General features: G+C 36.8%; 4 protein-coding genes, 1 non-coding gene and 3 pseudogenes across 5 annotated transcripts; 3 read left to right on the top strand and 5 right to left on the bottom strand.

Moving 5' to 3' along the window:
• The first annotated feature begins 64979 nt into the window (after positions 1-64979).
• LOC143381516 (leucine-rich repeats and immunoglobulin-like domains protein 1) lies at positions 64980-117584 on the top strand (annotated as a pseudogene).
• A 7-nt stretch (positions 117585-117591) lies between these two features.
• Positions 117592-155194, top strand: LOC143381514 (transport and Golgi organization protein 1 homolog). Its single transcript, XM_077105508.1, has 27 exons — positions 117592-117724; positions 120536-120669; positions 123559-123666; positions 125537-128348; positions 129926-130129; positions 132499-132647; positions 138514-138645; positions 140856-140877; positions 141787-141875; positions 142116-142193; positions 142280-142390; positions 143616-143687; positions 143868-143972; positions 144615-144737; positions 144836-144944; positions 145988-146043; positions 146132-146222; positions 146394-146532; positions 148841-148942; positions 149797-149857; positions 149973-150008; positions 150084-150151; positions 150263-150363; positions 150547-150684; positions 151631-151707; positions 153292-153454; positions 154465-155194. The coding sequence occupies exons 1-27, from the start codon at positions 117592-117594 to the stop codon at positions 154776-154778; spliced, it is 5727 nt and encodes a 1908-aa protein (XP_076961623.1). The 3' UTR covers positions 154779-155194.
• LOC143381697 (U6 spliceosomal RNA) lies at positions 135635-135741 on the bottom strand. Its single transcript, XR_013088867.1, has one exon. It is a non-coding gene; the product is annotated as a U6 spliceosomal RNA (small nuclear RNA).
• A 4162-nt stretch (positions 155195-159356) lies between the features above and the next one.
• LOC143381513 (axin interactor, dorsalization-associated protein-like) lies at positions 159357-182118 on the bottom strand (annotated as a pseudogene).
• A 49273-nt stretch (positions 182119-231391) lies between these two features.
• Positions 231392-234663, top strand: LOC143381512 (vomeronasal type-1 receptor 90-like). The gene is made up of 3 exons (XM_076835170.1): positions 231392-232207; positions 234090-234189; positions 234578-234663. The coding sequence occupies exons 1-3, from the start codon at positions 231392-231394 to the stop codon at positions 234661-234663; spliced, it is 1002 nt and encodes a 333-aa protein (XP_076691285.1).
• A 2647-nt stretch (positions 234664-237310) lies between these two features.
• On the bottom strand, positions 237311-237814 carry LOC143381517 (putative acetylcholine receptor chaperone pseudogene; annotated as a pseudogene).
• A 12176-nt stretch (positions 237815-249990) lies between these two features.
• Positions 249991-250873, bottom strand: LOC143381510 (vomeronasal type-1 receptor 90-like). Its single transcript, XM_076835169.1, has 2 exons — positions 250473-250873; positions 249991-250285 (listed from the first exon to the last, which is right to left on the bottom strand). Exons 1-2 carry the CDS (start codon positions 250871-250873, stop codon positions 249991-249993), a joined length of 696 nt encoding a protein of 231 aa, XP_076691284.1.
• A 15111-nt stretch (positions 250874-265984) lies between these two features.
• On the bottom strand, positions 265985-280019 carry LOC143381509 (vomeronasal type-1 receptor 48-like). The gene is made up of 2 exons (XM_076835168.1): positions 279911-280019; positions 265985-266913 (listed from the first exon to the last, which is right to left on the bottom strand). Exons 1-2 carry the CDS (start codon positions 280017-280019, stop codon positions 265985-265987), a joined length of 1038 nt encoding a protein of 345 aa, XP_076691283.1.
• Positions 280020-288358: the final 8339 nt, after the last annotated feature.

The raw sequence follows: 288358 nt of genomic DNA, 5'->3' as shown, positions 1-288358 counted from the left end.
AATCAAATGGGAATGTCATTATACTTAGCATTTAAAAACCTAATGCTGTTTTAATTGCTTCTTATTCCTACTTGCCCCTGCCCTCTGCAAGTTTCTAAACTAAAAGAAAGAAAAAAGTTAATATATTCAATTTATTCTGGCAAAATAGCCATACTTATTATAGTAATAACACTTAATCAGTTATAATGAAAAACTGAACCCTGGCAAGATTTTTTTGTAATTTACAGCAAATTATCATAACTCAGAAGTCTCCATTCATTTTTCCCTCTCTTTCCTCTTTTCTTCGTTTTGTAGAATGATAATTTTGCAACATGCCATCTCATTTTAAATATAGACAGAAGTTTATGTAGGAAGATAGATGCATATTCAAAGGAGAATACAGGTTATCTCAAAACTAAGAAGCATTCCTGATTATTGAAGGGCTATATCAGAGGCCAGAATGGAGGTGGACCCAGGGTGGAGCGGCACAATTTCACACCACTTTTCATTGAGCTTTCGTATTTCTCTCATTTTACAAGGGCATGGCTCTCACAGTAGCGCTCTCTCTCTCTCTCTTTCTCTCTCTCTCTCTCTCTCTCTCTCTCTCTCTCTCCCCCCATCCCTCTCTCCCTCTCTCTCTTTGAATTATACAATTTAACCAGTAATAATAGGATAAGTGCAAGTGTTTTCTATGCAAATATTGGGCATTATAGCAAATCCAGGTGGAAAATTTTATTTTCAAAGTTTCCAAGTCTATGGAACAAAAGCAATAAGTTCCCCCAGTATGTACTTCATACTGCCTTAAAAATTTAGAGATGGTCAGTTTAATAAGAATTCATGAGAGGATAACATTGTTATAAAAGAAGACATGTTCTGCAATGGGTAATAAATGAAATCATCTGTGAAAAAAATAAACTTATGCTTGTGATCATAAATAGATGACTAGATGCTTTGATACTAAAATTTAGGAAAAGCAAGAGAGTGACTGAGCAAGTATGTATGGGAAGAAAGATTGAAAGAGCTCTTGGGGTGACTGAGGAGAGCTGAGGAGAGGATAGGTCCAAGATGACAGAGACTGCAGGGCTTATGTGGGAGGTATATTGAAGCTCTAGAAACTATGTTGGGTAGGAGGTGCAAATGGAGAATAAAGATTATGTGCATGTGTTAAGTTTGAAGTTCATTGTTGCAATTCTACTCACTGTCAAAAAGAATGAAAATCTTTTTACAATTGGAATCTGTAACCTTTCTTGTAATTCATATAGCAATATAAAAACCTCCGTCCCACTTACTATTTAAAAAAAATGGGCCACCCAGCTCTGCATCACAGCTGGTCCATTAATGTTTATGATGGACATTAACCCAGCTGCCCTCAACTTCTTTTTGAACAGCTGCTCTTGCTTTTCTCTTTGTGGTTCCTAGGGTCTGGCTCTGGTCCTCGTCAGCTCTTAGTACTTGCTTTTGGCTCTTTTCTAGCACAATTGTTTGTCGATTCCCTTACTGATTGTTATTACTGATTCTAGATACTAAAAATAGAGAAATAAAATTAAAACCTCATCACCTCCTATAATTATTAGCATGATGAAAGGAAAGAGATTATCAACAAAATTAATGAATGGTGTGTATCACTGATAAGAAGTTCTATGGAGAAATAGGAATGGAAATTGGAAGAGTGAGGAAGGCAGGAGGGAGGTGAAATGAATAGTTCAATTTGTAGTATGTTGATCAGGAAGACTCTTGCTAAAAAAGTGACATTAAGCAAAGATGTGAAGGAAGGAAGGTAGTGAATGATACTGTCTTGGCAATACAAAAGCTCTCAATTGTAAAGAGCCTATTACATGCAGTGAATAGCAAAAGACAGTGAAGCTTGAGTACAAAAAGCCAGGAGGAGAAAAGGGAGAGAGTAAGCCAGAAAAGTGAGCAAGAAAAAAACATTATGTGGAACCATTGCATGAGTTTTAATTTTTGCTGTAAGTGGATTAGGCAGCCATTGTATGGCATTACTCAGAAGACTGCTATGATCTGATTCACATGGGTGTTGAGTAGACAATCAGCCATGAAAGGAAGGACCCATGCAAGAACACCGATTAGGAGGTTACCAGAACCATCCAGGGAAATGATGATGGTGACCTGGATCCAAGTGCTACCAATAGGAATAAGAAATGGTCAGGTTTTGAGTATGGTCTTTGAATAAGATTGATGGGATTTGCAAATATTATGAGAGAATAGTTGTCCTGGAATGACTGAAGATGTAATTTGGGGAAACATCAAAGCATAGTTTATATTGAAACCATGAGACTATATGGATCACTTGTCAGTGATTACGTGTAGCTAGGGAAGAGTTCAAGGACTAAACCAGAGCTAAGAGATCAGGGAATTGAGAAACAACTGGTAAAGGGGACTGAGAAGAAGAGACCTGTGGTGTCCTCAGAAAACTCAGAGAGTATGGGGTCTTGAATACCAAGAGAAGGAAATGTATAAAGGAGGGTAGGGGGACAACTAATTCTGCTAAATGTTGTTGAACTCGTATAACAACATGCAAGTCCTTGTTGACCTTGATAAGAACAGCTTTGATAGGAGCAAAATTTCAGGAGCTTCACAAAAGAATTGGAGAGAAATAACAAAAGACCTTGGAGCCAGGCACAGTGGTGCATGCCTGTAATCCCAGAGGCTCTGGAGGCTGAGGCAGGAGAATCATGAGTTCAAAGCCAGCTTCAGCAATGGCAAGGCACTAAGCAACTCAGTGAGACCCTGTCTCTAAATAAAATTACAAAATAGGGGTGGGGAAGTAGCTCAGTGGTTGAGTGCCCCTGAGTTCAATCCCTGGTAAGAAAGAAAGACGAGAGAGAGAGAGAGAGAGAGAGAGAGAGAGAGAGAGAGAGAGAGAGAGAGAAAGGGAGGAAGGACCGTCCAACTTTGGGACCAATTTTGATGTGAAGAGAATAGAGAAATAGATCAGTGGTGGGAGAGGGGAGATGCAATCAAGGAACTGTTTTGTTCTAATATTGAAAATAATAATAACCAGAAGGAATGATTCCAAGGAGACGCAAACTCATGTTGGATAAAAAGGAGGAGTTGGTGAAAGGAGGTTCTAAAAGACAAGAGGTTTTATTTTTTGAAACTATTTTGTGTTAAAAACGAACTTAAGGGCATTAAAAAGAAAGAAAGAAATGAAAAGAAAAACAGTACATTGTAAATTCACCCTTTCCTTTTATTCCCCAACCACAATCACCACTACTCATTTACCTCGAAAGGAATCTGGTGTGTTTCTCTCCAAAGGAAGCACTATTAAAATTAAGGTCTATACCATATTTCATTCATTGTGTTTTATTTAATATCAATAATAAAATACATTTCTATACCAAAGCATTGGAAAAATTTTCATTCTTTTTCTTTTTTCTGGCACCAGGTATTGGACTCAGGAGCATTTACCAATGAGCCACATCCCCAGCCCTTTTCTTTTTTTCTTTCTTTTTTTTTTTTTGAGACATAGTCTCATTTAGTTGCTTAGTTTTTTACCATGTTGTTTAGACTGACTTTGAAGTCATGAACCTTCTGCCTCAGCCTCCCAAGCCACTGGAATTACAAGTATAACCACTGCACCCATCTCACCGTGTTTTGTTTTGTTTTCATTTGCATTTAATATTTATTTCTGTTTATGAAATTGATACTTGCTGTTAAAAAACTTGGAAAATAAAGAAAACTTATACATTATATTAAGAACATATATGTTTTTCCTCAATTTGCTTACCAAAAGCCACTATTGACAATTTTGTTCTAAGATGCTATATTTTATTTACATGGATTTAATAGAATAAAAGAAAATTGAAATGCACCTGATAGAATTCTGAAACTTTAAATACTTTATTATGTTTTTAAAAACAAAATAATTTTGTTCTCAAAGTTTAAGTTTCAACTAAAAGTTGAGACAAATATTTTCTTATTTGTAAATTTACTTATGTGTTTGTTAATGGTCATCAATTTATTTTCATTAATAATATTTGATTAAAAACACACACAAAAAAAAAACAAAACAAAACAAAACAAAAACAGAATGCACCCCTATTGTCCAAATACCATACTAAATCTTACTGATTTTTTTAAACATTAACTAATTAAAGAAATAATTGTTAAACCCTGTTTATATAGCACATATGATTCTCTGAACTTGAGATAAAATAATTGCTGCTGGTGAAGCCCTTGCCTTAGTATGCTTACATTTATTTCAAAATAAGAAATTTTCAAATGTAAATCTAGATTGGTAAATAATAGGAAATGGTTGAGTTGAAGGCAAAATTTCTATACCTGACAAAATTATACAGCATGGAATAATTATTGCACTTACTGCATATTAAAAGTTGAATAGAAATCACACTTGTCTTCCTATTCTCAGCAGGTCTTCCATCCCTCTGCAGTTTTGTCATTGGTATATGGACGTTCTTGTTTCTATAGAAAACTCTGTTCTAGCCTGTTTGTTGCTTCATGTCATAGTGCAATCAGCATGTTTCATCTATGAATGATTACTTTATTCTTTTCCCAGTTTCCTTTTTTGTTTTTATTTAACCCATGATGATGTATACTTTTTCTTTTAATATAAGTAGGCCTAATTGAAGTCAGCACCTCTATTCTTAGGAGAGTTTGTCTACATGAGCACAACTTATAATGTTTCCCAATTTCTTTAAGCAGTGTCAACAGTGACAATGATCATGCAAATCCTGGTTTAGACAGGTACATTTTTTAGCAACTGTGTATCATAAAACTTTTTCCTGGATATTGATGATATTGTCTGTATATTGTTGAATGGTCTTTTCTTGAAGACACATCATGAGGCTCTCACCTGCTACATGATTATAAAATAGAACTTGAACTTAGGTGTAGTTTTATTTTCTTTTTCTTGGATTTATATTTAATTTTGCTTGAGTTATTTTTCAGAAGTCCTGAAGTGATGTATGTTCTGAGGTCTTACGTGTTCAAAAACTATTTTATTTTCCCCTCAAACTGAAGTGATGGTTTGATTGAGTATAGAATTCTGGCTTTAAAACAATTCACCCCATGTTCAGGTCAAAATTTTATACCAGTGAGGCATTCTGTATCAGTCGGGATCAACTCTAGAAACAGAACCAGTAAGAGATATGAATTTATTACAAGAATGTGCCTTATACAATTGTAGAAACTGATTAATGAGGCTTTGTAAGGCTGCTGTCTCTGTATTTGATGCTAAGGCTTAGAGTCTACAGCTCAGGCAGTCAGTTTGTATCTATCAGTAACAAGCTAAAAACCCGCAAGCACTAGTTGGAACCATCTGAGGAAGAATTGACATTCACCTTTGTTCCTGCTATCTCTGACACTGGTTAGGAAGGCATCCTCCAGAAGCTGGAGACTGTCAAGAATTATATAAGCAACTTGGCCCAGGAGTTCAAGAAGCTAAAGGAGGATGGAGGGGAAGTCAGAGCAATTGTAGTTTTAACTTTGCTTTATGCCACACTGGTAACTCAACAGAGAGCAATGTAACTGAAAGTTCCATTCTTGTCCCCAATGCCAATTAATGCCAATTTAATAAGGAGAACATAGTTTTGAGAAAAAGGAAAAAGCCTATTGCTTTGCTACCAACGGAGAAACACAGGGGACTTCTGTCCCAAGGGTTGTGACTCTGCCCATCAAAAGGAGCTCTTCAAGGGTTACATTCCACATGTGCTCTGGTAGCAGGTCCCAGGGTGCCCTGATGTGTGTTAGGATTCACTTGTTAATTTGGGAGACATTCACTTCTCAGATCCTGGGCAGGCATCTCCTTCCTGAAATGGGTGTGTTCAAGGGCAGTTAACTAGGGGAAGAAAAGTGAACACTGTCTCCCTAATCTTATTAGGGAAGGGGAAAGGGGAGAAGAGAGAAAAAAAGAATGTTATTTTTAAAAAAATAAGCCATAGAGCAATGAGGGCTATATTCAGAAGGTGAAGGGACCAGTGTCAGAGCAAAATTGTGTATAAACTACAAAAGGGCTGCTGCCTCCCTTTCTTTTTCAGAGCTGTAAGGCTCTCCCTGTGACCTAATCCAACCTGAAATATAAACCACAGGGAACTTGGGGAAATGTAGTTTTAGAGTAGCCACACTGCACATTACAAAGCAATCACACCATATAGTTTTAGGTAAACTGTTTTTGTGCCTTTTTTATTCCTTTTTCTCTAGACTTTTTTTGTTTTAAGTGTCCCCCTCACCTGCCACTCTGGAGTTTAAAGTTTACAAGAATTTGTCAATGTGTTTATCATCACCATCATCCTCAGTGTCATTTATATCATTTATTATTAAAATAAAATATTTTCTTCTTATTTTAACTTTTGCTATAAGTGGGCAAACTTTTAAAAGTTATTTTGTCAAAGAATTATATTTTATTAGTGCTATAGTTTTGTTTCTATTCCTTTTTCTGTGATATCTTTAGACTGATAATCTTCTATCATTTCCCTCTACACGTTGACTTTTTCATATTGTTTATCTTGTTTTTGTCCTTTTGAAAAGGGGAAATATTTTTACTGTCCAGATCTCAAATATGGTTTACAGCCATATCTATTCTTTTTTTTACAAGTGTTTGTAAGTAAGTACTAGTCTTTGTAAGTAAGTACTAGTTCTCATAATCCTTCCTTATTTTCCAATTATCTCTTTTTCAAAGTAAGTCTAGTACTAATAAGACATTAATAGGTAGGTGGAATATAATATATTCAAATAGCATCCTTTTTAAAAAATTGATGCAATGTGCTCTTAAATTTTTGAGAGCAGGATTACATTCAATTCTTTTTGTATTATTTTGTACCTCAGTTCCTGGACATTTTCTATTAAGCTGCTGGTTTTCCAAATGCATCCTCAGAATCTTGGTTATTCATTGATGTTTACAATTGAAGGACTTGTTTGAAATGTGATCCTTTGCATTAACTTTAGGAAATAGGCAGATCCTTAAAAAGGAAGAATTATTTGGGGTCAGTAGCCCTTTCAACATAGCAACAACAGCTATGTTAGTTGATGTTAATGGATAAGGAATTCAAGTTGACTTTTGACTTTCTCATACTTTTGAGGTTGGTGCTGCTAGCAGCTCTGAGAAAAGCTGTCTTTTCAGTACCTATCACAGACCACCTTCAGTCAGGATAACTCCCAGACTTCCTCTTGGAGAGAGAACAGGATGTGGTGACAAGCAGAAAGAGAACAATAAACACCAAACTTTCTAGAGACATGTCTTGACACCCCAGAAATAAGATGAAGCTCTGATCAATATCAATTTCCACTTCGTCTCCAATCCAAAGGTGCAATTAATTTACCCTCTGAAGACACACACACACACATTAGAAAATCTATAGAATGCTTAGGATAAATTGCAGCATTTTTTATTGGAGTGTGTAAATGGGATTGTCAAGTACCAAATGTGAAATGTGGTTCCTAAAATTGCTATCAGGCATCCACTCCTGAAAAACCATACAGACATTTTAATGAAAAATGAAAGAATGAGAAAGAGGAAAGGGGAGAGTGCAGGGGGGAGGGAAGAAGGAAAGATCATGCATCACTAATACCATTTTCTATTCTATATGCAGTTTGGACATTGCTAGGCAGAGATTGGATTTATACTGCACAGCATAAATTGTATTCTTCTCAGAGTAAATCCTAGGGTTAGCATGTATTTAGGGTTTATCTTATTTGACTTTGGTTACTTTGTCCTCAGAAAACTCCAATAGCCGATTCTGGGTGTCCCTCTTTGGGGACTCTCTCTGACCAACAGTAGACACCTTAGCATTTACTCACATTAGCTGCTACCACTTTACTGGAAGATTTATTTCTCTGGGAGACAGGGATGCAAATAGGATAGGCATCACAAATATCCAGACTCTTTTACCAATCTATATGTGTAATCCCCTCTCATATATATATGATGCACTGTAAGAAAAAGAATTGAGGTTTCCTATTATTATTTCCTCTAGGTGTTAAATTAACCCCTTCCTGAAGCCTCTACTTTCTCTTGGACAGTGTACACACATAAAACATGTCTTGACCCCAGCAATGATGGAATAGCTCTGCTCTATTTGAGTTCCAAGCAGGAAAGAATCAGAAATAAGAGAACAGGAATTTCCAAAGAGCGTATGATGATTTTTACTGGCTCTGAGCTTATTGATCATGATCCCGACCAGCTTAGTTTCTGTTTGGACTTCTTTCATCTATGAATAAAAGATCTGGTGGAAACTATTCTGTACTTTGAAACTGTGTGGGAGCTTTATAAATGATGGAGAACCATTACATCTAACACATGATAATCAACAAAACCTATTTTATACTTCATTCAAAATCATTATGAATAGTAGGAGTAGCATACAGTTAGCACACATTAGCATATAGTTGTCAAGTTTCAGGTAGCAGGTAAGCAACATTGTATTTAAGATTTATATAATTTTTCCTAAAAGCAATTTAATTTATTTACACTTATAAAAATATTGTGTATTTTTTAAAAAATCCCATTGTTACACAGAATTCTGTGAGAAAATATTATAGTAAAAATCATCCAAAATCTCACCAGCCTAGGGCTGGGGATGTGGCTCAAGCGGTAGTGAGCTCGCCTGGCATGCGTGCGGCCCGGGTTCGATCCTCAGCACCACATACAAACAAACATGTTGTGTCAGCCAAAAACTAAAAAATAAATATTAAAAATTCTCTCTCTCTCTCTCACTCTCTCTTAAAAAAAATCTCACCAGCCTAAGGAGAGAGTTACTTTATTGATTGGTTGTGGGGCTAGGAATTGAACCAGAGCCGTGCACATGCTAGGCAAATATTCTACCACTGAGTTATACCCCTGGTCTTATTTTAGTGAACAATCTTCCAAACATCTTTTTATACACATGTAAATAGTTTCCTAATAGTTTGTAGACATTTCTAAGGGTCATTTTATTTTTGGTGGAAAGCTTCTGATCATATAGATGTTCCTTATTGCAGTAGCCAATTTACCACTGGATGGTGTGATGTGGTGTCTCCACTAGGAATGGCACAGAACTAGAAAATATCCACTCTAGGACCTACTTCTACTAGTGCAATTGCTGGCGGGACAGTATGTATCTTTAAAAGTTTTAGGAAATTGACTTCTATAAATATTGTATCACTTTATTAATAACGACACAGTGTCATTCACTTCTTTATCTCTTATTAGGTCTAGCCAATACTTTTAATACTTGTCAATCAAAAATGTATGTATAACTGTGTTTGTACTTGTGTTTCTTTTATTGTTAATATTTCTTTGTCATATTCTTTATCGAAGTGTACTAATTAAAATTGTGTCTATTTTTATACTAGCTATTTGTCTGGCTTTTTTCTTATAATTTGAAAGATATTTTTATATATTCTGGATATTAAACCTTTTAGTTTTTCAGCTATAACCCCAGTTTGAAATTTATGTTTTAAACTTATTTGTGGACTTATTTTTGTGTGCTTTAAAAAAAATGGAAACAAAACAGCGCTTGAAATGAACGAATTTTAATCACTTTCTCGTAGTATATCTATCAATTTTTACTATATTGTTTCTAGATTTGGTATTAAACTAGAAAAGCTTTTCTATCTCAGGATTATAAAAAATATCTTACTATATTTTCTTCCTCTGAATATAGTTAGGGAAAATAATGATGTACAGATAGTGTGCTTTGTTTTCCAAGTAAATAGCTAGTTATTCCCAACTGCTCTATGATTTGAAAAGCTGTCATAATTTTTCATGTTAGAATCTCTTTCTGGACCTTATTATTTTTTTAATCTATTTATAAATGAGTATAATTCCCCTGTTATACCATCACTAATTTTATAATACATTTTAACATTTAGTGAGCCAACATTTTCATATTGAACACTTATTTTTTAGAATATTATATATTTCTACTTCCATGTGAATTTATTTATTAAGTTTTTATTTTAACTTTTTAGTCTGGGTATCGTGCATTTCATTGTCTTTTCATAATATCTCAGAATGTCTGCTTTCATAAAAATATTACTATGGCAGGATAAATCTTGTGGAAATATATTGACAATTTTAGCCAAGAGGTATATATTATCACACATACATATTTGAAGTTATAATCTTTGCTTACTACTGCATGAATGGAAACAAAATGAACATGAATGGTAGCTTCCAATGAACCCTTAAAACTGAGAAGCTGTAAGATATAGTGAAGGCTAGTTATTTATTTTAAAAGAATACCACAAACTTGATTTTTGTGATAAAAATAACCTCTGAATTTAGCAAAAAAGATTATTTAAGAATTTGCCCCAGGCCATTTGTGGTGGTGCACACCTGTAATACCAGCAGGCTGAGGCAGGAAGATCATGAGTTCAAAGCCAGCCTCAGCAAAGGTGAGGCACTAAGAAGCTCAGTGAGACCCTGTCTCTAAATAAAATACAAAAAAATAGGGTTGTGGATGTGGATCAGTAGTTGAGTGCCCCTGAGTTCAATGCCTGATACAAAAAAAAAAAAAAAAAAAAAATTTGTACCAAAAGTTTCCCTGATGGGTTAATACTCTACTTCCCATTTTTTTTTTAGTATATTTCTCAAAGTACTGAAAAAAGAAGTTCTAGGTTCATACAATTTAATCATATAAATGAGGACTAACTTCTTTGGAGTACCAGTGATGAGGATCCTGTGATTTGATGACTTGGGTAGGCAGAGGATGGGAAGAGGAAAGTGAGTCGGTAATAGAAACAGGGTTTGTAATCATTGGCTGCTGTTAACATTGCATTCATTTATTAATCTCAGTGGATACTTAGGGCTTTTTAATTCTTTGCCTTGGCAGGTTCTGACACAATGAATATTTCAAGAGTAAAAGAAAAAGCCCCAGTGCAAAACTTGAGCATTTAGAGCGTACATTGAAATATTAGTAAAAATCTTTCTTATTCACAGTATTAAAATGAATGCAACTGACCGTTTTTTTCCCAAATGTTTAAGTAAATTTTTTTAGTATCTTGATTTTTTTTAATCTTCTACTTTGTAGACTATTCATTAAGTATTATTTTTATCAGTAATGAAACTAGAATCTAGCAGAATACAACAGTCACTAATATGGCATTATGTAAACATTGTGAATGTATAACTGATGTGATTCTGCAATTTGTATTTGGGGTAAAAATGGAAAAGCATAACTCACATGAATCAAATGTATAAAAGATGAAAAAAAATAAATAAAAAAAATTAAAAAAAAAGAAACTAGAATCTCCTACATAGTAGTTTTTCAATCTGTTTTTATTTTCCCAAGACTTATATGAGCAATAAAATCTTTTCAGATACTAAAATAAGGTACTCTTTATGAGTGCTAGATGATCAAATGGTGGTTATTGATATTGTATAATGAATTTATTTCTCATAAACTTCGAGAATGGTATGTGCAACTCTATTTTCTGCAGTTACCTAACACATAACAGGCACCTTCTGAAATGCAGTAACTGGACTCCTGTTTTAAAGGACCAAGTAATGTTAAGGTAAAACAAATAAACCATAAGAACCTCAGAACATTCTGATCAATGTTTATCCACACTTATCTCCAGCAGAAAAAATTTCCAAGTCTTCCCAGAGTATAGCAGTTTTATGGACTCATAACAAATGGGCTATGAAAAGTGCTGAGGTAGATATAGCTATTCCTGACTGAGTTCCCAATAAGTCAGTATTAATTACATCATATAGTTGCATCATATTTTATCTTCCTTAATGTAACTTTATTAGCTGAATTTTTCATTACAAAATCAGAAAATATAACTTGAATTAGGCTAATTACAAAAAAAGTACCTTACACATTTACGTAATTTAAATTATAGAATCTAGATTTTGCATCAGGTATGACTTCTAGGGGCTCAGAAGATGTCATCAGGGACTAGGTTTCTTCCTGGCTTACCTAATATTGACTACATTCTCAGGCTGTCCATGCATAAAGAAGTACTTCCTGGTCCATGCTTAATAACCATAGAATAATGAGAACTTTTCCTTTTCAAGGGTTTTCAGCAAAAGTGGAGGAACTGAGACTTAGTGCCTTGATTAATGGTCATATCCTTGAACTAGTCAAAGTTCATTGGCAAAGCCTAAATCTAACAATTAATCCATTTAAAGCTTATGGAATGGGTGTATGCCATAGGTTTCAGTGGAAAGTCTTGACTTCAGTGTGTTTGCAGGATGCTGGCTTTTTTCTTCATATGATAATGACCACGGCTCTGTGATGCCACCCACAGCTGTCACCCTTATAGGAGAAAGATGTAACTCTGTTCCTTTTCCACTTTGTCTGCTGTGGCCACAGTGAAGCAGTTTAAAATGCTCTTTAAGGAAAGAGTTACTTCGTAGGAATCCCTCAGTAAACGTGCAGGGTTGGTGTTTCTGTGTCACACAATATTCATACCCAAGCCCCTTTACTCTAAGCCCCATTGCTGTTTCATTGGCTCGGTGTTCAATATTACATGAACTACCAAAGCACTTTATCAAGTACCAAGCACCACAAAGACACTATCATGGTTCTTGCTGCTATTTTCTCATAAGATCCACTCAATTTATTTATCAATTTGGATTTTTCTATTTTACCTTCACAATTTTAATTTTCTTCTTATTGCCTAATAACAGAAACTTGACTTTTTAAATGCTTCCCAATTAAAAAAAAAATTTTGTTTCTTCTGACATTTCCTTGAAGCTAGAGGTGGTGAGTTATACACAGAATCATTGGGTAGAGCTTCTGGAAAATGTTTTTAAATGGGGCTGACTCAGCTTGCTGTCCTTTTGCTCTTGCCTGGCTCATAGATGAATCTGTCAAAGTCCCATCTGCCATTTTATGGCCTAGAAGATGGGCACACACTAAAGATTACAGAACAGGATGATAGAACCTGGACAGATGCTCTATCAGCCTTGGACCATTACCACTAGATTTGTTTTACAAGAGAAATAAAATTGGAAGAAAATATGTTTAAGCCACTGTACTCAGGCTTCCATTATTAGAAGCTGATATAATTCCTAACTTATATATATATATATATATATATATATATATATATATATATATATATATATATATTATCTTTTTATTTTTCTTGTCAGAGAACCCACATTTAAGTAAATGATTACATGCATGGATAATGATGTCATAATTATGACTCCAAAGCCCAGTTGATACATTTAAATAAGTATACTTCAAATATTGGTACATTTTATTAGCATGGCATCAATAACCGTTTTTGCCTACTATGTCTTACTTATATTGAAAAAATTCCCTTTTTCTCTAAAAAGAATAATTTAAGTTTATTGGAAAAGTAGAACTATTTTGAAATCACACATTTGAAATGAGATTCATCAGACTTTGATTAAGAAAGTAATATTAGATGCATATTTTATCATAAAACCTTATTAATTTCAAGTAAATTTCCATTTATATAGGCCATGTGCAAAATAAATATAATATGTAAAGTAAGGCCCAAAGCCCAAGATCATACTTTTCACGTTTAAATGGAAGAAGTTTGATTCTATTTCTTGTTGACAGGCCATACTGTGAACTCACCATCCGTCTAAAAGTGTGTACAATGAGAGACTAAAAGGAAATCTAGCAAATGTCTTAATTTTTCTTTGCCCCTGGCTCTGGGCCAACTATTCCTTTACACTGAATGCCCTTCTCTTCTTCTTTCCCTGATAAAATCCCTCATCCTAGACATTCTAATCAGATGGCCCTTCTCTGTGAAGTCTTCCCCAGTTCAAAGACAGAAGAATTATCCTTTCCATTCTCTAGCTTCCAGGAATAATCAGAAAATGCATTTGGAATCACATGAGGGCTCTCTAGACAGGTTTCCTTACTTTCCTTAAGACTCAAGTTTCTCACCTTTAAAAGTAAGAACAGTAATGATAATATGCCATGAAGTATCTGTAAAATAAAAGAGGTTAGTGGTATAAGGTCTGCACAAAGAAGTTGGCCAATATTTAACCCTCGAAATACGGAATTTTTCATCATCATTATCTTCATTAGCCTTTTAAAAAGTACGATTTCTGTTTTGTTTTGTTTTTTTAAAGAGAGAGACAGAGAGAGAGAATTTTAATATTTATTTATTTATTTTTTTAGTTTTCAGTGGACACAACATCTTTGTTTGTATGTGGTGCTGAGGATCGAACCTGGGCCGCACGCATGCCAGGCGAGCGCGCTACCGCTTGAGCCACATCCCCAACCCCACGATTTCTGTTTTAACACCTAACATATGCTATATGATTTAGCATTGTTTATCTTATAAGTTTTCAACAGTGTATAAAGAAATTCTCACTCGCCTTTGAATGCCCAGGACCTGAATAGTGAATAATTAATTTATTAAACTGGATGATCCTAAATTATGTGTCTTCTGAATTGAATAAATTAATAATGATTTTCCCTTGCCTTATATGCTTTGTATATGAGAATCATGCACGTGTATTCTGAGCTGTTATGGAATGGCTGTGTTTGGGTTAATGAATCTTCATATTCTTATCTGGACACCTACTCCAGAAGAGATGGGAATTCCTTACCATGATATTGAAGATTTCCCCTAAATGAGGAAGCTACCTATGTGCCCATCTTCCTGTCTGGCGCATCAGTAACCGAGCCAATGAATCACAGATACTACAGGAATGAGACAATGTGGCCATCTCAGCGTGTAAAATGGATTCTTCTGGACTGAGATGTAATGTGAAGTGGTTGGCAGTAGAAAATCGGGCCCTAAGGAGCCTTCCTGGGAACACTCTGGGAGAGTGAGCAGTGTGCTCTTTTCAACAACCACACACAAAAAAAACCAAATATACCAACCATATTGTGTTGTTTCAGTCCATGCTGGATTTCATGGAGTATAAATTCTTGTCCAATCTAAGCACATCTGTTCATAATAATTAACTTCTGTGCCTTGTGAGCAGAAAAGCAGCATCAGCTATACAGTGAGATGCATTGGCTTTATTTTTGTTTGTCATAATGATTCATTGAGACATTATGGGGAAGCAGATGCTTTTTATGCACTCTAAGACTCTGCATTGTGGCTGCCTCTGCACTGCCATTACTCCTCATATGTTGAATTAAGCAGGGTTTTAAGGTTGTAGAGCATTAAGGTTGTCAAGTGTTAATACCACTGTGGGAATATAATTTTGAAACCTTAAAAAGTCATTTGCTCATTCCAAAACTCAACTCCCTTTTCTTCCCCAGTGTAGGATCATAATTTAAGCTCTAATCTCAAATTTGAGTGGAAGCTTTTATAAAGTTGCAAATCATTGGACTGGAAGTTCCTGTGAAAATTTAATTCCAGTCCCAGATCAACCACCTTCTCTGTCAAAGACAGGTAATAACAGTTTCCCAGTAGAGACGTTATGATGATTAAAATGAAATTATAGGAGTAGAGCACATAGCAGGAAACCTGACATATAGCAATGGTAATAGCTAGTGGCAGTTACTTTTTAGGCTTTGTTCTAACCCTTTATATCGATCATTGCATTTAGTCCTCACGAAATTCTATAAGGTGGATATTGTTATTATACCCATTTATGTATTAGCAAATCGAATGTCAGAGAAATTGACTTCAGCCAAGTCTTCCCTTATGGATAAACTGGGATTCAAGCCCAGTCAGAGTCCAAACTTGGTGTTGTTAACTGTTTTCTTCTTCACTTCATAAATGGTAGTTGGAAAATCTTGGACTAAACTGACATGAGGAAGATTTAAATCTGGATGAGATTTGATCAGACATTGGTCAACTAGAGCCATAATTATGGTTGTGATCAATTTAGGAAGGATATATTGATGCCCTCAAAAAATGCTCTCATCCATTCTTGTTTCCAAGCTTGGATCCTTTCTATCACAGAAGCCTGGTATGTATTAATGTGGGAAGTTGTGGAGGAGAGTATTTTGTCATCTTTTTCATCAATCCCACCAGATTTGTGAATGGAAGTCCTTGGAAGCAACAGACTACCTCTCTTGCTATTGGGCTGCACATTTCCAACTTCGCAGTAATCTCACTGTCTCACGCCAGTCAGTGCATGGTTAGATCAATGACATAATAGAAACTTAAGGAAAGTGGTGTGAGCAGGTCAAAAAGGTCATAAAGGATCAAGTTCTTTCTGAAATGTTGAAGAAGAGCTGTGGTAAGTGAGCAGAAACCATTGAATAAATAATACCTACAAAATTAGAAGAATGAAAAATCAGCATAGTTGACAGAAAGAGTAGACACAAACAGATAAGAAGGAAGAGGCAGAGGTGGCATGATAGAGATAGCATGATAGGGATCCAGGAGCCAGGGAACCAAGAGCCTGACCTTCTGGCTTCCATGGACCCTGGTTCCCATCTTTTCTGCAAAAGTGGTGTACAAAGCCCGCTCATGTACTCCTATGTAATCCTCCTCATTTATTGCCCGAGTTGTGGGGGGACTTATAGTTATCCCCTACTCTATTGAGATATCATAAATAATTTTCTTTTCTTTTCAATGAAAAGAATGAATTAAAACATCTACTCTTCACTGGCTATGTGGCGGGGTAGTGTGGCATTAAGCAGAGAATTTTGGCCGTATCCAGCTCTGGGCTTGGATCTCTTCTTTGACATTTATTAGCTATTGAGGGAGTAGGGGAGACTATTTTGATTAAGTAGTAATGACTAGGTGAGTGTTTAGTTGCTTGCTTATGTGAATGAATTTGACTGGAAACCTGATGACAAATTTGTCTCCAAGCCAAACTGGCAGCAAACTGTGGCGAATTGGTAATTTTGAAAGATATTAATTCCATAAATTTCACAGACGAATATTCATCACTTTATATGAGAAAATTTAGGAAGATAAATGAGATTCTGTTTGACAAAAATAAATGTTCTGGCTCTAGCAAAGCAAAATGCCACATTATTGTCAATAGTAATACCTTTCATTTATTTCCATGTTTTCCCTAAGTCATAATCATTTTGAAAGTGAATTTTAAATAGGGAAATACATCACTCTCTGAGGTTCGTAGCAATGAGTGTCCAAGAAAGAGATTTTGTCACTATAGACTTAGATCACCTTTTCTCCTGTTATCAAAACTCTTGGAGATTTAACAATTTCAGAGGTGAAAGTGACAAATTTAATGATGAGGTTAATGCACAGTGCAATTTTCCTTTTACTTATCACACAGTTTTGTAATATTTGCTTACTTCTCTGTAATATTAGGATATTACATATTAGGAAACTTCTCTGTATCCTAATGTTTAGGATATGAGAGAGATTTAGGATTGTGAGACACCAAGCCTTTTATCACATTCATCCCTGGAGACTAGTGTAATGTGGGCACACAGTTGGTACTCAATGAATGTGTATTCAATGAATGGATAAAAAAATTAAATGATATTATATCTCTTTCCTAATGGGTTATACAGCAATGTTTATATCTACACTGATTGAATTCTTGACAAAAAAAATTCAGTCAACAAATAATTATGTTTATTTCATTTAATGACAGCTACCATTTTAAAATATATTTATTCATTGCTTTTAATTTTACAGGGCCCCTTGTGAGAGAACAAAAAGCCTCTACAGTTCCTACCCTCACAATGACTGTAGTTAACAGAGATATAAATGATATGGTGACTACCAGGCATACCATTTAGAGTGATTGCCACTGTCTCCTATTGATTCTTACAGCAAAGTTTTTCTCCCTTTGGTAACTGTGGATACATGAAGGGGGAAAAGTGTATGCCTATAGAGAAATAAAAGGTATAAAAATTATTTTTATATAAACCAAGGGAAATACTAATCAAATCAAGGTTACAAAAACAAGAGGGAAACTGTTAAAAGAAAGGACCAAGGCTACAAATTAAAATTAGCAGGCAGAACAAAATCAAGACTCCATGTAACTGACCCTTTTCCAGGGAGCTTTCTCTTGGGAGGAAGCAAGCCCAGACCTTGAGTCAGCTTGATCAATGTGTGCCTCTTCTCTCTGAGTAGAGGTCAGCAAACTCCATTTCATACTTAACTGCATCCAACCGGTTGTTCAGTTTTCATGATATGGTATGACAGATTTCCTCAGATTCGATGGTTTTGTTTCTAATGTGGCCTGTGGATTTACCATAGGTATTGGCATGAAGGGGTATGATTGTCAAGATGTTGTTGCTATAGAAAGAAGCCACTGGACAGGTGGCTTCAGGTTAATAAGAAATCATCTCTCTGAATTCCAGTTCTCTTCCCCCTTCTCCATTTTGTCTTTTTTTAAAAAAATCCAGTTATAGGCCAAAATTCCACATCTGGGCAGCAAGAAGGGAAAGCAACCATTTAACCTCTATTCTGGCTTGCTTTCAGATACGACTTTTAAAAATTGCCTTTTAAAGTTTTACTTTTTAAAAAATGTTTTCCTTCTAGATTAAAACAAAAAAAAAAAGAGGAGAAAGTGGAGATGAGGCAGAGGTGTTTCACCAGACTTGTACTTTCATGCATTAGTTTGCCTTATCATGGGAATATGATTATATCCTCCATCAGCTTCATATTCGGTAAAATGATGAGAATAATGACATAACCCCAGAGAGTTGTTCTGTGAGGTAAATGAGATATCTCTCTCTTTCTCTCTCTCTCTCTCTCTCTCTCTCTCTCTCTCTCTCTCTCTCTCTCTCTCTCACACACACACACACACACACACACACACAAACACACACACACACACACACCACAACACACAATGTTTAGCTCAGTGCCTGAGGCTTGACACGCCAGCTAAGTTAATGCCTATAAAATGGCAACACTATCTACTTCTCATATTTTGTAGGATAAAAATGAGATATCAAATATATTTGGAGGGAATTTGAAAATAATTTAAAACTCTCCTCAAGTTGTTCTACTGCACAGAATTCAAGACTGAGCCTCTGCTTTACTTTTTCTCTGATCCTCTGACTCTGTCCCATATAGTCTTCCTTCACTCTTCCAGAATTCACTTCCACGTGTTATCATAACATCCAAAGAGGAGACATTGTACCAGTGCCCTCTCTACAGTGTGAGGGAGCAGTTTTCCTTGAAGCCCCCAGAAATCTTCCCTCATTTATTGTTGAGTTGGATTGGGTCACAATCCCACTGCAGGTAACGAATTCATTAGCTTGAGTTCTTGACCCAATGGATATTAGAAGGGGGATCACCCTCATACCTGTGAAGCCTTCCCTTACACTGAACAGGGGCTTAGCACCTCTTAAGGCACATGATAGTAGCAGAGAGGGCTAGATACCCAAAGGAAAACCTAGGTTCCTTTCAGGAGGGGAAGAATAAATAAACAATGCATGAAAAATGAATAACATTAAACCTATATGAACATGCTTATATATGACTATTGCTTGACATGTAACTGATACATAATGCAGATTAATTTCTTGACCATACATTGTTTTCTCCTTTTGGCTTTGTCTCATTCTTCTAAAGTTATAAGCATGCAACTAATAGAAATTTGACCTAAACACAGCTTCATAGCAGCTCTACAAGACCATTCCATTTCCTTAAAGCAGAAAGCCAAATAACTGTCTCATTTTTTTGTTATTGTTGTTTTAAATCATGAAATCTACCTGTATCTATACCTGCCAGTTCCTCCATATTGTCCTTCTTAGTAAGAAAAACTATCAGTTAGTCCAAGGCATTGATTTGGGGCCTATCAAATGCAGAGTCATTTGGAGATATCAAAATAAATAGAAGACACTGAAATGAAAGTTCCTTGGAAACTTAAAATACAGTTGACAAAATTGGATGTACACAAGTGAAAATGACTTGAGTCCTTACAAAATAGCAAGTATACCAGCACAAATCAATATACGAATGTCAGGAAAATGCACCACCTCCCTTGATAAATGGAGTTAAAAAACAGTAGTTTAAAAAGAAGTTTGTCACTCTGTTAGCTTGTGTGTCTCTATGTGTCCTATTTCTTTGTAAACACAAGGCTTTGTAAATATAAAATAGAAAGCAGTTTCTGGCACACAGGCAGGCCTAAATGTGTTTTGTGATAAATGTTTAAGTGTAAAAATAATAAATGACTAACATCTGTTTGTGGGTCAATGCTGGAACACTTAAGCTTTTTGATTCTTTCCTGGAAAACACATTTATCCACATATTTAATGGTTTTATTTCTATTTGACTGAGTCATCCTTCCTTCCTTTAGTGGTGAGTAGTTATTTGTCATCTCTATATGAAAGCTGAATGTACTTTCTGCAGTATTTGCATATTTTCTGGTGAAGTCCCTGATTTAAAGAGCAAGCCTGTGTTAGACAGTGTTGGGCAATCAGGCCAGGTGAGGCCCCTGCCAAGGCCAGGATATTCAGTGATCTGCCTAAAATTGTAGAGCTTATTGATCTTGCCCAATTGCATTGGCCCATATCAATTTCCCAATTCATTCAAGATTTTTGCTTAGCTTTGATTTGTTAAGTGTTTGTACTAAAATTGCTTCCTAACAGTGATTTTTTCTTCTAATATAGTTCAATTAAAAACCAATCACTGATGTATACTTTCTAATAATGTCTTTTTTCCCTTCCTTTCATTCATTCCTTTCTCTTTTCTCTTTGTTCTCTTTTTCTATCCCATCTCCTCTGCATCTCCCTGCCTTCCACCCTTTTCTCATACTTCCTTTGTTATGGTTTAGATGTGAGGTGTCCCCCAAAAAATTCATGTGTGAGACAATGCAAGAGAGATTAAAGATGAAATGATTAAGTTATGAGACCCTTAACCTAATCAGTGACATGGATTACCTGGGAAGTAACTGTAGGCAGGCAGGGTGTGACTGGAGGCGCTGGGTTACTGGGTAATCCTTTAGGGTTTGTATTTTTTCCCTGGTGAATTGACCTCTCTCTCTGGTTCCCAATTGTCATGTCCTGAGCTGCTTTCTTCCTCGCTACCCTTGTTCCATGGTGTTCTGTCTCACCTTGCCCCCAGATCGATGGAGTTTGCCACTTACAGAATGAAGTCTCTAAAACCATAAGCACCAAATAAACCCTTCCGCCTCAAAAATTGTTCCTGTCAAGTCTTTTGGTCACAGTGATGAAAACATGCTTACTCCCTTTACTCCCCACATTTTTGTTCCTTTCTCCACCATTAAATATTTATTGCAAGCTTATCATATATAAATCAATAAAACAGAGACAATTATTTATAGAACATAGTTTTAAGGCAGCTCTGACTTTGCAGCATGTAAGGCTAGATGAGTAAAAAGATGTTTTCAAGCAACAGCATCAGAACTGTTAGAAAATGACTTTAATTATAATTTCTCATTGCACATCTGTATTTCTTTTCAGCACAACAGCTATACAGTTAATTAATTATTTTAAATAAAAACTGTCAAAATCTACAGATGTGGCCTTTAGAGTTTCCAGATTATTCTTCAGGATCTTTTTGGTGAAAGGCATGCTGATATTTCTAAAAACAGTTAATCAAAGTTAACATTTTTTTCTCAGCTGGATGAATTTTCAAGACACCATGTAGACAATGAATTACAAAGCTCGTGCCATGTGTCTCCCTTGTTGATATGGGGATTTTTGCTTCCTAATCAGGTTCTTACAAGTCATTGGCCTTTTCACTGCTGCCTTTTTTGCAAGGGGAACATGGTACCATGAAAGTTGACATCTTCCTCTTAGATAAACATGCTTGGTACAATCTATTAGATAAAGGCAACATATTTTTAAAAATCGACCTGAAAAGTTGCTTGTTTTGTCACTGAATGTCTTTTACCTCATAAGAGCTTCCCTACTCAAAATTAAAGACCTTTGTGAACAAATATGCTCACCAGTTTCTAGTATCAACAGCCTTACTCCGAGGCTTATTTGTATTGAATTTCATGGAGAGTGCTTTCGAAATTTATTTTGAAACATTTACATGTTAAATAGGATACTACTAATTATCTCCTTATTTTATGGAGACAAATCAAAAAGACAAAATTCTCTATTCTCAACCTAAGCCATGAATCCAGGAAACACAGCAGCAGAAAGCATAGCAGCCATATTTCTGCCTTTGAAAATGAACACCAGCAAGTGGGATTCTGTCTCTGATGCCTGATTGGTTTTATTTCTCAGCACCAGGTCTTCACAAATCCTCTTAGTATGGAAAGTTTCAGTAAACAATGCAATGGATTAGGTGGTTATGTGACATCTAATTGTATGCCTCCAAGAACTAAGATGCATGCTTCAGTTCATCATAACTTGTCCAGAGAAATTGTGCAAGGGTAAGTCTGGTAGAGGAAGTAGCTTCTGCAAGTGGAGAGGTAAATTAATGCATGTTCAGAGGTCTGGAGTCATCCTGGATCTCTAACCAAATGTGTTAGAACCTGTTTCCAGCCAGCATCAGGTTCTAACACATCTGCCTTCTGTCTTCATTCCACCACCACCATCACTACAGTCTAAACTAGCATTTCAACCCATTTTTTGTTCTGCATCCCAAATGACCTGTAAGTATAGAAATCAAAGGGTGTAATTTGCTTGCCTAAAACTTTTCAATGGTTTTCCATTACTCTTAACACAAAGGCACAGAAGACTTTGCATGACAGGCAAAGTCTTCTGTGCTCCTTTCTAAGCCAGGTAAGCACTTTCCTCCCTCAGCCCACTTTCAAGCCATATTGGCTTTCCTCAGTATCCAGAATACACAATATTCTCTTCAGTGTCTCACTTTGTAGAATTGTCCTTCATCCCCAAACACTACCTTCACCTTCCTTCCCCTCCACAGTACTCAGTCCACCTCATGACACTTTGTATTCTCAGGGAACTTGTACTATTTTGTGATTAATTAATATCAACTCTTTAATTGATGATGTGATAAAATCAGATTATAAATTCCCCAATAACCAAATTAAAAACTCATGTCTGTTGATTCTACTCCTGATTTCCCAGCATCTAGTATAATGCTCAGAAACTCTGGTATATTAGCATATAAATAAATAGCTATGCAACTTGGAAGGCAAGTGATGGATAGTGAATGTGCAATCTCATCAGTTATTCCAAACCTGGTCTCCTTGCTCACTAGCATTATAACCTTGGTCAAATTACATGATCTTTATTGGACTCAGTTTCCAAAAGAATTAATAATGTCTGATATTCAAAGTGTTTGCAAAGATTAAATTAGATAACATCTCAATAAAGTTACTCACATCAAACCAGTCAAATGCACGGTTAGTATGACACTAAAGAGCAAAATCTTGTTGGGGAGTAGTCCTTGGAAACACTTGAGAGCCATCTGAGACCAGGGACTAAAAAGTACTTCCTTTTGGAACACCTCAGGGGTGTCTTATCTTAGTAAGTAAACCCTCAGAGTATAATATGTGATGGCATAACAGTCATGCCATGGAGATCCAATTAAAGACAAAAAAATGATAACATTTCAGGTTTCTCAGACAGTGGTCTCCTCAAATGATTTTTTTAAAAAATTAATAAAATGCATGTATTTTATGGTGGTTAAGTTTTTGAAATTTAGGAAAATTTAGAGTACATTGATAAAAAAATAAGTCTTTAATTGGTAAATTCTCAGAATATTTGCTAACTAAATTAAATAATGTTTTTTTTTCTCTCTGAGTGTGTCAATTCTCAGAATTTTCTTGAATGCTTGCCTAGAAAATTGCACATTTTCTTATCTCTGAGTATGTATAACTAGCTTCTGCATCTAATCCATCAAAGAGTCATTCTTGATTATGCTAATCAACAAGGGCCTACATTGTATCCCGTTGCCATGGAACACACAATTCATACATAATCATATATCACTTAATGACAAGGATGTGGGCTGGGAACTGTGCTGTTAGGTCATATCATTCTGCAACTATCATCATAGAGTGTCCTCACACAGACCTAGATGGAGATAATTCAATGATTGCTGTAGTCTTTTGATCCATTCAAGAGATGTGCACCAGCTTCTGCAAGTGGAGAGGTAAATTAATGCATGTTCAGAGGTCTGGAGTCATCCTGGATCTCTAACCCTTCTTTGTTGAGAGAGAGAGAGAGAGAGAGAGAGAGAGAGAGAGAGAGAGAGAGAGAGAGAAAATATATGAGAGACTGCAGACAGCATAACATGGCATACTATTTCATACTGATTTTTTCTTTAATAAGTACAGGAGTATACTCTATAATAATTAAAAGTTAAGCATAGTAAATACATGAACAAGTTGTTTATCATCATTATCAAGTATTAAGTACTGTATGGAATTGTGTATGTTGTACTTTTATCTGACTGATAGAGAGGTGGGCTCATGCACACTAGCACCATCACAAACAAGTTTCACTTCTGTGGCTTTGATATTACTGGGTGATAGAAAATGTTCAGCCTCATTATAATCTTATGGGATTGCTGTCATATCTGTATTCAAGTTCTTATATAAATCATAACTATAGTTCATGCAGTTAAAGAGATAGTTATTAAGAAAACAAGATTCTTAGAGGTACTTGGGATTAGGCAGAAAGGAGTGAAGGGGGTGGGGGTATTGGGGTAGGGATGACAGTAGAATGAGTCAGACATTATTACCCTGTGTGCATATGTGATTACATGACTGTGTAACTACATCATGTACAACCAGAAAAATGAGAAGTTAAACTCCATTTATGTATTATGTACCAAAATGCATTCTACTGTCATGTATAACTGATTAGAACAAATTTTTAAAAATTAAAAAACAAAACAAGATTCTTGGCAGGATTAAAGATGGAACCTATGGCACATAAAATTTTGTAGCATCAACAGTGAGAGAAAAGAAAGCCAGCAAGAGAGTCCCAGGGAGTATTTATTTGACCTTTTGTATGAAAGGTACTTTTCTTCAGTTTGCTATAATGGTTACTCCGTTCCTTTCTAATGCCTCAGATAGTTTCTCCTCAGTCACTATCCTTAGTTCTGAACCTTGCATCACTGCTTAGAAACTTTTTCTTTTCTCTTATTCATGTTTTCCTCCTATTATATCTTCCCAAACTCACAGCAGCCGTAGGAGGAAAAGTAGGACATGCTTGGTGATGATGGGTGAGATGACCAAGAAGGCCTCATATGGAAATGCTTTATCCCTTGATATGACTGCTACCACCCCATACTTAAGCTCCTTCTCCTGTAGAGTTCAGAGCCAAGAATTAGCAAGTTTCTACTACTTTGGGATAAATAGTAGATATTTTTGGTTTTACAGATCATGTTGTCTTTGTCACAGCTATTCAGAACTACTTGTCCTGTGTCTATGTAACAGGTGAGGGTGTGATTCAGTAATACTTATTTATAGACAGGCAACACTCAGGTGACTCACAGGCTAAGATTTACTGAGTCATGGTCTACACCATCCCTTTTATACCTCAATGCTAGTGGAAAAAAAAAAGTTGGGGAAAGAAAGGGAATATTTGGCAATTTGGGTTTCACCATTAGTCTTCTTACCATTTATTCTCAACTCATCCCGGCCCAGTATCAACTCTATGGGAGTTAGAAGGTAAGTGGAAAGAGAAAAGAACAATATTGGAGATGGGCCAACAGATCTTCTCATATTCTCTACGTACTGATTCCACAGCCCAAACCCTCAATCCCTTCAGTCCTCCTCACATGACTTGTACCAAATTTTCCATGAACCTGTAGTCTAATATTAACTCCTCATTTTGTTCCTCCCATCAAATATTTTCATTCCTCCCTATCCAAAGCCCCACTCTCCTGGGGCCTCTAACCCTGCAAGCCAGCCCCAGTCACCTACCCAGTAGTAACATCTGGTATAAATGTGCGTTCACTACGGTGCCAATTTCTGAATTCATTCACTTCAAATAGATACTCTTCAGGAAGGTAGGGAAATATTATGAGAAGTAGGTTGAGTAGGTTTCTAAAACTTATCCCCATGACTTTTCACTTCTATAGGAAAATGCAATAATTATTTGGACATTCAAGTAGAGTTAATCATAGCATATGAACTTTTAGAAAGCTTTTAGAAACTACCACTCTATGCTATTTAAGCCATGAATTGCCTGGTGTTAAGGTCTTAGGCATATCCACAGGTAGGCTGATGAGAACGCTGTGAGTTAAAAGAGGCCAAGGAAGAAGGAGCTCTCAATGGGCTCTGTAAATAGTATCTGATCTTCCTCCTCCCGGTCTTTCCATGAATGCAGGTAAAACAACAAGGAAGAGATTAGCAACTGATGCATCAGTTTCTGCTTATTTTATTCTAACCTCTCATTTATCCCTCCCTTTTGGAAGGAGTTATTTTTTTTTCTCATCCACATTGAATTTCCCTGCCAAAGTTAATAGCCCATGCTCACAACCTTTAAATAAATGAGCACCAGTTGGTGATAATATTGGATTGGGGAGAAAAATAATGCTTGGCATGTATTATAGTAGTTAGACAGATTGGAACCAGCTTAAACACAGAGCAGGAAGTAGGGCGATTGTGAGTTGTAGTTACTGCCCCCAGTGCACTTTGAGTAAATAGATCAAATGCTGGTTTCCAAGATAGCAACAGCCTAAGAAAGGCCACAATGGTGATTTTAAGTGATTTTACCTGCACAGAGAATAGTGATTAGCATTCTAACCACAGCACATTTAACAGGAAAGTTTCTAGGATTTTAAGTGAAAAAATATTACCCTCCCAAGTTTAAAATTCTTATTTTTCCCTTCCCTTCCCTGCTTCTCCTCCCCCTCTCTTTCTCCTTCTTTCTGCCAGTTTTCTCTTCTCTGCCTCTCCATCCTTTCCTTCCATTTTCTTAATTTCCTTGTGGCTTCATTCTGGTGGTGAAATATCTCACTAGTGAACCATTGATGAACATTATTTAATAGCCTTGATTTTCAAAGGCAGCAGATGCGTACTAATTAGAGAAGTATAAAAGTTTATTGGTTAACTAAACGTTGAGTGTCGTTCTTTTGAGATAGCAAAAGACGAAAGTTCTCAATTATTAATATGAAAGTGTCAGAGGAGTAATTAATCATGAGGATTAGATTATCAAAAATATTCAAGGTAATTTTATAATTTGGGAGCATTTATACCTTAATATCTATGTGTGATCTCAAGGAAATTAAACTCCTGCTAAAACTGCAATATAAAGCATTGTCACAGGAAAAGTTGGTAAGTGATCTTCCTCCTCCCCAACCTGTTATCCTCTGAGTTCTGCCAGAGCTAGATGATGATATTATCTGATTCTGCTTCAACTCAGGTAAGTTTAGTTTTCCTCCCTTCAATTCTTGGTCTTTTCTGCTATGAGCAGTAGGGCAGGCTTTTGCTCTATCAATATGACAAAGATGGACCAGGTGCATCCAGAGATATGCACAGAGATGGTGTCAGAGAACTCCAACCTCATTCACTTCCATTCTCCACCTCCAGAATGGTTTGCATATCAGACCAAACTAAAGACTACAACAAAACTGTCACCAGATCAATTGCAACAACAGCAACTCTTTTCAGGTCTTACACCCTGTGCTTTGAATATGAAGAGGTACAATGAGACAGAACACACAGGGAAGGCCATTAAGTGGTAAGGCTGTTTTCTTGGAGAGAAGACCCCACAACAGTGTGTCTGTTAGAGGTATCTATCAAGATCTTATTTTTTGAGCTTTTAATTGAAGAATTACATACATAATTTCCCCATTATTTTTTATAACAGTCTCAAAGAATTTAAATGTTTGGTTTTTAATTTCTTTTTTGTTTTGTAGTTGGACACAATACCTTTATTTTATTTATTTATTCATATATGGTGCTGAGGATCAAACCCAGGGCCTCACATGTGCTAGGTGAGTGCTCTACCGCTGAGCCACAGCCCCAGCCCTTAAATGTCTGTTTTTCAAAGAATCAAATGAAGCCATTTTTATATCATGCTTCATCCTCCTCACCATTTTGTAATGGATCACCTTTATATTTATTTTCTATTTAAAGTACTAAGTCATCCAAAAAAAGTTGTGCGACAACAATGATTTCTTACATGCCAGAGTCCCTGTTGTTAGTACTTTGTGATAATAACAGTATAATAATCTAAATCAGGAAATGGCTGTTGATATAATACTCTCAAATCTTTGGACTTTATTCCAAACTCATCAGTTATCACGCTAATCTTGTTCTGACTCTCTAGTTCAAGAGCCAATCCAGATCTCACATTGCCTTCATAGACAAGCATCCTTCATTTTCTAGTCTGGGGTAGGTTTGGATCCTGATGCCTCATGACCCTGACAACCGGGAAGATCACTCCTGATTTATATTCCCCAGCTGGGGTTTTGCCTGACGTTTTCTCAAAATGAGCTTGAGGGTATACATTTTTGTCAAGAATAGCATCAAATCAGGAGTTATATGACATCAGCATGTCTTACTACAGGTTAATTTCTATCACTTTTTTAATGTGGTATCTGGAAGCTTTTTCCACCACAAAGTGATATATTTTTCTGTTATAATTTTTAAACATTATGTGTGAAGTTACTTTCAGACTGTGAAAATATTCTATTTCTCATCATTCTTCTGCTCATTAATTTTAGCAACCATCAACAATTCTTACCAGCAAAATTTATAAATGTATTTGTCAGATAGTGTTTATCAGATTCCATTATTCTCACTTTTTATTAATTTGGGTTTTACTGAAAAGAATTATCTCTTTTCCCTCATTTATTCATTCAATTATGTATATCAGAATGAGCTCATGGATAGTTAGTCCGTTTCTAGCACAACTTGGTTGTTCAGATTGCTCTACATTTGGCCTTTGGAAGTCCTTTCAGGTTACATCTTTATATTAGTACTTTTTAAGAGGAAAAAATAAAATCTCATGGATGCTGATCATTTAATGCTATAGAACAAATAATCTCAAAACTTAGTGGTTTAGAACAGCATGGTATTGTTAGTCTTCATGCTTCAGTGAATTTGCTGTGTGAGTTTAGTGGTTCTTGCTTGGTTTCCCTCTAACAGTTACAATCAGACCCTGGCTGAGACAATGCTGCAGCCTTCTTTATGCATTGAAGTCTGACTTAGAATAGGTGGCAATACCTCAGGGCTAGTCGCCTATTTTTTTCTTTACATAATTCCTCCAAAAGGGCTTATTAGACTTCCTCACATTACAGTCATTTCAGAACAAATGGTCATTTGACATGGTAAGAAGCTCCTTCAGGAGCTTGTGCTCCAAGGGACCCAGGTGAAAGCTGTACGTCTCTTGATGAGTGAGCCTAGATATCATTCATCGTGCATCTGTCATATTCTGTTGGTCAAAGCAGTTTTAGGCCATGGGATTCAAGATTGGAGATGAGTGCATTGACTAATAACTCTCATGGGAAAAAGGTCTGCTCAAAAATGGAGAAAAAAAATCAATAAAGCTGTTTTGGAGATAAACTACACATATCTGGCAGTGATTTAAATCAACTTAATACCATCTGTACATCTACATGCATTCAATTAATTCGATGTGGGCCACACTTTGCAAACATAATAGTACAATTTAATTTGTTTAAATATCATTAATACGGTATTTCATAATGTGCCATACTTAGAAATGAAAATACTATAGTCAGAAAATATAACACCTAATGGGAAGAAAGCCAGAGAGCAAAGAGCTGCTGGTGAATTCACACATGTGTAAGTATTTAATGAGTCAGAGGGTGTTAGATATGTATCTGTGTAACCGAATTATTTCCTCAGTTCCCACTCTTAATACAGTCAGTCATACATCCCCAGTAAAGAGGCAGCTGAAAGCCAACTTCACCCAGCTCTGTCACAGTCTGCCCCTCTCCTCCCTAGTCTGTAAGTGCCTCTTTTTTTGTCCTGGGTCAGCTATTCAGCCTGATCCTCTGACTCACTCCTCTGTCCTCCTCCTAGTTTCATACTCTTATTGCCTGAAGAAAGAGAGAGAGAGAGAAAAGTTAGGGGGCGGCGGGGGAGCTGTTTCTGACCATGCCCTGTCTTGTAGCTTTAAATAGGGGAGACCTGGCTATACTGAATACTTTTCTTTCCTAACCTTTGTACCCAGGAAGATTGAACGAAATCAGTTTTTGAAAAAGTAAATTATTGGGCTGGGGATGTGGCTCAAGAGGTAGCGCGCTCGCCTGGCATGTGTGCGGCCCGGGTTCGATCCTCAGCACCACATACAAACAAAGATGTTGTGTCCACCGAAAACTGAAAAATAAATATTAACAATTAAAAAAAATTACTTTAAAAAAAAAGTAAATTATTCCGTTAGCACATGAGTAACTGTAACATGTCTTTTCATTGGCTGTGAGAAACTGTGCTAAGGGCTGAGAATGCAGAGCTCCAACCTCAATGAGCCTTCAGTTAATAGAGAAGGAAACAAAATTTTTTAAAAATTTAATTAGTGTGAACTTAGATGGGTGTGGTGGTATAGAACTGGTAATTCCAGTGACTCAGGAGGCTGAGGTAGGAGATTACAAGTTCAAGGCCAGCCTCAGCAATTTAGCGAGATCCTCAGCAGCTTAATTCGATCTTGTTGCAAAATAAAAATAGGACTGGAGGTGCAGCTCATTGGTAAAACACCACCAGACTTAATCCCCAGTACACTCCCCCAAGAAAAGTTTAATTAATGTGAATCTGTGTAATTAGCTAATTTCATTATTGTAGTATTAGTAATTAATTGTGGCATACTTATAAATATTTTTGAATAAGGGTTCTTGATAGAGAGGGGACAGGTGTCTTAGAAGCTAAAACTGTGCATTAAAGAATTAGCAGGTTGAAAATTAGTACATACACTGATGTGAACATAAAATATTACCAAAGAGAAACATCCAAGAATTGTGAATGCTTATCCAATTCATAATCACCAAAGAGATGAGTCAGTAAAACCTTCTACTTTTCTTGGAGAAAAGACTTTTGCAAAGGAGAAAAAATATATTCATGAATTGCTCGAGGGAAGTATTGATTAAAAGATTAAAGGCACCAGTGTATTGTGGCTGAAGAATGACTATGACTATATGTACACTAATTAGTTTAAAGCTTAAAAAAGTGCCTGTCTTTGATTGAATAGGGGGTTATTTTGAAAAGAGAATTTAGTCAGTTATTTACAGAATAATCTTATTTGAATAGAGTTGATCTATATCTAGAAACAATCTTATAGAAATTGTGTGTGTGTGTGTGTGTGTGTGTGTGTGTGTGTAAATTATGTAAAAATAAATGTCCTGGTAAAATAAATTTCCATCCATGCAGTGGTCTGTCTTAAGGAAATAAAGAAATTTAGAAAAGTATCATCTAATTCATCAGTGAATTTAGTTGAGTCTGTCCTAGCAATAAAAATCAAGGACAGTTACTTGCTCTTACTTTAGCTGAACATTGTGGATTTTTGTTAGTGTTATTTCCCTTAATTTGAAACTTCTCTCTTTTTTTTTTTCATCAACCAAATTTTAAAGAACCACCTGTCTCCCAATCATAGTCTGCAACATTTGAATAGCATTCACTCTATACTGGACCTAAAGGTAAACATTACACCCATATTGACAAATAGAGCATTGATTTACCTGGCTACAGGTATTGACTCAAGGATGCACCATGGACCCAGTTAGAACTGAGAACCAAGTCTTTGACAGAAATTTTTGGAAAAAAAAGAAAATTTCTATTTTCCACTGGACTTGAACTTCAAAGTATATGAAGCTAGCTCTCTAGAGCAAGCCATCTTACCAGGACCGGGGGAACTTAACATAGAAACAAGAAAGAGAAAGCAGTAAAGATATCAAGAAGGAGAAAAGTATTTCTACAGTCACTTTTTTGGTTTTCTAAATTCTACTATAGACTTTCCAGCCATGAGAATCAATAAATATACATTTTCTTTAAATCAGTTGGGCTTGATTTTTTTTAATTATTCAAAATAGGAACAATCTTAGCATAAACTAATTGAATACTTGTATTTTTAATTTCAATACTAACAAATTCATATTCAACTAATTATACGCAAAATTGATGTCTGTTGTATTTCATTGTGTATTGAGATATTCCCTCAGTTATTTGGAACTGCTCTATGTTTGCATTTTGCAGCACTAAGGCTGTCATTTCAACTCTCTGAACTCTTGTTTTTGCATCTTTTAAACAGAGATAGTAATGAACAACCTCATCGGATTTTTGTGAGGCTTTATTTTACCTAGGTCAATATATTGTATAATAAGAGAAGAATAATGATTGCTGGAATATAGTGAAGCATACACATGATTTTAGTGTGTTTACTTATGGGTCTATTCAGGTTCCATCTTTCAAGAATAGTAGAAAGTAACTAAATAAAAAAAGTTGTTTGTAGATAGACATTCTTCTTATAATCAACATCATTTGCCTGATCAGTTGCCAAAATCCCTGCACAGTTTACTAGCCACTTCCCCCAAGGTAACCCATCCTCACACATCTATTGAATCACCCCCTTAAGTTTTTCCATTGCATCCAGGTGTTGTTTATCATAATTTTATCTGAGGAAAACTTGTATTGGAATCACTAGAGATGCTAAAAATACACATTTCCACATTCCACTATAGACCTCAAACGTTCACTTTCTTAAGAGCTTCTAAAATACATATTGAAATTCTAGACCTGCTGGCACAAGGGATGAAGACCACACTAGTTGATGTGGTACTGAAGCACTTCACAGTCTGGCACTTTCCAGACTAATCTTTTTGCTGTTCACTTTCCAGCCACACTAAAAATTTTCTGAGCATTTCTTGAGCACACATATATTCCTTGAACATATCATTGAATTTTGTTTCTTTTCAACTTTTAGCCAACTATTTATCACTAGTGAAAGAAATTTGACTCAGTCTTCTGAGATTCTCACACTTTTCACAGGAGAATTTCTTTCTAGGGCACTTTTCACTTCATGAATTATTTTTTTTATATGACTGTCATCTGACACACCTCCTCCACTTCAGTAGACTATAAGCAATTCTGATATGATCACTATTTTTAATGAGGCACTCTGTAAATGTCTAGTAAATAAGAGAAAGAATGAAAGAAGAAGTGAAAGGCCCTGGGAATGCAATGATAGGCAATGTGTGAATATTCTATGTATCTGGGCATCAGTTCATTCCCCAAAATTTTGTTTAAAAACAAGTCCTGCCTATGCAAAGGGACTAATGATTGTCCCCAAAATAAATGCTGACTAACTTCATCATGCAGGCCTCGTAAAGGAGGTAAGAGTCCAGCCTTAAAGGAAAAGAATAAACAAGTATTAGAAAGAGGGTAATATAGAATGTTCAAAGAATCTGGATATTTTAAGGAATTTACAGTCTTCTTAAGAGATTAAAAAAGAAACAGGACATTCACAGTGCACCTGCGTTTTAAGAAATCATAGAAATCTTCATAAAATAGAAATTCAAATTGAAAGTTTAAGTTCTTCTAAAGCAATATGAAAAAAATAAAGTAAATTAAACTGTTGTTTAGATTCTAAAGCAGAATGAAAAGAAAATCTGGTAAATTAAACTGTCCTTTAGATTAATCACACCTGTTTATTCTGCTGTTGTTGAGATGAGATAGTAGAGACATGTGACTGTCTAATTACATGGCAGCATTAGACATATTCATATATGTGAAATTTGAGAGCTGCCAGTGTAGCTTGGTAATGGAGCCCTTATTTAGCATGACTTGAAGCCCTGGTTTTGAGCCCCTTCACCATGTGCATAGAAATCATTGAGTGACAAGATGATAACAATCCAATTAACATTGAAAGGGATAGAAAGTGTCTTTTAAGTAGTGTATGGGAAAAATTAAGTGGAAAAGAGCTTTTTTTTTTCCCTTGATCCCTCCTAATATAGACTGGTAATTGAAAAACAGTTACCGTTAGTAGTAAAGCATGTACTGTATTACACGTGGGAGATTTAGAGTTAAAAGCTGTGCAGGCCTAAAGAAAACAATCAGCTTCTTACTATTGCTCTTGCAATCCTCTACAGAGATGTGTCTGCCTCTTCAATGCTTTGCAATAGTTAATTATGGACTAAATAATAGGTAGAGAAGCTCATGGGAATAAGCCATGTTAACAACTGGAACATTTGAACATTGTTTCCTAGAGCATGTTCTACAGATGGTATAGAGGCTATCATCAGTTGTTCTGCTCCCAGAAGGAATCTCTTCTGAAATAAGATTTAAAAACATGATTTTAAAATGAATTTAAACCTATTTCTGTAATTCTGGAAATCATATATCTGTACCTAAGATACAGATAGCTATCTCATAAAAATATCAAAAATATTTGACTACAGAGTTTTTGTGATGTTGGGGATCAAATCAAAGGCCTTACACATGCTATGCAAGCATTTTGTCACTGTGCTAAATTCCCAGCCCTACAGATTTTTTTTTATAATTGAGTATTTTATAGATTTACAGCTTTTTCTTCTGACGATGAAGATGCTCCAATCTGATTCAGATTTTTTTTTTATAATTGCCCATTTTGAGATTTATATGGGGACATGGCTAAATGACCTGTCAGGCTGACTGTGATTTTCAGTGATAATGTGGATGACATATTATTGCCCCTGACAATGAATGGTATCACTGGATCACAACTGTCATGGGACTAAACAACAATATGAGTGATACAAATCACAATATGAATTGAAATTTCCTGAATAAATAAAATGACCTTTACCATGACAGTAAGCTAGAGCTTCAAGTCTGTTTGGCCATCAGCCTTCCTTGGATAATGTTGCTGTCACTAGGCTGGGACAGCAGGATAAACTTTCAGAGGCATATTGTTACAGGCAAAATTGGGAAACCTAAGGAGGCAGCAGTGAGGAGTGTGTCTTACTTAGCCCATTTTGTGGTGCACCAGCAGACTACCACAGACTGGACAATTTATTTAGAAAACAAAAATGGATGTCTCAGTTTGGGAGGCTGGGAGATCAGCATCAAGGTGCCACAGATTCAGTTGTCTGGTGAGAGCTGCATCCTCCAAAGGGACAGATGCTGTGTCCTCACATGGCAGAAGAGTAAGAGACCAAGTGCTTCATTCAGCCATTCTTATATGGGCTTGATGTCATTCACAGCGGGGGAGTCCCCACGATCTCATCACCTCTGATGGGCCCTCCTCATCACATTGGCAACACCTCAACTTTGGAGGGCACACATGCAGATGATAGCAGGGGGTAGCAGGGTTAATGATTCACAGGCCTGATCTCAGGAGCAGGGTGCAGAAGCAGAGTGCCAGAAACCTGGAAAGAGAAAATAGGGTTCTGTAAAGCATAGAATAGACTGAAGCTTAAGGGAACAAGAGTAGGCCCTATTATTAGAATTGCTTGATCCCACAAGGAGAATGGCAGGAGCTGCATTGCTGAGATTAGGTTGTGGAGGAATGCAGGCATCAATGATCCCTGAATTTCAATATACAACAATCCAGAATAAAGAGAACTCCATGCATCAGTTTTCAAATATCCAAACAGATAATATTTATAATAGATTTTCTATCAATACAAAGCATCTTTCTAGCCTTCATCTTCCTACCATGCATTGGTATCTTTAATGATTGCAACCCCATTGCTTGCATAACCAGAAAATAAAATATCACGCTGAGCAAGCTCATTCTTCTAGGGAGAATACCACCATTCTGTTCCAAAGCAGTAAGGCCTGACCTCTTAACATATATACCCAACTTTCCTCTGAAATGCAGAACTCAACTGTGAAATACATGCATTGCCTAAGTTCTGAAGGTCTGTAAGGCAGTCTTATCAGAGTATATTTTCGACAATTAAAGATGGCATTGAGGTTCAGTGCTAAACTCAAGACAATACCCTGACAAAGATGTTCTTGCCACATCTCTTTGTTAGACAAAGAATGAGTATGATTCATGTAAACAATGATTGAGCATAGAGGCTGGCTACCAGGCTTTGTGAACTCTTAGTGAGAAATTCAGTTCTGAAGTGCTTGAAACCCATCAAGCAAACAGCACTGTCATTTAATGAAGTTTTTATGAAAGCTTATGTTCATATCTTATTTTCTGAACTAGAGTTCTTTAAAGCAATGAAATTGCATGGAAACAGGTATAATTATACCTGTAATTATCTAATAATGGACATAATCAACTAGGGACTCCCTTGAGAGAATACAACTGACCAGTTATACTTGTATTTGGTAATTTCAGGTGCAATTATTTCTGCATGTAATTTTTTACACCTGTAGCTCTGTAAAGCATAGAATAGACTAAAGCTTAAGGGAACTGTAGTTAATTTCAAGGGCTAAATGTGAGCTTAAAACAAAGACACCTATGTGGCCATTTTCCCTAATGTTGGGTGCTTTTTACCACTATGCTCATGCCTTAAGTTGTCATCGCAGGGTTTTAAATTCTCAGTCAAGTGCCTTCTGGAGTGACCTGGAGACTTCAGGTAAATTGTGGTATTCTGCTCTCAGAATATCAAATAGTACTTTCTTGAAGGAGAAATGAGCTCAGACCTAAGTCTCATAGTCAAATAGAGATGATTAGACTTCTATAAAATAAACATAGAGTGTATTTGGCAGAGCAAGGTATACTTTAAAGGGAGAGTTCATGGTAATTTTACTCTTGGAGTCCACTGTTAAGAAGTGAGGAGTTTTGATTTACCCAGTTAATTGCTTAGTATAATGTTGAAAAGAAAATAGGAGTTCAATAAACATTTGGTGAATGAACAAATGAGCTTTGCAATTATTTTAGGACCAGAGATTTTGAAAATGCTTCTTGGGATGTCACCAGAAGCATTCTTTTTCTTTTTCTTTTTTTGTAACAGTAGTTGAATTCAAGGGTGCTTATCACTGAGCAACATCTCTAACCCTTTAGATTGATTTTCTAAATTATTGAGATGAAGTCTCACTTGTTGCTTGGGGTCTCACTAAGTTTGCTGAGGCTGGCTTGGAAGTTGTGATCCTCCTTTGTCAGCCTCCCGAGATTACAGGCATGTACCACCACACCCAGCTTAGAAACATCTTAAATGCCAATAAAGGATAATTTTCTAAATACAGGAAACCATTACTATCTTGGTTTCTAAAGGAGAAATTCTTCAATCTTTTCTATCACTAATCATTGAAGAAGCTGGAGATACTCTAATTATCAGAAAAGAGAAACTTTTAGATTAAGTGAAAAAGGAATTATTTTAGATTATTTTGTTTCTCTGCACTTTATAACTCATTAAATTCCTCAAAACGCATTTAATTTAAATTTAATTTGATGAGATCATAGCCCTTGGGGAAAAATTCACATCTTTGAGATAAGACTTCCTTATTAGAGAGTGTAACAAATTAAATGATTTGCTATAAACCATTAAATCGTTCGGTTATGGAATAGACAAAATAAGTTGTTAATGTATCTCAGAGTTTGTCTCAAGATACAGAATACAGCTGTATTTCTCTTTACATTCTTATTCTGCTTTCTTCTTTTGTTTCCAATGTTATATGTAGGGTATTTGATTCCCCTTGTATTTTTCTAATAATTAATATCATAATTTTTGTAATTGAAAATAAGCCTAGTTAATGAATTGAATGTACAGATAAAAGAAGGCAATAGATAAATACATATCTATATAATAGGTCATATATAATATGTACTATATATAATACTACTTATTTATAAACATATAATGATGCATATAAACATAATAAACTAACATTCTTAGAAAAGATTCTTAGAAGTATTAGAGAAGACTATTTCTTTTCACTTCAATAGCCTTCAAATGTAAATGACTTTCTATTACTTAATTTCTTTGGAAAAAAAATTACTCCTGACTCATCCCTGTAGTATTTGGAATGTTCTCTGTCACATATTTATTCAGAGTCTTGTCTTCTAGAAAATTATTAGAATACAGAGAAAAACCTCTTTCTCCTACACTAGTTAAATTGACCGCTTGTCTCTGTAGTCACATAAAAAACTGTGTTGTGATGTTATTTTATTAGTTTCAACTTTAAATCCAATGTCATTACTCCTCCATGTCAATTCCACACACACATAACCATGTTTATGTATACAGACATTCTGAAGCTAGCAAGAAGTTAGTAGAACAGTTGAAACGTTTATTGATGATACTTTTGTTGTCCTTGTTTGTTTTAGATCTTTCATTCTTAAAAATAATTTATTTAATGATATAGTTCAAAGCAGGGTATCATAAAGGTGGTATGAATTGCCCTGTTCAAATGACCAAGATAGTTGGTCTTTTGAATATAATTTCCTCAAATGGATATTATATTTGTCTTAACATAATCATAGTCTATGAGTGCCTAGTTGGGCTGTCACCAACTGGTCTACCCAGTATGAAGATGTCAGCAAGTTGTAAATGATGAAAAAGAGTCTTAGAGAGGCAAGCCTAGGTCAGCCCTGCTGACCTGGCACAGGAGAACCCCACTAACACCCGCAGGCTGTGCCTGGGTCCGAACTACGTCTTTGAACACATTGCCTGACACCATCGCTGGGGCCCACCTGACCGACCTGACACGCCATTGCAGAATGCAGCCACCTCCATCATGGGATACCGTCATTTCCATCTTTAGTTGTGGCAAATACCAGGTTGGAACACCAGCTAAACAGGAGAGGTATTGAACCCTGCAGGGACACTAATAGCCTAAAGCATGAAAAAGAGTAACGCTGTGGATCTCAGTACTAGAAGGAAAGACACAGGAACAACATGAAAGAACAAGGGAAAAAAGTGCCTAAACAAATCAAGATACTACATTATTAGAATCCCTGGCTAGCACAACAAAATAAATTACAGAGATGTACATAATTAAAGTATTCTGTGAATTTTAGGATGATATAAGAGAACAAAATACAAACAGCAAAAGATCATTTTGATAAAGAGCTACATAAGCAAATAAAGGAAGCAAAAGATTACTTCAATAAGAAAATGGAGGTTCTGAAACAAAAACAAACAGAAATCCTTGAAATGAAAGAAACAATAAACCAAATTAAAAGCTCAATAGAAAGCATCACCAACAGATTAGACCACTTGAAGGACAGAACCTCAGACAATAAGACAAAATACATAATCTCGAAAATAATGTAGATCAAAAAGTGAAGATGGTAAAAATCCATGAGTAGAACATTTAAGAAATATGGGATAATATAAAAAGACCAACTTTAAGAGGCATTAGGATAGAAGAAGGCATAGTTTCAAACCAAAGGAATGAGCAATCTATTCAATGAATTAATATTAGAAATTTTTTCAAACATGAAGAATGAATTGGAAAAACAAATACAAGTGGATTACAGGTTGCCAGATGCACAAAATCACAACAGACCAACACCAAGGAACATTATAATGAAAATGCCTAGTGTACAGAATAAGTACTGAATCTTAAAAGCCATGAAAGGAATAAGATTATATATAGGGGGAAACCAATTAGGATATTAGCAGATTTTCAAACCAGACCCTAAAACCTAGAAAATCAAGCTCTGAAAGAAAATGGATGTCAACCAAGAATCTTATATCCAGCAAAATTAAGCTTTAGATGTGATGATGACATAAAAACCTTCCATGGTAAACAAAAGTTAAAAGAATTTAAAGCTAAAAAGCCGGCACTACAGAACATCCTTGGCAAAATATTCAACAAGGAGAAAATGAAAAACAATGAAAATCAGCAGAGGGATGTATTAAACATAAGGAAAAACTAATCAAAGGAGAAACCAAGTCAGTTAAATATAAAAAATAAACAAGAATGGCTGAAAATACAAATCATGTCTCAATAATAACCGTGAATATTAATGGCCTGAATTCACCAATCAAGACATAGACTAGCAGTTTGATTAAAAGAAAATACCCAACAATATGCTGCCTCTAAGAGACTCATCTCATAGGAAAAGACAACCACAGACTGAAGGTGAAAGATTGGGAAAAAACATACAACTCAGGGCTCAGGATGTGGCTCAAGCAGTAGCGCGCTTGCCTAGCATGCGCAGGGTGCTGGGTTCGATCCTCAGCACCACATAAAAATAAAATAAAGATGTGGTGTGTCCACCAAAAACTAAAAAAAAAATAAATATTAAAAATCTCAATCTCTCTCTCTCTCTCTCTCTCTCTCTCTCTCTCTCTCTTTAAAAAAAAATATACCACTCACATGGACTGCAGAAACAAGCAGGGGTTTCCATCCTCATATCAAATAAAGTAGATTTCAAGCCAAAGTTAATCAGAAGAGATACAGAAGGATATTCCATGCTGCTCAAGGGAACCATATATCAACAAGACATAACAATAATAGATATATATATATATATATATATATACCCCCAAAGTGGAGCATCTATGTTAATCAAACAAACTCTTGTCAAGTTCAAGAGCCAAATAGACCACAACACAATAATTCTGGGTGACTGTAACACACTTCTTTCACCACTGGATAGATCTTCCAAACAAAAACTGAACAAAGAAACTATAGAACTCAAAACAATCAATAACTTAAACTTAACCAACATATATGGAATATTTCATCCATCACCAAGTGAATACACTTTCTGCTCAACAGCACATGGATCTTTCTCTAAAATAAACCATATTTTATCTTTATAAAATATATTTATATATATAAATATATATATATTTATAAAATACATTTATAAAATATATTTTATATTTTTTTATATTTGCTAAAGTAACTCTTAGCAAATACAAAAAACTACAGATACATTCTATAAGATCATAATGGAATGAAATTAGGAATCAATGATAAAATAAAAAATAAAAGTTACTCCAACACCTGGAGACTAAGTAATATGCTATTGAATGAACAATGGCTTACAAAAGACATCGAAGAAGAGACTAAAAAATTCTTAGAGGTGAATGAGAACACTGATACAACATATCAATATCTCTGGGACACTATGAAGACAGTACAGAGAGGAAAGTTCATTGCATGGAGTTCAATCCTTAAAAGAAGAAAAAATCAACAAATAAATTACCTAACATTATATCTGAAAGCCCTAGAAAAACAAGAACAAATCAATACCAAAAGAAATAGAAGACAGGAAATAGTTAAAATTAGAGCTAAAGCAATGAAACTGAAACAATTGAAAAAATTGACAGAACAAAAAGTGGTTCTTTGAAAAAATAAACAAAATAGATAACCATTTAGACATGCTAATGAAGAGAAGGAGAAAGAAAAGTCAAATTCCTAACATCTGTGATGAAAAAGGAAATATCATGACATACACTACAAAAATACAGAAGACAATTAGAAATTATTTTGAAAATTTGTAGAAAATCCCAGATGTATCAACAAATTTCTAGAGCCACATGATTCACCCAAACTGAACCAGAACGAGCTTCACAGATCAGTTTCAAGCAATGAAAGACGATGCCATCAGAAGCCTATGAACCAAGAAAAGCCCAGGACCGGATGGATACACAGCTGAGTTCTACAAGACCTTTAAAGAAGAACTACTACCACTTACTCCTCAAATTATTTCATGAAATAGGGAAAAAAGGGGAGGGGAACACTTCCAAACTTTTTCTATGAGGGCAATATTACCCTGATTTTAAAACCAAGCAAAGACACATCAAACAAAGAAAACTTAAGAAAAATAACTCTAATTAACATAGATACAAAAATTCTCAATAAAATTCTGCCAAATCGAGTACAGAAACATATAAAAAGATAGTGCACCATGATCAAGTGGAGTTCATCCCAGGGATGCAAGGTTGTTTCAACATACGGAAATCAATAAATGTAATTCATCACATCAATAGGCTTAAAGATAGGAATCATATGATCATCTCAATAGATGCAGAAAAAGCATTTGACAAAATACAGCACCCCTTCAGGTTTAAAACAGTAGAAAAACTAGGGATAACAGGTACTTATCTCAACATTGTAAAAGCTATCTATGATAAGTTTCAGGCCAACATCATTCTAATTGGAGAAAAATTGAAAGCATTTCATCTAAAAACTGGAACACGCCAGGGATGTCATCTTTCACTACTTCTATTTTAACATAGTTTTTGAAATGCTAGCCAGAGCAATTAGACAGATGAAGAAAATTAAAGGGATACAGATAGGAAAAGAAGAACTCAAATTAGCACTATTTGCTGACAATATGATTCTATAGATAGAAGACCCCAAAAATTCCACCAGGAATCTTCTAGAACTAGTGAATGTATTTGGAAACTCAACACCCATAAATCAAAGGCATTTCTGTATATCAGTGACAAGTCCCCTGAAAGGGAAATGAACAAAACTAACCCATTTACAATAGCCTCAAAATAAATAAATACTTGAGAATCTACTTAATAAAAGAAGTGAGACTTGTAAAGTGAAAACTACAGAATGCTAAAGAAAGAAATTAAAGAAGACCTTAGAAGATGGATAGATCTCCCTTGTTCTTGGACAGGCACAATTAATATTGTCAAAATAACAGTATTACCAAAAGCACTATACAGATTTAATGCAATTCCATTCAAAATTCCAATGACATTCATTATAGAAAAAGAAAAAGCAATCATGAAATTCATTTGGAAAAATAAGACACCTAGAATAGCTAAAGCAAAATCCTTAGCAAGAAAAATAAAGCAGATGGCACCACCATACCAGACCTTAAGCTATACTACAGAGCTATAGTAATAAAAGCGGCATTGTACTGACACCAAAATAAACTTGATCAATGATACAGAATAGAAGGCATAGAACCAAACCCACATAAATACAGTTATCTTATATTAGATAAAGTCACCAGAACATTCATTGGTGAAAGGATAGCCTCTTCAACAAATGGTGCTGGGAAAACTGGAAATCTATATGCAACCAAATGAAATTAAACCCCTGTCTCTCACCATGCACAAAACTCAACTCAAATTGGATCAAGGACCTGGGATTTAAACCAGAGACCCTGTGTCTAATAGAATAAAAAATACACCCAAATCTTCATCATGTCAGATTAGACTCTAACTTTCTTAATAAGACTCCTATAGTGCAATAATAAAATCAAGAATTAATAAGTCAGATGGATTCAAACTCAAAAGCTTCTTCTGAGCAAAAGAAACAAACAGCAAGGTGACAGAATGCCTACAGAATTGGAACAAATTTTTACCACATGCACATCAGATACAGCAGTAATCTCTAGGATATATAAAAAACTCAAAAATCTTAACACCAACCCCCCCCAAATAATCCAATAAGTAAATGGGCCAAGGAACTGAACAGACAATTCTCAGAAAATGATGTACAATCAATCAATAGACATATGAAAAAATGTTTGATATCTCTAGCAATTAGAGAAATGCAAATCAAAACTACTTTAAGATTCCACCTCCCACCAGTCAGAATGGCAACAATTAAGAATACAAATGATAATAAGTGTTTGTGAGGATGTGGGGAAAAGATCACACTCTCACATGGCTGGTGGGACTGCAAATTGGTGCAACCAATCTGGAAAGCAGTATGGAGATTCCTTGGAAAAGTTGAATGGAACCATCATTTGACCCACCTATCCCACTCAGTTTATACCCAAATGACTTAAAGACAGCATATTATAGTGACACAGCCACATCAATGTTTATAATAGCACAATTCACAATAGCTAAATTGTGGATCCAACCTAGATAACCTTCAGTAGATGAATGGATAAAGAAAATGTGGTATATTTTATATATATATATATATATATATACACACACACACACATATATGTGTATATATATATATACACACACACATATATGTGTATATATATATACACACACACACATACATACATACATAAACACACATATATATACATATTACTCAGCAATAAAAGAGAATAAAATCATGGCATTTTTAAGTAAATGGATAGAGTGGGAGAATATAATGCTAAGTGAATTAAACAAATCTGAAAAAAACAAATGCCAAATGTCGTCTCTGATATAAGGATGCTGATTCATAATGGGGATGGGGGAGCATGGGAGGAATAGACAAACCATAGACAGGGTAAAGTGGAGGGAGGGGAAGGGAGGGGGCATGAGGGTAGGAAAGATGGTCAAATGAGATGGACATCATTACCCTTAGTACATATATGAAAACACAAATGGTGTGACTCTACTTTGTGTTCAACCAGAGAACTGAAAAATTGTGTTCTGTTTGTGTAATATTTATTGAATTGTATTCTGCAGTCATGTATAACTAATTAGAATAAATAAAATTTTAAAATTAAAAAAATACACTCTTGGAACCAGGCCTTTGTCTCTGACAGTCTTTTTGGCATTCCTTATTACATGGATGCACAACAAAAACTTTGACTAAACCTTTAATTTGGAAACTACACTCTTAAAAGTTTATTCTCTCCAATATCACTCTTATTTATTCTAATATATAAAAGTAAATACAGTAACTCTGCCCATACGCACATGTGAAAACACACACACATAAACACACACACACACACACACACACACACACACACACAATTGTATTGGGAAGAAAACTGGTTTTATTCCAACTTTGTTCTTCCACAGTGTTTGAAGCACTGATTATTTCCTTAACCCTTCTGTTTCCCCTTTTGTTCTGATCCGGTTGTCTTCCTTGATTTTTTGGTTTTTGTATCATGAAAGAAAAATAGTTGTCTCATTTTCTGTCTTCTTATGTATTTATGGAGAGTTTAGAGGATTAATGAGAACCAGGGTTCTAACAGCAGTATGTCTATTTTTAGACTTCTTGGTGCTTATTAAGTCATGTATAGCAATCCCTTTTATGTGAGCATAGGATAGAATTTTATGGCCAACTAGAAGTTGCATTCACAAAAATATCATCAATGAGATATCTGTGCAATGCATTTCTTTTTTCTCATTTGGAGCCTGAGGAGAGAGCAAAATATAGTGCTCTAAAGAAAGAAGAAGTGAGTTTTGAGTTATCTTTGTTTAACTCTTCTTTAATTGTAAAATGCAAATATTACCTAATTTATTCTTACACAAAATAAATACTTAAATTATGGGAAAGTTTCTGTACCATATTTAAAATACATGCTACAAATATAGTTTTTAATCTTCCCCCAAATTCTAACACATGTAGAAATAAATACACAGGCCTATGAGTCATAAATATATCATTAGCATCTCTATGTGAGTTTCTAAAATAAGAAAATGAAAACCATATTTCTTAAGAACATATCACATAGAAAATCATATCCTTTCAATTGATTCCACATTATAATACTTAGAACGGCTATATATGGTATGCCTTAATTTAATTATAAAATTTCACAAGAAGAAAAACACATATTTACTTTGTATAGAATTGAAATCTGTTTTGTCTATTGATATCCTTCTTAATTATATATTCATCAAAATTCTTATTTTTCAGTCTGGGGATATAGCTTAGTGATAGAATCCTTGTCTATAATGTGCAGAGGCTCTGGGTTCAATCCCTACTACTGAAAAAAAAAATCTTGTTTCCTCCATCATTTTTGGAAGGAATATTTCAAATATCCTTTAGCCTTTGATTCAACATTATGGTTTTTTGTGCTTTAAAATTTTTGAAAAAGACAATATTATGAAAGTTTTCTAATCTGTAATTTGATAACAAATTTGTTCATTTTTTTCTTATGTTCAATATTTTAGGTTCATATTCACCTAGATAAGCATTCATTATTTATGTGGGTATATACCACTTCTATTTATTCATGGTAACACACTTCAAGGAAAATTCATAATTTGTGGAAATGCGGACAAGGTATGTGCTGGAATGCATGAAACAAAGAAGGAATGTCTCCTAGTGAACTTCCTTAATTACTGTTTGGGTTAACTGTCACTGATATTGAATCTTATGCAATGAGTAAATCAGATATTATGAAAATGGATACAAACACATATTCCTATTTCTTTAAGTATAATCATGTATGTATAGTTTTAGAGTATCATTTTACCAAATATTCTTTAATTACCAATCCTCACAGTCCTTGCTTAAGATGTTATACCAGTTGCCTAACATATGAAGAGATAATTATTTGAGGGACACACAATTATTAAGTGCATCCCAGGTGCCATTTGCTCAGATACATTTAAAAATAAGGCAGTCAAAATTCTAACGAAGCTTATAGTGAAGGAATAAACTATTCCTTAGACAAAGGGGTGAGACTCAGACAGACACTCACTTGTTCTGGCTGAGGAGCAATGTAAAGGGTGGTGTGGCTGGAATGCATAAGCTACACGGTGAGTATTGGAGATTTTTAAAGAAATACACCAGGGTTGGGTCATTTAGGGCTCAGTAGGCCATTCATATGAGTGTTTTGGGTATGATTCTCTGTGTGATGGGGCCCCTGCAGTGTTTTGAGTACGAGAGAGAACTGGTTTAATCTTGTCTGATGAAGTATGTACTACTGATCCTACTCTCAAAACACAACTCGGGTTCCATCTAGAGAGACAGAACGTGTGTATAGAAAGCCAAATCTCTGGTACTGTGTGTTGCATCTCAGGAATTCAGGGGACAATAAAAGCACAAAAGTGAGGAAATGCAGGGTGAGAAAGTAAGGTCTAAAATGATTTTTAAAGAAAGAGTAATATTTTTTAAATATATTTATTTATTTATTTATGTATTTATTTATTTATCTATTTATTGTGCTGAGGATTGAGCCCAGGGCCTCACACGTGATAGGTGAGCGCTCTACTGCTGAGCCACAACCCCAGCCCCAAGAAAGAGTAATATTTTGATATGTGGAGATGTAGTTGGCCCTGTGGGGAAATTAAACCATGTCCATTTTGACACATTGATGTTAACACAGTAACCATATTTTGTATTAGAAATAGCCAAACACACCTTGAACAAGGCCAAGGACATAGATTAAGACTATATAGAAAGGTAAAAACAGTTGAAATATCTGAAAGATTTTTGAGCAAGAACAATACAGATTTAATCTTTTATAGAAATTACATATTTTAACAAGAGATTAGGTAATTATGATGCAAAGAATATTTTTAAAGACAGAAAGGGAAAATAATACACATTATTTCAGGAAAACAACTTAGTTTGTCATAGTACATTCAAATTCTTATGTCTAATATAATTATTCATGCTTTTGAACACTTCTTCAGTATGTATCCTGAGGAATGACAAAGAGGTACTTTTGATTGCTTTTATTTATTGCCCCGTGGAAATTTAACTATCCATATCAAAGAAATTACCCATTATTATTCATCAAGAATATTTTCCCCTTTGGTATTAATAATGCATTCATTATTTGCCCAACACATATTTCATGTAGTGATGCAGTGAACTGAAATCCAATAATTCTAGCAACCCTTGAACTATGGAGCTGGATTCCTAAGTTCTGGACAGACCAAAATTCCTGGGTGATCTATACAAAATCAGGAGTATACAAACTGGGGATGTAGTTCTGTGATAGTAGGCTTGCCTAGCACACTTGAAGACATGGGTTCAATCCACTTACTAAGAGAGAGAAAGAGAAAGAGAGAGAAGGAGAGTGAGTCAGATAATATACTCAAGTTTCCATGGTCAGTGATCTGAATTTTAATCTTTGGGCAGCTGTCACCAAGATTTGGTAGTAATATTAAGACAGCACATAACTCATCTCCATAGATGTGATACTAATGTGCAATAAAATAATCCTGTGAGCATGGTTCATTGTTCACTGATCACTTAACTCTGAGTTAATTATGTCCACCATTTATCATGAAGCAGACATTTCACTAATGTTAGGAATTTTCTTCAGCTTCTTATCATTAAGTATTTTTTAATGGTTTATATTTTTATCTAAGGACATATCTAAAGCCAACAATATTCTTTTTTTGATTAGCCTAAATAATTATAACTATTAAATGATCTACTTTAATACTATTTTTGAAATAGTGATAATAAATGTGGCCACCTTCTGAGTTTGTGAAGCCCTGTTGTCTCAATGATTTATTTGACAACTTCTTCTTTATAGATTGATGATGATGATGATGATGATGATGATGATGATGATGATGATTTGATTCAAAGGCAATTAAAATGCCAGATAGAAGGATGTGTAATTGACCCACCCAACTTATTTGGAATTATTATTCTGTTTATTAAGATTTTGATCTATTGCAATGCAAACTGAAAATGGATTGTGGATTCGGGTTATAATTTTTCAGATATGTCCAAGTATAATTTATGTGACCTCAGAACTATACTCATTTACTCATTCATTCATCTTTCAAAAAAAAAGTTTTTGAAATATTTACTGTATACCAGGTACTGTATATTCAGAATAAAATGCTAGACATAAAAATGGTTCCAGATCTGCCCTCTGGGAACATACAGTCTAATGTTAGAGATGATAGTAGTTAACATATCACTCAACTTCAAAATTAAAGTTGCGGTAAAGTTAAGGAAGAAAGAAAGATCCATGATAGAGAGGAAGGACCAGTTTGAGTACCATGGAATCTACGTTGTAAAAGTCTGGTCTATAAGTGCTATAACTGCAAAAATAACAATTCTTGTATCTTTTGCCATGAGTCATCAACTGTGACTGTTATACTCTTAGGGCATTTGAGTTAGGCCTCAGATATTTATGTCATTCCCACTAAGACCCTTGATCTTAGGAATCAACTCTCATAACAAGAGGACAACTAGTGAAAATCTACTCAGCCTTTTCAGATCCATGTGTTCTTGTTGCTACATAATCCTAAGTTTGATATCCACTTAGAAGGGTATTTTACTTTTGAACTGAGAGGAAACATTCAAATTCTATCTGAAATGTAGGCATCAATTTTGAATAATCAGGGAAAAGGATTTTTTTTTTACTTTTTAAAAATTTTTGTTATAATAGCAGCTCTACTAATGCCTATATAATTTTCTTTCCCTTTTGCTTATCCTTCACTGCTAACATGGACTTCTACAAAGGCTCAGGTTGGTGTTGCAATCTGTTCTGATCTTTACTGTTTTCATTTAGTGAAAAGAAGCTTTGATGTTTTCCTTTACAAATCAGCTTTCTTTTCTCTTTGTAAATCCTGATCAAAACATTGTTCTAAACATTGTTCAAAACATTGTTCACACACAGTTATATAGGACAAAGATTTTATCTCCTTTGTTTTGTAATAAGTTTCTGATGTTTTCCAAAATACCTGGCATTAAATGAGACTCAATAAGTATCTGCTAAGTGAACAAAAATAACAGCTTACACCTTTATAACTCTTAACATGTGCTATGATCTGTTGTAAGTGCTTTATATATATTATCTCATTTAAAATTAAAATTTTTGGATTAATACATAAATATATTTGTGCATTTTAAGTATAAGGACTCAAGTATGAGCTATAAATTGCCATTTGTGCTATAATTATTAAGTTGCATTTCATGAATATACAAATATATCACTTAAAGCTTTTTTTATATATATGCCCAGAATGTGAAATGGTAGCCAATTCTAAGAATATCATGCAATGGTTTTATATACCATATGACTAGAAAAAACAACTTCAGCATTTAAATAGAGTTTAGGCACCACAGAAGGTATGACATCATAATCTTAAAATCTGTGACCTAGCTACCAATCAGAAGGGAGTGTAGGTCTGGAATGGCACATTTTATATACTTCCCAGGATGTTGGACCTAAACTACCTTGCTATTTTATTTTCCCTCTTCAGTCCTTATAAAAACTCTGTACATGTGAAAAATCTGAATTCTCCTGTGGCTGACAAACTCACTTTAGCTGTACTTAGCTTTTGGCCCCTAAGGCATCATAAACATCACTCCAGTTGACGATACATGTAGTCTCTAAAAGCATTAGCAATGTTTTTATTCATTATATGACCAACAATATGTCAAACAAAATTTGGGGTGGACAGAAATAACATTTGAATTTATTCAAACTATAAAAGTAAAGAACTTGACATTTATTGAGATACTGATGTAATCTTGAAAGTAGATTAATGTTCATAAAAAAGAGTGAGAGTGAGATGGAGAGAAACAGAGACAGACACAGAGACCATGAATTTTCTGAGTGCTATAGCTGAAAGTTTGGTAATCCCAGAATTGGTGTCTGGGTAGAAAATCCATGTATATAATCCTCAAACACTGTTTGGAATAATACTGACCATGCACAGTGCTGTCTAATACATTCTGAAAATAAAGACTAGATCTGATACCAGAAATCTTTTCAGAGACTGGTATATTCTTCTATTTTTGAAAGCCCAGAACATTGTTTCCTTCCTATCGTAAAATAAGCCAGGCATGGAAAATTTAAGCAGATATAAATCATTTTGGGTAGTTTCTGAAATAGTTATTCTGCTGAAGTAAAAGAATTCATTCAACAGCAACATATAAAAAACTGATTCTCCTATGGGAGAATTTTACAGGGAGGTAAGTTGGTGGGGCTTGGGTCCAGTGGGCACCAGCCAGGGCGGTGGCTGCAGCTTCATTCTGGCCGGGAGGTAAGGTGTTGGGGCTGGGGTCCGCGTGGGGGGCAGCCTGGGCATGGCAGCGGCAGCTTCCTTGCCACCACAATGTAAGAGGGCTGGAGTCCGCGTGGGGGCAGTGGAGGGGGGCCGCGGCGGCTTCCTTCAGGCTGCAAGGTCAGGAAGGAGGCTGGGGTTTGCAAGGTCCGCAGCGGCAGCAGCAGCTTCGTTTCACCTCGAGGTAAGGCAGCGGGTCTGGGCTCCTGTGGGCAGTGGCAGCGGCTGCTTCCTTCTTGGCGGGAGGTAAGGCAACGGGGGCATGGGGGTCGGTGTGGCGGTCCGCGTGGGGGTCGGGTCGGCAACTTCCGCCTGGTTCCTGCCGCCGCCGCCTGGTTCCTGTTGCCGCCGCTGCCTGGTTCCTGTTGCCGCAGCTGCCTGGTTCCTGCTGCCGCTGCCACCGCCACCTTGTTCCTGCCCCCGCCTCGTTCCTGAGGCCGCCTGCTTCCTGCCGCCACCGCCGCCTGCTTCTTACCGCCGCCTCGTTCCTGCCGCCGCCGCCTCCTGGTTCCTGCCGCCGCCGCCTCCTGGTTCCTGCCGCCGCCGCCTGGTTCCTGACGCCGCCTCGTTCCTGACGCCGCCTGCTTCCTGCCGCCACCGCCGCCTGCTTCCTGCCGCCACCGCCGCCTCGTTCCTGCTGCCGCCTGCTTCCTGCCTCCGGCTAGTTCCTGCCGCCGCCGCCTGGTTCCTGCCGCCGCCTCCGCCTGGTTCCTGCTGCCGCTGCCGCCTGGTTCCTGTCGCCGCTGCCGCCTCGTTCCTGCCGCCGCCGCCTGGTTCCTGCCGCCGCCGCCGCCTCGTTCCTGCCGCGACCACCGCTTCGTTCCTGCCGCCACCGTCGCCTTGTTCCTGCCATCGCCTTGTTCCTGCCGCCACCACGTTCCTGACGCCGCTGCTGCCTCGATCCTGCCACGGCCGCCGCCTCGTTCCTGCCGCCGCCACGTTCCTGACGCCAACGCCGCCTGGTTCCTGCCGCCGCCCCCGCCTCGTTCCTGCCGCCGCCTCCGCCTCGTTCCTGCCGCGGCCGCCGCCTCGTTCCTGCCACCGCCTCCGCCTTGTTCCTGCCACCACCTCCGCCTTGTTCCTGCCGTCGCCTCGTTCCTGCCACCGCCGCCACTGCCGCCTCGTTCCTGCCGCCGCCGCCTCGTTCCCGCCGCAGCATCTCCTCCTCCGGTGGCGGGACCGAGATCGGCTTTGGGGGCATCTAGGGCTGTGGTAGCGGTGGCGGCAGCTTTGTTCCCGCCAGGAAGTAGGGCAGCGGGGATGGTGTCCACGTGGGCTTCAGCCAGGGCGGTGGGGGCGGCAGCTTCATTCCCACCGCGAGGTAAGGCGCCGGGGCTGGGGTCCGCGTGGGGGGCAGCCTGGGCATGGCAGCGGCAGCTTCCTTGCCACCGCAACGTAAGAGGGCTGGAGTCCGCGTGGGGGCAGTGGAGGGGGGCGGCGGCGGCTTCCTTCAGGCGGCGAGGTCAGGCAGGAGGCTGGGGTTTGCAAGGTCCGCAGCAGCAACAGCAGCTTTGTTCCACCTCGAGGTAAGGCAGTGGGTCTGGGCTCCTGTGGGCGGTGGCAGCGGCTGCTTCCTTCTTGGCGGGAGGTAAGGCAACGGGGGCGTGGGGGTCGGCGTGGGGGTCGGGTCGGCAACTTCCGCCTGGTTCCTGCCGCCGCCAATGCCTGGTTCGTGCCGCCGCCGCCTGGTTCCTGTTGCCCCCGCTGCCTCGTTCCTGCTGCCGCTGCCACCGCCGCCTCGTTCCTGACGCCGCCTGCTTCCTGCCGCCACCGCCGCCTCGTTCCTGCTGCCGCCTGCTTCTTGCCGCCGCCTCATTCCTGCCGCCGCTGCCTCCTGGTTCCTGCCGCCGCCGCCTGGTTCCTGACGCCGCCTCGTTCCTGACGCCGCCTGCTTCCTGCCGCCACCGCCGCCTTGTTCCTGCTGCCGCCTGCTTCCTGCCTCTGGCTCGTTCCTGCCGCCGCCGCCTGGTTCCTGCCGTCACCGCCGCCTCGTTCCTGCTGCCGCCTGGTTCCTGCTGCCGCCGCCGCCTGGTTCCTGCTGCTGCCGCCGCCGCCTGGTTCCTGCCGCCGCCGCTTGGTTCCTGCCACCACCGTCGCCTTGTTCCTGCTGTCACCTCGTTCCTGACGCCGCCACCGCCACGTTCCTGACGCCGCCGCTGCCACGTTCCTGACGCCGCTGCTGCCTCGTTCCTGACGCGGCCGCCGCCTGGTTCCTGCCGCCACCGCTGCCTTGTTCCTGCCGCTGCCTGGTTCCTGCCGCCGCCGCTTGGTTCCTGCCGCCGCCGCTTGGTTCCTGCCACCACTGTCGCCTTGTTCCTGCCGTCACCTCGTTCCTGACGCCGCCACCGCCACGTTCCTGACGCCGCTGCTGCCTCGTTCCTGACGCGGCCGCCGCCTGGTTCCTGCCGCCACCGCTGCCTTGTTCCTGCCGCTGCCTGGTTCCTGCCGCCGCCGCCGCCTGGTTCCTGCCGCAGCCCCCGCCTCGTTCCTGCCGCGGCCGCCCCCTCGTTCCTGCCGCGGCCGCCGCCTCGTTCCTGCCGCGGCCGCCGCCTCGTTCCTGCCGCGGCCGCCGCCTCGTTCCTGCCACCACCGCCGTCTTGTTCCTGCCGTCGCCTTGTTCCTGCCTTTGCCGCCCCCGCCGCCTCGTTCCCGCCGCCGCATCTCCTCCTCCGGTGGCGGGACTGAGGTCGGCTTTGGGGGCAGCTAGGGCTGTGGTAGCGGTGGCGGCAGCTTTGTTCCCGCCAGGAAGTAGGGCAGCGGGGATGGTGTCCACGTGGGCTTCAGCCAGGGCGGTGGAGGCGGCAGCTTCATTCCCACCGCGAGGTAAGGCCCCGGGGCTGGGGTCCGCGTGGGGGGCAGTAGGAGAGGCAAGGTAGGGCGGCAGGGCTGGGGTCCTGGGGGGTGGGCAGTTAGGGCAGCCGCAGCTACATTCACGCCAGGTATCCACCGGTGTCCGCGAGGTGGGGGCCTTTTGGCTGCTCCTATTATTTGGCGGCTTGGGCAACAAGCTGTCTGTGGGCGGCCTTCCCCACAAAGGGCCGCATGCTTTAAAAATGATGCCATATTCTGTTGTCATGTAGAACTAATGAAAAAAAGTAGGTTGAGGGTTGTGACTGAGAGGTTCATGCTCTGTCTTCTCCCCAGGGACCTGGACCATAATGAGATCTCAGGCACATTAGAGGACACCAGTGGTGCCTTCACAGGCCTCGACAGCCTTATCAAGCTGTGAGTATTTCTGAGTACCTGACTCTCTGAGCGCTGGCATGCACTGGAACCCCCTTGGACAGATCCCTTGTCCTGTGTCTGAGTCCTGCAGCAGAAAGTGGGCTCTACCCTGGTGTGGTGGTGCACGCCGGTGCATGCCTATAATCCCAGTGGCTCAGGAGGCTGAGGCAGGAGGATCACGAGTTCAAATCCAGCCTCAGCAACTTAGCGAGTCCCTAAGCAACTCATTGAGACCCTGTCTCTAAATAAAGTATTAAATAGGGCTGGGCATGTGGCTGAGTGGTTAAGTGCCCCTGGGTTCAATCCCCTGATACCAAAAAAAAAAAAAAAAAAAGAAAATAATTTGATTCCTGTGATTTGGATTTGAAATAATCCAGCTGGATTAGAAAATGGTGAAAGAGTAGAGGTAGAGGAGATAATGAGATTGGCACAATCTGATGACACCTGTGGGTGTGTGGCAGCCACCTGGGGTTTACGATATTCTTTTGTCTGCTGTCATGGTATGCGAAGGTTTATGCATTAGATGGGAAAGAGAAAAGTGGATCTTGGTGCGCAGCTCTAGGTTGACCACTGTGCTTGGTGTTGAGTGACCACTTAAGGAGGGAACCATGCTGCTTGGATCCCCTCCTCTGCTGCGTTTCCTCCCAGTGTCACTGGGAGCTCTGTGGCATGGCTGTGCTGGAAGATGTGGCCACCACACTGCGTTGCCCCATCTGGATGGGCTGGCCCCAGTCTGTGGGGCTCCCCTGGTCAGTGTGGAGCATGCCAGCACAGAGGAGCCATGTGGAGTCCCAGAGAGGTGGCCTGGACCTGCCTTTGGAGAGCTTGAGAGGCTGGTCTTGCTGGATCTGCCTCTGAATGGGAAGGTGAGCTACTCCTGAGGTCCTTCCTAGCTCACCACTGGCCAGGCCTAAATGAAGTTATTTTCTCACTAAGAGCAGCAGAGCCCTCTTTGACCACCAGGTGGACGTTGCCCTTCCTTGTTCCAGGTTTTGAGCTCAGGTAGTCCCTCAAGCCCAGCCATTGATAGTTCTTCAATCTGGCTCTTTCTGGTGCTGCTGGAGTGTTCCTTTCCCCCATGTTTGTGGGATTGTCATACTCTCCCACTCCAGAGATCCTGTTCCAAAATGGCTCTGGTGTCACCTGCTGGGGACCTGCACAGGTAGTATATGAGGAGAGAAGGGAGAATTTCTGGACCCCAGGAGAGGCAGTTCATTGGCAATGTTAGTGACATGGGGAGGACAGGCGATGCAGGGGTCTGCCCTGTGCCTGGGGCGTTCTTTGGGAGGCTGGGTGGGAGCAGAGGTCCATGTAAAGGGGGTGTCAGGGGAGATGCAGAGCCTCTGGGTTCCCATGAGGTAGGAGGTCCTGTAGCTGGTGGGCAGGGCCTTCATAGTGGGATTCATGGGGAAAGGGGTTTGTGCATGTCATTGCTAGTCCCAGGGACATGAGTGCCGCTGCACCGTCCCCCAGTGCCTTGCCACCGTGGCTTAGGCAAGCACTGATCCAGCCTTTGGGAGCCTATGACTGACTGGCCAGGAGACTCATGAGAGGCCAGCCATCCCTTCCCTGGGATCCCTGACTGTGGGACAAGAACATCCCTCCAGCAGAGAGCTCCAGTTCCCCTTTGCCCACCCAGTGGCTGTTTGTTAGAACCACTGCAGTGTCTAGCTAGAGCGCCACCCAGCCCCCACACGCCGGCAGGGAGAAGGTGAAGGCCTGTTTCAGTCCACACACAGCACGACGTGCCCTGCGAAATTGAGAATTCATTTTATTGTTGTCACCATTAGGAATAACAGCCTGGCCTCACTGTAAAAGGGGTCAACGTGACTAATATGGAGTGGATGAAATAAAGCCTGGCATTTCCCTGGATCTGGTTTACAGGTCTAGATGATCAGCGCCATGCGTTTTTACTAGGACCTGGGGTGCACGGTTCCTCAGCCTGCGGGGGATCTGAGCAAGTGGAGAGGTTGGCAGTGCCCTCAGCCTTGCTTGGAGTTTGGTGCCCCCCCCTGAGTCGTTATTTGCTGCTAGTTCTGTGGTTACAGAGCCTAAGCCCAGCCACCAGGTTTTCTGTGTTTGGTTTATTTGTTTAAAAACAGAAGTTTTGATTGTGAGGCTGTAGAAGTGCTTTTTGGGGTGAGATTGCTGGCACGTCCATGCACACACTACCTCAGAGAGGAGGACACTCACAGGGGTGTGTGGCCTGTTTGCTCTCTGTCCTCTGGAGGACACAGAAAACAGAGCTGACTTTGTCTGAGGCTGAATGTGGAGTGACTGCTGGGCCCTGGGCATGGAGGCCCCCAGGGGAGGAGTCTGTTTCTGATGAAATGGGGGACAGGGAGCCCTGTGGCATGGCTGCCCCAGACATTGGCCTGTGGGCTGGTGGTGTCTGGGGAGCAGGTGGAGCAGCCTTCCCTGTTCGAGCTCCGGGTCCTGGCTTGGCCTGTACTCTCGAGGACACCTGCTGCTCCTGCCCTGTTGCAGTTAGGTTGAAGCTCAGACAGCTGGCAATGGCCTGACCCTGCCATTTTTTTATTTTGGGGAGCTCACCTTCCCTTTCTTGGCATCCCTGAGGAGGACTTGGTGCTCACTGGCTTCTCTGGGGGGAGGTAGAACTGGCCTTTGTATTCCACATTTCTTACCTGGTTCTTGGTAGGACCCATGTCTGATGGGTTGACATCATATAAAATCTGGGGTCTTGCTCAAAAACCACAGCACAGGGCATCTTCTGCAGGCTGAGATGCCAGGATGCATCTCAGGTGCAAAGAGCTGTGGAGCCACCCTGACAAGCCACCCATTTTCCTATCCCATTCTTGCCTCTTTGGGGAACCATTATCCCTGGAACACAGTTCTCAGAAGTGGGCAGCAGCTTTCAGATCCATAGTTTTCATTACCTTCTCTGTTTCTCCTCACTGAGAGACTACCCAGCCTGTCTCTTGTGATGCTATTGCCTGCCTCACCCCCAACCCCCTTCAGGGGCCCTTGGAGACAGAGGGCCAGGTGGGACAAGTGTGTGTCCAATGGGTATTAGTTATGTAGGACAGTAGAGTGTACTTTGACATATCATACATATGTCAGATCATCATGGAGTCTAACTTCCCATTCTTGTGGTTGGACATGATGTGGAGTTTCCCTGGTCATGTGTTCATATATGAACACAGGAAAGTTCTGTCCCATTCATTCCACTGTCTTTCCCATTCCCATCCTCTCCCTTCCCCTCATTTCCCTTTTTCTAATGCAATGGATTTCTGTTATTCCCCCAACCGCCCTTGTTGTGGGCTAGCATTCACAAATCAGAGTGAATATTTGACCTTTGTTTTTTGGGATGAACTCATTTCACTTAACACAATAGTCTCTGGTTTTATCCTTTTACTTGCAAATGCCATAATTTCATTCTTTAAGGCTGAGTAATATCCCATTTTGTATGTACACTGTATTTTCTTTATCCATTCATCTGTTGAAGGGCACCTAGGTTGGTTCCATAGCTTAGCTATTGTGAATGGGGCTGCTATAAACATTAATGTGACCATGTCACTGTAGTATGCTGATTTTATGTCCTTTGGATATAGACTAAGGAATGGGATACCTGGAACAAATGATGGTTCCATTCCAAGTTTTCTGAGGAATCTCCAGACTGCTTTCCAGAGTGCTTGCACCAATTTGCAGTCCCACCAGGAATGTATGAGTGTGCATTTTTCCCACATCCTCACCAACACTTATTGTTAGTTGTATTCTTAATGATCGCTATTCTGACTGAAGTGAGATGGAGTCTGCAGGGGGCCTTTGTAGGCCCTAAAGTGCATGCACCTTCAGCCTGTCATTGCTCCTGAATTCTAATAGAGGGAAAAGTGTTTCCTCTCAGAAGGGGCAGGACTGTGTGTGTCCACCCTGGGATCTTAGTGCAGGTCAGCTTCCCCTGCCTCTCACTAGACAGGCTGACTGTGCGTTCTTTCTCCCCCCTTTTCCCCCACCCTGTCTCTTCCTGGATGTTTGGAATCTGCAGGACTCTGTTTGGGAACAAGATCAAGTCTGTGGCTAAGAGAGCGTTCTCGGGGCTGGAAGGACTGGAGCACCTGTGAGTAACTTGCCAGACCTTGCCTGACCCCCAGGCCTGCCAAGGGTGGCCATGGCAAAGTCAGCTAGGATTGAATGGCATCTTTGTAAACTGAGAAACAGACTGTTTAGAAGCAGCAGCTGCTTCAATGCTGACCCTTATCTTGCCTGTGCCAGAGCAATCACAAAACACATGGCCAGTCGATGTGATCCCCATGAATGCAGCTGGTGTGTGGACAATACCTTCCTCCCTCCAGTGCCCTGTGTCACTGCTTCCCCCTCTCCTCCCTGGGCCCTGGTCTCCTTGTCACCCCCACAAGGCCAGCCATCAGAGTAACACATACCCCACCCCACTGGGAGCTTCTCTGCCTGGCCCTGGGAGTAAGGGGACCAGCCAGCCCTGGGAACTTTACATCCTTCTGGGGTAGCTCCTTCGAGTGGGTGGGCTTGAGTCTGTTTTTTCTTTGCACCAAGTTCAACCCCGGTTCTTCTGGGAGAGTCTGTGGCTGTTGACTTGCTGAGCAGGCCTGCACCCGCCTCTGCGCTGCCCCTCAGACAGGTTGGGTCCCCGTGTCACCGCATGTGCTGTATCAACACGTGTGAGAGCCACCTCCTGTGGAGTTATCACCTCTGGGTCACATGAAACGAAGGCTGTCACAGAAAACCTCCGAGTCTCCTGGCTCAGACACAGGGCTGGCTGGAAGGGCACCTGGGGTTTCTTGGCACAAGTCCTTGTGTTGTGTTTCAGGGACCTGGGAGAGAATGCCATCAGGTCTGTGCAGCTGGACACCTTTATCACAATGAGGAATCTTAAGAAACTGTAAGTACTGAGGCTTCCTGGGGCCCTTGTGAATATGAGGAAGAACTTCCAGAGTAACAAACCCTTGTAATTGCTTTATGCTCACGTTTTTAATAGCTATGATTGTTTATGGGTAGATGCAAGTTAAACTGTTAAAAAAAAATACTATGGGGAAGCTGGCTTGGTGATGCACGCCTATCATCCCAGCAGCTCAGGAGGCTGAGGCGGAAGGATTGCAAGTTCAAAGCCAGCCTCAGAAACTTATTGCGGCTCTAAGCAACTCGGTGAGACCCTGTCTCTAAATAAAAAAAAAATAAATAAAAGGGCGGGGGATGTGGCTCAGTGCTTAAGTGCTCTGGGTTCAGACATTGCAGGATTATCAGGCCATAAAATGCCACCCGTCCCATCCCTCCCACAGCCTGGATTAACTTTGAAAATGATAAGCTAAGGGAAAGTGGTCAGTGACAAAGGACCGCAGATTCTATGACCCAGTCACAGGGAAGTCCCAGGACAGGGAGATCTGTAGAGGTAAGATGTGCCCTAGGAGGTGCTCCAGCCTGGGGAGAGATGGAGAGAGAAGGGGAGTAGCTACAAAGTGCTTCTTCATGAGGTGACAAAGATATCTTAAAATTGACTGTGGTCATGACGACACCTACTCGTGAATGCACCACAGACCATTAAGTTGTGAACTTGAAATGGGCGAGCTGTAGTATAGGTGAATTGTTGCTCAGTAAAGCTCGGTGTGTGTGTGTGTGTGTGTGTGTGTGTGTGTGTGTGTTATAAATATAATTTTTGCATGTCATAAAAATGTGTTTCTTTAAAACATGAACTTTGGATTTAGAGTCTTCAAAATTTGTGTCCTCAGTGATTTATAACATTTTCATCACTTCTGAAAGAAACCACAACCCCACGCCTTAGCAGGCATTCCCTCTTCTCCTGGCCACCAGCCGTGGCAGTCACTAGTCCACGGGTGTGTGTGATCTGCCTGCTCTGGACAGTTAATATGAGTGCTGGTGGATGGCAAGTGGCCTGAGGAACTCTTCTTTTCTTACTTTGCTGGGTCTTCTCCCCCAGTGGGGGGATTGGATCTGGGGCCTGAGCTGCCCGCACCCCTGAGCAGTTTTGTTTTATATTTTTAATATTTTTTTAGGTATAATTGGGCACAACACCTTTATTTTATTTGTTTATTTTTAATGTGGTGCTGAGGATCAAACCCAGTGCGTCACACATGCTAGGTGAGTGCTCTACCACTGAGTCCCAGCCCCAGCCCCAACCCCTGAGCATAGTTTTAAAGCATCAGTTCCTTTTCTGTGACTGAGTGACATCCTGCTGTATGGATATAGGTTTTGTTTCATCCATGCATCAGATGGCGGATATTTGATGGTGCTTTGGGGATTTTATGATTAATTTTGATGTGAACATTCATGCACTAGTTATGTGAATTCTCTTGGGATTGCACCTGGGAATGGAATCTTTGGGTCCTGTGGTAGCTCTAGGTGTGACCGAAGAACTGTCAAACTGTTTTTTCAAAGTGGCTTCAGGATTTTACACACCTGCTGGCAATGTACAGGATTCTGGTTTCTCCTCATGCTTGCAGACACTTGCTATCTTTTTTATTTCAGATTTTGCTAGTGGGAACACAGTAGAATTTCATGGTAGTCTTAACATTTCCACAATGACTTATGATGTTGAATAATTTTCTAGATTCTCATTGGATTGTGCATAGCTTCTTTGGAAAAATAGCTACTCAAGTCATTCATTTCTCTATTTTGTTATGAGTTATCAATTCTGAATATTAGCACATTCAGATCTATATTTGTTATGAGTTGTCAGTTCTGAATATTAGAATATTCAGAATATTAGACCTCATCGGGTCTATGATTTGTAAATACAATTTCCTAGTCTGTGAATTGTGGTGGTGGTTTTTCAGTTTCTAGACAGTTGTGCAAAAATTTTTTTAGAAATATTTTTAGAGCCAGTTGCAGTGGTGCATGCCTATAATTCCAGCAGCTTGGGAGGCTTAGTCAGGAGGATTGCAAGTTCAAAGCCACCCTCAGCAATTGCGAGGCACTAAATAAACAAACAAGAAAAGAATTCCATTTACAATAATTTTATTCTGGGGGGGCAGGTACCAGGGATTGAACCCAGGGGTGCTTAACCACTGAGCCACATCCCCAGCCCTATTTTGTATTTTATTTAGAGACAGGGTCTCATTGACTTGCTTAGTGCCTCACCATTGCTGAGGCTGGCTTTAATCCTGCCTCAGCCTCCCAAGCTGCTGGGATTACAGGTGCATGCCACTGAGCCCAGCTAAGTGTAATATTAACTGTGGATTTTTCAAAGATGACCTTTATGAGGTTAAATAAGTTCCTTTCTTAACCCTAATTTTTTGAATATTTTTATTATGAAAATCTATTGGATTCTGTCTTGTGTGTAATATATTTGTGTGTGTTTCTGAGATGACTGTATAGGGTCCCCCCCCTTTGTTTTATTGATAATGGTCTAGTACATTGATTTTTGAATGGTAAACCTTGCTTTCCTGGGATCAACCTAACTTGATTATAGTATGTGATTCTTTTTAGGTGCTGTACAATTCAGTTTGCTGGGATTTTTGCTGAAGTTTTTGCATCTATACTTATAAAAGACATTGTTCTCTAAGTTGTTGTTGTAGTTGATGTGTGTGTGTGTGTGTGTGTGTGTGTGTGTGTGATGTTTTTCTTAGGTGTTTGTTGTTAGAATAATAGTTGTATAAAATTAGTTGGAAGATATTCTCTTTACATCTACTTGTCCAAAAAAAGAAAGAGGAAAAAAAATGCTTTGGAAGTTTTAGATTGGTTCTCGCTCTAAATATTTGGTAGAATTCTCTTGAGTCTGGGCTTTTCTTTATAGGAATTTCTTAAATCTACATTTAAAAATTCTTAAATTCTAAAGTGTCTCCTTAGTGTTGAGCCAGAATTTGTTTTTTCTTGAGTCAGTTTTAGGAATTTAGTCATTTCAGCCAGGTGGTCTGGTTAGCTGGATAGAGTTGTTAGAGTGTTCCCTATTTTCCTCTGGCTGGAAGAAGGTCAGTAGTAGGGTGCCCTTTTTTGTGCCTTCTGTTTTTCCTTCCTGCCTACTAGTTGAGCTAAAGGTTTTTCAATTTTGTTGATATTTTCAAAGAACCAATTTTTGCTTTGCAGTGATTTTCTCATTTTCCTGTCCTCCTCCTTTCATTTCTGCTCAAATCATGATTAATTTCTTTTTCTTGCTTGTGATGGTGTAGTCTATTCTTCTTTTTCTGGGTTAAAAAACTGGATTACTAGTCCTAAACTTCTTTAATACAGGCTTTTCCAGCAATAAGTCCACGAGCACCATTTTAGGCATAGCTTCCGAGACTTGAAAACTAAACACATCGTTTTCATTCAACTCAGAGCATCTTCTAGCATCCCTGTGACTTCTTCTCTGCTATGCGGAAGTGCACTGCTTAATTTCCACAAGTTGCTTTGCAAATACTCTCTTCACTGTGGATTTAAACATTGTTCCATTGTCATCAAAAAAGATACTTTGTGTGATTTCCATCTTTTTAAACTTATTGGACCTATGTTTTGACCTAAAATATAGTCTTATCTTAGAGATTGTTCCGTGTACATTTCAAAAGTATATTCTGCTGTTGTTTGATGGAGAGTTCCATGGGTGTATATTAGAACTAGTCGGTTTATACTGTTGTTCAAGTCTTCTTTATCCTTGTTCATCTGCCTAGTTTTTCTGTCTAGCTTTTCATTGGAAATAAGAGTATTATTGTTACATTGTCTGTTCTTCTCTTCAGTTCTGACAGGTGGTGCTCTACATTTTGTAAAGCTCTGTTAGGTGCACATATTTATAATTTTTATGTCTTCCTGATGGATTGACCCATTTGCATGATAAAATATTTTGTCTCATATTGGGTGACTGTTTAATTGTCTTGGGATCTAAACTGCCTCTTGTAGGTAGTGTATACTGGGTCATAGTTTTTTTTATCCATTATGGTTCTCCTTGCCTTTTGATCAGAGTGTTTAATTCATTTACTGTTTTGTTTTGTTGTAGGAGGGGGTACCAGGGATTGAACTCAGGGGAACTCAACCACTGAGCCACATCCCCAGCCCTAATTCATATTTTTTTTAGAGACAGGGTCTTACTGAGTTGCTTAGGGCCTCACTTTTGCTGAGGCTGGCTTTCAACTCATGATCCTCCTGCCTCAGCCTCCTGAGCCGCTGGGATTACAGGCATGCACCACCACAGTTAATTCTTGTAGGTAGGGTCTGGTAGCAGTAAATTCTCTCAGTTTGTATATTTTTTAAAATCTGGGAATGTTTTAATTTCATCTTTATTTTTGAAAGATAATTTTGCTGCACCTGAGATTTCCAGACTTTTTAAATACTTTGAATATTTCTCCCTCTTGACCTTTTTGGTTTTGGATAAGAAATCAGCTACAAATATTTTCAAGGATCCCCTGTACTTGATAAGTTGTTTTTCTTGTGCTGTTTTGAAAATGCTTTGTCTTTGGCATTTAACACTTGAATATGATGAACCTAGCCTTTTGAATGAATTTTGCTTAGAGTTGATTAAACTTTTCAGATATGTGGGTGCATGTTTTTCATCCAATTTATAAGTTTGGGTGCATCAGGGCTTCAAACATACTCTCCCTGCTCCTTGTGTCCTGTGCTTGGACTTGCATGATCTGTGTGTTGAGATGCTGGATGCTCTTGCACAGATCTCTGAAGTTCTGTGTATTTTCTTCATTCTCTTTGATTCTCAGACTGGATATCTCCACTGACCTGTCTCAAGTTCACTGACTCATCTGCAAGTTCAGTTCTGCTACTGAGCCCTCTAGGATGGATTTTTTAAAAATATTTTTAGTTGTAGATGGACACAATACCTTTATTTTACTTAGGTTTTTTTTATGTAGTCCTGGAGATTGAATCCAGGGTCTCACCCATCCTAGACAAGGGCTCTACTAGGGAGCTACAGCCCTAGTCCTAGGGTGGATTTTGTTTTGTTTTTATTTGGTTCTGAGGATTGAACCCAGGGCCTTGTGCATGCAAGCCAAGCACTCTACCAATGAGCTATATCCACCCTAGGGTGGATTTTTAATTTCGGTTACTATACTTGTAAATGCCATGGTTTGTATGTGGTTCATTTTTATAGTTTCTGTTCTCATGCTTTAATTCTCTTAGACTAGTTTTAGTTTTTCAAGTAGTTTTATAATAGCTGATGTTGTTTAAAACATTTTTGAGAGAGAGAGAGAGAGAGAGAGAGAGAGAGAGAGAATTTTTAATATTTATTTTTTACTTTTCGGCGGACACAACATCTTTGTACGTGGTGCTGAGGATCGAACCCGGGCCACATGCATGCCCGGTGAGCGCGCTACCACTTGAGCCACATCCCTAGCCCCTCTGATGTTGTTTAATGAATCCAAGATCTCAATTTCCTCAGGGACAGTTTGTATTGATGGTTTTTTTTTACCTGTTTCATAATTTGTTGTTGAAAATTGGACATTTAAGATAAAATAATATGCTGGGTGCGGTAACACAGGCCCCATCCCAGCTGCTCAGGAGGCCCATGCAGTAGGATCTTGAGTTCAGAGTCAGCCTCAGCAACTTAACGGAGGTCCTCAGCAACTCAGTGAGACCTTGTCTCTTAATAAAGTACAAAATAGGGCTGGGGATGGGGCTCCATGTTCAAGTGACCCTGGGTTCGATTCCCAGTTCCAAAAAAAAAAAAAAAGTAAAATGACATGGCAAGTCCAGAGTCAGATCTTCCCGTCCTCCCCCAGGGCTTGCTAGCCCATCACCGTTCCTTTAGGGCCTCTCCTAGATGAGTGTTGTGGAGCCTGCTCTGCACAACCCCTTGAGTTCCTGCTTGGCTTGATAGTGTGTAGCCAATAGTTGGACACAGAAGTCCTTAAGTCACGCCCATCAGCAAATCCTGGGTCCTTCACCCAGGCCGGGTATGTATGTGCTGGCGTGTGCTCTCACTTCCTGCTTGTGTGTGTCTGCCATCGGAGCCCAGCAAGAAATGAGGGCTCCCCTGAGGTCTTTCCAGGGTGTGTGTCCACCCTGCACGTGGGTGTGCACTTCCTGATTCCCAGGACTCTGGTGGACCTCACAGGGCCTGCTGCTGCTATCTCCTCCACCTGACTTTCCTTCAGTTTCAGTGAACTGTCCTGTTCACCCCGACGGCCACAGTCACCTTGGACAGTGGCATGCTTACACAGTGGCCACTATTTTCATCAGATGCCTGGGGACAGGGCTTCCTGTGGTGAGCCTTCTTCATGAGTGGGGCTTTCTAGGTCTTGGCCTGACAGATCACACAGTGCCACTGCTCAGATGGGGCTTTTGGGGGAGCTCCACCTGTCCCCTCAATGGTTGCTAGCTGCTGAGTCTCAAGGCTGTCACAGAGTGGGGTGGAGGCAGGTAGGACTTGGGTAACTCATAACACCAGAGAGCTCCTATCTCTTTCCAAGAGGCCTCCATTTTCTTAAGTCCACACCCTGTGGATCATTGTGTTTGATTTTCCAGAAATTGGAACCATTGATTTTGACCATTTTTTTGCAGTACTTTCATCATTTTAAGGGAGTTCAGATTTCTGGGAGTCCCAACGTTCTGTAAGCCATTGTGCCAGAGTCCTTTGTGCAGCCACAACAAGTGGCACCTCTTGTGTAGCCGTATCAACAGGTGCAGTGGGTGTGGGCCTCTAGGAAGCTTCCGGAGGGCTGGGTGACCAAGTGCTGGTGGCCCATTTCTACTCCAGGGGCGTGCTCATGGCCTCACCTGGGTGGGGCCTGGTGTCCCTGGCCTGGTTTTGTGCGAGCGTGACAGCAGCTGGTCCCTCTCTCCTTATAGTGGCCCTTCTTTCCCCAGTCTACTTCCCAAAGCCACAGATCATCACCCAGCCGGAGACGACAACAGCTGTGGTAGGCAAGGACATCTGGTTCACATGCTCAGCAGCCAGCAGCAGCAGCTCCCCCATGACCTTTGCCTGGAAGAAGGACAATGAGGTTCTGGCCAATGCCAACATGGAGAACTTCCCGCACGTGCGCACCCAGGACGGGGAAGTGATGGAGTACACCACCATCCTGCACCTCCACAGGGTCACCTTTGGCCAGGAGGGCTGCTACCAGTATGTCATCACCAACCACTTTGGCTCCACCTACTCTAACAAGGCCCAGCTCATGGTGAATGGTAGGTGCCCCCATTGGTCTCTCCCAGGCACCCCGCCCTGCTAGCTGCCCACCTAGGAGAGGATGAAGGCTGACCTGCGATCAGACCGCACTGTACCCTGGGTTTGCCCAGGGCAGGTTCTGCAGGTTAAAGCACCCTCTCCCTGGACTTTGGGTGACTGTTGGGAGGCAGGGTGAGTGGCAGAGATGAGCCTTAAACTTCTCTGGAACCACGCAATTTAGTTTCTAGGTCCCGTATCCCAGACCCTGGGGAAGCTGTGCCCTTGAGTGGGTGGCACAGCTGTGGAAGCACAGGCCAGCTTGGGCAGGGGCAGGTCCCCACCTCTCAAGACAGCAGAGAGCAAGACAAGTGTGGGGGAGGGTGGGATGAGGTCCTGTACTCAGAAAGCAGCTTGTCAGAGCTGCTGTCTTCAGGGCTGCTATTTTTGGAGGGGGACGGGAGGAGTGTGAGTGGGCATCTCCCTGAGAACCCGGGGAGATTTTTCTCATCATTAAAGTGCCAGTGACAGAGTTGGCTCGAAGTTCATCAGAAGTGCCAGCAGGCTGCGGTCAGTCAGCCCCGCAGAACACAGAACAAACTTGACCACACTCAGGTTGTCTTGGCGTATTCTTAGAGAGGCCACACTGCCACCTCAAGACTCAGGCAACTAAGTGACTCTCTGCCAGGGCATTTGTTATTTACACCAGGTAAATGAGGTCCCGGGGTGCTTACCCACATCCCAGCCCTTTCCTATATTTTATTTAGAGACAGGGTCTCACTGAGTTGCTTAGGGCCTCACTAAGTTGCTTAGGGCCTCACTAAGTTGCTGAGGCTGGCTTTGAACATGATCCTCCTGCCTCAGGCTCCTGAGACACTAGGATGACAGGGGAGGGCCATGGTACCTGGCTGACCAGAGCAACTTGGACAGGAAGCGTGGTGATGCCTGCCATGCAGCTGGACACTGACTCTGGTGTCCCACTGCTTGCTGAACCTGAGCCAGTGAGCCCAGTGCTTCTGCCTATGTGTGCTCAGCAGCATAGCCCTCAGGCTGCCCTGGGGATGCATGGACCTTCCCTCTGTGATTGCAGCTTAGTGAGCAGGTATTTCTGTTTCCCAGGCTCTGTCCTTGTGGCTTGTGAAGGCAGGTAAGCCTCAGGCCCCGACTCCCAGTGTCCCACCTGTGTGACCCATTTCCTATGAGGTGCAGTAGGCAGAATGTCAGCCATAGCCTGGGACTCCATCCCCAGATGGAGTGGACAGGTGGAGGAAGTGCCAGGCCGTGGTGGGGAGAGGCTGGCACTTTCCCTGGGAAGCTTACTGCTCTTGATTGAGGTGGCTGTAGCAGTCCTGGGCTGGCGGTGGCACAGGGCGGGGAGGTATCGAGCAGTGGCCCTCGCACACTGGGGGTCTCTGCCCCAGAGGTGTTCCCTGCATTTGCAGCCAGCTGACCCCTGACCTCCCCCTTTGTGTGTGTTTTCCAGTGCTGCCATCATTTACCAAAATGCCCCGAGACATTGCCATCCAGACTGGCACCATGGCTCCCCTTGAGTGTGTGGCCACCGGCCACCCCAACCCCCAGATTGCCTGGCAGAATGACGGAGGCACATATTTTCCTGCAGCTCGGGAGTGTCGCATGCATGTCATGCCAGACGACGACGTGTTTTTCATCACTAATGTGAAAATAGATAACATGGGCATTTACAGCTGCACCGCCCAGAACTCAGCAGGCTCTGTGTCAGTGAATGCCACCCTGACTGTCTTAGGTTAGACCCTTGGTATACTCTGGGGGGTGTGTGTGTGCGTGCATGTGTAGGAGTCTGAAATGGCACTGAGGGGAAGGCCTGCGGAGTTGCTCTGTGAACCCTGGGGTTACGGGAAGGTGTTGCTACTGTTTGAAATTTGGGGCTGCTTTTAGGATATTTTTCCTCTTTTTAAAAAAATTGTTTGGGGTCCTGTGGATTGAACCCAGGGCACTCAACCACTGAGCCTCATCCCCAGCCCTATTTTGTATTTAGAGACAGGGTCTCACTGAGTTGCTTAGGGCCTTGCTAAATTGCCGAGGCTGGTTTTGAACTTGTAATCCTCCTGCCTCAGCCTCCTGAGCTGCTGGGATTACAGGCGTGCCCCACCACCATGGCTCCTATCTCTTTAAAAAGACTAAAGGCCAGTGCAGTGCCAGAACCTTGAGCAACTGGTGACCAAGGAGCATGCAGGAGGGGTGTGGTCTTAGTCAAGAACAGGTTCACAGCACAGTTTGGGAACAGGAACCTTTGTGACCAGAGATCAGCCATCTTCTGAAAAGCTTGCCACGCTGGTGGAAGCCCTCAGGTAGGATTATGCCATGTCTTGAGAACCAAGCAGACCACAGCACTGAGGCCCCAGAGTGAGTGTGCTGTCTCTTGATCTCTTGCAGAGACCCCGTCCTTGGTGGTACCCTTGGAAGACCTCGTGGTGTCTGTGGGGGAGACGGTGGCCCTCCAGTTCAGTGACTGGCAGCCCCTCCCCCCATCACCTGGCTCAAGGGGAACTGCCTCCTGAGCCTCACCGACAGGCACCACCTTACCTCCGGCAACCAGCTGCTGGTGGTCTAGAACGTGGTGGTGGAGGACGCGGGCCAGTACACCTGCGAGATGTCCAACACGCTGGGCACGGAGCGCGCTCACAGCCAGCTGAGCATCTTGCCCACGCCTGGCTGCAGGAAGGACCACCATGGCATCTTCACCATTACCGTGGTGTGCAGCATTGTTCTTATGTCGCTGGTGTGGGTGTGCATCATCTACCAAACCAGGAAGAAGAGCGAGGAGTACAGTGTCACCAACACAGGTGAGCATGGTGGCCGTTCATTTCCAGGGCAGGAGAAGCCAGGTCCACACTCTTCAAGAGCTCTCATGCTCTGGGAACTCCAGGACCTCTGGGAATGTGGTTCTGGAGAACTGAAGCCTTGGTCCTGCAGACACTGGGTTCATACTCAGCGCAGAGCCTGAAATGGAACTGCCTTGGGGCTGGGGCTTGGGCTCAGTGGTAGTGCACTTGCCTGGCATGAGTGAGGCACTGGGTTTGATCCTCAGCACAGCATATAAATAGATAAACTAAAGGTCTATTGACAAGTAAAAAAAAAAAAAGAACTTCCTGCTGATGTCCTCCTCATAAACGGAGGTGGATTGTCCCTGAAGCATCACAGTGCTGTGGATTTATTAGTTTTGTCTCCCTTCCTGTCACTCTTCCCTGTCTTTTGTGGTCTCACATGCTTTTGACCTGGGCTCAGGTTCAGCTCGGGTCTGGGAGGGCCTCCTACCTTCACCAACTCCTGGTCTCTGCGCAGCCTCGATGGCTGTTGCCAGGGGATCCTGTTTGGGGCCTGACAGTGAATGTGCATCTGCATCTGTTGTCACCGCAATCCTGAATATTTCATTGTCTTATCTCCTTGCAGATGAAACTATTGTGCCACAAGATGTTCCAAGCTACCTCTCTTCTCAGGGGACCCTTTCTGACTGGTGAGAAACCTCAATCAGGACTGAGGGTGGCCATTGGGCCAACAAGCACATCGAGAGCAACAGTAAGGCCTCTGACACAGTGAGATGGAGCTCTATCTAGGTGACTATCCTCCGTAGGTGGAGATGGCCTCTAGCTCCCTATTCAGGTGTCTGGCATTAGGTGGGAGGGAGCATCAGGTGAACGAGGCAGCTGCTGGCCCAGGCCTCTGTTGTTCAGCTCAGTCCTGGTCTGTGCAAGCTTTGCAGAGGTTTCAACATCCTGTCTCTCCGGAAGGTCACCATCTGGGCTTAGCAGTAAGCCTCCCAGTTGGGATAAGGTAGGACCACTGTCAGAAACAGCTGAAGGGAAACCCCAGGCCCTGAAACCAAGCCCTGCTTCCACAGTTGGTCCTTGGTATCTGTGGGTTCGATCTTCTACACACTAGAAATATCCAGGGCGGAGAAGGTGCATGCACATGCAGCCTTCTTTTCCTTGTCATTATTCCCCCAAAACACAGTCCAATAGCTGTGCACACAAAGTTACATTTTACTAGTCACAATGCTTAATCTAGGGTGACTTACATGGGACAGTGTATTCAGGTTATGTGCAAATGGTGTGTTATTATATACAAGGGACTTGAGCATCCCTGGATTTTGGGATCTGTGTGGGGGCTCTGGCACCATGAAGGTACCAAGGGATGCGAGTGCAGCGGCAGTGCCCAGACCTGCTCTGTATTCCAGACTCACAGGGAAAGCTCTCTGCAGGGGGCGCTGTTTCAGTTGGTGGGAGATTGTGAGCACTTGCTGAGCTGAAGGCCGGGCCTGAGAGAGCTGCTCCTCTAACATGGTTGCAGATTCTCAAAGACTGCTTGCTGGGAAAGTGGTACTAGAAAACAGGCCCATTGCCAGCTTCGTGGTGGCACAGTAGTAACTCACACTGATAGAGAGACTGCAGCAGCAGCCCCACCCGTCCTGCTCCTCAAACTCACTGAGACCTCCTCTGCAGTTTCTAACCTGGGGAGTCTGTTGCAGGTGTGTGTCTGAGAGATGCGGGCCTCTTCCCAGAGGTTACGTCCACAGCATCATGCAGAGGCAGCCCAAGCTCTGTGTTAGATACAGTAAAGAGCCCTGGAAAGTGTCAGAAAAAGCCACTGGGACACCTGGTCCACCTAAGATGGGTAGGTGATGCTTCCACCAGGAAAAGCAGTGCCTTTTTGAAATCAAGATCTGGGTTGACCCACTCACTAAATGAAGAGGGGAGATGCCTACATTTCCGTCTAGCACTCCCTAAATTGGGTATTTAGTATTTAAACAGGAAGCTCTGGCCTGGTGCCCTTTTAATTCTAGATGAGTGTGTCTCTTAGTTACTATTTATGGTACAGTAAACCTGAGCAATAATTTTCCAGAATAATAAGCAACATAGGGGGTTTTAGTATCTGTTCACCAGGGCTGTTTTGAGGTTAAATTTCTAATTGTTCAGAAAACTCTTAACCCTGCCTGGTACCTAATTAAATTGTTGGGGTTTTTCTTTTTTCTATTTTTTTTTTTTTGCCTCTGATCACAGTAGTGTGACTACATTCTCTAAGTACAAGATTAGCTTAATCTGGGGCATGTGAGCAAGAAGGACCCCATCTCCACTAACGGTGTGGCATGTGCCCAGCCTTTTCTGTGAAGGTCTTTGGTGAGGGGGCGTTTGTAGGCTGGGGGCAGGACCCCACTTGGGTGCAGGTGGGTGGCCTGTTCTGTGGGGGTGGCTCTGACCTGGCCCATCTCTCCTTCAGAACCCAGTGGCCCTCTCGTGTGCAGTGACTGCAATGCTGATGTGGACAGTTACTCCAAGGAGCAGGCCCCCCACCCTCAGCCCACATGCAGGGACAGCACACAGCCAAGTGCACTGTGTGGGCAGGATCCCAGCCAGGGCGACCAAGGAGACTCTCCACATCATCCTCGCAGTGGGGCCGGGGACAGGTCCCTCTACCCCAGCAAACAATAGAATGCCGACATCCTTGAGGAAGCCGGCAGTGTCCCTAGATGGAAAAGGTGATCCCTTACTGTCCTTCTGGCCTCCCTGGCAGCTACACTAGCTGCCACAGCTGGTCATGCTGGAACTTGGCTCTGACGGCCTTCTCTTTCCCCAGGGGTCTTTGCCTGTAGTCTATAGTGAGGCTGTGCGACGCGGACCCCGCAGACCTTCAGCCCTGCCCTGTGTTCCCTTCAGGCAGCACGGAGCTCCCAGAGGCCTCCTTGGCCTTTCCTGCAGGTTGCTGTTTCCTTGGAGGGGGGTTAGGAATAGTTCTGGTGCCTTAGTGCATGGTGGGAATTAGAGACAAAAACCACATTTGTTTCCTGGGGTTCCTGGTGGGTTTGGAAGGACGGGGAGTCCTTGGTGTTGTGTGCTCTTCGAAGTTACGTTTAGCCTGCGTTGGTGGCTCCTGCAATGTGTCTTTGCTGTGAGGGGCTTTTCCCTGGAGGCTTGCTTCTTTGAGGGGTGGAGTGAAGGTTGCTAATCCACCACAAGCCATGAGTTAGGACGGTAGGCCTTTCTTCCTTCTCTGAAGCTCACTTTTTCTTAAAAGCAAATGTCATCTTGTCCATGTCGCCGGATTGTTAGCTGAGGCTTTTTATTAAGGCAAAGGCTGCTGGTGTTGGTACCTGTGGATTTTTCAATAGTGACGTTTTAATTCTGCCAATATAATATTACACTGGGGGTAAAAAAGATCAAGTTCTCACCTTCCAGGGCTTGCTCATGTCTACTGAGGAGCCTGAGCAGGCCCATCCATGCCCTCCCTTCACATAGACGGGACTGGGTGTGGACTACATAAGATTTAGCCCTAGACCTGGGTGTGTTTACACTTTTGAGACCTGTAGCTAACTGTCTTGTGAGTGCCAATGTGTAATTCACTGAAAATTACATTGAAACAAATAAGGTCCTTAAAAAAATCTCAAAGTACATTTCTTTAGCCAAAAAGCTGAAGGGAGATATCAGCCAAATGGCTACCTATGTCAGATGTTCCTGTCAGAGGGCATCATTGTTCCAGAGGTCATCATTGATCCATTGGTTTGTCCTCAACAGTTAACTAATAAATGTCACTTCCACAAAATATGTGAATTTGCTGCTTCTGAGAGGCAATGTGAAAGAGGAAGTATTACTTTTATGTACAAATTTATTTATTTATAGAAATTTTGGTACAATGTACATTGAAAACATGTAAAATATTGAAGTGTCTAACAAACGGCACTGAAGTGTCTTTAATAAAGGTTCATTTATAAGTGTTGAGCAAATGGCAGGAATGAAAATTGGGATATATGGTGTCCTTAGGGAGACAACAAATGGCTTCTTTGGGCTAGAAAATGTATGTGCAAAGCAGGTTTGCAGGTTAGAATCATGCAACTTATTCAGTAAATATTTATTAAGCATTTGCTAGACACTTAAGCATAGGATACCATGGTAAGCATGATAGAAAAGTTCTCTTAGGGAACCTGTTAGTCTATTAGGGCAGGGATATTAATTAAGAGCTATGATAAGGACCACATGGTAAGATCTAGAACAAGTTTCAAGATAAATTGTCTTTGAGGAAATACTGTTTAAGCTGAAACCTGATGGTTGAATACATATCAGCTAAGCACTGCTTGGAAAACAGTCTACCTTCTCTAATCCTCCAATGTCCAAATCCTGTTAACCAAATTGTGCATTATGTGTTCAGTAGTCAATACAAATGAGTTACTGGTACTCTAAGCAATTGAAATTGGCATGAAAAAGAAGTATATTTTCCATTCCTGGTCTAGAAGATACCATGCCAAATATAGCATGACATTTCTTCATTTTTAAATGCAAAAAAGATAATGATTTTAAACATCTTACAAACAGCAATTTGTTTCTTCACTCAAGCTTAACCAAATTTTGATAGAGTAAGTTCAGTTTTTAACATAATATATGTCACTTGGATGGTAAAATAGCATCCAATTATATGTTCAGTATCTGATGAGAGTCCAGAGGTAGGATGCCAAATATTTTAAGTTGTGGGTTTCGGTAGCAAGATTTGCCAACTGGAGTATATAATGAAATATATAATGAGATAAGCCTAATGGATTTACAGGAAAAGTAGAATTGATGAAGAGGTCTAGGCTCAATAGAAAAAAGATGAAAGGTCAGAGAATTGCTGATAGAGTGTGCAAAAAGGGAGATGCCCAAAAACTGAAGAGAAGACAATGAGGGACAAACATCACCAAAGAAAGTGGGTAAGGAATGAGGTACTGAAATATAAAGCATCAGAAAAGGGATAGTTTGGGGGATGGCAGGTTTTAGGGTGTGGCCATGGGAGTAGATGGATGAAAGAAATGGAGAAAAGCAAGTAACTGTGATTGTATCTTGACATGGGTGGAAGATGGTGAGGTTTAGTGGTGCTGTCAAAGCTTTAAGTCGTGTGAATATTTTCAAAAATCTGAAAATTACCCCAGTTGGGGATCAAATGGGAAGTAAATCTCAGTAACAGGGTATATGCAAGAATCTGATTTAATGATCAGCCTACAATCCCCTATAGAAAGAGGAACAAGGAATTGCTTAGAAGTGATGGAATGCAGACAGGATGCAGCTCTGGCTTAATCAAAAAGAGATGGCCATACTTCAGGCAAGGACTTGTGAGCCTGGGGTGGACAGATTGAGTATGAGGTAGAGTTCAGTGGAATAAAATGCGAAGAAATAGCTAGGGGCTCAAAAGAACAAAGATTTGGAAACACAAGTCCTTGGTTGAGAATAATAGAAATGGAAAAGGAACTACACAGGCTCAGGCTAATGAAAAAGGTGATTAAAGCCAGGGATAAAGGTCTTGATGGTAGTTGATTTTCAAACTCTTTCTAGAGCTTGAATGTTAAAATGTTTCCCTATTGATGCAGACAGGAGTACTCAGCTCTATAAGCCAGACAATAATCTCTGCCCAGTGGCTTACTTTCTGCCTTAAAATATGAGGCCTCTTAGGAGGGAAGTAGGCATAGCCAGGTAAGAGTCATGGTGACACATTTAGAGTTCTTCTGTTTTCATACAAACAGATTTGCACACAAAGGAGTGCTATCTTATGTAGGGACTGCCAGGTGGAATCATCTTGGGCATTAGCTGGATCAGTTGATGTTAATAGGTGTTTGTCAGCTTTCCAATGCTGTAACCAAATAACTGAGATAATCTTCATTAATAAGGAAAGTTTTATTTGGCTCACAGTTTCAGATGGTTGCATGGCCCCATGGCTTTTGGGCCTGAGGTGAGGCAGTCCATCATGGTGGGAATATGAAGCACTCCTGCACGTTTGCCAGAGAGCCAAGAGAGACAAGAAAAGTATGGGATATCAATATACCCTCCAAGGGCATTTCTCCAATGACCTAACTTCCTTCCAATAGGCCCCACCTCCTAAAGGGTCCACCATCTCCCTGAAACACTAAAGGCTGATAACCACAATTCTTTAAGACATAGGCTTTTGGTGAACATTTATCCAAGTGATAGCCATGGGTTTACTTGTGTTAGGATTCAGGGTTAATCCCATTCTTAGCATGGATCTGAGGTGAATTCAAAGTTGACCAGAAGTGGTAAATGGAGAGTTGGAAGAATGTAGAAAGAAAAGATAAGTTGTCTTGCAATTTTTCCTGTACACAGGAAATTCAAATTCTATATAACCATGAGAAGCCACAATACTGAATTCAGATCCCTATCACTTTTGGCAAGAATTTGTAAAAAATTTCAAAATCTAGCTCCCTTGAACTGCATGACCAGATAAAATTGAGGCAGCAGGTCAAAGAGTGGCACAGATCAATATAATTGTGGCTATGAACACATTGACAATCTAAGTCATTTAGGTGCAAGTCCTTAAAAATAATTGCAAAACAGTGTGTGAATTTTAGAGACAGTCTATTTTACCTACTGAAAAAGAGCAAGTTTATTCTCTCCAATAGAGAGAGAAGTTTGAGGCAGACACAATTTACCTCTTTCACCTAGCTACTTTGGACAAAAATCTGCAGAGACTGATGATGAATGCTGAGGATGGGAGCCTTGTTCTAACCAGATGAGGACACATGGATCTTTAATGTTTCCCACAGGTACAGAGGCAGGCTCTAAAGACAGGTATCCTGGATATATCCTCAGTGTCCAGAGTATCTTTCAGAGCATGGAATCTTTCAGAGTACAACAAACCAAACAAACACAATCACCAAGTTCAAGAAAAGAAAAGAAGGGTAACCTGGAAAATGCTTAGATCACAAGTGACCTTTTAAAACCAATAAAAGATGAATGTGCTATATAAAGACTCAATAATAACAATGCAAACAGCAACCAAATGTTCCAGAGGACAATGGCATCATGACATTAATAATATACTAACAGGCTGGGAACATAGGTCAGCTTTTCTTTGTGTGGAGTGATTTTTCTCTTTGCTTTTAATGATATGAGGTAAGCTCATAATTTTTATTCTCAATGGTAGATTTTGCTCCCAAATTAGTTATGTAACCTGATGCTCTATTCAGGTACCAGTGTTTTTCAACTAATATTTTAAGCAAAAGGAAAGTGAAATGACCTGTACACTTCCAAGTTCATTATATTTTCCCATTTGGGGATATACTTCTATATCTCAGAACATATCTCCATTGTTAAACAGCACATGCCTAATTGCATTAATGAAGGTATGTATTTTATTATGTATTTATAATTGTGGATTTCACTTCACTTACAGTAGCTATATATTAGTACTGAATTTATTTCCAAGTGGTTTCTCATCAGTCAAATGACTCCTTTAAAAATTCCAACTCATAACACAAGTATTGTAACATTCTAAATTTCCTAGACTCAGAGTATTGAGATAAAGAATCATCTTTGACCAAGGCTGTTGGAGGCCATGTATATAATATATAATTATATATAAATATATATTTATTCTAGTTATTAAGGCAGAGAGGACACTCTTTCAGAAACTCCTGTGTGGAATACCCCCACCCCCACCTCCACAACAAGAATGCCTGGATCATGCTGTCCTAACTCACAGTCTTAGGATCAAAGAGCCTCCTGGAGATGGGCGTCGCCTGCCAAAAGCCAAATAACCTGTTTATTGTGGCATCCCTGCCACCTAAAGAAGCAAGCACCAAGAAAAGACTCCTCCCACATGGAAACCTTATACATACTGATACCCTTTGATCTGTACCACTATAAATAAAGCAGGCACAGGCTTCTTCTTTGTTAGAAGCTAGACCCTTCTAGTAGGCTCAACTGGCCATGCCCCTGCTTTACATATATTCTTGCCTGTTTGTCTTTAATTTCTTGATATATTAGTTTTATAATTTTTATTGCGCAGCCAGCCCATCACTCCTAGGGGTACCCACCCTCCTCGCCCACGCAGGACATGAGCAAGTCAAGTCTACACAAATTGAAAATAAAAGGAAGCCTAATAGAGGCTTCATTCAAACATCTGGGTTTAAGATATCAAAAGAAAATTGTAGAGGGCTGGGGTTGTGGCTCAGGGGTAGAGCATTCATCTAGCATGATTAAGCCCTGGGTTTGATCCTCAGCACAACATAAAATAAATAAATAAATAAAGGTATTGTGTCCAACTATATCTAAACACCATTAAAAAAAGAAAAATAAAGAAAGAGAAAACTGTAGAGGTTGTAAAGGAAGAACACCATTGCTGGCTCGTACAAAATTTTCCTACAGTCCCATATTAATCTTTGTGGAATTCCACTAGGGAATATTAAGGACAAATTGAAAAAAGCAGAATCTGCAATGAAACCTAAAGGGTGGGATATAAGCTAAAGGAGATGTGAAGTCTAGAAAGGATTAGCTACTGAGCACCCAGAATGTGATAATGAGCAAAGTCCATTTGAATTCAGCAAGTTCATGTGCTACAAGCAGAGTGGAAGGAACCTTGGCTTTACATTTTCCTTTAATGTAGACTCTTAATATACTGCATGATATGTTGGCATGTTGGCCTATTTTAAAAATTAGACACCAAAGAATTTGAGTATTATTCTGTTAAAATTGGAGTGCACACAGAAAAGAGTGTTTGAGCAGGAGAAATAAAATGAAAATTTCAGGACTCTTTATCTGGCAATAAGGTATAGGCTCAACTTCAGGCCAACTTTGAACAGTTAAAGGCAATATTCAAAAGAGAAGGAGTGAAAGCCTGACTTGAATAAATTGAATAAATTAGTATATACATGGAAAAATAAATTGATCTTTGAAGAAGAATTGGAATAAATTAGCAGCTTGTTAGAAATAAGGGGTTTCTGATTAGTTAATTAACTCTTTGGTAATTCTTAGAAATACATTCAATAATTATGAAATATACTATAGAACACTTTTTAACCTAACTGCTGAATTTTCTACCTGGGGCCCAAAGTCAGTTTAATGACATTAAACTCGCCAGGAGGTGAATATGCCTCATGCACAAGCATCAATCAAATAATAAAAATGTAGAGATTTTCAGAGAATAATAAGCAATAAAATGTGCATTATTAGCTCAGCCAAGTATGTATATAGTGTTTCCTTTGTTTCTTCTTTCCCCTGCCGCTACATATTTGGTTTGTGATTCTTTGTGACATCTATTGGAATGCCTGGAGACAAGACCCAGCTTTCCCTTCAGATTGTCCAACATTCTTGATACCTGCCTGTGGTATACAGGCTCTGGTCTTCAGAGCTGTGCAGTTTCTCACCGATCTCAGCAATAGGTTATCAAACTTAACACATCACATCTTTGCTGATTTCTGATGTGAGCAAATGGATCTTAATGACTTTCTAAAGCATAGACTCACTTCCATTACCATTTAATTTTTTTTTTTTAGAGAGAGAGAGAGAGAGAGGATTTTCTTTTTAATATTTATTTTTTAGTTTTCAGAAGACACAGCCTCTTTGTTTGTATGTGGTGCTGAGGATCGAACCCGGGCCACACACATGCCAGGCGAGCACACTACTACTTGAGTTACATCCCCAGCCCACCATTACCATTTTTTGAGACCTTTGCTCCCATTTAAAATCCTAAAGAGTTATCTGCCCCATCACCTCCATTCCCAATTCTTCGTCATGTATATATTCTTGTCCTACACTCAAACAGGACAATGTTGCCCTTATCTACAAAAATTTACCAAACATCATTTGGTTTGGGACTTGGAATGCTCATTTAAATCAATTAAAAACATTTCCTGTTTCCTAGTGAAGTGAAATTTAAATTCCAGGTCACTTGGGGAGGTAATTTAAGGAGCTGGCTGTCCCCCAGCACTGGGATCATGGCAGGAGAACTTAGATAGCTCCCTGCAGTTGTTTTGCCTCTTCTGTTGGATGGCCATGTCATTGATAGATGGTGCCTTGAAGGTTGTGTATGCACTGTGCTATTGTAAATGTCGTGGGCACTAAACCATGAGTGAGCTTCATTTTTGTTCTATTTATTTTGGAATGGACAAGACATTATTTTCTGTTTCTCAAAACAATACTGCCAGACCTCTGAAACTGATTGGAAAGTGAGATTTGGGCCTTTTATATCTGCATTGTTAGGAAGTATAACCACAGGGTTCCTAAGAGGTCACTTTACAAATTCATCCATTCATAAAAGGCATCACCTGATTCTGCCTAGCTTTATTTGACTTTTTGAACTGTAGAATATTTTGTTTCCTGGCCAAATGGAAAAATGAGACCAAAGAAATGCCCAAATAAAGATTTCTTAGTAGAAATCACTTTGGATTGAACTATTATTTCTCACGGTTGTTAGCAAATAGCCACCTGTCTCAGAGAAGAGACTGAATTCTTCTAATGGAACTTAGCTGGAGCAGCCTAAAGCTATGACTTGAACAACAGTCTGTTTGTCTCCCTTATTCCTTCCCAAGGGTGGTCTGGCATGAACTGTGCTTTCAAGAGACATTAGTTTCTAGCATGCCAAAGCCCAGGTCCCTTCATTTAAAATGCTTTCTGAACACTATTTTACATAAGACCTTTTGAATAATTTGAAAAATGTTGGCTGTAGCAGAACTAGGCATGGTTTAATTTTACCATAAGATGCTTCAGAGCAGAGTGGAGAAAACTTCAGATCTGGCTCCATTGTTTGTAACAGGGATGCTTCCTCTTGTTTATTTTGGGGAGTGTGGGCCAGGCTATTCCAGAGGTTCTCCTGAATTCCTTCTTCCTTTATATTTCTACATTGAATGTTCTGTTTCTGCACCTATATTTTTGGTGAAAATTGTCAGAATCAAAATGCAGCCACTTGCTGGGTGCTGTGGTGCACACCTGCAATCCCAGAATTTTGGGAGGCTAAGGCAAGAGGATCACAAGTGCAAGGCCAGCCTCAACAACTTTACAAGGCCCTAAACAACTTAATGAGACTCTGTATCAAAGTTAGAAAAAAAAAGTTAAGGGGGATAGGGATGTGGTTCAGTGGTTAATTACATCTGGGTTCAATCCCTGGTACTGTGATAGTAGGTGCAAATGTGACTCCATTTTGTTTTATGACTTCATCCTGTAAAACAACCATGCCAAGTAGAAGAGTAATGATTGGAGCAAGATGTTCTTTTCCTTTTGCTATAGAAACCTTTAAGAACACGGAACTACCTAATGGGGTATTTTGTTTCTGTAACTAGGGTAACAGGGCTCTGTTTCTGTAACTGGGGTGACTGGGCTAACTGTGATTGGTTAGGCTTTCCTCCGCTTGACTGCACTGTCCCGCTTCTGTTACCTGGCTTGCTTGCATTGGCTAGGCCCCCTGAACATCCCTTTTGCAGTTTTCAGGCTTATAAGGAGTGCCCTTGCAATTGTTCAGGGCTGATCAGGGGAACAGCTTTATGTTCTGGTCAGCCGCCACTGGTGTGCTCAATAAAGGCTTGATTCGATTATACATGAGTGGTCTGGAAGTCCGTTTATGAAACCCTGGGACAAAGCTTTAACTATAACAGTACAAAAAATAAAAAATAAAAAAGCCTCCCATGATAATTTCCTTAGCATTTCACAGCTTTCGCCAACCACGATATTGCAAAGCCAAAGGCATTAATTTAGTCTTTTATTTTAAAACACCATATCTCACTTAACTACCAGCTAAAAATTCACTCCAAGATTCTGTGGCTTTTTATTGCCTTGCTTGTCAGCTATTTCTCATTAAATTTCTGTTGCCAGAGGAGTTAAATATCCTGGATATTTCTGTTGCCAGAGGACTTAAATATCCTGGATACCTGGAGTCTATAATTTTATTTAATTTCCCAGCAAGCAACTGCAGAGTTATTTCTGATTTTCTGCAGTTCACAAGTTTTAGATCATACCCAACTTTAAATCCTCTTTCTTTCTTTCTTCTTTTTTTTTGTTTTATGGATCCTAAGTTTATTCATTCTGTTGTGCTGTTACTTTCTTTGTACCAGTCCTTAGGCTACTATGAGCCAATAGCAGGACAAATCTTCAAACCAAATCCTTCTCCATTATGTAAATAAAATGAATAACATTGAATTCATTATCTCACCTTTTTGATACATCACCTATAAAATAAAACTTTGTAGGTTGCTAAACCACACCATCAAATTCCTGTTCTGATAACCTGCCCATACTGATTACCAAACATCTCTTCTTACCCAACTCAACCCTTGCAGCAATTCTGCTCTTCCAGATATATGCATAGAAATGGTTTGAATAGATTTCATGTCCATAAATAATTATATTTAGCATATACACAGAATTTTATGATTTCACCCTTACTTATGAATTAATTTGCTATAGTAGATTTAATAATTTCCATTACCAACATTTTATGCTTGGATGAAATAAAATTCAGAGAATAACATTTCAAATTGCCAAAACTAGATTCTGCCTCTGTAAATACATTCATTTTTTAAGTTCTGAAACATGTATTTTCCCTAGTCTGCTTTGAAAAGCAAATGCAGATTTAACTTTTACCAATATGCTCAATTTTAATTTCTTTTCTTCAAATGACATTCAATTTTGGCAGATAAATATGACTTTCCAGTTATTTCAAAAAATTAATTTAATTACATGATTTCACAGCTGAAATCTATTGGAGTTCTTTGTTTTTCTAACCCAGGGAACATAAGTGCAGAGAGAGTTCAAATTACTTGTTAAGTTACACACTCTTGGGGCTGGGGATGTGGCTCAAGCGATAGTGTGCTCGCCTGGCATGCGTGCAGCCCGGGTTTGATCCTCAGCACCACATACAAAAAAAGATGTTGTGTCCGCCGAGAACTAAATAATAAATATTAAAAAATTCTCTCTCTTTCTCCCCCACTCTCTCTCTCTCCCACTCTCTCTTTAAAAAAAAAAAGTTACACACTCTTATTGAAGTACATCTACTATGTTTCATAGGCTAAAACAGTATTTAGGTATCCAACTACCTTTTATTACTTATTCACACTTGGAGAAATTATTATCAAATATTATCTACATCATTCTTTATATGCTTCTTTTGAAATTATATTTGATAAATTCTCATCAAATATTATCTACATTATTCTTTATATGCTGCTTTTGAAATTATATTTATCTACACATTGTATTACATATATGATATATTATTTTTGTTGTATCATGTATTGGATTTATATATTTGTGAATTGTAAAGACTCAGAACACAAGATCTACATTTTCAAAATTGTTCAAGACACTTCTAATACTAAAACTTATCATTAGACATAATTTAAATAAAGCATGTGTTTCTGAGATCAAAATATTTTCAAAATCACCACATTATATTTATCATAAAATGTTGAAAAGACATGGAAATACCAAATCAAAAGTTTAAGATCACCCTCAATTCTCCCCTTCAAATAAAACCTTTATAAAACTTTGGTTTTACTCAATGTTTTGCCTAGTAAAGAGCAGCTTTTTGCACATACTAAGAATCAATGGACATTAGAAAATGAATGAATGATAGATGTCAATCCATGTGAATTCTAAACGAAAATTAGATCAATGTATATGTATTTTTTTTAACTTGTCCTTTTTTCACTTAAAATATCCCTAGCAATTACATATATTCAGTATCTTCATGCAATACAATTTTTATAGCTGAATCATGTTCAAGTCATTCAATTGAGTGAGTTACCTCATTTTAAATCTATGAGAAGAGATTAACATTTTTTGAATTAGTATGACATACCTCTCCCTGACATTGCCCTGCTTCAAACCTCTACTGGATCTTTAAAAGTCCAGGAGTCTTCACAATTGGAGATGATGTGTCCATCTGGCCCTATTGCCTCTTCACTTTGTCTGTTGACCCCAACCCAATTTCTTTCAGAGAAATTATGTACCATTTCCCAGGAGTGACTCCACACTCTCAATTTTTGGTCCCTAAAGCACCCTCCTCCTTCCACCAGAAATGCTAGTCCTACTCCTCATCTTAGAACACATGTGTAGCCTTCCAAATCCAAATCCAAGATTTTATTACTAAATCCTGTATCACAGTGATCCTCAGGAATCAGCATAAACCACACAGAACAAGAAGTTGAGTAGAGATGAGGAAAACTGAAGTTTTAGGTCAATTCAGGAGAAAGAAAAGAACATTTTGGTTTGAGTGAGCAGCCAACCCTCTAGACAGGGTTATTTTCCTGTTGTCCATGAACAAGAAAAAGCCATCTAAAGCAGCACATTCTTTTCTTCTCTTAAGGAAACAGTGGAATTCAATTCCTCTCTTCTGAGGCCCCGAGTGATTGGAGAATGGATTGGTAGAGAAGAAAACGATGCTGATCCACTAGCTGTTGGAATTCTGCAGCCCCCAGTTTCAAGAAGTAAAAATGGCCAATGGGAAAGTGAAGACAGTGGCTCTAGCCCTGCAGGAAGGTAAGCAGAGATGCCTTCCAGTATTCTATGACTGGTCACTAAAAGATGAATGGAAAATAAACCCAAGTGTAGGATTTTGATGAGATACCTCATAGTAATTTTATATAGAAAAACTGGTAAGCTTTGTGTGGGATAAAACATTTAGCTAGATTTAATTTTACCATGATGTGTGTGTGTGTGTGTGTGTGTGTGTGTGTGTGTGTGTTTGTGTATGCTTCAAAACATCACATCACACATAATAAGTACATAGTTTTACATGTCAACTTAGAGTGTCATTAGGCTTGCTCTTGGTTTGGGTGTTTTTCTTCACATCTAGGTGGTTACCATCTTTTTGCTACTAAAACCAAAAGGGAAAATAGTTTCAAGGTTATAAGCTGTTAGTCAAGACCAACTATAACACTGGGCAGCAAGTGGCTGGCTGTTAAGACTTGGAGAGGGGATTCCTGAGGTATTAGAATGATGTAGTTCATCATCAGGAAGAAAAAAAAAAAACTTAAATGCATAATATAGTGTAAGAAGTAGAGTAAATGTGAAATATAAGAAAATAGAAATCTTGCTTTAGAACTATTTAGGTTTATAGTTGAAAACTATGATTGAATATAATCATCCATAATATATTTAATTTTTAAAACTATTCTAAACTTGCAAGTACATATAACACTTACTCAGAGCCCTGATGCCCAAATGGTGGCAAATATGCCTTAAGCATCCTTATTCTGGTACAAGTGAAGTAATGTTGAAATGTCCAGATCATATTTATTAGGTAGAGCATATTCAATATTATCTTGTTTTTGTTGTTGTTTTTGTAATATCATTTTGAGAGTGCAACTCAAAGCAAAATGAAAACTTCAAGGAAGTTGTGGTGGAAAGCATTATGGGAGGCGTGGCTGACACCAAATTGAGAAAACAGATTTAAATATTCATAATTAAAATGTACCAGAAACTTGTAATAGGAACTTTCTATGTCATTAGCTGACCACCACAAAAACCTTGCTCCTATGCATAAATCAGCCACACTAAATTTGTATTGCCTCTGTTAAATTTAGCAGCAGCCCATAAATACTTTTTTCTCAAAGAGAAAACCATTTTCTACATGTAATAGCTTTCAGAGTTTCTTTGCTTTGACTTATAACTTGGGGGGAGGGAAAGAAGTTCAAAATACTCATTAATGTGCTTCAGACATATAGAAAATTGATTCTATTTCCATGAGAAATAACTTTTAAATAATATAAATAGTTGACGTGTCTCATGTAAGGAGGAGAAAAACATTTTTAAAAATCCATTTATCTTCTTCTGTGAAACGCCAGATCAATTTCACCTATCAATGAGGGTAATTTTATTTTTAATATAAGACTTATAACACCCACTAGACCTTTATCTTTATTCATTGGTAGATATTGAGTTCTTAAATGTAAAATAGAGAAATGTCAGCTTTCATTTTATTTTTATTTAATCATAATAATAATCATGGCTATCTTACTGCTTCTATGTTCTTCCTTGCTTCAGTGAGGAAGCTCTTATTCTCTTTGGAATGCTGAATAAAGGGGAATCCAAATTGAATCATTTTCTGCAATCCTAATTGAATACCTTCCTCAGAAAACTCATTATTATTAGTAGTAGTATTAGGGATTGAAACCAGGGGTGCTTATCCACTGAGGCTCATCCCCATTCTTCTTTTATTTATTTATTTTTTTAAAATTTTGAGACAGGGTCTCCTGAAGTGGCTCAGGGCCTTATTAAGTTACTGAGGCTGGCTTTGAACTTGCAACCCTCCTGTCTCAGCGTCCTGAGTCATTGAGATTACAGGCATGCAGTCTATGAAGAGCTTTCAAATATTTGTCTTGGAAAGTAGCTTTCACTTTTATTTTTCTTTGTGTTTAAGTTATGGGTTCACACATACTTATGAATATAAGAAAGTGGTGAAGTTCTACCTTGATGTTCCATTAGAGCAGAAAAAATATGTGCACATCTGAAATACATGTAGAGAACAGTGGTAAATTCTGTTAGAAACTACATTTCTCCCTTTTTTCTAATTCAAGACAGAATTCCTGTGTTTTTGCTACTAGCTCACACAGAATTCAACTTGATTTGGATGAATAAGAAAGTGATGTAGATAAATTTTTAATGGCTGTAGAGTCTGTACCTATAATATTAGTCTTTCCCCTTAAATAGTAATGAACATGTACAATAATTTAGCCTTATTAAACATTAGCAGGCTGAATGATATTCTAGACTCCTCAAAGAAAATTTGATTTTCAAGCCTGACTTCATCCATTTTTCTTTCTCCCACTGGGGCTTGCATATGGTTGTTGTCAATAGGCTTCTGTTAAAGGAGTGATGGAGGTAAGGACTGTTACTAGACATCTGCAAGGTAAAACTTATTCACCAGCTTATTAACTTATTGTCTATCTTTAGTTGTTGCCCATATCCCTTGCACATTTTTTCCTACCATCTATTGTTCATATTTTTTCTGAATTGTTGTTATTACAATACTCCATATTTAGCAAGTAGCCAACTTTCCCTTTCATGCAGAATGATAGAAACATGACAGGCTGAATTGTCACTCTTAAAGAGAATTAAATAGATGTTATACTAAACCTTGAGAGTCTTATGGGTAGAAACTTACCTGAAATATTTTCCTAGAGAATTTTTTAAAATAACGTATGTCAATTAAACTTTTTTCCTTAGCCCCCCTCCCCCAAGTATGGCATTGTACAAAAAGGTTCAACAATTTTGGAATGTGTAACTGACACCTCTAATGGTTCAGTGCTGGTTAAAGTGAAGGCAGTTGCAAGGGTACTATGGAGAAACTAACAGAAAAGAACAGGAGACACTAATGTGACATCCATGACCCCTAGCCAGTCTCTGGATGGGACTTAAGAGCTCTGTAAATCTCTTAAATTCCATGCAAAATTTTGTATTTTGTGTTGATGGACATTTTTCCACCTATTCTTTCTTTGACTTTCAAATTCATAATTGAGAGAACTTTAAAAAAAGAAATTAAAAAAACCCTAAACAAGAGAAGAAAGGGTGTTTATAAAAGTGAGGGGGATGTGTTGGGGAATGCTTCAAGACTTCCTGTGTTTGTCAGATACCACCTATTACAGACAAGCTGTAGCTTGTCTGGACAGTTAGTGGGAAAGCATATATACCTACTGCACATGAATAGTTATAAAAAATAATCACATGTTAACAAAAATAAATGTAAACAAAAATTTTCATAATCTTATATAATCTTATTTTAAACCATCTTAATTAGACATTGCAATAGCTGTGTAATGAATTTCCTAAAATAACTTGCTAAATCTTAATGTTAATTTGTAAATAGGTTCATCAAGCCTTGAAAACCTAATGAGGCTCCTTTGAAGCTGAACCACATTACTAAAACAAGAATAATATTCATAAATATTATAGATCCGGTGAAATGGCTTTGTAACTTAGCACTGCTATTTGATTTTAAACATGCCATATAATTAATCTAAATCTTATTATTTAAAAATGTAGGTTAAATGTCCCTATAGAAACTAAATTTTCTTCCTGTTAAGAAGTTTCCCTTTCTTTAAAGTTCAAAATGACTTCTGATATGCCAGTGAATAAAGCTAGGAAATGCTCCCTTTCCAGAGAAACAGACCAGGCAACTTACAAATGTGTGACATAAATTTAAGAGGTATTAAGTCATATGATGGGAAATGAAGCAGGATAAGAAGAACAAAGCAGATCAAAGAGAGGGTACTCTTTTACATGCAAAGACCGAGAGCAAAGAAATTGCCCTACTACTGTCATATTTTGATTATTGTGGACATCATACAAAAAAAATGTAAAAAACAACAAAGAAAAGTCAAACTTAAGTAATTTAGATATACTCTAACATGGAAATTTTAAGGGTATAAAATATTGATTAATAGTGGTAAATCTGTGAAAGAAATCCAAAAGAGAAGCCTTAATATCCAAAATATACAAAATTTGTACCTCATGACTAATAAATTTGTTTAAAAACTAGAAATATAAAGCACACACTTATTCCAGAATATCAATGAATTTATTTTCATACGGCTTAAAATTTATTTTAAGGTGTTTAGAAATACATTAATTTATTTGAGTAGAAAAACATGTCTCAGTTCTAATAATTATTTTGCAAAACACAGTACTAGTTATCCATAGACTTCATGTGTGTTAAGCAACATTTGAGGCTTACTCCATATCTAGGTCTTCCAGACCTGTGCTATATTAATGTCAACACCATGTGTTTTCATGAGATTAAAAAAAATACTTGCTTCAACCCTCCTGAAATCATCTTGATAATTGCAGGTTGATGCATAGAAGTTATGCATTTATAATCTAACTTTTATTCTTCATCTTCAACATTACTATCTATGTGTTTTTTTTCTTCTTTTTAGTATCAATCTTCCTATTTACCTGGATTTTCTTATCTCTCATGTTGAAGACATATGGATCCCTTTAATTTTGAATTTATGTAATGTGTTTGTAAGAGGGAAAAAAATAGTTCAAAAAGAAAAAAGTCAACTTACTAAATATTTATTGAACATTAATAGCAGATAATGTGCTAGATACTGGGTATGAGTAATGTGAAAGAAAAAAAATACTGTATTCAATATATTTGCTTCTTTAACATTCAGGAAATGAGAAAGAAAGAGGGAAAGAAAGAAAGAAAGGACAAGAAAAAGAAGAGTCTTACTTCTGCAATTCAGCTCCCACACTGCTAGGCACATAATAAGCATTTAATAAGTGAACATTCACTAAATTGATTATAAAACATCATGTAGAAGAGCTTTTTTAAGCTCTTCTACATAAAAACCTAAGTACAACAGCTAAGCATGAAACTTTATGATCTTTTCAACTCCCTGAGCTTTAATATGAAGGCAGCCACTTAATTTCTAATTGTAGTTAAGAAAAGAGATAGATTCTTTCTCAAATGCCACGAAGGTGCACTCTACAAGCTCAAGATTTAGTTCTCGGGAGACATCATCCAGATTTCTACCACACAGAGACACTGGGCCAGATTAAATGAATTTTATCAATCTGTGCTCAGGGACAGAGCATGATGCAGAGTGGAGCAAGGTTGGAAACATGGGAGAGACTGGAGACAGGAGGTGGGATATGTGGAGGGGCTGGAAGGGATTTCACCAGGACTGATAGGCCCACAAGGGCTGAGGTAGGGGAGGTTGGCCACTAAATTTAAACTTTTATGTTTCCATTTAACTCCAGTTTAGAAGTTACCCTTCTAAACCAAAGCAAAATGATTCTTTGAATATATTAACACCAAATGGAAATATTGACTGCTGCTTTTTTTCATAAGGTCTCCCAAAATGTTACCTTTCTTGTTATGTTGGAAGCCATGCAAATCTTCAGGATGCCACCTGGTGTTCTTTGAACACATGATCTATTAAATTACCACTTAGAGACTGCTCTGTGCGTTCTATCTTGATTCAATTTATCTTTTTTTATAATCAACTTTTTAATTTATATATGACAGTGGAATGCATTACAATTCTTATTACACATATATAGCACAGTTTTTCATTTCTCTGATTGTATACAAAGCATATTCACACCAATTCGTGTCTTCATACATGTACTTTGCATAATAACATCCATCACATTTCACCATTGTTTCTAACCTCCTATTGCCTCCTTTTCCCTCCCACCCCTCTGCCCTATCTAGAATTTGTCTATTCCTCCCATGCTTCCTCTCCCTATCCCACTATGATCAGCTTCCTTATATCAGAGAAAACATTCAACATTTGGTTTCTTGGGATTGGCTAACTTCACTTAGCATAATCTTCTCTAACTCCATCCATTTACCTGAAAATGCAATGATTTTATTCTCTTTTATTGCTGAGTAATATTCCGTTGTGTACGTATGCCACATTTTTTTTTAATCCATTCATCTACTGAAGGGTATTTAATTTGGTTCCACAGTTTAGCTATTGTGAATTGTGCTGCTGTAACATTGATGTGGCTGTGTCCCTTTAGTATACTGTTTTTAAGTCCTTTGGGAATAGACTGAGGAGAGGGATAGCTGGGTCAAATTGTGGTTCCATTCCCAATTTTCCAAGAAATCTCCATATTACTTTCCATATTGGCTGCACCAGTTTGCAGTCCCACCAGCAGTGTATGAGTGTAGCATTTTTTCCCACATCCTCACCAACACTTATTGTTCTTTGTCTTCACAATAGCTGACATTCTGACTGGAGTGAGATGAAATCTAAGATTCGCTTTATCTTTATGAAAGCATTATTATTATCCTTATTGTAGCAATGAGGAAACCAAGTCCCAGAGTGTTTGTTTCTCTGTTCCAAGGTTGGTTACCAGACTCTCTTGGTCCAAATTCTGTGCCCTTAAATGATTTACAGCCTCTCTCTGCACAAGAGTTCCAGGATTGAGAGCTGGAAAAGGGAGGGCCAGATGAAGGCTCTGAGAACCCTTAGATGCTCTTCGAAAGACCTCAGTCCTCTCTTCCTTTTATTTCACTCAACACTGCTCTCTGCATTCTGGCTGCCCACAACATTGTGCGCTCGCTCTCTCTCTCTCTCTCTCTCTCTCTCTCTCTCATTAATTACTTAATTAAATCTTAATTAGGTATATATGATAGCAGAACACATTTTGATTCATTGTATATAATTGCATTACAACTTTTCATTTCTCTGGTTGTACACAATATAGCGTTGCACCTTATATGCAGTCATACATGCACTTAGGGTAGTGATGTCCATCTCATCCCAACATCTTTCCTTCCCCCATACCCCCACCCTACCCCACCTTCCCCTGTGCCCAAAGTTTCTCCATTTTTCCCATGCTATCCCCTCCATTATGCATCAGCATCCACTCATCAGAGAGAACATTTGGCCTTTAGTTTTTTGGGATTGGCTTATTTTGCTTAGCATGATTTTCTCCAACTTCATCCATTTACCTGCAAATGCCATTATTTTATTTTTTAATGCTGAGTAATATTCAGTTGTGTGTATATACCACACTTTATCCATTCATCTATTGAAGGACATCTAGGTTAGTTCCATAGTTCAGCTATTGTGAATTGAGCTGCTGTAAACATTAATGTGGCCACATTACCATAGTATGCCATTTGTAAGTCCTTTGGGTATAAACCAAGAGTGGGATACCTGATGAAATGGTGGTTCCATTCCAAATTTTCTAAGGAATCTCCAAACTGCTTTCCAGTTTGGTAGCACCAATGTGTAGAGTCCCACCAGCAATGTATGAGTGTGTCTTTTCCTCCACATCCTCACCAACACTGTTGTTTGTATTCTTGATAACTGCCATTCTGACTGGCGCGAGATGAAATCTTAGAGTAGTTTTGATTTCCATTTCTCTAGTTGCTAGAGATGTTAAACTTTTTTTATACATTTATTGATCAATTATTTATCATCTTCTGAGAAGTGTCTGTTCAGCTCTTTAGCTCATTTATTGATTGGGTTGTTTGCTTTTTTGAGTTCTGATCCTGGAGATTAATGCTCTATCAGACTTGCATGTGGCAAAAATTCGCTCCCAAAAGGTAGGCTCCCTCTTCACCTTGTTGATTGTTTCTTTTGCTGAGAAGAAGGTTTTTATTTTGAGGCTATTTTCTTGTAATTATGCTATTTTTGCTTCTTTGGTCTTCAGCCTGTGGGGCCAGAGAAGAGGCAGGACCAGTCTTTGCTTCTCTGCTGCTTACAGATTTTGATCTATCAATTTACCTGCCGCACCACCACCCCTCAAAAAAATTCTCCCTAGAATTGTGGCTTCCAGAATATCATGTTTTCAGCCTGATCATCATCCACATGTTCTTGAAGCCATGCTTGACCATCCCCTCATCTTTTCCCGTCCCCACTTAGGCACTTTCCCTAAATCCTTATCTTCCTGGTGAAATCAATATAAACATCAGTGATTCTTCCCCAAATCTGATCCCTCCTTTCCTTCACCTGCTCTTCATTATTGGTTTTGAATTCCACCTTGTCTGACCCACTCATTCCCTCTATCATATCCTGGACCCTCTAATTATCATTATCTGCCATTGCTATTGTCAATTTTAGGTATCTCACCCTCTCTCAGCCTTTGTCCTTGTTCATTCCTTCTGGAACTCAACTTTTGGGTGTGCCAAGTTTCCATCCTGATAATTTTTGATTGTGTTAAATTTCCATCGCTCCTGACCCACCACCTTGTTCCTTGTTTTTCTCCTTATTCAGCTTTTGCCCATGCCCCACTATTGTAGTCAGTCTCTTGAAGATACCTTCAACTCACTGGACTCTCGTTTCCTTTGTCTTAGTTTCCTTTTAACAATCCAATTCTTCTTTTTGTGGTGAAACCAGCAAAGGCTGGAGAACCTGTGGCTCCACTGGCTGGCGTCACTGAACTCATGACCTCCCCAATGCAGGTGCACGCTGGAGCTGCTCGGCGAAGTTGTTGCCAGTGGCTGAACAATCCACATATCCACTTTCCTCAGAAATGATTTCACGTCTTCACTTCTCTCTTCAAATCCCAAACTCTTCTCCTCCTCTTCTTCTCTAATGATGACGCTGCTTCCTGTTTCATGGAGGAAATAGGTTCAAAGACTCTTCCTCCACAAGCACCCTCCCAGCACCACGGGTGGGCTTATCTCACCTGTGCCCAAATGGGTGCAGCCCACACTCCCACCCAAAACAAGCCCCTCACTTGGTTCTAGATGCGTAGTCTCAGCCACTATGCAAGCTGCTTATTCCCTGTGTCTGCCTCTACTCTCTCTGCTAGATCATTCCCATCAGCATAAAACTCTGATGGGATGCCTCTCTACAAAAGGAAGCCTCCTCCCTGGCCACAGCTGTCAATGCTCTGTTTTTCATTGTTCTTACAGCCAGGCTCCTCACTGCCATTATTTTCTGTTCACTATCCCCCTCTACTTGTAATCTTTTCCCAAAAGAATTTTATTTCCATCACCTGTTGAAACCACCTTTATCAATGTCAACCAGAAGGCTTTTAATGTCTCCCATTGTCATTTCAATGACTTAACTTCTGCCTTCTGAAATTCCAGCATTAAGACTCATCAATGTTCATCAAGGCTCAGCCCCCACCTAACAGCAGTATTTGGGAACCTATCAATTGTGTGTTCCGATGTGTTCCTCACAGTCCTTATCTGTAATTATGAAATTCAAGCTGCTCAGAAAACTGAAATGGTTTTCATAACTCATGACAGCAAAACCAGATCTGAACACCGTAGATTCTTTATTTAACCTATTCAGTGGTGATGCTGATACATAACGACATAGAAAACTACTGTAATTGATAGCAAAGTCAAGCCTCAGACCCTCCTTGGAGGTGTCACATAATATACAGTTTATGCAGCTGAGCACATCCAGCCCCAAGGAATCTAGAAAAACAGTTATGGACCTGGAATAGAAATCTAAGATTACATTCAGGAAGATAAATTTATTTGTAACTAGGCATGTTTTGATCATATATTAGCTTTACAATACAATGTTATTTTATGGGAATGAAAATAAACATTGGCGTTATGTTTATTTATATCAAATAACATCTTTAAGATAGTATATATCTTAATTTTGCATAAAACATGTAATTTCTAGTTATTGTATATAATTTAGGTAGATAATAATAAATAAACTTGTCAGAATCTTCATAAAACACCTGCTTCAAACAGTAATACTTGGAGAATTATTATTTATTAATAAAGGGGAAAATATCTATAGAACTATAATTGAACTTTTGCATAAAAACAAAATAATTTTGTTAAGCATATGATATTATTCAATAAAATATTTTGTTGTCATTTAAGTTTACAGTATAAAATGCAAAATCATAAATGAGAACTTCAGTTGCTCTATTCAACAGGCATGTTAATCTAGCTACTTTCCATAGTGCTACAGATATTAGCCCTTTTAAATTGTCAAATTGTCTATATAATAGGAAATACTATAATCTACATTACAGACAATGAAAGCAAGAAAAGAAATCTTGTATATATAGAATATCTTCTTATATGTCTTAGTGAAGCATATGTATGTTTTGCTCCTGTATAAATTTCTCTTATTTATTCATTTATTGTGGCATAAGGGATTGAACCCAGGGTCTTGTGCATGCTAGGCAAATGCTGTACCACTGAAATACACCCCTAACTCCCCAACACACAGGTAGTTTTTAAATTGAGCCTCACTTTGGAAAATCATTTTTTCAAAAGAAGAAAATGAAATTTTATTTTAGAGAGTTAGCCATCTGTAACACAATGTGTTTTTAATTCAGTGATATCAGTTTTTCCATATAAATATTTAAAATAATTTTTGAATTTTTTTGTGACAAGATACTACTATATTTAACTGGAAACAGAAAAATAAGGTAATACTTTGAAAGCTTCACATAAATTTTACATATAAAATGTGGAGTCCCAGGGAGAAAAAGAAATGTTCTAAAAATCATTTTTTTCTAAATCACATTTCTTGATTTAAAGTGGCAATGGTAGTAAAGTACTTTCATTGTAATAAATGATGCATGTCTCCATATTTATACTTCAGAGGTGTTACATAGTCAATAATGGCAGGTTCAAAATGGTTCCTGGTATAATAACTGCATTAGTTCCACCATTAGGGAAACTGTATAGTGGCATTTTTTACTACATGCAATTAATAATCTTTCTTTTTTTTTGCATTTTAAAGCAATTAACTCTTTCTCCTCACCTCTAAATCATTAGTGTGGTAGATGTGCCAGATGTAGTCACAGTATCTACATTCAACTTCCATTCAACATTCAATAAACATTTACTGAGCACTTATGTGCTAGGCTGGGTTTGGTCCCGGGGATATAAAAATAAAATAATAATTGTTTGCAGGAACTTTGCACTCAAAGCACTCAAAATAAAAATGTAAATACATCACTCTAGTGGTGTTTTCTACCTGCAATAATTGGGCTAAGCACCCACTTGCATATAAAGGTGACATTTAATCCAGAAGTGAGGGACAGTGATCAGAGAATGTGTCTTAGACATGCTGATGCCCCTGGTTAGTCCTGAAGGACAAGTAGGAATAAGATTATTGGGTGTCGTGTTGTCATTACTCTTGTAGGTTTGTTCACAGAGATATGGGCTCTTCTGTTACGGTCCTCTGTTTTGGTCAGTAACAGTGAAGGGGGATGAGACCAAGGGATTCTTAAATGAGACACAGGTTACTTCTCAGTGCTAGTATCCCCTGCATCTCAACTGCTCTGTTATGACATTTCTTGTTTTTCAACTAGAGGATTGGGTTTTGGAGAATATGTAATGAAGCAATTCATAATTGTCCTTTGTTAATTCTTTTTTTTTTTTCATTTAGACATTTTAGTCTGTGTACTGAGCAAGTTTAATATTTCAGTTTGGACTTTCTCTTTGTAATTCCACACATCTCAGCAGAGGTTAGTGGTGGAAGAATAATGTTGGTTTCTAAGTTATAAAGTTTCCCTGTGATGTACATTTTCTTAGTTTTGAAACTGTTTGTAGAGTAACATGCAAAATACAAATGTTAAGTTCTTGAAAATTTATGTGATATCAAATTTTAGGACATAGGACTATTGTAAGATGCAAGAGAGACATTTGGTATTTCAAATATCTTCTTGAATCTATGATATGTTGTAGAATGAGTATGCTAAAACTTATGTGTTTTTAAGGGTTTAACTTGTTATGTATATCAGGATATAACTGGCTAAAATTTAATTTATCATGCATGGGAAGCACTCTGTAAACCTTATGAGGTAATGCATAAGTCAAAGGTATAATTATTACCTAATATTAATATAAACAATGATTATTCCTCAATAAAATAGGTTGATATGAAGGGAAACATTTTTTACTTGTACTAGTAGATATTAGTAAAAGTGGTGATTCTTATTTCAGCCATGAAAATATCTAGCATTGTTAATATATTATTGATTAATAGTTAATTACTCAGTTGTTTAATTGTATATATGTGGATTTCTTTTTTAACTGTTTTAGGTATATGAAAATATTATATAGGCATCTATAATTTTTAAAATAGAATAAGTGTTCTCTGTAAGATTGTTTTAAATACTGTCAATAAATGCATAGTACAAAAGTAGGTTAATATAATATTAATGCTACCTATCAGGTAATAAAATAGCCAAACTTGTAGAATTTTAATACACAACAGTTTTAAACACCTTGGAAATTGATTCTGTAATTATGAGACATTGAATAATATATCTGACATGTAACGTCAAACCATGTAGTTCTCAACCACAAATGCAAAACATCTTAAATATTTATGTTGGCAATTAATGGCCACAATGAGTAAAATATTTTACTAAGAATTTTTCTTAAAAATTATTAAAATCTAGACAGGCATGGTGGTGCATGCCCATAATCCCAGTGATTCAAGAGGCTGAGGTAGGACAATCACAAGTTCAAAGACATCCTCAGCAACTTACAAAGACCCTAAGCAACTTAGTGAGACCTTATCTCAAACTATAAAAAAAAATAGAAAGGGCTAGGGATGTGGCTCAGTGGTTAAGTGCCTCTGGGTTCAATGCCTGGTACCAATTTTTTAAAAAAGATGTATTAAAATCAGTTTTTTTTGAAAATATGGTGAAAAGGTGTCATGATAGAAAACAAAGTAATTTATAAAAATTATATTTATTCCATTCTTCTTAAAGAAAATTTTGAGGGGCTTCATTAGTTTAAAAGATTTTTCAGTTTGTAAATATGAGCCCATTTTTATTACATTGCATGAATTTATCATCTTATTCTAGTTGAAACTCAAATAGCTAGTATGTGTTTGATTTTTTTCCATGTGATTTATTCTGATTTTTATTCATTTTTTAAATCCTCAGAATTATATTTGACAGATAACTAGCTTTCTACAGATTTTATTATGAAATATTACTTGTAAAAATTTTTAGGCTTTCTTATAATTGGTGCTGAGGCATATATCTAAAAGTCACATTCCAGAGATGCTTAAAAATTAAAACATTAGTCATGCTTTATGCTTTCCATCCTTAGCTCATAATTATATAAAACTAAAATTATATTGCCAACCTAAATAAAGTTATTACAAACAGATATCACTTGTTTTAAAATGAGTAATCACGAACAGTTTATAATTATACTGATTATTTTGCTGAATGTCATCATTGAATTTCTGTAACCTCAATATCATGCCAAATTTTGTAAAATAAAAACTTAATTTGTTAGAGGGACTCATTACCTTAAGGCATTCTTTTGGCAAATTGTTTTACATCCTGATCAACCTTCTAGAAAAAGAATATTCACTGTTGTTTTTTTAAATCAAAGACCCCTGAAAACAAAAAGCTCCCCATCCTTGCAAATTAAGAACACACGTTTCACCTAGTGAAAAAAATGAATGCTTTTTCTCAATGATATCAAAATACAAAAAGGAAGGGGACCCTAAATGTTTTCTGAAAAATTATCTATGTATATGTATGTATGTATGTATCTATCTATGTATGTATCTATCTACCTACGTATCTATCTATCTATCTGTCTATAATTTAAGGTATATAGAACACTCTGAAATACAGAGTACCATACAAATGCACTTTTGTCAATTTTTTTCTTTTGAGTATTGATGAATAGAACTCTTGGGATGCCAAAAAAATTGTCACTTTAAAATGAGGATTAAAAGATTCTTGACAAAAGTCTGAAGATTTTAAAAATTTAAATCTGTGAATCCTTCAATATTGTCCATAAGATTGCTTAAAGTACTATATGTAAAGTTATTCAATACAATACAAAAATGATTTAATATAGAATTAGTACATAGTGGAGAATAACATACCCCAACATGTGTTGTTTTAAGATATAACAATTTTTTAAGAACTACTGAAGTTAGTGCTCTAAATCTCAGATACTGATAAAATAACTTCCCAATTACCTCAATCTGAGTAGGTCTCATCTTGAAATATATGATATTCTAAAAAATTCCAGTAATTATTGTGACTGTTGATGACCACAGTTAACCAGATTATTGAAAATCTACACATGTATTTTTTTTTACTTTTCACTAAATCAATCTGCATAGTTGAAAAAAATAGGACTTTATGATGATGTATGAAAACATCTTTCACATGCTAAATACTGTTTTATCCTGGTAAGCCTGTGTTTTACAGTAACAGTCCTGTGAAATGTTCCTCACTACAGAGTTTTCACTTATGTTTCTGAATCCTAACTTCAGCTGCTTTGGGTGCCATCTCTGCCTGCACAAATTCCAAGTGAGTGCAGGTTGAAGTGTGGCCTTTGAGGAGCTGAACATGGCCCCGTGTTTGCCTTGCTATAATCCAATGATGACATTTGAGAAAATCCATTCAAACACATTCATTCAGCAAGTATAATGCACCTGGACTGAATCTTCTAAATCTATGAGGCAAAATACATTCTTTTTTTTTTCTTTAAAAATTAATTACCAGAGCTGGGGTTGTGGCTCAGAGGTAGAGCATTTGCCTACCATGCGTGAGGCACTAGGTTTGATCCTCAGCTCCACACAAATATAAAATGTGTCCACCTATAACTAAAAAATAAATATTAAAAAATTAATTCTCAGGTATCCCATTATAATGACAGGAAACTAATACATATCCTGCATCTCCAAGAGTCTCTTCTGCAAAACACACATGATTGTTATCCATCCTCTGGTCACTGACTTCAACTCTGAACTCAACTGCTTACTATATGATATTGACCAAGTTAATTACATATATTTGCCTTGGGTTTCCCATCTATAAAATACAAATAATAATATCTATTGCATGGTGTTGCTCTTAGGAATAAATAAGTTCATTAGGATTCAAACTTAAATAACTGCCTGTCACCTAGCACAATACTCTATTATCATTTATAATTATAACCACTTGAGGTCACAATTTTCTATTCACAAGAAAAAAAATCCTTGTTTCTAAGTTGGCAAAGTTCTATACAAGCCAGTCTCTCTACTTCTCATTAAAAGAAAACATATTTGACCTTGAACCATCAAGAACTGAAAAGCAGGAACCAATCCAAGTTAAAGCAAAATGCAGGAATGAACCAGATCCATGACATGAATCATTCATTTATTGAAAATTTAAGATGGCAGCATTTAAAAAGATTTTATGTGACTCCTAAAAGTTCAAAATTCTCTGTAATTTTTTTCCGCCTCTGGTCCAGGACTGGTCAAGCATGAAGTTTCCTGGAAGCTTCTTAGTTTTCTTTTGCCCACACCATTCCAACTCAGTGCCTGGGAATAAGTTAGCATCCAGCCACCATGGTGAGATCCATGTAATACAATAATGCAGCCAGTGGAAAAGTTAAGAACCCATCAAGTCCTGAAGATATTTTCTTGTGTTTCAGCATCTATTTGGTAACATTTTGTTATTGAGTGTTATGGGAACCCAAACAATGTTCTAAGCCATGTGCCAAATGCAGTTCAAGTTCCTAAGATGTTATAAGTAATAGTAAATGCATTTACTAAGTTTTTGAAAGTTTTTTATTCTATATAATGTGAAAAAATATTTTTACGATCATTAGATTAGTCAGAGTTTATTTAAGTGCATATTTGTGCACAATGTACTGTTTAAGCTAGAAGAATTACTGTAGACTCAGAACATAAATCTCTGAAACTAAACATAGAAGATAATATGGATTTTCCTTTTTAGACTGTCAAAAGGCCTGCACATTTTCTGGTTTTATTTTTCTTCTTCTTCTCCTCCTTCCTTCTTAAAGAAAACCTTCCTTGGTTTTGCTTCAAACTATTATACTTGGTTGTTGACATAGTGTCAACTTGAGTTCGAACTTCATTATTTAGATGGGAATATCCAGAAATCATTTGCAGAGAATTATAATACATGAAAATTAAAACATTCCAGTGATCCTTTGCAAATCTCCTCCAAAGGAACTTTTAGTTATATTTTTAGTAGACATATTGAAGGGGAGTGTCTCTAACATGCTTTTGGTCATCTCTTCATTTGCATTAATATAAGCAAAAATTTCCTATTTTCTAGAATAATAAACAACAACAAAAAAAAACCTTCAGGGGTCCAGAGATCTAACAGTCAGACAGTCAGACGTATCACTGCCATGCTGGGTACTTTTATCTTTACAAATTGATTTGTCTCCAGTATTTTTCACAGTGATAGAAAGCTGGCTAACATACAGGAGGAATCAAGGAGAGTTAGTGTACCACCACCAGGCAGTTTAAAAGTAGAGCAGATTGCTCCCATTCTAAGAAATGTTCAAAGAACTGAGTTTCAGAGAAATAAATGATAAATTGGGGCCTCCTTTGGTCCATGTCTCTTTCTGTTTTGGGTAATCTGCAACAGTTTACCCACTGAAGATTTACTCTAAGTAAAGACAATTAGTAGATTTCTGGCCCCCAAATAATTAGCATGTATTTTCACATAGTAGATTTTACAACTCTATCCTTTTGATTCAAATAATTCATCCTGAGCTCAAACACTGAGGTTTCTACATAAAAGAGAATGTTAATGAATCAAAAGAGTAAAAATCCAATTTCAAAAAAAAATAATCTAAAGATGGTTATGAACACACAGATGAGTCAACCAAAAAATGCTAACAAATGATCTCAAAATCATTAATAATCAGAAAAATAAAATTAAAACAAAATTATATCACTTTCAGTCAAATACAATGCAATAATTTTCAAAATTTAGGCAGGTTTTATAGTAGGACATCAGAAAGAATTAAATTATCTTCACTTGAGATGAGGAAGGATAGAGCAGATTTTTGAGAAAAATCTAGATTTCTGGTGTTGGCACATTGACTTTGAGGTTCTATTAGATATTCAGGTGGAAAGGTCAAGAAGGTATAACCTTAGTTATACAAGACTGGAGCTTGAGTGACGATTTAGGCAGGGGACATAATTTAACTATTGTCAATGCATAGATGGCATCTAAATCTACGAACCTTGCTTAGATTATCAATGGAATAAGTATGGATAGAAAAGAAAAGAAGATCAAGATTGATCCATGGAGTTCTCCAACAATAATATTAGGAATAAAAAGAGAGCCCAAGCAAAAGAGAAGGAAGATTCAGGGAGTAAAGGATAGATCAGAAAAATGGGGTCTCTGGAAATAAGAAGGGGTGACTGACCATGTCAAATACCACTGATGTCCATGGAATAGAAAGATAAGACTTGGTCCTTGAAAACAGGTTGATGTAAAACAAAATTTTTAAAGTGCAAAGGAAAGGTACTAGAGAATGAGAGTGATCAAATTATGTGTATGAACAAAGATGGCATAATGAATCCATTATGTATAATTATAATGTACCAATAAAAAGGTTTTTAAACACTCAGTGGAAGAGAATTAGGAGGCTAAAGCATAGGGGCATTATTATCTTTTGCATTTTATTTCTATTATATGTTCACAGACAAGTAGAATTTTTATGAATCAAAAGTTAAACAACAGATTATTAAGTATGTCTGAGGAAGAGTTAGTAAGCCATTGGATACATTTAAAAATCATTACATTGCAACATAGAAATACTGGAAATTAACAAGAGGGATAAGAATAAACCTAACCAAGTAGGTAAAAGACCTCTTCAATAAAAATCATAAAACACTGAAAGAAGAAGGAAGAAATTAAAGAAGACACTACAAGATGAAAAGACCTCCCATGTTCAGGACTGGGAGAATTAATATTGTTAAAATAGCCATATTACTGAAAGTGATCCACAGATTCAAATTGCAATTATCATCAAAATACCAATATCATTCTTCACAGAACTAGAAAAAACAATCATAAAATTTCATAGAACCACAAAATACTCCAAATAACCAAAACGATTCTGAGAAAAAAAAAGCAATGCTAGAACTATCACAGTACCTGATTGGAAATATACCACAGAGCCATAGCAACAAAAACAACACAGAATTGGCATATCAGGAACATAATCAACAGAATAAAATAGATGACCCAAAATAAACTGAAGCAGCAACAGCCATCTGATTCTAGACAAACATGCTCAAAACATATGCTGGAGAAAAAACATTCTTTTCAATAAATGATACTAGAAAAATTGGGTATTTACATGTAGCAGATTGACATGAGGTCTCTCTCTCTCCCATCCTGTACAAAAAATCAGTTCAAAGTGGATCAAATACCTGAAATTCTGAAACTGTTAGAGGAAAATACTTCAAGATATTGGCACAGGCAACAATTTCCTGAATAGGACACCTCAGAAAATAAAAGCTAAAATTGACAAATGGTATTACACCAAATTAAAAAGTCTCTGCACAGCCAAGGAAACTATCAACAGACACAACCTACTGAATGGGAAAAAATCTTTTCCAGCTATTCAACTGACATAGGATTAATATCGCTCGAGTAGTGAAGGTCTGGGAATCGTTTCCCTAATGACCCATGCGCGCCTCCATCCCAGCATGAATCAATTTTGGTTTCAAATGTAGGTATACCATTTTCCCTTTACTGTTTTGTGTGTGGTTCTTTTTGCTAAGGCTTATTTCTGAACTCTTAATTAATTACCTGATATATTAGTGAAGCTGCTGCAACCTGACTCTGCTGGAAACCTAATTTCTTCCAACATTGCCATTTAGCATCATCTTCAGTCTTTATAGCAGTCAAACTCTGCTAAGCCTTAAAGAGTCTCATCTGGTACATTCATATCAAAAATGAATTTCCTCCAGGCTTTTAGTATTCTCTCTCTAACACACACACATAATCACATTGCACCCACCATACATAACTCAGACATTCTTGTCCACAAAATTCCAACCACTATGATAATCTTGCACTTTGATAATTTTCTCCTTAACTCAGTATGACCACCATCTTACTTGAGCTTCATCTCCCTGTATAAGTGTGTTTTGTGCACCAGGCCTACAGTCATGTCTGAAATTAATACCTGAAAATGTTTAGTTTTTCTAGTTTTATACTCTTTTGTGTCAGGAAAACAAATCCAGTACAGTAGATCTATAACAGTTTCAAGCAAAAGTACTAAATTACTTATATCCTTGCCCATCAATAGTGGTAGAGGCACTTAGGTGAACTTACATAGAAACTGCAACATCTTACATACTCAACAAGAATTTCATTGCCCATGGAACCCAAAATTAATTGAAAGACTAAACCCCAAAATGGATATCTGAAAAATAAACTGGTCAAAATTAGTAAGGCAGTCAGACTTAAGTAATCATATATTTTACCAATAGCACTAGCTTAAAAGTATGGGTCTACATTAACTAGAAAAATACAAGTTAATGTCTAGAGTCACAAAAGTTTCTATTACAATCCAATAGGCAGTCTCCTATGATGCTTTAATATTATATGATAGTTGTGAAATGATTACAAACTAATAATGAACATAATCTATTTGCAGATTAAAATGTTCTTCCCTGTATTATCTACAAAGTTTAGATACACTTCAAAATGTCCTGGAAAAGAAATTTCTTAACTCTCATCAAAATGAACTGCCAGGTTTTTTCCTACATTTCACATGACACAGTGTCAAGATTTCTAGTCCTGAATACACACTTTCTATAGGGAAGAGACATTTATCTTGGCAATTAACAGATCATTCATCTCATTTCATACAGCCAATTTTTTTTCGTAAGAAAAGAAATGTTTATGTATTTATTCTGCTGACTTTAATCTATAGTCTAATCAGGGATCAACAAACTTTTCCTGAAAAGCAACTGATAATAAATATATTAGACTTTGTAGGCAAGTCTTCATTGCTACTCAAGTGCCAGTGTAGCACAAAAACAGCCTAGACTGTGGTTAAATAATATAAGCTTCTGTGTTCTAATAAAACTTTGTTTACAAAAGCAAGTGTTATTGTTGGACACCGTGGTGTGCTCCAACAGTCGCAACTACTCAGAAAGCTGAGGCAGGAAGATTACTTGAGCCTAGGAGTTCAGGCCAGCCTGGGAAATATGAAAGAGAGAGAGAGAGAGAGAGAGAAGAATGAAAAAAAAAGAAAGAGAAAAAAGGAAAAAAGAGAACAATTTAAAAAAACAGTGTCAGGCTGACAGCTATGATTTGCTCATCACTGTTCCAGAGTATTAATTAATGTTTATGCTCACAACAAATGTTTGGCTAAGCTGTATATATACATACATACATACATGAAAGCAATTTTGTTCTTTTTGTTTGCTTTCTTTCATTTTTTCCATTTTTTTGGTGATACATTATAGTCGTAAATCATGGCAGTATTTGTCATTACATATTTCCACATGCACAATATAGCACTACAGTTTGGCCAATATCATTCCCCAGTATTTTCCCTTCACTCCTCCCTCTCCTGGTCCCTTTCCTACACTCTACTGATCTCCTTTTGATTTTCACTTTTCTTTTCCTTTTTCCTCTCTTGCTTTCACATACGAGAGAAAACATATGCTCCCTTGACCTTATGAGTTTAGCTTATTTTGTGTAACAGAATGTTCTCAAGTTTCATCCGTTTTCCAGCAAATGACATAATTCACCTTTATGGCTGAATAAAGCTCCATTGTGTGTATATGCCACATTTTCTTTATTTATTCATCCTTGATAAGCACCTAGTTTGGTTTCATAGTTTGGCAACTGTGAACTGTGCTGCTATAAACATGGGTATGCATGTACTACTCTAGTATTATGACTTTAATACTTTAGGATAAACATTAAGTAGTTGTATAGCTGGGTTATATGGTGGTTTCCTGCCTAGTCTTTTGAGGAACCTCCATACTGATTTCAATAGTGGTTATATTCATTTACAATCCTATCAACAGAGAAAAAAGTGTCCCTTCTTCTCCACATTCTCTCTAGCATTTATTATTGTTCATATTCTTTTTTTAAAGTAGTTGGACACAATACCTTTATTTTTATTTATTTATTTTTAATGTGGTGCTGAGGATCGAACCCAGGGCCTCGCACGTGCTAGACAAGCGATCTGCTGCTCAGCCACAACCCCAGCCCCATATCGTTCACATTCTTGATGGCTGCTATTCTGATTAGAGTGAGATGAAAGCTCACTGTAGTTTTGATTTGCATTTCCCTAATTGCTAATGATGTTGAACATTTTCATAGATTTGTTGCCCATTTTTTATTTCTTCTTTTGAGAAGTAACTCTTTAACTCATTTGCCCAATTAAGCTAGGTTATGTGACGTTTTGATGTTAAGTTTTTTAAAGTTTCTTATATAGTCTGGATATTAATCCTGTGTCAAAAGAGTAGTTAGCAGGGCTGGGGATGTGACTCAAGTGGTAGCGTGCTTGCCTGGCATGCATGCAGTCCAGGTTCGATCCTCAGCACCACATACAAACAAAGATGTTGTGTCTGCCAAAAACTAAAAAATAAATATTAAAAAATTCTCTCTCTCATTAAAAAAAAAAAAGTAATAGCAAATATTTTCTCCCATTCCGTAGGTTCTTCCTTCATGTTACTAATTGTTTCCTTTGCTGTGCAGAAGCTTTTTAATTTGATGCCATTCTGTTTATTAACTTTTGTTATTATTTTCTGAGCTTTAGGAGTTCTAATAAGAAAGTCATTGCCTGTACCTATATGCTGGAGTCTCAAACCTATATTCTCTTCCAAGGATTTGCATAGTTTCTGGTCTAATTCCTGGGCTTTTGATCTCTTTCAAGTTTGTACAGGGTCTAGTCTTATTTGTCTACATACGGATAACCAATTTTCCTGGCACCATTTGTTTAAAAGCCTGTCTTTTCTCCCAATATGTTTTGGCACCTTTGTCAAGTATCAGATGACTATGAACTGTGTTGGATCTTTTTCTGTGTCTTCTCTCCTCTCCCATTGGTCTATGTATCTGGTTTTATGTCGGAGCCATGCAATGGTTATTTCAATAGCTTTGTAGTATAATTTGAAGTCAGGTATTGTGATGATGCCTCCAGCTTGCTTTATTGACTTAGAATCGTTTTGGCTATTCTGAATATTTTATTCTTCCAAATGGATTTCAGGACTATTTTTTCTAATTCTGGAAAAATGACATTTATTATTATTATTACTATTATTATTATTATTATTATTATTATTATTTTAAATATATGTATGACAACAGAATGCATTACAATTCATATTACATATATAGAGCACAGTTTTTCATATCTCTGGTTGTATACAAAGTATGTTCACACCAATTCGTGGGTATTTTGATGGGAATTGCATCAAATCTGTATGTTGCTCATAAAACCAATTTCAAACATATACAATCATATTAGTAGTGATTTTAGTGTCCAAAAAGAGATCTACTAAACAATAATTACTGGGCTGGTTTGGTGACTTGTAGTCCTAACTACTCAGGAGGATTGCTTGAGTCCAGGAGTTGGAGATCAGGTTAGGCAACATAGCAAAACCCCCATCTTAAAAATAATAATAATTACTGATGTCAAAACACATCTCAATCATTATGATAGTCACTAACTCTTCAGTGTTTTCCTTGAAATTCTAATATACAATTAGTGAATGTCAATTTAGGACTAATTGTGCTGTTTTATAGAGGAGAAAGTTGATTATAATGGTAAATGAAATCACCTATCATGAACTGATTTGTGTTTATTTAATTACAATTATCATGCTGATGACTCTACATATTAAGTCTCCACCTATAGTCCCCTAGGTGCTAATTTTAAAAACATGAGTTTTCATTAAAATTAAGAAAATAAACCCCTCCATATGCATTTCAATAATTCAAATTATATCACAGTGCAAAAGAGGGAATAGTCTTGGAAAGGGAAGTAGAAAAATGTAAGATCCCTCTTAGATGTCAGAAAAAATAAATTCAAAAATGTGATTTTTTTTAAAGGTAGTGTTATCTTGAAGTGGAAAACAAAAAGCAAAAAACCTTTGAAGCAAAGTCAGTTGTGTTTACAAGGGCCTTTGGGTTTCTTTGATGTTTTAGTGCTTCTGGTTTTTAAAATGTTGATTTGTGCAGGATGGGCACAGGGGAATTGAATCTAGGTGCTTAACCACTGGTCCACATCACCAGCCCTTTTTTACATTTTTTTTATTTTGAGATAGGGAATCCATAATTAATAAAGGCCTTGCTAAATTGCTGAGGGTGACTTTGAACTTAAGATCCTCCTGTCTCAGCCTCCAGAGCCACTGGGATTACAGTGTGCATCATGAAGCCCGGCCTTAAATGTTGATTTTATAATCCTGTCTTTTTAGCTGATAAGAGAAATTACAAAATACAGAATACTTGCAAACTACAAAATATAGGATACTTACAACTAAAGGTGCTTTGTTAAATGATCAGAGTTTAATTTAAGTTTCAAGCAGTGACTCTCAAACTGGGAGAGTGATACTATCTTATCAAGAGAAGTTTAGAAATGCCTGGGGGCATTTTGTTGTTGTTTCACCATGACTGAGGAAACTACTAACATTTTGTGGCCAGGCCCATAGATACTATATAACCTTCAGCTAGAAGGAAGTGTCCAAACCAAAGTACCAATAGAGTTCTATCAAGAAATCCTGGTGCAAAGAAGTAATCTACCAGGGTCTCTTCCTTAACTGCAAGAGAACAGAGCAGGTGCCGGGTGCAGTGCTGCATGTCTGTAATCCCAGTGGTTCTGGAGGCTGAGGCAGGAGGATCCTGAGTTCAAAGCCAGCCTCAGCAAAAGTAAGGCCCTAAACAATTCAGTGAGACCCTATCTCTAAATAAAATACAAAATAGGGCTGGAGATGTGGCTCAGTGGTCTAGAGCCCTTGAGTTCAATCCCTGTTACCAAAGAAAAATGGGCCACCCAGGTGACTTGTTTGTACCAGTAAGTCTACCTAAAACGAAAAGGAATTTTATGCAGACAAATTGTTTTATTATCCATTTAAATATAATTCTTTATTTCTTTATGTTTGTCAAGAAGTAAATACATTTAAGATAAAAATGAAAAATAATAAAAGAATGACAAGTGTAGGAACCTAATGATGACTCACACTTTTTGATTACAGACTTGAGATTCATCTGAAATGACAATGCAATCCCTAGCTATTACAACAGAAATCTTAACCTCTTAGTGAAAAAAAAGAGGGATGTTGAGATACCTTTAATCATCTTTTTTCACTTCTGCATAAGTACCAAGAAAGGTTGGCCAAAAATATTTTAAAACCTAAAACATACTTTTAAACTTGGCTTTTCTTTAAAATAAGTGCAAATATATGATATGGCCTAGTGTTAATTTACAATCCCTACTTTCTTATGCTGCGACTGTCTTTAAATGTGCCCAGTTTGAACTGAGATGTGCCATAAGTCAGATATCAAAGACTTATTATGAAGAGTGTAAAATAACGGTTATATTTTTATTTTGATTACAAGTTAAAAGGATGATATTATGAATATATTGAATTATGTAAAATGTATTATTAAATGAAGCTCATCTGTCTTACTTTTTAAAATATGACTTCTAGAAAATTTAATTTACATGTAGAGTTAATATTATATTTCTATTGGTGGTTCTAAGGGATCAGTGAGAAATAAGAGAAAGATCATGTTCAGATTCTCTATTTCATCATTTGGGTTTGATGTCATTCACTGATCCTCTTATGTATTCCAAACCATTTCAAATTTCATGTGGATTTGGGTAAGATGAGCTTTCATACTAATCGCAGAGAACTTACTTTCCCATATATGTTTGATCAGTATCCCCCACTGAGTATAGTCTTCATAATAGTGTTTATGATCCTGTTTCTAATTTTATACTGCATGCATCAGTTAAAATGCTGAAGATTCAGGAGGGCTTGCTTTGCTTCAATGTATGCTCTGGTAGACTATATGTTATCCCAAAGAACATATTTTCTCCTCTACTCTCCCTGTCTCCTCCAAGAGGTGCTTGTGATCTTCCAAGCACACTTTGGGAGGATGTTATCAGCCTTACTTTGTTTCAGTGAGAAGAGAACAGTTTCCAGAGTAGGCACTATCTAAAAATGGCTCCTTAGTGATGAAAGCATTTATTGCCAAGACTTTTGTTGCTTCGTCAATTGTCTATATTGGCTATAACAGCCAGGATTTTGCTGTTTAATTATTTAAACCACATAAATGGGCAATCTTTCATATATTATCTCATTTTCTTCTTAAAAAATGAACTATACAATTTTAACTTTGACCCATATTTGTATAGATGAAATATCTGAGACTCAGAAAAGTTAATGATTTGCCTATAGTCACACAATTAGACTTCTGACTCTTACTACAATCCTATTGGCTATATTTCTTACTTCTGCTGTTGTTCTGGTAAGGAAGTAATTTATATTTCTGAAAACTAAATGGATCAAGCCAAACAGTGCAGGGCTGGGGATGTGGCTCAAGTGGTAGCGTGCTCGCCTGGCATGTGTGCGGCCCGGGTTCGATCCTCGGCACCACATACAAACAAAGATGTTGTGTCTGCTGAAAACTAAAAAATAAATATTAAAAAATAGCCAAACAGTGCACTGTGGAAATTGAGATGTATAGGCCACATGTCCCCAATATCTGTTCTGCATTTATTTCAACACACCAAATATTTGACCTCCATGAAAAGAATGCCAAGGTAAATTAGGCAGAACCAGAAACAGGAACTCATATGCATGCCATATATTAGTGGCAATTTCAGATGTTTGAGTTTCTTTCTTTGTACAGTTGAAAGTGGAATAATATTTGTCAGGGCTAGACAAACAGTAGATGCTGGCAGAAGACCTTACCTTGTATATGTCTCACTCCCATTAGTACAGTACACTTCGACATGACTTTTTAATTGTGGGGAATGCCTCAGCCCTACTGGTCATGCCCAGCCTAAAACTCCATCTTCCCTGGATTTAAGGACAAGATACTTTTTTAAAATTCCACTTAAGTTATATGATCCCTTTACTTAAAGTCTAATATTTTCTGCATTTTTATTCTATTAAGTCTAAATCCTTATGCTTGATTTTCAAGGAATTTCATAATCTGACCTAAGCACACAAATATGTCATCCTTTATAGAATCCTTTCCTCTTAGCAAAATGAGGTGTCTTTACTGTCCTTTAAACATATTTCTTTCTGCTGAGTCTTTCTTATGCTGTTTAATTCACTTGCCTTTTATTCTCTTTTTAGAATCTGAATCCTATGTACTTATCCAGGTCTAACTCAAATCCCAAGACTCATCTCTTACTTTTAACTCTTTAGTGTTTACAATTTGTACCAAAATACATTTTAGAATTTATTTTGTGGCAGGATAGGGCCCTTGCCACCCTCCCACTACACTAACTCTTACCAAAGAGGAAACTGGTGTTACCAAGAAAGACCTGTTTATTTTTTAGGAGTTCCCACTCTTGAGATTATAATGAGGATCTAGAGTCACCTCCACCCTTGGAGATAGATCCAAGATTGGGGTCCTTAGGCACAGGTGTAAAGGTTGATCCATTGCCTAAACCTCTTACACTGGCACAGTAGATGATGTACACACACACACACACACACACATGCCAAAACTCAGAAAGGAAGGAAGGGAGAGAGGGAGGGAGGGCAAGGAAAGAAGGAAGGAGACCCTTTGAAATCCATTGAGAAATGATATTGTTCTGGTCAACCTGAAAGAAAATGGATATTTGTTGTCATTTTCTGACTTACCATATTGTGACCAAGCATAGTGCTCTTATTTTTATTAATTTTTACTAAGACCTTTACTAGGATTCACCTGGTTTATAACTTTCTACCTTTAAATATAACTGAATCTGCTGGGAGGTGGTGGCAGAGTCTGTAATCCCAGATATTTAGGAGGCTGAGGCTGGAGGATCGCAAGTTTGAGGTAAACTTGGGGAACTGAGCCAGACTCTGTTTCAAAATAAAAACTAAACTGAGCATGGTGGCACACACCTGTAATCCCAGTGGCTCAGAATGGTGAAACAGGAGAATTGGGAGTTCAAAGCCAACCTTAGCAACTTAACGAGGCCCTGAGTAACTCAGTGGGACCTATTTCTAAATAAAATACAAAAGAGGGCTGGGGATGTGGCTCAGTGGTTGAGTTCCCAAGAGTTTCATCTCTGATAGCAAAAAATAATAATAATAGTAATAATAATAATAATAATAATAAATTAATAAATAAAATAAAAAGGGCTGGGGATGTAGCTCAGCAGTAGAGCACCCTTGGATATTTGTACTAGGGAGTACAAAAAAATTTTTTTTCAATGCATATTACTTTTTGTCTAGTTTATTTCATTCAGAATCTCCCTGTTTTTGCTATTATCAATAGTTCTTTATTCTTGCTAAGTATGTTTCCAAAATTTATTATCTATTTTCCTATTGATATACATTGGGGATTTTTTTTAAGGAAACCAGGTTATATTTATACAGTTGAAAATTATTAAGCAATGAAAATAAGAAGTACATTCACATTCAACAACTTGGATAAATCTTATAAAAATACATATGGAGCTAAAAAAGCCACACACCAAAGAACACATGTGTATGATTACACTGAATAAAGTAACAAAACAGGCAAAACTAATCCTTGTTATTAGAAGTTAAAATAGTGCCTAACTCTGGGGGAGCGGAGGGAATAATTAGGGGAGCAATGAGAGAGGGCTCATGAAGGTGCATTTGATGCCCAATTTCTTGACCTGGGTTAGGGTTTAGTGGATATGTTTACTTTGTAATAATTCATTGTGCTATACGTGATTTTCTTTTGGCTGTTATATTTAATAAAAGAGAAGTTCTATTAACAGTAAAAAAATCAATCTCTACATTCATGGAATAGTTAGTAATCAAATGCCTACTATATGGTTAATATGAGTATAAGGGTTCTGAGGCATGACATGTTCCCACAGTCCAACATTGGGGATTTTTTGACTATTACAAATAAAACCACCATGAATAGTTGTGCACAAGTCTCAGTGTGGATGTATGCTTTTATTTCTCTGGAGTAAATATCTCGACAGATGTGATTTAATTTTTAAAGCAACTGCCAAACAGTTTTCTAACAGTTTGTGCCATTGTTTGTACTACATGTTATTGTCTGCAGTTCTAAGAGAGATACCATAGTCTTCATCTTTGTCAACATTTGTTATGATCAGTCTTAAATTTTGTCCATCCTATTGTATGTGTAATAACACTGCAGTTTTGATTTACATTTCAAATTATGTTGGATATCCTTTCATGTGTACATTCACCATATTTGTATCTACTTTGGTGAAGAAAAAAATCTTCTGCCCATCCTTTCAAATTGGGTCATTTTTCTTATTAATAAGTTGCAAGAATCATTTGTATATCCTAGATATCATTCTCTTGAGAGATATATGTTTTGCCAATACTTTGTCCTAGTCTGTCAGCTTACCTTTCCATTTCCATAACAATGAATATAGAATAGACAAAGTTTGTTGTTGTTGTTGTTTTTAGTACTGGGGATTGAACTCAGGGGCATACCACCACTGAGCCACATCCCCAGTCCTATTTTGTATTTTATTTAGAGACAGGGTCTCACTGAGTTGCTTAGTGCCTCACTTTTGCTGAGGCTGGCTTTGAATTTGCAATCCCCCTGCCTCAGTCTCTTGAGCCACTGGTATTACAGGTATGTACCACCACACCCAGCATGAGACAAAGTTTTTAAGTCTGATCTATTTCTGAGAGGAGAGAGAGAAAAAAGAGAGCATGAGGCAGAGAGAGTCTCTGCCAAGCAGCTTTTTATGTTTTCTTCCAGAAGTTGTAGAGGTTTAGCTGCTACATTTAGGTCTGTAGTCTATCCCTACCAGTAGTGTGTGAGGGCTCCCATTGATCCACATCCTTGCCAACTTATTATTACCTTTTTGATTATAACCATCTTAATAGATGTGAAGTAGTATCTCACTGAGGTTGTACATTTCCCTAATGGTGCTGGGTATCCTTTCATTTGCTTATTGGCTTTTGCTTATTTTCTTTGGAGAAATGTCTATTCTAATTTCTTGCCATTTGTCTTTTCATATTGGACAATAAGAATTGCTTATATATTCTAGGTAGTTATATTCTAACTACATGAATTGTAAATATTTTCTTCTATGATTGTATTTTCACTTTCTTCGATGGTAGCCTTTAAAAGTTTTAAATTTGATGAAGTTTATTACTTTATTATTTTTTCTTTTGGTGCTTGGGCCTTTGGTGTCTTAACTACGAAGTCATTGTCTACTCCAAGATTTACTTATGCTTTCTTACATTTGGTTTTGGTTCTTACATATATATGTGTTGTCCATTTTGAGTTCTTACATTTATGTCTGTGGTCCATTTTGAGGTAATTTTTATGTGGGGTAGGGTTTAACTTAATTCTTCTGCATTAAAGACTACATCATTTTGAAATATATTTTCATTTGGAATGCAATTCTAGGATGTCAGTTTTTTTTTTCTTTCAGAACTTGAAAATATTGATGTACTGGTTTCTGGTTTGCATGGTTCTTGAATGAATTTTGAGATTTTACTCTCACTCCTTTGTACATAATGGTATCTGTTTTCTGTAGATGCTTTTCAATTTTTTTCTTAGCACTGGTTTTAAGCATTTAGTGTATATTTGTGTCATCTTTATCATTTTTCTTGTTCATTGAGCTTTGTGAATCTGAGTGTTCATCAGATATGGAACATTTTTATTTATTATTTCTTCAAATGTGTTTTTCTCACCTCTTTTAGGAACTACCATAACACATATATTGGACTGGTTGAAGCTGTGCATACTGATGCTCTGTTCAGTTCAGTCTCTTTCTCCGTGTTTCATTTTGGAGAGTCTTTATCACTGCATATTCAGTTTGCTGATATTGACTTCTTCAATGTAGAATTTGCTGTTAATCTCATTCAGTGTAATTTTCACCTTAGCCATTGTTTTATCTGAGTTTGAATTAGATCACTTTTATATCTTCTTTTTTCTCCTTTACATGCTTATGCTTTTCCATAGCATCTTGAACATATGGTATACAACTGTATTAATGTCCTTGTATAATAACTCTATCACAGTGTAATTAATGATCATTTCTATTAATTTTCTTTTCAACATGGGTTATATTTTCCTACCTCTTTGCATGCCTCATACATTTTTATTGGATTCCAAACATTGTGAATTTACCTTGTTGAGTATTGGATATTTTGTATTCTTTTAAATATTCTTGAACTGTGTACAGCTTTTTGCTGAACTATCTTGGAAACATATTTTGTATTCTTTTAAATATTCTTGAGCTGTGTACAGCTTTTTTCTGAACTATCTTGGAAACATTTTTATCTTTTTAAGATTCTGCTAGACAGGAGTTACCTTCAATTTTGGGCTAATTTTTGCCTTTTACTGACTATGTTACTTGATGCCCTTTTATTATAGATTTTGCATTCCAGCTGGTGATTACAAAAATTGATCTCCATGCCAACAATCACCACCACCTTCCATCCTGTTCCTTTCTGAAGATTCTTTCTCTGGCCTTACATGTGTGCCCATTGTTACTTAACCACAGACTTCAGGGGAACCCTCCATAGATGTCTAGAGAGCTAGTACATGTACACACTCTCTCTCCCTCTGCAGTTCTCTACTCTCTCCTTTACTCTGATCTGTGACTTCTAGCTGCATCAGTCTCTTCAGACTTTAAAATCCATCTCTTCAACTCAGGAGATTTTCTATTTGAGTTTCCCTTCTCTGAATGTGGCCTGAAAAATTCTTTCCAGGGAGTAAATTGGGGTAATCCTAGCACTCATCTCTCATGCTTAACTTTATCTTAGAGGTCACTCTTATGCTGCTTACTATCTAATATCTGAGAACTGTTGTTGTTTGTATTTTGTCCACTTTTTTCCAATGTTTCATATGTGAGGGTAAATCTGTTGCCCCTCTTGGAGAGATTTAGTCCCCCATAATGTTTAACACTATTCTCTGGCACATCATTTACAATAGATGAGGTTCTTCCTGGTAACGGCAGCATTAGGCCTTCTGAATGCTCCTAGGCAAGTGCCTTCACAAGTTTCCAATGGTATATGTTATTATGCTGCCAATTATTTGTTTCAGATATGTTTTTCTTGTCTCATTTAGATTGTACTCTGACATTAGGAACCCTTCATACTTACAATTTTATGTCCCCTCCACCCAAACTGGATACACTTACCTTTAACAATTACTCAACCCTTACCCCATAAGAATTCCCTTTGAGGTATTAAAGAATAATGCACTTGAGATTATTTATCTCCATGCCAACAATCACCACCACATTCTATCCTGTTACTTTTCTGAAGGTTTTTAACATAACCTTATATTAAACATCAATGCCACATATTTAAATGCTATGAGTAAAAAGTGGATGCTGATTCATCCACTAATTGTATGTATCCTGGTAGAAAGAACTACCACTAACTTATTGTGGCCAGTTGAGAAATTTTCTTCTCATTATCCACCAGACTAGTTAATATGTCTTTAAGGCAATAAGTTTAAAAAATGATATTGATAAATCAAAATATTGAAAACTCTACTAACTAAGCAGCTAGTTCTTCAGTAACTGGAAGCACTAACTATGCATATAAAATTATATCTGATTATGAGTCAAAGTAAATATCAAGAAGAAAATATGCAATTAGATCATTTTGCTATTCTGATTTTTCCACCAATGAATTATCATTAATCTCTATTTTATAATAAGAAAAATTCTACAACATACCATATTCTATAATAAGAAAAATAAGAAAAAAATAAAACTAGTTTTTAAAGATCTGCTTAAATATTCCAGTATCATGTAACCAAACAACTACTCTCCACAACAACTATGTTTTTATTCAACACAAACATTCAGGGGTGCATTCCTGGAGTTGAGGATGCATGCTGCTGAGAGGTGGACCTTAAATGCCTTGTTCCCATAGCTTATTTCCTCTCAGTACTATTTATATATGGGGGCTTAATAGTTAATATATGTGTTTAGGTTAATAGTGTAGTATATTTATAATATCATTGGAACCATGAGTTTATCCAACAAATCATTTGTTAACTCTCTCATACATTCTAGGCATTTCCCTAGTCACTGATGTAACAGTAGCGAACAAAACAACTAATTTCCTGCTCATGTTGGAAATTGTGTTTGAGGTTGGGTTGGAGCAGTCAAGTAGATAAACAAATGAAAGGCAAGTAGTAAGAGAAGTCTATAAAGTGGTAAGGCAAGTCTGAAGAGAAAGAAAGGCAGGGTGATGGGCTTGATAGTCATGGCAAGAGGCTCTATTTTGTGTAGGGTGGCCAGGGAAGGCCTTTATCACATGAAATGCCACTGTTACAAAGACATGATAAAGTGAGGGGGTAGTTAGCTAGTCAGATGATTTGGGGAGTTAAGGTTGAGGCAAAGTTTCAAGTGTAAATGCTCCGAAGCAGGGGTGGGCTTGGTGTATTTAAATGGAACTAACAGAGCAAGAGAAGAATGTTAGGAAATGGGGAGAAAATGATGAGGGGAGTCATATTGATTAAGAGCAGTCCATAATAAGGCAGGGCAGTCCATAATAAAGTCATGGCTTTTTTTCCTTTTTTTATTCCTGATACCAGAGATTGAACCCCCAGAGGCACTTAAACACTGAGCAACACCCACAGTCCTTTTTAAAATATTTTATTTAGAGATAGGGTCTCACTAAGTTGCTTAGGGACTCACTACATTTCTGAGGCTGGCTTTGAACTCAGGATCCTCCTGACAGCCTCCTGAGCTTCTGGGATTACAGATGAGTATGACCAGGCCTGGCTAAAGTCATTGCCTTTTATTTGGAAATGGGAAGTTATAGGAAGATTTTGAACAGAGAGACACAATCAAATTTATATTTAAAAATATCAGTCTAGTTGCCATCAGGACAATAGATATTGGGGAAAATGAGGGCAGAAGCAAGGACAGAAGAAGGCTATGGAAATCATTCAGGTGACTTATGATGTGGGTTTGGCCTGTATATTGGCTTAGCAGATGCAGAGGAGTGGTCAGATTCTGGGCATGTTTCAAATGCTTACTTGGAAAGAAGGAAGTCAGAAAATAAATAAATAAAATGCTGTATAACTTATATCAAATTCTAGAAAATGCAAAGAGATGTTTGGAGACAGCTAGAAAAGGTGAGGGGAGGGATTACAAAGAAGGATGAAAGACTCTTTTGATTTTGGTGATAGTCTCATGGGTATATTCATGTTAAAACTTATCAAATTGTACACCTTAAACATTTGCAATTTATTGTAGGTCAACTATATCTCAATAAAATTATAAAAATAAAGACATAATATTGTCTAATGGACTGGAGTTGGAATGTGAGAGAAAAGAGATCAAAGATGGTTTGTAAGTTTTGGGCTTTGAGCACCTGGATAATGGGAATTAAATTGTCATTCTTATTTCTGAGATAGGGAAGACTGAAAGGAGCAGATTTTGAGAGAAAAATGAGTTCAGTTTTCAACATGTTGTTAGAGATGCCTACTAGATACATTTTATAACATAATAAATACATGGTAGAAAAGAAATGAAGAATGACTCAGTTTCTCTCTATGATCCACTGGTTCTCCAGAAAGCACAGAAGTACACTGGACCAACGGGGACCTCTCATGGCCCCTGTAGACAAATGTTTGTGCACACCTGTTTTCCATTGTTTTCTTTATTTAACATTATGAACATGGTGGACTACATTCTTTTCTCTAAGTTTTAAAGATTCAGTTAATTTGGGGAAACAACTGATGGGTTCATTGTTGGAGGTTGATGAATAACTTTAGCAGAGACTATAGTAACAAGCCCTTGGTCACAGACAAATGAGAATGGCTCCACCAAGGATGGGAGCATTGCAGACACTCTTCCTTGGGCTGGCTAGCTTGTGCCTTTCCCCCCCTTAACTGTACATATCAGTAATTCAGCTATATTATGATTTAAATCAGATTTTGCTCCTCTTGTCAGAAAGTACAACATTTGCTTGTTAGTTGATGGGTTGTGATGAAAAGGAGTCTACTCCTTGGGTTTGAAACTTAGCTCCATTACTCACTGGATGTGTGACTGCCTCAATTTACTCTAAAATAAGGATTGGAATAGGACCTACTACTACTGTAAGGTACTATTGTTATGAAGATTAAATGAATTGATATGTATAAAACCTTCAGAATAACAACTGGACATAAAGAAAGTGTTCAAGAAATGTTAGCTAATAGCTTTCTTCTCTGACAATCGGTTTTGACAGTTGGTTCCCACTAAGTTGTGGACTTTTTCGGACCAGGACCAGATATCTTGTCTTTTGATTTTCATCCACTCCCACACCATGCTAGGGCTTTGTCCAGCGTCTGGCATGAATGGTAGAACAAAATGAAAGTTAAAAATATGCTGTTGAATTAAATGATTTCTTCCCTTATGGATAAAGATAAGAATCTCAAGATCTTAGCCCGAAGACTACTGTCCCTAGACTACTCTGCCCTCACTTGTCCCCGCCTTAAAAAAAGCAGGCCATAGTCTCCAGTTTACACCCTCACTCACAGTTCCATTCACTTTCCCACTTTCCCCTTTTCTAATCAGAGGGATCTTGGGGTAGGGCTTCAAGGAACCTCTAGGAGTTTGAAGGGGAGGGAGCTTGAAACCATAGACTAGCTGTCACAAGTCATGGGTGGGATTTGGTAGTTCAGAAAAGGAGGTACCAGACCAGGAATGGGGGATGGGAGTGATGGTGAAGTGGAGTAGGCTAGTTCAGGATGGACCAGAAATGAGACGTTGAGGAAAGCCAGAAAGGACCAGTTGGTGGAGTGGAGGGGGATGGGTGGGTGACAAATGGAATCTCGCGGAGGGTGGTTTGTGAGGGTACAGAAGCAAAGGCAGGTGATTGGACGAGAAAGAGAGTCCTAGTTGCCACGGCAGCAACTAGAGGAGAAGGTCTTCAGTTGAGGAGAAGGTCTCCACTAGAGAAGGACTGGGAGCTCCGGCTCCCTGCGTTCCCCAGTAGAGCCAGTGCATCGACCCCCATATATCCCTGCTGACGTGTCAACCAGGAAAGGCTGATGCCTTCCCGGGCGGCGGCCCTCCGCGCCTTGCTACCCACCGTCCCCTGAGCCCCGACGCCCGCCGCAGCCTACTCCACCGCGTCACAGGCTCCCCGAGGTGACCACAACATGGCTGCGGCGCCAGGGCTGCTCTTCTGGCTGTTCGTGCTCTGTCCCACCTGGCGAGTGCTGGGCCAACCGGACCCGAGCACCGGCCGGCGCTTCTGGAAGCACAAACTCTGTGCAGACGACGAATGCAGCAGTGAGTGCGCAGGTGGGCGGGCGGCCCAGGGTCTTCACAGTGGCTCTTCAGGGCTGCATTGGGCTCCAATCCCCCCAGTCCCCAGCCCCGCGGGCTGGGCTAGGGGGTCGCAGGACGACGGGGACGATGGGTGGGGCGCAGGAGTGACAAGAGCCTCGGGACCCTGCGTGTGTCCCCTCCTGCTCTGCCGGCGCTCTGGCCAGCCTGCTCCAGTTGTGGGGGGGCTTCGACTCCCACTTTTTGCCAGCGTTTTATTTTTCTCTACTGACTGAGGCAGGGGTTAGGAAACAGGATTCCCCAGGGACAGCTCTCAGTTTATTCCCTTCCAGGATTCGCCTAGGATCTCAGTGGGTGATGGGGTTGCGTGCTGCACGCGCCCGGGGCTCCACAGGCTGTAGCAGAGCGCTTTTCTACCCCTGCCACAGGGACCTGGGCCTGTGCGGTATCAGGGCAGATGCTCTCCAGGGCTCGGTGGCCCTAATCCCAGCGGCAGGTTGATGGTAGGGCTACTTGGGAAAGGCTCACTGGCCCCTTTGTCCTTTTGCTGCACTGGGGATTGGGCTGGTTTTGCCTTTTAACAGGGACTAGAGTTTAGGCTTGGGAAGAGCACCAAGTCCAGGCACGCAATGTGTTCCGAGGTCTCGGCCCTGACTCTGCTTCAATCCTGTCATTTCTGTGCATAGAAGCCTCCCTTCATATTTGAGGTAGGGTAGCAGGTGGGCCAGTAATCTTTTGGTTTTGAAAGAGGCCAAGGATCTGCACCGGCCACCTGGGAACTGCAGCCTCTTCTGTGCGCAGGAAGCAGACAGAATTGCTTCCCAGTCCTGGATTGAAGGTGGGTGGTGGGGAGGATGTAGCCATTCAGATTCAGATGAAGAGGTTCCTTGCAATAACAATAATAAATACTCCAAGATTTTTATAAGCCAATTCAGTTTTAGACTCAGTCGCTAGTGTTGTTGGAACCTCTTTCCTCTATATATTTACTGGCCCAGAATACTTCTTATGACCTCCCGCTTGGTTTCTAGTAACCTTGTAACTTGATGACCGTGTTGTCCATAAATTGTAAGCAGTACATATTTTAAAATATTCATACTAAAAAGGCCAAGAAGTTTACCATTGAGCTCTTTATGCCTAAATTGGTGTTACCAAAAACAAATTTTATAATTTGAATTGTTTGTTCCACTCCAATAAAGAAAAAAGATGTCTCCAATATATGTTAAGCAGTTCCTAGAGGTAACCCTAAGGCTGGAGTAAATAAACACTCAGAAAAGCAAAGCAGCTGCCATGATATTTCCTTTCAGTTTTGGGTGAACAAAATCAGGCTTCCAGCATGGTAGAATGTTTGCTATTCTTTGCTATCAAGCGCTATCCTACGAGGGCTACCTGGACTATCTCATCACTGATGCTTCCTCAGTACTAAGACATGGTGTTGGTAAGGTTCAGCGGGGTAACATAACTTGAGAAATGGCCTGTGTCCAAACAGATGTGACCAAACACAACAGGTGGGTCTGTGTTGTGTTGTAGGAAGTAGTGAGGTGTGTATGTCAGGTGTCCTTGTGTGCCTCCCAAATAAGTGCTCCAAAAAAAAAAAAAAAAGAACTAAATAGGTGCTCCATAATATGCATTGTGTTGTCACCTAATATATTACTGATTTGTAAATCCTCTATGACCTAAGGGGGAACAAGAGAAACACTGCAATTTCCACTTGTGATGAGAATTCCCCACCTTAAAGTTGGCCTCTTAATTATATATGAATTAGGATGCTGACAGTTTTGAAAATAGTCCTATTTTAGCTTCAAAGAAACAAGTTACCCTCTCCAAATCTGTGTTTGTTCCTCAGACATATATTTTTATAAAACACACATTCTTGTGTATTTTACTGCTAATTGGCTTTTAGAAAAAGTGTTATTTCCATTTCTTCTTTGTGCTTTTTACATACATCTATTGTCCATTTCATCTTAAATCAGAAACTGTGTATTTGGTCAACCAAAAGACAAATGTTGCTTCTACCAGTTTCTAGATCAATTGTGATTCTAGTCCTGCATTTTAAGCATGAAGGTATTACCTGACCTTTTCTCATGGTTAAACTTGTTCCTTGTCAGATAGGATACCCACTTTTGATTTTGTTTATTGAAAAAAATACGAATGAGGATGTTTTGAAACAATCTTAATGTTGGATATAGTCAACAATATTTGCTCAGAGAAAATACATTTCCTGGTAATTTACCCAGATCCTGAACACAGAGACAGCAACTCTGCTGCAAATGAAATTGACAGTGTTTACGGCTGCATGGTAGCACTTGCAGCCACTTAAAGGTAATGTCTTTTAGCGGTTAGTTCAAGTTAATTAACCCCTTGGGGGTTCCTGGATATTCTTCCCTCTTCCCTCCCTATTACCTCTGCATGAAGCCATACTTAAGCCTGTCCTGTCTACACTTGGATTTACATATTTGCAAAATGAAGCTTTTTATGATTATGAAACAGAAAAAATTGAGGCCTGAAAGAACCAAGAGTTTCACTGAAACCAGCCATGGTTGGTGGTGGCCACATGGCTTTTTATTTCTCAGCACAGAGAAAAATAGAGAAGCTTCCTTTTCCCCTGTCTAATTGCAGGGAATATTGTATTTTATAGCAATAAAATCTCTAAGAATTTTAGATACTTTGAGCAGGTGAATTAAAAGTGATTCCAGAGAGTACTGGAAAAACTTGATTTTTGTTCATAGTGGGATTCATATTTCCTGATGGGTCAATGTCGATTGTGAATAATCAAGTTCTAATGTTTGTTTTTCTTTTTTCAATGTTCATATACAGTGTTAATGTACCGAGGTGAAGTTCCTGAAGATTTCAGAGGCCCAGATTGTTGTTTTGTGAATTTAAAAAAAGGTGACCCTGTATATGTCTACTATAAACTGGCAGAGGTATCACCAGAACTTTGGGCCAGAAGTGTAAGTAAAAGTTTGACAGGTTTTATATTCTTACTTTTGATGGGTTTTTTCAGCAGTGTAGATTTAAATGACTGATTTCTTGGGGTCTTTGTAGAGTTAACCTGACCTCTCTGCCAGGCCCTGTGCTCCTAACATGCCTTAGGCCTGGCACAGCATAGAAAGTCAGTAGACTTTCTGAAACAGAACTGAACTGGTTGTGGTTGCTACCCCTCACATCAAGTTCCAGAAGGCTCTACACAGCATAAAGGTTGTCATGGTGAAAACCTGACAATTCTTAGCTTTGCTGCTTCAAAAGGGAAGGATTCATGGACATTAGAGTTAATCCTGTAAATTAAGTCTGAGACAGTAACTCAGGCATGCATATTTAAAGTTGATTTTTTGTGTATTTTACCTAATCATTTGTGCTGTTTTTACTCTAAAAAAGCAGAATATTATGTTCATTATGTGCTTTTTTTTTTCTTTTTTGCGACTTCTTGGTCATCCATTTCCTGCTTTTCCTATAATCTATGCCTGAAGGTTCCCCCAGGGGTTCTACTTCTAGCCAGTTGTATGGATCTTCTGATGAAAGACATGACATTGCTTATATCAAGCTTTGATATTTTAAATGGGGAGATTCACTAGGAGTGACCTTATTGAGAGACTTATGAGTATTGTCCTTTTCATTTAAAAAAAATGTGATATGTGGATTGTTTACTTAAAATAGTAGCAAGGGTCTTTGATGACTGTAGGAATGTTCCAGTTTAGAGACATTCCGGGTTGCATCCCTGAAAGTCCTCACCCTAAATAAAATACCACACAGGAGAAAATAAGACAGAAAATAAGAGTAATCCCTATGGGAAAACTAGTTTCATTTTGTTGCCATTTCTGATTCTTAGGGAATGATCTTGAAACTTGGTGCCTTTAGGTACAAACTTTATATTTAGACAGAGTCCCAGTTGCAGTACTCCATATAAAGAACCATCTATTGTTTCTTTCATACCAAATAGGATTCATAATCTTTAAACTTGGAACTGTTTTTCCATGTACCTAAGTGGCATTTTTCATACAGTAGTCGTCTTTCTCCCCTTCTTTGAGCTTTTGGATAAATGGGCTTGATTTACATTTTCTCCTGTCACATTGTAGCCTGTTAACTATGTTCATCCCTAGGACTCTTGCCATTCTGGGTGGCAGCACTCATCCTGTCTTCCTGAGGAGCCCTGCTTTCAGCACTTGACCAGAAAGGATCTTTGCCGACTGATGAGTGTTTGGGTGGCACTTTGTTTGCATTGCTCCTGTGGCATTCATTTGTCTTCTTTGCCTTCAGTCAGGTTGTGTTTTATCTTAGCTCCCTATAAAGTGAAAAACTCAGTTAGGAAAGGACCCCTGTCTAATTCATCTTCCTTTTGAATATTTCCTTTCAGGGCAGTGGCACTTAAGTACATTTGTTCTGATAGTAGCTTATGCACAATTTGTTCTCTTGTGGCAGTTCTTTGCTCCCCACCCACAAATCAAATCAGCAGCACCTTGGCAGGGATGATGTATGGAAGCAAAATTAGGTATAAAAATTATTTCCAGTCATGAGCCTCTGTGATTCTGCATCATTTTTTTTTTCATATCACAAGAAATGGGATGCCACCCAGTGTGTAATTATGGAGCTTTATATAATCTATGGTCTCAATTGACACAGATTAAGAAGAGATAAATGTGTTTCCTTTCTCCATACATCTGTTTTTTTTTTCCTTTTCCAAATTTAACCTTAATAGAATTTTCATCAGAAGGGAAAAGTGTATTTCCCCTCAGACTTGCCTCTCATGTCATGAATGTTATACTTAGGAAATTAAAAACTCTTTAGTTTTCAAAATGATTCTCCTTTTGAGTTTTTAGTTTTCATTCTTTAATGTTGTTGGTTTTCTAGAGTCTCAGACTTTATCTGCCAGTGATGAAGCTTTTAATTGGTCCGTCTTATCTAATCTTCATGGCAGTATTCTACCACTAATACTGGCTCTCAGATGGTTTCTAGATATTAACAAGAACATTCATGAATGGGGATATTTTAGAGTTAGTGATGAGATGCCTTTTTTAATTTTCTTTTTTGGGCGTTTGATTTACCTATCAGTTTCCTTTAATTATTGGCAAGAATCTTCTGTTCCTTTTAGTCAGTAGTTAGTAATAAGAGTGTCTTTCTCAAGGGGAACTTTATATACCTTTTGTACACTTTATGTAACTTCATATAATTTAGCTGTTGGTGCTGAAAATAAATGGGGTTCTTTTCTGCAGAGGATTTATTTTGGGTGAAACTGAAGCTTGATATGTGGTTTAGTATGCATTATATTGTAATTTTATTTTCTCCCCAAGTACTTGTAAAAGTAGATTTGGAAAAAGCTAGGAAAGCATATACTATCAATACATTTGCTATAGTGGTAATACATTTTAGAGATTTTATATTGTTTTTACTTATTAATTTTCATGACTGTTGTGTATTGGTTAAGAAAGACATAAATATTGGTTTATGAGCAATGCTACAAAATGTACAGGTAAATTCTTGCTAGAGGCTATTTGGAATTGCATTTATAACCAGCTTTGATTTATATAGTTTTAACCACATAATATACAATAATCTCCTATGCAGATCTTTTATTTACTTCAGAAGTCTTTACTTTATATGCTCTGTGTTGAGAATTATGCAAAATGTAAAAAAGAAAACTTCAGTGGTTGGAAATGTTGTTTTAACAGCTCTGTACTTAATTTTTATTTGGAATAATAATCTCAGTGTAATTGTTATAGCAACTTTCTTTCTTGGTTATACCATATACCTATCTATTATGTGTATATTTTCTGCCACTTCTGAGAATCTCTTATTTATATTCCTTGTACAGAATTTATTTTATATTTGTCTCTTTTGCACTATAGGTTGTCCATATTTTGGCCATATTTGGCCATATTTTTGGACATTTTCCAAAAGATTTCATCAAGGTAGTTCATGAATATACTAAAAAAGAGCTACAAATTCTAACAAATGTAAGTTATGGATTTCTTTTTTGTTCTCAATTGTAAACTGGCTTATAAATCCATCCATTATATTCAGTTAACTGCTTCTGAAAGTTTTATAATGTGTTTATAACATTTGTGTATCAGATTTTCATTTGAAATCAGACTATCTATAAAAAAAAGTTTGAAAGGCATTCAAGGGTGATTATATTATAATCTGAGAGTTTTCTAATATATTGAAACAGATATTTTTATAGAAGGCTGTTTACTCAACTATAGGGCTTTTCTCTTCTGTTTTATATGTGAAAAATAAATAATTTAATATATTTGTACTTGGCTATTAAATTTAAGAGGTAAATAATTTTATTTTACAGGCAAAAGGAGGTATTCCAACTTGAAAACTACTCATTGGATAGTTATTAGACATTTTAAGTATATTTAGGTTAAATTAATAAACTCTAACTTTTATACTAGGCTAGAAATACGTACTTACAAAGGTTTTCTTATTCTTAGTCATATATGGGATCATAGTCATGTTATAGATTTGGAAAAGGGGACCTGAGCGTTTCAGATGATGTTCAGTCTCAGATCTTTTAAGGCCCCAACTGCTTCCTTTATACAGCATTCCTGTATTGTGCTCTGACTTAAATTGATTTTGTGACTGAAAGGATTTCGTGTTCTAGAATTCTCACTTCAGCTGATCATTTTCTAGAGTTTTAAATTGTGTAGTAATTATGCCCACCAACATTGAAACATCTTTGGGCAGCTCTTTGTAGTGGCTGTAGAATATGCAAGCTGCTAGGCTAGGATAGTTTTTAGATTAGATGGGGTGAATGGATAAAGTTATCCTGTTTGTTGTTGCTGTTCCTAAAATTTCTTCATAATCTCAGGGGCCATAAAATCACTTCTGTTGCTTGTTGGACTTCATTGTTGGTAAAGAGAGTTAGTTCTTGGGATTTAAGCTGTGACAGCAGTTCACTGATTACAGAGAACTCGTTTGTTTTGAACTCTGCCTTCTCATTATGTTTCCCATTACATGCATCCCTCATGGCTTAGAAATGCATGTGATGGGGAGAGGAAATCACTCATCCCTACTACATTGAACTGCCTCCCCCACCCCCAGAACCCCCACAGAATATTATGAAGATTTAATTAGGAGATGGAAATTTTTTAAAAAATTTTCATTCATACTATGGCTCCTTTTATATGTCAATTTGCTTACTAGTGGCAAGAAGGAAGACTAGATAAATATATAGATAGTCCTGAGAGAGGTCTTAGTGACTGTAAAATCCTGATGAAGAGGAAGGTGTATAACTTGTTTAATTTTGTTTTCAGTTTGTTCTTGTGGTAATAATAATGTGAGGAGCCTCCTTAATATCATTCTTTATTCCATCAAATGTACTTGTATCTCAGTAAGATACTTTAAAACTGATTCATCTTTCTCAGTGCTGCAGGATCTTCCAGCTTCTCCTGAGCAAATGATTAAGAATTAAATTCCTGAAACATAGGTGTAGATATTAAGAGCTGGAGGATCCTATAAGTGATACCTTGCCTTTCCCTACTTATGCTCAGAGCAAATTGAGAGAGACCCAAGAGTCAGGCTGTTGGAGACCATATTGTCACCATTTTAACTCATTATGCTTTTTAAAGAATATGACCCATGTTAAAAAAAGAAAGAAAGAAAGAAAGAAAGAAAGAAAGAAAAGACTTTCTAACACTGTAGTCTAGAAAAAGACAGATTTACTCAGCCATAGAAGGAGTTAGCCAATGGGGGTTGGAGGAGGGTAATCTGGTTGACCCCAAAGATTCTTTAGAACCAATCCTGAATTTGGGAGCGTGGATGAGTTTGCTTTTGTGACACTTTGTTATTGACACACTAATGTTTTCCTTTTCCTTACAGGAGACAGATTTTGTCTGTTTTGATGGTGGAAGAGATGATTTTGATAATTATAATGTAGAAGAACTTCCAGGATTTTTGGAATTGTATGATTCTGCAAATGAAGATTCTGAGAAAGCTATAGAAAAAGTGGAACAATTTCCTGAAGTCTCCCAGGACATTGAACCTGAACCTAAACCAGTAGTAGCAAACTCAGAGCAAATTGAAAGTGCATTCTCAGAAAATACTATGGATCTTGAGGAACAATTTTTGGCTCAGAAGAACCATCCTCATGCAGATAGTCAAACAGATAATGCTCAGGGTGAACAAACTTCATTTGAACCCTTTGAAGAAATACTACAAGATGAATTGATAGTGCCAGAAAGTGAAAACAACAAAACCAGCAACAGTTCTCAGGTCTCAAACGAACAGAAGACTGATGCTTATACACTTTTGAAAAAAGAAATGACATTAGACTTGAAAACCAAATTTGGCTCTACTGCTGATGCACTTGTGTCTGATGATGAGACGACCAGACTGGTGACTTCATTAGAAGATGATTTTGATGATGAGGAATTGGATGCTGATTATTATGCATTTGATAAGGAAGAAGAGGAGAATGAGGAAAGCTTTGGGGAGCTCCCGTTACTAACCTTTATAAGTGAAGAAGACATGAAATTCCCAGTGGAGTTTGGAGTGGAGAAATATTCAATAGGTGAAGAGCAGAATTCAAATGAAGAAGATAAGGTTGAGGTAACTCTGCCCCCAGGCATCAAGGATGATGATAAAAATATACTGACAACCTTGGAGGATACTTTATTTATTGGCACAGGTGGTGACGAGAAAACAGATATGATAGATTTGGGGAATTCTTATTCAGAAGAAGAAAAAGAAGATGAGGAAGCTTTAGTTCCAGATAGAAAACAGAAGAAACCAAAAGCAGCAACAGATTATATTTATCCTGAAAGTACAAAATATGGTCTTTTTGTGGAAACCTCTAAGACAGATAATGATGAAGAGCCAAAAGTGGACATCGAACTTCATATTAAAGGAAAAGAGACAGATGTTCAGGAGCCTAAGAAGCACCTGATGCAAGATGTTTCAGAATTAGAGGATGAGAAGATAGAAGGGATGATTGCATATACTTCTCCCCAAAGCAATAAGCTCAGCTCATTGCCAGCTGTTGAAAAGGGCAAGGACACATTAAAATCAGCCTTTGAAAACAAAGAGAATGACCTAAAAGAAGCAGTTATCCATATCTCAAAAGACTCAAAAGAAGTGAATGAAGAACTCTCTTCACCTGGAGAGAAGATTTTGGAAGATAGCTTAGAGAATAAATCTCTACATAAAGCTGTAGGGAGTCTGATGACCCAAGAACAGAGTAAACCACCAGAATCCTTGGGTATTGCAACATTCCTGGGAGATAATCAAAATGATGCATCCAAAGATGGAATGGAGGAGCCAGGTTCAGTAAATACACCAACCCTGCACATAGACTCAATAGAGCATCAACCTCAGGAAATTAAAGAGGGACTAGTTCTGAAAACTGAAAATCAATCTGGATTCTCCTCTCCAGATGGAATTGGTTTGTTAAGAGAACCGGAAGAAGAGGTCCCCAGTCCCAGAAAAAATCTTTCTTGGCAACAAGAAAGAGATGTGATTATTACAGTTAGTCATGTAAATGAGAAGATAGGGCTTTCCAAGGATGAGGGTAAAGAGCAGTCCTCGGCTGAAGAATTGATTCAGCATAAGGCAACACAGGGGACACAGGAAATTAAAAAAACAGAGCAAACTGACGAGGTAGAAGTACCGGGTCTCCATACCAAAAGGCCAGCAGCAGTAGAGGAGGATTATTATCCCCCTGAAGAGCTACTGAAAGATGAAAATGCTGTAAGTGCAAAACAGTCAAAAGAAAGACATTCTGGGATTCAGAATGTTAACCAGCACGTTCTTGAGAAAGCAATTTTAGAGACTATCAATCCTGATCCAGAAACCAAAGAAAACAAACAAGAAATGAGTATAATTTGGGAGATTTTTAAGAAAAGTGAAACCACAGCCAAAAGGGTAGACATGATGGACAAGAAACGAGATGATATGGAAATGGGAAAGGAGGAAAGTCCTCTGGCAGATGAGGAAGCCCAGGGACTCTTTGATGGAAGTGATGAGGAAAACACTAAGACTTCAGGGATAAGTGAAGTATTTCAGGATAAAGATTCTGACGATCTTGAAAAAGACAACCCTAAGGAACATCTGAACACTTCAGGGTCTACAGAAAAGGCTACTGGAAAAGAAATCTCAAAAGAGGACCTTGAGGACATAGGGCATATCACGGATGCAGAAAGCCAGGTTCCTGCTTCTGCAGACCTTGAAGATGATATACTCCCACAGAGTCCACATATAGCCCTAAAGCCAGAGCTTAGCGATCAGGAGGAAGACTTGCCCATAATCCGCAGCTTCTTTACAGAACAAAAGTCCTTGCAACGCTTCCTGAAGTACTTTGATGTCCAAGAACTGGAAGCCATGTTGCAGGAAATGTCATTAAAGCTGAAGTTGGCACAGCAGGAGAGCCTGCCCTATAACGTGGAAAAAGTTCTAGATAAGGTCTTCCGTGCCTCTGAGTCACACATTTTGAGCGTAGCAGAGCAAATGCTTGATAATCGTGTGAATGATATTAGAGACATAGGAATAAAGGAAAGTAACATATTTGAAGAGGCTGCCGTGCTTGATGATATCCAATACTTGATCTATTTTGTGAGGTACAAGCACTCCACAGTGGAGGAGACTGCTCCATTGATAACAGCGCCTCCTCTAGAGGAAATCTGGGCTAAAGCTGAAGGTAAATTCCTGCCTGCGGCTTGAGCTGGAGAAAAGGAGTTGTTCCATCCAGGTGTTTTTGTGTATTATTGTAAAGTTCTATTCAGTTTCCATGTGCCTAAAGGAGAAAGAAGGCTGACTCAGGAGCCCCATATGTTCCTTTATTCATTCTTTTGGCCTAGAGCATGAAAGTACATTCCTTATTCTTTTTTTCCTTTAGGACAGTTGGGATTGGTTAGCATGTTCAAAGAGAAATTTTATAAAAAGCTAAAGAGAAAGATATAAATGAGAAACTAATGCACAAAAGTAGACCTGTTAACAGTACAGATTTTATGTTAAAATTATAAAAGGGCTTTATTAAACATAATTTCTTAATCATAAAATATCTGTACTAGATCATGTGGGTGTGGAGTGACTAGCATAACATTTTTTGTTTTTTTAGAATTTAATCTCTTTTTATGTGGTGCTGAGGATCGAACCCAGTGCCTCACCTGCACTAGGCAAGTGCTCTGTCACTCAATCCTAGCCCTAGAATAACTTTTAATGGATAGCTTGCCTGAATTTCCCTCCCCAGCATTTATCTTTTGTGGATACCATGCTATTTCCAGTCTCTTGGGGGAGAGGTCACTTATTCTGGTTTTACTCCACTGGGTTCTAAGGTCCTTGCATTCATATTAATCAAGGATGGAACCAGGATGACAAGCCTTATAATGTAGTGCTTGACACATAGAAGCCTTTCAATTAAATATTCGTCAAACTGACAATGAGCCAATATCCTGATAAAAGCTTTCTGTTTCCTGGTTTCATATTTGATCATCTCTATCCATTGTTTTCAAAATGAAATATTTCAACTGAGAGTATATGATAAGAATTCCAGAAGGACATAAAGCCATTGGAAAATTTACATCCCAAGAATGCTAATTTTACCTGATAATTTGGGGAAGAAAACAGTTGTACATTTAATCAAAGCAGATATATTTTGGATAAGAATGCAAAGTACAAGTGAATGTTCAGGGTAGAATATGTAAAGAGATAATCTTTGCTCTGGATCTTATTGGTCTATGTCCTGAGCTCAGGAAGGAGATAGGTTCACCATTTGGCTCCTAGGTTACTTTGAACATATTTGAAAGGCACATTAGCAAGCTAGACTTACGGAATTCCCTTCTCTATACTGGCTCGGTGAGACCAGCACACTTGTAGATGAAAGAGTTCCTGTTATTTCTGAGCAGAATAGACATTTCACATTTTTGTTCTGCACCAGAATTCTCTTCTGCACATTTATTCATGTGGGTGTATGTTGGTTTGCCAAGGGAAGGTAAGTTATTGAAGCCTCTATCATAAATGTATTTGTTTATGAAATACTTTGAATTAAAGGCTTCTTTATAAATTTGACTGTATAGTTCAGTCATCCTTTAAATGGGATGAAAACAATTAACCTTCCCGTATCCTTGCCCAGTGTTCTCATGGGCGCATGCCAGGACATGGAGGGCAGTGTTGAGGTATCTGGAGCTGTGTGCTGAGGGAGAGTGCTGATCATTGGGCTTAAGTGGGGGTAGATAGTGTCATCCATCTGGCTCAATGCATTCTTCTCCCCTGTAGAGATGCAGCCACCCCACGAAGATGATTTTCCTAAAGAGAACACAAATCATCTTAATAGAAATCTTCATGAAGAGCCTCGCCTCCTGAGTCATCATTTAAATTTGAACCATCCTGAAGAGCCCAGCCTCTTGGGTCAACCTGTGACTGAGGACATGGGTGTCTTAGAAGTATCTCAGATCCCAAATACTGAGAAAGCAGACCCAGGTAAAGCTTGCCAATTTTTCTCTACAAAGTAGAGGCATTATCATAATGAAGGCTTTCAAGGATATTTGTTGCCAAAGGTACAAAATAGAGCAGAGAGTGATATAGGTACATGTGAGTTCAAAAAAAAAATCTCTTAAGTGAGAGAAAATCAAGAATAAAGATGACTAGAAATAAAAAATAGGCCAGAGACTGTAACTCACCTAAAAGCAAATGTTTAGCTATGACTAGCTTGTGTAAACCATTTACAACTAAAATATTATTCTTCAAAGGCCTTATGCTCTAAAACTGTAATTTTCAACCAGACCAACAGCACCAGAAACTCTGGGGGTGGGACCCACAATCTGTCTTTACCAGGCCTTCCAGGAAAGTCTGGCCTGGTACAAGTTAGCTTGAGAATCACTGTTCATAGTCTCATAAATGCTGTGTTTTTTCCCTTTTCTTCTAAATGGAATGTAATATAGCTCAAGTCCTGTTTTGACTTGCTTCCTGGACATGGTAATTAAACTTTTTCAAATGCAGTCAATCATCCAGATCTTTATACTATATACTTACAGGAAACAGTACAGAACTGCAATCCATTTTAGTCTGACACTTATGAATACTTCATCATAGTACACAGTATCCAGTGGGAGATGAGAAACAATTTTTCAAAAAAATCCCCAATAATGGCATCAACAGCATTCTACTTTTGTGTTGTTCACTCTCATTTTATCAGTAAATTAGATGATGACTAATTGTTTTATTTTATCCATCCAGTATGGTGCTATGAAGCCATAATTACTGTATTTTGTGTTTTTAAAGGTTCTGGTCTGTAAGCATAGCTATAGCATTATCCTGCACCAGTGCAGGGCTTAGCAGCACTGATCCTGACCCCGCCACCATCTGCACACACAGAGTGTAGGAGAACTCATAGCAGGGGGGGGGATTCAGTTAATTTGAGAAGGAATAACATATCAATTCTCCCATTTTCCAGAAGACATTGCATCCATATATGAACACTACTGACTTATGAACTGTGTTTAACTCCATAAGGTTCTGAAAATGAATCACACACCATTAAGATTTGTTATTTTCATGCTCCAAAACTTTCAAGATTAGGGAAAACTTGGATTACAAAATTAAGCATGAATTATTTCCCTGGCCTTTTAGGTTCCACCACAAAATGATGTCAATCACCTTTATAGGTAAAATCTTCCCAAATGTCATTTAATGTGTCTCAGATGCTGAGATGCTGAGCCAATGGGCAGACTTCACCAGCAGTCAAATTCATAGACCAATAGTGAATGGAGGGCCTGGGGTTGTAGCTCAGTGGTAGAGTGTTTGTCTAATATGTGAGGCACTGGGATTGATTCTCAGCACTGCATACAAATAAATAAAATAAAGGTCCATCAAAAACTAAAAAAAAAAATTTAAAAATTAGGCAAAAGCTTAAAAAAATAGTAGTGAATGGAATCTCAGGGTTGAGAAAGACCTTAGAGGCAACTGGTCCAACTTTCTTTTTTTTTTTTTTTTTTAGAGAGAGAGAGGGAGAGAGAGAGAGAGAGAGTTTTAATATTTATTTTTTAGTTATCGGCGGACACAACATCTTTTTTTTTTTTTTTTTTTTTTTTAATGTGGTGCTGAAGATCGAACCCTGGCCGCACGGCCAGATGAGCGCTTGAGCCACATCCCCAGCCCAACTGGTCCAACTTATTAATAATTGCATGTTGGACTCCTAGCTGTTTAATCAAACGTACCCCAGGCTCATGTAACTCATACTGAAATTCCACCCCTACAAGCTCTCAGGTCTAACTGGAATTCTACCTCATTCACAGAGCCTCAATGCAGGTCTGTACCCAATTCCCTTTAGTCTCTCTTGGTATTACTGTGTTCTTTTTAAATAGCTGTCATCTGTCCACTCAATAAATAGTTGTTGAGTATCTCTGCCAGGTGCCAGATGCTGTGTTAAGCCTTGGCTCATTCCACCTGTAAATCTGCAAACCAAGACTCCCTCTCTTTCAGCTTTCCTAAAATTTTTAACACAAAGTTTCACCAGCACTAAATCCATGTTTGTTGAATGTGACCCTGTCTATATATCTCTGGTTTTAAAAATTTTCCTTTAGTAAATATTGTGCTGATAGCAGTTGTATGGCCATGGAAGTAGTGGAAAGTAGACTGGAGATTGTTCATTTTATAATTGAAGGGTCTGACAGCTCTAATTAGGATTTTGAAGTTTTCTTCTCTGTGTTAATTGTCTTTAGGAGAACCACATATTCCAGGCACTGTGACTCATATATTTAGTGAAACACTCGATGAATATTGAAACTGAAGAGAGACAATTCTTATTCTATAGCATAAAATAAAATAGCCATTTCCCCTTTCAATTTTAGAGCTACTTATAACAGAAGGTACTCCTGTTGATGATGCTGATACAGAAAAACCACTAAAGGAGATAAAGGTGGAAGAGCCAGCAGATGCCACCCTTTTGGACAATGTGCTTTCCTTGTTATATTCATTCTTGCTTTATTTCACTAAGATGGTAAGTTTGACATAGTTTCTTCAATTAGAATGTTGATTATTTATTAGTTTTTAAGTGGCTTCTGGTCATGAAGTGAAGAACTTAAAATGTCTTTATGAAAATGACTCCTGACCCTTTGAGTAGATAGCTCCTAAAACAAAAGCCATAGGGGTGTGGCTTAATGGTACTTAGTTTAGCATATGAGGAAGATTTGCTGTCTACCAAGGCTGAACATTTGTACGCCTGTAAAAACTTGGTTCTTCCCCTCAGAACCTTTTATTCTGGCAGGGAGATAATAGCATTCACTTGAAACACAGTAAGATTATGGCAGAAAGAGAGGTATTTATTTGATGGTAGAATATTATTGTCCATAAATGTATTTATTATGGTTGGAAGGGTGATCAATAAGGTCAGAAAGTAGTTGAGATGTGTTTGAAGCACAGGCAAAGGGCAAACAGGAGTGTGACATGTGGTTTGTTGTTGATTAGACAGGGTTGGAGGATGGTGGGGGAAGCTGGCAGTCAGAAGAAATGTGTTCAGAGAAATGGAAACATGAAGAAAAGGATATTTGGGGAGGCCAGGAGAATGTGAATAGTTGGTGTTGTATAACGTGTGAAGTTGGAGGGGGATGGTCTGTTGGAGAGGCCAGCAAATCTTAAAGGAAGTTATGAGCCAAAGTAGCATTAGACCATTAATAGTGGGGATCCTTAGAAAGTTTTAAGAATGAAAGGAATTAGGTTAGATCTGTTTCTTAGAGTCACTTAAGCCTGACCTTTCTAAAGAAAATCATGATCCAAACAAGACATTTAATCTGTCTAGAAGCTTATCTAAGCATTTTAGGACTTACCTCCCCCTCATGGTATTTGTTGATGTTGGACTTTTAGAGTTTAATTATAGGAATGAGAAAGCTTTTAGAGCTTGGAGGATAAGATGGTCCTAGGGCTATTGTGACAGTAATCCTTCTCAACTGAAGTTGTTTCCTGTAGGTTGTGTTATTTCAAGACTTGTGTAAGAAAAGTGATGTTGTTGTTTTTCTTGTAAAATGTATAGATTTTGAAGCCAGGTAGATCTGGTTTCAAATCCCAAGGTTATCATTTAGAAGTTTGGGCAAATAACTAAACTTTTCAATATCAGATTTCCCATCTGAAAAATGTAGATAATGCTTACTCCAATCATAAGAATTAAATGATTTGACAAGGTAAAGTGTCTGGTGAGGTGTCTGGCATTTTGTAGGGTTTTACCCCCACGCACCCCCTAATTCTCATGTAGGCAGTCAGAGGTGGTATAAAGACAATGAATACCTGGGGAGGAAAGACCACCAGGGTGGAAAAGATGTGATGGGGAGAAATGAATCATTTTTCAGTTGGCTCCATGTTTGTTCATGGTGGTGGCAGCCACCTGGGTAAGGAGTATGTACAAGCCAGGCAGTTAGAATAATGATATTTCCAGTGATTAAAGCCCAGTCTTCCATAGTCATAATTTGATTATCAGAATGAATCAACATCACTTGTAAAGTTTACAGCCTCACGATATGGGAAGGATTTCTTTATTTATATTTTTAGGTATGCACAGAGCCCTCCTCTAGGTCTAGGTCGGGGTACACGAATGTGGTGCAGGTATGGTCAGTGATTTTGTGGTGATAGGTAAGACATTGACGTGAGTGGCAAAGAAGAGGCACAATGTTATGAGACTGATTTGAAAGGAGCCTTCAAAAAGGCATTTTGATGGCCCAGTATGTACAGGACATTGTGCGAGGACTAAAAGAGTCTAACAGGTGTAAGGCATGATTGTGATTTTTGAAAGCCTTAAGAAAAGGACTTAACAAATATATGCAAAAATTATGAACAAGTCAATGTAAAGTCTTAAACAAGTAGTATGATATCTGATAGGACTGGAGAGTAATAGGCTCTGATGTGTTTGGGAGATGTGCACCAATCAGATTCATTGATCAATGGAATCTTAGTAGAATCTTAGTGTTAGAAGAAATCTTGGAAGGCTGTTAGTCTAGTTTCTCACTCATTGCTGTAATTTTCTTTACTGTGGCCCTGACGAGTAGTTATGAGGCCTGTACACCAGTATTTCCTAGCATGAGTCACTCTCTTACAAGGCTATATGTTCTTCTGTTGTCTAGTTCATCCTTCTATTGACTCCAAATTTTCCTCCACATGATTTCCTCTATAAAATTGAATTCTTTTCTACATAGAAATCCTTTAAATATTTGAAGTTATATCTCAATTTAAAAGTTATTTTTAGTATTTTTATCATGGAAACTTTCAAATAAGAGCAGAGAGAATAGTAGGGGACTATAGGTAACTATAACATACTGTACATTTCAGAATACTAGAAGAAAAGATTGTGAAAGTTTTACCATAAATGATGTTTGAGGAGGTAGATATATTTAACCTGATTTAAACGTTACATAGTGTATACATGCATCAAAATGTCATGTTACCTACGTCAATAATTATAATGTTTATTTCTATGTACTAATTAAAAAATAAATTTAATTAGAAAAGCTTTAAAGAAAAGCATAGAGAATAGTATAATGAACCCACGGGCCATCACCCAACTTAACAGTAATTCCTTGATAGCCAATATCAGTGAGTTTTTTTTTTTTTAATTTGTTCTAATTGGTTATACATGATAGCAGAATGCATTTTGATTCATTGTACATAAATGGAACAAAACTTTTCCTAGTTGTACTCAACACATGTAGTAGTCCTACATGTACCTCGGGTAATGAGGTTCATCTCATTCCACCATCTTTCCTATCGTTATGCCCTCTCGCCTGTCCTACCTCCCCTTTGCCCAATCAAAGTTCCTCCATTCTTTCCATGCCCCTTGCCACCCACCTCACCCCCATTATGGGTCAGCACCACTTTCAGAGAGAACATACAGCTTTTGGTTTTGCCATAATTTTTTTCTCTTTTAATGCTATAAGTAACATTTCATTTTGTATATGTACCACAGTTTCTTTATCCATTCATCTGTTGAAGGGTTGTTTCCACAAAACTATGGAATGCTTCACAAATGTGGGTGTCATCCTTGCTCAGGGACCATGCTAATTTTTTCTGTATTGTCCTAATTTTAGTATATGTGCTGCCAAAGCAATCACACTCTGAGTTTTAACAAATGTGGATACCCATGTAAAAACTACCATAATCAAGATATAGAACAGTTTTTTCACTAGAAAAGGGGTTTCCTTGGGATCCTTCCCAGTGAGTTCCTTCACCACCTGTTCCAGGCAACCACTGATAATTTTTTTTTAAACTATAGATTCATTTTTCCTACAGTACTATTTCATATATATGCCCCTATAAGTGGACTCATATCTAGGAGTGCAATTGCCTCCTACGTTTAATGTATGTTTTTATCTTATGTGATACTGTCAAGCCATGCTAAAAAATGACCACAATCATTTTATACTTCCACCAGCAATTTAGGAGACTTCCACTTGACTTCATCTTCACTAGCATTTGGGCCATTCTAGTGGGTATGTCTTTGTGAGTTTATTTCCTGACAATTAATGATATTGAGTGAACTTTTTTTTTTTTGAGATAGGGTCTCACTAACTTGCTTAGGCTCTTGATAAGTTGCCAGCCTCAAACTTGGGATCCTCCTACCTCAACCTTCTGAGTTGCTGGGATTACAGACATGTGCCATCATGCCTGGATCAAATACTTCTTCATGAGCTTGTTGACCATACTGTTTTTGTATGTCAACTCTCTCTGGCTAGCTGGAATCCAGACTTCTCCCAGCTCAGTGCCAACTGTGGGATTGGTTAGCTAATAGTTGTTCTTGGCCCTCGCAGGTACTGCTTAGAATGTAGCCCCAACTGAAGACCACCTCCATGCAGATTTCTGGAACTCTTTTTCTTTGTGGCTCCCATCTTTCTGGTAGTTTTCTCTACATGTTTTTGACTGCTTAATCTCCTGGAACTCTGGTCTCTTTCTCCTCAGTGAGACTGTTAGGCCCCATTTGGGTTCCCCTTCCCAAACTGAGGTCTAGAGGGTGCCTCAAGGTAGAATGCTCACCTATTTGTTCTCCTGCTCTTAGGGGTGACAGTTGCATGTCCCTTGTGGCTTTCTATATGAAAAATAGCTCTTTAAAAATATATTTTGACTGGGCATGGTGGCACATGCCTTAATATTCTAGTGGCTCGGGAGGCTGAGAGAGGATCACGAGTTCAAAGCCAGCCTTAGCAAAAGTGAGGTTCTAAGTAACTCAGTGAGACCCTGTCTCTAAATAAAATACAAAATGGGGCTGAGACTGGGGATGTGGCTCAGTGATCAAGTGCTCTTGAGTTCAATCCCTGGTACCAAAAAAAAAATATATATATATATATTCCAACTTTCTGGTTGCTTTCAGTGGGAGAACAAGTATCATATAAGTTACTATCTATTGATTTCTCCTTTTGTTGTAGCTTTTTGCAATAATTGAAAAAAATATGTTTGTGGGACTTCTAGGATATATTGTAGTTTTGGTGAATAAATGACAATCCCCCTGGTACAACAATTTAATCTGTTTTCTCTATTGCCTTTTTTTTTTTTTTTTTTTTTTTTTTTTGGTGGTGCTGGGGATTGAACCTCGGGCTTTATGCATTCTAGGCAAGTGCTGAGCTAACAACCTCAGCCTCTCTCTGTTGCTTTATATTTCTTGGAAATTGGTAGTCAGGTTTAGGTTCAATTCTGTTTCTTATGAAAACTTAATAGGAAATATTGCATTGACATATGCATGTCCTCTCCTTTGATGTTGACTACTAGTCAACAGTGACGTTGGTGAGATTTGCTAATATATTATAGGTTGCAAAATAGCAATGGTCTGAGTTGCTGGGATTTTTCTTTCTTCATTTAAAGGCTGGGATGCCTACACAAATAAAAATTTGATTATTCTTTTTTTTTGGAGGGGGGAACTGGTGATTAAACTCAGGGGCACTTGGCTAGTGAGCCATATCCCCAGCCCTATTTTGTATTTTATTTATATACAGTGTTTCACTGAGTTGCTTAGCAATTCCCTTTTGCTGAGGCTGACTTTGGACTTGCTATCCTCCCTCCTCAGCCTCCCTAGCTACTGGGATTACAAGTGTGTGCCACGGCGCCTGGCTATGATTGATTATTCTTTACACAGATATTTGGTTTGTATAGTTAAGGCAGGAGATAAATATTTGTTTCCTTTTCTTCATTTAAACACTTTTCAGAATAGTAAGGTATTCTTCTAGCTTATCAAATGATACCCAAAGGGTCTTGAAATTTTTTATTGTTTCATTGTTTTTATTTGTTGCCATAAAATTAATTAGTTCTTTCATATATTTAAGTTTTTGTCTTAAATGAATTTTTTAAATTATAAAAACCAGGTTATCTAAGAGAAAAGAATGATCCAGAGGGATTCTAGCCAGGTGTTAGACAATGTGATGATATAGGGCCTGTTACAAACTGGAAATGTATGCTCAATTTAAAGTATTTAGATTCAGGCTGGGGTTGTGGTTCAGTGGTAGAGCTCTTGCCTATCATGCATGAGGCACAGGGTTAGGGTTAGGGTTAGGGTTAGGGTTAGGGTTAGGGTTAGATTTAGGGTTATGGTCAGGGTTAGGGTTAAGGTTAGGGGTTCGATCCTTAGCACCATATAAAAACAAAATAATGTGTCCACCTGAAACTAAAGATACATAAATAATTTTTTTTAAAAAGTATTTAGATTCATTATACTTGAAAACACTGCAAGTGAACAAAAAATATGAGACTGCCAGTATCCTTTCTCTTGAAGAAACTATTGGAAAATATTGAGGAGGTGGATTTCTGATGAGGAGGTTGGTTTAGAATTGCCATGATTCTTTGTGACTGTTTTGTTATAAATTTAAGGTTTCCCATTTCTTCTAATTTGTCTGTTTCAGCTGTTTACTACATTGCCTGATGAGTATCAACCTGGGCCTGATTTTTATGGACTACCATGGGAGCCTGTAGTTTTCACTGTTTTCTTTGGATTGGTATCCTTTGTCATTTTCTTTTGGAGAACTGTTCTTGTTGTGAGTAAATTAACTTACTTATACCTTAGCACATAAGCACAAGGATTATTTTATATAGTCACTGCCCCCCCACTTTTTTTCCTTTTCAGTTGCTAAAACACAAATTAGTGGTTTAAGTCAAACTAACCTTATAAAATAATTTAGTGTGGGTGCAGTTGGTAGAACTGGTAATTCTTACAGCCATCCTGACCAGTAGTTTCATACATATCAGAAGTCTTAAAAGTCGGATAAAAGATGGGATAGGTTAGATAAATATCCTTTTATGTAGCATATATGTCTAGTAATCTATATTAAAGAAATAACTATGCTTTGAAGATTTTGGTAATGTTTTTCAGTGGAACAGTGTATTAGATTGAAGACTTAGCACAACATAATTCATTTAGGGGTTATTGTATGTTTGCTTAATGGAATAGTAGGCAGATTTATCTATTTCAAAGCTTTGAGGTACAGAAAATGCTCACAATTAAATGTGAAGTGGAAAAAAAAGCAGAAACTAAGATTTAAATGTTGATGAACTGTATGTTAATATAAACACATATAAACAGGGGGAAATGCTACAAAGAAATACAGTAAAATGAGAAAAAGGAGATGAGATAATTTTTCCAGTCTTTTATATATATTTTTCCCAGATTTTATGATTTGATCATATGTTCAGAAAATACCTTTTTATTTGGAAGTATAGATTATGTGTTGTCCAAAAATCCATTAAATGTTTTGTTCATTAAGTCTTTTTTTTCTGAGCAGAATTAGTCTATCTCTGTGTATGTGTGTACACATATGTATAAGCGTATATATATACCCTTATACATACTTATGTTTGTACTGTAGGTCATTCTGTTTCATAGTTATTTAACATAATTGGAAGAAAATTATTTTAGGTAAATGGACTTTGCATATGAAAAGCCTAACAGTTAAAGAGGCCAAAAGCATTGAATACAAATCTTTTCAAATCTGAGTATTCTTTTTCTGATTTATTAATTATATCAGACATATCATTGTTAAGATAAGTTTCCTCTCCTTGTACAATTGAGTGTAAAATCTCTTAAAAAGTATTCCCTTCTTAAATAGAAGAATCATTTGCCTGGATTCCTGTGAGGAACAGTTCAATCTCATTGAACTTTTTCTCAGCTAAAAGGAAAAAGGAAATAGAAGGATAAAGAGAAGGAAAAAACATGAAAACACTTTATATTTCTCTCTTGTTTCTCATTTCAAGAACCCCGGGACCTGTTTCTCTTTTCACTAGGTTATGTGTGATCTGGTTCCTAGTTGTTGCTCCTCAGTTTCGGCATTTGACTTTGGAGCTTTAGTCTCTTCCTTAGATGACTCCTTTTATGACACTTCCCATTTTCCTCTGTTGTCATTTTGAGTAAAAGGTTAGCAAGGCTATGACATTAAAGAAATGCCATTTCTTTCTGTGTTGGAGTTTTCTGAATGCAATTTCCTATTACGAAGATCCCATGGATGATCCATGGACACATCTGAGTATCCCATCACCATTTATAACATTTGAAAGGACAAGTATATGCTAAGTTACAAAGAAATTTAGTGATGTTTTTTAAAAATTTCTGCTTAGGTTTTATTATCAGGCAGTTTATTGCTGTCTTTAGGAAATGATTGTTTTTGTCCTTTCCAGAATATGTTAATTGTCATTTCTCTAGTTGCTTGTGCATTTTCTTCTAGCAGTCTTCCCTTTCAGATTTCTTGCTATATATTTAGTGGTTTGTAGAAATAAGATGATGTAGCCTCTTAGTTTCTAAATTCAGCCAATAGCCAAATTTAAATTGGAGTTCTAAGATGTTTTCTGGTGAGTGAAAGTGGCATATCTTAGTACAAATATTATGCCTTTAATATTGTTTCCTCAGATTCCTTTTGAATAGTCATTGTTTCTGGACTTTATCCTGGTTATGTAGAATTCTCAAGTAAATGATTTTGAGTACACACACACACACACACATTCACACACATCTTTACTGTGAAATAAGGTACATATCTTAGTGTTTTTATGTCAGAGCCTATTTATGAAATATCACTAACAATTAAATTTAAAATGCTTGTTAACCTTTACTTATTTTTAATCCTATAAATTTATTATTCTGAACCAGAATGTTATTAAATTCTCACTTGGTTATGATTCTGACTGTTGTTTTAGGAATGCTGTTTCTATTGAGCAGATGTTTGACATAAAATTTAATCTTTTTTCTCTCTTCTAGGTAAAAGATAGAGTATATCAAGGTAAATTTTTAGGTTTCTTAAACTTGTATTGTATTGGTGTTTGATGTGTGTTTTATGTATGTTAGAAGTAGATACAGTGACTTTTAATGTCTATTACTTTTTTTACCTCCTGAAAATTTTACTATTCCTAGGTTGCTAGCATGGATAATAGAGTAGATGATGATGGTTCCAACTCTGAGATAGGAGATAAAGAGGAGGAACAAATTGTGGATAGGGAGATGATGTTTTAATTTGGGGCAGATTAACTTTGAATATTGATGTAATGCAGATGTATTACATTTGAAGAGTATTTCTATGCTAATGATTTAATCATGCATTAAGTAATTGAGTAGATAATTTAAAGAATGGTAATGTGAATCAGTATGCTTTCATTTCTGTTTTTCTTTGCAAAGAATTAAATGATTCCATTTTCTGAAAAGAAAGTGTTTTGAGAAGGGAGGAATATCAAGCTACAACACTTTAATGTATTTCCCATCTGTGAAATAAGCTTAAATTGAAATATCATTTTGGATGGGAGGGGTACCTGGGATTGAACTCTGGGGCACTCTACTTAGCCACATCCCCAACCCCCTATATTTAGAGACCAAATCTCACTTGGTAGCTTAGTGTCTCGCTATTGCTGAGGCTGGCTTTGAACTTGGGATCCTTCTAGCTCAGCCTCCTGAGCCACTGGGATTACAGGTGTGCACCACCGCCGCCGGCAAAATATCATTGTTCTTATATTATTCTTAAATTTTAATAATTTTATACTCTTATTGCTAATAAGCATAGATTGCTTTTTAAAAGCATAATACTTATGCTAAGAAGTATTTCCTCATAGTACCATATAACATGTCTTTGCTTTTAGTAGATTGAGTAATTGAATTGCATTTAGTGATTGTAATAATCTTGTGTATTTTCCCCTTTTAGTCACTGAACAGCAAATTTCCCAAAAGATAATCAATTTCATGAAAGAAAATGAAGAACTGATACACAAATTTTCAAAGTATGAAGAGAAGGTATAATTATTTTTTTGTTTCTTTCTCCCTTGGTTCTAGCTTGAATCATTTCTACCTGTTTTAATTTAAAAATCATATTTTAAAATTTTTGTTTCATTATTTCCTACAAATCATCCAAATTCTAAGCAGTCATATGTATTAAGTACTGCTTTCTTCTGGAAAGGGTCACTTGTCTGGAAGTAACTTGTATAATAGCACTATAATTTGTGTATCTTAATTCTGAATGCTTTATTTACATAGATGAAGGAATTAAAGAAACAGGTCCAAGAAACCATGAAACAAAATATGATTCTTTCTGATGAAGCAACTAAATATAAGGTAAAAATCCCTTCTTTGGGGGGAATTACATTCTAAACTCAAAAGTAAATGTAATGAGTGAGTAATCTTGACACCTTTTTCCCCAGGATAAAATAAAGCTTCTTGAAAAAGCTAAAGAATTTCTGGATGAGAGAACTAAAACTCTTCATGTTATGTTAGAATCTGAAAGAGAACAGAAAGCTAAGAATCACGACTGGGTAAGAGTTTTGCTGCTAAGTGTTCCTGTAATTTGGCTTTTGAAATATTTTGTAAAATTGGTTAAGTTGAACTTAGTCTAGCTGTTAACTAAAGTAAGATTAGGAGTCAAGGAAGTTGAACCCACTTCTGTGCCCATTTTGTGGAACTTTTAAGTACTGATACAACAAATTATTTTTATGGGCCTAGGAAATATTTTTATTCTTAACCTTGGATAATTTTCATATTGCTTTGCTCTGCCCTTGGAAACATGCATATCAACTAAAAAACTATTGTCCAATTGAACAGTATTTGTTTACTTTTTACTTGAAAGAGTAATGAATTAATCAATTTTCTGTACTTAAAAAAAATTTTACTTACATATTTCATTTTCAATTTCTATAAGTTTCTGTAATTACATAAAAGTTGCAAAAGATAGTAGAGAGTGTGTTCTGAAATATCCTACCCTCAAGTAAGCTTGATCACCTAGCTGAGGTAGTATTTATCAGATTTCTCCACTGTAAAAATTCTTTCCAATCCTTTTCATATTATATTCTTTGGAAGTTACCATGCACAGCCCACAGTAAAAGTATGAAGAGTTACGAGTTCAGGATGCAGCTCATGGTAGAGCACTTGCCTAGCATGCATGAGGCCCAGGATTCAATCCCAGGCATTGCAAACAAAGATTGCAGAGTTATGTCCACTTCCTTAAGGAGCGAATATCTTTATAAATTTTTGGGAATTCTTCTGTATGTGAGATTAGTCTATTCTCCCTTAAATTTTAACATTTTTTACTTCAAATAAGAAAATTTTAAAAATGATCTTAGGAAATTTTTTTCTCTATCACTAGAAAAAAAAAAGTTACTAATTTGAACTGGTTTATTTGAAACAGTAATTAATTAATTTTCTATGCTTTAAAACATTTTATTATTGCATTATGATTTTCTATACTTTGACCTTTTTTTCTGGTTATCTCATAAACAGTAAGGTTGTGGATGCCATGAAATATTTATGACTTCATTTTCCCTCATCTCTTTCAGTTCTTGATTTTTTGCTTAGTCCAAAGCTGGATCCCCTGCATTTACCTGAAATGTAATGGGATGGCTTGACAAATATTTTATTGTGTTTATCTTTTTAGTATATATATGTGTGTACACACACACACACACACACACACACACACACACACACATCAGTATTTCTACTGAAATTCTAATGCATATTTTGTGTTCTGTTTTCACCTGGCAGATAATGGAAAATAAGAAATCTATAGAGAAGCTTGAAGATGTCATTTCAGTGAATACTTCTGAACTTTCAGAGGTAAAGCTGCCAACTCTTGCTAACGGGATATTAATACTACATCTTAGTTTTGTTGCGGACCAAAAATTTGAAGTGTGCTAAAATGTGCAAAAAATGAGAACTATATGATGTCTGGTTTGGGAAAGTATAACTCTGTTTTTTCTTTGGAATTAATTCACTAACTGTAGTGTTTTGCATTAGCTTCAAATTGTCCTCAATGAAGCTAAGCTTCGTGAAGAGAAGGTGAAGTTGGAATGCTGTCAGCTTCAGCAAGAAAATACCATGCTTATGAAGACGAAAGAGCAGGTAAAGAAAATTTGATGTCATACATAATGTAAACTAGAGAAGTGAATATCATTATCTTGTATCTTTCTTGGATCTGTTTCTGAGGTAAGAAATATTCATTTAGGACCTTTTCTAGATATGCAAAGTTTAAACATGCTCCCTAAATTGAGTGCATATATATGTTCTCCATCTGTTTTGGATTTTTGGATTATTGCTTTTCTTATCAAATGTCAATCAGTTATTAACTTGCATAGCCTCAAAGAAACTTTTTAAACCAGAAAATTAAGTATTTTATGATCCTCTTTTGAGTAGTTACTGATTCACCGGCCAAGGGAAGATTACATGATAAGGAGTTTAAATTTAGGAGACAGTCATATGTGTCCAGCCATTCCTGCTGGAGGTAAATTATTTGAATTGGCAGCAATTTTCTGGGGAATGCAATAAACAGGGTCAACTTCCTGAGAGCTCTGATGTTCTTACTGCAGCTGTGAGAGTTGGGGCCACTCGGCCCTCTTCCTTAACCAAGGTCTCAACCCCCTCGATTGAGGCAGGCCACCGAGGAGTATGGTTCTCTATTTCTTTGTCTAAGTCTTGTAGTCCTGATGTATCCAGTGCAGAGACCCCTCCCTAACCCACAGGAATTCATGTGTTTTGACTTTTCAGTTGCAGCAGGAAGTCAAAGACTGGTGTACATCACACACTGAGCTCAGTGAACACATCAAATCATTTGAGAAGACCCAGAAAGATTTACTTGTAGATCTTAATCACAAAGATGATACTATTAATGTAAGTTTATACTCCAAATACATGTTTCATCTCACGAATTCTCCTGAAATCTTCTGAATTAAAATTGAGAGTCTTCCAAACTTTTGCTTCTTTTCTAGGCTTTGACTAATTATATCACACAGTTGAATCGGTTACAATGTGAATCTGAATCTGAGGATCAAAATAGAGAAGATGAGTCAGATGAATTAACCAACGGAGAGGTAGCAGGTAAGATCAGTCTCAGGGAGGTTGAATCCTTTTTTTGCTTTCCTGTCTTTAATTAAGTATTTATACAGATGCCACTTTTTAGCTGGCTGATTTTCTTCTTAAGCTTCAGGGTTGTAGACACATATCACTGGATCTATAGATATGTCTGTTGCATTGGCAGAGGTGGGTTGTTGGGGTATAATGTAGCAATAGGCATGTGAAGAACACTGACTTTTTCTATCCCATTGAAAACTAGTAAGTACACTGCAGCTACAATAGTCACATCCTATACAATACTTAGAGTATTGAACATTGTACAGTAAGAGAAATTTATTTCTTATCTTATGCAGATGATAGTTGATTTTGATAACTCATCTTCTCTATGGCTCTGTGGTTTTAAGGTCCACAGTCAGTCTTAAGAGTTCGGAGGTAGTTGGAACCATAAACTAAGGCTGTGAGAACAGAAGCTAGAGACTATCAGAAAGCTAGAGAGAAGGAGTTTAACAGTGTTTACTGATGAGGAAAATATTTCCAGTTGTTTTCTCCCAAGTTGGATATTGCTTACTTAGCAAGTATTTCAAACCACACCTGGTAGTAGATTCAGGGAGAAAATAGAGGATTGAATCTTTCTAAATAAGACACTTACTTGCCCAGGTGAAGATAGATCTGAGAGAGAAGAAAAGCTTTTATCTTACAATAATAGCATAGATAACATTTTAGTTGTGCAAACTAGAAATTCACCTTTTTTTTGTTTTGTTTTTAAGACAGACACAGTACTTTTATTTATTTTTATGCTGAGGATCAAACTCAGTGCCTCACACATGCTAGGTGAGCACTCTACGACTGAGCCACAACCCCAGCCTGAAATTCACCTCTCTCTCTCTTTTTTTTTTTTAAATCTAAGCTTGCAATTCTCTTAAAAGTCATTAGTCTAATCAGTTTAGTTATTTAATTGATTTTTTTTCTTCTGGTGTTTGAACACAATCATTATTTAGTTTGGGGAAGTTAGGAGAATATAGAGTTAAAAGTAAGGAAAGAAAAAGCTAAAGTCTTTTGTTTTTTAGGTGATTGGAATGAGAAGATCAAAGATCAAATTAAGCAGATGATGGATGTCTCTCGGGTATAGTTCTTTGTAAGAGTCTCATAGTGCCTGTGAATTCTTCCTGTGCCTCACTTTTAAGAATACCTCTCTTTTCTGCAATTTTTAGACACAAACTACAATATCAGTAGTTGAAGAGGATCTAAAACTTTTACAACTTAAGCTAAAAGCCTCGATGTCCACAAAATATAATCTAGAAGGTGGGTTCTTCTTGAGAAGAAATTGCCATGTTGGAAAGACTTAAAATTTTATTGGAAAGATAAAGAATGGCTTCTTGCTTTCATGCTTCTTACTTTTCTTGGCACTACTCCCTCAAACAAGTTCTTAAGTCCTTGTACACATATAGAGATAAGCTGTTTTATCCTTTACAGACCAAATAAAGAAATTAGAATGTGACTGCAATTCACTACAGTCTTCTAAAGTTGGACTGGAAGAGGAATGCAAAACTCTAAGGCAGAAAGTGGAGATTTTAAATGAACTCTACCAGAAAAATGAGATGGCACTACAAAAGTAAGATTTTCATTGTTTGTTATTGTTATCACTGTGTGAACTAATAGATAATTTTATCTTTTCTTAAGATTATTTACAATTTCTTCTAGTTGTAATAAGTAGAGATTTGTCTTTTTTCCTTTGTGTTTTGTTTCCTATAAGTTGCATTTTTCTTTCCATTGTCAGTGTTAAGGGTCCTGAGGTAGTTGGAACCGTAAACTAAGGCTGTGAGGAAATCATAATCAATTGTCAAATTCATATGAAGGCAGGAAGTGGTAAAATGGTATTAACAGTCACTGATGTGGAAATACCTCTCAAAGTTCTAGACCCTTTCTATGATCCCCCTATTTATTTTAATTACCTTTCATTGTGATCAGTTATGTAATTCTAATGTTTGAACTTATATCTCTAACTCTGGACCTTTAAAAATACTGAGTGATTTGGAATGACATGTTTTAGTAGAATAAAAACTTCAAAAAGGAATAATATTTACTTATTGATGGTACAAGTTTTGGACTTGAATATCTCAGATGTTCACACAAAATGGAACTGTGGCAAGGACCTTAGGAGTTATGATTACAGAAGTACTTGTTTGTAGTATATATTTATATATTAATCTTATTAGTATGGAGCTAGTTATTTTTTGAAAGTTCATTTGAAGTTTTTAATCCACAAAAATACTTGAATGCGGATAACCGCATTAGCTGGTTTCCTTTTCTGTGGAATTTTTTCTCACAGAATTTTGTTTTATGGAGTGCCTGGTCAGTTTTGATTGGCCAACATTGTTGTGATAATTATAGATGAAATTTGAGGACTAAGACGAAGTTATCTTCTTATAGAAAAGTGTTGAGGTTACTTGAGTAGGATTGTCACTTTAAACTTAGTCAGCAATTAAGATAATTCAAAAATGACTTGTCTTTTCAATGTTTCAGTATTGTTCCTTTTGGATTTTTTGCCTGTTCATCACTTAAGTGTGCAGTACTTTCTAATCTACACTCAAAGACTAGGGCTTTTATTAAGGGTTCCTTTATTGGTAGCCTCTTTTTTCCTCTAAGCCCAGGAATTTAATGAAGGCTTCATTCAGACTCATATCTTTGTGTTATCTTTAATAGGAGAAAAGTACCTTAAAGTGCCAGCCTTACTTGTAAGTCGAGATTCCTTTTTCTAATGTATCTTGGCCACATACATATATCTTCACTGACTTTTTAGCTTGGATCCCTTCAAACACAATTTTATATTCTTATAAAGATGTTTTGATTGTTCTTAGTGCTCTCAGACTAACTCTTTGATAATTGGAAACAAAATTCTCTCTGTCCTTCAAGATTCTGTTTTCTCCATTTTCCTTCTTAAACCAGTGGGTAAAATTATTATATTCATTTAGGCATCATTTATACCTGAAACAGTGAGCTCTTTTATTCTTTAGCATCTTACAAGGTAACTAGTATATTATAGCCACTCATAAAATACTTGCTGAAGAATTAAATGAGAAGCTATATAAGAATATATAATCCCCTTTTTCTATTTGGTATCAGTAATCCTTTTTTACTGTAGTTCTTCTGATTTATGGAAAATTAAGTTTCAAGTTAATTATCTTTTGAATTGGAACTATGGCTAAAGTAGTACAAGGATAGCAGAAAATAGTATTTTTTAAATCATTAAATGTGGCTACCTTTATGTCAGTAGATGAACATCTTGAGTTTCATGATCAGAGTTAAAACTTGTCAGTAGATAATACTCTGATAGTGGGTCAGTTTGGCTTCTTTTTCTGGTTGATAGACATTATCAAAACTCAGATTTGTCTTTTTGCTTAATTTACAATTCTTTTGAAATAGATATCTAAAGTGTGAAAAATGTTCTGTGGTTAATTGCATAGCTAAAAGACATATTCTAGAAGATTTTTTCTTTGACTGACTATATCCTTATTATGGTACCAGTCTTGGATTGAGAAAAGAGTTCCTCCATGACAAAGATATACTTAGTGTCCTACCCATGGCAGAAAGGAGAAAAGAATTATCCCCTGCTTTATCCTAATATGTTAATTATGTTAGGTTGATCAGTCCTGATCTTCCACATTGAAGTAAAGTGAGTTTTTATTATCTTACACACAGGAGACTCGCCCTTGGGGCACATGTTGTTTTCACATTTATTTTATTTACTGGTAAGTAGAGAATTAAGAGGAGAAGTTAGAAAATGTAAGTGATTTGCCAGAGTTTGATTTATGAAATTGCAGGTTTGAATTCCTATTTTATGTGCCTAAGCATTTTATAGAATTGTGGGAAGTGATATTCACAAAGAGAAACTTTTGATTTGATAACTGGCTTTATTTTAGGAAACTGAGTCAAGAAGAATGTGAGAGACTAGAAAAAGAGCAGCAGCTGTCAGCTGCAGATGAAAAGGTGGTTTCCGCTGTACAGGAAGTTAAAAATTACAAGTGAGTTCAGTTTCTAAAGGAGGGTGTCAATGTCTAATGAATTAGTGTTAGCTTTCTTTTTAATCTTTTTTTTTACATTATGTAGATAGAAGAAAATAGCATGGAAGTATAAATAATGAGAGGATATGAACACATTCAATTCACACAGGAGAAAAAATAAATTTCAACTTAACAAATGAAAAATGTTAACAAAAATTTACTTGTACCCAATGGGCAAGACCATAGGGAACTTGGTCAATGCAAACAGTTCTGGGGGTTTTGTATGTTGTAGTAATTCTTTAAGAAATCAGTTTGCTGTGTGTTATATCAAGACCCACAAAAGTGTGGCATTTGATAGACCTTGGAAATCTTCTATGGATATAATTTGAAAAAAAAGAAAAAAGTTTTAAGGAGGAAGATATTTCTAGCAGAATTACTTGAGAACACACTGATGAACAGTTAAGGAAATTATAATTTATCAATTCAGAATTTCTAGCAATTAAATGATAAAGAAGTTATTAGTATTAGGTTTTTATTTTATTTATTCATTTATTTATTTTTGGTGCTTTACTACTAAGCTACATCCTTAGACCTTTTTTTTTACTTTGAGACAGGGTCTCAGTTGCATAGGTTCCCACTTAATTGCTGAGACTGACCTCGAACTTGTGATCCTCCTGCCTCAGCTTCCCAATCATTGGGATTACTGGCATGTGGCATTGCACCTGGCCTGTAGTATTAGTTTTGATCACACTGGATTCATTTCACTATAGAAATGTTTTTTTATGTATGATAAAAGTCTTTAAAAGTATAGCTGATGGAATAAAGTGAAAATGGTCAGAATGTTTCAAATTTTATTCAATTGTTGTAATTCTTAGGCGGAGAATTGAAGAGATGGAAGAAGAATTACAGAAAACCGAGCGCTCATTTAAAAACCAGGTAGTAATTAATACTGTCCTGTAGTTGCAGAATTCTTTGATATCTAATACAGACAATTATAGGCTATTATAATGAGTCCCTAAAAACATTTTTTTTAATGTGTTGTCTTTTTCAGATTGCTATGCATGAGAAGAAGGCTCATGATAATTGGGTAAGATTTTTCCCCCTTTTCTTTATTTTTTGCATAGCCTACCGCAACTGAATTTGAATATTTTCTCTTTAATAGCTCAAAGCTCGTTCTGCAGAAAGAGCTATAGCTGAAGAGAAAAGGGAAGCTGCTAATTTGAGACAGAAGTATGTGATTTTTGGTATCTTACTGTATGTTTTATAGTGTTTTAAGGTTATGCTAGATATTATCTATGATTGCTGTTTCATAATTCAGCCCATTCTTTCTCAATATTCAAGACTACTGGAAATGACCCAAAAGATGGCAATGCAGCAATATGAACCTGTGATTGTAAAACCAATGCAGGGGAGACCAAATTTACAAAATCCTCCTCAGAGAGGTAGGGGGCACTTTGTAAAAGGAGCTATTTTATTTCTTGGTGCAGAATGTATGTAAATTACTTTTTATTTCTGTGTGTAATGGTTATGAAATAATCTGAATGATTTGCTAAAGCGGGAGGTGTGGGGGTTGGTGTCAGGGAGAACGCTGCCTTAAAGTAGTAACACGGCATTGTTGTCTTTAGGTCCACTGAGCCATAACGGCTCTTTTGGTCCATCCCCCGTGAGTGGTGGAGAATGTTCCCCTCCACTGACAGCAGAGCCAGCTGGGAGACCTCCTTCTGCTACTCTTAATCAAAGAGATATGCCTAGAAATGGATTTGGTGAGCATTCACATGTTGCTTTATAGTAAACTGCTTCAAGGTTTTGGTTTTTTTTCCCTTTTGAATATTCTAATGAAAACATAGAATTTGGGCCTGTACAATATATAGAAGATAATTTCTTACTTTATCTTAGTGAATGTTTTCTGTAAAATCTGTTCTAGAATAGAAAACATTTTTTTTTTTCCTGGAGGTCCCTGTATTGTTTTTTTCTTTTAAATTTTACACTGTGAAGTATAAACCTTTATCTTTAAATTAAATCTCTATGGTGTTCCTTTCCCAAATATTTTAAAAGTAGCCTTAAACTTTATGTAGCATACATATTTCCAATATGAAATACTGAGTCTTATTTCCAATTCTAAATAGGACTGTAGTCTTGGTAAGATTGGAAGTCAGGTTATACAGACTAAAGAAAAGCCAACCTACACATACCTCAAGTCTATAGCTTAAAGTTTAGGACCAGTACGTTTTAATTTGCTGTTCTATCAACCCAAGGCAGTTCTTTATTTTACTTAAGTCTCTTCATAAATTGTGATTTACGTTTTGGGCAACCCATTTTTTTTTACATATTTTTAATTGTAGATGGTGTGGTGTTGAGAATCAAACCCAGTGCCTCACACATGCTAGGCAAACACTCTACAACTGAGCTACGACCCCAACCCCTGGGCAACCCATTTTTAATGTTGCTTTCTATTTATTGTTGAACCCTGACCTGTCCACCAGTGGTTTTTTTCTTCTGAAAAATACATACAAGGGCTCTGATCTTTCTTTCCCAAAGGTCAATGGATGGACCTTTACCTTGTACTCAATGGTCTTCTGAGGCATCTGGGAAATCTGTTGCCTCTGGTAAAGAGACCAAGTAATTTCAAAGAATCTGTAATTGTGGATGCAGGATTTTTATTCTCTTCATGTTAGAATAAGTCTGAATCCATTCTTTGATCTCTAACAGACCCAGGATGTGGTCCAGCTCACATGAACAGCAGCTCCAGAAGTTCTTCTCCAGCTAAGGTGACGGATGAGGGCAAGGTAAGTTCTGTAGTTACTGTGAATCACATGGTCGTGCAGGAACATGTTGCTTTCCTACAGTACTTGCTCTTTGCTTTATCCTTCTTTGTGTTCTAGTTGTACTATCCCATTTGTTTTTTAAAAAGCAAACTGTTCCCCAAGAACCTGAGACCCCCTCAGTTTCTACCATTACTTCTTTGACTGAGCATCCAGTTGGAGTAAGTACTTAGAGGTTGAGAACTGAATTGGGTTTTATTCTGTGCATTTCTGGGAAGGATATTCAGAGCATGACACTGATCTTGTTTGCTTTAAACTGCATGCAATATTGAGCTTACTTTTCTCCTTATCTTGGAAATGTGGCTTAAGTGTGTACAACTATAATGAACTACAGAATGTGAAAAGTTATCACTCTAACTTTATATGGTGTTTTGTGTTGAATGTTCTAAGGCAAAGTAAATTCATTAAAAATTATATAATTCATCATTTTTATTTTTGTTTGGAAGAATGCTATTTAAGAATTCCTCCATTTGTGCAAACCCTATTTTGAGTGATTTGAATTAGATTGGTATCAGATTTTCTGAAAATGGAATACTGTTTCAGTGCAAAAATGATAATCTGAAATGACCTCTTGAGCCAGTCCCAAGCAATGGTCTCATTTGTTCACATAAGTGTTGCTATTATATCTGGTAGGTCTTCTGCAGCTCTATAATAAAATAAATTTTTAATTGTTTAGTTTCAAACCCACTACTCATAGGAAATGATAAATCAATATCTCAAATGGTGTACAGTAAATGAAATTAAATATTAAAGCCTTGTCTTCCTAATTTGTGTATATAACATTGTGTTGGAAAATAGTTCTCAAGTTCCAGTGTATACATATTCCAGGAATATACATCTCTGGAGCAATCTAAGGGCAGCTTAGATAAGACCCCCAAACCCCTTTGTAGTAGAAGATTTAAAAGAGAGCAAAGACCCGTTGTTAGAGAGGAGTAGAGGTGGGAAAAGCATGGCTTGGAGGCAAACCTGGGATTGAGATCCTTTAATATGCAGTGTGGCCTTCAACAAATTATGATAATCCATTTGCTTTTGTTCCCTCTTATTTAAAACAAGACAGTCTACTTAAAGATCTCAGAGGTTGAATAATATATGAAAGACTTACTGAAGATACTCTGAATAGTAGCTATTATTACATCGGTAGAGAATGGATTTTTCATTTTATTCTGTTCATTCTTAATATGGAAGTAATGAGCTATTGTGATGAAAGGGAAGTGATGGGGGGGACTCCCTTTGAAATAGGTTGTAGTGAATACAGCATGACATACTGGTCAGAAATCACCTCTGTTAATAACGTCTGCCAGTCCTTTTGCCTTTCCCTTTCCTGTGCAGATATAATCAGTAACAAACTGCTCCCTCTTGTGGAATCCTTCTAACTTCTGTAAGCTGTCAGTGGGAATACACAGGAGGGGTGGGTAGAGTTTTTGTTGCACTGATGGTGTTTTCTGGACAGGTGCCTGTTTTGGGTTTTAGCTTTTATCGGTGTTGGTACTTTGTCTTAATACATAGGAATTTTAAAACTTTTAACTGCTTTCAAATCTTAAATTGCAGGTTAATATGGCTATGAAAGGGCCCCCTCCTTTCTCAGGGGTACCCTTCATGGGCCCCCCTATGGAACCCCCAATGGGACGGCCTCCACCACCTCCCTTTTGGTATGGACCACCATTTCAGCTCGGTGGGCCTTTTGGGCCTCGACCAATTCCTCCACCATTTGGTATGATTATCTGAACAGTAGTGATTGACTTATAAATCACATTCATCTTTCATTTCTATTGCTTGCTAAAACAGTTGGTTGCTATCTCAGGACTTAACAATGAAAGGATACAGCTGAGTACATTTTAACTTTTCCTCCAGTTTTCTGGGATATATGGGACACTACATAATCTTATACTGAGATAGGCAATAGCTATCTCATAGACAAGGATAAGGGGTTATATAGAGAAAAGCCAGAAATATTACTTCTGCAGATGTTTGTTGAAAATATGTTGATATGCACTGCAATAGATGGAAAGGTGGATGAGACACATGCCATAACTTAACATTTTGTCACAGATATGAAAATCCTATAACATAAAGTTTGTAATCACCCATAATGGAAGCATAAGCAGTAGGTTATAGAATATAGAAAAGGAAAAGTCAAACCCTCCTTACCTTGAGAAAAGTCAGAGGGAAGTGTTAAAGATGAGGATTTAACAGTGACCTAATAAATGTTGCTGATTTAATTAGGTGGCTGTGGAAGGCCTTTTCCAGGGGGGCATGCACCTTGATTCTGATGGCATGTGTAATGTCCATGCTGAAATACTTCATGAATTTTTAATGGATACAGTAATAAATAGTGGGATTTCCTTTTATCAAAATATCTTTGATGTAGTAAAGTTCTTATTTCATAATCTATCATCTTGTCATGGTAATATAGTACTTCCAAATATAAATGGAGCTCTTGTGAGATAGAAATAATTCTGCAATTATATAGTAGGGAAAGAAAAAAGATAAGCCTGGAGCTAGGTAGAGCCATGTTTAAATCCTTAATATGTTGCTTCATGGCTGGTTGGCCAGGCTATAACCTAAACTTGTTCCATTTCAGTTTGCCTCATCTGGCAAGTCAGGATGTTCACCAGTTGATGTTCTAGGCTTGGGAGAAATTAAAGACTATATTAACATACTTGAAATCACCCAAGTTTAGAAATTTCTGGTTATTTACATAACTTCCTTTTTATTTTCCAGGTCTTGGTATTCGCCCACCAATAGGCTTCAGAGAATACGCACCAGGTGTTCCACCTGGACAATGGGATTTGCCTTTTGACCCTCGTGATTTTTTTCCAGGACCTGCACCATTTAGACCTTTAGGCTCATTTGGCCCAAGAGAGTACTTCATTCCTGGTGCCCCATTACCACCTCCAACTCATGGTCCCCAAGACTATGGGCCACCACCTGCTGCAAAAGACTTAATGTCTTCAGGCTTTAAAGATGAACCTCCACCTACACCCAATTCTCAGAGTAGTGAGGGCTGTTCACAGGCCTTAAAACAGGGCCCATAAAATTAACCTCTGACACTTAGTCAGAAAGTGGACTATGAACTATTCATTGTGTTGAAGGATTATTGGCTTCAAAATATAAAAGTTTATTTTAAATGGTTTATGTTTTTAGAATGAAGCTGCCTTGGCGCAGTATACATTTGGAGCCAAAATATATTCCCCCTAAATATCCCCCACTTAAACTAGAGTATCCTTTCAACTTTAAAATGTGCAATAAAGAATACCTTTGTTTTAGTTAATGTAGCATATACAATTGCTAAATGATTTAGAATGTCATAATTATGGACATTTCCTGTGGAAATGCTTTAAGAACATGTATTTCCATTATCCTATTTTTAGTGTATTCCAGTTGATAACAGAGAAATGGTGTTTTATAAGCTTGATTTTTCTCTTTAAATATCTGGTCGCAGAGACTGTTATGCTAAAAATGTTTACTCAAAGATCATAAACTTCATTTTCCTTCTTGCTGAAGTTCTTTGTTGTAATAGTTCATAAAAAAATGTTTATTAATATTTCCCAAGTGTCTGTTGATTCATTGGATCGTCATGTGACTTTGTGCCATTGGGGAAGCATGTAAACTCACTCTCAGAACTGAAGATGGTGACTTGGCAGCATATTTCCTGTTGCTCACTGTTAAGGAGGCTGGACCTTGGTCAACTGTGGACTTATACAGAGGAATTTCTTTTACTTGTGAGAAGTCTTGTGGCTCTATTTTTGTAGCACATTCATGTACTTTTTTCTAACCACTGTCCATGTGAGAATGGTTTTCTGAGAATGAGTTTACATTAGTAGCAAGAGTTGTTTGACCTGAAGTTCTACTGCTTTTGCCATTATTGCATTATAACAGTAAAATATAGGGTGGTGTGTTGTGTCTATAAAAAATAAGGAACTTTCTTTTAAAAAAATGTACACACACACTCTTCTCTTTCCCATACCTTGCCACTGATTTTCAAGGAATATGATAAAAAAATTAGAAAAGTATAATCCTCTGAGAAAGAAAGAATGAAACTCTAAGGCTTATAATGTCTTTAATCAGCAACTATGGACTGAATTAAATTCTTTTTTTTTTTACAGATACTCAAATATATTTTATTTAAAAATCAATTAAAGCAAGTCCTGAATCTGTAACTACTGTCTTTAAAACAATGTTTCTAAGAACTAGCTCTCCAGAGCTGTAATTTTAATTACAGCAATTTTAACAGTACATTTTAAGAGGTTTAAGATTTAAATAAAATTATAAAAGCCTGGTACTTTTGTTTACTGCTAGACCATATTCTTCCATTCTTTAAAGTTCTAGAAAGTAATAGGATTGTTGAAACCTAGAACATATCATTGTTCTTTTTATGTCCCCTAAGTATTCTCAAAATAGGGGCAAAAGCTTCAGTGTGAAACAAAATCTCTGTGAAACAAAATCTCTAAACTACTGAAGATGACTCAGAATCAAAAAGAATTTGAGTCCGTTAGGAAGAATTCAATCTACATAGCCTCCATTTAATATCAGAAGCAGCAGCTATGTGTAAGAGGAAAACCATATAATAGCTTATGCCATTTTTAACCATGTAAAATAAAATTTAAGTCACAAACACCAATTTTGAATGTATCTTTCAACCTCTACAGTACACAAGGCAATGCTGAAGTTACTATAACTTCTAATTTTAAAATAGCATTTAAATAAAGGTGATGTCAGCTAGAAGATAGATTTTCAAGGAAAGGCAGATTTATTTTTTTATTCAAAGCAACAGTAGTTTTCCCTCTAAAGCCTTTTTTGTATTTATTCTATTAGTAAGCTATAACGCGTTCTACGTAGTTTATCTGAGCAGTTGTGAACCCACCCATAGTTGCCTCTCCTTACATCCATCTGATTGTACCACTTCTGTAGCAAAGCCCAAGGTAGCTGCCCATATACCGGTTGTGAGAGAATACTGTCCCTTGATTCAATTATACTTTTGTATCTCAAAAGTTTTAGAAGTCCTCTCCAGCAAATTGTGTTTGAGTTTAGTTACTAAAATCATTTCATTTGTGAAGCAGTAGTGTTTCAACCTGAAAGTATTACTGCTATAGTTGTAATTATTGTCCAGTGACTCATCCCCTCCCACACTAGAAAGTAAATTTAAACAACTAATTTGTGAGATACAGATTGTTTTGTGTTAATTGCTTGAAGATAAAACCACCTTTTTTGGCAGGGAAGGTTTGGTCATTCAGGTCTGAATTAAAGCTAAGCTAATGACAATGTTCAATTTAAATTTGTTTAATGCTGATGAAAGACATTCATACAAAGCATCCTCTTTTTTTTTTCCATATAACCCCATTCTTTGGTGGCAGCTGGGGTTGTGGCTCAGTGGTAGAGTACTTGCCTAGCACAGGCAAGGCCCTGGGTTTAATCCTCAGCATCACATAAATAAATAGAGGTTAAAAAAAAGCATTCTTATGTGAAGGATGCTAAATGTTTCTTCATATAAATGATCACTTTGAGGGGCTGGGGTTGCGTGTGAGGCACTGGGTTTGATCCTCAGCACCACATATAAATATAAAGGTACTGTGTCCATCTACAACCAAAAAAAAGGTTTTTTTTTTTTTAAATTATCACTTTGATATACATGTTTTATAGTCTATGGAAAAAAACAGAAAGAACAATGTATCAGTTTTGCTACATTTTAATAGTAGATTTTAAGGGAGCAACTTCAACATCAGTAATATCAAACAAAAAGGTACTGAGTATTCCACAGAGTACAGAGTGCTGCCAAGCACCTTGGAAAGTTTACATGACATGGAGAAGATGAGGCCCTTCTCTTGAGAAGTTTACAGTCTGGAAATTTTGACTACTCAAGAGTTTCAGTTGAGTGAACATTTTATTAAGGCAAATTCTTCATTTCCTAGAACTACTGTAGACTGAACTATTTTTGCACTTGTGAAATTAACCCAATCCAGATGAAAGAAAAGACTAAATTTGGTTGAGAATTCTTTCAGGCTCATATAGTTTTATTAACATTCATCTAGTAAACAATATTGACCTAACAGACAACTGAAAAGTTAAAGACTAGATCTCTTGAAGTGCAAGGGCTAAAATAACTGTTATTCGTTTTAAAAAGCAAACAGATGGTATGATTAGGGTTTACACTAGTTTAAAAATAGGCCAAGTATTGCATTCCCTTCATGCATTGTTCATTTAAAATAGGGAATATTAAAATACATGGGTTCTACATGTAACCCACAAAAAAGCTCCTCACAAATCTTTATGTTCTGTGTATCAGATATCCACCTTGTGTACTATGAAAGTTTTATTTATATCTCATCATTAAGTTAAAACTAATGTAAATGTTGAAATTATAATAGGCTAATGACTGCATATTTTCATATGAATGTCAATATATCTAAATAGGAAATAAATGGCAGTTGTATCTACCTATATTAAAAAAAACAGAATATCTTTCCAGATTTTGCATACTCATCACTTTATAAAGACAAGGTATGCAGGTTTTAAGGTTTCACAATCAGTTGTCAGAAAAACAGCAGTTGTTCCTGCAGTATCTCATTAGCATCTGACTCAATTATTTTTAGATTACATGATTTAAACCCACCCAAAAATTTGTAATTATTCTGAGAGAGATGGTTTTAATGTTAACCCTAGAATCATTAATGTTAACCCTAGAAACAATAGCAATCTGATGTAGAACAACTAATCAACATGACTAAAAATATGCTTACTTTCAGAAAAACAATCTGGTCATCTGGAAAAAAATCACAGCTACAATCTGGGGGGCACTCCCATATAAGATATTGATCTGGTCAAGGCACACTATTTCTAAGTAGAACTATCAGATGAGGGTGAATTTAGGTCAGCTCTAAGGAACAGCCTATAAGACAGACCATAACTGATCCAATTTCCTTTCAAAGCAATCTGGTACTATCCTACCCAATTCAATTCAAAAGTTTAAAGTCGATTCAAATCAAAAGACCATATTGGAGCAAAAGTGAGCAAATGTGTAAACTCTAGCACATTCTTATTGCTGTATTTTAAAGTTTGAAGATGAGCATACCTACCACAGCAGTATTGTTCCAGGAAGCAGGGTAGGAACAGTGGTAAATTAGGAAAAAGACTATTAATTGCACAATTAATAGAAAAGTAAAAACATGTTTCAAAATCTACAATAAACCTTGTATCCAAAGGAGTCATAACAATGAGGTGCTGGACTTTTGTTCTGTGGTACAGCTTTGCAATGGACTCACTGGCCTATAGGTACAGCTCACTTCCTGCCTCCTGAAGGATGAATATGCTACCCAGAGCTATGATGGTTTCTACTGAGTGGTAAAATTCACAGAAATTTCACATTACTCATGTCAGAATCATTCCTTGTGCAAAGTTTGATGTAGATGAAGATAAAGTGGTTTCTTGGTCAATAACTGCAATTTCTTTCTTTTAAAGTCAGTGGGTTTCTTGTATCTGTAACCACAATAGAAAGATGATTGTTTAAAATACTTTGATGATTGATTTACTCCAATGTTACATTCTAGATAAGAGGGACTAAGAAGAAACATGAACTAGTAACCATTAGAACAGTATGAATCCTATATGTATATCACTTACAGTTCTATTACAATTGGCCCAGGTTTAATCTCATCCATCTCCATGAAAGCAAAACACTTGGTGCTGGTAAACCTTTTTTTAGGCTTGTAGTGTTTGAATTCAAAGAAGATAGCTGCACCTAAGGAGTTAAAACAAACCACATAAGCCAGAGACCACACATTTCTTATGTGTCACCAGAAGCCTATGATTTTACAAAGTAACATGTGTCAAACAGTCTGATGACACAACTGTTGATAACTCACTGTGGCTGTCACTCCAAGCTCTTCTACCATGTCTGAGTGACATTTCTCCATATCATTTAATTCTACAAAGTACAACAAAATTGTATAGCAAGAATGTAAGTTATGTACACAGGTAGAATCATAAACTATCAAAGAATATAAAATATTAAATACTACAAGAAAAACAGAAGTTACTTAAGTATCAGCAGTAACTATAGAAATGGTTTCAATAAGCACCTATATTAGAATAGAAATTTAAAAGAGTTCCTTTGATATTTTATTTCTCTCCCTCCTGAAACCACCATGCCCAGATTGTCCTTTCCATATTCTTACAAACTAACTGCCAGTTATAGTATCTTTTTACCCAATGCATCTTATTGAAAGAAAAAAAAAATTCCTTAACTATTAGAAAGTAATCATTAGGTTCCTAAAAGGACTTAAGGTAATTATTAGAAAACCTGCTTCCTTAACTCTGTATTATGAGAAATACTTCCCTGTCAAATAATATTTAACCACATTATTACACAACTAGATAATGCAACTGCTAATTCTCATATTTAAAAAAAATTGTTGATTTGACTTTCTTTAAGTCAATATTCATAACTATGTGACATAAGATCTTGTTTTAAGTACACTATCAAGACAAACCCAGATAAATAGTGTCCTTAAGAAGTCCTTAAGAAGTCAGTAACTGATAATTACAAACCTTTGGTTAATTTTTCAATATGCTTCTGGAGCTCAATGTCCACATTAAAATGAACATATGTATCTTCTTTTCTTGAAGCCACAGGAGTATCTTGCACAGGAGTTAAATCTATGCCATTCAGATCTGGAGAAACAAATAAGTTTCTGCTTATGAGCATTCACATATACAGACGGAAAATCTAGAAACTGCAAAGGTTACAGTTCCCAAAGAGGCATGGAAAGAGCTGAGAGGAGATTCTCAGGCTAAGAGATTCCTATTTGGTGTGAGCAAGTATGTGAGAGTTGTTGAAGTTCATTGGGTATGTGGACAGAAATGAATATAGACTGGATAGGAGACCTCATGAAGGGGACAAGGAAGCCTTTACATGGCCAAGTGGACAAAACTTGATCTTCATAGTGAAGTGGTAAAAAGAACAAACGTTTTCCTTAGGGAATAGCCCACTATATTTTTCTATGCAAAAAAAAAAAAAAAAAAAAATCTGGAGTATATAATTTGCCACAATGGACCTCTGCCACCAATTTCTAACTTTGATCAAGTGTATGGCTTATTTAGAAAAGCCTTTAAACCTAACCTTATAATTTCCCTGTTAAGAACCAAAAATGGATGAGAACAGCCAACAAAAACCCTTTTGTTAATGAATAATTTTTCATATATATTATCTAAATTCTGGTTATACTGTTTACAACATACCCTGAATCTACAACAACCAGATGGTACGTTATATATAGTTTTAATTTTCTGGGTTTTAAAATCTCAGTTTAATCAAATTCAACATGGACTCATTTAATAACTCCTCAGTGTTTATGTGTTATTCATTTATGTGTCTCAAAAAGCTCAAAAACAATTTAGTACATTTAATAATTAAAAAATATTTACATAAAATATTTCAGTGTAACATATGCAAAGGTAACTTAACATTTACAACATCATTAAATATTTTTGTGTTTTAAGTATACTTTCTGAATGAGTTTGCAGTTTTACAAATGGTCTATCAAACAATGTAAATATTTTCCAGTATACTATATATTTGATAACTGGTAACATCGGAATTTAAAAGTGTACCAGTATTAGTGCTGTGGATTATGTTCTTTAAATAAATCTTTTTCTTTGTGGTCATATTTTTCTTTTAATTAGCACTAATGAACCCATGGATCTGACTTTATTTCTGCAATTGATAAAAGTTCCTCCATTTAATTTCAGCACCGATCTGTTTTTTTGGTGCAAAACTACAGATTAAAATAAGCCATTTGTACTAACTATAGTTATTTCTGTAAAGTGGTATAATTTATTCCTTAATCACATCATCATCCCACGGGATTGCTTTCAGGGCATGGATGTTATGGACGCACCCTACTTCCCTGTCCCCTGATTTTCATCTGCCTCTGTAGGACTCACCTATGTAGATACCTCAGTAGCACAGGAAGAAGAGGGGCTAAAGCAGGAGAGATGGGAAAACAGGACATGGGGCTTTGTGTAGAAAACTACACACCCATGGAAGGTGAGGAGTGCTATTGTTAATCTACATCCTGAAGGCTGTAGCTGCTGTTAAGGACAATGTGTATGTTTAGTCCGCACATTAGCTGGAATCTGAAGAGCAAAAATCTATACAAACTCAAAAGCAAGTAGGAAATATATTTTGTAAGTCTTTCAGAACTATGTTCTGTTATGATCTAGGATTTTGCCTCATTATAGAATGCATTAAAGTAAGTTGTCACATATACAAGACCATCCCCTGTCAAAAACTTTGTCCCATATGAGATAAAACATAATGCAATTTGCCAGTTATTTACCCTTTACACTAACTGTAATATAGGGATCGATGCACTGTCCAGCGTCTTTCAGACCAATTTTCTCAATCCTGATAGTAATGTCATTCCCGGTTCTGATGGCAACCTTGGTAATAAAGTACCTGGCAACAGAGAAACCTCAATAAAAGTTAGCTCCACCAATAATTCAGAGTAAATACTTTGACAAACAGAAGATATAGCCTACCTCTTAAGAACTAGCTAGGCATTATGTATTTTTATTTCCAAAATTCATGAACATCTGATTTATACTTTTTTAGAAAAATATTTAATTTTACACATAATATATCTGCATTTCCCAATCATACAATCACCTTTAAGCAGAAATAATAATTTCTATAATAATAGTGTATAGTATGTATAATAAAAGTTTGTTAAAAACATCACTTGAGGAAGCCCAATTATACATAATAGTATAATATGCTCACATAATATTTATATTCCATATGTACTTCTATATTATACTCAGCATCTTAATATGAAGTGGTAGAACAAAGACAAGAAAAGCTTTTAAAATACTTGTTATTCTGTTCTAAAGTCTGAGACATTTAATATCAGAGTTGATCAATACATTCTTTCCTTTAGTTACTCCTAATGAATAATTTACAATTTGATATTTATGTTTTAATTTAACTATATAGTCTAACTTCTATTCTTCATTCTATTTTGTATGATTTATTCTCAGAAATTAGTACTATACAGACTGCCATATAAAAGGGCCATTTGTATAACTGAACATTTTCCCCAAAACCAACTAAAATTTTTAAAACTAAAAACCCACCCAGAACATCATGACAACATTCACCCACCAAGAACATATGAAGGAAGAAATCAACTGTTCAGTATGTTCCCTTTTTTGAAACTACCAATAGAGAACAGATGCAAATAAGCTGATTTTAATCAAGTATGTATACAGAACCTCAAAATACATTTAACAAAAGGTTTTGGTTGATGTTTTTCAAGTTTCTATTCATCAATGTGTTATGCTACTTTTAATGATGAGTTATTTGAAATACATGAAGCAATCAACACACTATATTTGAAAATACACATTTGATTGATGGCAAATGTGGCTTGAGGAAATTTTGGGAGGTAATGGGAATGTTCTGAACTTGTATAGTGATGACAGATGCAAAACTCTATAGAGGTGTCAAAAATCAATAAATTTTATTCTTACAGAAGGGAAATCTTATGATATACAAATTATACCTCAACAATGCTGTTAAAAATGTATTACTTTCTAATTTAAACAAATATGAAGATAATACAGACAAATGCAAGAATGGGAAGGCCTGGAGGCTGCATTCCACTGTTGCATTAACAAACCTAAATGTGCTCAGGCTGATATCATTAAATATATACATAATACCTTTTATGCATCTTCTTTGATTGACAAATAAGGGCACTTTTCGAAGAGGGGCTTGTACCTGGAAATCTGGGATGAACTTCAGAGAGCTAAGAAACACCTCTGAAATTTTATGAAAAATGTGAATATGTATACATTTATATTTATATACATACATATTCACGTGTATGTATATCATATACAAATTTTTCTGCAGAAAAGTTTATTCTATTATGTAGTACATGGCTGTATAAATATGCTACAGTTTATGTACAAATTCTTGTGTTGATAGATATTTGAATTACTTCAAGTGTTTGGATATAGTTAACAAGACTATTATAAATACTCTTCTGAACATCTTCTGGTGCCCATAAGCACCCATTTCTGAAACAGAGGAATCACTAAGTCACCTGGCATGTTACCTCCATACCTACTATGTAACGACAATCCATTTCCCAAGGTGGTTGTGCCAATTTTTATTCCTAGCCCAAGTGCAGTAGTGTTCCCATTGCTCCACATCCTCACTAGGTACTGTTTTCTCAGATTCTTCATGTTAGCCAATTTTGGTATAAAGAGATCAATCATTTTAATTTGCATTCCTCTGAAGATTAATAAGGTGAGCACCTTTTTGAATAAATCAAATAAATGATTTCCTCTTTTCTGAAGTGTGTTCAAATATTTTGCTCAATTTTTTATTGAGATGTCTATCTTATTGAGCTGTAGGAGGTCTCTATTATTTTGCTGGACAAATGTTTTACAAATAGCTTCTCAGTAGTTTTCTTTTATAAAGACTTTTTGTTGAAGTAGAGCATATACATTTTAAAATGTACAAATTGTTAGCACAGTTTGCTGAACTTTCACAAAGTGAATACACCTGTATAACTAGCATCAGATCTAGGAAAGATATGATCAGCCTCCTGGGAGTGTCCTTCCCCACACCCTATCCAATTCACTCTTCTAAAAGATAGCAACCGTTGCTAACTTCTAACACCAAGTATTAGTTTTGAATGTTAAGAATGACTTTTGTCTGTCATGGTGTCTTCTGATTATGATAAATACTTACTGCTAGTAATATCAAATTACTTAATATCTTCCTTTACAATCAGTGTTTTTTATGTTATATTTAAGAAAACTTACCCCACTCCAAAATCATAAAGGTATTATCTTGAAAGCATTTTATTGTTTTGCCATTCACACTTAATTCTATATGTCACACAGAATTATTGTCTATGGTGTATAGTAGGAGCTTTAATTTCATTCAATTTCACATAAATACTCAATTGTCTCAGCACTACTTATTAAAAAGACTGACATTTTCCACCACTGATCTGCAGTCCCACCTCAATCATAAATCATGTGGCAATCACTTTCTGAGTTTTCTGTCTTACTGAACTGTTTATCCTCTTATCACTAATACAGTGTCTTAATTCTATAGCTGTATAAAAGGTCCAGGAACTGCAATAAAAATTCAGATGAGTTTCAGAAAGAGTCTATCTTTATAAATTACTTCTTCTAATTTATGAACTAGTATATATCTTTACATTTTAAAAATCATAACATTTATTTAATAGAAGTTTATTTGACCTAAAAGCCTTCAGAAATAAAGACCTACAGATCCAGGGAAAACTCCTGTTTTTATGTTTATGTTCCATGAAGAATGGATGGCCATGTAGAAATGACTGGAAAGGGGGTGTGAGCTAATGGTAAAAGGCTTCCAGGGTCCTAGCAAGCCCTGTCTGGTCAGATTCTTCTTGGCCTCTCTGTATAGCCTTCTTTCCTTCTGGACCTAAGGCAGGTCCTGTCTGGAATGAGGGTTTTTAAGGGAGGGGGGAAGGGAGGTTAAGGGGAGAGGAAGGGAATAGCAGGGAGGGTAGAGGAGAGAGAGAGAGAGAGAGAGAGAGAGAGAGAGAGAGAGAGAGAGAGAGAGAGAGCTTTCTAGGTTTTATGAGAGAAGGCTTTGGGAGAGAAGGGTGAAGGACAGGAGGGCAGGAGGAGGGCAGAGGCTTTGCTGCTGAGGTTGCTTTCGGGATTCCAATCTCCTTCAGTTAGAAGTTCTCAGCAGGCCAAAACCCCACCCTTTGGGCTATCATATTCTGATCTGACCCTGCCCACCTTCCCCCTCTCCCTCCCTCCTCCTCCCTTTCTCCTTTTAAGAAGGGAATGTGTAGATCTTTTCATCTTCTAAGATCTTCTTTGATTTCTCTGTTTAGGGTTCTGTAGTTTTCATTGTATAGATCTTTGACTTTTTTTGTTGATTCTCAAGTATCTTATTTTTTTTTTGAGGTTACTGTAAATGGGGCAGTTTTCCTCATTTCCTTCTCAGAGGCTTTGTCACTGATATACAGAAATGCCTTTGATTTATGGGTGTTGATTTATATCCTGCTCCTTTGCCGAATTCATTTACTATTTCTGGAAAGATCCACCTTGCTCTTGAGATAGGCAGAATTAATATTATCAAAATGACCATACTACCAAAAGCACTATATAGATTTAATGCAATTCCAATCAAAATCTCAATGGCATTCCTCATAAAAATAGAAAAAGCAATCATGAAATTCATCTGGAAAAATAAGAGACCAAGAATAGCTAAAGAAATCCTTAGCAAGAAGAGTGAAGCAGGGAGTATCGCTATATGAGACCTTAAACTATACTACAGAGCAATAGTAACAAAAACAGCATGGCATTGGCACTAAAACAGACTGGTAGACCAATGGTACAGAATAGAGGACACAGAGACTAACCCACAAAATTACAATCATCTTATTTTAGACAAAGGTGCCAAAAACATGCACTGGAGAAAAGATAGCATTTTCAACAAATGGTGCTGGAAAAAATGGAGATCCATATGCAACAAAATGAAATTAAACTCATAACTCTCACCATGCACAAAACTTAACTTAAAATGGATCAAGGACCTAGGAATTAAGCCAGAGACTCTGTGTCTAACAGAAGAAAAAGGTAGGCCCTAATCTTCATCATATGGGTTAGGCCCCAACTTCCTTAATAAGACTCCTATGGCACAAGAATTAAAACCAGGAATCAATAAATGGGATGGATTCAAACTAAAAAGTTTTTTCTCAGCAAAAGAAACAATTCATGAGGTGAACAGAGAGCCTACATCCTGCGAGAAAATCTTTACCCCTCACACATCAGATAGAGCACTAATCTCTAGGGTATATAAAGAACTCAAAAAGCTAAGCACTGAAAAAACAAGTAACCCAATCAAAAAATGGGCCAAGGACTTGAACAAACACTTCTCAGAAGAGGATATACAATCAATCAACAACTATATGAAAAAATTTTCAACATCTCTAGCAATCAGAGAAATGCAAATCAAAACTAAGATACAACTCTAATCAGAATGGCAGCTATTATGAAGACAAACAACAATAAGTGTTGGCAAGGATGTGGGGAAAAAGGCATACTCATACATTGCTGGTGGGATTGCAAATTGGTGTAGCCAATCTGGAAAGCAGTATGGAGATTCTTTGGAAATCTGGGAATGGAACCACCATTTGACTGAGCTATTGCTCTCCTTGGACTATACTCAAAGGACTTAAAAACAACATACTACAGGGACACAGCCACATCAATATTTATAGCAGCACAATTCACAATAGCTGAACTGTGGAGCCAACCTACATGCCCTTCAGTGGATGAATAGATTTTTAAAAATGTGGCATATATACACAATGAACTTTTTAAAAAGAGAATAAAATTATGGCATTTGCAGGTAAATGGATGGCATTGGAGAAGATAATGCTAAGTGAAGTTAGCCAATCCCCAAAAAACAAATGCCAAATGTTTTCTCTGATATAAGGAGGCTGACTCATAATAGGGTAGGGAAGAGGAACATAGGATGAATAGATGTATTCTAGATAGGGAAGAGGGGAGTGAGGGAAAGTGAGGAGGCAGGGGATTAGCCTCCTAATGAATGTGGAATGAATGTGATGGACATCATTATCCAAAGTACATGTCTGAAGACACAAATTGGCTGTCAACCTACTATATATACAAACAGAGATATGAAAAATTGTGGTATATATGTGTAATAAGAATTGTAATGCAAAACAAAAACCAAGTACATGTATAACGTGAATTGGCATGAATATGCTTTATACAAAGATATAAAAAATTGTGCTCTATATTTGTAATAAGAATTGTAATACACTCCATTGTCGTGTATTTAAAAAAAAAATAAAATCAATAAAAGAAAAAGAAGGGAATGGGGAGTGGGTAGGGAGAAACTGTGGAATAAACCCAAACTAACTTTCCAATGCACATATGTGAATATACTATAATGAAACTCATCATTTTGAATATCTATGAGATACTAATTCTTAAAAATGTAAATAAATAGATCAGTAAAGTGGATCAAAGGGAACAGTGGGAGGGAGGATGGAGAGGGTGAAGGGACTGAATTGGAGCAAATTATATTCCATGCATTTATAATTAGTCCAAATGAATCTAATGTCAAGAATAACTATTATGAACAAATGAAAAAAAGAATAATGACTTCACTGTTTTTATAAAATTCATTCTTATAAACAATTCAATCAAGAGAAATGAAAAAGTAAAAGAGAACGTACAATTAAACATCTCACCAACCATAACAATTATTAAGTCACTCTTCCATCTTTTTCCCTAATTTCAAGATTACTCCAGTTTCCTTTTCCTTTTGATATTCTTTTCTTTTTTTCAACAAAGGTTTATTTTCTACATAAAATTCTTATATTTATTTTGTTGAATTTATAATAAGGTCCTTGATATTATTTAATACTACTATAAATATTATAATAGTTCATTTTCTAAGCAACTATTACTTGTTTGAGATAGAATTGATTTGTCTGTACAGATTTTATATCCAGAAACCGCATTATCCTATTAATGAGTTATGAATAGGTTTTTTGCATATTCTCTATATATTCATAAATATGCAAATAAAGAACATGCCCCCTTTTATATTTCATTTTTCTTATCCTAGTGCAGTAGCTAGGGCTTCCAAAACAATTCTGATGAAAAGAAGTAATAGACACTCTTGTTTTGTTCAAATTCATCATTAAATGATTTTGGGCTGTAAATGTCATGTAGCCATGTTTTATCAAGTTAAGGATGTTTTTCTGTTCTTTGCCAAGAATTGTTTAAAATCAAGGCTGTATTTCAAACTTAACTGAGAACTTTTCCTGCATTGTTGACAACATTATGAAATCTTTCCCCTTAATCTGCTAATGTGAACTACCTTGATAAATTCTGCTAATAATATATTTTGAAAAATCACTCAGTTCATGGAGATTTTCTGAATTATTTTCTACAGCATCCTATGTATCATAGTTTATTCAGTCAATCTTCATATGGCAGTTACATTATTTCTAACTTTTTATCATTATAAAAAACACCTCAACAGAGAATCTGGTATATATGCAAGTGTTTCCCCCTCTTTTTCCTGTATTTTGCGGGTGCATCTTCAGAGTAAATTCTCAGGAATGAGATTGCTAAGGAAAAAATATGTACTTATATGTTGTTAGAGAATGCTCAATTTCCCTCCAAAGGAACTGTACCATTTTTCTATTCCCACCAGTGTTTAATAAGTACCTATTTCCCCTAAGACTCACCAACAGTAGCTTTAATTTATGTTTTTTATTAAAAATAAAGTTGAGTATCTTTTTATATGTTTAACGGGTATTTTTAAATGTGTGTGTGTGTGTGTGTGTGTGTGTGCGCGCACGCGCACGCGCGCACACTCGCTCATGTTGTCTGTTCCTCTCATGTATTCTGCTTTGGTTATTACAATTAAAATTTTTCTTTATATATTAAGAATGTTGGGTTGGGATGTAGCTCAGTGGCAAAGTGTCTGCCTTGCATTTGCAAAATCCTGGATTCGACCCCTAGTTCCAAAAAAGACAAAAAAAGAACCCACCATACCCCACCCCCCAAAACCCCCAAGAATGTTACCTCTTTTATGTCTTACCTCTTTACTACCCTTTTTTTGACAGTCAAAAGACGATTGCTTTACAGCTTTCAAAGTCTTTTTGATGTTAAGATTATTTTTTTCCAAGTTGATATTAAACTTGTTGTTACTTTGAGGTGAGTCAATTTTATAACCTGTCATCATCTAGATCTTTCAGTTGAAATGGTAGGGCTGATGCTACATTCCTTACCAACAATCTTTTTGCCTGAGACTACACAGTAAGGTTTAATGTAATCATTATGCTTCGAATAATTTAATATGGAGGCAGTGATTGCAAGTCTGAATTTCTTGTTTAATTCAAGGTAGAATGTCAAACATTGTGCTCCATGATGAAGGTAGCTGACTGTAATTAAGATCATAGATTACATAGAAAGGTGCCTATTTAAGGTGTTTCAGAATTGTCTATGATGTGCTCTCTCTCTGCATGGTCAACTCCTACATATTCAGTGAGTCCTAAATCTGGCTAGATTTATTGAACTCCCTCAGCCCTTCTTTTTGCCAACCTATGACATTGGTGCACATCTCTAATCATAATCATGTGCTTTGGGCTCTGTCTTGCTGACTACACAATAAGCATCCTGAAAGGTGTGGGAACTGTTCCTTTTGTAGTATGCACAAGGAATAAACAGATCTTTGTTGAAGAAATATTTTATTGAATGAATGACTGAATTTCCAGTTCTAGAGGTTATCATGCTCTAGTAAACAAATGGCTAGAGAATCTATATCAATGAGTGAAGAAATAATAAACATAAAAGAAGATCAAATACTAAAATAATACCATACCATCTATAGCTCCCAGGTTAGATGAAAAAGGTTGCATGTTTTTGCATCAAAGATAAAACCATGATAGTTGTAAATTGAGCCAATGCATTAAAAGGAAGATTTCTAAGTGAAGAATTAACATATCCAATTTCATAGTGTAATATGAGAACAAGTCAAGTAAATTCATAAAATCTAAAGACTAACAAGGATAAGAAAGAAATCACTACACACAATCCAGTGTAAACTGTGCTATTCCAGCTGGATCATCTGCTCTCAGATCTAGAGCAAAGATCAGAAGAAATGTTCTTCCACATGGAATTGCTATGTAAATAAGAAACAGCTAACACTTGTGAGCATTTTTGATGTGCCACGTACTGTCCTAATATCATTTTCTAAGCAAAACTCAAACACAATTTGTTGTAATTAGTAACTCTAATATTACCAGTAGATGTATGACTGCTTGGATTGAATGTTTGTATGTGAAATACCAGATTTCATGTATTTTTTAAAATCTCATTTCAATCCTTTTAGAGACAGCAGAGTGGGGAGTGTATACCTAAAGATCCATTTGTTATGTTCATATTAATCAGCTTCATTGGGAACTACTCAGATAATGTGGAGTCTCCTTTTTCTTTGGTGTCTTTCTTAGGTGCACAACATGGACTGGCCCAGCATTGGGTTTGCCCTGTGCACGCCTTGCCCTGAATTAGTGGAGAGAAGCAGGGAAGCTTTGAGCATATATCAAACTAACATCCTCAGATTTTCTCTATTCAGAGATGTTTTACCCTATTTACATTGAATCTAGAAAGGAAAAAAATGCATTGTTATAAAATTGCAAGTAATGAAAACAAATGGAAATGAAAAGAGAAATAGTAGGTCCTCAAGAGATTTTGGTACCTAGTTATTGCCTTTTCCTGAGACTTAATACCTACTGAACCAATTGACTCTGGTGGTTTATTTTTAAAATATCATCTAAAATTATAACAAAAGCATGCAAAAAGGAGACTATTATCCAAAAACAAAAAAAGAGAATACTAGAAAATTTTAAAATTGGAAAGTTAAATTAGGAAATCTTATTTCAAAAAAGTTTTATTTCTCTGAAAATGTAATACTATGCCCCAAATAAGCATTACTTTCAATTATGTCTACAAATTAACAAAATTAAGCACTTTTTATTCAGCCAGTATGAAAGATTTTTGATCTCTCTCAAAGAGTTAATTTCGTTTAATTCAAAGAACTGGCCTTTTTAAATTTATTTCCTGCTTTTTTACATTTTGAAACATTAATTTGATAAGTTAAATTATATTTGAACTATTGAAAGATAAACCAAATTACATGTGTAAGATAGGAAAGAAAAAAAATAGAGCAACCAAAACTATGGAACTTTTAACAATGCTGAATTTCCAAGTTTCGAGAAGTATAGCCTAGTTTAAAAGCAGTATGTGAGATAATAGACCAAAAAAAAAGTGATGTAACACACTATTCATGCTTCTCTGTAATACTTTTAAGTGTTATATAATATAGGTTATTATAAAACACAACAGACAAAATATTTTCCATGATATCTATGTTAAATATCTTGAAATAAAGGCTATTGGATGTAATCTTAAGAAAGAAAGAAATAAAATAAAATTCAAAAAATAACTGAAAATAAATTCTTCCTGGAGTGCAATGATCTTTAGTCAAAAATTCTTATTTCATCAACTTTGGTGGGAACCACTCAATTGCAATACCATATTTAGTCAATTTTCATTCTATTTTCTAAAAAGAAAGAACTACTTTCTTTTTCAAGGTGGGAATTATGTAGATAATGATTTCTCAGTCCAATATTAATCTTTCTACAAAATAACTCATTAACCCAAGGTGTTCAGGATATCAATTTCTCTGAAGTTGGAAACCGTAACTTCCCATTTAAGAGTTGTAATTTGAAGTTCACCTTTAGCTACGCTGGACTGCTTTCCATTTTTCAAATATGTTGCAGATCTACTACTGACAGGCTTTTCCACATGGATGTCCCTGAGGTTAGAGCATTACTTTTTCCTCTCTTTTCTACTCAGCTTCTTTGGGCAATACCACACAGTCATGTGGCTGTATCTTAAGATGCAGAATCCCTTTCTTGCATTTGTGACAACTATTTTAAAACCCAGTCTACAATGTCAGAATTTACATCATCACTTGAACATGTCCCAAGTGTCTTTAAGTCAATGTGTTTAAATCTCAGCGTTATCTTCTTTCCTTAAAAATCTGCATTCTTCTTGCTGTTCATAGGCTAGTTTATTTAACACCAGCTTTCCTAGGTCTTACCTTTAAATTCTATCTCTGCCTTTTTCCATTTCTCCTCAACCAATAACCAAGCTCTGCTGATTTGATTTCTTCTTAAACATACTTATTTTCATATTTACTGCTTTATGCCCTCTAGTATTATTTCTCAATATATTTCCACCCTTAAATATTATAAAAATTTCAGGTAAATATTTTATCAGAAACATTAATGCTTAGAAGCAAGATTATTAGACCTAAACTTAGACCTAATGTTTAGATCTGAATTTTTTAGAAAATAAGATTATAAAATTAAAATTAAAATATAGATGATGTTTTACACTGTGTACCTCCTGCTTTGAAGGATGAGCATTAGAATATATAGAATCTCTAATTGTTTCTAATGTCTCTTTTGTAGTTGTTGACATTTTTTAAACAGGCATTATAAAACTACATTAAATTATTTAACAGTTGTATAGATGTATGTCTATAATCACTTCAATGTGAATATTAAATTTATTTCAAGTTAAACATTGACTTTTAAATCATTTCCTTTTATTATGTTGTATGGCTCAGTGAACCCTGTTCCACAACATAAAAAGATACAGTATATAAAAATAGTTCTAAGTTTATGAACATTTAAGAGACTGTTTGCAGAGTTGATTCTTTAAAATTCTTGTTTCAAAATAATGTTTTTCAGAATTTAAAATAAACAGTATTCTTTCCATATTTTCTCTTTATGTTGGTTTTCTTCTTCTTTGGAAATATGAGCAGTGCTTTTTCATGAGGTTTTCAAGTTTTAAATTTAAATAAACTCTCTATAATAAGTCCTACTATGAATAATTCAGTATCTTTTTCACACATTGGTATAATGGAATTAGTTTTTAATTTTAAGGTTAACTTTCCTATATAACTATCAGGCTTTTATTTATTTAATTAATTTATATCTACAATTTCATCAGATAGATAAGTAGAAAGATATATGTTTTTGTGTGTGTGTGTGTGTGTATTTATGTATGTATGTATGTGTATTTCTGGTGATTGAACACAAGCACTCTACTACTGAGCTACAACTCCAACGTCTCTAGTCCTCTTTATTTATTTATTTTTAAATTTTTTTAAAAAATTTTTAACAGGGTCTCACTAAGTTGTCCAGTTTAGTCTTGAATTTGTGATCCTTCTGCTTCAGCCTCCCAAGTAGCTGAGATTATGGGTGTATGCCAATGCACACAGTTTATGGTTACAATCTGTATTGTAATAGTCAATCTATGGAACAAATTTAGGTGCCTTTCAATAGATGAGTTGATAAAGAAATTGTGGTACATATACACAATGGAATATTACTCAGCTTTGAAGAAGAATGACATTATGGCACTTGCCAATAAATGAATTAATGATGACTATGCTCAGTAAAATAAGCCAGTCATCTGTTTTCTCTGATATGTAGAAGGTAATCCAAAATAAGGAGGGAGGGATAAAAAATTTTTAAAAAATAATAGCAAAATGAGAAAAGGAACAAAAGTGGAGAAAGGGAATTTATTCAAAATATAGAAAGGATCCATAGAGTAGATGTAGGGAATTAAGGATGAAGAATAAGGGATGGGCAAAGAGAATAATTGTGAATGAAGTAGGCCAAAATTTTGTATGTGCCACTGTGGGTCCTGCATCTTGTGTATCCACAAGACAATAACTAAAAATAAAAGTAGATTATAATGGGGGGAGCAGTGGAACAAGGATGTGCTGGGCACTGATTTAGAGCTGGATCATTCCATGCTTTTGTGATTATGTCAAGGTGTTGTATGATAATTATAAAAAAATCTATGAAATGAAAGAATATATACCTATATGAACCCTGAAAACCTGTCATATTCTTGATTGTGTTTTCAATTATTCACAATAAATTCCTAGGTTTTCATAGATTATTTCCTTTTTTCAAGAAGGAGACAGAAACTTAGAAACACCAGTGTTTAAGAGACTGATAGTAAAAGATAAACAGAAAAGTGAGTTAAAATAGTTGAAAGAAGATGCAAAACAACTGAACAGATTGATGTCAAGAAGTCCAAGATCCAAGACTACTATTAAGAAGGAGGGAGGGGTCAATACTTTTAAATGTGGCTTATGAATTGCAGGAGCAGGAGGCGTGGCTGGAGAAAGCAGTCAATATTACTATTTCATGAAGAAAATTATGGCTAAAACATAAATGGCCAAGAGAGACAAGGAAATAGAAAATGGAACTAAAAGTAATTTTACTGACAGCTCTGATCAGTAAGAGTTACTCATCATATTTTATGTTACCTAAAAATGGCTTAATTAGGCTGAGGTTGTGGCTGAGAGTTAGAGCATTCGCCTAGCACGTGTGAGGCCCAGGGTTCAATCCCAAGCACCACATAAAAATAAATAAACAAAATTAAGTTATTGTGTCCAACAACAACTAAATAGTATTTTTTTAAAAAAACATGCTTAATTGTATTACACTTTGTAATTTTGTTTACTTATACATAATTATATTTTAGGTTACTGAAAAAATATGCATCAGCAATGCAGAAGTAGAGCATAAGAAAAATTGAGGTAATTCTGAGAAAAGACATTTTTTTTCCAAAGGAAAGCGTAATTTTTTACCAAATAGTTTATATAAAAAAAGAAATATTAGAAATAATTTTAAGTGGTGTGTGAGGACTCAGAATGAGAGGCTTACCATTAGTGGAGTTTAGTTTCCTTCAAAATATCATAGAAGCATGGAGTGAGACCAAAAATGGGAAACAAAGACTTATTAGGGAGGATTCTTACACGATACACCAGTGTGAAATGAAAAAGAAAAGATTTGGGCAGATGCACAACATCACATCTGATGAGACTGCAACAGAGACATCTCAGATGCACGTGAGTAGTTCAGGCCTGTGAGCCACAGGGCAGGTTACAGGGTGGTCAGTTGGAGGAATGGGCATATCTGTCCTAACAAGAGAATCTAAGCAGAGAAACACAAATGCTCCACGCTCTACACATTATGCCTCTCATATCTGTTTCGTTCTTAGGTTATTCCTGTTTGAAAGAGCTGTTTCTGGTGTCTTTTCCTATAAAAATATTCTGAGTAAGTTTAATGAACTGTCTACTCTGTTGTTGTTGATCTTGAACATGTAACTCACACTCATCATCCTTTTTTTTTTTTTCACCCTGAGCTAGCATCTCTTTGGGATTAGGTCCCTCTTCATCATTTCTTTTTTATTATTCAATCCTATTTACCAATAAAATAGAATGGGTCGTGTTGGTACCAGAAATAACCAGTGGATAAACTGCATGCCCTGTTTTCCTTTAGCTATTAAATACCAGTATCTCTAACTCTATTTGATGAGGTAGGCTGATCTTAATTAGGATGGAGGATTTTCCCCTTACTTACTTGGTAAGAGGGGCCTGAATTCACCAGAGAGGATCACTACTATAAATTTTTATTGACTTCCTAATGGCCCCTCTAATGAAAATGGTCAACTTGAGAATACAACCTCTAAAGCCACAGCAATGAAATTTGCACAGGGTTGGAAGAAGAAATTATCCAATGTAGACCTCTGAAACTATAGGAATCTGTGGCATTATTCCTCTCTTCTAAACTTGTGTGTGCTATTTATGTTGAAAGTAGCCTTAGTGTATATATGCCACATTTTTTAAAATCCAGTCATGTATTGAAGGGCATCTAGGTTGGTTCCACAGTCTAGCTATTGTGAATTGTGCTGCTATGAACATCGATGTAGTAGTATCCCTATAGTAAGCTCTTTCAAGGTCTTCAGGGAATAGTCCGAGAAGGGCAATAGCTGGGTCAAATGGTGGTTCCATTTCCAGCTTTCCCAGGAATTTCCATACTGCTTTCCAAATTGGCCGCACCAATTTGCAGTCCCACCAGCAATGTACAAGGGTACGCTTTTCCCCACATCCTCACCAGCACTTGTTGTTTGACTTCATAATGGCTGCCAATCTTACTGGAGTGAGATGGTTTGCATTTCTCTGACTGCTAGAGATGGTGAGCATTTTTTCATGTACTTATTGATTGATTGTATGTCCTGCTCTGAGAAGTGTCTGTTCAGGTCCTTGGCCCATTTGTTGATTGGGTTATTTGTTTTCTTATTGTTTAATTTTTTGAGTTCTTTGTATACTCTGGATATTAGGGCTCTATCTGAAGTGTGAGGAGTAAAGATTTGTTCCCAGGATGTAGGCTCCCTATTTACCTCTCTTATTGTTTCTCTTGCTGAGAAAAAACAAGAGAAGGGAAATTGCATGGAAATGGAAGGAGACCCTCATTGTTATACAAAATTACATATAAGAGGATGTGAGGGGGAAAGGAAAAAAAACAAGGGAGAGAAATGAATTACAGTAGTTGGGATAGAGAGAGAAGATGGGAGGGTAGGGTAGGGGGGATTGGTAGAGGATAGGAAAGGTAGCAGAATACAGCAGTCACTAGTATGGCAATATGTAAAAACGTGGATGTGTATCCAATATGATTCTTCAATCTGTATACAGGGTAAAAATGGGAGTTCATAACTCACTTGAATCAAATGTATGAAATATGATATGTCAAGAGCTTTGTAATGATTTGAACAACCAATAATAAAAAAAAAGGATAATGAAGTCAACTCAAGCCATTGTAAGGGTGGGGAAGTATAATTTAATGAGAAAAAGAGAATGAGAATATAATGCACTAACCCAATCTACCATAATAGTTTAACAGAAAAATTGAACATGCAAATAAACAATCATAGCATGAAAAAAAAAGAAATAAAGAAAGAAAGTAGCCTTAGTAACCATGTGGATAAAGCAAAACTGGATTAAATTTCAATAGTAAGACAAAATATAGTAAACTTATTTCAGTTACCATAAAAAGATTAGAAGTATATATTAAATCATTTATATATAATAAGTGGAGTGAAATATTTAATGTTGAAAAGAAATCCACTAACCTAGAATTCTACAATCAGAAAAAAAATAATGCTTCAGAGATGAAAAAGAAAATGAACAAGAAATGCAACAAATACAAAACAAAAAAATAGTGGCTATTTATACCTCTATATCAATGGTCACTTTAAATATGAATACTACCATGATATGGTAAATTTTATTAGTTTATAAAGAAACACTCACATATAAGCTGTGTCTGAGAATCTCACCTTAAATAGTAATATATGTGTATTATTGATAAAGAAATGAAGAAATATATAACATGTTGTGGTGATGAATTTCTTGGTCAACTTGGCTAGGATATAGTATCTGGATGTTTGCTCAAGTGCCAGCCTGGATGTTGATGTGAAAGTATTTTTACATAAAAAATTAATGTTTTAAACTGTACATTTTAAATTAAGATTATATTTCATGATTTGGGTAGATCTCACTCAATCTCTTTAAGGTCTTAGGCAAGAACAACAACAACAAAAAATCCCCCAAGTAAAAATGAATGGTCTGCAGAGTGTCTTTGTAATTGAGACTACTGCATCAAATATTACTTTTATATGTGTCTCCAGCCTGTTTTGTCACCATGAAGATTTTATTAAGAATCACTTTTTCTCTTTCTCTGTCTTTTCTTCCATAGATAAATAGGTAGATAGATAGATAAATGGATTATAATATATACTATGTATAATTATATATAACATATAGGTTACATTTATCTTATTATTTCTATTTCTCTGAAGAATACTGACTAATATATGTTCTTATATTCATATAAAAACCCTGGAATAGGAATAATAAATTTACATACAGTAAAGTTTAAAGCAAGAAATATTATTACAAAACAAGTGGAGTATCATATGATAAAAAAGATAAACTGACCAATAGGAGGTAACAATTTATAAGGTATATGTAAGCAATAACAGAAGATAAAAATATCTGACTCACAAAATATAATAGAACTAAATTGAAGTATAAAGACACCATCATTCTCTTTGAGACTTAAATAAAACTGTTTCAGAAATTGACAGATTCATCAGGCAGAGCAATAATGATGGTGAAAAACACTATCAAAAAACAATCTGATTGAAATTTAGACCATGCAGCCTCTAACAACAGAAAAATACATCTTCTACTGTAGCTCATATGGAATATTCTGTGCATACTATGGGTCATAAAACACTGATAAAAACTAGTCTGGAAATTATATGAGGTATGTTCTCAGGCCACAATGGAAATAAATTAAAAATCAAAAGTTAAATGATAGATAGACAATCTCAAAAAAATGGAAATTAAATAGCATTATTCTAAATAACACATGGGTCAAAAAATCTCCAGATATTTTAAAATACATATGTAACTAAATGTAAGTACAACTTATAAAAATTTGTGAAAGACAATGAGAAGAGTGCTAGAGTAAAATTCATATTATTAAATACATATATTAAAGTTCAAAGAGTTTCAAAATAAAATATATTTTATTTAAGGATCCTAGAGAAATAGGTTTATTTAACTCTACAATAAAATGTAGAAAATAACTAATAAAAAATCTATCACAAAACAATGGTATTAAAAACAGAAGACAATACAAAAAAATAAAAAATAAAAAACATAGTTATTTTAAAAGATCAATTAAATCTAACAACTTATAGCCAATGAAAAGAAGACAATGCACATTTACTAATTTCAGAAATACTGCTTCTCAAGCATGTTAAAAATAATAAATACTATATAAAATTTATATCTACAAAATGGGTAACAAAATTTTTGTGATAAACTGTTACCAAGATTGAAACAAATGTAGATATGTGTGCATAATACTTAAGTGAGTATATTAAGGACACCAAGTCAATGATTTATAAAGTACCAGAATAAAAAAAAAATCTAAGGCCAGAGTGCCGCAGTCTGGCTGGGCACAAATCATGAGCCACTGAAGCACGAACAAACTTTATTTTTGAACTCCACCAGCACACTCTACACACCTTTCTGGGAACTCTCCCAAATGCCACACAGCTCCTTCAGGAACCAGCAACCAGAAATCCCTCCTTCGGCACTTCCCCAACCAATGGGAACTCTCCGGGAATCCCCCCACCCCCAGAACTCCAAAGTAGCAGGCCGAGGCAGACAGCAGGGGTCTAATATACACAGCTTAACATAACCATTATCATCTCAATGGCTTGCTGGCGTCACCTCTCAACCACTCCGTTCTGGCAAAAATGCCATGCATCATTCGGACTCGGCTATGGCTCTCAGCATCTCCCCCCTTCTGTTTAATTAAACACCAAGCATGTGACTTAGGGACTGTGCCTGTTAGTCTGTCCAATACAACATATGGTCCTTACCCGTCATCGGATGAGCTGACCTCAAAGTGTCAGCCTCCTGTCTTGCAATTGGATCTTACCCGTCACTGACTACCAGTCCAGTATATAGCCATACTTGTGGATAGGCCTATACACCACTGGGGGGGGGGGTGAGGTTCTTTGCCTCACCTCTGTTGGCCCCTAATTTGGCCTTGGTGCCAGTGGGGGTGAGGTTTTTTGCTTCACCTCTGTTGGCCCCCAAATTTTAGAACATCACTAGCAGAAGGGAGCAGGATACAGAAATGCCATGACACCAAGGCAATTGATGGCTCCTGTGGAAAAATTGTACCACCGGTGACACCATCAGCAAAGATACGCCAGCACTACCACAAATCGATGCACCAAAAGATAGTTCACAATGTATACAAGTGATACATAGTCCAGGCAAGTTCTGCAAGTAGTTCAAAGTGGAGGAATCTATCAATATGTCCATTTTCTCCCAAAATAAATCGACTCCTTAATTGAGCATTACTTGTTGAGTTATTATTCATTGATGCATCAGTTTATACAGTTTACTGTGATAGCTATCAAAGAAACTGTAGTTTGGTTTTATCTTTGTCTTCACCGGCACTGGGATGAAGATAGGAATTCTGGCAATGATGGCTAAAAGAAAATTATGTAACATTCCAACAGGTACTAAGAAAACAATTTTCTGAACAATTTATGTTATCCTGAACAGAATTATTTAAATATAATGAAAAGGAAAGGTGAAAGTAAATAAACAGATCTGTTAACCTCCTTATTTGTTCACATATTTAAAAAATCCTCAATTTAAATTAAACCATTAAAATCATGTGAATAAAAAAAATTTGGATTCATTTTTTCATGAGCACTCCTCATATATGATATATGACATATGCACATACAGACATACAACAGAAAACACAAGTGTGCACACATAACATACAACACATAAGACAATAGTAAAGGCCTTGTAGCTTTACACAGGTGAAATCTCCATTGCAATGTTTAAAAACTCCACAGTCAAAAAATAAGAAGTGATCAGAAAAACGTTAACCTAGGTCAATATGAGCTCAAAAAATAAAATAGAACTTTATGATGTGGGAAAATGTAATAATAAAATACATATTGAAAAAGACATCCTGGTTACCACCTGGGTTTGACTCTTTTTTGGATATCCCATCCTTTTTTCTGTAACTTGCATAATGGGTCTGAAGGTATTCCCACAACAAGCCCCAAGGTTTTATACATTTGAAATAGGCTTTAATGGTGTTCGTTATTCATTAGCCTCCCTGTGTGGGAGAACCACTGTTGCAGATGTAAAAATAGCCAAGCTGGAGGTCTGGATATCAGCTGTTATGGATTTGAGTCAAATCGTCTTCTTTTGGGTTTATAAAAATCGCTTTGGTTAGTCTCTCTGGAATCCAAATCAGCTGCTGTTCTCCCTGTGGAAACACACAAACAGACCCCTGACTCCAGACAATCACTGGGTCAGGATCTTTATATTGTCCTGTTAGAATATCCTTCCAAAGTACCTTGGGCTTATGTACATTTTTTGGACAAATATGCCTTTCTGCAGCACTAAGCCCTGATGAATTCAAATTTTAAAAATTTAGAGTTAAAAGCGTTATTTTATGTTTATCCTTAAGGGATATATACCCCTTTCCAATTCACTCTTTTTGCTTTAATAAGTACATTTTAATAGTTTGATGAGCTCTTTCAACTATGCCTTGTCCCTGTGGATTGTATGGGATTCCTGTTATATGAGTAATGCCAAATGATGAGCAAAATCGTTTAAAAGAGTTAGAGGTATAGCCAGGGGCATTATCTGTTTTTAACTGTTTTGGAACACCCACAGTGGCAAAATTTTGTAAGCAATGAGCTATAATATCTTTAGTTTTTTCTCTGGCATAAAAGGACCCCATCAAAAGTCTGGCTTTATAAATTTTGAATACTTCACATATTGTATCTTAGAAAACACATACAAATTTAAATTTAATTCATTTATTGAGAATGCGTCTTTTATTAAGTACCATACTAAAATGTACTTACAAAAACTGAATCTTGAGTAATTTTTTCCTGTATTTGAAACCAGATTCTCTCCTTTTCCAGTTTTATTACATCAAATATGCCTGACACATCATGGGAAACTTAAACAGTGATTATTATCAATATTATAATTATCATTATTTATCATAACTACTATCATCATTTGTAAAAATTCAGAGGCACACTTGTATCTGATACAACTTAGAATTTTTAAAACAGGTTTTATAAGCAATTAACCAAGAATTTTCAAGAAGTCTGGGATATGCCCATGCAAACATGTATTTGTGGTGAGCATACTGATAAACATGATAGAAACATCCCAGAATGAGACAATTACCATCTCTCACTTATAAACTGTCTTGAGTAGGCAACCAGGAAGCCTTGAGATTCCATGATGTCGGTTAGCAGATGGGAAGGAAGGCAAGGCCGCAGACACAAAAGCTGGACAGGACCATTTTCAAAAGGTAGAAATTGCTCAAATGGATCGCAGAAATCAATAATACATCCAAAAAGAAACAAAAAATGATCATCCCAAACAAATTGTACATCAGCTGTACGTAGTCACAATAATTTTGTCTCTAGTAGCAAAGATTATGACAAGATTATTCCTGGGTATAAACTGTTTCATTATCTGCTAACTTTTAAAACTAAACTATCATATTTAGCCACAGAGAACCTATTGAAGATTGATAAAATTTTCATTTGTACTTTACATAAAAAGTTGAAAAAATACTGATACAATCACTTTTAGTCATTATGACCAATGCAATCTACATAACCAAAAGTTGATATTTAATAAATTGCCATGAAACAATATGATTCACAATCATTTAGAAGCAAAACCGTGGCAATTTTCATGAGACAATTGTTGGAAATCGAAATTCCATCACCTGAATTGTTTTTCAGAAATAATTTCAGTTGAAAATAAATGAAAAAGAACAAGACAGAGAGGAAGAATAGATATTTGATGATATTGATGCAATAACTTCTTAATATATTAAAAAAATGAGTTCCTGAAATCAAAAACTACAGTGTAAGTCTGATTTTTAGCTGAAAATTAACATCATTCAATATGAAAACAACAAAAATATCTATACACATATAGATACAAACTCTCTGTAATCACTTTGGTCAATTTAAATTCATGACTAAAATTTAAACTTCTAATATATGTATGAATAAGCTTAATATTTATTAACCACTTAAAACTATACTTATGCAGAAATACTGATGCAGTTTCCTAAATATCTAAATAAAATTTCTGTTTTGGGAAATTATTATATAAAACTCCTTTCCACTGAGTTTAATTCCTCATACAAATAAGATTTACAAAACAAAACAAAAACAAGAAATGCTGCAATAAACTCTTGATCATGTACAGAAATTATTGCTACTATAGTTCACTACAAAGCATATCTATACAATATCATATGACCTTTGATTATGAAAAACCAGAATTAAATCTTTAGTGACACAGCCTTACAATCGTATACAACATTCACATGGCAATATTAGACAGTGAAGCACCCAATACCCATAGTTGACAATATGTCCCACTGACCAGCATCCATTTTAAATACATCCTTCGTACAGAGGGAGGAAAATAGTGTCAGCTTTCCAAGGCTTGTCAAAAAAAGGATTCTCATGTTCTGTGGATCTAAAAACAAACAAACAAACAAACAACAAAAACCCCAAAAACAAAACTGATGCAGGTGAGGGTGTTATCAGGAAATAGGCATGCCAAAAGGTGTTTCGTGCGAATTAAAACCTAAAGCCAAGGTACCACATAATCACATTACCAACTAGTTGGGTGATATACTATATGAGCCTTATCTTAAAATTAAATGAAATGCTACTGCACAATAGAGCATCAATAAGTTAAAAATTAGAGTGCACAAATCCAAATCAGTGGCAATTTCTGTAAAAAGCAAAATATTCACTATCAGCTGTATGTATGCCCAAACTGTTTGATTAAAAATTATTGGATTGAATAGTTTGCATATTTTAAAAACTATCAATCTCTAAAATTCCTTTTACTGTAATGAGGCATGTTTTCTTAGTAAGAGCAAATAGATAAGTAAAGGAAAATAATAGTTGGTGAATGTCTTTAAAGCTCTTCCCATGTTTCACTTTTAAAAATGTTTCAGAAAAAAAATTAAAAATAGTTGCCATTATTCTAGCAAAAACAAACAAACAAACAAAACAAGCCCAAAATAATTAAACAACCAAGCAACACTAGAATTAACAAATGGCAAGGAGTAGAAAAGTCAACATAAAGATTTTAGAAGGAGAACTTATAGGACACAGGTTTGTGATTCATTGGATGTGATTCTAAAATCTTTTATTGAGCATTGTCAAATTTGTAAGCTTCACAGGGATGGACATCATATTTATAATACCCTTCTATATGTGCTACCATAGACGTGAAATTCTTGACCTTAATATTGTCTTTGAAAATGTTAAATTGAGAATTCTGTTAACTTACATTTTATGGATTGGCACATTGTATTACTGCAAGAAATATTTGATTTTCAGCACAGTGCAAAAGTTCTTTAAAATGCATATGTCTTTTTTTCCTAATTCCATTTTGTTTTAAAGCACATTTTAAATGTAGTTTTCTCATTTAGTAAAAGTTGTCTAATTGAAAAAAAAAAAATAAGATTTACAATGGACCACAGAATACAGAATATTTAAACTCTGTAAAAAATACCAATTTCTTCATGTTGAATTAAGACAGAGTCTACTTTCTAGAATTACAGGATTCTACAAGCTAAAATTTACAAATAACTTAATTTTTCTCTCACATTCCTTAAACTTTAGAAAGAATAATATTAGAATATTTGGTGTGCGTTGTTATAATCTATGATTATATATTGATTTATTTAGCAATGTGAGTGTTTTTTTCCTATATAAAACAAACGTGCTCTAAGTTTTCTATTCATTTTGGGATGTGCTCTTAAGCTTTAAGGGCAAAATAATGAATTAGATTCATTTTCTTTGGATTTAAAATCACATTGAATAACTGAAGTATTTAAAATATTGATATTTGCATTACCTGCTAATTTAAAACAATATTTACTTCTTTCCTATGAAATAGTAATACAGGATTTATTGTTATCAAAATAAGAAAAAAAAACTGTACAATCCTATCATACTGTTGCCAAGTACTACAATAATGACACTGTTTGCTCTCCCAATGTAAATGTCTCAAGTTTAATAGAGAAGCTTGACACATCTAAAGAAGATGTAGAACCACTGGAGTTCCTTTCTAAAATAATGAATGCATAAATAATAAAATGATACAAACACTTAATGTCCAGTTTATAAAAACTTCATTTTATGTATTTGAACTCGACAACATGTTTTTTTGTTATACATATAGTTAGGAAAATGCTTGGTTTAGCCAAACAAAGTGGCATAAACATCACTCCATTTAATTACTCAGGTTGTGTGTGTGTGTGTGTGTGTGTGTGTGTGTGTGTGAGAGAGAGAGAGAGAGAGAGAGAGAGAGAGAGAGAGAGAGATGATAACACATAAAATATATATTTTTAGGAAAAATACAACATTAGTAACTATACTACTCATGCTGTACAATAGATATCTAGAATTGTTTATACTACATAAGTGCTACTTTGTATCCTTTAACCTAAATTCTCCTAGTTTTCCCCCCTCACTCCCCTACCCTGGAAGACATTGTTATTTTCTATCACTGTGTATTTGAGGGATTTTTCCTTGTTGCTTTGTTTTATAGAATCAGAATACAAGTGAGGTCATTCAGTGCTTTCTTTCTGCACCTAGTTTTAATTAGCAGAATGTGTTCCACATTAATCCATGCGGTGGTAAATGGTGAGATATCTATTTATTTTATTTATTTGTTTGTTTTTTTGTTTGTTAGTTTGTTTGATTAGGTAATGGGAATGGAACCCGGAGGCAATTAAACAATATGCCAAACAAGGCAAATTTTAAAACATGAGCAACAGATATAAAAAATATTGGGAAAACAATGTCAAAACCATCTTAGAATCAATTTTTTTTAAAGAAAAAGATTAACCTTCTGCATTATTTAGATTTTCTTCATTATAACAAAATATCTGAGTCGGGGTAAAGAAAAGAGGACACTGTTTTGGAAGTTCAAAGATATGATGCTGAACTCTATTCAGACCTTGGGAGTATTATCTCAGTTGAGCTGGGTATGTGAAAAATAAAATTCATGTTGCAATAAGATTCCAGAGAGACTCTGAAGTCAGAAATGGGTTTTTATAGCAACTTGTTCTGCAAATAAATTATATCAGAAAACCAGTAATTAAGGAATATCCCTCAGGTCCCCACCTCTAAAATGTCATGACACTTTAGATTTCCCATACAAACCATAGTATAAAAACTATCAACGTCAAAAAGCACAGAATTGAAGGGAAACAAAGAATTTGATATTCTTAAAAGAAAAGTTATTTAGAAAATCTGTACTTTGTAAGTGAAAAAAAAATTTGAAACATTTTCACATTATATCCTCAATAATGTTTCCCTTAATGTTTCACATGCAAGTATAATTATATAGTAGAACTCTATATCTAAATAAATCTAAAAGAAGAATTTCAGTGAACAAAGAAAATCAAAAAATATTATTGGTAAGTATACATGCTGTATTTTGTAGGCATTTTGCTTTTTTCTTTAAAAAACTTACCCCTAAATAAAATAATTTTGTTTCTTACTTAACATAATGTCTAAAATTTGAAAAAAAATAAATTATAATTTTCTATTTATGCTGCATTTTTCTCTGGGTAAATGGGTGCTCAAAATCTATATTATAAATATTCTAGTAAAATAAAGCAAAAACAGTGGTCAGAAAATGATTATCATTTTGTACTACAATATGTTCCCAATTATTATTAAAATCTGTGAAGTTCAAGATGGATACCATTTATGCTAGATTCTGAAGTGTTTTATTTTCATATGAGTGTGAAAATCTATTTTATTAATTATATTGTTATAGTCATTGTTTTAAGGACATTGAGGATGTTAAAAATTTTAATTACAGTTTGTTCCAGAAGAAGTTTAATTACATCTACTCTACTCAATAGCCACACATTTTATTAAAATGTTCATAAATATTAAGTAATTAATATGTTTGAATCATAGGGTCATAGAAAATTTACAATTATTACTAGTACACAATGTTAATGTTAATATAAAATTAATATAATAATAGGAGAGGAGATTCAATGTAATTTATAAATACAATTAAAATAATATAATTAAATTTGAATTTCACAAATTTATATGTATACATATGTATGTCTCCAGGTAGAGTTCTTTTAAAAATTTGTGTCATTTTAACCATGGTTTTACTCTCATTTTTAATTCGAATTAATTACTGTATATTTTTGAATCACTACAAGACAAATACGTTTTGCATAATATTAAGATGCAATAATTATTAATAATTATTATATACATTTAATTTTTGCTCTAGTTCTTCAAGGAAAGACTACATCCTAAATGATTGATTAACCTTCTGTTAAATTTGAGAAAATGCAAAGAAGTTTGTTTGAAAATGTTCATAAATACTCACCTATAATTTCTAGAGAAGAATATAAAATTTTGAAGGATTTTGAAAGGAAAACTTGAAATACTAGGTCAATCTAAAGGTAATCTGAGATCCTTGTTTGTTTCTTCAACAATTTCAGAGCTTTCTTCCCCCTCCTTTTTTTTTGTCTTTTCTATATTTTTTTAGATTACACAAGATTGAATAAGATAAATCTTTAGGAAGCCACACATCCTGTGGTTTATTTTTTATTTTATTTTATTTTTTGTTTGCTGCATGCTTATTTCTGGTGCTAGTGAGGAAAATAAACTAAACCCAGTGTTTTGTAACTTGACTCACAAGATTGTCTTCTCCTCCTACTTTATTTACCTAGAGATTGAGCATTCTTTATAGGTATTCTGACTGTGGAAATGTACAGGGAAGCGTTCCTCTGGTGAGCAAAATCCCTGGGGGTAACAGGCACTCTGTTTCCCATGCATGGAATGCTGATCAATTTCTCCTGGAAGCTAGTAAGGCAACTATACAGGTGCAGTATCTAGTTTCTATGGTAATATCCTGGGAGAAAAGAGCTCTATGTTATCTAGCACCTTGGATTAAAGGATAGTAAATAATAACGTAGTCATGGTACTAATGACCTATGTATCTTCTGATATAAATAACCAAGGCTGCTTGGAGGCACATCCACTCTTTCCCTTTCCTGCCTCTGCATCTGGCCTCTGTGTCTCCTTCTATTTTCCTTACAATTCTTAAAGGTAAATAAATAAATCAGTTTAGGAAAACAATACAAATATGCTTCACAAAAGTCAATTTTTCATTCCTTTGTTGGAAGATTTAAGTAATGATTGTGTGTCCCATAGCTGCTGTTATTTCTTTGCTTCCTGTCTTTTATTCTTAAATGTTTACATTTCCCTGATAATTAATTATATTTTTTAATGAAAATAACATGAATTCATTTTCTTCTAGGTTCCCAGATTGGCCATTCAACTCAATAAATGAGTAGGTCAAGTTAATAAAAGGAAATGCCTGATTTTACTGAAAGAGTGACTTAAGTGATTGCAATATAAAAGACACATTACAAAGATAACGAATGTTATGTTATGTCCAAAGTATTGGAAAAATTATACCAGAGTGTTTATATAAGGATTCTTCATGTTTGTTACAAATGGAGATGAAATACATATATAAACAAAAAAATGTTTTAGTAAATATGGATTTATATGACATGAATTTTTTTTCAGATATTAAAATGTTTGACTCCAAATAAATTGTTATTATCTGTTGATTAAACATTTACTTTCAAATTATGGTAGACCCTTCATAAACTTCTGTGTTTGCCTTTTTTTCCAAGCTGAATGCCCCTCATGTTTTAGAAAATCCTCTTTACCTTTCAAGACATGACTCAGGTAACACTTCCTTCAGTACATTTTCTCAAACTAGTGAAGATTAATTGTCAATCTTGACTTTATATCTGTACCCTTTATTTTTATTCTTTCTTATTTCAAATTCTTATGTCATGTTTTTAAATATATGTCTGTTTCAGCAATATAACTTTAAGCTATTTGCATCTCAACACTTTTGACAGATTTTGGCACTTTGTACTTAGTCAATAAAATTTTTTTAGCTGAGAAAAGGATCAAACTTCATCAGGCTAGGTGGCCCACACCTGTAATCCCAGTGGCTCCAGATGCTGAGGCTGGAGGATCAGGAATTCAAAGCCAGCCTTAGTTAAGGCAAGGCACTAAGCAATTCAGGGAGATCCTGTCTCTAAATAAAATGCAAAATAGGGCTGAAAATGTGCCTCAGTATTAGAGTGACCCTGAGTTCAATTCCCAATACCAACCCCCCCACAAAAAAAAGAAAAAAAAAAAGGAACCAAATTTCACTTAAAAACAAGAAAAATGTTTAAAAATTGAATATCACTGGAAATAGATGTGTATTCACTAAGAAATTGGGGAAGATACCATTATAACCATTTGAAAAGAGAATTGGAGGGAAAGAGTGAGATCCCTTCCACTTTCAAACCCAACTTTGAAAACACTAAACAATAAGGAATCACAGGAGAATAAAATATTATTTATCTGATTAAATAAATACTTGGAATGAAAGATTTAATTTTATCCATTTCCGGTTTAATAGTATTATATCTCCAGTACATAAACCAAATTGCTTAAGAATTAAAAGTACAGCAATTAATTGCTGATTTTTGAACATAAGTAACACAACAAATATATTTTACTGATTGTTTTACTTTTTACCAATAGACTCTAGACAATTATCAGTCATTGGTCATGAGAAAAAAAATGATATGTTGAGAAAATATCAGATTTAAATATAAGCTATTAAAATGCTTATAATCTACAGACATTTTTAGTCTGCAAGTAAACATAAGAGCTTATGGGATTTCATTGATAATTAAAATGTTGACCAAAATGTCCAAGTATATCACATGATTTCATATTGTAATTTCTCAAGATATTATAAAATTTAAACAAATATACAGATTATTTTAGAATGTGTTTTGGAACAAGAAGAAACCTCTCAAGACTGTTGTTGATGACCAAAACAACAACAAATCAAAGGAACAAACAATACCAACACACACACACACACACACACACACACACACACACAACTCTGCAAATAACTCATTTGTTCTGAAACTGTAGAGATTTTTCCACATTAAAACCTGGAAAGACATAAAGTGATGGCTAATAACACAACATCATTTAATTATCCACTTCAATTGACTCAATAGACAGATGGGACTTTAAGAATGACAGTAAATAATCATCAGTTTAATTAGATAGTGACTCTTGTTACAGCTGCTGTCCAGATGTGGTCTTCCTACTGGAGCAAATTAATAAAACTATATATATTTTGCTTATGTATTGAAGGGACCAGTTTATTTTTTTCATTATTGTGATGAAACCCAGTTCTAAGAGAGAAACTTTAAAAATTGACAAACTACATATTTTATTCTACTGGTAGGGAATGCATTACTGCTCCATTTCTGTTCCCAAACTGAGTCTCTATGAAACATAACATACATGTCATGTCAGACAAATGGATGACTCATACTCTGAGTGGGATGGAATAGGGACAGCATAAGATTTCATCATGCTACTCAGAGTACCATGCAATTTAAAACTTGTGAATTTTTCATCATCCCTCTACAACCAAGGGAGCTACTTCTAACCCTTCTATGTCAAGAGGACTATAATTTTTAAAAAAGTCATATAAGAGAGAGCTAGCTAGCTTATCAAATTTTTGAAGTTTTCCTGTGCATCTAGTTGTCAAATTTGCTCCCACCCAAGTCAACAAATACATTGTACATTTTTACTGTGTACAAGATGATCTTTGGAACTACATATATATTTGGAATGGTGAAAACTGTTGAGAAATCTATTACCTCCTACTATTATCATTTTGTGGTGAGAAGACATCAGATTCATTCTCTTTATACTTTTGAAGGATACAATATATCATCAATAACCAGAGTCACCTTGCTTTATGATAGGTGTCCTTAAATTTTATCCCTATCTAACTGTAAATACTTATCTTTTGACCTGCTGGTCCAATTGCCATCCCAAAGCCACTCCAACTTCTGGTAACCACAAGTCTACTCTCGACTTCTAGGAGATCAAGTTAGTCAGATTCCACAGGTTAGTGAGATTTCAAGGTGTTTGGTTATTTGTACCTGCCTTATTTCACTTAAAATTAGGTTGTCTAGGTCCACCCATTCATACACTGATTGTCATTTCGGTTGCTTTTGTATTTTGATTATAATAAATAGTACTGCAAGAAGCATGGATTTAAGAACAAAATATATATTATATCCTTTCTGGTACAAACATATCTAAGCCTTTGTAGAACTATCAAGTTTTGAAGAAAAGTACATCTTCTTTAGAATTTCTGTGTTTATCATTTATTGAATTACTGAAGACATTTCCAGCTCTGAGTACATTCAAAGTGAAAGAATGGTTTCCAGTTCTGAGAGTGGTTGAATAATCTAACTATATAAATACAATGTTTACCTATTCACAATGACTAAGAGTCTAAGATAAATTCTGATACAAAATTGGACTTATGACAACATAAAATTGCAAAAGCCTTGCTATTTTAGGTCAATAAAACTTAGTTTTAGCACATGACTTTCCACCTTTCCTTTTACAAGGCGAAGCCAAGTAAATATGAAATTCATGTTGATCCAACTAGTCATCAAGTTAGTAGATTTGATTACAGTGCTAATTAAAAATGTGCAGGAAACTTTGGACCCATGAATTTCCTGAGGGCACGTATGTGCTGCATATCAGATTCCATATCTTCCTTGTGTGACTTATCCTGCTGAACTTTCCTCTGCACTTGTTGGAATGGAAGTTATTGTTATTTTAAAGTAATTGGTTGATAATGGATAAAAAAACAATTCAAGTTTGGTAAACAAATAATTTCATTTAATTTATTTCATCATCTAGATTATTCTTCTACAAATTTATAACCCAGTATCTCTGAAGATCATCAAAGACTCCAAACATGTGTAATGGATATAACCTTTATCCAGTTCCTCTGACCATGGTACCATTAAGGATGAAATAGGTTTATTAGGGTGGTGCCTTCATTATTAAATACAAGTGACTTTATAAGAAGAGTGAGGCAAGAAAGCATGAATGCATGCACACACACACACACACACATGCTCTGTCTTTAGTCATGTGATGTTCTTTATTGCATCAGGGCTTAGCCAGCAAGAAGTCCTTCACCAGATGTGGCTGTTGAACTTGTGCATGCAGAATTTATGGACCAAAATAACCTCTTTCCTTAGCCATTCTGTGCTATTATGTTATTAGCAATAGAAAATGTACTAATATGGTCGGTGATATATGTTTAAAGGAAGAAATGCAGAAAAAGTTCATGTCTTCAAATTATATATCATAACTAGTTTAAGAAGACACTATGTGAACCTAGGTTAAAATGGAACATAGTGATGTTTACTACTTTATTGCAATTAGAATACTATATTGAGTTTGGAGTGATCATACCCCAACCAAAATCTATAAACTGTAAGCATCCTTAAAACAAATTTGAACTGAATACAAGAACAACAGAAATTATTATCAAATTTATTAATATGTAACTGTATGAGAAATTTAAATTTTTAAAAAATATATTTGTTTTAGACTCAAAATTCCCAAGTAACTGTACAGAATTGCCAACTCTGAAGTTATCTTCATGTAATGGAGTGAGAAGGGAAATAAAAATGATGGTAAAATTACTTTCTTCTGCTTAAACTTTCAAGACAGAGAAGAAACTGATTTCTGATATGATGAGGAAGAAAGTTAATGACAACATACTTAAAATTCTAGATACCAGGATGGCATAAGTTATGATGCTGAAAACTTAATTCACCCAACAAAGAACTCACAACACGTTCAGGCACATTTTGAAATTTACATACATTTTACTTACCTAATAAACAAAAATGTAAGAGAAGAGACCTTGCTGAAGGAGTAGATCATTGAAGGCATAATCTGAGGGACCACATCTTGTTCCTGACCCCTTCTCTCTCTCTCTCTTCTAAAAACCTTTGATTGTTCATACCTTTCCATCACCATGTTCTATCTCACCTCAGGGACAAAGCAATGGAAATGGGGACAGCTAATCATGGACTTAAACTTCTGAAAATTTGAGCCCAATAAATCTTTCCTTCTCTATAGTTTTTCTCAATTATTGTGTCCCAGGGAAAGAAAGCTGATTAACACAATGACTTAGGTTAGTAATATATCCAAGTATCTCATCTATAATATTTATTTATTTATCACTATCATGATTTTAACATAGGAATGCAAATTTTGTCATAGTCCCTTATGCAAGAGTAGTAGGTTATTTCTCCTCTCCTTGAGTGTGGATTGGACTGAATGACTCATTTTCAAATCATAGAGAAAGAGAATCATAACAACTCTACATTGGAGAACAGAGACAGCATATCATTCAACAAATAATCATGATTAATGTCACCACTTAGAGGTTGTGTTGCTAGCACATGCCCCTGATAATGATGCAATCAGAAAGCACTTTACCTTGATATTTCTTACTAAAGTTTCATGCCCTCATTTGATATCTGAGAAAGTATCGGAAAACCCCACATGTGGGACATTCTACAAATTTCCTCACCAGTGTTCTTCAAAATGGCAAATATATGAAACAAAAAGAGACCCAGAAATGGGCAGAAAATAGAATACATCCTGACCACATCTTGAAACAGGAGAAGACCACTAGTGAAAAATCTTGTGAAATTTGAACAAATTTTTTTCAACTTAGCATATAGATTGTGACAATGTATTAATTACTTATTTTTGATAAATACTGAATTGTTGTATAAAAGTATCAAGTTACATTGGCTTGAAACATTTTATTATTCCCAAAACCTTTGTGTTTTCTTACCCCTGCCAGCAGATGCTCCCAGGGGTGCCTGGGCTAGCCCTTACTGTTACCAGGCTTGAAGTCTTGTCAGTGGCCCTGCAAGTATGGCGCTTGGGAGAAAAGCAGGCCTTTACTGTTTTGCAGTCTTGCAGATGCTGGTTTTGGAGATAGTGACTGGGGTCAGCTATGGCCACTATTGCTCTTCCCTTGGTATGATAGTGACTAGGTCAGTAACTGTGGTGTTGCTTGCTGGTGAAGGCTTATAAGATTCAATCCCTGCTCTTGCTATCCAAGCTAGTATGCAACATTTGACTCTGTTAAAACTTGTCTCTGACACTCTGTTGACCAGCAACTTTAATGACTGCATAAAAACATTTTCTTTGTTATTTGTAGTATATACAGTGAAAGTTATCCAAGAACCATGAGAAATAACTTTTTCTTGTTGTTTCTTTTTTCTTTTTCCTGTTTTTTTTTTCTGTGGTATACAATTTAATGGAGAGAGAAACCTCTCTCAGGGACACAATGAGTGTCATAGGACATTTGAAGCATATACTTACTGGCAACACTTGAAATTACCACAATAACAATAGGGGGTAACAGTATAATTATTATAATAGTGCAGTATGCACTGTGGTTAATTTATGCAGTTATGGTTTAAAGCTATATCATTACATGTATTTACAACTTTGTCAACATGGAGGCACCATGTATGGTCTGTGAGAATTGTGTGTATAAATTTCCATAAATTTTAATTTCTTATTAAAGGCTTGTGTTCATTAAAAGGTGAAAATGATAATATAGACTATGTATGTTTACATACATTCTATGCATTCTTGGCACAATTAACTTTTTCTCAATTTCAATATTCTCTGGTTACTCAAGGTTTTTCAAATTGTCACAACCATAGCAAAAAATATGTGGAAGTAGACCCAGTAGTTCAAACTCATGTGTTTAAGGGCCACCTGCATTCATTGTAGTGTTTATATATTTGTTAGTCATTTAATATTAAAATCAGACAATAATTGTTTTCTATTTAATGTGTCATTGACAAAGTTCTTGGGCAATTTCACTAAAGTCTTGTGGTTCTATAACATAGTTTTCGATAACACATTGCTTCTTATAACACAAATTTTGTATTATAGCAAAACTGACTATAAGTAAGATTAACCTCTCAAATGAAGTGAGAAAAGATTTACTATAAAGAGAAAGAGTAAGGACAGGGAAGAAATAGAGATAAATACCCAAAAATATACCAGGCACTGTGGTAGGGACTTTAGTAGGCTTTAGACTTTATAAATGATAGAAGAATAATCTAGTATTGGTGGGTATATATTTCATGGGCAAAGAGTCATATGTGGAAAGAGGAGCAGCATTACTAATAGGTGGGACAAAAATGAGCATTTCAAAAAGATTTGTTCTCTGTTGAGCTTTCCTCTACACACAGATCATTGAATTTATCCAAAGAGCAATCATCAGCTACATAAATTTGTTGATTTATCTTTCTTTGTCTTTCCTTTAAATATGAGCTTTGTGAATAAATAATAGCACATCAAATTGGATTTGTATTGTCAGTGTGCAACTTTTCAGTGCATTTATAAAATCTGTGTCTGATGCATAGGCTATCAATAATTGTACATTTAAATAGTGGGTTAAATTTCATAGGAAAGCAATGTTGTCAGCCTTGAAGTGTAAGATCAATCTAGTTTGGGATGTTTTAAATTTAAGAGTAAATATTTATCTCAATTATCTGTAATGATTGACTAACTAGCATAGATTGAAACTCTCTTATGTGCCACTCATTGGATACCTAGATGAAGGCAATTACAATTGCTCCTAGATTATGGGGTAAGGAAATATCCAAATAGAAATTTTTAATAAACTCTATGTAGTCTGTGATTCATTAGTGTACTGGGTACACTGGGGGAACTGTTGTGAGTTGAATTGTCTGTCTCCCAAATTTGTATATTTGAAAGCCCAAACCTGTATCCAGAATGTGACCTTCTCTGGAGATATGAAATTTACTGACATCATCAAGTTAAAATGAAGTCATTAGGGGGGGCGCCTAATCCCAAATGACTTGTGTTTATATAAGAGGGGAACTTCGGATGCAGACACATAGAGTTGGTAAAGAGACACAGAAAGAAGACAAACCTCTGAATGCCATGAATTGAGATCTAGGAGGATCCTTTCATGCAGCCCTCAGAACAAACTAACCATATCAAGGTTTTGATATTGACCAACTGCTCTCCAGAACTGTGAGAAAATAAATATCTGTTGTTTAAGTTATACAGTTTCTAGTATTGTGCTATGGCAGCCCTAGCAAACAGTAGAACACCCATTTGGATATTACATGTTGGTTCCAAGTTTCATTCTCCCCCACCCCTAGCACTTCACAATTTTACTGGGGTTGGGTAATCTAGGCACTAGATAACCCAGACAGCATTTGCTTGCTGATTGCTAATTGACTGCTGTGATCCCATGCATAAAAATTCCCAGTCCTTGAAGGAAAATTGGAGGAAGAAAAAGAAGGTCATGTGTTTTTTGTTGTTGTTGTTGTTGTTGTTGTTGTTTTCTCTCTTTAACTCTGGTAAAGGATCAACAGCAGATTTTGGCACCACTAAGATATTTTGGAAACTAATATTATTAGTGTCAGTGACAACAGAGGAGGCCCTAGGTCCCCAGCTGTGAGTGTAGACTTGCAGGCTCCAGCATCAGGGGTAGAAGATTACTTTGTCTTCTTTCTCCCTTTTGCAACTTCAGGCCTTCCAAACCAATTTGTGATCAAATTCTTCTAAGATTGAAAAGTCCAGAGAGAATTCTTTTGTCTTGTCTGTATATTTACTGGTTCAGAAAAACTGAGTGGAACAAAGACAAATAAAAACAAAAACTACCTTCAAGAAGGGAAACTGGTGTATAGGAAAGGAAGCACACAATATTGTAATTGGATGTGACAACAACCTATACCATGATACAATTATATAGCACATTTTGAATAATAGCATGCATTTACAGTTGGCTGGAAATAGAATAGTGGCCAAATCAGAAAATACTGCAAAAATATGTTGAGTAGTTTCAATTTATCAGTAAACAATTTTAGTTAATATATTTGTCAACTCGTTTGATATTGCAAAATCTCTGTGAGAAAAGCCAAGCAGAAATTTTCTCCAAATTACAGATGAACAAAAGAGATCAGCGAAAGCTAACCAGTTGTATTGCTAATTCAATATTTGAGATCTACTATTGCAATTGATTTTTTATATTTCTTAAATTAATAGTCATTACTACTGCTAAGTTGTCAATATTCTTTTTTTAATATTGGCTTGGTTCTGAATATAATTACCTGTATAATTATCCATAAATATTTTAACCCAGCTCCTTTGTCAATATTATACTTTTGAAAATGCTACATCTTTTTTATTAACCTATTTTAAAATTCTAAGAAAAAAATCAATACGTTAACCATTTACATTTGTAAAGAAGATTTTAACAAGACCGAAAATATTGGCATATTTTCTTTCTGAAGTGCAAGGACCCGATTTGATGACATATGTTGCAGAAGTACATTAAGTAATGTTCTGATCAGTGCAATGAAGTAAAAATAAAGTTGAAACATTCTAATCAAGAATGCCCTTTGTTAATTAAGACCATGAAAGCATGAAGAGAAATCGAACAGAAATTGAAATGTTCTTTGCCACCTGTGCACCAGATAGAGTGTTAATATCCAGAATATACAAAGAACTCAAAAGCATAGCATTACAAATCCAAATAATTCAATCAATAAATAGACAAAAGAACTAACCAGATATTTCTAAGAAGAAGAAATACACTCAAAAAATATAAAAAAAAATTTATCATCTCTAACAATAAGGAAATGGACACAAGAACTACACTGAGATTTCATCTTATTCAAGTCAGAATGACAATCATAAGGAATATGAATGACAATAAATGTTGGCAAGAATGTAAGGGAAAAGGTACACTCTTACACTTTTGGTGGGACAGCAAATTCGTGCAACCACTACAGAAAGAAGTATGGATATTCCTTAAAATCTATGAAGGGAACCACCATATAATCCAGCTATTCTAACCCTCAGTGTATGTTAAAAGATTTAAGAGCAGAATACTACAGTGACACAGTCACATTAATGTTTTTAGCTGTACAATTCACAATAGTCAAGCTATGGAATCAGCCTAGATGCATTTCAACAGATGAATGGTTAAAGAAAATGTGGTATATATACACAATAGGGTATTACTCAGCCATCAAGAAGAATGACTTTATGACATTTGCTGGTAAATGGATGGATCTGGTGATTATCATGCCATGTGAAATAAGACAATTCCAAAAAGTCAATGGTCAAATGTTTTCTCTGATTTGGAAAAATGCTGATAAAAAATAAGTAGGGAAGGAAGAATAGAAAAAAGAACAATGGAGAAGACAAAGGGGAATGAAGGGAAGAAATGAAGGATGGGACAGAAAAAGACAGTGGAATGAATCTGACCTAAATTTCCTGTGTACATATAAGGATATATCACAGTGAATCTCAGCATCATGTGCACCCACAAGACACTAATCTGCAAAAAGTCAAACTATAAGTAAATAGCAGAAATATCAGTAGAATAAAGGGAAAGGAACAAGGGGAATTGTAGGAAAGGGGAGGGAGAAGTACTGGGGACTGAAATAGAACAACACACATTCCATGTTATTATAATTATGTCAGAATGAATCTTAATGTTATATATAGAACCAGTAAAAGGAGAAAAATGTGTCATTTGTATTTTTTCTTTAAATTTTATCTTAAAAATTTTAAATTTGTATAGAGGTTATAAAGTAAACTCAAATCTCAACAATCTCAATATTAATAGAATACACAAGAAAAATATGCAGAATATCTTTTATCTTGATATTATTTATAGATATTACTCTATGTATATCTCCATTATGAATGGTTTTCTAGTTGCATTGAAGAGATGCTATGAAAGCTGAAATTCATTTTGCTTTTCAAATGTCAATTGACCATGAATATGTTCACTTTAGGAAGATATAGTTAGGAGAAAAAGACATCCTCTAAAACAAAATAACATAAAAAATATAAATGGGCAGCAGTTAAACTCGGAAGAATTTCAGGGTATAAAAAGTCCACATTTTTGCAGTTGTATATATACCCTCCAATATAAAGTGTCCATATTCCATGTTCCCCTGATAATTTATATCAGAGTGCATGAAAACAATCTTAATATCCTGGAAAGAAGTGTAACATTAGTTAATTTGAATTCTAGATTTATGGTGATATTTAAAATACTTAGAAGGGCATAAAAATTTAATAAAATGGACATGATGAAACAACAGTAGGCATAGTTATAAATGTTTTTTGATTGATTGATGTGTGCACTTATCTCTTGGAATTAAGTAATGAGTTCCAGGATATCCCATGTACACCAAAATACACAGAAGTTTTAGTTTAATGATTTAAGTTTAGATGCTTATAAACTGGTATACTGTTGACATATAACTGACATGTATCTCTATTTATAAGTTATAAACATAATATAAATGTTATTATATTAAGTGATGATTATTTTACTATATTGTTTAAGATATAATGGCAAGAAAATCAGTCTTTACCTATTCATTAAAGACACAATTAAAATACATATATTTTATCCATACTCAGTTGAATCTACAGATGTGAAACTCATAAACACAGAGGGACAACTGTATGCATGAATTTCTATTTTACAATATTAACAATATTGGGAATATTAATGGATTTCAGTGGTCAATTAAACTTTCTCTCTTGGAAATATTGAATTTTATTCTAGATAAGTCACATCCTAATGGGAAAAACTTGAATAGGCCACTGAAATTCTGAAAATTGAATTCTTTATTTATAAATTATAGAATGCAATATAACCTCATAAATATAATGATTAATTAAGAATTTTGCATTAGCATAGTATTTAGAAGAAAAAGGAAAACATGAGATAATGAAAAACAATAAGATTTAAAGGTGGCAAACATGAGAGTTTTATTATGTATAGATTAGACATTTGGACATAAATTTTGAATGGCTAGATGGAATTTTGTGACTGAAACTTAGGAGAGTCAACAGTGCTTACAATATAAATTTTAAAACCTCAGCATATATGTGATCTTCAAAGCCATGAAACCAGAGGAGTTCACCAGTCATAAATGTAGATGCATACACACACAAATAAAGATATTTTATTTTTAGTTATATACATCAACACAATATGTTTGTGTGTTTATATGCCTATGTACATCATATATAGTTATGTTTACTTATATACATGTATGTGTATATATACATGTAGGATTTATAAAGGGCAAAATCAAAATCAGAAATCACAGAATTTATGGTAAGTGAAATTCAGCAGTCTCAGCACCAGGATAACTTAAGCTATGGGCTCAAAACCTCAAAGCAAACCCCAAGAGCATTATATTCCAGGATGACAGAAAAATTACACACTTATGCACATATGCATATAATCTAAGTGTGTTTTAAAAGATTAAAGAGGTCAGAGTATGTATGCAGAAACAAAGAAGGAAGTTAATATACCCCCACTGAGTGTCTAGAAACCACAGTAATAGGTAGCAATAAATTCTGAAAGGTGAAGAAAAGTGACCTTAAAACCGGAGGACTGTTTGAAAGTCTAATTGAGAAGAAATTATGTTTAAGTGTCCTCTCCCCATTCCATACAGGCAGGAGACTGAAACTTTCCTATTTAAAAGAAGACTGTAATATTATGTTCTGGAGCACATAAAATAGAAATTCTCTTGCCTGGGAAAAAAAGCTGAAGATTGAGAGACTGAACTATACACAGAAGCATTAAAAGTGGTAGTCAAATACTTGTTATATTTGATGTTCTAACTGGAAACAGGTATTCATTGCTCAGACAGAAAATATGAGATGTACATTATCATTTTTACAATGTATGACCAGTCCAAGGACCAAGTAAAAAATCAATCTTAAAAATACCTTCAGCAATGACTTCTGTAATAATAAATGTCAGAAAGATCATCATACAGCAAATGAAGCACTGTGAGCAATAGCCTATCTTGTATATAGGTAATAGATCAAGATTACCAGGAAAACAAGAATTAAAATAATAGAGAAAGAGAGAGAGAGAAATGAAATAAATCTGAAAAAAAGAAAATTTGAGAGAATCAGTGTACTCAGGGAGAACACATGTTAGTTGATACCCTTGCTATGATTTAGATATGCTTTTTGTCTGTTCGCCAAAGATTCATGATATGAGAAGTGCTGGAACATTTAAGAAGTAGAGCCTGTTGGGAGGGATGTTATTGTCACTCCTGACCTTTGAAGAGATGAATGTTGTTAGAGTCTGTAAACAAGTCAGGATGGCGCCTGGCATTTTGCCAGAGAAATGTTAGGGTCTGTAAAAAAGTCTGGATGGCGCCTGGCAAAATGCCAGGGGGCGTGGTTTGTGAAGTAACGCCATCCAGCCATTAAGTGTAGAGATTCCTTATTGGTTGACTGCTGTATCTAGTTTATGTTAATTAAGATAAGCTGTGTGGAATGTATAAATACCTCTGTTGTCTTACAATAAATGGCTCCAACTCCTGCTGTATCAAGGTATACAAGTTGTTCGTCACCCCACCCGGTTATTTTGCCCAGCCAGCCTGGCTGCAGCAGAATGTAGTGCTAAATGAATGCTGATTAGTTATTGCAAGAAGACTGTTTTAAAAGAGCCAGCCTGAACCCTCCCTCCTTGCTGGCTTCCTGTCTCCCTTGTCTCTCCCTCTTGCACACACTCCATCCTGAAACCATCCACCATGAGGCTGTCATCAGAGGATGAAAAATTGAGGCCATTCCATCATGTACTTCCAATTTCCAAAACTTTGAACTAAATATAGCTATTTTTTTATGTATTACAGAAGTCTTTCAGTGTTTATTTATAGCAGTGAATACTAAGCTAGTAGAAAAACTAAAGATATAATAGAACATTCTATCTATCAAAAGAATAAGATGTAATATGCCATCTATGCACAGAAAATACAAAATTCCTATCAGAAGATATACCATTAAAATGGATATAAACACAGGACATACAAGGGAAATATATATGAAGAATATTTAACTTAAAATCTAGTGTTAAATATAAAAAGTGAATACAGTTTTTATTTCATACCTGAGTTTAGGGGCATAACATTCAAAGTTTTATTACAAGTGTGATATTACTTGTATACTTATCTAAGATATTATATATGGAGTTAAGGAACTTCCATTCTGTGATAGCCATGGAAGTATATTACTCAAAACTCTTTTTGAGAAATAACCTCCATTGCAAAAAAGTAATGTCAGTTGATAATTTCCAGCTGATGAGGGTCTACCAGGACACTTGGTCAAAGGTACCCTGCTCCCAGACTACTCCCAGCTGAGGATTGAACATTATGGGAATGCTTGAGATGATGTTCTCCTGCCTGTGAATTCTCTTATGGCCCAGCCCTTTCTTGGGGCTTCCATCAATCTCATCAATATTTTATCAGAGCAGTTCTGCAGATTGAAACTGCCTATACAAACTCTTTCCTATCTTCTCCTCCGGATCTTGGTCTGGGGCTTCCTCTCTCCTATTCCCTTTCTTCACTATATATCGAAGCATAGAATTCTATACCTAATATATTTTTTAAATTTTAAATTTATTTATTTATTTTAATTTGTTATATATGACAGAAGAATGCACATCAATTCATAGTTTACACATAGAGCACACTTATCCATATTTCTGATTGTACACAAAGTAGAGTCACACCATTTGTGTCTTCGTACATACATTCAGGGTAATGATGTCTATCTCATTCCGCCATCTTTTCTAACTGGAGGCCCCCTCCCTTCCCCTCTCTCCAGTTTGCCCTATCTAAAGATTCCCTATTCCTCCCATCCCCACCCCCATCCCCATTATGAATCAGCATCCTCATATCAGAGAACACATTCAGCCTTTGATTTGGGGGGAGTGGCTTACTTCACACTTAGCATGATATTCTCCAATTCCATCCATTTACCTACAAATGCAATAATTTGAGTCTCTTTTAATTCTATGTAATATTCCACTGTGTATATACACCACAGTTTCTTTATCCAATAGTCTATTGCACGACATCTAGGTTGGTTCCACAATTTAGTTATTGTGAATCCTGTTGTTATAAACATTGATGTGGCTGTATAAGAGTGGCATGCTGTTTTTAAGTCCTTGGGTATAAACCAAGGAGTGGAACAGGTGAATACAATGATGGTTCCATCACAAGTATTCCAAGAAATCTTCATAATGCTTTTCATATTGGTTTTTCCAATGTGCAGTCCCACCAGCAATGTATGAGTATGCCTTTTTCGCCACATTCTCACCAACATTTATTGTTGTTTGTATTCTTAATAGCTGCCATTCTGACTAGAGTGAGATGAAATCTTAGAGTAGATTTGATTTGCATTTCTCTATTTGTTAGAGATGTTGAACATTTTTTCATATATTTATTCACTAATTATATATAATCTTCTGAGAAGTGTCTGTTCAATTCCTTGGCCCATTTATTGATTGGGTTATTTATTTATTTGGTATTAAGATTTTTGAGTTCTTTATATATACTAAAGTTTAGTGCTATATCGGATATATGTGTGGTAAAACTTTGCTCCCATTCTATAGGCTCTCTTTTCACTCACTGATTATTTATTTTGCTGAGAAGAAGCTTTTCAGTTTGAATCAATCTCATTTATTGATTCTTGATTTTATCTCTTGTGTTTATAGGAGTCTTGTTAAGGAAATCAGGACCAAATCTGACATGATGAAAATTTGGGCCTACTTTTTCCTCTATGAGGTACTGGGTCTCTGGTCTAATTCCTAGATACTTGATCCACTTTGAGTTGAGTTTTGTGCACTGTGAGAAATAGAGGCTTAATTTCATTTTGTTGCATATGAATTTCCAGTTTTCCTAACACCATTTGTTGATAAGTTTATCTTTTCTCCAATATATTTTTGTTGCAGCTTTGTATACTATGAGATAATTGTATTTATGTGGGTTTGTCTCTGTATATGCTATTCTGTACCATTGGTCTGAATGTCTATTTTGGTGCCAATAACATGCCGTTTTTCTTACTATTGCTCTGTAGAATAGTTTTAGGTTTGGTACAGTGATTCCATCTGCTTCACACTTCTTGCTAAGAATTGCTTTGGCTATTCTGGGTCTCTTATTTTTTTCAGATGAATTTCATGACTGCTTTTTCTATTTCTATGAGGAATGTTACTGGGATTTTGATTGGGATTTTATTAAATTTGTATAGGGCCTTTGGTAGTATGGTAATCTGCCTATTCAAGAACAAGGGAGATCTTTTTTATCTTTAAGGTCTTCTTTAATTCCTTCCTCCAGAATTCTCTAATTTTCTTTATAGAGGTCTTTCACCTCTTTTTTTTTAAGGGTATTGGAATGGGATAGTTTTCCTAGTTTCTCATTCAGAGGATTTGTCACTGATATACAGAAATGCATTTGATTCATGGGTGTTGATTTTATATCCTCCTACATTGCTAAATTCATTTGGTAGTTCTAGAAGTTTTATGGTGGAATTTTTTGGATCTTCTAGGTATAGAATCATGTCACTGGCAAATAGTGATAATTTGAGTTTTTCTTTTTATATCTGTATCCCTTTAATTTCTTTCATCTGTCTAATTGCTTTGGTTCGAGTTTCAAGTCCTATACTAAATAGAATTGGTAAAAGAGGGCAACCCTGCCTTGTTCCAGTTTTTAGAGAGAATTCTTTCAATTTTTTTCCACTTAGAATAATGTTGGCCTTGGGCTTAGCATAGATAGCTTTTACAATGTTGAGATATGTTTCTATTATTCCTATTTTTTCTAGTGTTTTGAACATGAAGGGATGCTATATTTTCTTTAATGTCATTCTGCATCTATTGAGATGATTATATGATTCTTATCTTTAATTCTATTGATGTGATAAATTACATTTATTGATTTCCATATGTTGAACCAACTTTGCACCTCTGGGAAGAACCCCACTTGATTATGGTGAACTATCATTTTAAAAATTTTTGTATTTGATTTGGCAGAATTTTATTGAGAATTCTTGCATCCATGTTCATTCGATATATTAGTCTGAAGTTTTCTTTCCTTGATGTGTCTTTGTCTGGTTTTGTAATTAGGTTGATATTGGGCTCATGAAAGGAGTTGGATATGTTTCCTCTTTTTCTATTTCATGAAACAATTTGAGGTTTATTGGCATTAGTTCTTCTTTAAAAGTCTTGTCAAACTCAGCCTTGTATCCATCTGGTTCCTGACTTTTCTTGGTTGCTAGGCTTCTGATGGTGTCTTTTATTTCATTGATTGATATCGATCTCTTGAACTTGTGTTTATCATAGTGATTCAGTTTGGGCAAATTAAATGAATCTAAATATTTGTTGATGCCTTCAATATTTTCTATTTTATTGGAATACAAATTTCAATAAACTTTGTATGAAATTAAAAGAATCTAAATATTTGTTGATGCCTTCAATATTTTCTATTTTATTGGAATACAAATTTTCAAAAATAATTTATAATTATATTCTGTATTTCTGTAATGTTCATTGTAGTATTTCCTTTTTCTGGACAGATTTTATAATTTGAGGTTTTTCTCTCCTTCCCTTCATTATCATGGCTAAGGGCTTATAAATTTTATTTATTTTTCAAATAACTAACTTTGTGTTTTTTCAGTGTTTTTTTTTCAATTTCATTGATTTCAGCTCTGATTTTAATTGTTTCCTGTCTTCTACTATTTTTGGTGTTGATTTGTTCTTCTTTTTCTAGGGCTTTAAGATGCAATGTTAGGACATTTATTTGTTGAATTTTTCTTATTTTAAGGAATGAACTTCATGAAATGAACTCTTAGTACTGTCTTTATAGTGTCCCAAAGATTTTCATGTTTTTTCAGTGTTCTCATTTACCTCTAAGAATTTTTTAATCTCCTCTTTGATGTCTTCTGCAATTCATTATTCACTCAATAGAGTATTACTTAGTGGTACAGTTGCTTCTATTTTTTAATCATCAATTTCTAATTTTATTCCATTAGTATCTGATAGAATTCAAGATAGTACCTCTTCTTTTTTGTATTTGCCAAGTGCTACTCTGTTGCTTAACACATGGTGTCTTTTAGAGAAGGATCTATGTGCTTCTGAGAATAAAGCATATATTCTTGTTAAAGGATGAAATATTCTATATTGTCTGTTAAGTCTTAGTTATTGATTGAATTATTGAGTTCTATAGTTTGTTTGTTTAGTTTTTGTTTGGAACACCTATGAAGTGGTGAAAGAGATGGATAAAAATAACCCAGAATTATTGTGTTGTGGTCTATTTGACTCTTGAACTTGAAAAGAGGTTTGTTGTTGTTGTTGTTCTTTGATGAACATACATAGTTCATTTTGGGCATATATATTTATAATTGTTATGTCTTCTTGATGTATGGTTCCCTTAAGTAGTATCTAATAGCCTTCTTCATGCCTTTTTATTAACTTTGCCTTGAAGTCTACTTTATTTAATGTGAGGATGGAAATCCCTGCTTGTTTTCACAGACCATGTGAGTGGTATGTTTCTTCCAAGTTTCACCTTCAGTCTGTGGATGTGTTTTCCTATTACATGAAGCTCTTGAAGGCCCCATAGTGTTAGGCCTTTTTTTTTTCTTAATCCAATTTTCAGTCTATGTCTTTTGATTGGTGTGTTTAAACCTTTAACATTCAGGGTTATTATTGAGGCTCACTTTGTGTTCCTGGTCATTTTTCTTTATTTTTGTAATTTAACTTTACTTGTTTTCCCCTTTTATTGTTTATTTCCTTTAGTGTAATACCTCCTTTTGCTCATTTTCACATTTTTTTCCCATTTTTCTCACAATGCAATACTTTGCAGAGGATGTTCTGTAGTACAGGCTTTCTCATTTTAAATTCTTTTAACTATTGTTTATCATGGAGATCTTATTTCATCATAAAATCTAAATCTTACTTTTGGTGGATATAAGATTCTTGGTTTTTGTCCATTTTCTTTCAGAGCTTGGCATATGTTATTTCAGGATCTTCTAGCTTTCAAGGTCTGGGTTGAAAAATCTGCAGAGGTCCTAATTGGTTTCTCCATATGTAATCTGATTCCTTTCTCTTGTGGTTTTTACACTTCTCCTCTTATTATTTATGCTAGGCATTTTCATTATAATGTTTCTTGGTGTAGATCTGTAATGATTTTGTACTTTAGGTGTCCTATAAGCCTCTCATATTAATTTCATAATTCATTCTTCATGTTTGGAAAATATTCTGATGCTATTTTCTTGAATAGACTGTTCATTCCTTTGGTTATAACTCTATGCCTTCCTCTATCCCAATAATTCTTAAATTTGGTCTTTTTATGTTATCCATAATTCTTAAATGTTTGCTTATTGTTTTTTTACCATCCTCCTTGTGTGTTCAACTTTATTTTCAAGATTGTATATTTAGTCTTCATTGTTTGGGGTTCTGTCTTCCATGCAATGTAGTCTGTTGATGGTGATTTTTATTGAGTTTTTAATTTGTTTTATTGTTTTCTTCATTACAAGGATTTCTGGTTTTTTCCAAGAACCTCTATCTTTTATTGAAGTAATCTTTTGTTTCCTGTATTTTATTATGCAGCTCTTTATCAAAATGATACTTTGTAGCCTGTATTTGCTCTCTTATATCATCCTTTAATTCACATAACCTTTTAATTATGTACATTCTGAACCCCTTCTCTGTCAGTTCTTCTGCTGTGCTGTCCATGAATTGTAATAATGTGGTATCTTTGTTTGTTTGGGGGCATTTTTCTTCCCTTTTTTTATATTGTTTGTGTGTCTTCCCTTATAGGTCCAAGTAATTACAGTTTTACCCTATAAGCTTATAGTGTCCCTGCAGGTTTCCAATACCTCTCCTTTAAGGGGGAGATAATATTAACAGATCCAAATACAAACAATATACAGCCTGAAACCAAACAACTGCTATTAAGGTGTTTACAATTGTGTCACAATATACAGAAATGGTAAGTTCAATTATTATCTACAATATGAACAATAAGTTTTCAAAAGGGTCTACAGTTTCTGATGGTGGATCAAGAAAGAACCAGGGATTGGGTGTATTATGAGTTGTTAAGGAGGTCGGAGGTGAGGATATAATGTAATTAGATCTTAGAAAGCATGAAAGAGGAATCTACAGAAGCTGGCTAGTAGCAAGAAAAAAAGGGAGAAAGTGATTTTGAGGAGACAAATAAGTGGAAAGACAATAGAGAGAGGACAGAAAACAAACAAAAATTTTAAAAAAATAAAAATATAAAAATAGGAGATAACAGAATACACAACACAAATGTAATATACTATTCAAACATCCCAGTCCTACATAGTGTAATTCATGAAAGGTACTTGGTTTCATAAATGTGAGGGATATGAGGGTGGGAGAAGAGAGAGACAGAGAAAAGAAAAGAAAAAATAAAGGAAAAGAAAAAAATCCCAAAGGAAAAATACAAGGATTGTATTTTGATGGATTTCAGTATCTTTCTGCTTCCCTTCTCATCCAATAGGTGGGGTTGTCTGTTGTTTGCTGTATCTCTTCCCTGGGGATTGTGATGGTTATCAGGGTGAGAGGGTTGGCCTTAGTGAGAGAGGTCCTGGAGTTGGGATATAATTCTTGCCAGTCCCAGATGGGAGACTGCACCCCAAGGATCTCTTTGTGGGCCTGCTCCTGTGATATGCGCCTGGTTTTATCTCCTTATATCACATATTGACCTCACAATTCATTCGTGTGCTCTAAATTATTTTCTAAACTGTATCTCACTTACCACTTCCCTTTCTACTTCCCAAGTAGAAACCTCTGTCTCCAGAGGGCTGTGCTTTGGGGGCTGAATACCTGCCTTGAAAAGCTGTTTTGTATTGGGCAATTCAGGACCAGGCTTTGCAAGCTACCAACAGTCCACATAGCTGATAGCACTGTGAAAGGTTAGCGGGTGTTGGGGAGCTGGGAACTATATGTACCTTGATGTTGCTTTTAGTCTCCAGCAGGAGTCCCAAACTGGGAGTTACCCAAGCTAAAGATGTTGACAAAGTTTCCCCAAGATGGAGGCAGCTGCTTTCAGAGATGGGATGTGGAGTCAGATGGGGACAGGTGGTGTTCAGAGATGCAGCATTGTGACTGGTGTCTGTCTCTAGACTCTGTCCATTGTTCCCAGGTGCATGCTATAGCATGTAGGGGACTATAGCAGTCATTGTAGTGTCCCAAGATAGAGGCATCCAGGGAAACTTCACATTGGAAGATGAGAATCCACAGGGGGGGAGGCAGCAGCATGCCCTGGTGGGCTAGAGTACAGGAGTCCTGGGCTGATGCTGAGGCCTGGGGACCTATGCAGCATGGCAGCCAGGATTCATGTGTAGGAGCAAATGTTGAGAGTCCTCTAATAATTCAGAGAAACTATAATCCCATTACTTGAATTCCAGGTCTCAGAGTGACACAGAATACAGCCTCCCTCTAGCCCACCATCTTGGATTTATTCCTGCACTTAATATTATTTCAACTGAAAACAAACACGTATTTTCATGCCATATAAAATAGCATAAAATTTATCACAAGAAGAATTGTACTAAAGAAATTTCAAATGTAATCCTTTAGGGTAAAAAAATAAGATTGCAAGATTAGATAGAAAACAAAAATCATTGTCCATAAAAGAATCAAGTGTGCTGTGAACAAACCTGGGTCAGGAAATGTACTCAAGGAGTGTGACTGCTAGATCATATGGAAAGATTATGCTTAATTTTAGAGAAATGGACAAACTGTGTTTCAAAGTAGCTATACCATTTTATATTCCCACATGCCATGGGTAAGATTTTCAGTTGCTCCAAATCCCCACCAGCATTTGATGTGGTTAATGTTCTGGATTTTGTCAAATCAAAGAAAAGTGTAGTAGTATGTTGTTACTCTACTAATAAAGTTACTTTAAATTTGCCTCATCGGATATTAATAAAGGTTTCTAGCCTACTTATCATTATTGCATAATATATTATTTTTCAAATATTTTATTTTCAACTTGACTTTGTATTTATATGTTTCTTATATCCAACATATAATGTGTTCTTACTTGTTCATGGGGTTCAACATCTTTCTTTTTTAATTGAAAAATAATTCAAATATAAAATTAATAAGTGATATATTTAAGTCTCCTAACATAGTATGCGGTTTTTATATATCCCATTTATTCTTTATTTATATTCTTTGTGATATATACATTCTTTCTTATAATGTGCCCTTCATGGATTTTTTTACAATTTTTTTCTTGTTCTGGATATTTTAACATGCAAGTGATATTATTGTATATTATAATAATTATTGGACACTAATAACAGTGAAATGTCTGTATTTATTGCCAAATTTTCATGACTTCCTGTCTAATGTTTCACTTTTTATTTTAATTTAATTTTTAAATGTATTTTATTATATTTAATAATAATCAGCTTTCTAATAATTTTTAAACTGTAAATACAAAATATAAATACAAAAATAACATTTTATATTTTCCTTGGTACAGTCCTTTCTTGGAGTAATTCATTACCTAGTGTAAGTTTAGCTTTCTATCAATCAGCTTTTCTCTTCAACTTAAAAACAAACAAACAAACAAACATCTTTTACCATTTTTTGTAATGAATTTTTCTGAATAAAACATAAACCTGTTAAATCTTAAAACATTCTTTTATTGAATGTAAAATTTTAGCTTAGATTTTTTTTTTTTGTGCTCATAAGTCATTAGTCATTCTCTGTGTTATTTTCTTTGATGCAATAATTACTTTCCCCTTGCCACTTAAGATTTTACATCCTGGGGGGGAGGGGGGTAAACAATTCAGTTGGAACATACTAAGTAAGATTTCATTTGTATATCATTTACTTAAGGTTTTCTTGAATTTCTTGGATATATAATTAATATCTTTTCTCTTTTAAGATATTATATTCATTTTGTTTCTTTCTTTTTTTTTAAATTGGGTACCAGGAATTGAACTCAAGAGCAATGGACCACTGAGCCACATCCCCAGCCCTATTTTTTATTTTATTTAGACAAAGTGTCTCACTGAGTTGCTTAGAACTTTAATTTTCTGAGGGTTGGCTTTGAACTCTCAATCCTTTTGTCTAAACCTCCAGAGCTGCTGGAATCAAAGGTATGTGCCATCGCTCCTGGCCCCATTCCTTATATCTTCAAATATCTTTGCCTTCATATTCTAATTACTGTTACTCTTGGAAACTAGTTGAATATAGGCTAGGGTATTTGATATTGTAGCATACTCAAAATGGTTTGTTCTGCTTTTCTTTCTTACTCCCTTTTTCCTTTCTGTTCTACTTTGTCTTCATTGCTGTTTCTTCATTGGGTGAGTGTCTACTCAAATTTATTAGATTTCTTATTTTCAATCCAAACAGTAGCTAAGTCTACTAGTACAAAATATTAAAAGTCAAACAGAGAATAAGAGTAAAGAAACCAAAGAAATATTATAATAACTGCAATGCCATGGAAATGATTAACCTGCATGTAACCTCTCTCAGAAAATAAAAAGAAAGAGGTTGTGAAATTTAGTAGAGGCATTAACAGAAGGTATTTTCAATCTTCACTTTTTTGAATACCATACCAAAACATACATTTTAAAAACTTTGTAAAAAACAAGCAGAAAAAAATATAAATAAAATGGTATGCATTAACATTAGGATAAATATTTTGAATTAAAATAATAACTTTTTTAAAAAAATACCACATTAAAAAGCAGACTTTTTAATAAAGAATCAGTAAAATTGGCAGCCAACTTATCAGCTGAATCTATTGAATCAAGGGGAAAATGGAATTATATCATTAAAGCAGAATAAAAAGTAATTGTTAATGAAAAGTTCTATAAACAGTGAATTGGTCTTCCAAACTTAAGATATTTTTACAAGATTTTAATACTCCAACATTAAAAATAATTTTTACCAGCTTATGCACTCCAAAATAAAATTTTATGCATTAAAATGTTTATTACAATCAGATATAACAATTAAGAAAAATAAATATACTTTTATAAGGAACTAAATATTAAGAGAGAAAAAATAGAAATTTTCAAATAAATAGGCTAAATAAATGAATAGGTGGGTGGAATGAATTTAAATTAGATTAATTAACACATATGCATTCAACAATACAGGAAAAATATAAGTATTTATCTACCATATTACATCTAAATTAACTTCATGTTAAATGTGATAAAATTATTGAAATTGAAAGAAACCAGAAAATTTCAGAGAAGTGAGGTATTGAAATGCAATGGATACACAAGCAATACTTTGATGGAGTCAGCTGAAGAATACTTGGTTGGTTGAGTTTATCTGAAGTGAATTTCAGCTGGGAATATAGCTGAGTTATTCATCTCTTGCCTAGCATATGCCAGGCTCTCCGTCCAGTCTCCAGTAGTGTCAAAAGAATAAAAATAGATAAGTGAATTTTAAATATTTGGCAATATCCAAGGAAGAGAAGAAAATATACAATGGCAAAACAGAAGCAAAACCATCAATAGTTCCTGTAATTTTATTTCAACCTGTGCCTGGTTAGTAACTTCCTCTGCATTCATATCTCCAAAAGACAAGGTTACCAAAATTCCAACTCTGATTTTCTACACCCATTTAGCATGCACTTTTTCTGTTGGTTTATAATAATAATGTTATCAATCCTTAATTGTCAGCTCCACTGCTACTTGTCTATAGAATATCAGCATCATTTTGTCATTCTAGACTTTTGACTGTATTATATTTCTATCCAGTGTTTTGCAGCTTCTTGTGATGTAATGCTTTATGTGTGTCTTAATTCACAGCCTATTCTGTCACTTAAAATGTTACCAGTCAGGGTCCTATAGTAAAGGATCCACAAATTAATGACATGGTTTTGGAAAAAAAGTGTGACTACTACATAATCACACCTTTAAGAGATCAATGGTTACAGGCACTGGAAAGGCATCATTTTTTTTTTGTCTAGTATAATATATTGATTTATTCCAAATAAAATATCTGTATAAATTATGTTAATCCATTGTACCACTTTTTATGCCTTTAGCACTGTTATTTTTTCTCTGAAACTTTGAAAAACAGTTTAATGTGCTTTTAAGAACTCTTCTAAAATCGGTAACAAGATGTCAACTCAATATATAATTTAAAATGAGTAAAGTTGCTGGGCATGGTGGTGCACACCTGTAATCCCAGAGACTCAGGAGGCTGAGGAAAGTAAATCCCAAACTCAAAGCTAACCTGAGCAACTTAGTGAGGCCCAAAGTAACTTAGTGAGACCCTGTCTCAAAAAATTAAAAGAGCTGGAGATGTGGCTTAATGGTTAAGCACCTCTGGTTTTAATCTCTGGTACCAAAAAAATAAAAATAAAATGAGTAAAGTTTAGTATTCTAAATAATTCAGGAAATTAAAACTTCTAAACCAAAGAGATTTTATTTCTTTCAAACTCTTTCTGTTATTAACCATTCTTTCACATACATACATACCTTTTCTCTGCAGTCAAATAACAGTTTCTTCCTTTTTCAGATTCCCATATTAGAAAATAGCCAATATCCATAATTCCAAGGTTGAAGTGTCCATTGTATTAGAGAACACAAATCACAGGTGGAATCTGAAAGAGTTAATTCATTATGTGAAGAAGTATTTATTTGTATATACTGTGTTAGATTCTCATCTCTGGATTAATAACTTATGAATAAAAAATGATGTGAATCTGTTCTAATATGGAGAGCCCCACAGTTAAACATGAAGTTAAAATGAAAATAAAAGGAGAGTTCCTAGAATCTCATGTGGAAAAATAGTTTTCAGAAAAAAAAATGATCAAGAGTTACATAAACATAATTTTTTATTCTACTATTCCTGTTATCATTATGAGATTCCTTTTCTGTTTCCTAAAGACTTTTTAGTATAAAACTGTCTTATTGGCTGACTAGGTATCAGCACTCTAAATTTTACAAATGGTGTATATTAGTAGAATATTTTTTATTATTTTCTAGAAATATTTAACCGAACTAAAATAAATAAAACAATTAAGAAATCACTTATTTTTCCAAAGTTTAAGTGTTATTGTTTGGTTAGGTAAATTGTGATGTTTTTGAGAGTAAAGGAAAATATATATGTGAGAAAGCAGTGATTTTGATAAGGATTCTATAGGATGCTCGATATATGAATATCTACATTTTATCATCTTTATTAAAAGTTTTTACTTTTAATTCTTTTTTCTCTTAAATATTATGTTATTTGCTTTACCTATTTAAAAGCATATTTATATGCAGTTCCCTTAGTCCTTACAAGCTGTTGATCTAGGAATAATTATCTCTCTTAAAAGAATGGTAAATCAGCTGTGCACAAATATTCATGTCTATGTTTGTAAACAAATGAAAACTTGGAAGATACATGCAAAATAAAAATAGTTAATTTTTTAAAGCAAAAGCACAAGTTTCTTGTTTTCTTCACATTCCCCAGGGTTGAACTCCATAAGGGATGACAGGGAGTTGTGTGTCTAGTATCAAAAAAAATGAAGTTACCTGCATGAAGCAAAGTGCATTAAAGAGTGGGTGGTGACAGCTTTCCCTACTGTCTTTGGGGAGCAAACATTTCATTATAATATGAATAGTGTGGAAAGTTCCCAGTTTGCCTGCATTCAAATACATGTAAATATAGTACATAATCCTCTTGGTTCCTTTTGCCAAAATCTACTTGCCTGACATGCAAGAACATTTTCAGGCTGAATAATTCAAATTGTTTTTTTCAGAAGTTCCTGCAATTCCCTGGGCTGTTAGTGTTTTATAGAGCAGTTACACACCTGGAATAATCCAAAATCCCAGATGTGGCAACACTGTATCTGTACTAAACAAGTTATTACAACAAACAAACTCCTCAGTGGAAAAAATGAATAATACTGGATCTGAAGAAAATTAGTTTTAGAAGGTACCAGTTCACTTTGATGTATTCAGTAGATAAACAAGATGGAATGAGTTGGTTACTGACAGAGTACTTAAGACATCAAATAACTATTTCCAAATTGCTTTGCATCTTTGCTTCAGAGTGACTTAATTTATTGTTTTAAAAATGTGTTTAACTGGTGCTGTCATAGTCTTTTATCTAATTGGACTACTACCCAATACTGTGATGTAAACTGCATATCAGTAGCACTAAATAAATTTTAAACAAAGACAATATTGTGGGGTTTTGATATCTTGCTATGATGACAGTAGAAAAACCAGATTGTAGAGGTTATATCAATACCCAGGTACACTTCTGTGGTGTCCTTTCTTAGAAATAAAATGAGAACTAGTTCTTCTTTGGCAAAATAGTTGGGTAAAATGTAATTTCATGATTATAAAAACATCAGTCTATTGAACTCTCAAAGTTTTTAAAATCTACACTGTTAATTTTGTGCATTGATGTGTCATTTAATCTGATTATAATAGGTTATAATTGCATATGTTTTTGACCTAAGACTCCCTTGTATATTTGTACATTACATTTATTTCCCCCAGGATTATTGTATTCTAGACTCTGGTCTTATTGAAGCGAAGAAAAACAGTGAAGTATCTCAATGCTAATCCTGAATTACACTGTGTGTCGTCAGTAAGCAAACTGCATCATGATCATGAGGATCATATCACAGACAAATTGCAATAGCAACAATATTGAGTGTTCAGGATATGCTAGAATATTTCTAGGTCTTTCTACATACATTAATCCATATAATTCTTGAAAAAGAAATTAGCAAAGTACTATTTGTATCCACCTTGTCAAGATGAGGAATCAGAGTGAGGAGAAAGTTAAATACCTTACTCAAGTAAAGGGCAGGACCAGGGGAAAATATCTCAGCAGTCTGTCTCATGCTCTCCTCCTCTTAAACTTCCTGTTTGTCTCTTTTTCCCTGTCCAGGCCCCAGACCTACTCCTACCACTTTGTATTGTAAGCAGGTTGAAGTAGAGCTCACCTGTACTCATGTAACAATTCAGCTGTTTCCTGTGACTTACATCCAGATGCTTTCCACAAGGTGTTCCCTTTGTGGTGTCACCTCCTTTATTTTTGACCTTCTTTTTTTTGAAGCCCTAGAACATTCATGGATTAAAAATTCATATGCAATAAACTGGGGTTAAACAATAGATGATAGTGTGAACAACCAAATTTTGTTAAACATTTTCTATATACTGAATATGATATCAATAAAAAAAAAAAATTAAATAAAAACTACCGAAAGGACATTCTGCTATGAACATTACAGTTGTTACTAAGAAAATTAGGTATATTTATATGATCTTGAAACACAAAACTTTATTTTAAGTTATATGAATTTCATGATAACTAAGGCTTGACGTAGACCACATTTATGATTTTCATTATGTGGAATATCAGTCCATTTAATTCTCAAAAATTCTAACCCTAGATCTGTTTGTGGAAACAATTAAACCTAGGTGCACAACTATAATCCCAGCAGTCTGGGAGGTCAAGGCAGGGCAATCTTGGATTCAAAGCCAGCCTCAGCAACCAAGTAAGGCCTTAAGCAACTCTACTTGACCTTGTCTCTAAATAAAGTACAAAAAATGGCTGGGGATGTGGCTTAATCGTTTAGTGCCCCTAGGTTCAATCCATGGTAACAACAACAACAAAATCAATATAATTTCTTTTTCTATTATTGAATTTGGTTATGATGAATCACTTCTGCTTTCAAGTGTCACTTTTAAAAATTCCACATGAAAAAATGTTACTCTATTGTTCTTATATTATTTCTGTTTTTCTGTATTCTGCTTTAACTTTCTAAATATCTAGACTTTCATGATTTCAATTTCCTTGGTCTATTTTCTGTTGCTATCACAGATTACCAGAATGTAAATAATTTATAAAGAAAACAAGTTTATTTAGCTCCCAGTTCCAGATGCTCAAGAGTACACTGCTAACATTTGTGTAGGTATGACCAGGACCTCATGGTAAATGGCCTCATGGTTGCAGGAGCACAATTGAGAATGAGGAGCCCACTGAGAAGAAGATTTTAGGGAGGTTCCAGGCTTTCCTGCAGCAACTCATAGTATCCTGAGCTAATCCAGCCCACCATAGTTGCATTAATCCCTTCCAGGGGTGGTGTACACCCAATTTAATTACTTTACAGTAGTCCACAGCTTAAAAAATTCTACTCCAATACCACCATCACACTGGGGACCAAATATTGTGTTATCATTTATCTCTAAACAAATAAGTTCATTTTTATCACTAAATCACTATTATTATGTGTGTGGACATTTGTTAATTTATTTATTATATACACATTAAATAGGATATTTTATTTCACTTTTTTCTATTCCTTACCATTTATAATAGAGTAAGGTGTGTGACAAGCTAAATTATAAGAATTTATTCTTTTGTATAGTGTGTGAAGCTTTTTTTTAAATTGAAAAGCCTTTTCAATAATTCCAATGACAGTATCTTAGAAAAACTAGTCATTTCACAATTGTATTATTTTAGGTAATTTATTCACGACCATAAATTTCTGTGGACGTGGACACAGCAATGAGAGGCACTGATCCCAATTAGAGAAATGACTAGAGGAGCTAACATTATCTTATATGTGCTACCATTTATCATATGGGGTTAATAAAGGATAACTCAAAAGATTACAGATGCTTAGTCACAATTTATGTAACTAATGTGTTCACTAGTGTCTAACATATATCAAGTATTTATTAAATGTGCTTTTGTAGTATTTACTTAGACTGATTTCTGTCAGTCAATCAGAGAATGATCTAAGTAAGCTTTTATGCAAAGAACTGTGTGAGGAATGGAAATGGAAAAAGTAATTCACTAAAAAATTCTCTACTTCAGGTAGCTTGCCTACTAGGGGTCACAGGCAGTTCAGAAGGTGATACTGAACAAGATGCTGAATATTGAAATGGAACTGCTGATAATCCCACCACCATAAATTTCTGTGGACGTGGATACAGCAGTGAGAGGCACTGATCCCAATTAGAGAAATGACTAGAGGAAGCTATCATTAATAGGAACAGACAAGAAAAGCAGCTATATATGAAGAAAATAATGTGGCAAGTTTTCAAATCATCAACCTAAGCAGAGCAATCTAGAAGACCCTTAAGATACATGTCAGAATTCAGAAGTTTGTTCTATCATATTTGGGAATATAATTGACATTTAGAGCTGATTACAAGCAAAGAGGGAAAATAGAGTGAAACAGGAAGGTGCCTGTTGCAGAGGAAATGTTGTCTTTTTACCTACCTCATTTTTTCCACTGTGCAGCCCATTCACACAGAATCTGCACTTCTTCCAAGGAAATGATTGTCCTTCATTTCTATAACTGTCTTAACACTTGAATTTTTTTAAATATAAAAATAACCTGTATTGCCTATAATATTCACATTCCAACTTTTGGCAAAAAAAAGGAAAAAGTTTAAAAGATTAGAACTTCAAGTTATTCTAAAAATTTCACAGAAAGATTTAAACTTTTTTATCTCGGCTATGGTTTTCTCATGCTCTCTTTCTTTTTCACACCACCCATTGCTTTCTGCCTTAATAAGGCAATAGTTGCATTTCATTTACAAATGAAAAGAAGAAGGCTAAGAAAATCTGAAATTTTAAAATCATGTGTGCTTTTAAAAAGTTAACCGGAAGCAATAAAAACCTGCAGGCTTAGATTGTAATTCCTTCAACCCTCTTTTTGGTCATTAGTTACATAAAGAGTGGATATTATGCACACTGGGCTAATAGTATGCTTTTTCTAAAGGTACAAACCACTCACATTATTTTGAGCCTCATACTTTTCCTACACCAATTATCCCTATATTCTGTTCTAATTGTTTTCTTAAAGATATAAAATAAAATTTTGGAAGCATTTTTTGTATTCTCTTTTTCTTTCATTATTCAATTTGGGCCTCTGATTATCCGATGCCCATGGGTTCTTTGTTTCTCTGTGTCTTTCTGTATTCACTCTCTGTTTGAGACCTTTCTGCAACAAAAACATAGATAGCTTTCATTGTTGAATAAGCTAGCAACTATGCATGTGTTACTACTGTGCACGGTAAATGTGGCTGGCAAATTTGTTAAAATGATTTCCTCCCTCATTTTATGTTATTTTAATAATTGCTAAGAGGCTTACTTTTCTAAAGTTCAATTTTAGTTTATTGAAGTGCCATTAATGGCTATGGTACTAGACATGGCAGCATGAAACCCTCTCAGGCTTTCCTCTCTCCCCCTTTCTGTACATAAGTCTCCAATTTTCTCTTGTCTATCTCTGTCATTATTCTGTCTTTATCTCAAGTTCTGACTGTAGCTATCTTTTCATACTGTAGAGTCATTTGCTCAACTCAATGTAAAGGAATAAAATATACATCAATTGAAACCACAAGGCACAGCTCTGTTCATAACATTAATACCTCTTGGAGCATCTCCAGGGACTGCCAACTGGAGCTGTTTGAATCTTTTGCTGGTCAGTTGTGATAAATTCTGAGGGAGTTTACCCCCCCACACACACACATACACACACACTTTTTTTATTGTGGTTGTTAGTGTTGACCTACAAAAAAAAAATCAGAGCCTTTCAATGCACTTTAAAGTTCATAATTTTTGAAGTGTTTAGAAAACAAAGAAATCTTACTAACGTCTTTAAACTTGTACCATGCAAGCATTTACTCTCAGGTTTATTTATTTTTATTCTTTAAACTTTTCTAACATGTGCATCACATCATTTGATGTATTTACTCTTTTATCTCATAAATTTTGCATTCCTACCTTTCAGAAAACATATCTATTAATATGTGTTTTAGTGTATTCTTATAACACTTAAACCAAGACAAAACTTTGTCTTGTCTAAAAATTTAAAGATCAACAGAAACTTTGATTTAAGTAGCCCTTATTTAAGTTTTAGAGCAATGAGAACAAACATTAAGAGGGTATGAGTTTAGTATTTACTTCCTCATAGAGATACCAATTTGATACCATCTTTCATGCATAAAAATACACTCACAAAAACTAAGGAATCAAGTGAGAAATTGTATCACATGAGTGGAACATAGAAATAAAATAATAATTTAGTAAATATGATAGTTTCCTATAGCTTTAAATTGTTTGTATCATGTCTCTTCCAAACCCATTTAGCACAGGATGCAGAGAAATAACCTCCATGTGGAAGAAGAGAGTTAAGTAAGCAGCTGAATTTGCTGAGGACACAAGCCTCAGGCCCACCAGATATACCCTGGCAAGTGGTTGACCCTGTGCTGGCATGGCTTGTTTGATTATTCTGCCAAGCTGAATATGTATGCACAGAAAAGCCAAGGAGACCAATATTGAAAAAGGAGATTGAGGCAGTAATCAAAAAATCTTCCAATAACGATTCCAGGATTTTATGTCTTCATGGGTAAGTTCTACTAAACACTTAAAGAAGAAATAATGTCAACAATCTCAAACTCTTCCAAAAATAACAACAAAAACAACAAAAAATATGAAGAGGAATGAAGATCTCACATTTTATTAATGAGGCCAGCATTGCCTTGACACAAAAACCAGGTACAGATCCTATAAGAGAAAACACACACACACTCTCACACACCAATATCTTTGATAAACCTAGATGCAAAAATCTCTGGTGGGCACAGTGGTGCATGCTGTCATCCCAGCATTTCTGGAATCTGAGGAAGGAGGATCACAAGCTCAAAGCCAGCCTCAGCAACAGCGAGGTGCTAAGCAACTCAGTATGAGTTCATCTCTAATAAAATACAAAATACAGCTGGGAATGTGGCTTAGTGGTAAAGCGTCCCTGAGTTCAATCCGCACTACAAAAAAGTAAATAAATTCAACAAAATACTAGCAAACCTAATTTAACAGCATGTGTAAGGCTCATACACCATAATGTGATGAGTTTATTCTTAGGATGCAAGAATTCTTCAGCCTCTGAATATCAATAATTGTGATGTAGCACATTAACAGAATGAAGCATACAAATCAAGATTATTGCAATAAATAAAAAAGTGGCATTTGACAAAATTATTTTATCATGAAAAAGCAACCAAAAAATTAAGTATATAAGGGATCTAATAATAAACCCACAACTAATATCATCTTCATTTACTATCATTAAAATGTTATAACACATTAAAGTTAACATGGTGTGAGACTCAAGAGATGAATTAAATTTCAGTGTATTCCTTTTGGAGTTCTCAGTCTTTCCTAATAATGGCTCACAATATTGCTTTCTGAATTTACTGCCTTCTGCATCCATCCTGGAGTGATCACTCTATTATATGATTAAAAACAGTACATATTACTGGAAATAAAAAAAAACTGAGTCACAAATAATACTATAATTTTCTCCATTACCTCCAATTATAAGTACTACATAATTTAATGAATGTTAAAAGTGTGAAAATTTTCCTTTAACTCTAGCTAAATATTGGCCTGAATTGTTTCACATTTCCCTCCTTATATCCAAATTGACTCAATAGTGAAAGGAAAAACAGTCCCAGACAGAATTTATCTAAACCTCAAACATCCAGGCAAAAACACTGACTAAACTTATTCAAATCTATAGTGCATACATTCAAATATAGTAGAGTAAACTCTCTTGGATTTGTATTGCATCCAGCAGGGTCATCTTGCAGCATTTAATGAAAGCTTGAGCTAATGACCTGTAGATGGTATTTCTTTTCACACAATGTATAACTGCTCTGCTTCTAACATTTGTATTCAATAAATTAATATTAGAATATTATTGGTGCTTGTCCAAATTTTATCCTCAATTGTTACAAAATTTGGAAATGTGTTGATGAAGTTCAAATTATTTCTAACTCACAGAAATATGCCTTTGCTCTCAGAAATAGAAAAAAAAACATCAGAAATCTATCTTCAGAGTTCTTCTTTCTTGTCTTTATAATTTGTCAATATACTGGAGGAACTACAATTATTATTCTATTCATTTGGTATAAATTTGCAGTAAGAGAGACATGGTTAGGCATAGCCATTTATACATTTCAAAAGGTCTGAGTAAAAATTCTGGTCATTTGTTCTGTGTCAATTTCAGTTACTATCTCTTTTTAAGAGATAAAATTATAAGATACTCACTTTGTTTTTGTTATTGTTACCCATAAATTTTTATCATATTATTTAAAATTTTCCAAGATAAATTATTGAAAAAAAATTCAAATAATATTTTTGTCTTTACTTAGTAAACTATTTTTTTTATTCTCTTAGTTTCACATAATATTAGTGAACTTGAGAAAACATTACTTGTATTCATAAGTACTTCATGTATTGATACGAAAATTAATCTAAATTAGAAGAGAAGCGAGGTATTAAAAACTGTAGGATTGCAAGTTTCACTGTGGTGTGGGGGCACAGTTCACAGTGAATACCTGAATCTGCTGTTCTATTTAAGGTGTTCCTTATGCAGTCATCTTAACTTCATCCCAGGATGAGCATTATCCTACTTTTAGAAATGAGAAAATTGAAGTTGAGAGGAACATAGTGATTTTCTCCAAGGTTGAATGGCAACTTAATGGCAGAATCAAGAATAGAAAACAATTCTGTACTCCAACCTCAGTAGATCACTCCTTTTCTAATAAAGTCCTGACTATATATAGTTGACGTGCTTATACTTTTTCTGGCAAGATGAGAATATGATGTCCATATCAAATCCCTTTGATAACAGTGTTAATAAAGCCTGGTGCCATGTTAGGTAACACTGAAAAATCTCCCCTAATGGTATACTGGAATGGATAAATGTATGTATGGCTTGTATTAGTAATGGTTTGTGGTAGTGCTATTAGTTTTATATTTCCTGATAGAGAGAGTATTGTATTTCAGCAGGCTGTTATTCCTGCTATTAACAATTAAGAAATGAAGAATTACAAAACTCTTATTTTAAGGCACAGAGGGTGAAAAAAGCAAAGAACAAAGATTAGAATAAAATCCAAGATTACAGAGAATTATTCAGAAGTGAATTCATATTAATCAGTGTGTTTGACTTCCTTTTCTTAAGCCATAATCAGGGATTGGCCTAGGAAGATAGAAGGAGAAGCTTGAAGGTGTTTAGCTACAATACAGGGTGTTGATGATGAAAGAAAAACCCCAAGTTTTGTGCTCTTTATAGACGCATACAACTTTTAACATAATTATTGATTGTTGACAAATTCTTAACAAATGCCAAAGACTGAACTATGTAATTTATAATATAAAATTACATTTACACTTATATTTATTATTATCCTTATATAAGTTATTTATAAAGTAAAATAACCAATGTATTTTTGATATATAAAGAAATCGGGGTTGAATTCAGGCAAAATATTAACCCAAAATCTATAATGAGGGGTACATAACAATCAACACACATGAAAATGTACATGCAAAATTGTACGTTTACTAGAAATATATACAAAATTATTTTTCTCATTATTTTCCTGAGGAGTGTTCCAAAGTTGGCTTACTTTGACACTATGTAAAGTGCAATCTGTTGAAAGTAATTATATTTGCATTAGTCAGTAAATTTACATTTATCTGTCCAATGTACATGGGATACTTGTGTCTATATAATTAACAAAAGTTCAAATGAACAAAATCCCAGCAGCAGCAATCATACAAAGTGCCAAAATTTGGTTTATAATAGAAGTTTCCCTCAAATGGCACTTGGTTGTTTGGAGAAATGTCTGATTCTGGAAATGAAGAAGAATGAGTGTAAGATGAGCACAGACACTTCCTCACAGTATCTGTATGCCCCCCCATCTCTCTCTCTCTCTCTCTCACACACACACACACACATACACACACACACACACACACACACACACACACACACGATGATGAGAATACATGAAAGTGATGCAAGATTCAAAGTGCTGGAAAAATTTGAGCAAGACAGTAAAGTAGCATTAGCTTATTGGTTGTAAGTAGATATCCACGAATTGACTAAATATCAAAAAGTCCATGTTGATATAAAGAAATGTTTGAATAAATAAGGAAAATATATTTATTTACCATGCAGACGACTTTAAAACCATTTCTGTCAATGTGCTGACTGTAAGGCGATGGAACACAGCTCCTCATTGCTTATGCATGGGCTTATCAAAGTGAATTCCTTCAAAGTAGAACAGTATGGCATGGAAAAGAAAAAAAAAGAGAGACTTGACCTCAAAATTGGCATCAAAAGTCACATTTTATTGAGAATATGTACCCTTGATACAATGGGATACTCTTGGGTCTTCCTTCCGCAAGCCCATTCAAATCATGAGAAAAATATTTTAAAAAATCAATTGAAGAGTATAATGTCAAAAGGAATAGCTATACTGAAGATTGCCAAAGTCATCAAAATTAGCAACATCTGAGAAAATGTCATAACCAAGATGAGTCTAAATATAAAGTTGTATCCTGAAACAGAGAAATAACATTAGAGGAAATCTAAGAAAGTTATGAACTTCAGCTAATAATAATATATTGATATTAGTTGTGATATTTGCACCATACTGATCTAGATGATTTTAATAATAGTGGAGACAGGGTATGTGTAATATGTTAATTTCATTCTATCACAAAAATTCTATAAATCTAAAACTGGTATGAGTTTATTAACAAAATTGTTCAAATTTTACTGGAAAAATGTGTACATCAAATCTTAAGCTAGGATTCATTTTGATTGTGCACATATATGTATTTTTTTAATATTCATGCAGTTTTGCATGTCCACTGGGGTGCAGTATGCTTTTCTTCTGCCTTAAATGTGGACTTACCACATGTCATGATTTGCGTCATGGCATGTGAGCAGGTACTCATTTATTTTACTTTTTTTTTTAGCTGTTAATGGATCTTTATTTTATTAATTTTTATGTAATGCTAAGAATCAATACCAACAATTTACATATGCTAGCCAAGTGCTTTATCACTGAGCTACAACCCCAGCACAAGTGAGCAGTTTTCAGTAGCTTAAGTGCATCTGCATGTTATTTGTATGTGTGTGTATGTGTGTGTGTGTGTGTGTGTGTGTGTGTGTGTTGTTTGATGGCCCCAAGCAACATAGCGTATATGAAACTTTTAAAAATGTGAAAATTCTTTAGTTTTGAAAATTACTATGTAAGTATGTACATATTTGACTTTTCAGGAAAGCAGCCAAAAATATTGTTGAGATTCTTTTGATTATGAAAGTTAAAAACATTTATGTTTTCCTTCAAGATTTTGTGAAGCAACTTCAGTCCAAAGTCGTGGTGAATACTATTTGTAAAATGGGAAAGCCCAATATATCATTAATGTTGTCATTTTTAAAGGACTTTGTCTGTTTCCTCTGAAGAAATGAAAATATGTGTTTTACTGATTAAAAAGTGAATTATGATTAAAAATTAAATTTAATGAGCACCAGCTGCAAAGGTAGTTCTACTTGAATATGTATATAACATAAATCTTGATTTTTATAATATGTGGTATTTATTAATGGCATGCTTTTTGGAATATGTAACAAATTTCTGTACATACACACAAAATACATATATACTCATATATATGTGTATGTATAGAAGTAAATACCTAGACAGTGAGCTAGATGGCGATAGATTATATAAAGATGTATTTTTACCTTATAATAAATAGACCATGATTCTATTTATGTCTAGAGAAATTCTAACAACAATAATCTGTATGTGATATGTTAGGTGTGATTTTTCCCTTATCATATAGAATTATTCATCTGACAATACATGAGAAATAATTCATCTTCCAGTGGCACTTAAGAAAGTGGCAATGATAATAAGTGAAAATATGTTTCAGCAAAGAGCATTTGTAGAATCTTCTGTGTAGGTTAAAATATTTTTATGGGTCTATATAGTTAAATACTAAACTGCCAAATATGTTCCATTATTTATGGCAATGTACTTTGCTGAATAAACATTTTTTTTTTTCTGGTTTTGAACTTGTTTCTCTGAATAATAGCAAACAGGGGAGCAATATTTAGTTTATTATAGTATGAACTACATTGAGTGGCAAAGAAAAATTCATTTAAATCTTTTGTAGTGGGTTTATCATTGGTATAATTTGAGGTTTGAGTTCAAAAGCAAAATATATTTAAAATCACAGAATGTTTACAGTTTTTTACCCATCTTTATGTCTATGTTGTCTTCCTGGTAATACATTTCTTATAAGATGATAAGGCAAATAAAGCAATTGACAATTGAAATTAAACATAAAAAGGCTATTTAATTTTATAGAAAAAATGAAAAATTATGTTTGATAGGGAAATAAGTGCCACTAATAATTAGAGCTAGATTAAGTATATAGTGATTAGAAAATGACTATACACAGAATACTTGGTTTTATTAATAGTTTCAGTTATATCTGGTACTAATCTGAATTACAAAGGGACAAGATTAATATTAACATCCATAAAGTACATCAAAAGGATATGTGCAAAATATTTCCTGAGCATATAATAAAGGACAATGGTAGTGAAGGTAAGTTAGGAATTAAATGATGTTATTTGAAAGAGGATAGAAAATTTATTTGTTTCATTTTGTGGAAGGTTTCTTAATATTATATATAATTATCTGATACTCTCTTCCATATTTACTTTTTTTTACTGTTTTGCAAATGTTTCACTGAGAACGTAAACTTGGTCCAAAATGATTTCAATATATTTATTGAGATATCATCTATCACAGTATTTGTGGGCCCTTATTTTTTAACAATCACTATTATAGAAAATAAAAGTAGTTGGCTCCAAAATTTCATGATGCCAGATGTTAAAGGTCTGAAATTCCATAGTGGATGGTAAAAAACATAAACTTTTCCTCCCTGTATTCACACATTCTGTTATTCTGGTCCATCTGAATTTCTGTTCTTTAATTGGCTGTAGGCTTAGGGCTAGGAGAACAAAAAGCAAAAAGAAAAATTTCCAGTTATCACTTTTAAGCCAGTAACTAGTTGCACTTTGGTAACTAGAGTCCACTAAACCATTAAGTTGGAGTCAAAGACCTCTTAATAATCCAGTGCATTTGCATACTGTTTTTGTTCTTAATTTGATGTTTAATTCCATTGAGAATGTCAGCTAAGGGATATTGTCTGAACTGGTAATATTTCAGTATTCAAGATTCTGAGAATATTTCTCTATTATATAATTTTATATCTGAAATCTATAATTATTATAGTTTTCATAGAAATAAATCTTCCTGAAATTAAAATACTATTGAAATTAAACACAAAAACAATTTTTGAAAACCATCAGACAGCTTATTTTTTTAATGATGTTTTTCTTGAAGAGAAATGGGCAACAGGGACAACAACAAATCTTTGAAATCACTTAGAAAATAATTATTTAATTAGATGGAGACAAGTTTATTTTTTATTGTTTTTTTTTAATTTGGTTTTTAGTAACTTCACTCTTTAAAGCATCATTTATACTTTGATTTTTTTTTTGCCCCATTTTGGACTTGATGGTCATCTATCCTAAGTGAAGAGTTTAGTTTCATTAATTTGTATAAAATTGTATTTTTAAAAATAAAAAAAATAAATTTTCTATGTGTGTGATAGATTCCCCCTACAAACAAAGTTTATTTCCTTCACAAAAATTTGTGTTTTTTTTTTACTGAGTTCTTAAAGTATCAGAAGGACTTAAAGAGGTGAATAGAGCAATCAGATATCATAGAGAAATACATGGCATATGGTGAGCATGTATTAATTCACTATTATCTTTATATTTGTTATTAAGTACAATTGTATTTTTTCTTTAAGCAAATTGGACTTGACTCATGTCATTATTGACCTCATCAGGGAAACAGATCCTTCTGCAGGTATGTTGGGTTTCCCAGTAAGGAAAGCTTAGTGTCTGCAATGAAGCTCCTTTGGAGTTACTTGTTGCTGTTAGAAAGGTAACTTTTCTTATAATGAACCTGAAGACAGACTTCAAACTATTGTTATTGTGTAGTTGCAACTGTGAACTCTGAGATTTACTGAGATCTTTCCAATGTATGGAAACAATGGATGATCATCAACCAGATTTTTCAGGAATAGCCATTACTCATTTATCCAAATATTTTACAGGCTTTTCTCCTTCATATTCCTGTAGCTTGTAATTTCACAGTGGTTTTTCATATAGCATAGCACCTGGCAGGTAGTGGTTGTGCCCTCCCTGATGTGCAAGCTGTTTCTCCATAGTTCTCTTCATAGTTTCCCAGCTAGAACTGTGACGCAAAGTACAGCTTGCTGCCCAGTTTCCCCTCAGTCCCAAACTCACATGAAGCAGGACCAGCCCCCCTCCCAGAGCTCAATTGTTCATCTTTAGTTAACGCACAGTAGGTGATGGGAGCAGGGGGGCTTAAGTACATGGAAAAGACAAAACAAATTATGCCCCTTTGTGGCTGCTGTTATTGTTATTATTATATTATATTTACATTATTATTAATATTATTATTATTATTGTTATTATAATTATTATTATTTTGGTACCAAGGTTTGAACCCAAGAGTGCTTAACCACTGAGGCACATCCCTAGTCTTTTAATATTTTATTTAGAGACAGGCTCTTGCTATAAGGCTTAGGTCGTCACTAAGTTGCTGAGGCTAGTCTCAAAAATGCAATTCTCTTGCCTCAAACTCTCATGCTGTGGGGATTATAGATGTGCACCATGATGCCCAAACCATGTTACTTTCCCTGTGTTGATGTCCTCCTCTGTGGACTGTCCAGTATTTCTTAGAATAGTTTGCTTTCTCTTGTTTAAAAAAAAAAAATGATTGTTTTTGCTTCGAACAGTATGTTTCCAAGTACCATCACTGTGTTAAGAGCCTTAGTTGAGGAGGCCCCTTGAACACACTGCAGGGGGGTAGGAAGTTCTTTTCTTGTCCCTGAGCATCTAGACTCTTCTGTGCTGAGTGGCAAGACTAATGGCTGGGAGAGGGCATGACTGGTGATTTATTTTAGCTTGTATTATGAAGGGCTCCTGTTCACGAGAATGCTTTATAATATAAAGGAGACGTTAACACAGACATAGCTGTACACTTACCTTTAGAATACTTACATATTTTATAATATTTAAGTGAATAAGGTATATGTGTCTGATGCATATGATATACGAATACATCAGTATGTGATCTAAACTTTGGACAGAAGCTAGACACAGTCATGCATGCCTATAATCCCAAAATAAAAAATAAAATTGGCATTTTACTGTTCACTCCATTTCAAAAAAAAAATAAACTTTTTTCCTAATGGTTTATAGAATTTTCCTTTCAGTCAATTACTGCATGTCCTCACTCATGTAGGGAATGTAAACATGTTGCCCACATAGCAGTGCAGCTCAGCAGAGGCTGGGAAGGGGCAGGGGAAGGAGCAGTCAGAGGAGTGGTGAGGGGCATCTGGGCAGAGCTGCAGGGTTGGGGGTCAGCAGTTCTCATGTCTATAGCTCAATGTGGTCACCAGAGTCTGCATCAGGTAATTACATATGACCAAATAAGAGTTTTGAGACTCTGCACACTTAGAAATTATACAATGTGAGAAAATCAAAATGTTAATTCCCAGCAAACAATATCAACATGTATTGAATTCTAATATGAGAGTCCCTAAGTCCAGATATTATGACAGCTAAGGGTTAAAATTAAAAAAAAAATAAATAAATCTGCATTTCAATGTTTAAATGAAACCTGTACTTACACTCTGAATTCTCACATGGTTCCCAATGTTCATACATCTTTAACATGTCAGCTTTCCTTAGCACTTTTAGTTTTTGTACCAGTCACCGAACCCAGGGCTTCTTATCAGTGATGTACATCCCTAGCCCAATTTTAATTTATTATTTTGAAATAGGGTCTTACTAATTTACTAGCTGGCCTTGAACTTGACAACCTCCTGTATTGGCCTCCTGAGTAGCTGGGATTTCCTTAGTGTCTTTTACATCCATAGGCTCATGAACTAATTTAGCCTTATGACTTTGTTTTCATGTGTTATTATGGTTCAGTATGTGAAAACACAAATTAAATCTTAATTATTACTTATAGGAGATGCTTGGATTAAAGTAAATATATGTTTTCCAGGAAAACATTCTGCCAGTAAGTCATTTCAAAATTCTCTAGAATCACACCTGGAGATGTAGTTCAGTAGTAGAAAATGTATCTGGTATGTGTGGGGCACCAGTATAATAAACCCAAGTATAAATTTTACATTTGGACCCCTTGAGTCAGGAAAAATTCTATTGCATTCTGGAAGGCAGACAGAAAACTTGGACTACAAACAAACTCATATTTCAAAGTGAGGTTGGATAATTACACTATAATAAATTTCTCAAGTTCAATGAATGTGTATCTATTTTAATTTTGGTTCTGTTTACCACAATGATTCCACATATTTAAGGATTTTTTGTTGTTGTTGTTTTGATTTGGTACTGGGCCTTGAACTAAGTGACACTGAGCAAGCCCCATCCCTAGCCCTATTTTGTATTTTATTTATAGACAGGGTCTCACTGAGTTGCTAAGTGCATCACAGTTGCTGAGGCTGGCACTGAACTCACAATCCTTTAACCTCAGCCTCCCAAACTGCTGGGCTGCTGGGATTACAGGTGTGCCCCACTGCACCCAGCTTTGTACATATTTAAGTAGAAAAAATATTGAAATGTGTTTCTGCTAGTATTTGACACTGGACTTGGATCACATAGGTCAAATTGTGATTCTATAACAAAAATTCTTAACATAGGTAGCTGTGTAAAGGAATCAAATCGTCCTAAAATCCACTCAGTTCTCTCTCAACAGAGATTCCCAACAGATTGCAATTCTGGTAATTTTTAGACTCTCTGAGTTGGTGATAGAGATGATCAACTATTAAGAGATTTCTATGAATGAGGATCTGCAGAAGTCTAAAAAATTGAACAATTCCACAGAGATCCTTCAGCACAGCAATCCTTCCCTGTAGGGAAAACGTACTCCCTACAGGAGTATCTTGGGTATAGACACGATGAGGTTTTGTTCAGCTTATAGATGAGATGAGCCCAGAGCCCAGGCTCATGGGCTACTCAAAGTTGAACACGTATCCTTTAAATGGAAGATTATATAGGTATATTCAACTTCAGAGGTTGCAATACTTAGCATTTTCTTTGTGAATATATGAACAAAATCACAGTGTTCATGAACAAACCAGAATAAAGGTAACAAGAAGCTAACATAAAGATGCATGGCCTAAGACATTAAGACTCCTTGCTTAGGAGGGTTTTCTTTCTAATTAAACCCCCATAATTTCAACTGACCAAAAAGTACATAGTCCTTACTAAAAGAAGGACACATACTCCACCCTTGCAGTCACATATCACCAAGAAAAATTCAAGGTTGTATCAGGGAAAGATTTTCTATAACATTGGAGCTTGTGAATGAGAAATATATGACAGGTGTGATCATTTTTAATGCACAGGAAAACACTTCGAACTTTGCATGAAATGTAATCCAGCCATGATTGGGAAATCATGGAAAAAGAGAGAGGAAAGAATGGTTGCCAGGGTGTGTCAGCAAAACTTCAGTTAGAGGGGAATGGGGGCATTGGGATAGGCTAAAAAATTTTCCTCCTGACAAAAGTGTTTGCTGAGATGGATGAAATTTAATATTTGTGATAATGAATTTTCTTACTTTTCTCCTAAGACATGTACTCTATGATTCCTTACCCCAAAAGACGAGAAAAAACCACATGCTGGATGGCCTTATTAACCCAAGCATCACCTTTTACTCTGAAGTGGGAATTGGGATTGTTGCCAACATCATCCTCTTTCTGTTCCATGTCATCAAGTTTCTGTGTGACAAGAGGCTCAAGGACATGAACTGGATCATCAGTCTCTTGGCTTTAACCCATCTCCTGCTGCTGCTCAACATGGGGTTCTTAGCTGTAGACACTTTTGCATCTCAGGCGGGGCTTTGGGGTGATGTGATATGTAAATCAGTTGCCTACTTGTACAGGTTGATGAGGGGCCTGTCCATTTATGCCACCTGCCTGCTGAGTGTCCTGCAGGCCATCACCCTCAGGCCCAGAAGCTCCCCCTTGTCAAAGTTTAAGCCTAAGTCCCCACAGGACAGCCTGAGGTCCTTTCTCTTCCTGTGGGTCTTCTATATGTCCTTCAGTGCCCACTTCTCAATCTCTGCTGTTGACAACTCCACTGTGACCTCACAGGGCCTTATATTCCTCAGTGATTCCTGCACTATCTTGCCCATGAGTTACTTCCTCAGGCATTTGTTTACCATCCTGGGTGCATTATGGGATGTATTCCTTATAGGGGTCATGGCCCTCTTCAGTGGGTACATGGTGACCCTCTTGCATAGGCATAAGAGGCAGTGCCAGCACCTTCACGGCTACAGCCCATCTCCAAAAGCCTCCCCAGAACAGAGGGCCACCAGGGCCATCCTGCTGCTCCTGGGAATTTTTGTGCTCATGTACTGTTTGGACTGCATCATCTCCTCCTCAAGAACCATGTGGAACAATGACCCTGTGTGCCGTTCTGTCCAGATCATGGTGTTCAGTAGCTATGCCACCATCAAGACAGAGCGTTACCTTTTTGAAATGTTTGTGGGGGAAGGACAGTCAATGTTGAATCATTGCACGATGGGTCAGTTCTTGACCTCAGCCACCGCACCACCATGCATCAATGCATCTTGGCATAGTGAGTTTGCTCTCCGTGTTGGATGAATGCATAAAGTGATTTTTAAAAATGATTACATAGAGCTTGAAAATGAGAAAACATGACAGATTATTGTCCTTATGGCTCCAACAAAGCTAGTAACTTTATATTTCTGATTGATGTGTGAAAGGAACCTTAGGAAGTAAATATCACTTTCTTTCTCTGAATCAGTCCATATATTTATAGGTATGTGAGAGATTTCAGTGGTTTTAATAAATCAAGAGTCTCAGAAATCTCCTTTATGCCTATAGATTGTAAACACCCCTTTTCATAAACTGCCATCTCATCAATCAATTGAACATTTATGAATATAACAAAAAACTAGATATAGGGACAACAACTATTATTTAATCACCATTTCTCAGCATGCCATATTTATAATAGTCACTGACAGAGATAGTCTGATATTCCCAAGCATATGAATGTATGAAGATATTGTCTGGATATATCATGGAGTTCCACTCAACATTAAATAGGAGAAAGATTCTTATGCATAGGAAGCCACAGATGAGTCTTGAATTTATTATGTCAAGAGGGTACATTGTGACCATCTTGCATTGCCACCAGAATCAAAACTGTTTACATACACACAGGGGGGTGGAATCTACAGTAGTACAATATGCAAAGACCAAATATTGCATTAAATACTAAACATTGCATTAAATATGAAGATGATGCTGATGTATAAGAAACCACAGATGAATCTTGAAATCATTCTGTCAAGCGACTGTCAATCACAAAAGAATCAACATTTGTGTAAAATATACCTGTAAAAGATGGAAGTTTGGCTTGTATAGTTTATAAAGACAGATTGTAGTATGGTGTTTTCCTGCAGCTGAGGAAGGGTGTCCCCTGGGGAATTTTTATTTAATGAATCCAGAGATATTTTAGGAATAAGAAAAATTGGGGAGACAGTAGAGAGAATCCATGCACCCACATTTGAATTTTCTTAAGGCCACTGACCCATAGTCTTAATCATGGGTAAATGATAAATATCATCTTTTGTGTACTTAAATAATAATAAAATGTTTCAATTACCTTTTAATCAAGGGTGAGGAAAACTTTCTCTGAAATTACAAAGAAAAGTGCAAGTAGCCCAGGGTGTTGATGCATAACTGGAATTCCCAACAGCTCGGAATCTCAGGCATCACAATGTGTGGAGTCATGAATAGGCTAATTTAAACTTTGGATCAAAGTGACAGAATGTGACATGGTCCATATAATTGGGACACACATTATTTTTCTCAAGCTCCCCCTTGGCAATGTTTAAGCCTAAATCACCACAGGACAACCTGAGATCCCTTCTTTTCCTGTGGGTCTTCTATATGTCCTTTAGTGCCCATTTCTCAATCTCTGCTGTTGACAACTCCACTGTGACCTCACACACACTCTTATATTCCTCAGTGACTCCTGCACTATCTTACTCATGAGCTACTTCCTCAGGCATTTGTTTTCCATATGAGGTGCTTTACGGGATGTCTCCCTTATAGGGCTCATGGCCCTCTCCAGTGGGAACATGGTGACCCTCTGGCATAGGCTTAAGAGGAGTGCCAGCACCTTCACGGCACCAGCCTGTCTCCAAAAGCCTCGCCAGAACAGAGGGCCACTAGGACCATCCTGCTACTCCTGGGTTTCTTTGTGATCATGTTCTGTTTGGACTCTGTCATCTCCTCAAGAACCATGTGGAAAAACAACCCTATTTGTCATTGTATCCAGATGATGGTGACCAATGGCTATGCCACAACTAGCCCTTTGGTTTTCACCTGTAATGAAAAACAAAGCCTTAACTTTTTAAAATTCTTATGGGGGAAGGAGAGTAAGTGTTGAATCATTGCCTGATGGATACATTTTCATAATGAGCCACCATACGGCTAGGCAACCATTCATCATGGCATAGTGTAGTCTGCTTTCTGTGTTGAATGAATAGATAAATGGGGGCTTTTATGTGATTATTTTGAAACTTGAGAATGAAAAATACATGCTAGATACTTTTTTCATATACCTCTGAGATAAACTAAAGTATTATATTATTTTGGTGGGGGGGGGCAGTTACTGAGGATTGAATCAGGAACACTCGAACACTGAGCCACATCCTCAGCCCGATCTTGTGTTTTATTTAGAGACAGGGTTTCACTGAGTTGCTTAGCACCTCGCTTTGATCAATGCTGCCTAAACACATGATCCTCCTGATTCTGTTTCCCAAGCTGCTGAAATTACAGGAGAATTTCACTGTGCCTGGCGGTACATTGTATTTCTGACTGAAAATGTGAGCGGAACCCCTGAGAGGTAAATCTCAATTTTATTGTCTTCATTAGTCCCTATATTTATAAATATATGAGATTGGAGTAGCTTTTAATAAGTAAAATAGTCTTTGTAGTCTCTCTTATGCCTAAAAACTTGTAAACATCTCTCATCATAAACTGCCATCTGATTTATCAATTGTGCTTTTACAAATATAACAAATAATATTGGCAAGGACTTAAAACTATCACTTGAACACCTTTGCTCTTGGTACCATTATTTATAATAGGCAATGGTGCAAATTATCTGATATCCACATGCATAGGAATGTATAAACATGGGGTCTGGATATATCATGGGGTACCATAAGAAACCACAGAAGAAAGTTAAAGACATTATGTCCAATGAAATGTCACTCCAAAAAGAATCATTATTGTATAAATCCACACATAGAAGGTGGAACTTTGGGTAATGTAATTTACAGAGACAGAATATAGAATAACATTTTCCAGTAGCTGAGGAGGGGGTTCAGTAGGGGAATTATTATTTGATAGATATAGAGATCATTTAGGGAGAAGAAAAATTTCTGTACATGGTGGAGATTATACATGCACACAAAGTGAATGTGCTTAATGCCCTGACTGTACTGTTAAACATTGGTAAATGGTAAATTTGATCTTTGTGTATTTACTAATTATAAAATATTGCAATCACTTTAAGCCAACTGTGAGAAAAACATCCTCTGAATTTACAAAGAAAAGTGAAATGACTCTCAGAGTGTCAAAATATTTTTTTCCAACAATTTGAAAGTGTTTCAGCATAGCTGTGCCAAACAACCTGGTTGTGGTGGTGCATGCCTGTAATCCTACTAGCTAGGGAGGCTGATGTAGGAGGGTTGTGAGATCAACATCAAGCTCAGCAACTCAGTGAGGCCCTAGGCAAATTAGTAAGATGTTATCTCTGAGTAAAATATAAAAATGGCTGGGGATGTGGCTCAATGGTTAAGAATCTTCAGTTCAATGGCTGATGCCAAAAATAAAACATAAAATAAAAACCTATTCCAAACAGTCATTTGAAGATGATACCCTGAAGTTTCCCATCATGCCCACTTCTGGATGAAGAAGTAATTGAAGTTCTGGTGTGAGTTCAGTCTGAGCACCTCAGTATTTACATCTATCTCAGTGTTATCTTAAGTGGCTCCTGTAGGATAACTATCTGAATGAAGTGTTTTAAATTAGGACAAAATACCAGATTTAAGTAGCATCTGGAAAATTACTAACCTTGGTAACAGTTCATACTATGAAAATATGAACCCATAAAATTTTTTAATTTTTATTTATTTTTTCAAAAATTTTTTTTATTTTGAAAGAATGAGAGAAATAAGACAGAGGTATCAATTACCAAGAACAATGACACTGAAGAAAATACAATGGGTACTCTCCCCACACACAACCCCCCACCCCTTTTCCCATCCCTGGCACAATAATACTAAAACCATCAAAGCACATTTAACAAGGAGAAACAGCAGTCTGTGATGAAGGAAGCAAATTTCCATACTGCTCAATCCAACTAACCCATGTCAAATGTCCTTCCTCCAGCTAAACTCCACCTACTGGAATGCTAAAGAAGTGTAGGGGAGACAACTCTGGGGTGATTTGAACTCTACTTACACTGGCAAAGTTCAGTGAAGAATCAATAGGGGTAGTAAATCTGTTTGGCAGGGAAACAGGATACAGCTTCTCTGTCAATTTTCAGAGACAGTTTCAGAGAATAGCTAATGTTTGAGATTCCAATTTCTAACAAGACCAATGCCTGCTCCCTCAACCACAACAGTGGAGCAGCTGCCAAATCCTGGTTAGCTACTAAGAATAGTGGAAGTGAGGCAGCTGTGAGCTTAAGAAAATCTGAAGAAGATGTCTAGTAACAAGATACTGTTTCAGTTTTTAAATGTTAGTAAAAGAACTTAGTAGGTTGGGCTTGAACAAAGGCAATGTGAAATGTCCTATTTTATCACTTGAAGAATAGACCATCAGTTGACTACATGTATCCTTTGTTTAAATTAAACTCAATATGAAGTATTTAAAACTTAACTATTGAAGCAAAGGCTAATTAATTAATTTTACACATAACTCGGTGTTTCAAATTAAAGGAATTTTTCCCTAAAGTGGTGAGTTTAAGTTTTCAGCTTTATCTAGAGAACATACCATCCCCACCAGGGAACAGGTCACTTGTTTTATACCAAAAATGGAATTCTCTTTTTAGGAAATTTGTTTTATTCTATCTTTACTGGAATCAGTTTATAAAGGGAAGGATACCTGTGCAGGATTAGTTCAAGATCAGAGCCTTCTCCACATGTGTGTGTGTGCGTGCACACAGTAGTTCAATACATTTCCCCACACATAATCTCACAGTCACATGCTTGCTGGAGTCCATCTCACAAATACACTTCAATAGTAGCCGTATACATGTACATGCAGCAAGATGTGAGCATTGCCCCAGAGTGATTACAGGTGATGCACAAATGTCAATGTGGGGAGGTCATTTTAGAGTACAATGTACACAAGCCAATTAACTTGCAGATTATATTTTCCATTTTCCCCAAGATAAATAAATCAAATGAAAAATACACACTGACATCTTCCTGGGTGTCATGGAGGCAACTGCTTGGAAGGTCCACTTTTTGCACTTCCACTTTCCTATGACACCTTCACTTTGCCCTGAGGGGCCTTTCCATATAAGGAGGGTTGCTCCTCAGCATTCTCAGGCAAGGGCTTCTTCTCAGAAGACCAATCTTCAGGCTTGCGGGCAATCAGCAGGCGGCAAGTGAGCAGAATTCCAATCACCAAAGCATGGGCATAGCGTTTGAGAGGATCACCAACCAGCTGGTGAAAGAAGAGCACAGCCAACACCAACAAGAGTAGGAAGAAGTTGGCCACATCTTTGGGACGCCCAGGCCCAAGGGTCATGACAATGCCGCAGGCTACTTCAAGGGCACCGATGCTTTTTCGGAGGAGAATGGAATTGATGCCCATTTTCTTCAGCAGAGGGAGAGCTCGAACATAGCTCTTGTAAGCACGTTTCATCTCACTGTAGGCATCCTTGCTGAGCCTGGGGGTCAACTTGATAGTCCCCATGAAAACAAAGAAGAGTCCGAAGGCCACTGAGAGGGCCACGATAGTTACGGTTCTGGGGGATGCCATAAGGTCACCAAAGCAGGTCCCAACTAATCCTTCTGCTTTGCGCACCCGTGGGTCTAAGGCGCAGGCAGTTAGCACAGGGAGAGCTAGAGGGACGCTGCGGAGGCAGCAGGCAGCCAGAATGACCCATAAAATTTTTTTAAATCAAGAAAAAGAGTGAATAAAAATGTCAATTTCTTTTTTATTTAACCAGGAATACTAGGTTTATTTAAGATATTGCAATACTATTTTCAAATAGCCTGTATCATTTTATCAGAGGCCAAATTATACAGGCTATTTGAAAATAGCATTGCAATATCTTATACTACACAGAGAGTCACACAAATGATCCAACAATCACAAACTGTGTTTTACCCCCCAAATGTGTATGCAAGCATTCATAGAAGTTTTATTCACAATCAGTATAAATTGAAAAAAATAAATTGGAAGGAATAAAATTGTACTTAAGGAAAGGAATGGTTGAGAAAATATTGTACTTCCAAAGGAGCCACTTCCAAGTGATTCTGTTGGTGAAGTCAATAAGAGAAATGAAGCTCAATTGCATTTGAATAAGTGAAACAAGCGCCACTTCACCCAGCCTCAACTGCCTGTGAATACCTCCACCCCCACTCCAGCTTCATCTGCACTCTTGGTATTTACTTCAACACATTTCAATTCCAACTTAATTTGCAGTCACGCCTTGAACTGAGATCCTTGGACTTTGAAAAATGGAGAGCACAGCCAACACTCCCCGGAAACCAGGTCCTCCTAGTAAGAAGGGACTGAGGGTGAAGATGCCCATCATCAATGGTAGCTGAGACACAGAGCCAACAACAACTCACATGGGGTGCCAGGAAGATCTCAGACCAGAAAGTGTCCTGACAAAATATTAGGTGATTTTAGACAAATTTGGCCCATGTCACAATGTAAGAAGTTGATGCTTTCTAAATATTTGGGATGACTGTGATCCCCCAATACACATGTCAATTAACTTAGAGAAAAGTTGGGAGCCCGGTTCTCCCTAGAGAGCTGTTATCCACCTGAGCACAAAGTCAAATGCAGGGGCAGGTGAAATGTCCCACTAGAGACCTGACGGTTTGGTGCTCTCCAGTGAGACATTGTCACTTTTACAGACACAAAAAATTAAGGCCCTGCAGAGAGATGAGTTAAAAGCCTCCCTTCCCTAAACCAGCCCCGTCTTCCCATCATATCCATCTGGGTAAGTGGCTATGGATTCTCAGATGCAGAACCAGTAGGCAGAGGGGGGTTCCTAGTAAGGCTGTGGGAGGAGGAAGTTTGGGCTTCTTAGTGAGGTTGTTGGTATCTGCAAAAGAGACTTGAGCTCTATGAGTCCCTCTCACGTGAGAGGATGTGCCCTGAATGGCACAATGAGGGCATTTCCTTCCTAGCCTACTCATGACTTTACAGACTGATAAAAAAATGTCTCCAATTTTTGCATAGGAGACCTCAATAGGTTTTAGGTTTTCATGAACAAGACTATAGTTACTGACTAGCTCCATTAATATGCAAGCTCCCTATAAAATGTTATGTTCTGATTTTAAACATTACTTATTCAACACATTTTACCAGGCAAGTGACATGTTTTAATTTCATCTTTTTGATAAATATACATAGTTCTGTTTCTGTCATTATTACAACTCAAAAAAGAACTACTGTTGATATAAGTGACTTCTGTGCTGTTTAATTGTTTTCATATTTTAATACAATTAATTAAAAAATAATTTTAACAAAAATTAAAACAATTAATTTATTGTTCCATGTTTTATAGTCTTTGGAAGGAAATCTCTTATGTTCAAAACCTCATCTGATAGAGGGTAACCCCACATTACTGCCAAGTGTGTCCTAGGATTTTCTCATGAAACAATTCCTGCCACAATATATACTATAAGACCTGGCCCTATGCTCTGCCACTTAGGAAATTTAAAACTACAGGTGCAGGATGTTCAGTTTGCAAGTACAGTAAGTATTTAAAAAGTAAAGATGGTGTTTTTTTCCCCCATTTTTGGCTACAAAACACCAAGTAATACAAATTCCTAGAACTTGGGAAAAGAATATCTCTGTCCTTAAATTTAGCTTTTGGGATTTGGAGGATTTTCCTGGAATTACAAGATTGGTGGGACTCTGTTCAGTCTCCATTTCTTTGAAAAAAGAAAAAAAAACACTCTCTTCTTAGCCCAAAATTTCTGAAGATTTATTTTAAAATATGGGTATTGTCAATATTCTGAACACAAGCTATGCTGACAACACTTTTAATTTACCTAGAATTTTGTAAAATTCTTACCCTGTTCTCAGAAATAGGACTCCCATTCATTTGCTCAAGCATATCCCAGGGTTTTGAGGACCACACACTTTGTGTCATTTATTTCAGAGAATCCCTGAATGCAGCACTGTCACCTAGCGCGTGAGGGCTTTGTCTCCCCCCAACACACCAGCTGTTTCTTCATAATGCTTTTCTTACTTTCCCAGCTCAACTTGGGCAAAAAAAGAAATACATCATGCATCCCACTTTATCCATATTTCCTGAATTACTTGCCTGAAGCAAGGTCTGTCTCACTTTCCAAGATATCAAATTTTAAAACTCTTTCTAGAAGGAAATGATAAAGATGATAATGTTGGTAAACTTGAGCTATGGTTAAAAAAAGTCACCTAGGTGACAATGACAAATCAAGTTCTGCTCTCTCGTGTGTGTGTGGGGGTGGACATGAAGTGCTAAGTGACGGAGATGAATCCTGTTATTTATACCTTATCTGCACCCTAAAAGGTAGGCATGACGACTTCAGGTTTCAGAAAGGAGATACTGGTCCCTTCTTCATGCTGGGATCTGTCCACTGAAGTGTCCACGCTCACGTCGCAGTGTACAAAAAGCTTTTCTCCTTCCTTTCCATGCTCCCATTCCCCCCAGAACCCAAGTTCAGGTGCAGCATCCTGAACCCTCCTTACTAGTTTGGGGACCTATTGGATGACATCATGTATCAAGGGATAGTATAAAATTTTGGCAGCTGTGAAATGATAAATATGTCTTATATTTTCAGACCCTGATGAATCTAATAAAGGAGACTTAGCTGGGTTTTCCTCCTCTGAGAGGTCCCCAGCCCTCACTATCAACTTCAAACCGTTCTGCTGGTGGCCGACCCTGCCGTGTCCCCTGATCTCCAGGACTGTGCTGTGCTAGCCAGGTGAGAGCCTGATGAGACACAGGTACAAGGGGACATGATAGAGAATTTCTGTTTTCATGAAGGGAGCATGCTCACCAGACTGTGTTTCCCCTGAAACACAGTCAGTAGTGCAGGGGCAGCTAAATACATTTCTTTAAAACAGTCACTTATTTCATGATATTGAGATAAAGTCCAACTGAGGTGATTGGCATGCACAGCTCACTGATAGTGTTGAGTGTGTGTGATTTGGAAGTTAAGAGTGTGACTAGGGTACTCCGTTCTAGCCTGGCTCTACTTTGAGGAAGCTAAAGGGGTGCTTTTGATGATGTGAGATCATTGCCAATTTCCTTGGTCTGCACTCAAAAGAAGGTAAATTTTTCATATTGCTATGGAGGAAATAGCAATGTACAGAGGAGGAAAACCCAGCTAAGTCTCCTTTATTATATGGATCAGTGTCTGAACATTTACCTTCAAAATGATTTCCTGAATATTAATGCCAATTCATAGCATTGGTACACCCCAGCCTGTCCTAAAACTTTTAGGTGGACAGGATTATAGTTTCTAAAGGAACACTGCAGACAACCTCATTCAGGTGCCCTGATTTATAGGTTATTAAACTGTATTCCTTGAAGAGCTCAGTAATGTAAAATATTTCTATAGCTCATGCTTTTATTCTTATCTATTCACTAGCTGAATTTCTTGGTTTACTTAATATTCTTTATTTTAATGTTTATTGACACAGTATCATTGTACGTAACTGTGGAGTTTGTGGTTACCTATTCATGCAGACACACAATAGAATGAGGCATCACTGTAGGTTTTTAGAATGATTTCAACTCAATGAAAGAAAAATGGTATTTCACAGATATTACATGAGCTAAAGTAATTTTACAAGGATTTTACAATGGTAGCTCTTCATTGATAATATGTATCTATTTAAGATTATTCTTTAACCTAGCAGTTTGGGAGCCTGAGGCAAGTTCAAGGCTACCATCAGCAACATAGTGAGGCCCTAAGCAACTTAGAAAGACCATGTCTCAAAAATAGAAAAGTAAAAAAAAAGATTGAGGATGTTGCTCAATGGTGAAGCACCACTCAGTTCAATCTCTGATGACAAAAATAAACAAACCAATAAGGATCATTCTTTGAAAGCTATCACTGGAGATTTTATCTTCCAAACGATAACATGCTTATATCATTACCAGTAAATATAAGTCTCAAGTCATCATTTTTGTGAACAATAAAGATTAGAGACAGGGGGCTGGGGTTGTGGCTCAGTGGTAGAGCACTCACCTAGCCCGTGCAAGGCCCTGGGTTCCATCCTCAGCACCACATAAAAATAAATAAGTAAAATAAAGATATTGTGTCCAACTACAATGAAAAAAATATTAGAGATATGTGTAGCTTTGATATTTTAATTTGTGTTTCTGGAAGTACTGTGCAACCATCTCAAATAGGTTGGATAACTGAATGGAGAAATTTGTCACATTATTGATCATGAATTTTTAAAACCTTAATTTTTTTCTCCTTGATCATCTTTGGTTTTTTCGTACTGGCTTTTCTTTATTGAGCAGAAAAGAATAGGAAAACAAAGCCATATTTATATAAAGAACTTTACAAATCAATAGCAATATGGCAGTAAAATTTACTTAACCAGGATTTTATTACTATTTGGTATACACGGTCCATGGGTCTTATTACAGGTACCTTTTTTTCAAATAACATTATAAATTTTTGTATCAGGAAATCTGTACTCCAAAAGATTTAACTAACTACCTGCTTCAGGTCTGATTTCTTAAATGGAGTTCCAATGTTTGTGAGTGATTAACATGTTTCTTCCCCTTAGAATCTGACATTATTAAACCAGTATTCTTAATACAAATTATTCTTATATGTTTGATTTTCAGATGATAATTTTTTTCTACTATGTGGCAGAAATATTTTACAATACTGTATATCTCACATAAGTGATATTTAATTAAATACACACACTCTACAAAATATATTATCCCAAGAGATCACTCACCAAATTTTTCAGCATAAATTTCAGGCTTGGGACACTTGAGTCTGGAGAAATGTCACCTTTAATTTATAATCCAGATAATATCTGTGGGCCCATCTTTCAAGATTGGGTTGGATACTTGTCCTTTAATCAAAACCTTGAAAAGGAACAACAACTCTATTTTGCTTGTAGTTCTAATTATTACTGTGATTGTAAACCATGATAAAGGACTATGCTCTTGGTAATACTTCTGGAATATTCTATTGTAAACATTTGGTGTGGCAATAGATACGCCAGAATTAACATAGTGTTGACATGCAGTAACTCTATACATATTGGATCTGTGATACTCTTTGCTTAGGAAGGGCTCATTTCCTCTTTCCTATAATCAGCCCCACTCCAATTCACCCAAAAGTGTAGAGCTACAATTTTGTACCTGACCAACAAGATGGGACAAATGAAAATCAAGTATGACTCTGTCTTTTCCAAAAAAATCTCAGACATGAGATTATAGCAGAAAAAATATGTTCTAAGTAACTGTCATTTTTTTTGACTAGGGATTGACTCCATGGGTGATGAACAGTGAGTTACACTACCACACACCTTTTTTTCCTTTTCATTTAGAGATAGAATTGTGCTAAGTTACTTAGGGCCTTCCTAAATTGCTGAGGCTGTCCTCCTACCTCAGCCTCCCAAGCACCTGGGATTACAGGAGTGTGCCACTGGGTCCAGATGGCAATTATCAATAAACAAGAAAACAGAAGTATCATTATGAATGACATTGTGGAGGCCCCGAGCACACATATAACCCAGCCGAGACTGGGAGATTTGAGGAGAAGGGAGAACATGGGCATGGGTTCTGAGTGGTGTGAGACAGAACTAAGGGGGTTTGTTTGTTGGCTTGCTTTATTATGTGCTGGATATTACTCGGTGGGTAAGTGCACCAGCACCAATTACACCCAGTCCTTTGTGTATTCTGAGAGAGGGTCTCACTAAGACATCCATGGTAGCCAGTATCTCAAGTAGCCAGCATCTCAGTCACTGTGATTTCAGGCAGGCATCACTGTGCCCAGCACCAGAATTCACTCATCATGTGGAATAAAGGCATGTTTTGATGAATCCTTTTTATTTTCTTGATTGCAGAGTTGTCCATCGGGATTGATGAAAGACATATTTGCAAAAAGGACATTTTCTTGTCTTTTTCCTAAGGTATTCACAGAATTCTTTCCCCCATAAGATCAACAAAGCCAACAGACCGTACAGTAATATTGACATAAGAAACACCGTGTACACCGTGATTGGCATTGGGGTCATGGCCAATGCCCTTCTTCTTCTTGTCCATATCTCCTTTCACATTACTGGGCACAGACCTAAGCCCACTGACCTGCCCATTGGTCTCCTGGCCCTAATCCACCTGGCAATTCTGCTCATCAAGGGCTTCATAGCTTCAGACATTTTTATACCTCAGGGGGGCAGGTGGGATGATCTGACGTGTAAATTGCTTATCTACTTGTACAGGTTGATGAGGGGCTTCTCCATCTGTGCCACCTACCTGCTGAGTGTCCTCCAAGCCATCACCCTCAGCCCCAGGAACTCCTGCTTGGCAAAGTTCAAACATAAATACTCACCTCACATCCTGTGTTTCCTTCTCTTCCTGTGGGTCATCTATTCATCCTTCAGTAGCCACCTTTTCATCTCCATTGCTGCTACCTCCAATTGGACCTCAGACAACTTTATGTACATTCCAGAATCCTTCTCCTTTATCCCCATGACCTTCTTCCTCTAGCACAGCTTGTCCACCCTGATAGCCTTCAGTGAAGCCTCCCTTATAGGAATAATTTCCATCTCCAATGGATACATGGTGGGTCTCCTGTGCAGGCACAAGAGGCAGTCCCGGCATCTCCACAGCACCAGCCTGCCTCCAGTGTCATCCCCAGAACTGAGGGCCACCCAGACAATCCTGCTGCTCTTAAGTTGCTTCATGGTCATGTCCATCTTGGACAGCATTGTTTCCTATGGAAGAATCACACTGAAGCATCATGCAATATTTTACTGTATCCAGATCCTCTTGGCCCATAGCTATGCGTCATTCAGCCCTTTGGTGTTCATTAGTACTGAAAAACGTATAATTAGTATTTTGAGATATATGTGGGAGAAGATAGTAAACATTTCAGTAGCCAGTGGTGGATAAGTTCTGTTAAGGCAAGAAAATGTGATTTCTTTGGGATGATTCACCATGGCACAGTGTATATGCTGTTTTCTTGAAATACAATAAAGAGTTCTTCTTCTGTTAGAGCCGTATACTTGGATATGTAAGTGGCAAATACATAAAAAAAAAAAATCAAGCCATCTTTATTTCTGAGATATTACCAGGGCTTTATGTTTCTCATTGAGTCCTTCAGGGGGGACACTAAGGTGGATGTGACTTTTCAAGACCTGAGCTAATGCAAACTATTTTTAGGTGCAATAGTCCCAATGCTTTTCAATAATTGTATTGTCTCAGTTATATATTTTTTTCAAACTAGACATGTAAACATTTGCTACCATAAAACAACACATCATAGAGCATGCATGTCTGCACATGTGCATGTGCACACACACAGACACACACACACACAGAGTACATGCAGAGAGTCAGACAGCGATTTCCACAGCATTACTCATAAAACCATGTTTTAAATAATCAAATGTAGAAAGAACCCTACACCCAGAATCATAAGAATACATGAACAATACATTATGGCCTATTCAGACACTAGACTATTAACACTTAAAATGAAAGAAAATTCTGGCACAGGATGCCACATACCTGATCCCTCAAGATATATTCTACTCGGGGAAGCAAGTCAGTCACAAAAGAACAAATACTGTATAAAAGTACTTAAAGGAGGTTGAAGTTGGAGTTCCCAAATTGATAGACACAGAAAACAGAATGGCATTCCACCAACCCCAGGACATGGGGATGGGGGAATGTTGTTATGTTAACCCCGTGGTGGAAAATATCTTTTCTGAAATTAAAAAGTGAGTGGTAAATTTTTAAATTTCTTAGGTATACATGGACACAATATCTTTCATTTTATTTATATATTTTTATGTGGCTCAAATCCAGCAACACACCCATGCCAGGCAAGTGCTTGACTGCCGAGCCACAACACCAGCCCAGTGATAAAATTCTTAATGTGCCACAATGTTATGTGGTGAGCTTAAAATATTAGAGCCGATTCCTTCCAATGGTTTGAAGATGGGTTTTTGAAAAGCTCAAATCTTATTCTCAGTCTCTCCCCCTATGATTATACATGTTAGCAAACATAGTTAAATACACATGACGTTTAGTAACTCATTATTGCACTGTTACAAAAATGAGGAGAGAAGAATCAAATCTAATCCCTCTAGAAAGCCCACAAACCTCAGTGATAATCAATAAGAGAGAAAGGAAGGAACAAAACACACACACAAATATACAAAGAATATTAAACCAGAAAATCATTAGAACAACAAGTGTAAGTTGTTATACGTGTCAATAATAACCTGGCGTGTGAGTGAATTCCTCAGTGAAAATACAGAAACTGTCTACATGCATTGCTAATCAAAGTTGTGATTGATGTGCAAACAGTTTTTATTTTCTTTCTTTCAAAAAAAAAATTGATGATAATGTACACATAGAAAAGTTCCCAAAAAAAGTCCAGGTGTATCAATATGTCAGACATGTTGTCCTCAAGGCCAGGGCCAGCAACAATACTTGAAGTGCATGTCCTCCAAAATCTCCGTTTTAAAGAAATGGCAGAAAAGAACACACTTTTATAACTATCGTTTACATTTTTGTTTTACAATTTTGTACAGAAATGATACTAGGTGTGTTATATAAGTTGATTTTTTAAAGCCCCTTAGTATCTATTTTACCTTAAATAAAGCAGGTGTATGAGAACAAATCTATGTAATTATTTTTTTTTTTGTGGTGCTGGGGATTGAACCCAGGGCCTTGTGCATGTGAGGCAAGTGCTCTACCAACTGAGCTATGTCCCCAGCCCTGATACAATGTAAAAATCTGTATAAATATGCCAGAGAACAATGGGACTCTGTGCCTGTGATCTTCTGTGACCCATAAAGCACGAGACAGATGTGCCCTCATGGAAAATCTTTCTAGTGTCATTTGAGGCTTGTCATGGGAGCAGACAGAAAAATGTTGAGTGAGTGAAAGAACAAAATTGTCATTTTGCCTGATCATCACATTTTGGAAAACATGATTTTTTTTCCTAATGGTGTATAGAATTTTCCTTTTTAGACAACACCCTGCCTGACCTCCCTCATGCATGGAGGCTAAAATGGTTGCCCACATGGAAGTGCAGCTCAGCAGAGGCTGGGAAGGGGCAGGGGAAGGGGCAGTGGAAGGGGCAGTCAGAGGAGGGTGAGGGTCCTCTGGGCACAGCTGCAGGGCTGGGGTCAGCAGTTCCCAGGAGAAATCTCTGAAGATCTCAGCTGAATCTAGCATAGATAAGGAAAAGATCAACTTTGACCAACTTGGTCTTAGACACCTGGTGGGAGAGTATAACCAAAACACAGCCATACATGGACTTTTAAAAGATAAGACAATCATTTTTTATTGTTACTGCAGATGGACGTCATGTCCATGCTTCCAACAGTCAAGTGAAACTGGTAGGTTATGAAGCAAGCGTTTTGATCTAGGAGGGCCTGATAAATATCACAAAAAGTTCCATCAGTCCCAAGTCTGTTCTGAGCCAATATGAGACCTACAAACCTTCCTGACCTCCTGCCTGGGAAGACTTGATCTGTGTATTTTTTGATTATTTGTCTGTTTGCTAAATTCATTATGATGAAACCCCAGAATTTCCAACACTAACTGGAAGACACAGTGGCTCTTTTTCCTTAATAATCTTTTCTGGTCCCTTTTGTAAATGACCCTATAGGTCACACAAGATCCAAACACAGACCTATCCACTCTCTTTCCTAACAGAGAACAACAGTTTCTCCCATATCCTGATGATGTTACAGAGAGTGGATTTAGTTGACCATGAACTGCTTGAGGGGACAGGAAAAGTCGTAGCCTCAGCACTAATTTGATCTTCTCTGATATTTGAGCTGGGCACCGCATTGTGCAGCTGTGGTTCCACCAACTCAGGAGGCTGAGGCAGGTGGATCTCTTGAGCGCAGGAAGTTCAAGACCAGTCCCTGCAATGGAGTGAGATTCCATCTCAGAAACAAAAATAAACAATATTTGAATATTTTCTGCTGCAGAGTATTAATAACTTACAGTGAAGGAGGGCAAAAAATGCACCCCATGCCTAACCTTCTTCCTCTGGTTCAAGTAGACATTTCAGAAGTCAGGAGAACAAGCAGCCTCCTACCTTTGCAACCAGTGCCCCTGGGAGACCCCCCACCGCACCCCCAGAAGTGCATTTGGATCCTCCACATGCTGCTCCAGAAGGAAGGTGATTGCTTGGGTCCCCTCCAGGGGTTGAAAATTCCGCCACTGAACAGCTTTCACACTGGCCCCTTAGGGTTCAATCCAGCAGCCAGACTTCTTTGGTTCAGGCCACATTACCGTAGGTCAAGCCATAGCCACCTGCCATCCAGCTGTATTTATGGGCTGGATGGATGCAGAAAAGGGGTTTTTAGACTTTAATCCTAGGTTGTCTGTATCATTGCCTGTGACCCCTGTGTGCCACTTTCCTATGCATGTCATTGGTCTAGCAAGAAAGACGGACTATTGGGTAGGCTCAGGACCTGTAACCTGGGCTTGAAAAGAGTTCAAATCCTGACTTTCCTCACGTATTTCCTCTGCAATCTACTGACTTAATTTATCTGGGTTTGGTTTTCTTCCCTGTAAAGTGGGCGATCCTAATACTACTGTATTCAGAGCCTCACTATGGAAATTAAAAGTTAATACATGATGCCTGTGTACACAGAGGTGAGCTGCTACTCTTGCTTTTTCAATGTCACATGATTTATAAGTTGCGTGCCATCCATGGTCAGGGGCCATGGTAGTAATCTTCTTTGCATCCTTCCAATCTCAGGACAACATGATGCCAAATGAGTGCTATTATTTGTTCTCATCCACATGATAACCCTAAACCAAATATGGTCTCTATTTTACAGTGAGGCTGAAATAACTAGGCAACTACTTCAAGGCTGCAAGGGGATATGGATTAGATCTGTGTGTTTCCAAGACATCTGAGCTCTCTCCTGTATTCTGATTCCTAATCACCTACTGATGCCTATTTTTTCCCACTCTATTGGTTTAGCATTCAGATGAAAATACAATAACATTTAAAAAGTTAAATGATGCAATGGAAAAGAAATACATGAAGAAATAATATTATAGGTATATTAGGAAAACACCTGGAGTTAACATGGAGGGAATTTCATCATTCTTATTGATGTTTGCTGCTCTAATAAAAATTACATCAAAACACCTATTGCCTCAGGCACATCAAGAGAGCTGTACTAAGGCAAGATATTTCTTTTCCTAAGACTAAATAAAACTATTCTTCCAAAATGCATTTTTCCAGCAAAGGGTTCACAGTCATGGTCTACTTATGGACAATGGAAGGTATTTGCTTTAGGCAAGTTCAGTAAGAAAACAGTCCGTATATCATTTAACATTTTTTTTTTTGCAACTAGGAATTGAACCCAGGTGCATGTGACCTCTCAGCCACATCCTGAGAACTTTGTATTTTTTTTTTTAATTTGAACACAGGGTCTCACTAAGACACTCAGGGACTCACACAGTTGCTGAGGCTAGCCTTCAGCTTGAGATCTTCCTGCCTCAGCCTCCTGAGCTGCTGGGATGACAGGTGTGTACCATCTCACCTGTTTTGATGAAGATCTTACAAAGAACAACCGAAGTTTCATCTCCCTCATCCACATTTAGAATTTTTTCCCAACATCAACTAATTTTTGGAAACTCAGGAGGAAATAACGTGGGATGACACTGGGAGGGGTTATCTGGCCCTGCTGAAACATGTCTTTGTCTTCCCCAGTATGGATTGGAAGAACTGGATCATTCATTTTTCAGTACTAATGAGCATCATAGCACTGATGGTGGTGTAGCCGTTGCCCACCAGCATCTGGAACACAAGGCAAACCGGATCCTTCTTCTGCAATTTACTGTAAGAGGAGGAGATCATGCAGTCCAAAAAGTACATGACCACAAAGGAACCCATGAGGATCAGGATGGTCCTAGTGGCCCTCTGCTCTGGGGAGGCTTGTGAAATCCTGCTGATGGTGTGAAGGTGCTGGCACTGCCTCTTGTGCCTCCACAGGAGAGCCACCATGTACCCACTGGAGAGGGTCATGGGCCTGAGAAGGAGGGCATCCTGGAGTATTCCTACCAGGGAAAATAAGACCCTGAAGTGGTGACCTGTGGGGAAAACACTGCAGGATTCTGTGGAAAACCAAGTATCTAATGTGTCATTGAAGGGGCCTCCAGTAGAGACTAAAATAAGAACATTAATGAACATGTTGAACACCGAGAATGAGAAAGTACCTCAGACTGTGCTGTGGAGACATGTGTTTGAATTTAGCCAGAAAAGAGTTTCTGGCGCTGAGGGTGATGGCCTGCAGGACACTCAGCAGGCAGGTAGTGCTGACTGACAGGCTCCTCATCAGCCTGTACAGGTAGATGACGGCTTTACATGTGAAGTCATTCCAAATATCCTGAACCTCAAAAATGTCCATATCCAGGAACACCCTGATTATGAACATCAGCAGATGAATCAGCAACAGGTGAGCGATGGCCACTTCTGTGGGCCTGATCCTGCGCTGGACAAGGAACATGTGGATGTGGAAGAGGAGCAGGAAGATGTTGGCTGTGACCCCAAGGACAGTTTGGGAAGAAAAGACATTTCTTACTGCAAGAAAAATGGAAAGGGTGCTGCTCTTGGTCATTTTCTTTTTTTTTTTCTGGTGAAAAGACATATAGAGTCCATGTTTGAGGATCAAATAAAGATAAAATTCTCATCATTACAGTGGTTACCACCAAGTTGGCCCACCTCAAAGTATGTGGGCACTTTTTTAATGCACCCTTTCTAAACCCTCAATATGCAAGCAAAACATCTTTTTTGTTTATATCCACTGGTAGGGCCAGCATTAATTTGTCTCAGCACGTGAAGCAACCTGATTAAAAGCTCAGTAGGTAGCATCCACAGTGAATTCAATTGGGGCAGATGGCTGGAATGTCCACATAGAACTCTCAAGGAAAGAGTGTGGATGCTGGCTGAAGCCCCATTCAGTTCTATATTTTCAATGTTCTCTGTTCTGGATTGCTCATCACTAGTTTAGAGACAAAATATTAAAAATATTAGCTCTGAATGCAGACTTATTGAATTTGTTTAATATATATTTTTGGTACCAGATATTGAACCCAGGCTTACATAAACACTGATATTACTTTATATATATTTGATTATGCCAGAAAAAAACATATCTAAGTGGGCAGAACCATCCATTTTTAGCAGGACTTAATTCCAAAATTTCTTTTCTGTCCCCTCTTTGGCATATGGAAAAATGGGGGAAAGTAATCATGATTTAAGTGTGTGTGTGTGTGTGTGTGTGTGTGTGCGTGTGTGTGTGTGTGTGTGTGTGTTAACCAGGCATTAAAACCAAAGGTTCTTAGTCACTGAGCCACATTCCTAGTTGTTTTATTTTTATTTTTTAAAAATGTTTATTTTTTAGTTGTAGTTAGACACAATATCTTTATTTTTTTAATTTTTATATGGTGCTAAGGATTGAACCCAGGACCTTGCACATGCTAGGTGAGCGCTCTACCGCTGTGCCACAACTCTAGCCCCTTATTTTTATTTTGAGACAGGGTCTCACTAAGTTGATGAGGCTGCCCTTGAACTTGCAAACCTCCTGCATCAGCTTCCCAAGCTGCTGGGATAACAGGTACGCAATGCACCAGCACGCCAGGAAAATCTAAGTATTTGGGGGGTCATAGATTTTAGTGTTTTAATTAGTAGAAAGGAATCCAAACTCACTCTGATAATGGAGTTTACATAAGAGAACAAGATTTCATATCTTCTTTTAGTAAGTGATGATATTTCTCCAGAGGACAGAGAGAAAATAGTGTAATAGAAAATTTGATGGTGACAATCTCATGGTATAGCTCCCTATAGAATGAAGGTATTTTCTTTATTTCCATCTTAATTCTGCTTTATAGCTATGAAGTATGTAACATTTACAATGAGGTGAGCAACATGTCCCCATATTCTATCATCTAAAAATCAAGTGGGTAAGACTAGCAATCACTTCCACAGCTACCTAGAAAATTATAGTTTGGTAACATCAGTTATGAAGATTGAGAAAAAACATGCAGGAGTCCAGACACTTTAAGTGTTTTAGCCTAGGTAAATGGTTGCTTTGAAATCTTTGCTGAAGTGTCATTGTAAATAGTGAAAATTAATTCATGACATTAGGAAAATTTAATCTCTTCCAAATGATTAATTTAGTTAGAAGTTTTTTTTTTTTCTTCACTCACATATTCAGCTAAAGATGATTCCCTCTTTGTTCTGCTTAAGAAAAGCAAAAAGAAAAATGGTAATACAATGGTCTAGGAGTCTCCACATTTGAAGAGTCACAGATGGTTATTAGTAGGCACAGTGCTACATGGTTTCTCTGTTTTCCATGTAGCTATGGGTAGATGATGCCTATTCCTGTGTGCACACTTGAAGTGAGTTGTAAGATATACACTCACATTTTGACCCCAAAATACCTTTATAGCAATGTAAACTGGATATGTAACACCTCAAGAGGCCTTTAAAAAATTGCAGAAAATGAAATAATGATTCCCTTCTATTATGTTATGAAATACAGGTTTGTCTTCAATCCAATTTAAAGTAGATTAGGAAATAAAATGGATAGCATCAAAAAAGTAAAATAAATAGGAGAAACAGGCTACCTGATATATCTGTGGACGGAGGGCACGAAACTCTGGTTTCAACCCTACCAGGGGGATAGCCACCTTGCATGCATTGTCATGGGAGGGAGGGACGGAGCCAGGAGAGGCCATGGACTTGCAAACACAGGTAGAGAACTGGGTTTTCTGGGGAGCATTGCCTGAAAACAACTGAAAAATTACTCTTTTTCTATAGAAGAAATTCCCTGGTTACAGCTGGAAAACCTTATCGTTTTAGTAAAGTACTGATTATGGGAAGTGGCAGGTTTGGATGCTGTCATGGGTCCCCAAAGGCAGGTCCCTGCAGCTCCAGGACACAGCAGGCAGAGAAGCAGCCGGCTGTGTGCACACTGTGCAGGTCACCCAAGTGTGCATCAGTGAGAGTCACAGTGCCCTCCATGGTTCACAGGTAGATGTTTTATAAAGAATGCATTGTTGCTACTTCTGTGCTGATTGATCAGTTTTGTTAGAAAATGTCCTGAAACCTGTGGACATTTCATAAAAGCAAGTTAAATAGAATCATCTGAGCCTGTCCCTACCCAGCTGTGCCTGACCCCACTCACAGCTGCCAGGATTAATCTGACCATGAGATCAGGGTGCAGACAGAAGCCTGTCCATCACCAGGATGATCCCAGATCCTCTCCTCAGCTCTGGGGAGAGAGGTGCTGCAGCAGCTTCTGGCAGCCCTGATGGGCCAAGCCCCAGGTCATGACGTAAACCCTGGTGGAAACAAGCTCTCCTCAAACTGGATGTTCTGAATACGATGACATAAGTCCAAAGAGAATAATGTGGAAAAGAAGGTCACAGTGAGGGAGGGCCCAATGAGAAAGGACTAGGTGGTCTACGTGGGCAGATTAGAGGAGAAACCTAAGTGGAGAAAAAATGAGAATGGAAATCTAGTCCTTTCCTGCCCTGACCAAGGAGCCATCACTTAAATATTTCACATTGTGCCACTGTCCAAGTCATGGACAACACAGAGATACCTGCCAGCCCCCAGGGGCCAGAGACTAGTGAACAATCCCGAAGTTGGTGCACTCCAGTCAACAGTGAGGAAAGCAGGCCCACAGCACCTTGAGTTTCTAGGGCCTGGGTGTGGAGAGATACCGGCCGGAGGGAGGGAGGGGGACATAGCTGCTTTCTCACGTGCCCCATGGACACCATCATGTAAATACTGTGATTTGCATCCTTACTTCCTGATGTGCATTCGATACATGAAAGGGCATATGTCATTTGTTGTTATTGCACAGATCAAGTTCACCATCACCTCTCCACTAACATCCCCTTTCTCCTTGATGACCTGGAGGGAGAACACCATGGGAACTTTGGAAGCCAGGAAAGGATGGTCACTAATGTCCCTTGGTTGTGATATTAAGCAACTGCACCCCTAGTCCCTGCTCTAGTTCAAAGCCTTTGGACAGCCAGAGCACCATTGGTTTACTTTTGTGAGATCAAAACAGAGACAACATACCTCAGCATAAGAAAATGCTATTTGCTATTTCTCTAAAACCTGAGAATAAACTTTCTTTATAAGTATCATATTTGCAAAAAAATCATTTTCTTCTGATCAATTAAAAGGTATTTTGGTATATATTATTATTTCTTGCTATCTCAGTATTAGAAGACAATGATTAAAGTATTTTGAATTGAGTTTTTTGAGACAAGAGAAGGAAAACCAAGTGTGTTTAATAAAATTCTGGGGTTAACATTTATCTCTTCCTGGGTGAATAGGAATATGGTTTTGTCACTCTGAAGCAGAAAATGACTAGGACACTTATTAGTATGCACTTTGAAAACCAATAGAGCAGCAAATTAAACTCCCTGTAGTCTGAGAAATGGATAGAAACCTAAAATGATTTCAGTAAAATATTTTTTTCTTATTAAAAACTTAACAAATTTTCATAAGACACCAAATTAATGGGCAAAATCTAGTAAGAAGAAAAATTTCCTCTGAATTCTAGAGTAAACAGTCCTCTGAGCAGTTGAGTGTGGGTAGAGCTGGATGCATAATTTAGAGCTATGTTAGAACCTATCATATAATTTGGTTATTTTGATTGTTCATCACAGTCACAGAAGCCCACTCACACACTGGTGATGCATCTGAGAAGGAGAAAGGCACTTACCTGGGCAGGGTGCATAGGGAGTCAGGACACCTGAGCGGATCCATTACTGTTTTAAGGAAAAGACATCTTTAACTCACCTCTCTGTAGGGCTTTAATTTTAACTTCTGCAAGAAGGTGACAAGATCCCACAGGAGAACACAGAACCATGGCTTCCCCCAGGGGAACATGTCACCTGACTCTTACTTTTACTTTAGTCTCTGCTGGATAGTAGCATCCTGGGGAGAATTGAACTCAAAACTTTTCTCTTAATCTCTGGACACATCTGTGTGAGGGATCTGAAGGCTCCCAATCATGTAGCCCACAAGAACTCTCTCCTTTTTTAAAACCCATATTCAAGTTAGTTCAAACCCACGTCATACATTGTAACACTTATACTCTGGGATGGGTGGTTCCTGGCTCCTCCCATGGATTCCAAGTGGCTCTGGGGGTCCTCTCTCTAAAATGTGATACCATCTTCTTGGTCCACTCTCACACTGACCATGTGGTTGGGATCAGTGTGATTTTTAAGCTTAGCCCGGGATTTCACTTCTGTTTTAGGTGAATAAAAATAACAAAATATCCATTATTACTATATCAAAAGAAGCAAAAAAGAAAAAAACATTTTATGCCAATTTCTTTTTATTCTTCAGGAATTCTGCAGGGTTAACTTTTCAAAAAAATATGGTGCTGGGAATACTGGCCATCCATATGTAGTACAATAAAATTTAACCTCTGTGCCTCCTCACCGTGCATAAAACTCAACTCAAAATGACCAAAGACCTAAGTATTAGACAAGAAACCCTGTGTCCACTGGAAGAAAAATATAGGCCCATCTCAATATCATGCAAGATCCCTAAAGAGCAAAAGGAAAAGCAAGAATCAATAAATGAGATCCTATCAAACAAAGCAAAGGAAACAATCAAAAATGTTGGGCTGGGGTTGTGGCTCAGTGGTAGTGCGCTCATCTAGCACATGTGAAGCCCTGGGTTCGATCCTCAGCACCACATAAAAATAAATAAACAAAATAAAGGTGTTTTGTACAACTAAAAAATAAATATTTTTTTTAAAAAAAACAAGAATGTAAAGAGAGAGCCAACAGGATAGGAGAATGTCTTTGCCATCTGCCCCTCAAATAGACATATTCATCTCCAGGATATGCAGAGAACTCATCTATTTGACACCAAACAAATGGGCAAAGTAACTGAACAGGCACTTCACAGGAGAAGAAATACCAATGGTCAGCAAACATGGAAAGATGATCAACATCTCTAGCAATTAGAGAAATACACATTAAAACTACACGGAGATTCCAGCTCAATTCAGTCAGAATGGCAATTATCAATGTTAGCAAGGATGTAGGGAAAAATTTCACTGATACATTGTTGGTGGGTTTTTAAATTTTTTGCAATTTCTACAGCTATATGGAGATTCTTCAGAAAACGTGGAATGAAACCATCAATTGAATCAGTTATCCCACCCCTCACTATATACCCAAAGGACTTAAAATCTACATACTATAGGGCGCTGGGGTTGTGGCTCAGTGGTAGAGCACTCACCTAGCATATGCAAGGCCCTGGGTTCAATCCTCAGCACCACATATAAAATAAAAAAATAAAGTTATTGTGTCCAACTACAATTAAAAAATGTTTTTTAAAAATCCGCTGTAATACAGTAATGCAGCCACATCCATGTTTAGAGCAGCTCAATTCACAACATGTGAATTGAATGGATAAAGAAAAAGTGGTATATATTCACCATGGAATATTACTCAGTCAAAATAAAAAAGAAAGCTTGGGTTGTGGCTCAGTGGTAGAGTACTTCCCTAGCATGTGTGAGGCACTGGGTTCAATTCTCAGCACTGAATATAAATAAATTTTAAAAAGGTCCATAGACAACTAAAAATATTTTTACCTGATTTTTAGTTTTTAAATATGTGACAGTGGAATGCGTTACAATTCTTATTACACATATAGAACACAATTTTCCATAACTCTGTTTATATATAAAGACACCAATTCATGTCTTCATACATGTACTTTGGATGATGATGTCCATTACATTCCACCATCCATGCTAACCCCCGGCCCCCTCCCTTCCCCTCCCACTCCTCTGCCCTATCTAGAGTTCCTCTATTCCTCCCATGTTCCCCCTCCCTACCCCACTATGAGTCAGCCTCCTTATATCAGAGAAAACATTCGGCATGTATTTTTGGGATTGGCTAACTACACTTAGCATTATTTTCTCCAATGCCATCCATTTACCTACAACATTACCTTCCTACAGTGCTGAGGTCTGGCTTTGAACTTGGGATCCTCCTGCCTTAACCTCCCCCACCACCAAGGTTATCGGTCAGTCAGCATGCCCAGCTTCTGTCCAAATTTTCTATCACAGAGCAAGGATCTATCACAGAGCAAAGAGTGGAGCCCCACCCCAGCAGGTGGGGCGGGCCAGGGCCTAAGGAAGCAGGTGGGCCGGAGCAGAGCGAGCGGAGCCCAGCGAATGGGCAGAGTTGGGTGCGGAGCCAAGCGGGGCTGAGTGGAGCGCCACCCCTAAGAGCAGGGAGGGGCAGGGCCAGTGGAATCATGTGGGAGGCGCGCCCCACTCCGGGCTCCCCAGGGGAGTGCAGCACCGGAACAAGGAGCCTCGAGGGGCGCTGAGGGCAAGGCGGGCGCATGTGCACTAGGTGAAGGAACCCGAGAGGCCCGTGGGTCTGGAAATCCCCTCAGAGGTCGCCTGGACCCAGCGGGGATTGGGCCCTGGGACTCCCGCGGCCTGAGATGTGACCCCAGAGTCCGCTCCACTGGGCCACAGTTCCCCAATCACATGGGAGGCCAGGGAGGGAGGCTGAGGACCTGCTGTGCAGCCTCCTTCGTCCCTCCTCACGGACGCGGGGAACTCTCCGTATGTCCAGGTGGGTTGGGGTCCGGGGGTCTCTGGGAGGGTCCTGGGATGTCGCCTTGGAGACTTTGTTTCTGGGCGAGAAACTGGTCCTAGCCCGGCCCCCGCGGTCCCCCGCACTGACCCGGCAGGGCGTCCTGGCGCTGGGCAGGGGGAGATGTGCGGACGGGAGCGGCCTCGACCCAGCGCGGGCGACCTTGGGTACTCGCTGCAGCTGTGAGCAGGACACGAGCGATACCGCCTCTCAGGCTGGACAGAGGCCAGCGTAGCCCTGGTGTCTCTAAGGAATGGTGTGGGGGGTGGGGAGGGAGGAATCAGGGGTGATGGCGACGTCGTGGAGACGGACAGGTGGACAGTTTTGTCTGTTATAAAATAGTCAACACTCCGTGTTGCAGGCTCCGACCTGGACAGTGAGGACACAGGTGAAGACCCCTGGCCAGGAGTCCCCATGTCCCCTGGGAGTCCCCTGCTCTTCCTGGTCTGGCCCGAGTCCAGACGCTGAGCAAGCGTCTGGACACTAGGTGGCGGCAGAGCTGCTCAGGCGCCAAACAGGCGCGGCTCCTTTAGGTCCCTGATGTCCTGACACCGTCCATGGGGACGTTTCCATTGCTGAATTGTCACACTGTCACCTGTCACTGTGTCACTCAGCTGCCTCGAGACCCTCCTACCTGAGATAAAGGCCTCCTTCAGGAGCTGGCCCTCGCTGCCTTCTGTAGTTGCGTCCCCACGAGTCCCCCAAACTTTCAAGGACATCTGTCAACATATCCCACCTGGGTTTAGTGTCATTTCCCACGTTGGACGTACTGAGCTGCTCATTGGACACGAGGTGGCGCCAGAGCTGCGCGTAAACTCTCCCTGAAACCACAGCCTTGGGCTCTGTGCTCATCAGATTGGTTCCTGGAAAACCTTCAGGATTCCTCTTAAGAGCAGCAACTAGTTTTAGTGTAACTCAGTGAATTTGATGCATGGGATCAATTTTCCCGCCAGGAAAGGGAAGATTATTACACTCTGCCCAGAGTGTTTTGAGTCCATCTTCTTGGAAAGCAAAATACACAATTAGATCCCCAAGTGAGATAAAGGTCTGAATTCAGCCTTGACCTCTCCCTACAACTGTCTTTACCGGGATGCTTCTGGAATCTTTGCCAATGTTGGGGGCATTTTCTTCTCTTTTTTGGGTTCTGATTTTCATAAGCTATGAAATAGAATTCAATCAGAAGCATCCCCACCCGATGAGTCCCGTTAATGTTCTACTAAACTAATACTACATAAAGATCAAGTATTGTGCTCTGGTTTCTAGAAAAAAAGTTTCAATTCAAATGTGTGATCCTGTGTATTGCTTGCTATCTGAGAAGAGATCATAAAATAAAATTGCATCCAAAATCATAATAGTGGATGACACCTTTTTTTTCTTCATTTCTTTTTGGGGGGCGGGGGGCATTGGGGATTGTACTCACAAATGCTTAACCACTGATCCACATATCCAGCCATTTTTTTCTGTATTTTATTTTGAGACAGGGTCTTCCTAAGTTGGTGAGACTGGGTTTGGACTTGTAATTCTCCTGCCTCAACTTCCTGAGCTGCTGGGATTATAGGCTTTCAAGGTCCCACCTGGCTTACCTCTTTTTTTAAAAAAATACATTTTAAATTATACACTTAAAGTATACATTTGTGCCATGTAATGTACTTATACACAGTTAATCACTTGCTTCTATAAAGCCTTTGTTTTGCAAGATGCCTTTGAGAGTGTCATAGGGCAAATGCCTATAAGTCTTGTTGGATTTTTCCACAAACCTCAGGCACAAAGGAAATCTGTGGGACCTGAGAGTTCCTTTTAGGAGTGTCTCCTGCAGAGTTTTGACTTTTTCCGTGTCTCAGCCTCAGTTTCTTCATTGGTAAAATGGGGCTTGTGATCTCTGCTTCGTGGTGTTGGGAGAACTCAGCCAGATGTTGGTAGGGGACAGCTGCCTTAGAAGGTCCCTTAGGTGCTGAACCCATAGAATGTGTGCTGCCAATCCCTCATCCCCTCTTGGAGTCTGTGGCAGTAAGATTGAGTGGGACATTTATATGAAGAACATCATGGGGACTTTAATAGGAATTAAAGATCCTTTCATTGGATCTGTTGAGTGCTTTCAGTAGTATGGTGTTTTTTTAACAATGTGAATTCTGCTTATCCAAGAATGTGGGAGGTCTTGCCCTCTTCTGAGGTCTTCTAGAATTTAGGGAAGAGGGTCAGAAAAAAGAAAGACAGTCACATGAACCTGACCTAAATTTGCTCTGCACATATACGAATACACCACAGTAAATCTCCACATCATGTACAAATACAAGACTGGAACCTAATTAGAATAAGACCTATTTCATAGTTGTATAAATATGTCAAAGTAGATGCTATTGCCATGTATAATTTAAAAGAACAAATAAAATAAAATAAATGTGAGCCAGGCATAGTGGCATACGCATGTATCTCAGCAGTTCAGGAGGCTGAGGCAGGAAGATCATGAGTTCAAAGCCAGCCTCAGCAAGAGCGAGACCCTAAGCAACTCAGTGAGACCCTGTGTCTAAATAAAACACAAAATTGAGCTGGAGATGGGGCTCAGGGGTCGAGTGCTCCTGAGTTTAATCCCTGCTACCCCCCCAAAATAATTAATTAGTTAATTAATAAGAAGTGTGCATAAGCTATAAACATTCAAACCTTTGCATAATTACAGGTCCAAAACTAAAAGAAAAAAGGGGGAGTAAGAGGTAGAAGAAATAATAGACCAAGTTTTTTACAAGCTTTTTGAAAGAATATTAACCCAAGACTAGTAAGAACCCTATATCAAAATATTGTCAAAGTGAATGGAAATCCTATTGCTGAAACCAGGTTAAGAATTATACAAAATTTCTTGTAAACTTAAAAAGTTGTACGTATAGTTTCTGTTTCAGAATATTGACATTACTGATATTTTAAAATAAGTCTTCAGAAGTTCTGGGAGAAGAGAATATTTTTTAAGTAAATAAATGGGGGAAAGGCATAATGGTGCACACCCATAACCCCAGTAAAAATCCTGACATCCCAAAATCTAAGATTAATTTGCATAAATTTTATTTTCCCAAGTTCTTATAATTTATATTCATGGATATTTTGTCACCATAAATGGGAAACAACCACCATTTTTTCTCTTTAAATATCCTTGCAACCTCACTGTCATGCACCTAAGTCGTTGAGTACAGGATCAGGACTGACTCTATTCACTTGTAATTTGTGAAATTAGTTAAGACCAGAAATGCTTCATGAGAAAAATCCTAGCAGATGTTTTGCAGTAATGCAGGGTTACCCTGTATAAGCTGGGGTTTTGATATAGAACCCAACTTCCTTCTAAGGTCTTTGAAACTTGGAAAAAATACACAGAGTAGAGAGTCACTTATATCCATTGTATTTCTATTTGAGTTATGATATGGTCAAAATATACATAAATGACAATGGCACTCTGCATTTAAACTGCCTAAAAGTGGGAGGTTGTCTTAAAAGCAGAGCACACCCTCCAAAATCAGCACATCAGGGGCCCTAGAGCACAGTGAAAGCACATTGCTTCCTGAGACCCTGGGACCCAGAAGACAAGGAGACCATATCTTTTTTTAAAAAAAAAATTTAAATTTATTTTAACTAGTTACACATGACAGTAGGATGTATTTATGCACTTTGATATACATAGATGGGATACATTTTTTCTCATTTTTTTCTGAGTATACATGTTGCAGAATCCTATTGGCCATGCAATCACATATATACATACAGTAATAATGTTGGTTTCATTCTACTATCTTTCTACCCCCACATCCCCTCCGTATCTTAAAAGTGTAAACAAAAACAAATAAACAACTTTTTTTCCTCCAAATGCTATGCATGAAGACTGAATCATTTTTCAAGAATAGAGTTGAAAATGACATTTTCTAGATATGGAAACCTGGATGTATTCATCCACAGGGCATACACAAATAGGATATGTCCAGGATTTGGATAAATAAAAAAAAAGAAATTGTCCAGGATTCAGAAAAATGAGAAATGATGGGAACCTGGACTTGTAGATTGAAAGGAAGAATCAAATGCATAATAAATGCCCAGGAGAACCCAAGATGCTATGTTTGATCTGGGTGGGAAAGAATGGCAGCAGATATGTGTCCATCCATCCCTTCTGCTCAGATCCCATTCTTTATTGGACTTTGCTTACAAAACACAAGTACAATGGTGATATATTTATAAGAATTTCTTGAGGGCAGCAACAGGCATCCAACCAGGCACAGGGCACCTTCCACAGTCATGGTGACCTTTCCTTTCACATCATCACTCTCCTGACTGCTGTGACAGGACCTCACCTCATGGTGGCTCTGATTGGCATTTCCTTGAGAATTGATGGATGTTGAGCATCTTTTCTTTGCTCCTTGGCCGCATATGTGTTTTTGCTTGGGTGAGATATCTATTCATATCTTGTGCTGTTTTTAATAAGGTTATTATTTTTTTACTAAGTTCTGAGGTTTTAATAAACGTTGATTATTTTTGTGTGGTGCTGGGGACTAAGCCCAGGGCCTTGTGCTTGCAAGGCTAACACTCTACCAACTGACCTCCACCCCTAGCCCCAAACGTTGAAAATCAACCTCTTTCCTGATATATGATCTGAAAATGTAGTCTTCATCCTGTATGTTGTCTGTTGACAGCTGATTGTTCACCTTTCTGTACAGAAGATTTTTGGTTTCATGTCATCATGTTGCTGACTTTGTTGCCTGTACTTTTGGTGTGATATCCCAGAAAATCATTTCCTATTCCAATGTCATGAAGATTTCCAACTGTTTTTTTTTTTTGGGGGGGGGAGGAGGGCAGGTTCACAGATTCAGGTGTCACATCTACATCTTCAATCCATCTCGAGTTGATCCTTGTGTATGCCGTAGGACAAGGGTCCATCGTTTTTCTTTTGCATACAAATATCTATTCAAAAGACTATTCATACTACATTGGCTATATATGGTACTGCTTTGAAAGATGTCTTCATGACATTGTATGAGGACGTTTATCAAGGCACCCCATTCTGTTCCACTAGTTATAGGTTTACTATTATGCCACTATATCATAATATTTTTTTTCTTTCTTCCTTTTTTATTTCTTTTGTATGTAGGTGTGTTTTTCAAGTGTTGGTGATGAACCCCAGGACCTGTGCATGCACGCTAGGCAAATGGTATATCTCCAAGATCCATTCTCAGCCCTAACACACTGTTTTAATTACTATAGCTTAATAATATATTTAAAAATTGGGTGGGATTCCATTAGCTTTGTTGTTTATCAAGGTTGATCTACCTATTCAGAGTCTTGTAGGGTTGCATGAGGATTTTAGCTACCTCGTTTCCTAGTTCTGTAAAATATCCTCCTGAGATTTGCATGAGGGATTGCATCTGATCTGTACATAACTCTGATAGTAAGGACATTTTGATATTGATTCCTCACATCATGAATACAATGCATGTTTCCTCCTATTAATTGATTGCTTTAATTTATTGCATCATTATAGTTTTCTGGGTACAAGTGTTTTCTTTCCCTGGCCAAGTTCATGCCTCAGTATTTTGCTCTTTATAATGGTTTATTGTGAGGATTGTTCTCTGAGTTTTCTTTTCACATATTTTGTGGCAATTGTAAAGAAACAAAACAGAATTCTTGGGATGTTGCCTTTGTGTTTCGCTGAATACCTTTCAGAATCCTGAAAGGAATTCTGTGGAATCTTTAGTGTTTATACATATGTGAACACATCACTCATGAGACAGTGTCTTTCCTTCCTTGGAATTTGTATGCTATTGGGTGTCCCTATAATTGATCTGCATGTACTGAGCCACCTGTGTCCCATGGATAAACCCAGTCCTTCACCTTGGATGATGCTTGTAACGTGTTGAATTTGGAGGAGATCAGGATGATTTGGTGCTAATTTTTCAATGTGTAGCCCTCCATCATGAAGTCCCATGTCTCTGGGCTCCTTTTTGGAGGGGTGGGGTATCTTGGGTTACAGGTTCACTCTTCTCCATCAATACTTGTTTAGTTCCAGTTTCCAACCTCAGTGTCCCGAGGTTGTGTGTGTCTAGGGTTCTCTTTTTCAATCTGGTTGTGAATGGAAACGTGTTGATTCACGTCTCTGCGACACCCTCCTGATGCACCCACAAGTTCTAGAAGATGGTACTTTGATCCTCTTTTTTCTCAAGGAAATTTCTGATTCCACTTGTGAGTTGTCCATGTGGGACTGGTTAAAAAGTGTTGTTTAATTTCCACATAGTTGGGATTGACAGTTTTCAGTCTTTAATTTTATCTTCACTCTATGATGCTTGTTGATATACTTGATAGGATATCAGTGACCTTAAGATCGAGGAGGCTTGTTTGTGACCTGGTGTGTGTCCTCTTGTGAGTGCTGCTCTGAGCACATCAGAGTAGTGTATTCTGCCCGTGGTGGGATGTTTTGCATGCCTCTTGGGTCCTTTTGACCTGGTTTACAGCTACACCTTGATGTGCAGTCTTAAGATTGTTTTGCTGTTATTGTGATCTCAGCCACCCAATATCAATTGATTGAGGAGTTTCATTGATTCAGACTTAACACCTATCATAATAACTTAAACAGCCACTTTGTTCTATCCTGTAATCCTTTGGTCCCCTTTTCTCCTCTTTTCTATGTTCCTTTTCCAATTTTTAAAATTTTTAGTCTCATATTCTTTGCTTCCTTTTCTACTTATATTTTTTATAAAGACATTTGATTTAAGAGTATTTTATATTTGGCTAATTTTTCTAATTAAATAGAATATGTGACATGTGCATAATTTTTGCAACACTGCAATATTGATTGGAAAACTTCCCCATGTGACTTATTGTCTAAACCTGGTGTTCTTACAGCATGTACCTTTCACCCAGGAAAGAAGTTACTGTGATGATTAACGTCTTTGGAAGGCTGAGCGGCCCAGAGTGGTGCCTAACAACATCCGCATGGAGAACACCTCTCCTGGGAGAGGCTGAGATCAGAAGTGAGCTTTTCAAAACCAATCTTCAAATCACTGGGACCAATCAGCTCTGATGTTTCAAAGCTCACCAAATGACCCTGTGGCACGTTTAGAGTCTTATCTCTTACTTTATAGTTTCAGAAAGAATATTTTCCACAACTGAGTTGATAACTAAAAACACTTTTAGGAGGATAAAATATATATAACATAAACATTCTGACCATTTTTCAACATACAGTCAAGTGGCCTTGAATCTATTCACATTATTGCACAACGTTCACCACCACCCACGGCAGCACTCACTTCCTAACTGAATAGAGGTTCTCCATGTACCAAGAGACAGTGCCCTGCTACTCCCTCTCTTGGTCTCTGGGACACCCTTGTGTTCCTGCTCTGTCACTCTGCCCACTCCAACTCCCACCTTCTTTAAGTTCTTTTGCAACTAAACCAGCTTCACTGAGTAAATTGAGGACTCAGCTATCAGCTAGGTGGCCCCGTGATCCAGAATATTCTTCCATTTTAAGAGTTGATGATATTCCAGAGTCTGAAGAGGCCATCGTGTATTGTTTACATATTCTTATGATTGTAGGTGTTGAGTTGTTTCTATGTTGGAATATTTAAAGCATGGTTTTAAGAGCAATGATGTGGAGAAGACTGTTTGACTCCCTGCATGTAGAACATGTGTGTGTGTGTGTGTGTGTGTGTGTGTGTGTGTCTTGTGTGTGTGCTGGATCATGTGATATTTCATGGTAGAATATGTTTATAAATGTAGTTTGGAAAAATACAGATAATGGAGACAATGCAATATTCAAGAAGCATTGGAACTCTTGTGTGTCTAAAAAGAGTTTGGAATAACCCAGGTTATGACAAGTGACATCCAACTCACAAGTCCCTATTAAGGATCCAGTGAGAAACATGACATCTCCGTAATATCTCGGAGAGGCACATGGTTTAGCTTTCTTTGATGTACTTGCCATCCACCTATGTCCAAGTGGATGGTTTAATAGAGGAAGCGAGACTTTGAATTGCATTTAAACCAGACTCCATATACTCTGTCATGATAAATCACTCCAAATTCATCACAGTTTCTCACCTTAACAGAACTTATCCACCACTGGCTACTGAAATGTTTACTATCTTCTCCCACATATATCTGAAAATACTAATTATACATTTTTCAGTACAAATAAACACCAAAGGGCTGAATGAGGCATAGCTATGGGTCACTAGGATCTGGATACAGTAAAATATTGGATCATCCTTCAGTGTGATTCTTGCATAGGAGACAATGCTGTCCAAGATGGACATGACCACAAAGCAACTCATGAGCAACAGGATTGTCTGGGTGGCCCTCAGTTCTGGGGATGACACTGGAGGCAGGCTGGTGCTGTGGAGACACCGGGACTGCCTCTTGTGCCAGCACAGGAGAGCCACCATGTATACATTGGAGATGGTCATTATTCCTATAAAGGAGATTTCCCTGAAGGTCAGCAGGGTGGACAAGCTGTCCCGGAGGAAGAAGGTCATGGGAATGAAGGAGCAAGATTCTGTGATGTACATAAAGTTGTTTGAGGTCCAATTAGGGGTAGCAGCAATGGAGATGAAGAGGTGGCTACTGAAGGATGAGTAGATGACCCACAGGAAGAGAAGGAAACACAGATTGTGACATGAGGATTTATGTTTGAACTTTGCCAAGCAGGAGCTCTTGGGGCTGAAGATGATGGCTTGGAGGACACTCAGCAGGCAGGTGGCACAGATGGACAAGCCCCTCATCAACCTGTACAGGTAGATGAGTAATTTAGACGTCAGGTCATCCCATCTGCCACTCTGAGGTGTAAAAATGTCCGCAGCTATGAAACCATTGATGAGCAGAATTACCAGGTGGATTAGGACCAGGAGACCAATGGGCAGGTCAATGGGCTTAGGTCTGTGCCCAGTAATGTAATGCTCCGGTCTCTGGAGATTTCTTGAAAAGCTGGGAATGGAACTACCATTAGACCCAGCTCTCACACGCTTTGGTCTATCCCAAAGGACTAAAAACAGCTTACACCAGTTACACACAGCCACATCAATGTTTATAGCAGCACAATTCACAATAGCTAAACTGTGGAACCAAACTAGATGCCCTTCAGTAGATGAATAGATTAAAAATGTGGCATATATGCACAATGGAATATTATTCAGCAATAAAAGAGAATAAAATCATGGCATTTGCAGGTAAATGGATAGAGTTGGAGAAGATAATGCTAAGTGAAGTTAGCCAATCCTAAAAATCCAAATGCTGAATGTCTTCTGTGATATCAAGGAGGCTGATTCATAGTGGGGTTCAGAGTGGGTGCATAGGAGGATTAGACAAACTCTAGATAGGGCAAAGGGGTGGGAGGAGGAATGGGAGTAAAAAAAAAAAACTTGGTGGAATGAGATGGATATCTTTACCCTAAGTACATATATGAAAACACTAATGGTGTGAATATACTTGTATACAACCATAGATATGGAAAAATTGTGCTCTGTATGTGTAATGTGAATTGTAATGCATTCTGCTGTCAAATATAACAAATTAGAATAAAAATAAAATTAAAAAATGACAAAAGAAGATATAATTCAACATCCATAACCACATAATACCTAATAAAACATGTATCATTTAAATTAAGCATGTTAACATATTTATATGTAAGAATTATACTACATGACAAATCATTATAACTCTTACTAATGAAGTATGAAAATGTAAATAAAACAACATGAATTGCTTCATTAAAAAATCAATACAATCCTGACACATTCTACAATGTGTCTGAACTTTAAAGACATTATGCTTTAACTGAAGTAAGCCAATTACAAAAGATGAACTTGCATGATTTCACTTTTATTAGTTATTTAGAGAAGTAAAATTTATAGAGGTAGAATCTAGACTAGTGGTTTTCAAGGCATAATAGAAGGGCAGACGCTGTTTAATTACCCACTAAACTGGAATTTTAGTTTTTCAAAATAAAAATATGTCTGAAGATGGTAGCACAGCAATATGCATGTGCTTAACACACTGAACTGTACTGTTAAAAATGGATACACTAGTCAATTTAGGTCATATATATTTCCTGAATTTTTTTAAAAACTAAAAATGTATATTATAGTATTCAGGAAATCTTATTGTTAGAAACAATGTCTTTTCTTTGTTGATTTTTAAATATTAGCTCTTTCAAAATGTTAAAGATACATTTATATATATATATATATATATATATATATATATATACACATGTATGATACATATATATGAGACACATATATATATAATATAAAGATATATAATACACTGATATATATGATATATAATATATATATTACATACACTGATGGTTTATATAAATAGGAGGACTTGAATGTCACTGAAAAAGAAATGCACCCTTCAAATGCATCACAAATACACACATTCCAGGAAAACAAGAGATAATCCATCATCTCAGAAAAAAATATGGAAAATGTATACTCTGGAGAGAATAATACAGAGAGATGTGGATCTTTAAATCAGGCAGGAAGAAAAGAAGAAAGTATAATTGAAATTGAAGTTAACTGAAATGTTTGATTAAGTAAGTTTTTCCATGTTAAAATTTGAGATTTCTATTTCCTTCTCCATTGGAATCTCCCCGGTGGAGAATCTGGTAGCCAGGATTATTCTCCCCAAGCAGAAGACTTGTGTTCCAGATTGAATTACCTGGAAACAGGCCAAGAAACAAATATTTGCATGCAGAAGGGTTTTGAGGAGTACTATTATGAGATATGACTAAGAAAGTGAAGAAGTATAATTGGGAAGAGGGAAAAGTCAACTCTCATGGTTGTTACTGAGATCTCAACCAATCCCATAGAGAAGTCTTGCTTGAATGTCCCTCCAAAGTTGCCCTACACTAAAGCAAAAGTTAATATTTGTTTTTCTTCAACCAATAGAAAATTATCATGGTCTTCCCCCTAGAATTGGACATGATCTTGGATCAGGCAGTTAGCTAGATAGTTAGCAATTATAGTGAAATAACCTAATAATAGAATAAATAATAAAATAATAATAAATTTTCAGATACAAGGACTCACCAAGGTATCCAGCAGAAAGGCAAAGTTGTAATAAAACCTCAGAAGAACAAACTGATTTTTTATAAAAATGGGAAAAATTTTTAAATATTTGAAGGGACCCCTCAACAGCAACAATGGAAGATAACACGTTAATGTTTTTAAAGGTCTGAAAGAAGTATTTATCAAAATTAAAATTTTATACCCAAAACAACTATCAGTTAAATATTTTGATAGAATAATATTAAGTTCTCAAAAGGTTAGCCCCATGTTTTCTATTTAAATAAGCTAATAGAAGATTTGCCGTATGATATCAATGAACTATTAAAAAAAAAAACAACTAGATTTGGAATCCATGAAAAAAGAGTGGAGGAAGTGAAGGTAACCACCAAGGTGATGATAAAAGTCTGACCCTGCACTCTTGGACTAAGAATAGAATAATACAGACTGAAGGAGTAGAAAGTTTTGAGAGGGACTTGCTCAAGAAGATATGATTGATACAGCATCTAAAGTTTTCAAACATAACAAAAACAGATTTATGTAACTAATGTTTGTTGTTAATAATTAATAAATATATAAAGTTAGCAAAAATATTTCATTCCAATAAAAATAAAAACGTGTAAGAAAAGAAAAAAATCACTGTATATGTAAATTTTTACTTTTTAAAAGCACTTATACACTCATACCTATATAGAAGTATGATAAACTAAAGTTTTTAAAAGACTGTATTTGCACGTGGCAGAAAAAGATAGAAAGGCCAGTGCATGCTTCATCTTTAATTTTCAGTGGTTAATGGAGTTCTGAAGCTGAAAAACCAAGCAGTTAACAATCAAAATGCATGGTACTTTGAGACATGAAAGTAAGTTATGAAATAGAGTAAAATTGAAAGGTTTTGCTATTGTGTTGTGGAAAATTGTATATATTTTTTAAGTCATATAAAACTTTTTAAAAAAATATTTACCTATATAATTTTGATTAAAACAAGAATATAACTTTTTAAATTATTAGAGTATTTATAGCATTATTTACCCTGCCATCATCACAGTCCTGTTACTGTAAAGTGATTCTCACTTTCCATTTTATAAAACAAATAATTCTACCAATTTGGGGATCTACTGGATGTTTATCACCTAGTGGATTTCTAAAACCCTCTGTGTCTTCTCACAGCAAATTTTCTTTATATAAGATGACAAGAAATAGTAAACATGGGTAATTTGAAATAGAAATAATATAATAAGCTGTATGCAACAAAGGTAATAACACAGTGCCATCTATAATTTCTTAGGAAATTCAAACACACAAGAACATACATCATCGATCATGTCCTAACAAATTGAGAAAATCCAATCAGTGTTCCCAATACTGTTTCATTTCCATGGCAAATGTTTCCATGATTTAGAAAGGGTAAGGTGGGGGAAGACACAGTAGTTAACCCTGTGCTGTGAAGTTTTATGCCCTTACCAACTGAAATGGATGAATGTGGAGGTTGTAGAGCTAGAAAAGGCCAGAGACTACCTAGAACAAAGCCCTTATGAAAGAACTCTGAAAGCCCAAAGACATTAGTTGAGTTACCTTATACTGATTGGCTGGAAGACTAATTTTGAAATGAAGCACATTCTTCTTCTCTAGATAGTGGGCCCTTTAAACAGGGGTAAAATTTACAGTGGAGGAAAACACATGCCATCTCCAAATATGACAGCTGTTACATTGGTTATTTAGAGCTAAATATCACTTGAAAAACTGTAACTACAAGAAGGGCCCTTTGGAATTGTCTTTTCCTAAATGTAGTAAGTCATAACGATTCTCTTAGGAGTGATGCCCTTCACGTACCCAGGATGGAAAACAGTCTTGATCACCAGAGACTGGTAATGGAGGGGGGGCAGCAATGAACCTGACCAAACCAACTCTGAAATAACATTCTTCTTCCACTAGCTTCTATAACCCCTCACCCCAAATATCTCTTGATATCATCCCTAGAACTTAATACTCTAATCTTGATATCCATTTTTACTGTCATTACTGCACAAGTTTATTGTCTTAAAAGGTTTATACTTTTATGGGCATCACATGTTGGTCATTTCGTTGGACTTCCCTCTCTCACAAAGATCCCTAGGTATGTACAAAATCAATAATTGTTTTTTATGCTTTTCTCTTATTAATCAGATATGTAGTAATTGGGTTCCTAGATCCAACCAGAACTCACAGAAGAACTAAGAGAGATTGGAGGAGATTGCTTGCACTTGCGCTCCTTCCCTCCCCCCCCCCTCTCTCTCTCTCTCTCTCTCTCTCTCTCTCTCTCAACAGACCATAAATAAAACCATAGCAGACTTTAAGTTACAAGGAAGATGTTCCCAAGACTAGTTGCAGTGCATCCACAGAAGAGAAAGGGACTAGTAACAGATATGGGAAAACACAATTTACTCTAAAACTATAGGTTCTCAGAGTATAATCATTTTTAAATGGTCAAGAAGAAGAACTTGAGTAGAGTATCACAAGGGGTCAGCAGTAGCATTAGCTGGCTTTATGTCCTGCTGCCTCAGGCTGTCCAGATCAGCTGGCTGTTGGGTTGGTCATACAGAAACCCTAGCCTAGAGTACTGACTCCTACTGGCATCCTCAAGCAATGAAGGGCAGAGCCAGGTTTTAGGACAGGGCAACCCAACATTGTAAAAGGAACCAGTTTTTATGGGAAAACAGATTTGTGAAGCAGATCCCCAACAGTGGAGTTGTAGTTGGAACTGGAATATATATATAAAGAGTTCTTAAAACATAATATGAAGACAAAAATTCAATTCAATTGGAAAAAATACATCACCAAAGAAGACAGACAGGTGGTAAATAAGAAAAAGTTGCTCAACAGTAGACATTAGTGAAATGCAAATAAATTCATAATGATATATTACTGCATTTGCCAGAATAAATAAAAATTTTTTAAATTTTTAAAAAATTTATCATACCAAGTGTAGGTAAAAGTATGAACCAACTGAAATCCTCACATACTCCCACAATAACATGGATAATCTCAGGATAATTAATTATGCAAGGTGAAATAAGCCAGACAATGAACAGCACATACTATGTGATCCTGCTTTAGGAAGAGGATTCTTTTTTCCCTGTTTTTATAGAGTCCTGTTCACCTCCTTTATTTGATGATGATAACCTCCTTACACCACATGATGAGTGCCAGAACTTAGTTAGAGGATACAAATCACAACTGAGTCCACAAAGGTGTTTTCTGCAACCTGAACAGAGTGCTTATAAAAACTTGACATTGAGATCTAGGCTAGCATTTCTGTTTGGTAACTTTCTCCTGGAGCCGGAGGCAGCTCCAGAGAATTTCCAAGTCACTACAAGCCTCCCTATTCCCTAGTGGCTTGTTTAAGTCTGTTTTTCTATAACACAATGCCTGAGATAGTAAGTTGTAAAAAAAAAAATAGAGAATTATACTTATTTCTCACGGTTCTGGAAGCTAAGTTCAAACTGGGTGTGTAGCTCAGCATTAGAGCACTTGCTTAACTTGCACAAGGCCCTGGATTTGTTTCCCAGCACCACACATACAGAGAAAAAAATCTGAAGGGCCATATCTAGCAAGAGTCCTCTGGCTGTGTTCTCTGATATCGGAAGGGCAAGAGCATATGAGTGAGAGAAAGAGAGAAGATGGCAGACCTCATCTCTTTTATCAAGATTCCATCTTCTCAATCGCTTTTCTACTCCTATGATAATGGCATTGTCAAGAACTTAGTCCCTCAATGACTAATCCACCAATCACCTCTTAGAGGTTCAGAGTCACAACCAGTTGTGCTGGTGATTAAGTTTGCAACATTCAAATTCTGGCAGACACAGTCAAACCAAAGCCATTCCTAATACATACGGTCAGCTTCCTTTTATCTTTGACTTGCTCAGAACTTGTTCTGGGTAATGGGTATTTGACCTTAGATCCATGTTAACTTAATAAAAATAATTCTAGAATGGATGCAGATATTTTATTAGTTAGAATCAATAACAAAGACCAGGATGTTTTTTGAAAAAGAGAATCGCCTTTCTTAAAAACTGAGTGGATTGTGATGAGGTATTTTTTTATTGTAGTGTTTGTTATCCTAAGTTAGAGTCATCTGTTTTCATGATTTAAAATGTCTACAGATTGTTCTGCTTTCATACAAGCCATTCGATGTTCACCTCAAAAATGTTTTGTAAGTATATAGTAAACCAGAACAAGTCTGGTGAAGGAATGCAGAAATGTAACTTCCTGTGCCACAGGACAGGATGTGTCTTCAAAGCTTACATAAAGGTAATTACAGGAATGCCCAATTTAAGGAGCCCCCATTAATTTGAAAGCATTGTGTGGCAATCCATTTATAACAAAACAATGGATTCTAAGGAAAGAGTTCAGATTTAATACACTTTTCCCATCAGAATCTTAATAATATCTGCTCCCAGATCCATTATTGCTATTTGGCAGTTTTTCCCTCTTCACTAATATAGCAATTTATTTCCTAAAGTCATTCTATTAGAATTTAAGCCAGGAAGTCATTTCTAATTGTAGTTAAATGATGCTGTTTACAACAGTCTTTAGAAGGTCATCCTGGAACAGAGAGATGAGTCCCTTTTATCCAGTGAAGTCAAAGGAGCACATATAGAAGGCTCTCATTATGGGTGGATTTCTCAAACACAGAGAGTGGACGTGGCATTCAAAGAGTTCCATAAAACATCTTCTAGAAAGAAATAGAAGCAGCACAGCAAGTAGGAAAAATAACTACTATTTCAAAATTAAGTTACCCCTCAATCTACAAATGAATGTTCTTCCCCAATATATGTGAAGGAGGTAAATAGTACATTTAGAGATTTAGAGATTATGAGAGAATCACCCTTTGAAAATGAAAGAAGAATATGTAAATGACTTATTATAATAACAGATGATCTTCAACTTTTTTGACCATTATGTTTCTCAGTGATGGGGCTTCACTCTTGAAAATGTCCAGGAAATAAGGATTCCTAGAGAATAAACTCTTTTATGATACAGAGGAAAGTGCTGCAGATAGACTTGGCCTGAACTTGGAGACATATAAATCTATCATAAATTCAATGGAGTCCTCTGAATTAGCTAAGGAAATCCCAGATTTCCAGGGCACTAACAATGAAAAGCTACAAAAATGATGTATGTATTCCGACTGATGCCCACGTCAGTGTTTAACAATTAATGTATGCATTGTCACTAAATGCTTTACACTGAGCCCTGTACATAGTTGTTGTTCAAAAGATGGTTTGTTTAATTTCATGGGTCTGACTTTTGGCACCTCCAGCAAGAGTGTGGCCAAAGTGTTACTCCATTAAAGGCATCATTGAATTGGTCCATGGTCAACAGAATCACAGATGCAAATATCTCTAGTAATGCTTAGAGTGAGGTTGGTGAAGTTGAGAAGTCAGTGGTGTGGGTTCCTTCGGACAGTTGGGAGGGAGAATCTATTCCATGCCTCTCTCCTAGCTTCAGGTGGTTTCCTGGCAACCTCTCATGGTCTTTGGCACGCAGAAACATTTCCTTGACTTCTGTCTCCCTCTTCACCTACGTATTGTTCTCCCTGTGTGCATGTCTATGGGCTCAAATTTCCCCTTGGATAAGGAACCAGTGATATTGGGTTAGAGGCTTATCCTACTCCAGTATGTCTCATCCAAATTAATTACATCTGCAATGATGTTTTCCAGGTAAGGACATATTCTGAGGTCCTGGGAGTTAGGTCTTCAACCTAAGAATTTTGAAAGGACACAATTCAGCCCCTAACACCAGGTGTGCTTAAGATGGTGTTCCCATCTTTCGTAGGCTATTCAGATGACTCTGGGGCTTCCCTTTGTCCTGTACCATCACTGTCTGGTATAATAATGGCCTGGGATGGTGGCTGCTTTGATAGACTTTACTGCAAATGGTAACTCTTCGGGCAGGCAAAGACCAGATTTTAAGAGCAGTCTTGACCAATTCAATGTAAAGGAGGCTAGGAAGCTCCTCAGCCATGATATCCAGTGTCCACCACTGCCATGTGTTAGTGGGGATGGCTTCTCGTGGTGTATGGTCAGGTTAGAGTTCTCTGCTCTGTTGCCCTAATGCAGCACTGGGTGTTGGCCCTGGCCATAAGAGTAACTACCAGATAGAGGTGGAAGGCTCCTGCACTGCCCAGAAACACACAAAGATGGGTATTGTACACGTGAACATTGACCGGTCGCCACGGATTTTATCATGTAACAACTTCAGAATCACATGGTCTGCAATGATGATGTTTAATAAAACCACCAGACTCTATCATGACCTTCAATTTCATCATTCAAAAAAAGTTTCTCATGCACCCTATAGTAGTACCATATTTACCAGTTTATCATTAAACATGTAAGTAGAAAGAAAAATTTAAAATTTTTACAAGGCTAAGTTAAAGTACATCCCTGGGTTTTCCTTATCTATGTAATCCATGATACTGCCCAATTAAAGATAAAATTTCTCATATATCATATTCTTATCCAAAGGTTAAATTAGCTAAATAAAATGAAAAAATTTTTTCACTGGTCATTAGGTAATAATCAATAGCACTTATTAAGCTCACACTAAGTAAGTTAATGATTAAATAGGAGAATTTCAGTTAAATAGGAGAATTTCAGTTATCTAGAATCCTTGGGAGATGTCAATTTAGAGAGCTGAATTTCTAGATCACTGATCATTATTGCTTTGACTCCTAAAACTTAAAGAACTAAGTAAACAAATAACCTTTGAGTATGACCTTTTTTCCTGACTAAATTCAATGTTTTGCTATTTACCTTAAAAGTCACTTACCTTTAACTCCTCTTGAAAATATGTTCATCAGTACAAAAATATTTTTTTCTGGATTTTATATAGCCATATCCCAGAATCAATTGAAAAATCTGTGTCCCTAAAGTGAATCACTCAAAATTGCTATTTCAAACTCTCATATTTCATTCTGATTTTTCTTCAGTTCTTTTTATTTAGATTCTGGCTCTTTATATATGCCCATATTAACCCTCCTGTTCAAACCCTACTTATATTGACCTTCTTGCTGAATCCAATCCACTTTGGAAAACAGGCACTAAAATTTGTTGGATTTCTATGCAAAGCAAGCAGAAATGGATGGAGATTAGATATCACACGTGAAATGTCCATTCGTTTTTATGTCTAAGATATGATGGCAATTATTTGAGCTTCTCAGACTCTCTCAGTACCTTATCTCAGCTTATTTTTTAATCTGGAAGTTATGTATCCAGAAGTTTGAGGTTTCAAAATGCCTGAGACCTGGGCAGGTGAGGCATCATCTACTACGTAATAATAAAAAATGCACTTTCACAATGTTGTCTCTTCTTCTCTGAACCCAGTTTTCTATATCAGACTTTCTTAAGAACATTAAATCTTTCAGAGAGTTTATTATCTTAATGAACTACACAGGCACCCAAGTGAAAAGTACAAAGGAGTAGATATCAAAGATCTTAATAGATTCTTTCTAGGATATTAAATGGAGTTGTACATTAGTGAAATTAATCAGAAAAGAAGTACTTGTACCCATGGGACTGAAGAGATATCAAGATGACAGGGTTCTCTAGGGGGCAGGAGTCAGGTAAAATTACCTAAATGGGGAAGGTTCTTGGAAGTGGGTGGGGAGAAATGAGAGCATAGAATGGCACCTTGGTGTGTCTGGGAAAGTGTTAGGGAAGGAGCTTCAGGACAGGGAGAAGCAGGGAAGTATGGGACCATTAACTGCCTCTCAAGCTACACATTTCATTCTCCATTCTCCTAGTAAAGAATTCAAATGTGTTATTTCCCAAATGACAACAACAAAAAATATCTGATATAGAAAACCGGATTCAGAGAAGAAGAGATAATGTATGTGAAAGTGCACTTTTTATTATTACTTAGTAGGTGATGTCTCACCTGCCCAGGTCTCAGATTATCTCTTCTAAATGTAGAAATGCTGAACATTCATAGCAGAGATGAGATTAGCCTTTGGTCCTTTCCTCAACACCTCTAGCATAGTATCATCTAAGGCTAATTTGGGTGCAACTTGATGCAAATCTGAGAGTGCCTGAATCTACCCTATGGATATCCTCATAACCTCATCGTCTTCTTTACTCCTCCATCCCCATACATAACCTCTGGTTTCTTTGAAGTTTCTCTGTGGTCAGGGCTCCTTTTCAGCAGGAGACCAGCCTAACAAGTCTCACGTTGTCATTCCTAATAAGACATTACTAAAAATAATGATGTCTCTATTCTTTGTGTCATATTTAGGTAGAATTGGTACTTCATACCTGTATATAGGAAGAACTATCTGGCTAAATTATATTAAAGTGGCAATATTCAACCAGTTTTGACGTTAAAAATATTTTATGAAGCCCAATTCGATATTTTTTTATCCCTACTTTCTGTGAAAGAAATTGTATCTATTGGGTTCTTGGTTCTCTGGTTTACACAGATCTACGCGTCCAAGGAAAAGCTCATGGGGTGAATGGTCACGTAATTCAATCCAAAACAAAAACAAAACCCAAAAAACCCTGCAGTTTTGCAATTCAATGTTACTCCAATTTTATTCCAAGTTTTTCAGATTTCATTTTCTATAGGAAAAAAAACAACTACTTGCTCTTTCTCAATGGGTGTACTTTTCATTTTGACTCCAACAATTTCCTAATGCAGCAGTGAGGGGATTAGGGTTTACAAAATTAAGGGAACCAGTATATAATCAGTTTTACCATTGTGTGTTTATAAAATTCTTTGAAAAATATTTGTTGAGGATCCAAAATTTTGATTTATGTTATTGTTTGTAATGAAAAAATTCTTTACTCCTTCAGATGTCAACAGATGGTAGCTATTACTTAATAAAGATTTACAAATAGGATTAATGAAATCCAGGTTGCAAGCAGGGCTACATCTGTTTCTTTTAAAGCAAAGATTGTCTCTTCTAAACGTGGAAATGTTGAAACACATTCCTTTTAGATATCAGTCAAAGAGTGAATTCTCAAAAAAAAAGTATTTAAAATCATAGACTATTTAATTTGAAAGTGGTTAGAGGCCATTTAATCCCACCTTTAATTTTTCTTAAAAGAAGAAACAGACTTTAAGTAAATTAAGGAATTTACTCAAGGTTAGGGTAAGGGCTAGAGTTAGGGTTTGGAGTATAAAAAGAATCAAATTGGAGGATGATTATTAGGAGCAAAGGTCTAGAGAGCATTGGAAGATTTTATTTTTACTGAGACATTTGTATTTGCACGTGTTGAGAACAAAGAAGTAATAGAGAAGGAGACTTAGATTGTTCACTCTTTGAGGATCATGCCCAAGTCCTATTTCCTTTTTGTCCTCAGTGCCTATTTATGCTAGGTATCAAGTAATCGAATGAATGAATAAACGAACAAAAGAAGGAACGAATGAATAGTCAAATTTATTTTTTAAAAATGTGTCCCACCTCTGAATACCAGCTATGAACCTAAAGGTTTCTACCTGCATTCTTGCATTCCCTAAATGGTTCCCCTATGGTTTCCGGTTCCTCTCCCCTACCTTTTCTTAGATTTCAACTCCCAGTCGCTGGTTTTTAACCTTAATTGAACTTTGTTATCTGGTGATGATTTACAAATACAGATGTCTTTGTTCTACTCCTGGAGATTTTGATTTGATTGCTTTAGGGTGTGGTTCTTCTAAAAGACCCCAAGGGATCCATGTAGCCTACACTGAGAACAGTGCTTTCCTGGGGATTGGGAAAGTAGCTTCAGTCCTAGGTTTGATCCCCAGAACTGCCAAAGAACTAAAACAAACAAGAACAAAATGTGATGCTTTTCTCATGTTGATGAGCACCATCCACTCCAGGCTGATCAGCTGACCTCAGACCTCCATATTTGCAACCTAACTGCCCTTCATCTCAGTCCTCCTCAGGCAATATCAAAAGCTGCTCATTCAACCAGAAGCAGATCTACTGCAAGCTTTTTGTGCACCTTAGGGGTATGCACCAGCAGCAGGGATTCCTCTCTTTATTCAGATTGGCTGAAATATTGACTCCCAACAGCTACCTCACAGACATTAAGGTCATCTATAAAAGTGTGAAGCCACCGAAAACCAGACATTCTTTTTCCTCCCGAATGGCCTTTCCCACAGCAGAAAGTAGTCCAGCTACTTGTTTCACACGATGGGTTCTTCCTTCCATAGCCCCACCCCACATTACCCTCACTCCTTTGAAGCAGATGCTATATGTAAGTTTTCGGTAAATCGTGTTTAACATTATCATTCTCAGGATGAAAAATTTACTTAAGGATATTAATATTTAGATCGTGCCTCTGGTTTTGCATTATAAAGAGAAGCAGTTAGTTCAGGTTGATCACAGGTCTGTTTCAGTTTGGTGTATCATGAAGATCATGTTCCTGTTTGCTGCAGCACTTCTGCCACCTGCCGGTTACCCTCAAAATAACAGCTTTTGAGCACTGGCGTTTGGCCAGGTATTGATTGGAAATTGAACCCAGGAGCACTTTACCACTGAGCTACATTCCCAAGTTCCTCACCCTGCTTTTTGCTTTAATTTTGAGACAGGATCTCACTAAGTTGCTTGGGCTGGGCTTGAACTTGTGATCTTTCTGCCTCAGCCTCCAAGTTGCTGGAATTACTGGCATTCATCACTGTTTTCTGCTTAGCATTCTTGCTCTTTAAGTTTCTTATGTATTTCCTGGACATCACTTCTTGATGCTTTTCATTTCTTTCTTGTTTTTCCTCTCTGTTCTCACCACTGCATTTCTAGACTTTAATAGACTATTTAGTATCTCTTTTAAATTCATATTGTAAAGCTCAGGATGTATTTATACCATACAGCTGCTGGTCAAGTAATTGAATGATCAAGAAACCAATCTGATCAGTTATTTGGGATCACACACACACACACACACACACGCACACACACACACACAGAGAGAGAGAGAGAGAGAGAGAGAGAGAGAGAGAGATTTTCACTTTCCTTCTGGTTAACTACACAGTCAGTATCCACAGGCAGTGTATCCCAAAGCCTCATCATGCTTGGGTCAGGCAGCGTGACAGCCTCTGCATCGGACAGCACCTCCATAGTAACCAAATACCATGGAAAAGGAGCTACTGAATACATTTCTACCTTCATCTTCTGAGTCATTATTATGGTCAATATTAATACTTTATTTTTTTACTATTGTTTGCCTATCGTTACAGGCTAACATCACTCTTCTCCAATAAGAAGATATTCTAAGAGAAAATTAATCTAAAGAGATATTTTTACCTTTTATCCCATGCTTTTCTCAGTAAAACAGTATTCTAGGGACCTTTGACCTGTAGCTTTAAAACCCTAAACAAAATTTAAACAATTTAGATCATTGATTGGATTAAAGATGGTGAAAGGTTTGTTTTTTTAATAAAAACCAAGCATACCTTGATACATAAAAGGCATATTTTTGTCAGTTAGAAGATTTGGGGAAGTAAATATAAACTTAAAATTCTTAGTTCAGTTTTTCCTAACCACCTAAATGATAGCAGCATATCCAAATTTTGTTGAGAGAACATTAAAAGGAAAGAAGTTAACCTCTATTTATTTAGTATTGCTAAACATTTACTTGCTCTAATTAGGTGTATGAATTTGAATCCTCAAAGGCTTCTAATACTAATACATTAGACTTCATAATTACTATGACCATATCTACAATTTTCCTACCAGTAAACTGTATTTTGATTGCATGTCTCCTTTCTTGGGCAATAACAGACCTGTCAATTATTATTTTCTAGATCAACATTGTCCAACAGAACATTTTGTCATGGTGATAATATCAAATCTGTGCTGACAATATGGCGGCCACTAGCCAATATGTAGCCATGTGCCAATGTCATGGGCTCTACTGGCATGTAGTTCTACCAATAAATGCATTTGTGCTGCTGAGGAACTAAATTCTAATTTCATTTGCTTCAAAACAACTTTATATAGCCACATGTGGGAGTAGTCACTGTTAATGGAGAATGCAGGTACCAGATGATACAAATTACTTGGCCAACAGAAAAGTTTCTCCCAATATCAAATTGACTCAATGCTACTTTGTGGGTTAAACCTGCTCAACTATTTTAAGCATATTCAGTCAGTCTTATTCCTACTCCATCTCTATCAGATCCTCTTTAATCCCACTGGTTCTTTCTAAAGCTCAATCCACTTTATGGTTTGTATATAGTGTGTCCCCCCAAAAAAACTCCTGTTAATGCAGGAATATTCAGGGGCAAATTATTAGATAATGAGAGCTGCAAACTCATCAGTTGCAACCATCAGTTTGAAAGGACTGACTGGGTGGTAACTATAGACAGGTAGGGCATGAACTTGAGGAGGTGGGTCACTGAGAGTGTTCCCTGGAAGGATGCATCTTCCCTGCGGAACCCCCACCACCACCTGCCCCATCTTTCGGGATGTCATGTCTTGAGCTGATTTTCTCTACCATGATGTGCTGCCTCACCTAAGTCCCAGAGCCGTGGGGGTCAGCCAACCATGGACTGAACCTCTGAAACCATAAACTCAAAATAAACTCCTCCTCTAAATTGTTCTTGACAGGTCTTTGGGTCCCAGCACCGAAAAGCTGACTGACACAACCCCCAACTCATGCTTTCCTATTTCTTTTTACTGACAGATTCTTGTTTACCTTTTATGTGCCTCTCCTTCATTTACTGCTTCTGACCATTGACCTCTACATCCACACATTCTCCTTATGTCATTCAACTTTATGGTTTTGATTCCTATTTCTGGGCTGTGGATTTCCAAATCTGTAGCTCCTGATTTTGGCTACACCACTCAGCACAGATCCAACTATCTGGCATAAATGTGCAGAAGCACAATTCTTTATGTCCCGCTAAGTCTGCTCCTCCTGTAGTATAGCCCATATTTCTAGTATAACCCATCAGTTATCCAAGCCAGATACTGAGTCCACCATCTCAATGTTTTCCCCTTCACCCTCCTCCACAGTCTACTAATTTTAGCCCCTGATCATTCTTAAGCCCATCTTCTTTCTCCTGGTTCTTATGGTTGGTTACTGCCTTATTTAATCTTTCGTCATCCCCCTCCTACTCAAAGTTTGTTTTATTTTGTTTTGTCTGCTTCAAGTCCTTCCTCCTTTAGACTTCCATGTCTTTCTAAAGACATCTTCTCTGCTTGGTGCCCTCTGATGGCATTGTCTCAGGATCTGTGTATGTCTTTCATTGTTCTCCATGACATGTTCCAGGTAACTTTCCAGCCTAACCTTCTCAGACTCTGACTTGTCATGTTTTCAACTGCTTGCAACTCCCTTGCACGTGGCTGTGTTTTTCTCTTTCCATACCTCCAAGGCTTTATCCATTTTGCTTCCTCCACTGGAAACATTATGTGCCTACCACCTTCCCTGGCTAATATCACTTTATTTCTGTGCAGCTCGAGAAGTATTTTTTCTAAGAAGCCTCTGTTCAATTCCTAGGCTAGCCCAAATCACTCTGCTTAGTGTCTTTGCAAGTCTTTGTCACTGAAATTGTAATCGGTGGTTTTTCTCACTGGGCAGCTTGAATGCAAGCTTTTTATCTTATTCAAATAATGCAGCCAGTAGATGCTCAGAATTTTATTAATCTTTTGAATTTGAAACTCATATCAGATTGTCAGAACAGGCTTTCTCATTGTAATAAGTATATAGGGAATGGAATGTGACTGTGCATAGAGGAAAATTATGCAGCAGCCCTGGATAGGACTTCCCTATATCCAGATTGTTCCAAGTTCTCTACCCCCAGTTCCCAATCATGGTAGACTTCTTTGCAAAATCATCACAAATGCCCTGTATCTTATTTCAGATGCCTGCTACAAAAATGAACATTCACAGTTAATTCTATCAAACAGTACCAGTGAGGTTCAGCATTAAAGACACACTAAGCCAGAAGAAATTTCAGAATTTGTGGATTTACAAATCTGTAGCTCGTGAATTTGTCTTCATAGCATCGCTTAAAGCCTGATTTTGAGGACTTGATGTTGACCTCACCTGTACTTTGCCAAGTCTGGCAATTCTTCTTAAGTGGATTCTTCATGAACACATGGCTCACCAGGCTAGCTAGACTCTGACAGCTTCCTGGCCTGCCTCCACTCCTCAGGCTATACTTGGGTGGAAAGCATCACATTTGAGCCTGAAATTCATCTCCTCATACAGACCTCCATGTCTACAGAACTTGTTCACAATTCAAAATTAGCCACACTAGCAAGAAGGGTTTGTTCTGATGAGTAGAGTACAAAGCACCAATTTCTCCTCTAGATCAGAAGTCAAAACAGTTAAAATTTTGCTAACTCTAAGGCATTATATTTACATGATTTCCTCTTACCCATGAAGGGATGATGACCAAAAGGGAATATGATTTTTCTATGGATTCATTGAACTGAATTTCCCTCAGTCCCTGGTCTTTTGGATATACAGATTTGGATTTAGTCCTTTTGGATTTCAGATTTGCACTACAACTGTGCCCATCACTTTTGGGGAATCTTAAGGGAAAATCACTGACATTTTAAAAAGTTACTCCAGAGTTAGACACACATTCTCACACATACACATTACAACAAAGAGTTGCAGATTATTTTGAATTTGTAACCTTGCCCATGATTCTGTTATCCAATCAATTTTATCTATATTCCTGTCTTTGTTTGTGCTGCTATATCAAAATACTGAAACTAGCTAATCGATAAACAGCAAAATTTCATTTCTCACAGTTCTGGAAGCGGGACAGGCCAAGATCAAGCGGCCAGCAGGTTTATTGATGAGGGTTCCTCTCTAGTTTCAAGATGGTGTCTTATTGCTGCATCCCCCCTACATAGCAGAGTCCTTTTATAAGGCATTAATCCATGAGTTGTCACGACCTCATCGTCTCCAAAGACCCCACATCTTTATACTGTTGTGAGTTTGGGGAGGGGGCACAAACATTCAAACTGTAACAATTCTTCTTGTTTTATTATCTTTATTAAAAGTAGACTACTTAAAAATCACGTTCTGAGACAGCGTTTTTCTTATCATTCACTAAGCAGCTCCTCTCATTGTTTTACAAAATTCAGATGCCGCAAAACAGAACTCTTATGACATGATTCCTTTTCAATGTAATATATATTTAAGGTCGACTGATGACAGATGGTGAATTTGTAACATTAATCTCTGTAAAAATTCGGTAACCAAGAAAAGAAAGTTACCTAGCATAAATATAAATATTCAGTGAAGTTACACTCTTCTGAGAAAAAAACAAACAAACAACTACCTTTGATTCCACCCAACCATAGCTGTAGCTTTCTGTTCCACTCAACTATAGCTGTAAAAGAGAGGCTCAAAACTGTCAATTCTGTAATTGTTGTTCTTTTTCCAATTAGGAAAATAGAAATTCTTTCCACTTGACTCACTATTCCCACTAGTTGAAATTGGATCATTTGAAAAACTTGTTTTTTAATCTGCACATTTCTGTGCAGTTTTGTAAACCAATCTGTGACATAAGTTTTGACAAAAATGTATTTTTATATTTTATTTTATTTTTGAGCAGCAAGCATTAATTGTAGATGTTAATGGGGTTTGTGTGTTATTTTCACACATACATGGAGTGTACACTATTCAAATCCAGCCTCCCTTTATCCACCTTTCCTCCATCCTTCCTAACCTCTATTAATCATTATTCTACATTCAGGTGGACATTATTTAGCATCCATATGTGAGAGAACATATGGTCCTTGTCTTTCTGTGACATATTTCACTCAACATAATATTCCCCAGTTCCCTCCATTTTGCTGCAAATGGATGAATAATATTTCATCATGTATTCCTACCACATTTTTAATCTATTCACACATTGATGGACACCTAGGTCATTTCCAAATCTTACCTACTATGAGTATTGCACCAATAAAAATGGGCATGAAACTAATACCAATAGTCTTTAAATTATTTTATGAAATAGAAAAAGAGGGAGCACTTCCAGACTCATACTCTGAGGCCAATATGACTCTGGTTCCCAAACCAGGCAAAGACACATCAAAGAAAGAAAACTTCAGACCAATATCTCTAATGAACATAGATGCAAAAATTCTCAATAAAATTCTGGCAAATCAAATACAAAAAAAAAAATATCAAAAAGATAGTGCACCATGATCAAGTGGGGTTCATCTCAGAGATGCAAGGTTGCTTCAACATATGGAAATCAAAAATATATTTCATCATATAAGTAGACTTAAAGATAAGAACCATATGATCATCTCAATAGATGCAGCAAAAGCATTCAACAAAATAGAGCACCCATTCATATTCAAAAAACTAGAAAAACTAGGAATAACAGGAATATATCTCAACATCATAAAAGCTATCTATGCTAAGCCACAGTCCAATATCATTCTAAATGGAGAAAAATTGAAAGCATTCCCTCTAAAAATGGGAACAAGGCAGGGATGCCCTATTTCACCGCTTCTATTTAACACAGTTCTTGAAACACTGGCCAGAGCAATTAGATGAAAGAAATTAAAGGGTTATAGATAGGAAAAGAAGAATTTAAATTAGTACTATTTGCCAATGATATGATTCTATACCTAGAAGACCCAAAAAATTCCACCAGAAAACTTCTAGAACCAGTAAATGAATTCAGCAAAGTAGCAGGATACAGAATCAAAACCCATCAGTCAAACACATTTCTGTATATCAGTTGCAAATCCTCTGAAAGGGAAATGAGGAACACTACCCCATTTATAATAGCCTCAAAAAATAAAATAAAATACTTAGGAGTCAACGAGAAAGATGAGAGACCACGATGATGAAAATACAGAATGCTAGAGAAATAAATTAAAGAGAACCTTAGAAAATGGAAAGATCCACCTTGCTCTTGGATAGGCAGAATTAATACTGTCAAAAGGACCATACTACCAAAAGTACTATACAGATTTAATGCAATTCCAATAAAAATACCAATGACATTCCTCATGGAAATAGAAAAAGCAGTTATGAAATTCATCTGGAAAAAATAAGAGACCCAGAATAGCTAAAGCAATCCTTAGCAAGAAGAGTAATGCAGGTGGCATCGCTGTACCAGACCTTAAACTATAACACAGAGCAATAGTAACAAAAACAGCATGGTATTGGCACCAAAATAGACTTGTAGACCAATGGTTCAGAATAGAGGACTCAGAGACTAACCCACATAATTACAGTTATCTTATAATATACAAAGATGCCAAAAATTTACATTGGAGAAAAGATAGCCTTTTCAACAAATGGTGCTGGGAAAACTGGAAATCCATATGCAACAAAATGAAATTAAACTCCTATCTCTCACCATGCACAAAACTCAAAGTGAATCTCTTTGATATGTTGATTTCATTTCCTTTGGACATATACCCAAAAGTGGAATAGCTAGATCACATGGTAGATATATTTTTAGTTTCTCAAAGAGTCTTCATACTGTTTTCCATAATATTTGTACTAATTTACATTCCTACTAACACTGAATGATAGTTCTTTCTTCTCTACATTTTTGCCAGCATTTGTTATATATTTTTATAATAGTTATTCTAACTGGGGTGAGATGATATCACGTTGTCATTAAAGATTCAAATTTCTTCAGATGCTTTGCTTTTTAATGCTGAACATAATTTTTCAAAGCTAGACCCCAGGTAGCATGCACACACAAATTCTTCAGATCTTACCAAAACGACCTCATGTAAGTCATGAACATAGATTTTCAAAAGCCTTTTGTTCTCCCTTGAACTCTGATGCTATAGCTTCCTTCCATGTGAACTTCAATTAGTGTAATTCTGAGCCTCCATCCTTGGTCAGGTTGTCCCAGGGAAGGTGAGACCCACATGGTTAATAAGCATCAACTTTGGAGAAGACAGTTCAGGAAGGATACACCTAGCCTGCTTGACTCAACTCTGCCCTTGTTCCTGTTTCTGATTCAGTGGGATTACAGACCTGAGCATAGGTGTTCCTAAAAGTGTGCATTGAGGCTGATAGAGGGGTGCAACAAGCTCCCATCTCCCCCTTCACCTCCAACCCCACCAGTGTCCTCGAGTCTGGCCTCCTTGTGAATTGTACCTCTGTTTGTCAAAATCAACAGTAGTCTCCAAATTTACATTTGTTATAACAAGTTTTATGTCTTACTTGTGTTTTATTTCTCAGTGGATTCAGATCTCAAGCTGAGATAAAACTGTTTTTACTTGAGGACCTATCATATATCCCACTGGTGAATATATGAATGAAGAACACTGAAAAAAATATAAAGAGAAGAATTTGGGAAAGCAAACTATTAACAGAGGCAGGTTTTTGTGGTTGTGGACTTTGGACTTTCAGTGTGTTAACAGTATTTTGATCCTCACAGTTTCTACAGGATTAAATTAGTTCAGATAAGCTTTTAAAATTGTGCGGTGGCTGATAGTGAAATGTTTTATCAGACTGGGAAACCTCAACATATGACAATTTCATATGCAAACAATGGCTTTTTGTTTGAAAATAGAACTGTCATTTGGAGTCCAAAGAGAAGGGTGCTCAGTTCTTGTTGGCACTCACAGAAGCTTCCGTGTGAGCAATAAACAAAGAGACCAGAAGAACTTGGTGAGATTATAGGGGCCCCAGCTGAAGAGAGCCTCGAGCAGCCACAGGGAGCATAAAGCGTGGCGTGGCCATAGCAGCTCACCACACAGGTGCAACTTCCTAGCCAGTCACTGTCAAGGTGAAAGGGCAACTAGAGAAAAGAGACTTATTTAGGACTTCTGCATGTTGGAGAGAGAATATTTTTTTGTTGGTTTTACTGTCTTCTCAGCTGGGTTTGATAAAGCAGTTTAGTTCTACACATGCTGTAGAATGCTGTCTCTAAATGATCTATACTAAGCAGCTGGATAGGAAAGGCTAGATTAGCTGCCCTAAATTCCACCTGTAGACAATGCCAATAAGGGAATTGGAATACTATTTTGAGTTCTGTTGGCTTAATCACAAACTGCACAGTTTTAAAATGTTAACTAATTTCTAGGTGGCAAGGCATAGGTATACCTGGAGAGAAAGCATGTGATATACATGGAATTCAAAAGGAAATTCTAAATTAAGGCCTGAGGTATGCTCCTTGTTTATCTCTTATGGGGAAACATCACAATAGGGTACAACAAAATTATCTGGAAGGGTTATTAAACACAAATTCCTGTTTACGATTCAGTCACTGAATTGGAAACACCTGAGCATCAGTGTTCCTAAAAGTCTGCATTGTGGCTGATAGGAACCACACTTGGAGTACCATGGTTCTAGATGAACAGGCATCAGAATCTTCAATAGCAGATCCCCTCAGTTCATGTATCAGTCCCAGGTGATTTTTGCAGGAGAAATGAACCTAGGTTTGAGGGGAATTTTTTTCCTAGGCAGGCGCAGATGCTTAGGGTCCTACGTGTTGCTCTAG

Source organism: Callospermophilus lateralis, chromosome 15, assembly GCF_048772815.1.
Source record: "Callospermophilus lateralis isolate mCalLat2 chromosome 15, mCalLat2.hap1, whole genome shotgun sequence".
NCBI classification, from domain to species: domain Eukaryota; kingdom Metazoa; phylum Chordata; class Mammalia; order Rodentia; family Sciuridae; genus Callospermophilus; species Callospermophilus lateralis.
The sequence above is the reverse complement of the archived record's forward strand: the minus strand, read 5'-3'. Positions and strand labels throughout refer to the sequence as shown.

Coding starts and splice junctions, on each gene's coding strand:
- LOC143381510 (XM_076835169.1), bottom strand. CDS start 250,873: ATGACCAAGAGCAGCACCCTTTCCATTTTTCTTGCAGTAAGAAATGTC. Junction 250,286..250,472: donor TCTCCACAGCACAGTCTGAG/GTACTTTCTCAT, acceptor CCTCCTTCTCAG/GCCCATGACCCTCTCCAGTG.
- LOC143381512 (XM_076835170.1), top strand. CDS start 231,392: ATGCTGGATGGCCTTATTAACCCAAGCATCACCTTTTACTCTGAAGTG. Junction 232,208..234,089: donor GCCGTTCTGTCCAGATCATG/GTGTTCAGTAGC, acceptor CATTGTATCCAG/ATGATGGTGACCAATGGCTA. Junction 234,190..234,577: donor ATTCTTATGGGGGAAGGAGA/GTAAGTGTTGAA, acceptor CTGTTTCCCAAG/CTGCTGAAATTACAGGAGAA.
- LOC143381509 (XM_076835168.1), bottom strand. CDS start 280,019: ATGGAGGTGCTGTCCGATGCAGAGGCTGTCACGCTGCCTGACCCAAGC. Junction 266,914..279,910: donor TGTAGTTAACCAGAAGGAAA/GTGAAAATCTCT, acceptor AGCTGTTTTTAG/TCCTTTGGGATAGACCAAAG.
- LOC143381514 (XM_077105508.1), top strand. CDS start 117,592: ATGGCTGCGGCGCCAGGGCTGCTCTTCTGGCTGTTCGTGCTCTGTCCC. Junction 128,349..129,925: donor AATCTGGGCTAAAGCTGAAG/GTAAATTCCTGC, acceptor TCTCCCCTGTAG/AGATGCAGCCACCCCACGAA. Junction 150,009..150,083: donor AGAAGGCTCATGATAATTGG/GTAAGATTTTTC, acceptor TCTCTTTAATAG/CTCAAAGCTCGTTCTGCAGA.